At 40.3% G+C, this 243,793-nt stretch overlaps 2 protein-coding genes across 7 annotated transcripts; both read right to left on the bottom strand.

The window, feature by feature from the left end:
- Positions 1–268: 268 nt before the first annotated feature.
- Positions 269–29,992, bottom strand: CAPN6 (calpain 6). Its single transcript, XM_002720204.6, has 13 exons — positions 29,280–29,992; positions 22,477–22,656; positions 9,713–9,844; positions 8,555–8,763; positions 7,869–8,061; positions 7,090–7,283; positions 6,695–6,772; positions 6,402–6,588; positions 4,034–4,156; positions 3,651–3,853; positions 2,967–3,088; positions 2,466–2,602; positions 269–1,929 (listed from the first exon to the last, which is right to left on the bottom strand). Exons 2-13 carry the CDS (start codon positions 22,639–22,641, stop codon positions 1,747–1,749), a joined length of 1,926 nt encoding a protein of 641 aa, XP_002720250.1. The 5' UTR covers positions 22,642–22,656; positions 29,280–29,992; the 3' UTR covers positions 269–1,746.
- A 30,093-nt stretch (positions 29,993–60,085) lies between these two features.
- Positions 60,086–193,180, bottom strand: DCX (doublecortin). 6 transcript variants are annotated; one of them, XM_017349815.4, is made up of 7 exons: positions 192,662–193,180; positions 190,524–190,909; positions 180,291–180,631; positions 99,509–99,611; positions 96,515–96,637; positions 78,682–78,776; positions 60,086–68,303 (listed from the first exon to the last, which is right to left on the bottom strand). In XM_017349815.4, exons 2-7 carry the CDS (start codon positions 190,885–190,887, stop codon positions 68,247–68,249), a joined length of 1,083 nt encoding a protein of 360 aa, XP_017205304.1. In that variant the 5' UTR covers positions 190,888–190,909; positions 192,662–193,180; the 3' UTR covers positions 60,086–68,246. The 6 variants fall into 6 exon arrangements, with proteins under 6 accessions (XP_017205304.1, XP_017205302.1, XP_089180251.1 ...); XM_017349813.4 differs by having other exon boundaries at positions 96,500–96,637; positions 192,662–193,050; XM_089324125.1 differs by lacking the exon at positions 192,662–193,180 and adding an exon at positions 192,475–192,631.
- Between the last annotated feature and the right edge of the window lie 50,613 nt (positions 193,181–243,793).

Below are 243,793 nucleotides of genomic sequence, written 5' to 3'. Positions count from 1 at the left end.
AAAATTGGGTAATCCCAAATACCATCAAATTATCTCTAAATACGGAGAAGAAATGGTCCTTCTCTACTGTCCCAACCACCTTACTACCGAGGCAAAAACTGCACCATCAGAGTATAGCCAAGGTCTTTGAATCCATCATATTTGTACCTGGTCTCAGGTTTTGGGAAGTACCTCCACCCCCACCTCCAGTGGCATCCAAAATAAGTCTCAACAGATGGCCACTCTTTCTATCTCTCCTATGCCATCAATTCAAATCAAGACAGGTTAGTTTATTGAATATGAACTTTATTGTGATTTGGTTTACATAAGGCAGTGTGGTGAAGGCATTGCAAAAATAATACAGACTGGAAAAGTGGTAGAAAATGCGCTACAAAAGCTACAAAATATTTTGTTTAATGAACGCAAGCTGGACTAAACTAACTACTACAACTATGTTTTTTTTTTTTTTTCATCATTGCAAAAGCACTGAAATATTTTTGGAGTTTGGGATTTGGGGTAGGATTAGGGAAGGCTTCATGGAGGAGGTGAAATTTATGCTGGGCCTTGAAGGAGGGGTAGAATATTGATAGATGAAGATGGATGGAGGAATATTTCAAAACGACTGACTCTAGAGAAAATTCTGTAGAAGTACTGAAAAACAAGAGGGCAAACAAACACCCCCGGGAGAGTAAAGCTTCCCAACTGAGGGAACATCTTGAGGAGTATGGGTTGGAATCCAATGTCTCAAGCCCCCAGATGGGATCTTCAGTACCAATGATATTAGGAGGCACAGGACAACGGGCTTGTTTGTAAACCTAGCAGCAGCAAGAGGTTTCACATTGCAATCAGGGGCCCCAAACTGGCTGTACTACATCTGGATGGATTCTCTCATGTTTTTGGTGTATATGGTACTTATTCATCCTTGCTCTTGCCCACTGACTGCCTGAATGGTAGGTTGTGCACGCCCATATGCGCGTGTGTGAGTGTAGGTGTGTGTGTAGATTGGTGGGGGACTGAGGTTTTGTCTCCCACTGCAGCTTCTTCACTTTTCCCTCTTGTGGCACACAGCTGGCTTCCACTGAGCTGAAGTTCAGACCCTTCTCATTCTCTAGGTCTCATTGAACTCCAGCTCTTTATTAAGCACCTAGGAAGCTTCCTCAACATGAAGGTGAAACTTACTGTGAGGGGGTGACCTGGGTTATGGCAGGACTACACTTTCCGGGGGTGGTGATGGTGGTGGAGGTGGTTGGTAGTGGTGGTAGTGCTGGTGGTAAAGGTTGGGGACTTAAAGCCAGGTCTGGCTGCTGAGTGAAATGCTGCTTGGAAGTCTATAGTGTTCAGTCAGGAGTTGGGATATCAGGCTAGACCAGCTTGGCCTTGATCATCCCTCTTCCTTCCTCAATATGCCCTACAGAGATGTACTGGGCACCAGAAAACATTCAAACATCTGTAGGGTGTTCAGGCTCTTGTTTCTGTCCTGCTTGAATCTCACCCCCGGAAACCCCAGAGATCTTTTCTTGGAAAACATGTATATGATCTCCAGATAGGAATGTCACCTCCCCCTGTCCAGCTGCTGGAGGTATATAGGTTATGTAGCTACTGATGCTACTTGGATCGGGAGGTATGGGGAACTTATCAAAAGAGAGGAAAAGTTAATTATTATGAATTTCTTTGTCTCAAAAGATTGTGAATCTTAGCTAAGACCTAGCACCTGACAGAAAGTGAAAAGTTGGAAAGCTCTGTCAGTTGTCTCCAGGATTTGGCGATTTAGAGCTCAGTGAGATCATCGCTGGAAATGACCTTGAAGCTGATGTGGCCTTGCTTGACTTTGGCAGTTGGACCACCCTTCTTACGCAGGTACAGAGATTTCAGATCACGGCAGTCACTGGGGTCAGCATCCAGTGTAACCTGCCCCAGGAACTGATCACAGAATTTTCGGCTGTTCCAGACCTGGAGAGACAAGTCAAGGGAGTAAAGATGAGCAATTCTTGGTGGCATTGGCCTTTTCTTAATGACATCTAGAGTCTAAAGATGAACCTAGAAAGATCAATTTTAAAACCAAGAGACCATTCTGTCTTTTCCCGATAGCTCTTTGGTTGAGGGAAAGATATCTCAAAGAGTATAGATGAAACATCAGAAAACAGAGCTCAGGATCATCCTGGACCTATGAGATGAGACAGCTGGAGACATCAAGACAGAAAAACTGCAGTTGTCTATCCTGACCTAGCAGTGTAAGGGCAATTGGCATATACTTCCCCTTATGAAATTTTATTATGTATGTTTTAAAATGTACCAGTAAGCATATGAGCTTTAGCCCACAGTGAAATAAATAAAGGAGAGAAGATCAAGGGTGGAGATTAGTAAGGAAGTCAGTTTCTGTGCTTGGCTGGGGGTGGGGGAGTTGTGCTGTTTTGAAGTACAAGGCAAACCAAAACAACAGGATAACATATTTTGAATCCCTGTGGGGTCTCTGTTTGCATTCTTACCTGAATTATAATGGGAATGTCAGTGGTCCTTCGGTAGAAAATGGCCTGGGTGTCAAAAATGGCATGAACTGTATTCTTCTGGACAGGAGAGCGGACTTCCTCCTTTCCACACTTGATGACCAAATATGGGTTTACAGCTGGAACAAAGGGACATTTGTTTTTCCTACAGTGATTGCAGTTCCCTTTCTAGGTAGGCAAGCAACTATCTCACTTGTAATTCTGGGACTTTCAGCACAAAATCTGAGCACCAAATCACCAAAGACTCAACACTTGTTCTTACTTTCTTTTCCATAACTGATGTAGAAATATAAAAAAAAAATGAATAGTGTGTAGACCTTGACCACAGAAATTCATATCCCTTCCTCTGCCATGGTTGACATTCATTTTGACTCCTTTAGACTGAAAATACCACTGGAGAGAATAATTTATGACCATCATTCTAACCATATATTCACAAAATAAACTGCATTTTGCTTTCTCGGGTGCCTCTGCAGCTCTTACTTTCATTGGCGTACTTCTTCTCCAGGCCCTCCGCGCTGTGGACAGTGATCTGGGTAACTACCTTCGGGTACCCACGAGCCAGGTTCCAGCAGGACATCTTGGGCATGTCCAAAGTCAGTTCCCTAGAACATTAAGAAGATGAGTTGTCTGATGATGAACACTCTTTGTTGGCATAGGCCTGCCAAAGTAGACATCATTACTGAAAAGTATGAGATGCTGAACGACCTTGCCCATCTCTCCCCAGATATGGATTATATTTTATAAGTATATTTTCCTTTCTCTTTGCTTTAAGGATCAGTAGATAAAGATCCGAGTAGGCAGGGCTGGGATGAGAAGGTAGTTTTTGTGATTCATAACATAATAGAGAAGCAGTGAGGGATGCCAGCTGTTTGAAAAAAAGAATCAGCCAGAGAACAGAAGATAAAACATAAGGGGAATAGCTTAGGCTATAGGCATGTTCCTATTAAACAGCAGCTCAGAACTCTGAAGCTCAGACCTTAACTGGGAATGTTCCCATAACCTCAATTTGAGAAATATGACTACCACTATCATTTCAATTAATTTAGCCTGACTTGAACATGTTGTCCCATTGAGTGTCTGCATAGAAGGAAATGGGTCAAGGGGTTAAGGACTTGAAGAAAAGCAAACAACAGCAGTTTGGAGGATTTGCCAAATAAATTGAACCTGAGCTGGACAGGCACTTCTGAGAAGATTCTCAGGAGAAACTCGCTGGTGCGACCATGCTGGAACATGGTTGGGACAAGCACATAGTTGCCCTTCTTCAGGTACTTGCTCAGAAACACAGTGCGGGTGTCAATATAGGTGGAAGTTCCGGCACGCTCCTGAATGTAGAGGTGGTGGAGGCGGAATTTGCGGTTCATCTCCACCTGGAAAGGAAATAGGATGAAATATCCCGTTCTGCCCAAATCGTAGATTTTGTGTTGAAAGAAAGACCCTAGATCCTCTGTCTTATTTATCCCAGGGTCTTTCATTATTCCCATAACCCTAAATTTTCCTAATTTTGACTATTTGCCTTCATTCTCTCTGCTCCAAATGTCCATTCTGACCTTGAAGAGCTCAAAGCCAATGATGTAATTGTCTGGTCTTCCCATGCGGCGGTAAGTGCGCATGTCCTTCTGCTGCAGTGACATGATGACCTTGTGTCCATCTTCAGGCACAGTGAAGATGTACTGAGGACAAAGAAGAAATGAAAGAGCTGAGTTAGCACTCCCATTTCAGATGAGCCAGCCTAAATTTCAGGGAAGAAAATTCTACGTTGGGATGTAGACTTTTGGGTTAATTTCTGACCTTTGCTATTGATCATACAATGAGATATTAGATTGACTTGCTAAGTGTAGATCATAACACTTGATTCTCCATGTGGCACTTATATATGTTAAGGGACTTTGATACTAAAAATGTATGCTTTTAAAAATTAAGTTACTGGTAAGTTGTTTGTTCATTATTGTTTTCGTCCTCTTGTTTGGAAAAGCTGTATACAGAAAAATTCCAGAACCCATAAAGACAGAAAGCTATCTATTTGACTCAATCTGACACTGAAGAATCATCCTGAACTAGCCTCCTATTGCTAGCCTAGACAAGTGGCTTGTGCTGCATCCACATTTTTGGAGACTTGAAATTCCACTACCACCACTGAGAAAGCTATAGATCCATGTCAGATACTTTCCATACGTCATTTGAGGAGTCAGTGCTATTGGGAGATAAAATAAAAGTCATGGAGAGCATTTGGTCTAGTGGTTAAGATGCTTCTTGGTGTGCCTGCGTTGCATATCAGAAAGAACGGGTTCAAATCCCAGCTCTGGTCCTGATTCCAGCTTCCTGGTAATGTGCACCTGAGGAGGCAGCTCAAGTACTTGGATCCCTGCCACACATATGGGAGATGTGGATTGAGCTCCCAGATCCTGGTATTGGCCTGACCCAGCCTGGCTGTTGCGGGGATTTAGGGAGTGAACCAGCAGATGGGAGCGCTCTCTCTGTATCAAATAAATAACTGTAAAAGGCATTAGGTTTCTCCCTCTGCCCCTATCTCTGTCACTGTTCCCAACCTTGCTTCCCCCTTTAGAAAGAAACTTTAAAACAGATTAAGAACCAAGGCCTCCAAAGGTCAATCCTGTGCGTATACATAACATTGAAGCCATTTCCCCAGTTTCTTATATATGTCCAATATTTGAAACATTTCCAGGGTTGTAAATGGGAATGAAGTGAGTGAAGGATGACACAGTTTTCTTTTGTTTAGGGCTATTTAAGATGAAAAGAATAGAAAAAGTATGAGTTATGTAAATCAGCCCACCGGTTTTGGTGTCTTTCAAAATGCCTGGCCAATGAGATCCATGGAAAGAAAAGACACATTCTTGGGCAATGATGCAGCAATATAGTTAGAATTCATGTCTCCTGTGGCTTAGCTCATCAGCACATTTATTAAAAAGATCTATCTATGTATCTATCCATCTATCTATTTATCTGTCTACCTATTTGAAAGGCGAGCAACAGAGGGAGAGGTATCTTCAATCCCTCTTCTCCCAAAGAGATCTTCGATAAGCTGATTCACTCTCCAAATGGCTGCAACGGCCAGGTCCGCCCTTGCCTGAAACCAGGAGCCTGGAATTCCATCTGAATCCCCCACCTGTCTAGTACTTGGGCCAACTTCTGCTACTTTACCAAGTGTGTTAGCTTGGAGCTGGAGCAGCCAGGACTCTAACTGGTACTCTGATATGGCATGCCAATGTACCAAATGGCAACTTAACCTGCAGAACCACAACGCCAGCCCCTCATGAGCATATTTGGGGATTAAACCATTCATGTAATTATGTGCAAGATTTGATTGCTTGTATTTTTTGCACTTGTGCATGACCACCAATGTGTCGCCTGGAATAATACTGTAATGAGATGTGAATAGGATGGAGTCATTGATAGTGCATTGATTCAACTCCTGAGAAAAATGACCTGATTCTAGAAAATAAAAGGGGAGCATAAGAAGAGTTTAGTGGAGTCACTTATATGAGGAAGAGAATGAATATAATGAACACAAACTCAAGAGAATAATTTGGCAATAAAGACAAACGAGGAAAAATTGAGATAGCACCTGGGAGCATATCCTCTCTCCAATGTGGGACCATCATAAGGGAGCAAAGATTATCAAAGAGCTTTACCAAGCAAAATGGCTAGGATAGAGGGAACCAGAAGAGGTGACTCAGGTTTGACAATGTTCCTAAGTTATGTCTCTGTAAATAGACAAATTCTGCTATGTTTTGCAAGCATTTGAGTGCATCCCGAGTGATCTTGGCTGATGACTATTACCAATAGCTGTAAATGGAAGAATTGATGCTAAATAAATATGGCCAAAAGGACCAACGTGAGGCCTGGTTTCCTACTGCCAGAGTAACGTGGAGGCAAATAAAAATCATTGACTCAAACCTGGGGATTCTGCAGGAAGGTATCACGGTTGTTATAGCAGCCTCCTGAGCGGTTCATCAGGGGATCATCATCCACAGTCCAGCATCCCAGCACGGATTCCAGCTCCTTGCGGCCAAAAATAGGGTTGTTCACATTGCGACAAACATGTAGTTTGTGAAAGTTGCGACAAAAGTCCTCCAGGCTCATCCTGAATGGAATGAGTACAGGAAAGAAATGAAGATAGTGCTTCACTCTTACCCTTGCAGTTTTGTGTAGAATCCCCAATTCCCTTAGTATAGAAAATCCTTCCTCACCAAAACTCTCCATCATCAGACATCACAAGCCCCAGATTCTTGCGGTCTCCTGCAGTTAGTTGCTGCCACTCTTCTGAACTAAAGGTAAATAAATAATTAATTAATTATTATAAAGACTTAATTAATTATTAATAAAATAAACAACTAATTAATAAAATAAATAAAGCTGTTATGTTTACCTACTGGCTTCCTATAGTAATTAGGGTGTCAACGGAACAGAACGCATAAGGACTGAGTCAACTTTATCTCACCTCTTGCTAGGTCACAGACCCCATGCCGGGCAACATCCCAATAGCTATTGGTGAGCATTGAAACCCAGCAGCAGTCTAGAAGGATGGATTTGGGAGAACTACTGGACCTTGGAGATATAGCAGTGAAAGTGGAATGACACTCACATTTCACTCCAGGGCCCACTCCATTCCTGTCTTCCCAGGGGGTTCCTCAGGCGAACCATGTACAGCTTCTCAGCACTGAAGACTTCCACAAGTCTCTCTCCAAGACGGATCTTGCGAATATCAGTCATGGTGTAGGTATGGCCCTTCAGTAGACCCCAATCAGTTTCAACTTCTTGTTCCTCCTGATTGGGAGACTGAGAGCAAAAAAAGATACATAAGGCTGCAGGAATTGGGAGACCTGGTCCTGGTACCCCTTCTTTCTTGATTGGTTTATCTTAGTACAGGTGGAGCTAGTTCTCTCTATGCAGATGGAAATTTTGATCCAAACACCTAACTTGACACCGACACACATGAAGGAAAAGAGATAGAGATTGAAATATAACAACTCACTCAGGCAATTACTATTCAAATGACCCACTATGATACATTAACATGAACTGTGACAACCTTTGGCAGGGTATTTCATTCCTTGAGCAAGTAGTTATAACTTCAACATACAGAAGCAGAGAATGGAGAAATAATTAATCAGAAACTATTTACATCATTTCAGGTGCTACATAGGCCCCCAGTGGGATGATTGTACAAAAGGATTTTATTTAAAAAAAAAAAAACTCCTTATCCTCCATGTCAGGGTTTAATCCATGTATTAGCTTTCCAAGTTCCTTTCATGTTTTTTTTTTTTTTCATGAATCCCTGGGTTTGGGGCAATGTTAACTGCTCAATTGTGTATTCTGGTCTGCAGAAGTGATCACAGAAAGGTTATTTTGGTAAATACAAACCTCAATAGAGCAGCAGATTAGACCACCTTTGGTAAATGTTTTGTATAGTTCTCTGAACAGCTTGTACTTCTCCTCAACAAGCTCAGTGTATCTTCCCTTCTGCATGTCAACAGTTTCAGCCAATGTGCCCGTGAAGTCCACGATGATATCAGTGATGGTCAAACCATCCAGAGCTTCATAACAGCCTAGCAGCCTGGGGGCAAAGTTGTAAGGTTATCTTTGTAAAATTATTTTTCCAGGTCAAGGGCATCATGAACTCAAGTTTTAGAATAGTCACAGCCCAGTGCTGACAGCTGGCTTTTCTCTAGATAGGAAATGAACGATATTTTAATATTATAGTCAGAGATTTATAGGCTTAGACTATGTTGCTCAAGGAGAGACCATACAAAAATGTCTTTCCACAGGTAGAGATTGGACAAGGAAAAAAATTAGGTGATAAGGATGTGCAATTGTTAGATTAACAGGAAGAAAGGGTGCCTAAGAGAAAATAAGGATATAGTGGAAACCAGGTCAGCTGATTTCTCTCTCCTTTGATATTTCTGAGGACTAGGCCCAGGCCCAAAGCAATGCCTAAGATCTGATGGATATTCAATCCAATATAAACTATGAGTTGAGCTACAACAACAAATTTGGCTTTCCCTTTCCCATGCACCCTGACCACACAGACTAGTCAATCCCTTCCTTACTTTGCATAAGCTTTTTCCAGCAGAGCATTCCAAAACTCATTCATTGAGGTGGAGAAGGAGAAGACCAGATCTCCATTGATAGTGGGCAGCAAGTCATCGATCACCACTTCGGTCCATTCTCCAAAATGCCAGAAACGGAAGCGAAATATCCCAGCATATTTATCTGGTTTTCGAGGATCCCATTCCTGTTCCTTATGGTTTGGAATTGTCTGGAAAGGTAAATTCCTTCAATCAAGTATTATTCACTAAATCACATTCAGATATTGAGATTACAATTAACTCTGGCAAATCTGTATAGCATCAGGAAATACACCAAACACCTCTGATTTGGGTCTAGATTGGAAAGTCATGGGTAAGCCATTTTGCTCACGACTCCTGCTTCCCTAGTTCTGTTTTTCTGAGGATGTTATTACCATTCCTGCCTTGCAGACACACAGGAATACACAGGGTAGCTTGGGCAGCCAGTCAGGAGTTACGTATCTCCCAGAAATAATCTATTAACCAGATGATGAGAAACAAACTATACAAACATATTCAGATTACATGTTCAAACACATAAACAACACATTTTAACAAAGAGAAAATCAATCAAAATATAAGGTGCACTGTAGTTTCTTTTCAGAAGTTCAATCTAGAGATATCATGTAAATTCTACAGAATATAGATTTTATTCTCACCTTAAATAAAACTATGCTTTGAAAATTCTCTTTTTATATAACACTATAAATTAATATAGTTATTTTTCTGAGGAAAATGTTCTGTTTTTTTTTTTCTTTCAAGGATCTTATTTCTATCTTCAGTTTTTCATATATGGGTGGTGACTTCTTGGCCCCTATTGGCTTTAAATCCCAGTGGGTACAAAGAACACAAGTGTGCAGAGACACTGCAAATGTCAATAAAAGAGCACCTAATATACGTGACAATACAAGCAGAATAAAATGTTAATAGTACAATCTCAGTGAGTATGTGGGTGTAGTCTGTAAAATTCTTTCAACTTTTCTGTGTTTGTGAAAATTTTTATAATGAGATGAGAGAAGCCTTCTAATTAATACCTCAGTCTTCAGGAAATAGAACACTCTAAGAAAGTTATGAGCTGATTTTTCCTAAAATTACTAATGATGAAAAGGTGAAAACTGAATGAGCCAACAGAAGTAATACCTTTGTCCAGTGAGACTCCTGAACAGCCAGACAGGAAAAGGCAGAGACCATCGGCTTATGTCCCAGTCTGCCCTGGATCAGCTGGTGGTTGCTGATGTTGCCCACAATCAGACGGGGATCATCACAGATGTCCTGTAGATACAATAATAGACTATTTTAGTGTCCAGGTAGCTGGGAAGAGCAGTCTTCATAGAAGAGATTGGGTTAGGGTTGATAGTAACCAGGATTTCCATAAATGAGATAAAATGAAGGCTGACACAACTGTGAGAAAAACACAAAGCATTAGATCCTCTTGCCATGAAAAGGGGTCGTGTGAGAAAGCAGCAAGAGAAATGGAAGGAGGGAATATGATGAGATCGGATGGTATGTCCAGGTGGAGGGTCTTTAGACATAGCTATTCTTGGGGTTTGGGACAGTTTTCACCACAGTTGTGAAACCTGAATGGAGATCATACATACTGAGCTTATTTTGCCAAGATAACATTTCCTGAAGCACCTGTTCTTGGAAGGGTGATTACATTTAAGAGACAAGAGGGACGTTATGGGGGGGAAGCCATTGTAATCCATAAGCTGTACTTTGGAAATTTATATTCATTAAATAAAAGTTTGAAAGAAAAAAAAAGAGACAAGATCTGTTGGACATGAACATTAAGGTGTCTTCTTTTCTAGGAAAATAAATTAGGCTCCTATAAAATTTTTTTTCCTAACATAAAGCAAAGGCAAGAGTAGTCTACATGGCAACCAGAAATTTCCACATCCTGGTATGAGTATAGTGGCAGTAGCATTAACAGCAGGAGGTAACAGACAACCCATAGGAGTACTTCAACAGATATTCTTCCCACACTGGGTGTTCCATGAGGATCTGGGCAGAGAGTGGGAGGGGCAACATTTGTTTGGGAAGTATGTCTGTGTCTTGCCCCTAACAAATATTAGTGGTATCATTCTCAATGTGAGTAAGAAAAGGAGACCCAAATAATACACAATGTAATGAGGACACAGTGGAGCCATTTCCATGGTGTAACCAGTGCCTAGAGGAAAGATCCCCAAAATTCTCCTGGTGATAGAGTAGGCTCTACAATGATGACAATGCTCAGGTTGACTTGAATTAGGCAACTGGACAACAGAGGGGTACAGAAGCAGAACAGGTAAGAGACAAGCATGGACAAAGCCACATAACTGAATATATGATGTGTGACTCAGAGTATCAGCACTTGCAGAGTTCAAAGGCAGGAAATACCAATGAAATCTAGATAGATTGAGAAACCTCATGGAAGAGGTTGTTGGCCAGCGCCTTGAAATTCTGGTTATCCAACAGAAATAAATCCTAGTCCCAAATAGAAAGAAAATCTAGACATATATCCTTTTTAAAAATTATTAGAGACAGCTATACTTTTCTATTCCTCAAACCTCTTTTTTTCCAGGGACATAATTCTCCTTGATGAAAAGTCTGGTCTACAGAATAAAACATTCCATATATTCTTTTAAAACCAAAATAACTCTGGAAAGAAATAGACATTCTGGGCAAGGACAAGTCCAAATTGAAGATTAATTAGGCATCCGTCAGCCAAAAAAAGATGGTGAGGTGGGTTGTCAGCTCTGGATTTTCTGGTCTTTTTATTTATTTATTTTTTGTGTTCCTGGTGTCTCATCAATTTTGTCTTAGAAGATTTATTTCTTACTAAATATTTTTTTCTATAGGTTGTGAACTACATGATTTATTTTTTCACTTATTGAACATAATGCAGGTTGTGTTGGGTGAGATAGACTCTGAGGTGCTTTTTCTCATTGTTTTCCTGCCTTTTCTAAAATGTAATTAAGCAATTTTTCCTTTCAGAGGTCAGGTGTTATCATTTTATCTAGAGAAGCTGTAAAGTTATATAGTGGGTTTTTCTTTTTTTTTTTGAGACTTAGATGATACATATCATAATTCACTAGTATGGAAAAACAACAAAGTAAATATTGATATGTGAAAAAAGTATACTTCTAAAAAAGATATTTTGAGAAAGAGGAAAAAATATACTTTTAGATTAGCAGAGAAAACTATTTGCTAGTTTTATGTAAATTTATTTGTAGTTCAAGTTATATTATAGATCATGAATTTGCACAACTTTCATTTCACAGCAAAGATCTAAGATCAGCCAACATTTTTGGCAGGTGATTTTTTTTTTAAAATTCACCATTGTATTTTTTTAAAAAAAATACTTGCTTTATCTATTGGAAAGGCAGAGAGATGGAGAGATAGAGAGATAGATAGAAATATTTCATGTGCTGGTTCACTCCCCAAATGACCACATCAGCCGGGGCTAGACCTGACCAAAATCAGGAGCTAGGAGCTTTTTCCAGATCTCCCATGTGCATGTAGGGGTCCAAGTACTTGGACCATCTTCCACTACTTTCCCAGGTCCATTAACAAGGATCTGCGTCAGACCTGTGCCCATATGAAATGCTGGCATTGCAGGCAGTGGCTTAACCCACCTTGCCATAATACTGGCCCCTCCATTTTATTTTTTAATATTTATTTATTTGTTAATTAGTTATTTTTATCTACTTGAAAGGCAGAGAGAGACAGAGAGAAGTACAGGGGCCCAAGTACTTGAGCCATCATCTACTACATTAGCAGGAAGCTGGATCAGAAGTGGAGGAGCCAAGACTTGAACAAGGCACTCCAAAATGAGATGCTGGCATCCCAAGCAGCAGCTTAACTTGTTGTGTCACAGAACACAATCTAGCATGTCAGTTTCTATTCAAGATTTAAAGGGTCACATAAGTGGGCAAAAGAAAGTATGTAAACAAAATTCAAATTGAGGAACTGGGTAATTATTCTCTTGTAGACTTAAGTTGCATGTGGTCATTAATATGTTATATGTGTGTCTATATACTTAGACATGCACATATATGCTTATACATGCACTTAGGTATGCATAATATATATTCATAGCCATATGCCAATTGTGGGAAATACAAATTTGGGAAAATAACAAATTCATTTTCCATTTCTTCTTATAAACTGGCACATTCGCCACTCATAATAGATAATCGCTTTTAAACAATGTATTTTGAAACATTTTACATTAATAGAATGTCTAAACTGGAAGCAATTTCAGAGACTATCTAGTCATGCACTTTATTTTACAAATGAGGAAACAGCTGTAGTAACTTACCCTTTTAGTCATGTAGCTACTTTTTTTAAAGGTTTGTTTATTTATTTATTTGAAAGGCAGAGTTACAGAGAGGCAGAGGCGGAAGCACGGAGAGAGAGAAGTCTTCCATCTGTTGGTTCACTCACCAAATGGCTGCTACGGCCAAAGCTGCGCCGATCCAAAGCCAGGAGCCAGGAGCTTCTTCCTGGTCTCCCATGCAGGTGCAGGGGCCCAAGCACTTGGGCCATCTTCCACTGCTTTCCCAGGCCATAGCGGAGAGCTGGGTCGGAAGTGGAGCAGCTGGGACTTGAAACGGTGCCCATATGGGATGCCGGCACTGCACCACAGTGCTGGCCCCTATATAGCTAGCTTGTTGGAGACTTAGGCCTAAAAGTTTTGGTTACTGAGAACCCTATATGGTTAGAAATGGAACCTCAAGACCTTAGTTGGGGCCTGGCATTGTAGTGCAATGGGGCAAGCCACATCCCATATTGGAGTTCTGGCTTGAGTCCTAGCTGCTTCACTTCCGATCCAGCTCCCTGCAGATGTTACTGGGAAGGCAGCAGAGGATGGCCCAAGTCCTGGTACCCCCCATCCATGTCAGAGACCCAGATGGGAGTTCCTTGCTGCTGGTTCTGGCCTGGCTCAGCCCTGGTTGTTGCGGCCATTTAGGGAGAGAACCAGTGGCTTGAAAATCTCTGTCTCCTTCTCCCTCCTGCCCTCTCTCTCCTTCTCTCTCTGTCCCACATTCTGCTTTTCAAATAAATAAATGGATTAAAAAAAAGACTTCAGGCAATGCATCCTTTTGCCTTTGGGTTTATCAAAGGTCATTGCATAGAGTATTATTGTGCAGCCCCCAGGAACAGAGATGCTGCTACCTCTCTCAGTCATCTAACCCAATTTTTTGTCTCTTTGCTTAATACTCACCTACAAAAACTCTCCATCTAGGGTGAGGACTTATATAATCCATCACTTAGCTTTTGGTTGTAGGCTAAATATCACCGGTAGGCATTAACATCCTCAGTTAAAAATGAAACATAGGAGAGAAATCTTTACTAAGCAATATCTTCTACCTCTTTCAGGAAGTGAGACATTAAAACATGAGAAAGCAGCCAAGGAGTTAGAACGGGTAAAAAGGTGATGAACCAAGGCAAATCTAACAGCCACATGGACCTTTGGGTAACACATTTGCAAACAATGAAATGGTTGTTTGCCTTTCCCCTAGTTTGGGGGCACACTGAATATCTTCATGTTTGGGTCCAAGAGGTAAAATATAGCAGAAGAATTTTTTTTTCTCTAATTCAAAGTCGACATACAGAGTGCAGATGAAACATTTCAGCTTGTGCTGTGCTGGAGTGCTAGGAGTGGGATTGGGGAAGAGGTCACATCCCACATATTCACAATTTTTAAGCCGCTTGGGATCAAGGGGGTGGAGATGCTTAGCCCCTAATGGCTCCCAGCTGTGTTGCCATGATCCTTGAACTCTGCTGTTTGTCAAGGCAAAATAATTTCTTCGGGGGAAACACACAACTAGGAAGTTGAGGACCACGAGTAAAGCTTGAATGATCCCCAAATGCCCCTGCCCCTCGGCCAAAATCTTCTATAACCAAAGCAGCTTCTTGAGAGGTGTGTTCTTTAACTGAGGTTTGAGGGCCTTTTCATTGTCCTCACCTCATCTCCCTTCACAGAGATCTCTAGAGTGGGAGTGGGGGCAGGGGGCATACAACAACAAGATCTGTAGCCTGAATGAGTCATTCTATGTGGCTCTCTTTGCACTTACCACATCCAACTCTTTAGCAATTTGTTTTACACAGGTGAAAGTTGCTGACAATAAGCATTGAGGTCCAAGGTAAGCCTCAGAAACCACAGTAAAATGAAACGCTGCCCATAAAACTGGCAGCCAGAAGACTGGAGATTTTAGCAGCACTGGGGGAATGCAGGAAGGTGCATGGACACCTACAAGTGAGGCCAGTCACACAGCAGGTACATTATGACTAAGTCCAGGGGCTAAGCAGTCCCAGAAAATAGCCCACAGGGGCTAATTTGTATTAAACTGCCATTTAGGACCTGAGGACTTTGTGAGCTGATCAAATAGTCATTATCTTCTTAGAAAAGTGAAATATTGGTTGGCATTGTGGTGAAGCAGATTAAGCTCCTCACTGGATTCCGGTCCCAGCTGCTCCACTTCTGACCTGGCTCCTTGCTAATGCACCTGGGAAAGCTGCAGAAGATGGTCCAATAACTTGAATGGAGTTCCAGGCTCCCAGCTTTGACCCAGCCCAGCCCCAGCCATTGTGGCCATTTGGGGAGCTTAAGATCTTGTTCTCAGGTTCCATCTTGAATTTTCTTTATAGGAGTTAGAAAGGAAGAGAATGTTCTACTTATGAAAAAAAATCTTTTCCAGAAATAAAAATTCTCAGCAGGTAAAGTGGATTCATTGAGAGGCTAGTGCAGCAATTGGTTTCTGAGCCCAGGTACACTTGTAAGTGCTCCATCTAGAAAGGCTTCCATTTTCTTTCCTTTGTTTCTTTTTTTAAAGACTTATTTATTTGAGAGAGAGAGAGAGAGAGAATGTGTGCATGCAAGAGAGAAATCTAGCTTCTGCTAATTGACTCCCCTTATGCACACAATAACCAGGGCTGGTCCAGGTTGAATTCAACCAGGATCTCCCATGTGAATCTCTCACATGGGTGGCAGGGATCTAACTACTAGAATCATGATCTGCTGCCTGTCAGTGTGCACCTTAGCATGAAGCTGGAATTGGAAGCAAAGCCTATACTCTAACCAAATCTTCCAGTGTGGCATGTGGTATTGATATTCTTACTTGAACCTTCACACTTCTGCTAGGAAATTCTAGGTATAGATCTCAAACTGCTTTATTGAAAACAATGTATACTTCTATGTAATGGAATGCTGTTTAGCAATAAGAAGGAACAAATGAATACATGCTACAACATGTGTGATCCTTGGAAACACTTTAATAAATGAAATAAGCCAGTTATGATCCTATTTTGAGGGAAAAGCTCAAAATAGGCAAATTGGGATAGAAACCAAAAATAGATTAATGGTTGCTTGTGGAGAAGGCCTGGAGGGATCAGTCACTACAAATGTGCACAAGGGATGGTATTGATCTGATTTGACTATTCTAAAACTGAGTTATGACTGTAAATTAGCTAAATATAATTACATTGCAAGCTTCAAACAGGTGAATTTTCATGAAGTTTCAATAAAGCTGTTGAAGTATTTTAAATATAAACGTTATAATAAGTAAGACAATTGGGAAAGAATATGGGCCTACTCAACTCTCTTCAGTTGTGTAAACAATGAAAAACATGCAGGGCTACTCACATGGCAGGGCAGGGGGCAGTACATGGTCTCTGGAAAGGAAAAGTAACTCAGGAGCAGTCTAAGACCAAAGTACTGACTGAGGTGTCACATTCAGCTGGTAGTGGGGAATTTCTATTATCACAGAGAGAAAAGTGTTTCTTTACATTTTATCTATCTATCTATCTATCTATCACTCAAGCCTGTATATTATGCCTCTAAATGTCTCTCTTCAGCAGGCTTTCCCTTCCATTCTTACTATTACCATGTTAGCCCAGAACTTCATTCCTGACCCTCCCCCAACCCAGACAAGGTAGTCAAATGGCCCCAAGGAAGGCTATTCTCCAGAGGAAGCTGTATAAGGGCAAAGGTAGTAGAGGCTGAACTCAAATGTCAACCAGGACAGCTGACCCAAAATTTTCTGCAGGTGCCGTTTCTTCCCCCACAGCTGGCTGTTCAAATTCCCGTGAGACCTTGCTCCATTTTAGTTGAGGGTTAAATTTGTCTGACTCTAGGACACTGCTGGAGGTGGATATGAGTCAATCAGGAAAAAAAAAACCAGAGGGAAGTAAGAGGGGAGAGTAACTGGAGGGAGCTAGAGAAGAGATTTTCTGTGGGAATTTGGCAGGCAGATTTCAGCCTTTATGTCCTACCTGCAGTCTTGTTAACACACTGAAACTCAGGATAACTCAACTTTTAGAAGTTATTAAGGCTTGATATATTGAGAATCCAAGAGGATATCAATGCTCAGGAGCACATGGTCTCAGGCAAGATGAAAGTATTTCAAAAAGTTTGTAAAAAGTGGAATTAAATATAAGCTTATTTTGGTACAAAAATATGAAACTCATGCAAAAGTTTTGCATAATACAGATTTCTACAAACTTTTCAAAGACCTCTTTTGTATCAGTGTATCCAGAAAGCTAGGAGAGTAGTTAGAGCCATTGGACCACTAGGGGAGTTGATAAGGATTTTCCTTTGGAGTATGTGGACAGATGATCTGGCATTGAATAAATGCAAAACACTCTAATAATTCCTGTCTGTCTAAAAAAGGCTGCTTAAAGCACAGCAAGGAAGTGCAAATGGGAAGGAGGGGAACTCAACACAGCCCCGTGATGGTGGTGGAAGTCAAGTTTGTTCAGCCATCAGCTATCAGTGTTTACATGCATGGAGGCTTGTGAAGGTAGAAACTTTCAACAGGGCAGAAGAAAGATACAGAGAGAGAATACCAGAATAATCATGCTGCTTCCATTTTGGAAACCTCAGAAAATAGTCCTGGTAGAGTGTGAGGCTATGTGGTATGCCAAGGGGCAAGATGTCTGTAAGCTTCCCTGCAAATTGGGATCTCAAGGCTGCCAATGAGGCAGAGAAGGCCAGCAACCCATCTGGTCTTCCTGAACCAATTCAGGGAGGCCCAGTGCTAGCTCTCAGCTTTCCTTATGGGAGGCCAGAGAACTTTGACGTGGTTCTTCACCACAGTCTTGGCCTCCATTCTGGCTGGAAAGGAATCTGCGGTTTTTCGAGGCGGCTCAGATGGTGGTCCAGAACCTTACTTTTTCTTCTACTCCCCACAAGAGGCCCCTTACCCAACCATTCCAATCTATAATGATCTCCTCTTCCTCAAAAACCCAACATGACTTACTGTCTATATGCCTGAAAATACCATTTCACATAGCTGAGGTTAACTTCTTTAACTCTTTGATAGCTCAATATCCATCTCCCCAAATGGAATGGGAGTGCTTCATGCAGGCCACGCCTGTACCTTGCAGAAAGTCTGGCATAAAATAAGTGCTCAGCAAATGTTTCTTAAGTGGCTCTCCCTTTGGACATGATAAGATTAAGCTCACACTGTGCTCTCAAAAGGGAGGGTGCAGATCAACTAATGAAAATTTAGGATCAACACAATGAGGAGGAACTAACTCGAGGGAAGCTATTTATTTTGGCAAAAAGTGCAGACACAGGGGCACCTGCATTTCACATCTGAGTGCCTGGGTTTGATGCTCAGCTCTGGCTCCTCACTCCAGATTCTTACTAATGTAATTCTTACATTCCCAGATCCTGGGAAGCAACAGTGATTCCTTGAGTATTTGGGCTCCTACCACCCACATTGGAGACCTAGATTCAGTCTCTGGCTCCTGGACCCTAGCTTTGGTCCCAGGCCAGCCTCAGCAGTTGTGGGCACTTGGGGAACAGACCAGTGGATGTGATCTCTCTCCCCCACCCCACCTTCCTCTCCTTTTCTCCCCCCCTCCAAAAAAAATGGAGATATAAACAACTCTCCATGATATGGCAGCATGGTAGAATGAATACTTCTGTGGCCTTTTGAATCAAACCCTATCTTGTTAATAGTCTGACCCTGCAAAGGCAAAGACTGGGCCAGGCTCAAGCCAGGAGCCTGGAACTCCTTCAAGGTCTCCCATGTGGGTGGCAGGGGCCTGAGTCACTGCCTTCCCAGGTGCATGAACAGGGAACTGGATCCGAAATGGAACAGTGGGGACTTGAACTGGCTCATATGGGATGACAATGTCAGAGGTGGTGGCTTAACCCACTGTGCCACTACCTTGGCCCCTGTTATTTTTTAAACCAGGAAAAAAGAGCTACATCAAAGTAATTCTTAACATAGCTACCTCGCTAAACCACAGTAAGTTAGGATGAAATGAAATAATATATAGTAGGCTTCCAACACACTATGTGGCCCATAGTAGGCATGACATAAATGTTGATTCTTTTGTCTACCCTTTCCTGTGTATCACCCTCTCTCTGACATTCTTCCACCCTAGAAGGGATATTGCTTGTTTCAGAGACAAAATGGACTATTGCCATGATTATTAAGATTTTTTCTTTCCCTGCTAATCCATCTAGGGCTTAACCATATAATTCGAGCGATGAAGGCAAAGATCAAAGGACTCACCCAAGACAGAGGTAAGGACATATCTACAAACAGGGCAGCACAGGAAGCGCTCTCTGCTTGCTTCACATCTGGGAAATGGCTTCACGTTGGCTTGCAATTTTGCCGCCCAGTGTATCTCTTCCTAACTCCTCTAGCAGATTACCCGCATCAATTATTCCTTTTCTCTCCTGTATCTTCAATCTCTTCTTCCTTATCTGTTCCTTGGCATACAAATATGTTCAAGTCTGACCTATTTCAAAAAGACACCTATCCATAAATCTCTTTCAAATTCTTGCTTTCTTTTTAGCTACTTCTGCCTTATCAGCATATTTTCTTCCATATCTAAGCATCAGAGAGCGGTGGTGGTCCTCATTATCATCATCTATTCGTTGTCTTTTTTTTTCCCTCCATGCGTTGAAAAAAAAAACAACTTTTTTACGCAATTAGTTAATTAGTGGTTAGTGAATTCTACTCATGTTTTCCAGATTTTTACTGCAGGTCCACAAAGTGATCTTCGGGTTGTCAACAACTACCGGCACACAAAAGCAGGAGTGTAATCTTCCTTCTAATGGAGACAAGTTCTGCAAGTTTCATATTTTCAAAGGCTATCTTTCTTTACTGGCAACAATTAAGTCTTTGGTGGTTGAATTGCATTTAAAAAAAAAAAAAAGTCTCAATGTAACCAACGTGTCTTAGCACCACCTGGTGGCAACCTATGTAAACTGAAGTAGCTTTTACTGCAACTCCATTTAGGAGATTAAGCTGTGGAAATTTCATCTAAAAAGTGACAGTTTGCTATCATTGAGGAAGGCAAACATTGTGCTTGGGGACTAAAGTGGTTCCATAATAGTGTGTAGACAGGTACCTCGTTAAACATGATCAGAATGCCTTCAGGATTTTGTGAAGGTCCAAGAATTTTCAGTTCACAATAACTCTCACCCTGTTGGGAAGGAATCCGAGTACAATATCCTTCCCTCCAATTATATCCTTTAAGTATGGCAAGGTTAATATTTATTCTCCACTCTCCACCGTCCTATCATTTTATATAGTGAGCTCCTTGCTCAGGTAGGGATTGTGAAGTGATCCTGAGACTTTCTTTAGAGACACAACATATAGGTATTCCACAGAGGAACAAAGCTATTAATACCTACTACTAATAGGTGATGAAAGAGCTGTGATTCTGTTCGAATCCCATTTGACCACTTAGGGGATGGTATCCAAAGAGCAGCAAAAAGTCTCTTCCAAGGCAAAAAACCATCTTTTCTCTTTAGAGCTCAATAATTTATTCTCACTGTATAAGAGGTTTTTCTCCTCACTGGTCTGAGGATGACTTTAAGTTTCTATAATAGGTAACTAAATAAAGAGACAAGAGTATAGTGTTTTTTAATTAACACATTTACTCAAGTGCCAAAAGAAAACAAGCAAAGCATACCTCTTTTGTTGTTTTAAATTACTGAATCTGACAAAATTTGATTGCAGTTTGGGGCACCTCCATTTATGTATGTATGTATGTATGTATTTGAGGGTTAGAAAGACAGACAGGGCTCTCAACCGCTGGTTCATTCTCCAAAATGCTTGCAGTTGCCACAATGGCCCTGGGCTGCAGGCTGAGACCAGGAGCTGGGAACACAATGCAACTCTCGTACCTGAGTGGGAGTGGCAGGAACCCAATCATTTGAGCCATCACCATTGCCTCCAAGGGTGCACTTTAGCAGGAAGCTTGAGTCAGAAGTCAGAGTTGGGATTTGAACCCAGGTACTCCCATGTGGAACTCATGTATTTACCATCATCTTAATCTCTATGTTAAAAGTCAGCACCTACAGACAATTTTAAAATGTGAAATTGAATAGACCTCTGCTCCTGGCTCTAAAACGAGGAGTCCTGGGGTAGGAGTTTACTTTAGCAGTTAAGATGTCTGTCAGGGCTGGAATTGTGGCACAGTGGGTTAGCAGCCGCTTGCAATGCCAGCATCCCATATAGGCACTGACTTGAGTCCTGACTGTTCCACTTCTGATCCAGCTCCCTGCTAATGCTCCCTGGAAAGCAGCAGGTGATGGATCAGGTGCTTGGGCCCATCACCCACATGACAGTCTCTCTCTCTCTCTCTCTCTCTCTCTCTCACACCATCTCTTTATACCTAAATCTGTTCTGAGGTAATTAAAGAAGTCTTAAAAACAAAGAAAACAAATGTATTGGTTAAAAAAACTTTACAAAAAAACCCACAGCTTTGTTTATTTGAGAGGTGGGCAGACAGAAGAGAGAGAGAAACAGAGGGGTTCTTCCACCTGCTAGTTCAGTCCCAAAATGCTAGCAATATCCATTGAGGTCCTGATCGTGTTAAAGCTTAACTTGAGAACATATGAGTAGATTTAAATAGTTAACTAATTGCTTTAAAAGTCTAAGGGGGGGTTACCCTTGTGGCATGGGGTGTTAAACCTTGGCTTGGAACTCCAGCATCGCCTAAGGAGCCAGTGTTCTGCTTCTGATGCATCACCCTACTGATGTACCTGGAGAAATAGCTGAAGACAGCCCAAATACTTGGGCCCCTGCACCCTTGTGGGAGACATGACTGGAGATCTGAGCTTCCAACTTCTGCATGGCACAGCCCGGACATTGTAACTATTCAGGGTGTGAGCCAGCAATGGAAGATACATCTCTCTCTCTCTCCCTCTCTCTCTCTCTCTCCTCTCTCCTCTCTCTCACTCTCTCCTCTCTCTCAGTCTCACACACAGAGACACACTCTGCCTTTCAAATAAATAAATAAATAAAATATTTAAAAAAATAAAAGGCACCTATGTCCCAGGGCTGGTATTGTGGCACAGTGGCTAAACCACAGACTGCAATGCCACCATCTCACCAGCTGCTCAACTTCCAATGCAGCTGCCTGCTAATGTACCTGGGAAAGTAGTGAAAGATGGCTCAAGTGCTTGGGAGACCCAAATGGAGTTCCTGCCTCCTGGTTTGTTGTGGCAGATGATAATCTCTGTCTCTGTCACTCTCTCCAATATATTTTTTTAAAGAGACCTATGTCCCATCAGTTTTTGTCCCCATCCCTGTCTCTCTCTGTCTTCCCTTTCTCCCTCTCAACTAAAAAAATAAAATAAAATAAAATAATGGAGAAAAAAACAAGATATTTAGAAAACCTTAAATAATTGAACTTTCCACTCTGTGTGATGGTCATGTTAATTAGCTTGATAGTGGCAATGATTTCACAATGTATATATGTAACAAGCTGTACACTGCAAAGTCCACAATTTTATTTGTAAATTATGCCTTAATAAAGCTGAGAAGGGAAAAGCAAGGAAGGGAAGAAGTTGACTCCTAAATTGGTATACATAATAGGCTACAGGAGAAAGAGTCAGGAAGCAGAGTTATGATAAAGGAGGTCAAAACAGAAAGTGGAACAAGAGTTACCTGAGGCCGTTTCCACACCACTTTCCCAGGCAGCAGTCGGTTGTAGAAAAGAGAATCATTTTCAGGCAGAAAAGTGGGATCACAGAAGAGTCTACTGTCTCTCATGCATTCCTGCTTCAATTCCTGGTATTTCTGGTTTTTGAAGAGCTTCAGAGGAGGACCCATAATGTCCAGCTATTTCTAGAATGAGAAAAATTGTTATCTTTAGAAGAAAAAGTTCCAGGTCTTTCAATGATTACCTGAGATTAGATAAAGAGCAGTCATCCCAGTGATTTTCCCCAGAGCTAGACACTTCAAATATGGCTTTAAAGGAAAAGTCATCATTTGCTGGGAAAGGAGCCAGGCTCCACAACTCATTAGTATGGGGCCCTGAGTAAGGCAGCTAACCATCTGGGGTACTCAGTTTCTTTACCTGTCAACCTGAGCAATGTGGGTCTTCACAAATTCATAGGGAATATTGATAATGTGAAGATGATTCATTTGATGTGACTCATTATAATCTAAAGAAGCAGTCTTCAATTTACACAGGCAGAGAGAAGCTTAATGCTAAGTACAATTCTAAACTTGAAAAAAAAGGAAAAATAATGATTTTACAATAATATGAATACACTGATGCCTGCAAGAGTTGCACATTTGGTGCCAAAGAGAGAAGCAGTCCCTTTGAGTTCTAACTAGTCCTTTAACACAATTCCTTGTCTTTTATCATTTACAGAGCTCTGCATTTTTTTACGACTGGTCGGGAGAGCTGAAGCAAGAAACAGAACTCAACAGATGGCCTCCAAAGATAAGGGAATATAGAAAGATTGCGTGGTCTTTTTCTTTAGAGTCCAATGTACAATCATTTGCAGACTCTAAAATCAAAAGGTCAACTCCAAAATTCAATTACCCTAAATTGGCGGACTGCAAATTCTTATCTTATGGCAATACGCTGTTGTTTTCTTTTCTTAAAAAAAATCTTCACATAGTTAAGCAAAGAATCAATATTGTGGCTCATCAGGCAGTCTGTTACAGTGCCTCACACTCAAATGCCCTAACAACTGGTTTTTATAAAGACATTTCAAAAGACAAATTGATTTTAAATAGCTTTGGGGTGATAATAAATAAAGTTTGTATTAACTTTGCGTGAGTCACAAAGATACATCTGTAATGATTTTAATGATCCTCTCCTGACATTCAATAATAAATAAGACCTTTGTGAAATTTACATGGCACTATTTTTTAAGTCTTTTTAGGATTTAAAATATCAATGTAAAATATCAATGATCACGGAGAGTTGAAACAAAAAAGCTAACAAAAGTTCAGAATGTTTGCTAAAAAATGAATGAAAATGTTCAAAATGTCTGCTAAAAATGAACGAAAATGTTCAGAATGCTAAAAAATGAACAAAAATGTTCAGAATGTCTGCTAAAAAATTTGCACAAAAACAAAATGGCTATACTAGCACTTTAGAAAGTATGTGGTTTATCTGGTAAGCAGTTGCCATTTCATGAAAAATGCAATATTAATCATGCTTCTGTACTAGCTCATTTCATGTTCTTCCTTATTGGTAATGAAGCTTTCCCATTTGAAAATGATAACAAATTTTAATTTAAATTTTTGCAATGTTATTTGCAATACATAGGTACAGCAAGCAATACTTTCTCTGAATCAAAGGGAAAAGCAGCTGAAGATAACAATTTTTCCGTTGCTTTATTTATCGACAGTTGCTTTGCAAATTGAGGGCTGCCACTCACTGCAAACTGCTGAAGCACCTTCCATCAGCCATCAGATTTCGGTCTGTTCACATGCATTGAATATGAAAGATATGAAAGTACATGTCATTATATTTCAAGGCATGTGTGGCATTATCACTAATGATGCTAAGCAGCGTCAGTGCCAATCTGAACATTTGCCTATGCTCCTTTTGGGAGCCTGTTACAAACAGACCCCAATTTTTGAGCTGTTCAAACTTATAGCAAACACTATTGTGCTTCTTGCTTTCCCTAGAAGGCTTGGTGGCTTGCCAGAGGCTGGGGAGTGTAAATGCAGGATAGCCTCAAACAATTAGATTATTCTCTTTGTCAGAACCTCCCCCATTCCTAAACATTCTGTATAAAGGGGTATTTCCTGTTCTTGGGGAAACCTTCTGCCCCCATAAACCTCCCTTACTATGCAACCAAATGGTGAGGTTGAAAGAGTCTGCAAAGGGAATCTCTGTTATGAAGAGGGCTGGTCTATAAACAGAAAGCAACAGCATCAATTGAAAAGGAAATCAGGTTTGATTTTAAAAAACAATATGAAAGAAGGCATTGTAGCACTTGATGCCACTTGAAACGCCTACATCCCCTGTTGGAAGAATGCTGGTTCGAGTCTCAGCTACTCCATGCTTCAGATCTGGCTCCCTACTAATGCTCCTGGGAAGGCAATAGATAATGATTCAAATCTCTGCCACCCACTTTGGAGATTCAAATGAAGTCCCTGGCTCCTCGCTTCAGCCTTGGCCCAGCCCTGGCAAAGCCTTGGCCCAGCCCTGGCGATCCTGGCTATTTGGGGAGTGATCCAGTGTATGCGCGATCTCTCTTTCTCCCTCACACCCTCCCTCCTTCCTGTCTCCCCTCTCTGTCTCGCTGCCTTTCAAATAATACAACAAATCTTTTTTAAAAAAACTATTATCTCAGTAGACTCTTTCCAAGGCATTTTGGTTAGGAGCGCCTGCCTTTTGGGGTGCCCAGTAAATAAAGAATAATAGGTTATTAGCCCGAACTTCCATTAAAGTACAGTGGCAGTCTCAAATCCTTTTGGAGTTGCTTAATAGAATTGACCCCTGTTTCTCACTAGGTTACAGGAGAACTGTGTGCCATTTGTTATGTGACCTTGGCCTCTTTGTGCCTTGATTTTCTCCTCAGGAGAGTGAGGTTATCTACTTTCTTCCCTTGACGCTGTAGCTGTGCCTAATGAGATGGTCAGTGTAAAGGGAATTCTGTGTAGAAAGTGCTCCATGCATGCAAGATATACAACTGAAGCCCTCTTGCTGTCTGACACAGAGCTGGGCATTCAATTAGAGCTCAGAGAACATTTGAACAGATAAAAGTCATATGTAAAGAATTATCACAATCTATTATGTGAGATGTGCATTTCACACTTTGGTTCATATTCTCTTCAAAGTACCATGTTTAGCAGCCATGATAGGGGTCCTGCATTCTGTATCAGCAGAAATGGCGCTCAGTGAAGTGGCAGCTAGAGACAGGCAGAGCCGACTCAAACCCAGGTCTGTGTGATGCCAGATTGGGTGTGTGGCTTTCCATCATACCATACTGCTTCTTTTGGTCACCACTTTTTCAAAGAAAGGATTTTTAGTTCAAATGAGGAAACCCTCCAAAGAAAACAGGGTACTCAGCATTGAGGCATTCTGCCTAGAATTTATTGCCATGGTGGATATTGAAAAGGTTCGTTATTTTCATGGCTTCATGATGATGGCAGAATCTGAACCCCTTACATGGATGTTCATTGATTATCCTCCAGAAATTCACAATGTTGCAAGCTGGGTTCCCCGTGAACAACTTGCCCTACCGGAGTGGAGGAGTAGGAGGAAGGGAGCTTTCCTTCCTTACTGTTCTACCCGATCCAATGATGGTGGGGAAGGGAGAGCCCTTAAGACCACATATTTAAAAAGTCAGGAGACAAAATAAAATCTAAAACTTTGAATAAAAATCCAGAGTAATAATTCAAAGAGAGGCTCTAGCTAACAGAAGCGTATGTGACATTTAAGAAGAAAGAGTGGTCTTGGGGGCTCCCTGAACGGGGTGAGGTGAGGCAGTGTGGGGTTTAGCCCTGGGATAATGGCTTAAAGCAGCTGAAGTCAAATCCAGTGCCCAGAGAAAGAATATGAGGAATCTCATGTCTACCAAGGCAAGGAATAAGGGGCAGGTCCTGAGTGTGGAAAGTTAGGACTTGCCAGGGGAAGTAGAGGGAGCTGCAGACACAGGCTGCGGTTAGGAGAGGGAGATTTTACTACTCACTGGACTGAAAAGGTTGGGAGAGCTTAGCAAGTCCATATAGCAAAATTTCTCCCTTCTTTTTCTCATAGGTCAGTCTTAGAGGAAAAACCAGATTTTTCTCTAAAAAATTAATAAAGGAAATCAGGTCTGTGGTTCACAAACCACTTTGGATTTTGGCGGCGGGGGAGGGAGTAGAGGCACTTAAGGGAGAGAAGGGGAAAAGAATATGGCTCCAGGGTCATTGTCCCTGGCTACTTTATCTTTTCCTCCAGCTTCTCCCTTGTTTTGTACTTTGTGCAAAAATCTGAGTAAAAGCAACTAAGAATTTGCAGGTCATTTGGATCCAGGAGACACAACTTTGCCCTGGGATGAAATATGTGCCACTTTAGACACAATCGGTACCCCTTATCCCCACACCCAGGGATGTCATGATGAGAGAAATCAGACTTGGATAAAAAGTAATAGAAATACAGTATTGATGTGTAATGCAAAGAATAGTGTTTCTTATGTCTACACAGGCGGAGTCACAGCTAACTACTATGATCATATAACCACCAGTGCTGCTCACATTCAAACTGTTAACCAAATATTCTGGGGTCTACAAGTGTCTATAAAGGTCCTCTGATTCAGCTCATTCACTTATGTGAGTACAAGAGGCACCTACCCTGCCCAGATAAAAGACTGCTCAAAGAAATTACAGAAAAAAATACACAATTTCCTTTCATTCCATTGGTGAAAAGCCTCAATCAAAACTAAAAAGCGATTCAAGATCATACAAGGAACACAGACAGTTCAGAGATCCAGGATCAAATGCCAAATGCCACCATTTAGTGTAGATGATATCTCTGTCCCTCAGTTTCTCCATAATCACAATGGGGAATATGATGGCTGCTATGTCTCCCTCCAGGTGTTACCTAGGGAAGCCCAATGAAATTAAGTCCGTGAAAAGACTCTTCAACCGTTAAGGAGAAGGCTAATGTAAAGCAGTATTATTAGGAAATGCTCATTTTTTTTTTTTTTTGCAAACCCAACCTCTTTTCTGTCTGTGGTGGAAACAAGAAAGTTCGATGCTGTGCTTTAAATGAGACACATTTTGACATGTAAAAGACCAGTGTAAAATGGCCCCTACACCATTCTCTACTCCTCCCTATTCCACCTCTCCGTTTTGGCTGACTTGCCCTCCTGGCTAAAAAAGCCCATCCTATGAGTCAAATTGTACTGCCTTTCAGGAACTGAATTCTGATTTTCATAGAATGTTATGCTGGAAGAACTCTCAGAAATCACTCGGTACAGCGACTTTCTCTTGCTGTAAGGTGAGAGGACTCGCCCAAGGTTACATAGCAATGCCGCCACCATTAAAACTGAGACCTCCTGACTCTTCACTACAACATTTTTTAAAAAGTAGCAGTGGAAGTGGGGGTGGGGAAACCATGGAAGCACAAAACTCCAAGGAAAACTTTACTTTCCAACATTCTCATTGTCCTCTTCTTGCAAGAAAGCACTTCGGAGTTGTGTTTTGGAATTGCAAGCTGTCAGAAGGTGAGATGATTTCAAATCAAAGCTATTCAAAGAAACACTGTTTGCAGGTCACAAAGGGGCTTTTTCTGCTTTTAATTTAAGAACTGAAAACTCCCAAGGATACAGAAAGCCTGCTTTTTAACCTATTCCTGACCGCATGAGTGTTTAAGCTTTTTCCTAGACTGCTTGAGACTCTTGAGTACAAATAAAGAATGCTATTCAAATCCAAAGTGTTCACCCCCCCACACACGTGCACACAGGCTTGCACTCACACACAACATGCAGGAGGGATGAAAGAGTCCTCCAAAGAATTGTTTTCATTTACTTCTTCAGACTATGAAGTGTCCTTCATTATTTCACAACAAAGATTAGCAACTGAAATATTAGCCGAATTTCAATAAAACATTAAAGTAAACATGAATGCTTTATCCTGAGGACAGAAATGACTAACAGAACAGCAGAATTTGTTGAATTTTCCTATGTGCTTTTCACCCAACTTAAGAGTTCCAAATCCTCAGGACCAACTTCAACTTCGATGCACCACGCTATCAAGTAGCCCAGTTAACCTCCCAGTAGAAAGTAGTCAGGGTGAGTGTGGTGGCTGGAGCCCCAACTGAAAAATCTAAGCTTAAATCCAAGAATCAGAGGACAGCAAAACCAGACTGAGGATGCTGGAAATGCAATAGCCAAGATCAACCTGTCAAGGGGCAGAGGTTACCCCTGCTGTGCAGACTCCTTGGGAGTTAAGAAAGTCTGGGCTGTCACTCCCTCCCGTGCAGCGGTGCACAACCTGCACACCCCTCACTGCTAGGCTCACTGGCCTTTTGCATCCCCTAGAGTATCCCCAAGATTTTGCTAGCATTTCAATAATTTGCACCTAACCGTGAGTCTGCAAAAGCATGGAGGATGTCCTGCCAGTTAGCCAAGTTTCCCCCATCCCTTATACCTCTTTTTCCCATGTTTGTACTCACTTCCTGGTATTTTTAGGCAGCACAAGGCAAATCCATACACACACACATACACACACAAAAATAAACTGACCAAATATCCCTCAGAAAAATCTCATTGCTGGGCAACCACAATCACCCCTTCCGAGCCCAAAAATAACCGACAACAACAACAACAACAGCAAAAAACATTATTTGTGAAGTTTCCAAACTGTTAATCATGCTCACATTGTCTGTGGACAAACCATAGAACTAGAGCTGCGAAGTTTGACTAAATATACCGTTTCTTCTCCTCTCATAGATGCTAAGGTATCCAGCAAATTAAACTCTAGGATAGGTTTGCAAAACACTCTTTACTCACCTGAGTTATCCCAGGAGCCTTGTAGCTGCTGCTGCTGCTGCTGCTGCTGCTGCCGCTGCCTTTGCCGCCGCTGTCGCCGCCGCCGCCGCCTTCGCTGCTGCCGCTGCTGCTCTTAACCAGGTAACCCCGTTAAGTTTGTGCCGTCAGCGCGGCTGAACAAAGATTCTGGCTTTCTTAACCTGAAAACTATTTGGGCTGTACCAAGCTCTGCTCACAGGGGGAGGTGCCTCGGAGCAACTTCAGGAGACTTTGCCCCGCCCAGCATTCAGAAACTGATTCTGAGTCATAAGGAAAATCTGGAAGGCGCCCCCGCCAGATGTGCAGACGGATTGCCCACTCCAGATCCACCCACTAGCAAATTAGAAAGCCCAGGGAGTCACGTTTGAAGGCTTGCTTTGTTCCCAGGAGAAATAGGACTTTAAGGGAGGAGTCTGCAAGATTTCTGACATTTCCCGCCCTCAGCGTTAATGCCTCCGACATGGACATGACTTGAGGGAGGACATGGAGAGAGAAACATTGAAGTGTTGGCCAAGTTCTTGGGAGTTAGGCTGCATACATGGCCGTGGCATATGCATCTATGATAGTGATGAGGAGAACAGCAAGGGAGTGGGAGTGAAAGAGCAGCTGGTGGAGTGCAGAAAAGAAAAGGTCAGTTTGTGAAACAACAGGTAACAACATTTGGCCAAGGGCAGAGAGAGCAGAGTGTTAAGAGGGGAGTGAATGCAGTTTGAATCCCTGGCAGCTGCAAGAAACCGAATTTCCAGCAACAGGACTCCGCAGATTCTGCCAAGCAGTGTTAGTTGAGAAGCGGAGCAAATAACTGTGTTTCTGCAGGAAGGCCAACCAAGAGGCTTCAGTGGGGTGCTCGGCTAGACTTCTGCAAATATCATGCTGTGCTCCAGGCTACGTGCTGATATGGACTTGTTGGGACACGCTTCCAGGGACATGATTCTCAAGTTTTGTTCATTTCATTTTCAACTATGAAGGTTTCTGTCGTCTCATTCCCCAGCTTCCCTGACCAGTGTGTTGTGAATCCTTAAACCTGAAATTACTTCCCTCTTCCTTATCCCTACACCAACTCTCCTCTCTCCTATTCTGGCTAGTTGAAGATGGGGGGTGGGGCTGGAAGAGAAAGTGAAGGAGAGAGAAGACACCAGTGAATAAGGTGGAGCCTAACAAGGAAAGAAAGTCCACTTTCCCCACTCCCTGGCTCCATGACCATATTTTTTATTAAACAGATCTGAGCATTTCTATAATTCTGGTCCCTGAGACCTCCCCCTTGGCATCCTTCTACACTTTCTAAGCCAGGATGGAAATCGAGTTGGAGGTAGGGGACAATACAAAAGGCCAGAGCATGGAAGAATTGGGACTTTAAACATTGGAATCCAGATTGGCTCAAAGGGGAGAAATTTCTCAAACAAGTATCGCTATGTTGTGGCATTTTGTCTTTAAAAATAAAGGATAATATTTTGTCGAGGCTCATCTTATGCAATCGTCTTTTCCACCGTCACAATTTTCAAATGAATAGAGAACCATAAAATACGAGAATTAGAAAGAAACTTGGAGGTTTTATCTACCACCCAGATCAGTATGGAAATATCCTCCTGATAATCTGGAAAATTCACTCCTCTGTACAGCAGCTTATTCCATGTTAGAAGCATTCCTTCACGTTAACACTGTACTCAGGTTGAGCAAAAATTCCCCTCACACAAACTATTCCTAATTCCTCCTTCACATAACAGCCCTTAAAAATATCTGTCATGGCCGGCGCCGAGGCTCACTAGGCTAATCCTCCGCCTGCGGCGCCGGCACACCAGGTTCTAGTCCTGGTCGGGGCGCCGGATTCTGTCCCGGTTGCTCCTCTTCCAGTCCAGCTCTCTGCTGTGGCCCGGGAGTGCAGTGGAGGATGGCCCAAGTGCTTGGGCCCTGCACCCGCATGGGAGACCAGGAGAAGCACCTGGCTCCTGCCATCGGATCAGCGTGATGCGCCCACCGGCCGCGGCGGCCATTGGAGGGTGAACCAACGGCAAAAAAAGGAAGACCTTTCTCTCTGTCTCTCTCTCTCTCACTGTCCACTCTGCCTGTCAAAAAATAAAAAATAAAAAAAAAATCTGTCATGTCACCCCAGCATAAATAACTATAGCTGTTTAAAACTTTGCCTCCTTATAGGACACATTTGCTAGATCTTTTCTCACTCTGATTGTCTTCTGAGCATAAACCTGCTCAGTGTGCAGCTTGTAGTTTAATTAAAACCCTCTGTAGTTTCTTGCATGAACTATTACTGTGCACCTGAGTCTGTGTTTGTAAACTGATTTTTCATTTAACATATGTGCTGGGTATTGCATTCATCCTCGAAAACCATTTCTTTGTCTCAATCTATTCTCTTTCTTTTAAAGAATTATGTATTTATTTGAAAGTCAGTTATAGAGAGAGGGACAGACAGACAGACACACACACACACAGAGGGAGGGAGGGAAAGAGAGAGAGAGAATCTTCCTTCCACTGGTTCACTCTCCAGATGGTCACAGCAACCAGAATTGGGCCAGCCTGAAGCAGGAGCCAGGAGTTTCATCTGGGTCTCCCACATGGGGACAGGGGCAAACGCACTTGGGCCATCTTCTGCTGCTTTTCCAGGCTATTAACAGGGAGCTGGATCTGAAGTGGAGCAGCTGGGACACGTAACAATGCCCATATGGGATGCTGGCATTACAGGCGGAGGCTTTACCCACTACACCATGGTGCTGGCCCCTATCCACATTCTCAACCTTTTTTTTAATTGTCATACTCCTAAAGAGCCTTTCCAGGCATTTTTCTTAATTTCTCCCTAAGAAATTTTAATGCCACAGGTACACTATATATTTGTTTAAATATTGCATGTATGTATGTATGCTAGGTATAAAATATTTAAAAATAAACTATTTATTTATGACAAAGACAGAGGGAGAGATAGACCTTTCATCTTCTCATTTATTCTGCAAGTGACCTCACTATTGTAGGCTCAACCAGGCTGAAGCCAGGAGCCAGGAAATCCATCTTTGTGCCCCACATGGGTGGCAGGGGTGTGATATCTTCTGCTGCCTTCCCAGATAATAGCGGGTAGCTGGATGGGAAGTGTAACAGTTTGCACCAGAACTGGTACTTGAATAGGGGATGCCAGTATTGTAAATGACAGCTTAACATGCTGTACCACAACGGCCCCAGAAATGTTTTTCTTGTTGTTTCTTTTGACTCCTCAATAAAAGTTTTTGCCCTTGTGGTGGCAATATTGCCCCAGTTGAGAGTACATGTAGTATAACCATTCTGTTTTTTTATCTGCATATTTGATCAAAAAGTATTGAATGAGATAGGGTCCAGGACAGAATACTGCTGGGTAACCTTAGAGTGCTGCCCTTATTAGCAATCACTTTTAATAAGGTTGCTCAAACCTGAAGAAATCCATATAACTCATGCTAACACCCAGCTCCTATTTCTCCATCTTCTCCAAGAGGCTATCATAAGACTTTTTTAAATGTCTTGCTGAAATCCAGATACATTATGCTATGGTATGCTTGTCATCCACCCTTCTAGATTCCCTTTCAAAAAAGGAAATGGGCTTAGTTAGGCGTGACTTGCTTTTAGTGAGCTCATGCTTACCCCTAGTGATTTCCTCTAAAGCCTCACAAATGACCTGCTTAATAGTGCGTTCTATACTTTTGCCAAGGACCAAAGCCATGTTCACTGATATTTAGTTTCCAGGATCTGTAGTTTGCAATACCACCCCGCCCCCCGCCCAACACCAACAGGCATTTCCACTAAAAATTAGGACATTTGCCTGCCTTTTTACAATTTCTCACCTCTTCTCTTTGCCATAATTTCTCAAAGGTTACTAAGACTGGCTGTGATCACATCTGCACATTCTCTCAGTTGACTTGAGTGTAATTTGTCTGGGCCTGGAAACTTGAACTCAGTAAAGGCAGCTAAGTACTCTCTTATTATCTCCTCATCTATCTTGGGCTTTAATTCTCTTTCCAGTTCAAAGATCATGCTCCTTGATGGAGAGGTTAAGTAACTTGCCCATGGTCACACACTTAGTAAACTGGCAGAGCTAGGATTTAAATCCTGCCCTGTCTGACTCTTAACCAGAATTCTATGTAACTTCCAAGTACCAAAGGAGTGGTGTGGCCCATGACTGCTGAGTTCCAAAGTGGAAGAGATCTCTTCCAACAATAATAGTCAAGGCAGACTTCCTGAAAGAGGTGAAATTTGAACTGGATTTTGAAGAGTGGCTAGGATCACAGTGAAAGAAAGGAGGGTGTGTGCATATGTTTGTAGGAATGGGAAAGGAGACTGGCAGCATCCCAGGCAAGGAGAATAATCAAGAATAACAAAGCACAAGAACTGGCATCTTGATGACTCGTGTTTGGTGGAGCTGTTAAAATGCTGCTTGGGACACCCACATACCATATTGGTGTGCCTGGGTTCAATGCCAGCCTCTGCTTCTGATTTCAACTTCATGCTAATGCACACCCTGGGAAACAGTGATGATGAATCAAGTGCTTGGATCACTACCATCCGCATGGGAAACCTAGGTTGAGTTCTAGGTTCCTGGCTTCAATCTGTCCCAGTTCCAATTGGTTTTGGGCATTTGGGGAGTGAACAGGTTAATGGATGATTCTCTCTCTCTCTCTCTCTCTCTCTCTTTCTCTCTCTCCCCTTGCTACTTATCTACCTAGCTCTCCCTCTATACCCTTCTCTATGCCTTTTAAATTAACAATGAAAATAAAATAAAACAAAACAAGAATTTCCATTTCTTGGGTGTGCCTCATAGTCTACTTGATTGATCATTTTGAATACTAAGAGATCATAAATGGTCAACAAGTAGCCAGGGCTTTCCTGCCTTCCCTTAAAAGCTATTCATTCAAGCTGTGTTGTTAGTTGTATAGCCCTAGGGCAAGGAATAGTCCTATGATCCTTGGCTTCCTGCTCCATATAATGGGACTGATGATGGACCTATTTTAGAGGGTTGCTGTGATGATTAACTGAGCTAATTAACACATACCATGTTCTTAGACTGGTGCCTCACATATAATTGATGCTCAAAAAATATTACTTGCTATTGCTACTGTTGTCATCAAATGTTATTCATTCTTTCTGTTTTTTTTTTAATATTTATTCATTTATTTGAAAGGTAGAGAAAGAGAGATCTTCCATCCATTGATTCACTCCCCAAATTACCACAATAGCTAGCACTGAGATGATTCTAAGCCAGGAGCCAGGAGCTTCCTCCAGGTTCCCCATGTGAGTGCAAGAGCCCAATCACTTGGGCCATCCTCCACTGCCTTTGCAAGACATTAACAGGGAGCTGGATTGGAAGTAGAGCAGCTGAGACCCAAGTTGGTGCCCAGGGTGCCGGCACTGCAGATGGAGGCTTAACCTACTACACCACAGTGCCGGCCCCTCATTCATTCTTTCAGCAAACATTTACTGAGCTCCTGTTATGGACCAGATATGATGCATGATTGCAACCCTGAAACAAGTCAAGATCAGCCTTTGTGGAAGTTGTCATTATTTATTTTTATTCCATTATCTGGATAAAGTGATATATTTTGCAGATCTTAAACTGATCTCTTTCAAAATTTGTGAGGATAGTGATAAAAAGACTTTTGATTCAATATCCTAGGATTTGTGAAGCAAGTTGACGGCTGCTTTTCTGATGGAGCTGTAGATTCTGATAAATCCTGCCTCAGCTTTTTCCCTAGTTCTTGCTTTTTGCTTCCTCCAGTATTATGCCCATCCCAATCGTTTCCCCCCTTCCTGGGCATTTTCCATCCCTAGATTGTAAAACTGAGTTTCCCACTGGGGGAAAGAAGAGTCAGCTATGCTCAGTGTGCTCAGCTACATTCAGTGTGCTGGAGGGAGAGGGATGTGTATACTGATGCTGAGTGGCACAGCAGTAGAGGACAGTATCATTCTGTTTTGTCCAGCTAACTTCAGTCCTTGCCTCTTTTGAGTTTACAATGTCCCAAGGCCAGTTAAAGTGTGAACAGAAGCCAAGAAGAGGATGGACTGTCTGCTTCCAAACCAAATAGCCTTGGGCCAGTGTGTGGTAGAGTTCAACCAAGTCTTTGGGAGAGAGTAAATTGGATGTCTTCCTTGTTGGCCTGGTTAACACAAAAATACACTCCACTGGGCCATCAGTAGAACTTCCTTTAATCATGGGAAGCAACTTATTTTCCTTGTCAATTAACAGGCTCTCGTTTCTCCATATTAGTCAGAGGAAACCTCTGTCCATAGTAATTGAAATAAATGGTCAGAGCAGCTGCTAATCTCTGACTATCAAATCCATATGCCTTTGATTGATCATCAAGGCTCTTCTTCCACCAAGGGATTGGTTTCACCACTACTTGGCCCTGCTCTAGCTGGCCTTTTGTTTTCCATTTTTAAAGGTTGGGCAACATTTTCAGGAATACACCCCCCACACTCCCAACAGACTGATACTGGGGCACAGAATCCAGTCCTGGTAAAAGTTGGGTAGGGTTGAAGCTTTGGATACAGATGTCATTCAGGTATTAGGCATAAATTTTAGCTGAGGAAGAGTCAGCCCCAGAGAACTGAGCACTGGGTACCAGGTGAGAGCGGAAAGGACATAAAAGACAAAGCACGAAGTCAGAAATTGAGGCGATTCAGTACTCAGCGGCCAGGAAGCTTGGTATGCTTTAACATCGCTCCATATTTTCTAGGTAAGATTTCCCCCACTTTGTCCTTTCTCACCCTTCCATCGACCAATGTCATGCTTATCGTCGAATTCTCTAACCTTATTTTCTCCATGAAATCTTCTTCCTTCCTCACTGATCTTACCTCTCTAAATAATCATCTCACTTTGACTATAATATGACTCAAAGTTTTAGATTAACATTCTCCAATGTTTTGGGTATATGTTTTTATATCCTCAGACTGCAAACTCCTTGAATACAACATCTCTGCTTTTTGCACATCTTCCCTCTTCATTATGTGAAGCACAGGCCCAGGAACCGAGAGAATGTGCAGTAAATACTTCGCAATAGACTCCAGAAACATTCAGAATGGAAACCAGTAGCAACATAGCAAAAGATCTGAGATGGGCTCATCACACACACACACACACACTCTCTCTCTCTCTCTCTTAGAAAATCAAGTAGAAATATCTTCTGGGGTTTAAAAACATGGGAAGTGAGGAGGTCTAGAAGGAAATTATAGTATCTGTTTGTCAGAGCTGTACATTCATAGCCCTTTGAGAACTGAGAAAGCTTATAGAGTTAGAACAAAATGGGAGGAAACAACCTTGAGTTGTCATAAAGCCTGAGGGTGAAGTAAAGATGGGGAGAAGATGTTAGAAACAAACAGAATTATGAAAATTTTCCAACATGAGGAGGAGGGGCTCTTTTTAAATCCCAGTAAAATGTCATTCATCTGACCTCCACTAATTTGGGATTTTGAAAAATTTAACTAAAGGAGGCTGTAGCTTGTTAGAGCCAGACCTTGAAAAAAAAGAGTTGCTAAACTAATTAAGCGTCTTACGTGTTGGGAGAGGAATGGGGGATGGGACAAGGTCTTGTTCAGCTTAGTTAAAAGAAGTTTTCCTGGTTCCCCCCTAGAGCTCTTTAGAGACCTCATTAAAGCTAACTTTAAGTTATCGTTGTATAGTGGTTCTTGTCTTATTTTTCCCTTATTGTAAACATTTGAAAATGCTAAAAATACATATTTTTAAAAATCAACCATTCTGACTTTTCAGTACATTAGTTTCCCTCCCCCTCCTCCATTGATGCCAAGAAAACAGGGACTAACCAGGTAAGGGGCCGGTGTTATATGCAACAGGTTAAGCTGCTGCCTGCATTGCTGACATCCCATATGAGTGCTGGCTCAAGTCCCAGCTTCTCCACTTACAATCCAGCTCCCTGCTAATGTGCCTGGGAAAGTAGTTGAAGATAGGCCACTGTTCCCACTTAGGAGATCCAGATGGAGATTTTGGTCTGGCCCAGCTCTGGCCATTGTGGCCATTTGGGGACTGAACCAGTGGATGGAAGATCTCTCTCTCTCTCTCTCTTTCTCTCTCTCTCTCTCAAGTAAAAGAGATAAATCTTAAGCAAACAAACAAAAAAAAGGTATGGAGAGCCCCAAAGTACTGGGGGCCTTGGTGTACCATCTCATTTACTCTTCACAAAAGCTATTTGCCACAGAAGTATTGTTTCAGTTAACAGGGGCAGGGGTGGATTGCAGAGCAGTGTAACCAGCCTCAGGAACACAAGAGGAAATAAATAGTGGTGCTCTATTTCTTAAAAAAAAAAATCGTTCTAACTCCAAAGCTCCCTGCTTTCCCTTGTGCTGTGTTGCCTCTAAATTGAAAGTAAACAGTGAATAATAGGGGGTCTGCAGGCTTCTTGACAAATCTTGCCGTACTAAGCATTAACAACATGGCTGTGAATTCATGAGAACACATCTTTTTTTTTTTTTTTTAAACTTTTATTTAATGCATATAATTTTCCAAAGTACGACTTATGGATTACAATGGCTTCCCCCCCATACCGTCCCTCCCACCCACAACCCTCCCCTTTCCCACTCCCTCTCCCCTTCCATTCACATCATGATTCATTTTTGATTATCTTAATATACAGAAGATCAGCTTAGTATACATTAAGTATGGATTTCAACAGTTTGCTCCCACACAGAAACATAAAGTGAAAAATAATAGATGATTTTTTTAAATGATGATGAAATCAGAGCAGACCTATTGTCATGTTTAAAAACAGAGGAGACATTTGTAATAGCAAAAAATGGGAAATAGCCCTGATGTTCAGTTGTAGATTTGTTTTTAACCAGAGGTTGAGGGTAAGGGCTGCAGGAAAGCTGGAGGTAAAGCTCTAAAAGAGCAATAATGGAGTGGGCATTTGGCCTGTAGTTAAGATGCCCATACTTCACATCTGAATACCTGCTTTCATTACCAAATGATGGCTCCTGATTCTAACGTCCTACTGATGCAGACTCTGGGAGGCAGGCAGTGGTGATAGCTAAGTAATTGGGTTCTTGCCACCCACATGTTGTGTTCCTGGATTGTGTTCCTGGATTCTGCTCCCAGCTCCAGCTCCAGCTCCAACCCCAGCCATTGTGGGCATTCCTAGAATGAACCAGCAAATCAGCTTCTCTCTCTCACTCTCAAAAATAAACAGATGAATAAATAAAATATGGGCTTTTAAAAAGCCATTACCATGAGGGATTCTTGAGGTGATAGAAGTGTTTCAGCATCTTGATGAGGGTGGTCGATATGTTACATGAATCTGATGTGATAAAATTGTACAGAACTAAATACATAGGCACAGCTGAGTTTATGTAAAATGAGAAATTTGAATATGGTGGGTACATTGTATCAATTTTAATATCCTGAATGTAGAAGACAATTCCCTAAAAATGTCAACTTAAAAAGATGATATGTAGTAGGAAGGTTTATCTATAAATCCAACATATTCTAACAAAAAAGAAATCTCATTTAAAAGATGAGGTGACAATGGTCAAACCAGGTAGTAGGTTTGAACAGTCCAATCAAGACTTGTAGACAAGGTGATAGAACTTTCAAACAGGGAGGCTATTCTCCAGGAAGCAGCCTTTCAAATAAATACATACATCTTTTTTAAAAAAGTGGGGGGATTTCATACTCAGGAGCCTTTCCCACAAGGCCATGACTTTACAGGTCCCTCTAATCTTTGCTGGGAAAATGAGCTCTGTTCCCAGAGACCTGGCTACAATGGGCCCTAGCCAGAATTTTCTGGGCCCTGTGAACAATGAAAAGGCAGGGCCTCTTGTTCTGAATGTATTAGGAATTTCAAAATGGTGCCTGAAGAACTCTAAATCAGCCATGGGCCACTCTAAGCAGAGTCCTGGCCCCCAGTTACCATTTCTGTTAAATCTCCACATCTGGTACCAACTAAAGAACCCAGACCATCATCCCTGTCTGTGCTTCTCCATCCCCACTGGCTTGGATTGACTGAGATGACTGAGGCCTAAGTGGTCCTTTGGGATCTGTGTACTGTGTAGTTATGGTGCTGCACACTGGAAAATCCTTGTTGACTGATGGAGAGGACTGCTGCTGCATAGACCAGATTTAGAGAAAGAGGGAGTGGAGGCCAGAGGCAAAAGGCAGGCTGGAAACACTGGTGCCTACTGGCAAAATGGAGGCTGGTTAGGAGTAAATCAGGGAAGTGAGCACCCTGAATGTGCGTAATGGTCAGGGCACTAATTTTAGCCTTGGAGGCCTTGGCTCAAAGACCAGCTCTGCCACTCTTGAGCCAATTAATTGATTTCAAAGCCCATTAGTTTCATCATCTATAAAATAGAGATAATAACAATAGTCATTCTCTCATCAGGTTTTCATGAGGGTCAAATGAAATTACAAATATGAAAGCACTGTGAAAATTCTCATGGTAGGTAGACGTGTGAAATATATCAGAATGACCACTAGCCTGATGATTGTCCTAGCAGGTGGTTGCTGGCTTGATCTCATGCTTGAAATAATAAGAAGGTTAAAATGTATAGGTCAGACTTCCAGTTCTGGCCAAGATACAGTAGTTCCATCCCTCACTCCTACTCCAGTTCTTCCCTTTTACAACTAAAAAATGCTGAGCATAATGACAAACAAGCACAGGAAAACTGAAATGTCAGAAGAAGAAAACAGATAATCTAAACATCTGAGGAGCTGAAAAACAAAATAATCTTGATGTTCCTTCCCAACACATATTTTACATGATGTTATAGTGGCTTCCAACCTGGAATTTTCAGCAGGCACAAACAAAAACACCTCCTAGCAAAGACTGTTTGTCCTCATCACAGAACTGTGAAGAGTAATCTCACAGAAGAAATCTTTTGAGGGGGCAATTCTCATTCCATTACAACTAAATATCAATGAAACAACCATATACCACTACTCTAAGGCTGAATGGGGAGCCGATCTTCCATCTCCTGCCTTACAGAAACAGTCAGTGCTGCAATTCTCCCACCACAGTTTTATCAGACCACCAATGAGCTGAGTCTCCATCCCCATCTAGCAGCAAAGAGACTGAACAAGGTAGTGTGAGGTAAAACTACCTGACTACAACAAGCAATTATTAGTTCTCTTGAAACAAACGAAAAGTAGACTATCTCAGCAAATACAGAGAAAATGTAAAAAAAAATAGAACTGAAAAACACAATAACTAAAATGAAAATGCTTGCTAGATATGCTCAATAATACAGTGAAGAGGGTTCAGTACTAGAGAGTAGATAATAGAGGATGGGATCAGTGAACTTGAAGATAGATTAGTGCAATTTTCCCAATGTGAAAAAATGGAGACTATAAACTTAAAAAATATTCAGGGACTCAGAAACCTTTGTGACAATAACAAACATGTTCACATTTGAATAGTTGAACTTCCAAAACAAGATACTGAAGGGTGTGGAGCTGAAAATACTAGATGTACATTCTCCAAGTTTGTCAAGACATAAACATACAAATTTAAGAAGCTAAATAAGCCTCAAACAGAATAAACCCAAAGAAAACCAGGCCAAGGCATACCATAATTTAATTTCAGAAAACTAGAAGCCACGGCCAAAAAGATGCAATGGATTTGGGGGAATTCAGTACAGAACCCTTTCTATACCTTAACAGATAAGGAGAGTCTTGTTTACTTCAAACCCTGGATTTTCCTGTTCTTTACCCAGAGGCTCAATCATCAAGTCATCTATTTGCTCACTTAACAAATATTTATGAGCACCTATTATTTGGCACTTCTTTACCTAGAAGCAGAGGAGATGATAATGAACAAGTATGAGTCCCTGTCCTCATAGAGTTGTGTTAGAATAGATGGAGACAGACATAGAAGGAATGTGTTGGGAAACAGAATAATTAAATATAGCAGTATCTTTTCAGATGCATCCTTTCCCTAAAGAAGGTCATATATCAGCCACTCTTTGATTCATTTAATATCCATTAAGGACTAACAAAGTGTAAGAAGCTACTGGACCTTGCAGGTACAGATAAGAGTTCCTGCCCTCAAGCTTGAAATACCTCTGTAGTGTTCTTGGAGGACAGAGTTTCTTAATCACAGCATTACTGCAATTCAGGACTAAATAATTCTTTATTGTGTGGAGAACTGTTCTGTACATTGTCCAGTGTTCAGCAACACTCCTGGCCTGTACCCATTAGAAGGTGGTAGCATCCTCCAAATGATGACATAAAAAATGTGCACACATGTGGCCAAATGTCTTCTGAGGGGCAAAAACACCTCCAGATGAGAACAACTACTGTAGGGTAAACTGAGAAGTACACAGATAGTTGATACCAAATGTGATAACTTCTTTGATAGAGAAACCTCCCTTTGCTCCCCATTGCTTCCAATACCTTCAGAGGTTGCTTTACTTCACCTTCAGCCTGCGTTCCAGCTTTGTGACCAGGCTCCGCTATACTGAACTCCAATCATCCTGAGAACATGGCATGCTTTTTCATTTCCCCAAACCTTTTCCACAAACTCTGTTCCTTACCTTAAATATCCTCCCCTGACCAGTTACCTCAAATAACATAGCACTCCTTTTGAATTTTTTTTTTTTTTTTTTGACAGGCAGAGTGGACAGTGAGAGAGAGACACAGAGAGAAAGGTCTTCCTTTGCCGTTGGTTCACCCTCCAATGGCCGCCGCGGCCGGCGCGCTGCGGCCAGCGCACCGCGCTGATCCGATGGCAGGAGCCAGGAGCCAGGTGCTTTTCCTGGTCTCCCATGGGGTGCAGGGCCCAAGCACCTGGGCCATCCTCCACTGCACTCCCGGGCCACAGCAGAGGGCTGGTCTGGAAGAGGGGCAACCGGGACAGAATCCGGCGCCCTGACTGGGACTAGAACCCGGTGTGCCGGCGCCGCTAGGCGGAGGATTAGCCTACTGAGCCGCAGCGCCGGCCTTCCTTTTGAATTTTTATTTGAAGTGTTTGCCTCATTTTTTGAGGGCAGGGACTATCTTAAGTTCATCTCTGTAGTCATAGTGCCTAGCATGGTGCTTGCTTTTGGAAGGAGCGCAAATATACAAAAAAGAGAGAAGATGTGCTTATCTGTAACTCTATTCTGCCTTGGGAAAGCAAGACAGACAGAGATTAAGCATTCCCATTTCATACAAATCAGTTTTGAGTAAAATTTTTTTAAAGATTTATTTTATTTATTTGAAAGACAGAATTAGAGAGAGGTAGAAACAGAGAAAGAGAGGTCTTCCATCTGCTGTGTCAGTCCCCAGACGGCTGCAACAGCCGGAGCTAGGCCAATCTGAAGCCAGGAGCCAGGAGCCAGGAGCCAGGAGCTTCCTCTGGGTCTCCTATGTGGGTGCAGGGGCCCAAGGACTTGGGCCATTCTCCACTGCTATCCCAGGCCATAGCAGAGAGCTGGATCAGAAAAGCAGCAGCTGAGACTCAAACCAGCACCCATATGGGATGCTGGTGTTTCAGACCAGGGCGTTAACCCACTGCACCACAGCGCCAGCCTTGGGTTTGAGTAAAATTTAATGTGAATGAATGTTTGCAAGATTTTCTAAAAGTGATACAGCATGTGCACAAAATTCATGAGATGAAGAAATTGAATTGGGCCTTGAATTAAGCCTGGCTTTGACAACCTGGAAGGTAGGAAGGAGTAATTCAGGAATGGGGGTGGAGAAAAAAGATAGTGGACCACAGTACATTCATCAGGCAATGAGAAAACCAAAGCCCACAAGGTGAAGATCTGATATCTGCCTCATGGTACTCAAAAGATCCCCTCCGATCCTGAGGTCTGGCTAAATCTTGGCCTTTTTACACAGGTAATAAAAGGGAAAGGTTGGGGCTGACACTGTGGTACAGTAGGTTAATCCTCCACCTGTGGCTCCGGCATCCCATATGGGCGCCAGTTCTATTCCAGGCTACTACACTTCTGATCCAGCTCTCTGCTATGGCCTGGGAAAGCAGTAGAAGATGTCCCACGTGCTTGGGCCCATGCACCTGGATGGCAGACCCAGAAGAAGCTCCTGGCTTCTGGCTTCGGATCAGCACAACTCTGGCTGTGGCAGCCACTTGGGGAGTGAACCAGCGGAAGAAGACCTTTCTCTCTGTCTCTCCCTCTCGGTGTCTGTAACTCTGCCTCACAAATAAATAAATAAAATATTTTTTTTAAAAAAGGAAAAGATTATGCAAATAATAGGAGTTCTGGATTGCTGAAACACAGTGGGAGTGACAGGATCAGAAATGAACATAGGCACAGTGCTCTCAAGTGATATAATATTCCAGGCATAGAAAACAAATCGGCACTTCTGATTCATCTCATGTGGATTGAGGACCTGTCATGTGCAATGCTGCTTTCTGTATATTTTCTTGCTTAGTTTTCATGACAGCAAAATGGGGCACAATGATATCGATAAGATTCAAATCCAAGTTTTCTGACAACAAGCCATGGCCATCCATTGTACCATACTGTCATAGTTGAGCCCAAGTTTTGGATCTTCAGATGCTCTTAGTGACCTTCTTTCTCCATTTCTTTTCTCTGTTTCTAGAGGTTTCTATTACCAAGAAGAGCATGGATCTTCTTAGGAACGAGGCATCCACAAATACTTCCATGATTAGTGTGACAATTTCACCCAGATACAAAGGATCCTCTGGCAGGTTGCCAGGGGAACTTCTTTGTACAATAGAGTGGGCCTTGAGCTAGACTTGGACTGATAACAGTCCTTTGAGAAAAAGTAGGCATTTTGCATGTGGAGTACAGAAATAATGTAAAACTGAAGGTGTTGTGTCAGGTGGAAATGCAGTGTGTCTTGGGGAGTGCTTCAGAGAAGATCAGGGAGCAAGACTGCTGGGACCAGGCTTCAGAGTTCATGTTAGAAAATACTGGGAGCTCAGACTGGGTAGAGCCTAAATCTGGAGGAGTTAGAAGTTTACGTGAGTTCTGCAAGCTGGTATGTGTAGACACAGGAGCCTGCCTGGCCAAATATAGCTGTAGAGACAGTCATGGATTAATTGACTGGGGCAGCTGGGAAGGCTGCCACTGGGGGTGGGGTGGGGGCAGGCGGACCGTGGGTAATATAATTGAAACTTCTCTCATGTCAAGCTCCTCTGGAGCAGAGATGGTAAGTAAGGACTCATCTATGGTGAAATTTTGTTCTTTGGGTCCCTTCACCTCCATTTTCACCTTCCTTCCTCTGTGGATTTCAATAGCTTCATCCTTCCCTTCTGCACACACAGCCTTCCTCTTTTGTCACTGGCAGGGTCTCATGCAGGGCCACTTTCCCTAGGAAACAACTTTTTCCTTCACTACTAGTCCCCTTACATTCCTCTATCAAACCGTGTCACTTTTTCTCAAATTACTACCACAAACTTGATAGACAAATTCACAGTGAATGCTAAGGGTTGCTAATGTCTTAAGAATGTTCAAATGTGAATGGGAAGCTGCAATGTCTTTGCTAGAATCCAGGTTAGTATGGGACTTAAGGCTTAGAGAAAGGGAGGATATAGATGGGGTGAGAATCCCGGATAATGAAGGGAATTTGAGAAGGGGCCTTTGGTGATCTCTGCATGAGAATGCTTTCGTTTATTTCTTATACATTTGAAAAAGAGGCTTCTTTCTCTCTGTTGCCCCCTCTCTGCCCCATCCATGTTCTGCCCACCTTGTTGCTGCATTCCAGGACCTGTCAGAAATAACTGTAGATGCAGAGAAAATGCCCAATTTGGTCTGGGTATAGAAACTCTTCCTGACTTGTCAAGGACCCCACAGAACTGAAACTGCTGCTATTGGAGCTCATGTTCACAGCTCCCTTGGACACTAAAATTAACAGATGGGACACTTCAATCCAAGGCACAGTTGTCAAAAACCACAGTTTAAATCAGTCACAGACAACTGTTTCATTCCCCACACTTGCCTGGGTGTAACAACTGCAGGAATGCCTCTGCTTAAATTACACCCAGTGACACCACAGGGAGAGACATGTCTAGGCTGCATTCATTCTCAGTCCTTCCTGAGCTTCTTTTAGAGTAGGGGTCAGCAACCTTTCCAAAATGGGGTGACAGGGTTCTGATCCATGTATGCAAACAATGGCATGGTGGGAAGGTGATGAGGTAGGGGCAGAGTAGAGTTATACTGAGCCTTGCAGAAGGGGATGTAGTCATCAATTGGCCAGAAACAGAGAAGCACTGGCTGACAAGTTACAAAAATAAATGGTGAAAAAGGGATTCTACCTATAGCCTAGGTATAAGCTGTGTGGGTGTAATAATGGAGTGTCCAGCTTCAGGGTACTAGCTTTTTGATAATAGAATGCACTCATTCACGCTTGCTTTAGGCAATTGTTGAGTGACTACGTTATATTGGGCATTAGATATATAGACATGAATAAGACACAGCTTCTTCCTTCAAGGAAGGAACTATTGAACTATTCTTCCAGCTTAGAGCTCACTGTCATTCATTCCATTAGCACTTGGCAAGTGGGAGATACTGCACTGCACTGATTGGTGGTGGTATGCAGACATTCAGAGAAAAATCAGATGAGGTCCTTGACTGCAAGGGGCTTGCAGTATAGCAGCATAGAAGCACAAGTAAACATTTCCATTATGGGTAGCAGTCCACACAGCAGACTCATAGAATGACAAAAACCCTAAACTGCACTCTGACCTCAGAATCAGCCCTTAAGTCCTGACTGAAAATACCATGAGAGCATTTCAAGCATGGAAAGCCAAGACATAGTGGCAAAAACGGGTCTGCATGAAGGATCTCTGTGAGTGAGACCCCAGTGGAAAGAAGGAGCCATCAAAAAAGGATGTACTTTTCTTTGAAGGGAGGAGAGAACTTCCACTTTGCATATGGCCCTGTTTAAAAACCGATGGAGTTTGTGAACTCAAAAGGCTTCCATAGCCTTGGCAGCTCATGTCAAGGCGCCTTGGATGATCACTGATGTCATAAACAAGAGTGTCAGTTGTTAAATCAACAACAGCAGTCACTGTGCACGTGCTCCCCATGCTGGACCTCTGTCCTTAATGAGTTGTACTATGAGAATTAATGGTAAAACTTGTCTTCAAACTGTACTTTATACCTTGTGTGTTTGTGTGGGTACAAATAGTTGAAATTTCTCCTTAGTAAAGAGTTGGTCTTCTGTATATAAAGTCAATTAAAAACGAATCTTAATGGAAAATGGAACAGGAGAGGGAGTGTGGGAGGTGGGATGGGAGTATAGGTGGGAGGGCGGGGATAGGGGGAAGAAACACTATATCCCTAAAAGCTCTACATATGAAAATTTGTATTCATTAAATAAAAACCTTCAAAAAATCATTCAATGTGGTAAGGGACATTTGAATTAGGTGGATCTCTAAGATATCTTCTGATTTAGGATCCTTGATCTATAGGGATAATGCTATAGATTTTGGGAAGGTCATGTCTCAAACACAAGGAAGCACTTGGTAAACATATTTTTGTTTGGGGACCAATTTCTTTCACCTTTTCCTTTATGTGAGAAAAATAAATTCAAGGTAGTGAAATGAAGCAGGGAGGGCTCCTGATGTATGTATTATGTTCTACTTATGATTCATGGGCTTCAAAACTTCTGAATTTGATAACCATCCTTTCAAATCCTCACTATCTTGTACCAGCAGTTCTCAATATGGGGGTCTCTAAAGATAGTAACCGGTGCCCTCAAGATATTTTTCAATATTAAACAAGTATAATATGAATTGTATAGTCAGCCAAGACAAAGCCACAGAGGGCTAAGTACAATATCATATTTCTTTGCTTTTGACTAAAATTATACTACTATTAGCTTGGCGTGGTTATCTCATGTGGAGCAGAAGTTGTAAGTGAGTAAAAAATTGAGAAAATTAGTTATTCCATCATAAATGTAGCTTTGCTAGATAAAAATCTTTCCAAACGTGGGGCCCTTGGGGAAAAGATAATAAAAAGGGATCCGTGGTGGTGAAAAGGTTGGAAATCACTGGCCTCCATGTCTAGAAGCCAAAGTTTGGCTGCAGATTCAAAGCCCATGACCACAGAATCCTGGGATTATTGGCATCTGACACCCCTGATGTGGCTCCTGTTGGAAAAGCAAACATGCTTCCTGCCCAGCTTTCTAAAGTGTTATACATTAACCAGCTTACAAAGCACCATTCACGGGTAGACAGGTTTTTTTTGGATCGTGGTTTACTGTGTTTTTGTACCTGCAGTGAAAGAACGTTTCAGAGGAAGCATAGGCTTGCCTGAAATCTACAAAGCTATGCTATTGCTGGACAAGCACAGAGCTCCTTATAATTTACAGAGCTGGAACAAGCTGTCCACACCTTTCTCCTTTTCATCGACGGTCTTCATCCAGTACCTCTGAAAACGCACATTCCATGAACACACATGTAAAAGAAACTAAGAATACCCATTGGATATAAGCAAAGGAGGAGGGACTCTGGAAGTTGGGAAATGAGGGAGGAAGTCTGAAGGAACCTTGTCAGAGAATCATTCCCACTCTTCTCGTTGCCTGAAAAAGTTCTCTGGAGGAGGCTTAGGAGAAGAGCTCTGGAAAACTTAAGGAAGAAGGGAGATGAGCTTCACAAAGAGAAGAGGGGCTTCTAGAAACACTGATTTCAGCCCATATTTTATTTTTTTATAAAAATTTAATTGTGGGGCAGGCATTTGGTGCAGCGGTTAAGACACCTATATTCCATTTTGGAATGCCTGGGTTCAAGTTGCAGCTCTGCTTCCAGCTTCCTACTAATATAAAACTGGGAGTCAGCAGGTGGTGGCTCAGGTACTTGAGCCCCCGCAACCCATATAAGGAGACCTGGGTTGAGTGCCTGGCCTCTGACTTCTGCCTGGCCCAGCCCTAACTGTTTCAGGCATTTGGGGAGTGAACCAGTAGATGGAAGATCTGTCTCCCCTTTTTTCTCTTTCGGCCATTGAAATAAAGAAAAATAAATAACAATTTGACAGGCAGAGATAGACAGTGAGAGAGAGAGAGAGAGAGAGAGAGAGAGAAAGGTCTTCCTTCCGTTGGTTCACTCCCCAAATAGCTGCCACAGCCAGCGTGCTGTGCTGATCCCAAGCCAGGAGCCAGGTGCTTCCTCCTGGTCTCCCATGCCGGTACAAGGCCGAAGCACTTGGGCCATCCTCCACTGCCTTCTCGGGCCACAGCAGAGAGCTGGACTGGAAGAGAAGCAACCGGGACAGAATTGGCACCCCAACCAGGACAAGAACCCAGGGTGCCGAGGCCGCAGGCGGAGGATTAGCCTAGTGAGCTGTGGCGCCAGCCAATAAATAACAATTTTTAAGTTTAAAATTTAATTATGATAAAATATTAATAAGTTTTTTATTATTTTTTAAAGATTTATTTTATGTATTTGAAAGACAGAGTTACAGAGAGAGGTAGAGCCAGAGAGAGAGAGGTCTTCCATTCCGCTGGTTCACTACCCAAATGGCTGCAACAGCCAGATCCAAAGCTGGGAGCCAGGAGATTTTTCCGGGCCTCCCACATGGGTGCAGGGACCCAAGGACTTGGGCCATCATCTACTGCTATCCCAGACCACAGCAGAGAGCTGGATTGGAAGACGAGCAGCCGGGACGTGAACTGTGCCCACATGGGATGCCAGCACTGCAGGCTGTGGCTTTAACCCACTGTGTCACAGCACTGGCCCCTATTATTTTTATTTTTAAGATTTATGGCCGGCACCGCGGCTCAATGGGCTAATCCTCCGCCTTGCGGTGCCTGCACACCAGGTTCTAGTCCCGGTCGGGGCACCGGATTCTTTCCCGGTTGCCCCTCTTCCAGGCCAGCTCTCTGCTGTGGCCCGGGAGTGCAGTGGAGGATGGCCCAAGTGCTTGGGCCCTGCACCCCATGGGAGACCAGGATAAGCGCCTGGCTTCTGCCTTTGGATAGGTGTGGTGCGCCGGCTGCAGTGCTCTGGCCGCGGCGACCATTGGAGGGTGAATCAACGGCAAAGGAAGACCTTTCTCTCTCTCTCTCTCTCTCTCTCTCTCTCACTGTCCACTCTGCCTGTCAAAAAAAAAAAAAAAGAAGAAGAAGAAGAAGATGAAGATTTATTTGTTTATTTGGAAGAAAGAGTTACACAGAGAGAGATGGAGAGGCAGAGAGAGAGAGAGAGAGAGGGGTCTTCCATCCTTTGTTTCACTCCCCAGTTGGCCACAACGGCCGGAGCTGGTCCAGTCTGAAGCCAGGAGCCAGGAGCTTCCTTTAGGTCTCCCACATGGGTGCAGGGGCCCAAGGACTTGGGCCATCTTCTGCTTTCCCAGGCCACAGCACGGAGCTGGACTGGAAGTGAAGCAGCCAGGACTTGAACCGGCATCCATATGGGATGCTGGCACTGCAGGCGGCGGCTTTACCCAATCTGCCACAGCCACAGCACCGACTCCACTCCTAAGATTTACAATCTTAACCATTTTTTTTTGGCCAGGCAGTGAGAGAGAGAGAGAGAGAGAGAGAGAGAGAGAGAGAGAGTTATAGACAGTGAGAGAGAGACAGAGAGAAAGGTCTTCCTTCAGTTGGTTCACTCCTCTAATGGCCGCTACGGCCGGTGCTGCGCCAATCCAAAGCCAGGAGCCTAGTACTTCCTCCTGGTCTCCCATGCGGGTGCAGGGCCCAAGTACTTGGGCCATCCTCCGCTGCCCTCCCAGGCCACAGCAGAGAGCTGGACTGGAAGAGGAGCAACTGGGACAGAATCCGGCACCCCAACCAGGACTAGAACCCGTGGTGCTGGCGCCGCAGGTGGAGGCAGAGGATTAGCCAAGTGAGTAGGCCAATCTTAACCATTTCTTAGTGTACAGTTCAGTAGTATGAAGTATTCACATTACTATGGAATAGATCTCCAGAGCTTTTCCATCTTATAAAATGGAAACTTTTTTATGTTTATTAATAATATAGATAACAGATTGCATGAATTTCACAGACATGATTCTAAGAATGCAACAATACATTTCTCCTTTTTTTCCCTTCAAATTTTTTTGTCATAACACAGTTTCATTTCTTTTATAATCTCAGGCTCAGTATTCCTCTAAACAAAGAACTCTATAAGTAAAAGTGAAATAGGTCCCTCTATATTCACTAAACAATAATTTCTCCATTTTATCCTTCCCTCAGTCTCTGGTAACCATCATTTTACTTCCTGTTTTATGAATTTGACTACTTTATGCACCTCATATTTATGGAATCATACAGTAATTGTCTCTTTGTGACTGGTTTATTTCCCTTAGCAAAATGTCCTCAAGGTTTATCCACATTGTGACCTTTGCCAGAATTTCCTTCCTTTGTAAGGCTGAATAAAATTCAGCTGTATGGACATACCACATTTTCTTAACTATGCGCTTGTTTATGAATACTTGAATTACTTCCATTTTGCCTATTGTGAATAATGCCACAATGAGCATGGGTGTAGAAATATCTCTTTGGGGTGCTGCTTTCAATTCGTTTGGATATATGCTCACAAATGAGATAGCGGAATCATGTAGTAATTCTATTTTTATTTTTTTGAGGAACCACCATATTGTTTTCCATAGCAGCTGTACCATTTTATATTTGTGCTCACAGTACACAAAATTTCTAGTTTCTCTATATAGTCATCAACGTTTGCTCTTTTCTGAGATTCATCTGATAATAGCCTTCTTAATGGGTGTGAGTTGATATATCACTGGGATTTTGATTTTGATTTCCCTAATTATTAGTGCTATTGAGCATTTTTTTGCTTCTTGGTCTTTTGTGTATTTTCTTTGGAGAAATATCTATTCAAGTCATTTTCCCATTTTTAAATCATGTTATTTGATTTTTGTTGTTGGCTTGTAAGAGCTCTTTGTATATTCTAGATGGTAATCCCATATCAGGTTTGTAAATATTTTATCCCATTTCATAGGTTGGCTGTTTATTCTATTGATGGCTACTTTTGATGCTGTAGCCCACATTCAAAAATTTATTTTTAAAATAATGAATAAAATTGTATATATTTATGGAGTAGAATATGATGCATTGAAATATGTATACATAATAGAATGGCTAAAACAAGCTAATTAACATATGTATCACTTCTCATGTTTATCTTTTTTTGTGATGAGAACATCAGCCCATGTTTTCCATTTGTTTTAAATTTTTATTTGAGGGCAGGAGGAGAGAGAGAGAGAAAGAGAGATCCATTGCTGGTTTACTCTCCAAATGCCCACAGTATCCAAGCCTGGGCCAGGCTGAATAGAGCTGTGAGCCAGGAATGCAATCCAGGTTTCCCATGTAGGTGGTAGGGACCCAAGTACTTAAACCTGCTGCTTCCCTGGGTGGGCACTGGCAGAAAGCTAGAATTGAAAGTGGAGCAGGGACTCAAATTCAGGGACTCAGATACAGGATGCGGACATTCCAACAGGACTCCTAATCACTGTCCCAAATATGTTTTTTTTTTTTTAAGATTTATTTATTTTACTTGAAAGTCAGAGTTACACAGAGAATCTTCCATCCACTGTTTCACTCCCCAGTTGGCTGCAACGCCAGGAGCTGTGCCGATCCAAAGCCAGGAGCCAGGAGCTTCTTCCAGGTCTCCCACGTGGCTGCAGGGGCCCAAGGACTTGGGCCATCTTCTACTGCTTTCCCAGGCCATAGCAGAGAGCTGGATCGGAAGTGGAGCAGCCGGGACACGAACTGGCGCCCACATGGGATGCCGGCACTGCAGGTGGCGGCTTTACCTGCTCCTCCACAGCGCCGGCCCTCCAGTCCATGTTTTTAAAGACAAGGGAAATGCCTAAATATTGAGAAGGAACATAGGAGGAATGATTAGATTTTGGTCAGCTTGAATAATTTCTCCAAGTCCCAAGTTCCATGGTCTTGAGTTCCAGCCCTCTCTGTGATGCTCCTCTGGAGACCATCCCAAGCTTTGAGGACACTGGTTCGTCTTTACCCTGTGAGCTCTGAGTGACTTCTAGGTACAACATACCCCATTCTAAGTATTTTCCACCTTCAACACCCACAACTGCCTTGCTGCTTTCTCCACACTTGTCTGATCTGCCTTTTCAGACAGCAGCTTCTTCAGACAATAGTCTCAAGTTCACCTGTAACCACTTCACCATCTCAGCTAGGGAAGAGGCTACACTGTGCTTTCATGGCAGGTCTTAGTGTAGAGGCCATTTCACAGATAAAAATGTTGCAGAGGGGCACATTGGCCTAATGGAAAGACCACCAGACCATCACATCCTGGTTATGTGAGTGATGACAGGTCACTTCACGTCTCTGAGCCCCACTTTCCTTCTGTAAATGTGAGGACAACCTAGCCACCCGTGGTGAGGCTGGTGAGGGATAAAAATGTGGGGGGACACCACAGGTGGGCTCAGCAGTTGTTCCTCGTGCTAGGCCTGGACTTTTCAGCCAGAATGATGCACACTCAGCCACGAGCCACTCTACTGAGGTAGCACAGCACTTACGGGCAGGGACAGAATTCCCTCAGCGGGCCCTCACTGCTGGTACCTTCATGCCACAGCCCAGGCTGTGAGAGAGCATGCCACTGGTGTGCAGGAGTCCCCCAGACCCCCACCTGCAGTGATTCCAGTCAGTGGCCCTCAGCATGTCCTGGCCCCTGGTCCAGAGCCCTTCCTATCCTCTGAGTCACTTCTCTGCGGCCAGAACTAAACCTTTTCTCCCTCTCTCTCCAGCAGATTTAATCCTTCACTGAGCCCAGTGATTCCACCTCCTGAGAGTCGGCCCAGTCTGTCACCTCCTTCCCTTGACCAAGCTGCCATCATTTGTCACCTGGATCCTGATATCAGCCGCCATTACTCTGTCTGCTGCTCTGCCGTCCCGCAGGTCGCATCTCCACGCCTCAGCAGCAGGAGTCGTCTATGTACAACTTTTATCTGCTCCTCTCCCTTCTGCTTACAACTCTTTAATGGCTCCCTGGCTGCTCTTCAGGGGGAAATTCAAACTCTGCAATGTAGCTTATAGGCCCCATGTTGTCTGGCCTCTGTCTGCCGCTCTGGTGTCATCTCTCAGCACCTCCGCTCCAGCACGTTGTGAACTTTCAGTTCCTCCGGTGGTGCCTTTTCTCAGAGCCCTCACATGTGCTTTTCCCCTTACCTGAGCAGTCTTCCTCCCTCCAGCTAACTTTTGGTCACCTTCAAATCTCAGCTAAGATATCATTCCTCCGGGAAGCCTCTGCTAACTGCCTGCCGCTTGAATTAGGTGCTCCATTCTGATTGCTCTGCCATTCTATCCTGCCTGGGTCACAGCACTGGGCACATTGTATTGCAGTTACTGTCTATCTCCACTAGACTCAGAGCCCTGTGAGAGGAAGGGCCATGTCTATCTGTCTCGTGGAGCCTAGTGCACTCCCCGGCACACAGCATGCTGCATGTGCATCACATGGATGAAACCCAGTTTTGCCACCCAAGGTCTCCATCTGCTCACTCTCTGCACCTCACATCCTGGGCTTGTCTGCCTCACTGAGGACCTTTCTGATCTCCAGACCCATTGCACGTGGGTCATGCCTCTTTGCCTTTGTTCACAGTGACCTTTCTAGCTGCAATGCCTTATCCTCCCTTCCTCCCTTTCCCTGGTTTCCCAACAAACTCCAACTTGTTGTTTAAGCCTCAGCTCAAGTTTCACCTCCTCAGTGAAGCTGCTGCTTAAACGAGGACCATTAAAATAAAGATTTATTCTAGGCAGGGTAATTCTTAGCTCATTCTTCATCATTAATGCTTTATTATACCAACTCCAATATCTAGCAGGCTTCGTCACCACCCCCCTTTCCCAGCAGTTACACTGCCTCTCCTCTGGGCTCTCTCAGCTCATTGCAGCACCTCACAATACCACTTCCTCAATGGTTTGGGGGATGGGGTTTGTTTATTTAGCTTAGGTTCCCCACCACACACCCGGATGAGGTAGGAGGACATTGCATGACCTTAACACCCCTGGCTCCGTGAGAGGGGCCCCTTGACTCATTTCTTCCAATAAAATGAGACATAAATTCTGTCCCCTCCCCCATCCTTTGTCTTTTCCTCACCAGGGTGCCCACTCATTACTGAGACAAGCCAGGGCTCCTTGGCTTTCAGGAAGCCTCGTTTTTCTAATTAGCCTTTGATTAGAAACAGTACCATTACAGCTGGGCTGCTTTTGTGTGCCTGCTGGTGGTGGGCAGCTTGGTCATATGGAAAAAGCACTGTCCAGGAGTCAGGATTCCCAATGCTAGCACATCTTTGGCTCCAAGTATTTGAGTGTGGGTGACTTCCTTTCCTTCTGTGAGCCTCCAGCTTCCTCTTCTTCTGAAGAATGAGGGGCTTGGATGCAGTATCTTGCTAATCCAAGTATGGCCCAGAAGCATCGAACATCAGTGGGCAGCTTATTAGAAATGCAGAACCTTGGCCCCGAATAAAATCTCCTAACTCAGACCACATGCTCAGAAGATCCCCAGGAGATGCTAGGGTTAAGTGCCAGAGATGGCCCAGATGAAGGGCTCACTTCATTTCCACTGAGGCTCTTACTCAATACACAGCTTCCCAGGCCACAGTCCTGGAGACTTAAATGAAGTATTGTCCCTGAACAAGTACCCCAAGTGACTCACATCCCTGGAGAAGTTTGGGATGCACTGTACAAGCGGCTTAGAAAGACATTCCCACCAGGGTCAGTGTTGCGGTGTACTGGGTTAAGCTGCTGCCTGTGACACTGGCATCCTATATAGGCACCAGTTTGTGTCTCAGCTGCTCCACTTCCAATCCAGCTCCCTGCTAATGGCCTGGGAAAGCAAGCAGAAGGTGACTGAAGTGCTTGGGCCCATGCCACCCAGGTGGGTAACCTGCATGAAGCTCCTGGCTCCTGGCTCTTGGCTTCAGCCTGGCTCAGCCCTGGCTGTTACAGTCATCTGGGGATCGAACCAGTGGATTTAAGGTCTTTCTTTGGCTCTCCCTCTCTCTCTCTGTAACTCTGACTTTCAAATAAATAAATAAATTTTTTTTAAAAGAAAGGCACTTCCATCATTAGCATTTGAAATTCTATACGCACTGGTTCAACACTGGGTAAAGTCAGTAGTGGCACCTAGTTCAGAACTCCAGGACTTACCTTTCTCAGAGTTTGGAGGAACTATTTTCTGAATCATTGAGGGATGTGCAGACAGCAAAACGGAGTGAGATAACAGCAACTTAAGCCAAGTCTTCTTGATTGGAGAAAATCAGGAGCCTCTGAGGTTCAAAGAGAAATGAACTGCTCTCCCAAGGCTGTCTCCTCAGAGCAGTCAGGCTTGGTGTAACCAGAATGCTTGAAAGGCCTTCTTTAAAGTATGGGATTGGGGTGGGGGGTTGGAAATGAAAGGTAGATCATCTGTTCTCCACAGGTAAGGGATCCAAGAGAAAGGGGCTCGGCAAATTGACAAGGAAATGTGGGGGAAATCTGTCCCTGAAAGGTATCCTATTTTCCCAGCTCTCAGAACAGATGTGTGGCTTGACAAAGGATGTTTTCTGATTTAGGAGTGTATTATGTAAATTCTTTTTAGAAACGTATCAAAACGAAATCAAATTTAGTTCTATGTTTAACAAATCACCTTTATTTGGAAAAGGGGAAAAAATTACATAAGATCAGGACTGCCCTGGAAAGTTCATGTTAGAAAGTTGCCAGTTTTTCTCCATGTTTGGGTTTGTTTTTCTTATAAATATGCCTTAAGTTCCGTTGCTGGTAGGTTTTGGCTCCTTCTGAGATTTAGACAGGTGGAGAGAATGTGGAAGGGCATTCAGAGGGTATTTTTGTAGGCAGGAAAGAAGGGTGGACTCTGTCAGCAAGAATGAAGTGTGAATGAGCATTGCAGAGCCAGGGCTGAGTCGGGGTGCCGGAGTGGGGGTGGGGCGAGGGGGGGTGTATGAGAAGCGGCAGAGGTGTTCCCAGCAGAGGACCAGGTCTGCAAACAAGAAACATTCAGCTAAATGGCCCAAATCAGGGCTATCCCTCTCTGCCACTTCCTGCCTCCATCCCATCTGCCCACCGCATCCTACCACTTCTATATAGACAGCTCCTTATCTCCACCATCTTTCTACCATCCCTGCTCTGGCCTTAATGAAGGGTGTCTTCATATCCCCATCTGGACATTTGCAATGGCTGTGAAGACCCATTCCTGCAAGACTTTACCTATGCAAGATTTTCCTCTCAGGCTTGAAAAGGCTGTTTTTCCTCTCTGAAAAGTAAATATAGGGCGATCTTCCTAAAATTAGCATTCTGTTGAGTCTGTTCAAGGAGAGAAGTGAACTGTAATACAAGTGGCCCACGAGATCATATATGCTACCTCAGTTCTCACTGAGTCCTGGGGGAAAGGAAGTGGAAGTCATAGGAGTAGGGCCTTCTCAAACTCAACTGAGGGCTGCAGAATCTTCTTGGAGGGCTTTTTCAACATAGGAATCACTGGGCCCCACCTCCAGAGTTTCTGATCTGTGTATGTGTGGTGAGGTCCAAGGATGTGTATTTCTGACAAATTTTTAGGTGGTGCTGATGCATTGCTCTGCAGTGCAAGGGGAGATGAGGGAGAAAGGAGAAGCTTGGTACTTTTACAAATGATTTCCTTCCAATAGCAAATATTTACTCATTTAATATTTTGAAAAAATCAACCCATACTTGCTTCTCCATTTCTCCATTCTTTCAGTGGCCACTAATCTATACTTCACAGATTATCACAATTAAGAAAGAGAATAATAGAAATAAAGATGGGTAGCTAGATTTGACTTAAGCCCCTCCTAGGATTAGTCACTTTTAAAAAAAGATTTATTTATTTATTTAAAAGTCAGAGTTACACAGAGAGAGGAGAGGCAGAGAGAGAGAGAGGTTTTCCGTCTGCTGGTTCAATCCCCCAGATGGCTGTAATGGCCAGAGCTGCGCTGATCCGAAGCCAGGAGCCAGGAGCTTCTTCCGGGTCTCCCATGTGGGTGCAGGGGCCCAAGGACTTGGGCCATCGTCTACTGCTATCCCAGGACATAGCAGAGAGCTGGATTGGAAGAGGAGCAGCTGGGACACGAACTGGCGCCCATATGGGATGCCGGCACTTCAGACCAGGGTGTTAACCCACTGCGCCACAGCACTGGCCCCCTAGGATTAGTCATTTTTAATTTTGCCTTCTTAGGGCTTTCAAAACAAATGCATACTTATACTCTACTATTACTAACATTTAATAAAAGAAAGGACATTTTTAGAACAAAAGGTAAAAAGGATGTGATCTGAAAACTAAAGATAGGCCATTAAATGAAATGTATTTACTTCTTTTTTAAAAAATTACTACTATGAGCCGGCGCCGTGGCTCAATAGGCTAATCCTCCACCTTGCGGCGCCGGCACACCGGGTTCTAGTCCCGGTTGGGGCGCCGGATTCTGTCCCGGTTGCCCCTCTTCCAGGCCAGCTCTCTGCTATGGCCAGGGAGTGCAGTGGAGGATGGCCCAGGTGCTTGGGCCCTGCACCCCATGGGAGACCAGGAAAAGCACCTGGCTCCTGGCTCCTGCCAGGATCAGCGCGGTGCGCCGGCTGCAGCGGCGGCCATTGGAGGGTGAACCAACGGCAAAAAGGAAGACCTTTCTCTCTCTGTCTCTCTCTCTCACTGTCCACTCTGCCTGTCAAAAAAAAAAAAAAAATTACTACTATGAAGAGAACATATTTCATGTATTTCATAGGTACAGTTCTAAAAACATAACTATGAGAAAAACACACTACATTGTCTTTAGTTTTCTTTTTCCACTACGGTTTGGTGAAAATTTATTATAGACCAACACTCGTTGCTATTCCAGCATTTGGGAATCACTGTGTAAACCACCTAAACAATAATTCTCAGACTATTACAACTTGTATTACCTCCAAGAACCCTGTTTACTAGGCATGTATCTTTGCCAATTTGGGTAACTTTCATTTCTTACAGTGTGTCACTTTTTCTACCATTTTCCATGTTATTCACTGTGTTTAGAAGGTTTCTGCCCACCCAAAAAGCTTTTTATCTGTTCACAAATGTTGCTGGTTCCATAAAGCTTTCTTGACCATCATTCTGGAACATTAATTATTCCATCATTGATGTTCTCATAGCACTTGCTCCTTTTCATTGGACTCATTTATTTATGGTCTGTCTTCACTAGTTTCTAACTCCCGAAGCCCTAGATCCAAGGCCTAACAGTTTTTAAGGCACCTAGAATATACTTAGTGCTCTAACAATGTTCTAATGAAAACAATGGAGTTTGAATGCAATAGATAACCAGCACACCTTGATAAGATGGTGAAGATTATTTGTTTTATTATTATAAAATATTCATACCGATGCAGTGTGTGGCACAGCAGCTAAATTACTGCTTGGGATGCCCACAGTATTAGAGTGCCTGGTTTCAGTCCTGGCTCCTCTGCTTCCCATCCAGCTTCCTGCTAATGCACCTCCTGGGAGGGTGTGGTGATGGCTCAAGTACTTAGATCCCTGCCAGCCACATGAGAGACCTGGATTCAGTTCCAGGCTCCTGGCTTGGGCCTGGCCCAGCCCTGGCTGTTGCGGCCATTTGGGGAGTGAATCAGCAGATGGATGATCTCGCTTCTCTTTCTCTCTCTCTCTTTCTCTCTCTCTCAGCCTTTCAAATAAAATGAAGATAACACTTTTAATTTTAAAAACATAATACATTAAATTTACCCTCTTTACCACTTTTAAGCATACAGTTCAATAGCATCAAGGGTATACACATTGTTGAACAACAGATCTCTAGAAGTGTTTTATCACGCAACACTGAAACTCTGTACCCACTAAACACCAAGTCCTCTTCTTCACTCCCCTAAGCCTTGGGTAACTACCTTCCTACAGTCTATGATTTTGACTACTTTAGGTACTCTGTATAAGTGTAATCATACTGTAGCTGCCCTTTTGTGACCAAAATGATCTTTTCAAAGATTGTACTTGCAGTGGATACCAGGATAGTCAAGGGAACAAAAGTGACATGAGAATTCAGGGACAAGACAGACCTCATGGTAGTGAGTATAAAGTCTACCAGCCAGAAGCCTAGCTAGTCTGATGGTTGTATCCAACTTTTCTTTGGATGAAACACCAAGAAATCCCATCTCCATCTATTTTCTTTGTCTCTACCAAATGGATGGTCATGGGACTAGTTGATAAAATAATGTATGGGGGAAGTTATCCTAATCACCTCAGTCCTTGGGCAAGCCAAAGGGATATTGGCATCTTTGCTTCTCTAAACACAGGTCTGGTGGGAGCTACAGGATTGGTTCTCACAGAATTGTCAGTTTTGTCAAACTGTTCTCCAATATCTCAGCCTCCTCTTTCTGGGCCCTTTCTTCCCTCCCTCTCCATTAATCTCTCCAAGCCCAGTTCCTTGTGTTCTCAATCCCATTAAAACCGATCTGAGAAAAGGATTTAATTAGTTACTTATCTAAAAGAGTGAATAAGATAGCTGTGTGTTCTCTCTCCCATAGAGTAGCTGAACCATCAGCCTACTGAGGAAAAAACTACACTGTTTAAGGAATTGCAGGCAACAGTTGAAGGTACATTTGAGGGATGTAGAGTATGTGTTGGGCCTCTGAAATCACAATAAGTGACTGACAATGCTGATGACAAAGAATGCTCTTGGCTAATGTATTTTATATACAGGAAGAAGTCATCTGAATCCTGCTCAACTTTGGAAGATCTGAGTTTGTATATGTTGTATGCATGCTGGGCTGTTATTTATGGTGTTTTCATCATACATTGACCCTCAGCTTCCTCATCTGTAAAATTACAGTGTTGGACAAAATAATGTCTAATTTTCCTACCAGCTAGGACAATTTGTGGTTACATGATCATCTGTCCAATAGTTAAAAGAAAAGAGAGGATGCCAGCCAGAAATATTGAAATCAAACTTTATTTTTGGAAAATGACATTACACACATCTTGCAAATGTACACAGAAATGAGAATGCGATGGAGAACAGAGTTTGAGAGCCAAAATGATTGTAAGAGCAGCTCTTTGCTGCCTAGTATTGAATGCTATGAATGTAGCATTCAACAGTTCACAACACCTTACACACATGGGAAACTTCTCTAGACGACCTCGAAGTCCTCTGACCAAAGAAAGCCCTCATCAAATTGTGAAGGAGATGTGGGGAGAGGGATGCTAACAGGCACGGGAATTGTAAAGGGTCTGCTCCAGCTGGTTTATGTGGGCCTCACTAAACATACCAGTTCAAAGGAGAACAGCAAACCAAAAAGGAGAATGCCTTCTGGAAGTACTGCTTTTCAATAGCAGTCTAAGTGTGGACTAGGCATTGCCTGGGAAACAGACAGTAATGTATACGAATCTGTATCTTGTCTTTTCCAGCTATAAACTATTCTAAAGGAGTGGATGACATCCCAAAATATCTATTGTATTTCTCTTCTGCTTGTCTGTTTCCAAACAATCATTGATCATTGATCAAGCAGAGCCTTCTGAGATCTCCAAGTACCCCAAACTGCTACAGAAATAAGGAATATCATTTTCCATTGTCTTTGGGTTATATGTGATTCTGAGAACTAGTCAATTTTGTAATATAATCAAATAGTAACAGACACTCCCAGTTTACCACTGATTTTTATGCAAAGGAGAGTCTTTGATCACGATGTCATTCTTTAAAAAGTGGTCATTAAACGCTGAGAGATTGTTGGGAAATGCCTTTTCCCACTCCCTTTTTGGTTTGTTTGTTTTTTGCTGACTTTACTTGACAAGAATTATTGGCCCTCAAATCAGCTATTTACAACTATAAGACATCTGGGAGCAGGGAGGAAGAGAGGGCAAGGGAAGTGGGAAGAGGATCCACAAGGAAGAATATATTCTTTTCAGAGGTTAAAATGATTTATTTAAGAAACGAGATGTACAATACCATGCATTTACTCTCCAAAGCTAGTCACTAGCAAGCTAATGCCTCTAACACTACAACCACCAATTACAGCTGTTTTGCTACAGTTACTCAATTCTAACTACAGCTATAGGGCACAAAGGGTGGGCTGACTCCATTTTAAGCTTTATCCCTTTGAAAATGGCCATAAAAGCATTTTCTGTACAAGTTCAATGGCACAAAAAGGTGACCAAAATGTTTTAAAGAACTTACCACAAGTGAAAAATGCAAAATTCAATCAAAACATGCATTAGTTGTGTACAAGTCATAAGGGATCATTGGCTTCAAGCTGCAATATATTACAGGACCATACATTGGAGACATTTAGCATAACCTCTTACTTGGTCAAATCCCTTTAAGATAACTTCTAAAGAGAAGTCATTGGAAACGTTGACATTCCATATGTTATTGCCAAGCAGTGACATTCGGAAGAGCTGTGTATTTTGTTGAATAAATTAGCATATATAAGCTGCCTTCTTTAGGTCCGTTAATTACTGTTACACGGACTGCTTGTATAGGATCATGAACAATTGGTGTCAAAAGCAAATGTTTACGTGAATTTCTCAGAACACAGTGAAAACTACATTTCAATTAAGTGAATGTTCCTTTAAATAAAATGGATTTGTTAAATAACTCTTTTATTTAAATCATGCCCAATTGCCTACCAGTTTAGCTAAAACAATTCAACAGTTGGCAAGCCAAAAATATAAGGCTATTACAGATTGTTTAACATGTAAAGGTAAAACTTAAAAACAAATTGCTCCTCCTGACCCCACCCAGCCAAAGTAAATGACAAAAGAAATTACCTGTGGCCTCTCATTATATTATATTGCAGCTTTTAAAACTATAAGCAATTGAATAAAATCAATTATATTATTTAGCTGATATGAATCCATGGGTGGATTTTTCTGTTCAGCTGATTATTTTTCTGAGCACACTTCACGGCTCCACAACATGGCAGACTAAGAAGGAACCACACAGTATTCTGTACAGTGCTTGGAAGGCAAAGACATAAAAATACATGAACTATATAAAGGAAACTGCTTTAGAGGATTTGTTGAGGCTAGGGTTGAAGAAGAAAGAGACCAGGACCAGATTGATTCTCAACTATACGTTTCTCACTGGCCTGGGGTAGGACCAGGGATGTTTGAGTCTAGAAATAGTTTTTCATCAATTCCAAGGCAAAACAATTGGCTAAGACGACATATGCCCCCTGCCTAGTCAAGGAGGAAGGAAAATATTAAAAGAAAATAATAAAAAGAGGGAGGGAAAATTATGCAGAACAAAGGATGGATGTTTGTTCCATGGAAGAGAGGGTGATTAACACAGAGTATAAAGTAAGAACAAATTTAGGAATTAGGGAGAGAAAGAAAAGACAAAGAGAAACACAGAGGAATTAGAGTGGCAAAAAGCCATTTATCCCTTCAGGTTATTAACTCAGAAATGGGAAATTCCAGTCACTTCAAGTCTTCACCTTAGCCAACAGGGTGCTTTCTCTGACTTCTGTTATGCTGTCTGACCTCTCCAAACCAACCGACACTTCTGATCAGGAGCAGAAAAATTCCTCAGTTCCCAGTAGGAATTCCATACTCTGGATCCCCAGGCATCCAAGGTGAGAAAAAAAAATCACCTCTGATTCCTGAAGATGTAGAAACCAAAAATCTGAGGGATAAAATGTTAACCTCATCAAATGATAGCCGGTGTCACTCTAGCCACACCAAAATGGGAGGTCTGCTGGATCCTTAAGAAGGAAACAAGTGGGAAATACCACCAAGAGTCTGACTATTAAGACCACACTAGGCCTTTGGGGATGATGGTAAGCACTGGGGCCCTGGATATGGGAGACAGAGAGGGAAGCACCTTTTCCTGAGGGAATAGGAGGGGCAATATTCTTCAGCCAGGTATACTAAAAGACACACTGATGGAGAGCGAACCTTCCAGTCTCTGAGTTGAAAAAGTAGAAAGGGTCAAGAGAAGCTGCTAATCTAGTAGGTTGCCCACTGCAGTCAATGCCTGCAGGTTTAGAAATACATTTCTTTCCCTATGCACATGTCTTGTCTGCTGTGTAGTGAGAACTTCCAGCCTTTTACCTATTAGAGAAATGAGGTCCGCTAGCCAGAAGAAGAATAAACTTGGGAATTCATTTTTAAGAAATGATCTACATTGTCTTGGTTCATAACAGGGCCAATGGAGGGCAATCCACTGAGTATTAGTAACACTCGACTGAGTCTGGGCCACCATCAGCCAGAGAACCAGATGGAAATGCCTCTGCTACCAAATGTTTGGTGTGAAGAATCCATGCACTATCCCTGCTCCTGTTGGGCTTACCTGCAAGGAAGGAGAAAGGCTGCATGGTCTCAATAAAGCAGTGGATGGTTTACATATGGGATCCTCTTCATAGGGCAGAGTTAGAGTTGTGACAATTTCTAGAGGTCATACTAGGAGAGAGACCCAGGAAGCCTAGCCCCATTGTTACAGAAAAAAAGGTCCCAAATCATTTCTAACATACTATCAATGACTGGGGTGCAAGTGCTAAAACAAAGGACTCCAGCCTCTTCTCTACTACAGATGAACTCCAAACCAATGATAGTTTACTTAGAAAACTAGTCTGGGCCTAAAAGTCAAACCCTTTAAGGCAGTGAGAGCATTACATGAGGAAAGCTTGGCCATGGATCCAAGTAGCCGTATATGGGCAGGGGCAGGTACAAATTACTGATTTTTTAAAAGAAATACCTAATGCTTTTTTTTTTTTTACAAAAAATTGGAGCACTATGAAGGAGGTCATTCAAACCACACTGTTCCTTCACACTGTGCTTCTGTCTCAGGAAGCATCTTCTCACAGATATTTCTGAGGTGGGCTCATCTTTGGGATCCTTTCCATCAGTATGTTAGAGCTCATCTGGAGAAAAGGGCATGCTTGTTTTCCAACTCCAGGAAGATGTGTTTTATTTTTAAAATAATTATTGTTATTACTATTATTATTACAGAAAAAGTAATTTAGAGTCAGATTTGGGGAGGGGGGTTGTTGATCTCTATCCAAAGTATTGAAGGGACTGGGGAAACAGACTCAATTTTGTCTGAAGCAAGCACTGGACTGCTGGTCTAATGCTTGGGCTAGGTGATTCTAAAAAGGATTTAACAGCTCACTCATCTCCATGCCTTCTTCAGATAGATAGTTACTTTAAGGCTCCTTGGCTACTTCTCATTGGGGAGGAGAAGCAGGAAGCAGAGAAAAGTATCGGAGAAGTAGATCTCTTTAAACTGAACTAATGAATACCCCTTAGTTACGAGGAAGAGCCTTTCTATGAGGAAAACTACATGTTCAGACCTCATTGCCCTGTTTTCTGCCCTGGAAGGCCACAGGATCAGTGTACACAAGATGGGTATAGTGGGTAGAGCACACAACTCACTATTTTGGTACAAACAGAAGGAGCCAATGTTTAACATCAGCCAAGGTGCATTTTAGTCACAAAACCCCTTGCTTATATCTGGAAATTGTTCCCATAATGGCAGGATGGCTATGGGGATATTGTGGATGAGGGCAACCACAGCAAGACCAGATTGTTTGCTGTAGCTGATCTCATTCCCATATTTTAGAAGAAATCATTGCCACTGAATTGTAGCCATACTAGTCTTTAAAACGCTGAAAAGCCATCTTAGAATGTCAGAATGAACGAAGCTATCATTCCACTCTTCCTTTCTTCCTTTCCCTGCTCTGGAAATAAGAAACATTCTCCTTAGCCTGGGAACACCAAGTATGGGATGACATGAAATAAGCCGACAGGGAAAACTGGTCATCCTCCATTCCGTTGGGACAAAGCAGGAATTCAGGAGGCTATTTGGAGGGCTCCTCAAGTTGGGACAAAAAGAAAAAATGCCCAGGACCCCATTGTTCCTCAGTGTCTCCCTCTCTTCAGGGACATCTGCAGCCCATGTGGATGGGAACCATGTGAATGCAGAAAGAAAGGGCCGTATTAGGTTGCTGGGTGGATTTCCCGCTGAGATCAGGACAGCAGCATATGGTTCCAAGATGCAACATGACCCTGGGAAAGAATTCTCAGGAGCCTAGTAGAAGGCAATACTGCTTAGTGGAAAACAGCCCTGGAATTAGAGCTAGGAGATGTAGGTTCTAATCCCAGCCCTGCCCCTAGCCAGCTGTGTGACCTTGGGGAAATTACTTTACCTCTATGTCTCCATTTCCTGGCTTGAAAAATGAGGAATTTAGAGTAGATGATGTGATTCTAAGGTTCCTTCCAGCTAGAAAATTCTATGATTCAATCTAGGCTAATACTAAAGTCTGTGAGGACACAAAGCAGTCATGCTAATGGCTATCCTTTCCAAAACAGTGAAGAGAAAATGAGCTTTTCTCTCAATTTACCCCTAGTTAAAACTACTTATGATGTTAGTTGTTCAGCCCAGCCCCTATATATACATTTTCCCCTTCTTTGTCCCTATTTCTATACCCTTAGGGAAGAAAACTCAGGAGGCAGGAACAAGCAACAGATGGATCGTGTGTGTGTGTGAGTGTGTGTGTATGTGTGTGTGTGTGTGTGAGAGAGAGAGAGAGGAGAAAGTACGGGGAATGGTGGCAAATGTTTGCTGAGTGTGCAGAAACCAAAATAATAGGACTGGAGAGGTATGACTGCGTTGAGTGAAACTGGGAATGAATGATGGGTGAAGGAGCTCAGTTACATACAATTTTTTTCCCTTGAAAAAATGGGCCTATTTAAAATGCAAATCACTGGAAGCCTGAATTTTGAACTATTTCAATCCCCCTTGAAGTGGTAGTTTGGAAATATTGTAATTGATTAAAAGAAAGATGTAAAATGTACTATTATCAAAAAAAAGATTACTGGTTCAAAGATCCTTCTTAAAAAATACACCAATTTAGCATTTTCTAGTGGTACATAGAACACAAACAAGGAAATGCTCATGGAGCTAGCCTGGAACCTGAGCATAAGGAAACTGGATAGTTCTTGTCCTGCAGGCCATTTCACTGCTTGTTTTCTCATTTTAAAATGAAAGTATTAGACCTGATGAGGTCTCAAAAGCTATCATGGATTGAATCTTTGGGAGGTCAGACCTGAAGTTTAAAAACAGGTCTCCCACCACTCTATCCCATCTTCTTAATTCCATGTACCGGTTTTTCCTAATTAATTACAAACTATTTGGGGAGGCACTAAGAAAACCCTGAGCTTCTAGAAAGAATAAGGGCTGAGTAAAATGGGCTTCTAATGGTTTTGAAGGAGGGGATAAAAGATATCCTTATAATTTGGGGTTCTCCATTGACACACTTAACCAGAAACCAGTGCTATCATCATCTCACTTCCAAACCAAAAACATTTCTGGTAGTTAAGAACATGTGAAACTTGTCTAGGGGCCTCTGACCTACCCCTTCCACCCTTGGGCTACCCCCTACACAACACACATCAGCAATGTCACCAAGTTGGCACTGACCCATGTTTTGATGTCCTGTAGTACTTCCTAATTATGAAGCAGCTGCAGATGTACACACACACACACACACACACCAAGCTCATTCCATTTAGGGTGGAGGAAGGACTGCAAGTCATTCAGTAGCCAATGCAGTTTGGCTTTGAATGATTCACATTTAAAAATATCTGAATAGTTACAAAGAAACAGGGAAGTCTTCATATCTGCTAAAAGCAAACACAACACTGGCATGCATGGCTTTCCCTTAAATTTTGTTGTCTTTGCCATTATGGGCTATGATTATAGATAAAAAACAGTGCTATGAACCTGTACCTCAACGACTGAGAACTATTTCAAATGATCAGTTCTTAGTAAAGACAAATCCTTTCCAATGTTAAAGACAAGGGAAAGGTTTCCGTGCCTTCAGTATGAAATATTAGGATTGTAGATAAAAAAGAGTTGCTTAAAATATGCCATAACATTTCATTTAAAATATAATTAGAATGTCTGGTCCACACTGAAATTATTAATGTAAGCATAATTGTTAAAAAGCTATCAAAACACTGATTCTATTGAATTGGCCTCTGCTATTCATTTTGTTTTCTCCTGTAGATTTCTGTTTGGCAGTGACAGCATGATTCCTAAGCTACATTATTCTTCTGCTTTTTTTTTGGTAAATTTTCTGCATGTGTTTTTTAGACAAAAGAAAAATCACCAGTTTATAAAAAAGGAGCTTGAAGAGTTTGCTCCTGAAATACAGACATGAGTTTTTATAAAAAGGATATTGGTTTCTTGCTATAAAAAGCGACGGAAAGGTGTCAGACCTGAAAACAAATTCTCACAGTGTTTTCAGTGTTGGCTGTTTACAAGGCATTCAATAGAACAGAGATAGATGGATACCATACAGTTCATGTAATAACTCAGTATGCTAGCTTCCTAGAGGAATCAGATAAACGGAGTCTCTTATTCCAAACTCTAATCAAGTGCTTATTGATTCCAAATTACTCCAGTGGCGAGGATGACCAGGAATTCACTGTGCTTTATAAATGCTACTGAAATGTCTGTGCAGTATTTTCCAATTCTGCCTAGCCCTGTACCATGATCCTAAGCACTTGGTTTCATGGGTTGCTGGTGTTTCTCCCCATTGACAACCAGAATTGGTGCCAGACAACATACTGGGGGCGTTATCAGAAGTGACAACCAAGGCTGGGGAGTTACCTTGCTATCCTCCTGGTATCCTCCAGCTTTCTTGAGATCAGGAGACAAGGAGCACTTGTGTTTGTCACTGTTGTGTCCTCCAATTAGATTCCCCCCTCCCCCACAAACACTTTAAGTGCTACATATATAATAAGAGCACTCTACAGAAGGAAGACTGTAGAGTATGAGCAATGTGGCACAGGGGAAAATAACGAAGACACCTAAGCATTCAGTAGAAAGGTCATGGACTAGCACATTTTGCACCCCTGGAGAGTTACTCCAGAGGATGGTTATCAATCTATCTCTCATAATTGGTAACTGTGGATCAGTGGCCCAGAGGAGAAATCACAGGAAAATAAACCCAACATATTACAGTGTGTTTTGAAAATAATAACAACAACAAAAACTTGAAAGCACCAATAGCCCTGTTGGATTCTTGAACAAAAGTACCCTACTTTAATGGTAGGCTTGGATTTGTACTCTGGACTCTGAACATTCTCTGTTCCTTCACATGGAATCACCAAGTGAGTCTGAGTCATCCAAGGACAGAGGCAGGTACAGATCCTGTAAGAAGAGAAAAGATAAAGTTAATTTTCCTTTTCTGGCCATCTTGAGCTCAGAAATAGTTGTTTTAGTTGTTTTCATTAATAGCTTCTCTAATTTTTTATTTTGAAGCAATTATAGATTCACACGAAGTTGAAAAAAAAATACAAGGAGTTATACTTGTGCTAAGGTAGCCTTTGCTCAGTTTTGCCCAAAGGTAGCATTTTGCAGTTTGACATGCACTCATTTGTGTGTGTATGTGTGTGTACTCCTATGAAATTTTATCACATGTGCATATTTATGTGACCATCACTACAGTCAAGATGCAAAATTTTAGCTCATCAAAGGTCTCCCTTGTGCTACCCCTTTATAGCTACAACCACCCCTTCTCCCATCCCTAAGTCTGGTAGCCAATAACTTTGATACTTCAAGAATGTTAAAAAAAAAAAAAGAATGTTATATAAATGAAATCATACAGTATGTAACATTTTGGAATTGGCCTTGTTTGTTCAGCATAGTTCCTTGCAGATTCTTCAAACTTGCTTCACATATCAGTAGTTTTCTCCTTTATATTACTGAGCAGAATTCCATAGTATGGATATACCACAATATGTTTAACCATTTACCTGTTGAAGGACTTGTGGGATGATTCCAGTTTTGACTGTTGCAAATAAAACTGCTGTAAACATTCATGTACAGGCTTTTGTATGAATGTAAATTTTCATTTCTCTGGGTTAAATGCTGAGTGATAAAATTGTCGAGTTGTATAGTAATTGCATATTTAATTTTGTAGGGATTGTCCTACTGTTTTCCAGGGTGGCTATAAAATTTACATTCTCACTATCAAAGTACTGGTGGTTCAGTTATTCCACATCCTCCTGAGTATTTGGTGTTTTCACTACCGTTTATTTTATCCATTCTTGCTAATTTCTAGTGACATATATATCATTATAGTTTTAATTTGCATTCCCCTGTTGTTTAAAGACATTACAAATCTTTTCATGTGTTTAGTTTACATCTGTATTTCCTCCTCTTCAATGAAATGTTTTTTATGTTCATTTCCTAATTGAATTTTTCCTACTGTTCAGATTTTTAGAATTATTTTCATGTTCTCTAAGTAAATATTTTGTTAGTTATGTGGGTTGCAAATATTTTCTTTCTACCTATACCTTTTCTTTTCATAGTTCTGTATGGTCTTTATTTTTTAAGGTTTATTTTTTTTTCATCCACTTGAAAGTGGGAGAGAGAGATCTTCCATCTACTGGTTCACTCTCCAAATGCACACAAAAGTCAAGGTTGGGTCAGGCAGGCTGAAGCTAAGAGGCCAGAACTCCATCCAGGTCTCCCACAAGGGTGGCAGGAACCCAAGTACTTGGACCATCACCTACTGCTTCCCGGGTTCTGCATTAGCAAGGAGTTGGAATTAGGAGCAGAGCCAAGATCAAACCCATGAACTTCAATATGAATGTAGCATCCCAACTGATAGCTTAACTGTTAGAACAAATGTTTGCCCCCATAACACATTTTTAAGTTAATTTTTGTGTAAGACAAGAGATTTAGATAGAATTGCTTTCATTTTGTTCAAGAATCCAACTGGTGCCCATACGGGATGCTTGCACTGCAGGCGGCAGTCCTAGCCGCTATGCCACAGAACCAGCCCCTCCAAATTGACTTTTTTAGAACTTGCAAACAACCCAAGCTTTCAACAACCTAAGAAGTATTTATCCAAGAAAACTGGTTGAAGAATATAAGAACACTAAGTTTTCTGGTGCTTTAACTTCCCATATTTCCTTTCTCCATCTCTTCAGCTCTACAGTACCCTTGAAAACCAAGTCTCACAACTATAAAATCTGTGAAAAATAGCAACCTAATAGCCATTAGAGGACACATTTGGGAGTTTGAAGCTACTCAAAATGTTCAATTCCAAGAAAATTGTCAGTCTTTAGTTTGTGTGGTAGCTTCCTAGAAACTCCTACTTGCAGGTTCTTTATCTGATCTGTATCAGAGCACATTTACTGTAAATAAACAGCATTTTGGGGGGGCATTAATCAACTGTTGCAATTGCTTAAAAATCAAAGCTGCCTAAAGTGGGCTTAGCAATTGAGGGAAATGAAACTGCCTATAACCTTAAAAGGGAATGTTGTAGACCTAGGTGTCCTTGGGTTAAAACAAAAAACAAAAAACAAAAAACTCTGACATATTCCTGGGAATCTAGAAGGAACATGTTCAGGGCTGCGTATTTTCTCAGAAAAGACCTGAGAAAGCCCTAATCTCTCACCTCTGACTGAGCCTGTGGCCCTCTGCAGGCATCAAGTAAGGGTTAAGGTAGAACAGTAAATTGCCTGATAGAGCACTGAAACACATGCACAGAGCACTTCAGCAAAGAGAGATTTATCAGCTCAAGACATTTAAAGAAACTGAACAAAATGATCCTTTTCATTCAAAATTGCCATTATCAATAGTGAAGGAGAAATTAAGACATTCCCAAATAAATAAAGACATTAACTGCTATGAGATCTGTCCTATAAGAAACAAAGAAAATACCAGGGGATGGTGTTGTGATATAGTGGGTTAAGCCATTGCTTTCAATGCTGGCATCCCATATCTGAATCCCGGTTCAATTCCCAGCTGCTTACCTTCCAATCTAGCTTCCTGCTAATGAACCTGGGAAGGCAATGGAAGGTGGCTCAAGTGCTTGGTCCCCTGAATCCACATGAGAGACCCCAGTGGAATTCTAGACCCTTGGCTTTAGCTTGCCCCAAACCTGGCTGTCGTGGGCATTTGGGGAGTGAACCAACAGATGGGAAATTTCACTCTGTGTATTTCCCTCTCTGTTGCTCTGGCTTTCAAATAAATAAATCTTAAAAATTATAAGAACACCAGTAAACATATGGATATCATATGGGTGCCAGTTCCTGTCCAGGCTGCTCCCCTTCTGATACAGCTCTTGGTTTATGGCCCAGGAAAGTAGTGGAAGGTAGCCCAAAGGGCTTGGGCCCCCACACCCATGTGACAGACCCTGTAGAGGCTCCTGGCTCCTGGCTCCTAGCTTCGGATCAGCCCAGCTCCACTGATTGTGGTCATTTGGGGAGTGAACCAGCAGATGAAAGAAAGACCTTTGTCTGTTTCTCCCTCTCTCTGTGTGTAACTCTGGCTCTCAAATAAAAAAAATACAATCTTATTCTAAAAGAAGACTCCACATATAAATAAGATCATGCAATATTTGTTTTTCTGTGTCTGGCTTACTTCAAAAGACAACTGAATGAGATAGTAATTATAAAAATGTGTTAATGGACTTATGTATAAAAACATCATTTATATACAAAAAAAAGAGAAAGGAAGGAACAGAGCTATACTATAGTAAATTTTTATACAATTTAGATCAAAATGTTATTAATCTAAAATTGATTTTAATCCTCAGCACAACTACTAGAAAATAACCCCAAATAAAATTAGTTAAAAAAAGAGGGGGATTAAAATGGCACACTAGAAAATCTTTGCTTAACACATAAAAAGCAAACATCGAGTCATGAGGGAACAAAAACAGACATAAGACATAAAGAAAATAGAAAAATGTCAGATTAATTTCTACCTTCCCAGTAATTACATTAAGCATCATGGATAAAACACTCAAATTTAAATGACAGAGATTTGCAGAACGGAATTAGGAAAAATACAATCAAACCCTATGCTCTCTTAAAGACTTTCAAAGACTAGATATATTGAAAGTAAATGATGCAAAAATATTTACCACACAATCAGTAACTAAATGAGAACTAGAATGGCTATACTAATATCGGAAGAAAAATTGACTTTAAGAAAAAATACTATTGAAGGTGAAGAACATTTTATGACCACAAGGTCAATACATTGAGAAGACATAGTTATAAATACATGTGCACTTTAACAACAGAGTATCAAAATACAGGAAACAAAAACTGATGGAACTGAAGGGAAATATACAATTCAACTATAGCAGCTGAAGACCTTAATACCTCACCTTCAAAAATGGATAGAACAACTAGGCAGAAGACAATCAAGTAAACAGGGCATGTAAGCAACACTGTAGTTTTATAAATATATATAAACATATGCATATATATATATAAAACTGTACACAACAGAATACACATTCTTTTCAAGTGCCCATGGAACATTTCCAGTATAGATAATACACTAGGCCATAAAACAAGTTTCAATAAATTTAAAATGATTGACAACTATACAAAGTATATCCTTTGACTACTGTGGAATTAAATTAGAAAGCAATAATACAAAGATATTTGGGAAATTCATAATAATGTGTACATTACAGAACAACTGCTGACTAACCAGTGAGTCAAGGAAGACATACTAAGAGAAATTAGAAAATACTTTGCGATAAAGAAAAATCATATCATAATATACCAAAACCTCCAGGATACAGCTAAGGCAGTTCTCAGAAGGAAATATTCTGAATATTCTAACTCAAAGAAACACAGAGATTAGTGGTTGCAAGGTGTTGTATAGATGGGGAAGGGGCAGAAACTGCTAACAAGTGTGGGGTTTCTTCTGCGAATGATCAATATATTCTAAAATTGGGGGCATGGATTTGGCACAGTGGTTAAGATGCCACACTTGGACACCTACATCCCATATCAAAGAGCCTGTGTTTGAGTTTTGGCTCCATTCCTGATTCCAGCATTCCTGCTAATGCACACCCTTGAAGGCAGCAGGTGATGGTTCCAATAGTTGGGTCCCTGCCACCCATGAGAGAGAGCAGGGTTGAATTCCCAACTCCTGGCTTCAGCAACTCAGACCTAGCTGTTGCAGTCATTTGAGAAGATAGAAGATCTCTCTTTCTTCCTCTCCCTGTCTCTATCACTCTGCCATTTCAAATAAACATATTGTGACTATTGGTGAATTCCATAAGTCAAACTTTCATATAATGAATTTCCATTGTATTAAAAAAAAAGCACTAGAATAAGAGTCAGGAGACCTAGATTTTAGGTCTAGCTTTACCATTTTACTTCCCTCTTTCAGGACCTTTGCATCTATCTTTGAAATTGAGGAAGAAGTGAACTATAAAATTGTTAATGTTCCTTCTTGTTTTTTTTGTTTGTTTGTTTGGTTTTTTTTTTTTTTGTAATTACCCCCAAGCAAGAGAAATGAGACAGACATGGCCAAATTACTGAACTCATTGAACATTTTTCAGGTGGTACAAAAGGGTCCTTTAAAAATATGGAGGCCACTTAATTCTACCACATTGACCCACTGAGGTTTAGCATTCAACCCTACTCTTAACTGTGCAAAAGACACTGCAGTCTAATTAGTTGGTTTGTAGAAATAATTATTTGGAAACATTATTTCAGACTTTACCTCATAGGAAGAGGGAATAGAATCATAAGACTCCATTTGCAGCTGTTCTGACTAGGGACGGGTAGAGATACAGGCCATGGAGAGAATCCATAGGACTTGGCTTACATATGACCTTTTGAACTTCTGTACCTCTATCAGTTTATTTTGTATTCAAAATTTATTTTCTTGTATGGGTAGAAAATGTTCAGGAAAAAGAATTATCTCAGCATTCTGCTTTTGTTGATTGATATGTAGAAATACAGAAATACACATATTGCTTAACAATACAAATAATTTGCACCTGAAATTCATTTGCTTAGTCCCTTGGAGCCCTACAGAACAAAATGTTTGTAACAAATACAGCTGTGCTGGCGATACTTTTGCATTAGAGAAAACAAAAAAGTTGGTCTCTGGTCCAAGGAGCTTATAGGCCAAAGGAAGTCAGGGAGGAGTTTAGAGAAACCTGGCTTCTAGTTTGCGTTTGCTATTTCCCAAATGTACTTGTGTGATGGCGTGACTTTGTTCTGACAACATTTTTTGAAAGCTGCAATGCCTTTTCTCTTTAACCAGGCATGAAAAGCCTACCCAGCCTTCAAGACTCCACTTAAATGTTACTTTTGTGAAAGGTTTTCCCCATCTCCCACCCTCCTTTGTCTCTTTCCTAGCTCCTTATCATTACACTACCCAAATCCACTTATATTAGAGCTAGTAGTGCCTGTGACTTAAGGGTCAGTACTCTGCTTTACTCATCAAACTACTTCACCAGGCGCTTACGGGAGGATAAAAGAAGACTAGTAACAGAGGAAAATGCATATTTAAATAATGTTATATATTCACATAATATAGAAAATGTGTTTTCCTTTAATCTCCAAGACAATTTTGCAGGTAAAATGGTCCTGAATTTAAAGTCATGGATGAAATCACTAATCTGTGTGTGTGTGTGTGTGTGGAGGGGATTAAAGCAAACAGCAGAGTTCTCTTTTGTAGGCTTTTTGAACATCTTTAATATAGTATTTTCTTCACAGAAGGTCCTCAGTAAGTTTTTGTTGAATCATACTTGGGCAGATCTCTCTGCACCTTTTTTCTCATCTGTTAAATGGGAATAGTATCTGTCCTATCCCTTTCACAGGGATACCACAAGGGCAAATGTGAAAATGACTATGTAAAAGAATAAAACAGAATGGAAATGCAAAATGTTGTTTTCATTAACTATCCAAGGATTTACTTTGCATCCATATTGCAGCACTTGAGTATGCGGACTTTGGCTAACCCCATTGCAGCTGCATTAAAGAGGATTCTCCATGAGCTGCTTAAGAGGAGAAGCCAAGAGGCTGATTACAGCTTAGGGCCCCATCACAGCCATCAAACATTACCAAAGGGATGCTGGGACTTCAAGTTTGTTTCCAATTGCGCAGGAGGAAAGTTGTGGCCTCAGCCACCTGCTTCCTGCCTCTACCACGACTCACACCTTTCAGGCCCACTTGGATGGAAATTTAGATGAGATCTGCTCAGGCCTGCTGCCCAGGTACCCTGATGATGCTAAAGCTCAGGTAGTTGTATGAAAGGAGGAACATGAAAGTGGGACTTGAGACACAGGGAGATTGGGTCAAGGTCATAAGACACTTTTTAGCTTATGCAAAAGAACTAGTTCAATCTCCATCACAGATGATGTAACCATTGAGGCTATTGCCTCCTGATAAGACACACTGAGAAGGACACAACATAATTCCTATGATATTCCTGTGCCAAATGCATAATCTGAATTTAATCACAAGGAACCATCCAACAAGCCCAAACTAAAGACATTTCACCAAATAACTTCATTTGTACAATATACTGTATTGGAAGATAAACAAAGTCTCAAGAAAATATCCAGATTAAAAAAGTCAAAAGGGAACATGATAACTCAATACAATGTTGCGTTATAGACTGAATCCCAGGCCAGAAAAAGAACATTATTAAAGAAATTAATAAAGATTGAATATGGACTCTAGAGTATATAGCAGATTTATGTCAGTGTTAAATTTCTTGATTTTAATAATTGCTCTATGGTAATTAAGATAATGTCCTTGTTCTTAAGAAATACACACTGAAGTATTCAGGAGTAGAAGGGTTCAAAAAATAGTAAAATGTAATGTATACACTACATTGAAATGTTTATTTTAAATGAATTCAAAGATGTTTGTTCTGGTGCCAAAAAATGCTGAAAATCAAAGGGGGTCTTCAAAAAGTACATGGAAATGCATATTATGAAAAACTATGCATTTCAACATTTTTTTGAAACAAAATGAACTGGTATTTTTAAAATGATTTATATCATTTTGAAAAACATAGATACAGAAAGAGAAGGAGGGAGAGAGAGAGAGATCTTCCATCCACTGGTTCACTCCCCAGATGGCCGCATTTGCTGGGGCTGTACCAGGCCCAAACCAGGAACAAAGAGCTCCTTCTGAGTCTCCCATGTTGGTACAGAAGCCCAAGCTCTTGGGCCATCTTCTGCTGCTTTCCCAGTCTCATTAGCAGGATCAGAAGTAGAGCAGCTGGGACTTGAACCACATTCATATGGGATGCTGGCACCGCAAGCAGAGGCTTAACCTTCTACACCACATCACCAGCCCCAATAAACTAATCTTTCAGTTCCGTTTTCCACTAATTTTTGAAGTACTCTCATATATGTATCTATGTATGTGTATATATGTGAGGGGTTTAGAAAATGCTCATGAAAAATCTGTATCCTGACGATCTATGCATGGATTTCAAAATTGTTTTGCACCTAAATAAACTTATTTGTTAATTTTATTTTTTCACAAACTTTTTGAGATGTGTGTGTATACACCAAAAATAAATGGAGCAAAATATAAACAACTGATGAATCTATGTAAAGGACAAACAATAGCTAATTATTTTTGTAACTCTTCTTCTGTAAGTTTGACATGATATAAAATTAAAAAGCTTTGAAAATAGTGAACATTGTACTAAAATCTAAATGTTTATTTTATTTAAAAGTTTGCTCTAGATATATACTTTATTTCTTAGTGTTTATTTGATTGTCTTAAAAAGAGTAATTTTAAAAATAAATTGGTACACTGACAATGCACACTTAAGAAAACAGTGATCTCTTACAATATGGTCTCCTGTGAACTTGTTCAAGTCCTTCAATGGTTAAAATCTGTTTTAGAATTGAGTCGAATAACAAGCAAAAAAAGCTACAAGTCCACAACAACCTGTAAGCTCAATCAAGAGAAGCTGTTTAGCAATGCCAACACTTGCCTTAATGGGCTTAGGGATGATGGATCCTTAACCAAAGTGAACTGGAAAGCTTAATGACTCAAATGTGCAGACCAAATGCCCCTGCTGCCTCCAGCACTTTGGGGAAAATACTGATAGTAGATGCTGGAGTAAGTCAAGTTTCCCAGAAGGAAAAGCAGAACACAAAAGCATGGGGCAAAGGTATAGTAAGACGTAATGTGGAATAGGTGATTCTGTGACCACGGGAACAACAGAGGGTGGTTCTTGTCATACTGAAATGTTCATATTAAAAGGTTTTGTTTCTAGCAAAGAATAACTGAAAGCTTACTATTGTACAAACAATTTTCATTCATTTTACAATCTCTGGTAGCATTGTATACACAGATTGTTTAGCAAACCCTTCTTTGGGGAAACCAAATAGCTCAGTGGGACAATCCTGAATTTCTGGTCAAAAGCAATAATACAAGTTAAATGGGTCACTAAAGAAATGGAACAGGCCTTAGAAATGACCAGGTAGGCAATGGCCAGATAGACTGGGAAATTAAAAGCCTGATATAGAGAAAAGGAAATGAAAATGGATGTCAGGCAGCACTATACACTTAAATGTTAATGATTGATATTCTGTGAAAGGGAAAACAACAACCTTGATTTATTGTATTTGCCAGTTTCCATGATGTAAATATTCTCATCATGGCAGAGTTCAAGTTAGCAATACGATGTTGTTGAACACAGATATGGGAAGCAGTGTACACAATCAGCTCTCTCAAGGTAGTGTAAACTGACTCCAGGATACCACTGGCATTGAGTACTATTCCTATAGTTAGGTTATCATGGTAAGTAACAATCTTTCGGGGTCTCAGTTTCCTCATCTGTGAAATTTCAACAACATAAGATTATTGAGAATCAAATGGAACTAGTTTATCACCATCTAAGATGGCTTCTAGTTCTGACCATCCATAGTTCCGTGTGGAGTTAGATTAGTGGCTTTTTGCCTTTTTCATTCTCACATCAAGTGCTATGAGCAGGGAGAAGTCAAGAGAATCATAGAGCAAGCTACTCCACAGTGTGGTATTCAGAGGGAAACCACATCGCACTGCCACAGGTAAAAGATTGAAGGCAGTGAGTTCTTCAGATTTTCTACACAGGAGGGATTTCTATGTGGGAACCTGATCGGTAAGTGAAGCTAGAGAATTCAAATTTCAATTATTTTAATGATTTATTTGCCTGTGATAGCTTAAGGCATATACATGGTGCCTAAGGCCAATATAGTGTGTATGTGGCCCATTTTCCTATGCTGCACCAGAATTTGCCTGGTAATGAAGAGCACAGAATGAGATAAGAGTGTATTCATTCCTTGGTATCCAGCAATTCTAAAAGGAGTAACTCAGTGCAGTTTTGAAACTGCCATCTGTATGTTGCTTCCATTGACTGCTGTCTGATGACATAAGTTGCCCTCAATATCTCCTGTGCTTTGTCTCTGAACTGGGGAGACCCATGTGCAACCTAATTCCTAAGACATGATTTGGTAACAACATTAGCTCAGAATGGGTACTTGGGACCTCTGTACCTTCTCCTTTTGGAAGATGTACAAGAGTATAACTGGAAATAAATAATAGGAGTCAGAGGAATAAATGAAAGTGCCTAGAAGTTTGGTCCCTGGTGGGCTTCCCAGGAACTTAAGCTGGTGGAACCAGTTAAGGGAAATTCTGGCCTTAATGTACTGTTGAAGTAGAATAGAAGAGAAAATCTTCACCCAGCCATTCAAGAAATTTTGAGTGCAAGGGAGTTTAGTAAGGTATAAGAGACATAATACCTTGTGCTTCCGGAGGCTGCCAGGACTGGTGGGCGTAGAGATGGGAGACTGCTTAGACTTGGGGGTAGAAAGCTGGCTGCTGGAGGTTCCGTTTGCTAGCCCAAGGCAAGAGAAAAGGAAGGGATAAAAATCAACAGCATACAAAGGAGCAAGTTATCCTTCCCCTCTGAAGACACTAAGAACATTCAAACAAGGTACACAGACAACCAAGCGATTTGATGAGCAGAACAAAGGTGAAAAGAAACACATTCCTCAAAAGGGCAAGAACTGCAATCCTCAGTTAATTAGATCCTGCCTCAGTGCAGTGCAATGTCCTCCCGCTTGTTCCCTGAGTGCTTCCCAATCACTGGGGTCTGTTTCTTTTCAAATCTTTCTCATATGCATGCCCAGGTTTGACCTTAATATCTCTTGGAGGTAGTCTGAGAAAGTATTCCTTGGCTTTAGTTTCATAGAGGAAAAAAGTGAGGCACAGACAGGTTATGTGCCTTACATACAGGGGAAGAAATAAAGTTGATTTGGTAGCTGACAGGGTAAATGCAGGACAGCCCCACTGTCAATCTTCTGCCCTCCCATTTCCTGCTTATCCTTACCTATCCTGGGTGAAAAGAACAGAGGGCAAAAAAGAGAAAGCAGACTAGTCAGGAAGAGGAATGAAAAAGAAAGTGGAGGAGAAACAAAAAAGCTTGAACAGAAAAATGGATAGAAGAGAAACTCAAAGAAAGAGAGGAAGGGATCAGAAATGGAAGAGAGAACAGACAAAGAAGATGAGGAAGAGGTTAGAAGAGAAGAATGAGGCAGCTAAGACAGGGAAAGAGGCATAAAGACACAGAGTGATAGATGCTAGTGGTCAGATTGTAGGTGCATCTCTTGTTTTTTAGCAAATAAAATGCTGAAAAGGAGATGGTTTAATTTTTAACATGTTCATATTCCATTTCTCTTTCAAATTGTTTTATATCCCCTTGCTAAAGAACTTTTTAATACCTAATCATGAAACAAGAAATGTGGTTCATGTTCAAACATCTCATGCCAAAGTATTTTTTTTAGTCTTAGGACCTCCATTGTTAAACAGAGGTATTTTGAAATGTGCTTTAAAACCAAAAGAAAATACCCCAAGGGTGTGTAGAGAGGGAGGGAAACGGTTGGCTCATGGTGGGGGTAGAGAAAGAATATAAATACAAAATTGAAAAAGTTAAGCAGAAAGATAGTCTGAGAGTGTTGTATGTAATCCCAGAGTAAAGCTTAAACCACTGTATCATGAATATTTCCTGAGGGTATAACTCCTGCACCACTTATAGTAATGTTTCCCTAGGTTCTGAGACTTGCACAATTATCTCCAGAGATGGACGACACAGCCATATGGTGGTTTGCTGAGTTTATTCATGTGCAAGTGTGTTGAAAAATGGGCACTTAGCCATCCACTATCAGACTTTAGCTGTGTATTCACCCATCTCTCACCCATTCATTGAGAAACGTGCCTCCCTGCCACTCAAACAGTTAGTAGCTAAAGAACACGACTATGAGCCAGGCAAAGTATTAGATATTGGGGTTTCAGAGATGAGTATGTTACTTCCTGTGGGAAAGCAGGCAAGAACAGTGTAGAATAAATGCCAAGACAGAACTATGAGCAGGAAATATTGCAGCCTAGACTTTGGAATCAGGGGACTGGGAGACAAACACCAAGAGGTAACACTTGAGAAATCTTGAAAGATGAATCTGGAGTATTAAAGTCTATAGAGAACAAAGTAGATTAATAGTGGCCAGGGGCTGGGGTGGAAGAGGAACCGGGGGAAATGGAAAATGTCTGCTAATGGATGTGAGATGTCCATGGGGAAGCAAAGCTAATTCTGGCATTAAATCATGGTAATTGTTGCACAACTCTGTGGCTAAAATAAAAATGACTGAATTGTACATTTTAAATTGGTGAATTGTATATTATATGAATTGTATATTATATGAATTGTATCTTAATAAAGCTGTTAAGAAAAAAAATGAGGGGCTGGCGCTGTGGAGCAGTAGTTTAAAGCCCTGTCCTGAAGCACCAGCATCCCATATGGGAATTGGTTCTAGTCCCAGCTTCCCCTCTTCCGATCTAGCTCTTTGCTATGGTCTGGGATAGTAGTTGAAGATGGCCCAAGTCCTTGGGCCCCTGCACCCGTATGAGAGACCTGGAAGAAGCTCCTGGCTCCTGGCTTCGAATTGGCGCAGCGCCAGCTGTTGCGGCAATCTGGGAAGTGAACCAGCAGGTGGAAGACCTCTCTCTCTGTCTCTACCTCTCTCTGTAACTCTGTCTTTCAAATAAAATTAAATAAGTCTTTAAAAAATAAAAAAAAATGAAAAAAATGATCAGAGTTGGAGAGAAGATAGCAAGGGCAGAGCTGGAGAGAGGAAAGCTAGGAATTCAAGTTTCACCAGCAGGGGGAGAAAAGTGAAGGTTGTTTACAGAACTACAAGTAGCTCAGAATGGCTCAAGCTGAGTTCAAAGAGATGAAGCTGGAGACAGAAGATAAGGGTCAGATCCTCGTGACCTTTCTGAGGCGTATGAAGAAGTGTGACTTTCATTTCTGGAGGGAACATAGAAAGATTATAAATTGCAAGCAATAGGATCAAATTTTGCACGTTAAAAATGACACTCCTGATGCTGTAATGAGACTGAGGTCAGGTGGAGGAAGGGTAGAAACAAAGAACTTGGTTAGAAGACATAGTTTTAGTCCAGGTGAGGTGTGTTAATGCTTCGACTAAGGCAATGGGGACAGAGAGCAGGAATACAGTGTAGATAAGGACCTAGAGGCCAAATACACTTACAGTTATATATGTTTATGTTTACGTATCATATAAGCCACCCATAGAAGAACGTGACTTGTACAAAACAGCACAAAGAATGTGGGAGCTAGATTTTGCCTATGCACTGAGCATTCCCATGAATCCAAAATGCAGTTTAGGAAAGGGAAGAGTCTGTGGAGCCACAATTGGGCAAAGCAGTCAACTACATTTTTAAGAATGAAGGATCTGGCCGGCGCCGTGGCTCACTAGGCTAATCCTCTGCCTTGCGGCGCCGGCACACCGGGTTCTAGTCCCAGTCGGGGCGCCGGATTCTGTCCCTGTTGCCCCTCTTCCAGGACAGCTCTCTGCTGTTGTCCGGGACTGCAGTGGAGGATGGCCCAAGTGAGACCAGGAGAAGCACCTGGCTCCTGGCTTCAGATTGGCGCGATGCGCTGGCTGCAGCGCGCCGGCCGCGGCGGCCATTGGAGGGTGAACCAACGGCAAAAAGGAAGACCTTTCTCTCTGTCTCTCTCACTGTCCACTCTGCCTGTCAAAAAAAAAAAAAAAAAAAAAGAAAAAAGAATGAAGGATCTAATAGTGGAAAGAATTAATGGACCAGCTACAGTGCCTGAGCACTTCCCCAGTGAGACCTGTCCCCTAGCATTTAAGATGAGGAGCAGATCTTTGAGAATTACAGGAGTTATCACAAGGAAAATATTCTAAAATGGCCCTCACCTCGCTTGAGGTCTAATGGATGTAAGCAGCACCAGGTAAGTTGATTTTAAAAAAAAGTTTTTTTATTTGAAAGAGTGACAGAGAGAAATACACACACACACACACACACACATACACACATGCACAGAGAGAGAGAGACAGAGAGAGAGAGGTCTTCCATGTGCTGATTTACAGCCCCTTCCCAAAAATGGCTGCAATAGCAGGTCTGGGTCAGGCCGAAGCTGGGAGCCTGGAACTCTGCCTGGATCTACCACGTGGATGGCAGGGACTCAATTACTTGGGCCATCTTATGCTGCTTTCCCAAGCATATCAGGAAGGATCTGGATAGGAATCAGAATAGCTGGAACTTGAACTAGCACTCAGATATGTGATGCTGGCATCCCAAAGGACTGCTTAACCCACGATGCAACAACTAAGACCCCCACCCCCAGGTAAGTTCCAGTTTGGCAATTTGTTCCACATGACCCCTGGATCCTTCACAGATCCTAGTTTGCCAGCATTTGTTAGCTATTCAACAAAGGGATAACTACTGTACTCCCAACTGCCTTTTAAACCTACATATTTATTTAACTGAGAACGAGCCCATTGGCCTTCCAAAAACACAGAAAATTGCCAACCACAGGCATGTCTACACATGAGTCAGTTTCACCTCCTGGCTAGGGATCTGGACATATATGCTTTTTCTGCAACTTCCTATTCTTTTCTCAGTATCCTGTGGAACATTTCACCCGAGATCTTTAGGGATACTTAATGCATATATGTCTTTTTATATATTCTTTGTATATGTGCATACATTTATATGTGTTCCTCATGCTCTTCCTCCAATCAATCTTAAGCTATCTATAAATAAGAGACTTTGTTTGTTGTCCAAATTCAATAAGCATCTTGAAAATTATTTTTTAAATAATTTAACTACCACTGCATTGTTTCCAGAGTTCCTTCATGGAATGAAATCCACAGATGAATGTGGAGAAATGAGAAAATGTAGGCATGCACAGACAAGCATGATTCCTTGCAAGTTGAAGGAGCCCTACAATTTACAAACTGGATAAAAATGTATTCACATACACACTTTATCTTTGTATGAGAAAAATATTAAAGGGTGCCATTTGCTATGAATTCTGGAGCCAATTCATACATAAATATCAAGGTTAAAAAAGTAGCAAATAATAATGCAAATAAAGTCTGATGAACTGTATGTGCTCTTGAATAGGTGAATCTATGTCAAAAGGTTGTCATATTTTAAGAGTAAATAGAAGGTACCATTTTATAGTACACATTTCCTTTATTTTTCTTTACTACATATCCTGAGCTCTCAGGTTATTTGAGAGTGCCTGGTTACCGGGGCAGGGTGGGGAGTGTCATCTGCCTCACACACTTGTCACTCTCATTTCCCTCCTCAGAATAACAACACTGTCTCACTGTTCCCACCTTTTAAATTAAAAAAAAAAATTTAAGGATGGGAAGGAGGGGGAAAGAGAGAGAGATCTCCCATTAGCCAGTTTCCCAAATGCCTGGGTCAGGCTGAAGCCAGGAGCTCAGAACTCAATCCAAGTTTCCCACAAGGATGGCAGGGATCCAAATACATGTTGCCTTCAAGGGTGCATGGCAACAGGAAGTGATAACTGGAAGCAAAGCTGGAACTTGAACCCAGGCACTCTGATATGGGATGTGGGTGTCCCAGGGGGTGTCTTAATCACTGCACCATATGCCTGGCCTAGTTCTCACCTTTTAATTATCCGCAGTCTGAATTGTCTCATCCCTTTCTTTCCTTTTGTGAAGTTCACATTTTTCCTTTTGCAGCAATGTGCTTTGAAAACTTTTTAGTCTCCTTGTCTGTCTTAGCAATCTTATCAACAAAAGTAGAATAATACTTATTGTTTCTTCAATTGCTATTTGCCTATGATGGATCTGGCATGTCTCTCTCTCTCTCTCTCTCTCTCTCTCTCTCTCACACACACACACACACACACACACACACACACACTTTATCCAGTTCAGGATAGCAAAGTAATAATTTGAACACAGGTCTCTGATTCCAAAGTTGGGTTTTCGGGTTATGTCACATGGACTTTCTTTTTAAATGAACTGCTTCTGGATTTCCTTCCTATGACAATTTTCTGCTGGGTCTAGAGAGGTGAGGGGAAGGTTGTGGCAAAGAAAAGATAAAGGAATAGGAAAAGGTAGAAGCATACACCAGAGATATCCTTCTTCAAGGCTTCTAACCTATTTGATCTGAGAAACATACACAATGTCATGAACTAGTAACAGATAGAGTAGCCATCATGCCATATAATTATCCTCATGCCACAGAGCTCCCTGGGAAGATGCTATATCTGCCCTGTCTTGTCTCTCTTCCTTCCCCAGTTGTTGCCCTTCAGGTATGCAACACAATTGCCATGCTTGGCCCTGCATAGTCATCGTTCACTGGCTGCCCTGAGTGATTATGCCTGTCTTTGCCACAGTACTCATATTTAGCTTCTTGGCTGTGTTAGCCTTTCACCACAGAAGGAAACAAGGAAGCACAAACAGGGTGACTGGCGAGGCAAGTAGGTTGGCTAATATGGATTTATAGGGATATAAATATATGGTGGGGAGAATGGGTTTTAGGGAGTTAGAAATAAAGTGGGGAGTGGATAGCTAGTTCCCAAAGAACAAAGAGAGAATCTAGTTTATTATGTGAGTAGCCAAGGACAGTGTGGGGTCATGAAGCAGGCAGAGATGGTGCTGAGCTCCAGACTGTGTATTCCTTTGCCTAGAGGCTAGACTGATCCCTGGAAACTAGGATGTAGCTGTGTATAAGTCCCATGTAAGTGGCTCCAGGTGTAGTAATTAAAGAGCTGTCTGCACAGTGAGTTAGCCAAAGCATTTGTTACTTGAGGCTACTTCAAAAAGTTCTTGGAAAATAGGATTAAAAGATAAGTATATTTTGGTGCAAAAAATTTCAAATCCATGCAGAGGCATTTGTAACTTGCATTTTCCATGAAATTTTTGGAGACCCCTCATATTTCTGGGCTCATGTTCGCATGACCAGAATGACACACAAAAAAGAAGGGCCAATTATTTGCTTTTCTTATAACTTTTAGATGGAGAGCAAACTGATTCAATGCTCATTCACTTAGCCCTGGCCTTTCTGTCCCATTCTAATCTGAGTTCTTGAGCCCAGCTCAAAATCAAACCTGTTGGTTTTGATTTGATGTCTATTTTGAAATATTTACCACTAGTCTTCTTTAAATCAACAAGGATATAGAGGTTGAGACAGGCAAGACTTGTTTAAAGGGTATAAATTCTGCTTCTCCTCAATGGGTGGTGGCTTCTGGGGATTGTTCATGAAATACATTTCTTTTATAAAAATGGTTTATTTTTTTCTTTATTTGAAAGGTAAAGCAACAGGGGTGGGGAGAGAATTTCTTCCATCCACTAATTTACTCTCCAAATGGTTGAAATGGCTGGGGCTGGGCCAGGCCGAATTCAGGAGCTTGTAACTCCATCTGGCTCTCTCATATGAGTGGCAGGGGTCCAAGTACTTGGACTGTCATCTGCTGCTTTCCCAGGTGCATTAGTGGGAAGCTAAATGGGAAGTGTAACAGCCAACATTGAAACTGGGACTCTGATATGGGATGTCATCATTACAAGCAGTGGTTTAACCTGCTATGTCACAAATTGGGCCATTGTTCACACAATCCATGTCAAAATTCCCTTAAGCTTAGACTTTTGTCATTCATTATCTGTCTTGTGTTCTCAAACTCCCTAATGCCTTGCGAAGGGAGATACCAATATACAATTCAGACACTTCATTTTTCTCACATTGAGGTGTTCTGAACTTTCCATCACTCCAGTCCAAAGATACCCCATTTTCTCTTTATATTTACAGAGTTTTTTTTTTTTTTTTCTGGAAGGCCATCCAAATGGAACCAAAGCAGTTTCAGCTTACTTCAGAACAAGACTGTGAGACAGATCCTGCAGTTTGCATACATCAATTCTAAACATCCCTTGGGTGGGGAGTCTGGATTGCCTTGGCTGATTGTTTCTGCTCAGTGGAAAATTTTTTGTGCCTCTCCCCAGGCCCATCCATTATAGAAGCAAGAGCTGAGAACCTTAAAACAGATCTTCAATGACTTGACTGTAGGGTGGGCACTCAAGCCAAATTCAATCAGAGGTTGTGAGATACTATAGCTTCAGAAGACCAAATTGGAATTCGAAATCTACTCCCTAAAATATCTTATTTAATATGCAGTTGTGATTCCTTTAAACAAGGATGGGGGGAGTGTCTTTTCTATTGTGTAACAAGTATATGTACCTAATTCTGCAATGTTTTGATACAGTTGAGTTTCCCTCAAGAAAAAAACATCTGTGTGAGGACTGATGGAAATGCCAGGATTGTTTTCTCAGGTTTAATCATGTTGTAAACATTTATTCCTATTGAAAGTGGTTCTGCTCAGAATGTGTTTCTGGTGTAGTCAGCCAGTTGTCAATATTCACTATTGGTTTTTCTGGGGCAACAACTACACTGCACTTAATCTATGGAATAAACACAGGCTTTGGAATCAGTACAAGTTTCAAATCCTGATTTAGCCATTTCCTAGATCTGTGTTCAGCTTTGTCCTAATCTAACTTCTCTGACCCTCAGTTTCCCCGTCTCTGACATTTGAATAATAATAACTCAATTGTTGCTGCTTTGATGAGTATACAACAGAGTACACATACAAAGCTTGGTGAAGTGCCTGGGTTATAGGAAGAGTTCAATAAATCATCTGTTCTATTGATATTTCCCTGCCACTACTAAAAATGACAGAAATTAAGTAACTGCAATTTATAGGAACCAGGTTAGGGAATCCCCTTTCACAAGAGATGAGACATGAACCCATCATACACACAGGCTGAGGACTAATTATTTGGCTAGCTGCTCAGGCATTAGATCACTAAAGTTCTCCTGAGGTTATAGACCATTGTTTCTGCTTTTTCCATTCTATTGATGTGCTCCCCAAAACATATCCCTTGGCCCTCTTTCCTTCTCTCTTTTAACCTTCTCAGAATTACCATGAAGAGTTGATCAATGAATTCCACATGAAACCACTAAAAGTTTTGGAGTAACACAATGACAATGGTGTTTTTCAAGAAAAGTATGGTGGCACCACACCAAATGATTAAGGGAACAGAGATTTGAAGCAAAAATATTAGGAGTCTAGAATAATCTAGGCATCAGGTGAAATAATCTAGGCATGAGGGAAAAGAAGAGACTGCTATGCAAATCATACGGGGATGCTTGACATGTTCAATATCCACAGGATATGCTGAACATGAAGGATTAAAGAGTGGGAAGCATCAAAAGTAGCACCAAGGTATTGAGCCTTGAGAGGATGATAATTCGATTGTGGACAAGGAATTGGAAGGAGGAAATGCTTTTGATTTTAACTACATTGTATTTGGCCCATATAAACAGAATTATTTTGTAGGTATTTATGGAATTGATGTCCAGAAGGAAGGTTGGGTTTGGAGATGTATAATTAAGAGTGCCCTCCCTCTACCCTCATATACAATATTCATTACCATCTCTGCTCCTTTGTTCATACTTTCCTCCTTTCCAGAAACATCCAGCTCCTTATTAGTTGATATATAACCCTTCTTCAAGTCCTAGTGCTTCCAGGAAACCTTCCCTTACTACCTTGGCTCCTGATAAATGCTCTCCCCCATGGATTCCAGTAGTTCCAAGGACACTCATTGCTTGTATCTCCCATTCATTTAGCACATAATTAAATCAATAACAATGTATTGAAGTATAGTGGCTAAAAAATAGTGTATTGTGCAGATTGCCTGCATTCAAATCTCACTTCTATCACTTACTAGTTGTGTGATTTGGGGCAGGTCACTCACCTTTTGTATGCCTCAGTTTCTTCATTTGCAAAACAGAATAGTAGTACCTACCTCATAAGATTGCTATAAAGATTAAATTAGTTAGTACATGTACAGTATTTGTAAGTTTTAAAAAGGTTCAAATCTATATGTATATTGGTTCCCCAAATAAGTCATTAATTTCTTAGTGACAGGGAATGTATCTTGAGGAAAAATCACATTTTTCTCAGAGAACCTAGCATTATTAGGTACTTCATCCAACCTCTGGATATCTAACTGTATTTAAATTCAAGTCCTTGGCTAAATCAGGCTGATAGGACTTTTATTTTAGGGAGATATCTCCATATCCCATGTACCGCAGAATACTCAATGGCCCTCACTATACTGCTTGCTCCAACCATTTCCAAAGTGGCTCTCCAATGGAAAGGGAAAAGTTGTTTTTTACAGGGTAGATCTTCCCATTAAACTGACATAAGCTGCAATTTTAGAAAGATTCAACTGGGGAAAGAGGCTAGGGAAGGTTTTGTTTTCCAACAGCTTTGTCAAGGGCATCACTTCCCCTTGGAATGACAGTAGAGGAGCTGTTAGAATGTCTAAGACAGAGAACAGGAAACAAAGGTGCTTCATTATTTGTAGCTACATTCAAAGCAGAACAAAGAAATGAACAGGACACTACTCTACCCCTTGATTTCCCACATCCCTGTATTGGAGGTGGGGGAAAAAGGAAGAAAGCAGAGAAACAGGAACCATCTGACCATCCAATATATCTTGGCATTCACCATACTGACATGCCTCATGTCAGGCTATGTTAGAAGTGAACCAATGATGTATTTTCATAAGAACTTAGCTTAGCTTAAGTATAACTATGATGCCTGGGCCTAGTCCCCAGCTGCAAAGGATGCTAAGTTAAAAAAACAACAAAAACAAAAACAAAAACAAAAAACTGATGAGCTCACTTAGTGGAGTGGAAAAGGTTCTTATCTTCATGCAAGAAAAAATTCAAATGTGAGACAGAGAGGAGTGGCAAGCACAATAGCAAGTTTTAATGGGGTAGAGCATCTGTCAGAGCAGATGGGTACCTCTCCAGAGAGAATTTGATAGTACCTGGTTTACATTTAGATGGGGGTTTCTAAGGGAATGGGTCCAGTTCTTCACACCATTTCCTCTTCCTCTCTTCTATCTTCCTGGACAAAGGATTTGCTGAATAAAAATTAGGTAAAATTTCTCCTAATATTTTACTACCTAGTGTTATGCTGAGTAGACCCCCCTGGAAATGGGAAAATGCAATCCCCTTGGGGAAAGGCTGGGACAACCTGCAGTGCTACTGGGGTATGGACAAGACTTTATAGTATAAAATACTGGACAGCTTCTAAGGTGCAGTTCTAAGGTTGTTACCTTTTTTTGAAGAAACTTTTGTTTTCAGGTGCTCATGCACACATAGATTAATTCATAGCTTCTTAAAATTTCAACTACATAACTACAGTGTAACCCTCCCCCTCTTCCTTCGCTGTCACACCTACCCAGTGACATCCAACTCCCATTGCCTACCCCTCTCTTTGCATTGCTGTTTAAATTGTGCCTCTTAAAGTTGCTCAGACTAAGGGGAAGTGAAATTTGCATGATATGTATAAAAGGAACTAAACTTTTTTTTTTTTTTGACAGGCAGAGTTAGACAGTGAGAGAGAGAGAGACAGAGAGAAAGGTCTTCCTTCCGTTGGTCCACCCCTCAAGTGGCCGCCACTGCCGGCGCGCTGTAGCCGGCATGCTGTGCTGATCCGAAGCCAGGAGCCAGGTGCCCCCCCCCCCCCCGTCTCCCATGGGGTGCAGGGCCCAAGCACTTGGGCCATCCTCCACTGCACTCCCAGACCACAGTAGAGAGCTGGACTGGAAGAGGAGCAACCAGGACAGAACCGGCACCCCAACCAGGACTAAAACCCGGAGTACCGGTGCCACAGGTGGAGGATTAGCCTAGTGAGCCAAGGCACCGGCCAAAAGGAACTAAACTTCTGAGAGGCATACCCACTTCTACCAGCTGGTCACCACTCTCAAGTTGTGGTATCAATAAATGTCTCGCTTTCTGCTTCCTTTATGTTTCTGATTCCATCCATTGTTGAGTAGGTGATCTCGGATGGCCTTAGTTCTCACAGCAGACACTGCAAAAATGCCTCCTGGGAGATCAGGAAAGCTGGGTTCTGGTTCTTGTCTGCTAAATAGTTGTGTAACCTTGGGAAGGTCTTAGTATCCTGAACCTCTTGTATCTTTGTTCTCAATCTAAAATAAAACTGGATAATTATTGTTTTCCAACCTAATTCATGGTGTCATTTTTTTCAAGACAACTGAGGTGATGGATTTGGAAATATTTTGCAAAAGCACAACATTTGGGGATGGCACTATGGTATAGCAGGCTCAGCCTCCATCTGTGGTGCTGGCATCCCATATGGGCACTGGTTAGCATTCCAGCTGCTCCTCTTCTGGTCCAGCTCTCAGCTAATAGCCTGGGAAAGCACTAAAAGGTGGCCTGAGTTCTTGGACCCCTGCAACCACCAGAAAAAGTTCCTAACTCCTGGCTTCAGATTAGCCCAGCCCCAGCCATTGCGGCCATCTGGGGAGTGAACCAGTGGATTGAGACCTTTCTCTCTGTCTCTCCCTCTGTCTGTCTGTAACTCTGCCTCTCAAATAAATAAAATATTTTTTTTAACAGGCAGAGTTAGACAGTGAGAGAGAGAGAGACAAAGAGAAAGGTCTTCCTTTTTCCGTTGGCCCATCCCCCAAATGGCCGCCATGGTCGGCGCGTTGTGGCCGGCGCGCTGTGCCGATCCGAAGCCAGGAGCCAGGTGCTTCCTCCTGGTCTCCCATGCGGGTGCAGGGCCCAAGCACTTGGGCCATCCTCCACTGCACTCCCGGGCCACAGCAGAGAGCTGGACTGGAAGAGGAACAACCAGGACAGAACCAGCGCCCCAACCGGGACTAGAACTCAGGGTGCCGGCACCGCAGGCGGAGGACTAGCCCAGTGAGCCACGGCGCCGGCCAAATAAAATATTTTCTAAAAAACACAACACTTATTTTTATGTAAAGGAATGTTATCTCAAACTTTACGTAGCTGGAGAAGAAAGTATTCTGTTTTAATATAGTTGTCACTAGTCATGCATGACTCGACCATTGGAAGTGTGGGTAGCCAGAATTGAGATGTGCTATAAGTATAAAGTACAATCCAATTTCTAAGATTTTAAACTATCTCAATAACTTCTTATATTGATTACATACTGAGATAATTTGAATATATAATTCAATAGATCAAATTAATTCAGCCTGTCTCTTTTAACTTTTTGAAACGTAGCTACTAAAAAATTGAAATGACATACATGGCTTGCAATTGTGGCTCACATTATTTTTCCATAGGAAACAATTAGTCTAGTTAGTCACATTAAGGAAGGTCAGAACAGCTGGATCCCTCCAAAAGTAGTCTCTCTGTTCAGAAAAGAAGGACCTGGGGATACAATTTCCATACACTCTCTACTGTTCTGTGTCTCTTGACCTCCTCTGAAAAAAGGTGTATATTTTGGTACAGAAGCCATTCTTTTGGGGGAATTTGGGAACAGGGTAGGTTTGACTTTCAGGAATAGGTGTGTATGAATCAGGGAAGGGACATGGAGAACCTTGGGTTGCTACAACAATGATAGACTATTGAAGAATAGCAAGCCAATTATCACATTACAATTCTCTCAGCCTACCAGGGTGGGTAATTAGCTTCTTTGAGGGATTCTTAAAAAATAACAGAAGAGAAGATTCCTTCCCAGCAACTAGCAATTTTGTCCTTTCAATTCAATTCAGTTCAATAGGTGGCAAAATTGCATAAAGGGAAAGTTAACACATTAATAGCTGCAATAGGAGCAGAGAGAGGCAAATGGGAAATGTCTTCCTTTTGTTCTGAAGGCAGGATTACCTCTGTCTATGAAAAGGCAATCAAAATAGCACTCTGCAAGTTTTCTTCAAATATCCTATAGAGGGCTTCTGGCTTCCAGTTTTATCTGCTTATTATAGCTCCCTGGTCTACTTTAAAGGCAGATGTGGCTAATGTGACTTGGATTCCAGGAGTCCATTAACTCTGGTCAGTGAGAATGGGCTCCTCAGAGGAGGATTATATGAACAAAATCCTTCCTAAACTTGAGTTTAGGATGTAGCAACAGACATCCCATTTAGGTCACACTCAGTACTGGCAGAAGTGGGGACTGAACTTGAAGGGAATGAATGATAAGGTCTTTGATTTATTCATGGGACAGTACAGGAAACAGACAACTTAAGACTAAACACTAAGGAATCAAATTATGATGCAAGTTACAGACCAAAGAGCATCAATTTAATAAACTTCAAGTTAAAATGAATCCAGATATTTACTGAAGCATGAATTGGAATATATATATATATATATATTTGTTCAAAGCAGAATCAAACCTATATGTTTTCTAATAAACTAGAACATCAAAACATTCCTTTAACTAAATCTGAACTGAGCCAATGTTTCATTTGGTTTGAATCCCTGCTAAAAAGTAACATTTTGGGCTTTCGTTTCCCTTCAAAGGAAGGTAATCAAAATTCCCTGGAAATGGCCTATCTTCCACAAGATTCAGGTTGAATGAAGATATGTGAATCTATCCAAAAGTTTCAGATACAAGTCAGACTAACACAGGATCAAATATGGTGGTGCCACCTACCAAGCCTTAGAAAAGAATAAAGAATTTCAAACCAACCCAATATCATTATTCTTTAGGTAAACATATATTAGCCTGTGTATGTCCTTTGCTAATAGCACAGAAAAATCTTGACCTTTTATGAAACAATTCTTAAATGTCAAACATCTGTAGGAGATATTTATGTCAACTGAAAACTATGCATTGTCTATAAATCATCATCATGGTTATCTGATTCTGATTCTTTGGGAGTTACTTTACAATTATAAATAGCTGATAACTGGAAGATTATTCTTATCTTTAGATATGCAAACTGTATTATTCAAAGAAGATACTATATCTTACAGAAGGTAAGAAATTTGTCCCAAATTACAAAGCTAGGACATGGTGAGTTTGGGTCTTTTTTTGAGAGGTGTCTCTGTATTCTCTTCCATATCCTAACTCCCTCCAATTCCCAGCTTGGAGTGATTGTGAGTGAAATGAGAGTGGAAAGGAGCATTTGGATATGACACATCCAAACCTTACCTAGGGTACTATTTTGCCCAAGATCAGCTTTGCTCCTTTGGGATATTCACTGAGTGGATGCCTTGGACTTGACTAAACGAACTTCCATGGAATGAGCATGGCCATGTTACATGGATCCTCCTGTCTTTTGGGGCTGAAATAATGTAGAAGCTGTAGACACATAATCTGAGATAAGCCAAAACATTTTGGAAACTGTCATGAAGGTGGTCTAGACTAGAGCTTGCTTCATTTATGTTCATGAACTCTCTGAAATGAAGATTTCAAATCTCTCTACTGAAAACACCACTTTAGAATGGTAGTAGAGAACAAGGGTTGTTTATAATTCTGATATCTGCCAAGTAAAGTCCCCTCCTCTTCTCAAATTGGTTACTCTGCATATCTTGTGTGTTTGGATAAATCTTCATTCCTTTCCTTTAGCGAGCGAGTTCTGCAGGAGCAAGAGAGCAGTTCTTGCCGCTTAATCCTCAGTTAGGATCTATTATAAATCCTTTCATTTTAACAAATATTAAGTCCTATTATGCAAGGGTACTTCAAAAGTTTATGGGGAAAATGGAGTTAAAAGATGAGTCTATTTTGTCATAAAAAGATCTTTGAAATTCATGCATATCTTTTCTCATCATATAAATTTTTCATGAAATTTGTGATGCTCCCTTGCATGCGTGGATTTCAAAATGTTTTGAACCAAAATAAACATCTTTTAATCCCATTTCCCATGACTTTTTTGAAGAAATCTCACATTACATTTATGTCTTTATTATCTTAGAGTCATTGAGGTGTACATTCTGTGGAAAGGAAATTTGGAGGTAGTATGCTGGAGAGTAATAATTTGACATTTATTTTATCAATTAAAAGTGTTTAATTGCAGGCCGTTGTCTTCATGTGTTCTGGGTAACCATCTGATTACATTGTCAAAGAGAATCTATTTTCTTCAAGTTAATACCACCTGAGAATTTCAAACCAATGAGTTATATAGCTGTTCAAAAAAACAGGTCCTAAAATTCTTTGATACCTCCCTTGAAGCAGTGGAGCCTAATTCTCCCCTTGAATTAGGCTGGACTTAATGACTATAATGAATAAAATAAAACAACTGAGAGTGTTGGCTTTGGAGACCAGATCATCAAAAGCACTGCATCTTCTTTCTTGTTCACTTCCTTGAATTATTACTGTGGGAGATCCTGCCAAAAGCCATCTTGGAAGTATATCTTGCAACTCAGTTCAGCTTCAGATATTTGCAGCCCCTAACAGTATCCCTAATTGACTATAACAACATGAGTGATCTTGAGTCACAACCACCCAGCTAAGCCACTCCAGAATTCCTGACTCACAAACTTTATGATAACAAATACTTATTTAAGCCACTAGTCTTGAAGTAATTTATGTCACAGCAAGATACAAGTAATGCAGCTAAAAATCCAAGACATAGCTGTTTTTGAAAAATGGTTAGCTAAGCAATTATTCATATATTTTGTAAAACCTGACCAAGTGTTTTAAAGTCCATCTTATTTTTTTGTAACCTTCTGCTTAGAAACTGTGCAATTTTATTCAGTCCAAGTGTTAAAACCTAAGTCTTTTAAAGTTCAGCAATAGGAATTTGTTTATATATCATATATATATATGTTAACATATATATTATGTGTTCTTCACATTTAAAAAATAGATCATCAACACATATGTATTTGTATTCCTTCAACAAACATTACCTTGCACTATACAGGGTAAGACAGGTGCTTTTGTATACCTACTTATTCACAACCATTTCTTGAGCATCTACTAGGGGTCAGGCACTGTGCTTAGCACTGAGCATACAAAAATAAAGGTAATGACTTGTTTCTTTGAGGGGCTTGGTATCTAGTTGGGGAAGCAGACAAACAAATACACATTTTGCAACACAGTCTGGCGAATATTATCCCAGAGATATGAATGATATGCTGTGATATTACAGAGAACAGAACAGCCATCTCTACTCTATGAGAGGTCTTGAAGTATGAACATCAGTTTTCAAGCAAAGACAAGTGGCAGGTCAGAGGAATGGCATTCCAGGAGTGAGACAACAGGATGTGCAAAGTATGAAAGTATGTAAGAATGAAAAAATGAGGCTATCTTTTTATAATTTAGTTCCCCCTGCCTGAGTATAAAGTAGTGGCTGGTGATATGCATACTCCTAGCAGGCTGTTGTACCAGGCACAGGAATTTCAAAGCCAACAGGCCGCTCAAGTTGCCCCAGATGGAAGGTGCTTGACTTCCCCATGGCTCTTAGGCTAGTAGAGTTCTCATGATGAATCCTGAACCTTGCCAAGATAAATGTTTAAGTCCTCTGGACCATAAAATGCCCTTAATATGAAGAACTCACATTTTCTGTGCATGTATGCTAAACTTATGAACTTGGGCTTCTGTGGTCCTTTATTTTTAATAAAAAATTAGAAAACATTGCCCTTTAGATCAATGCCACTCAAACTGTGAGTCCAAGAAAAGATAAAGAGTTTGAGCCAGTGCATGAATGAACACACTGTTGCCTTTATCAATAAAATTGTGCTCTCAAGAAATATAAACTGAACTAAATAGTTTGCCTAGTGGCATAGTTGATTTACATTTGGCACAAGCTACTAATCTCATCACAGACTGACTGCTAACAAATAGTTCATGGGTTGGCGGTTATCCATAGAACACATTTTTTAGATAACTCACTATCCATTAAATACAATCTTTATGACAAATCTTACTGTTTTCTTTCAGAACTAGTTCTACGTTTTCTTTCTCCGTTGGGAGAATGATATGATCTACCTTTTATCTCTTTTATGTATATTTTTGGTGTACTTGACTTCCTTTTTGTTTTGGTTTCTAAGTAGTTCAGAGCCAAATTTGAAGCTCGAGTACATCAACCTGGTTGATACTTATTGGTGTCATTTTTTACATACTTATTCTCCATTTGGATTTCCAATTTAAAATTTGACTCAATCATTTCATTGAATATGTTTTTGCTGAATGAGAATGATGACAATGATGACAATCATGACAATGAGCATTACAGCAAGCAGGACAAATTGGCCAGATTTCTGGTCTGCATCCATTTGAGTAGAATCAGGTTATCGCTGTGCCTCCATGATTCCAAAAACGTTTGAAGTTTTTGATCTCTGAATTACCAGAATTTGCACTCATGGAAACACAGTAGTACTCATGAGGAACACAATCCTCTGCATGCAGAGGGTACTGGCCTACATAGTGAAGTCAGCATGCACAGTTAGGAGAAGATCACTCACCGTCTTGGTCGTTACCTGAGTCAGCTGGAGACTTGCTTCGGCGCATGGGGCCGGGGCTCTTGGCTGAACTCTTCTGAGGTGTTGGGGATGCCTTTGGGCCAGCTGTGGCCGATGGGTTTCCCTTCATGACTCGGCATTCTGAGGCAAAAGAGACAGCTTAGTAGGAGGTAAAATTGAGGCTGAGAATGTCATTAGCCTTTGGAAACAGGAACAACTAACATAGGCCAAAAACACCTCAGTGGTTCAGGGCTCTAATGTGGTCCTCATTGTTTGTAGGAACTATGGTTCTGGGGTAGGTGGCATGGAGGCATTTTCAAAAGTCATCTGGACTAAGATACGTATTTAAGACCCTGGATTATGGAACAAGGGCAGGAGTTCAAAATTCAGTCAAGTAGGTAATTAAAAGTCCACCTGAGGTAGGCATTTGGCATAGTGGTTAAGACCTGTTAGGACAGCTGAAGCACATATCAGTGTGCCGAAGTTTGATCCCTAGCTCTGTCTCCTGACTCCAGTCTCCTGCTAATTTGGACTTTGAAAGACAGTAGTGAGGGTTCAAGTAATTGGGTTCCTGTTACCCATATGAGAGAAATGGATTGGGTTTACACTTGCCAGATTTGGCCCCTCCAGCCATTGTGAGCATTTGGAGAATGAGACAGAGGATGAGGACTAACTCTGTCTCTTTATCTTTCTTTCTCTCTCTTTGTCTCCCCCTTCTGTGCAAAAAAAGCCAACTCATTTATTTGCTAAAGACTTAACCATATCTCAGAAGAGCATCAATTGATGCATCCTTTAATTAGTTTCCTTGGAGTTGAAATTGATAGCTCAGAGGTTGCAGCTACACAGATCAACCATCCATGAATAATTTAAAAGTGGGAGTAGGAACTATCATTTATTGTCTATTATATGCCACAAATTTATAAGATTTACATAATGGATTTCGTGTCATTTAAATTTATTTATTTATTTATTATTTTAGAGGCAGAGGGACGGAGAGAGAGAGAGAGAGAGAGAGAGAGAGAGAGAGAGAATATGAATTTCCATCCACTAGTTCACTTCCCAGATGCCCACAATGGCCAGGGATGGGCCAGACTGAATCTGTGGCCCAGGAACACAATCTAGGTCTTCCATGTGGATGACAGGAACCTAATTACTTGAGCCATTAGCATTGTCTCTCAGGGTCTGAATTAACAGGAAGCTGGAATCAGGAGCTATGAATTGAACCCAGACACACTAATGTGGAATGTGAGTATCTTAACCACTAGGCAAAACATCAGCCCGTTATGTAATTTTATATAAATAAGCACTATCACCACCATCGTCTTGCACGCATAGAGTTCTTTTGATTTTGGGTGCACACTATCTTAACCCCATATGGTGGTTTAATGAATAAATGTGCCAGGAGTAACTCTGTCATTCAGCTCATGGTTGTGAAGGAGAATGTGCCAGATGTTCCTGTATTTGCCTCAAATCCAATCTGACACATAGTGAGCATCTTTATCATACAATCATTCAGTATTCCATACTATGGTCATCTGGGGCTTTGATAGTGCTAAATTTTTAGGAGGATCATTATACTTATATTGCTGATGAGCAGCCTTTTGTTTTGGGCCAGGAAGCAAAAAAGTAGAACAACAACTACAAGCCAAATCTCCTGAGTCTCAATTTAGTGATCTTTCCACTGACATTTTCTCAACCTTGTACTGTGATATGAAAAGTAGAATCAAACATCTGGAAACAGAGTAGTGTTTTCTTTTAAAAAATTATTTGAGAGGGAGAGAGACAGAGATAGAGAGACAGAAGAAAGACAGAAAGAAAACTCTCATCCAGTGGTTCACTTCCCAAATACTCACAATGGCCAGGACTAAAGTCAGGAGTTAAGGATTCAATGCAAATCTCTCACTTGGGTGGTAGGAACCCACTTACTTGAACCATCACCTGATTCTTCCAAGAATCTGCATTAGCAGCAAACCAGAGTTTGGAGCCAGAGCCAGGACTCTGATGTGGGATGCAGACATCTTAACAGGCCAACAGCCACCACAAGAATAATCTCCTTGTTGTCTACTACTTAAAGGTACATTGATGTATAAATTAACCAGAAAGATTTGAGTAGCTACTCTTTTAAATTAAGTATTTCAGGAAACTCAGTTAAGGGGAAAGTTCATTTTTGTTTGTTTCACTTCTTGTTTTGGTTGATGAACTTTAGTAGTCACTGCCTGTACCTAGAGATGTAGAAGATAGAGTGAATTGGAAATAGTCTGTACTCATTTAGCTATTGTATGATCATTTGCCTTTTCACAAATGGAATACAGCAGAAATGCCACCTCTTTTAGGCTTCTTGTCATCTGAGCTATATGTGAAGTCTATATTAGAAACTCCACCTTTGTTTTTCTCATACTTTAATTTTTGAAAAGTGAGGAATATATTTGAATGTGCCTTTCCATCAAAAAACCCTATTTCTGTGTGAGCTGATTCACCCTTAAACTTATACCTGGAGCTTGGATTCAAACAAGGGAAAATAGATGGGCATATGTTCATCTCCATCCTGAGATTAAAAGCGCTCTTGGAATCCTAAATCACAAAATGAGGAAAATGGGACAGAAAACCTAAGGAGTTTTCAAGGAAAAAATGTTTGATACTGACTCAGTGGAAAATTTAAGAATAGACACATCCACGTGAGCAGAATGAATATATATTCATAAATTTTAACTCCAAATATTCCTTCCTGTGACCTGATTGTGCCTATCAATCCATGTGATACACTATGTGCTTTAAATATATGGTCACTGTCAGGGCAGATGGTGAGTTTTATTGGGTTTGGAGGATAGGTCTCTAGGACATCCCATCAACCTTGCACATAGTGACCCATGTATCCAAATATACAGGGAAAAATTTACAATATCCATCCTTGAGGTACCATGCATAAGTGTTCTTCAGACAATATAAACCCATGGGAATTCTTAGGGATAGAAAGAAGAAAAATGGAACAATAAAACCCAGTTATATGCTTACCATTTTCATCCAGAGAAAAGTCATCCTGAGCATAGCGAAATTTTTCAGGACCACAGGCAATAAACACATCATCATCACCAAAGAAATCATGGAGACAAGTTACCTATGAAGAAACCAGAAACATTGTATTGGTATTTGGTGGTCTTGTGAAATGCAACTCACACTCATGAAAAAAAGCTTGACATCTAGGTCATCATTTCCAGATCCCAGGAATCTCTTTTCTCAAACACCTATAACACTTATAATCTGCTCAACAAACACTGCTGAATAATGCCACAATTAGTGTCATCATATTTTCATGTTTCATGTGTTCATTTTTTCCATTGCCTCAAGGGTAAGATTGAGACTATGTCTGAATGGAATGCCTCCCTTTTAAGAAAAGTTACCCAGCAAACAGGTCAACAAATGTCACCTCTTCTTAGACCTTCAAAGAGAGTGTTCCTGGCCCAACTCTTGGGCCAGGGGTCTAGGCAAAAGCAGACAATAAAGATGTTATGCAGCCTGTGATGGATAGGACCTTGGGGCTAACCAAGAAATGGAGACTTTTAAAAGAAGGACACCATTTCTTAACTGCATTGGATACCCTCAAATTGAACCTTTGCTAAAAATAAGCCAAAAACTTGGTAGTGGCTCAGGTTACCACTCCTCCCTGAGAAACCTGGAGAGGGAAACTAGGCTGACTACCTAAAAGTTCATCAAAAGCATGGTTCCTCAATAGGCTTGTAAAGCCATGTACCAAGACCCTTCCTGCCTTCTAGTGCCTTATGATTGCTGCTTTTCCAGAACAGAGAGAGATTCTTACCAACCCCCTTTTTGCACAAAGAAATGATGGTCCCTGGGAAAGTATACTGCTCCATGCAGTCTCCCCACTTCTCAGCTTTCCTAATTACATTTGATAATTAGTCCAGCCCATCAGGGAAACCCCAGGAGAAACCATAGAGTCAAAACATGCTTATCCCACTCTTTAGCTTGAAAGTGTTCAAAGCCTCTAATTGTTCTAAGCTCCCCATTCATGCTGCCAGCAATGGTGTTACAAATGCACGGTGCTCACAAACTAACAGCAGATTTCTGGGTACAGAAAAAAAAATATGTTATATTGGAAAAAATGTTTATATTAATAACATCATCTCCCACTCAAATTCTATTCAATTCCTGGTACCCCAGGCAAGATGGTTATAAGCCTCATATAAAGGAAGAGGTGCTTAAGGTGTCTCAGCCTCCCAAACATCCAAGAGATGCCCAGAGGAGGGAGGAAGATTTGGAGGCCTATCAGGGTAGCTCCTATTAAGCCTTTTCCTAGTCCTGGGTCTCAACCTTATTAAATAAGCCAAAACCCTTCTTCAGCTCACTTGTCCTTCACCCATTCATCCCATGATCATGTAATGACAGTCAGAGTTACCACTGACTGAAGGCTTACTCAATGACAAGCACTCTGCTAATTACTTCCAAATCTATCATCTCATTTTACCCTCCCAACAAAACCTAGAAGTCAATATTATTGACATTGCTATTTTAAAGATGAGAAACCCGAGACCCAAATACGACAAATTATCCAGATGACAGTGAATCCAGACAAGTGCAGATATGACTTCAAAGCTTGTGCTTTAAAAAGCATTATTTAAAAGAATATTTAGTTGAAAGACAGTGAAAGAGAGGAGAAAGAGAAAGGAGAGAGGGAGAGAGAGAGAGGGAGAGAGGGAGAGAGGGAGAGAGAGAGAGAGAGGAGAGATAGAGACTGTGCTTTTAACCACTTGACAATACATATATAGATTAGTCACTGGAGAGACTGCAATGAATAAGACTCTGTAATAACACCATGGAGCTTATGGTCTGATTGATGTACAATGAAAGAACATTTCAATTTAGGGTGTCATGAGTACTAGGAGTGTCTGTAGATAAGTTGAAAGCTATTGATTACCATATCTTAGTGACCCCAGTCACTGACTGGCATTGTGATTTCAATAAGCATCCTGCAGATTGTCCTGGTGGCAGAGCCTATGACGGAGGATACATGGCTTTGAGCTCTGCTACAGACCTCCCAGTAATATCTAGGACGTTGGTTAAAAAAAAAAAAAAACTGTAGCCCTAACTTTGATACATTAATTGTCCCCAAATTGTCTACTCTCTGCCACTTCCTTGTCTCTGAAGATCTTTGTGATGTCTTTGAGACTAGCTTTGACCCTATCTGCCATTTTTTTTTTGGTCATGAGTAAAGGAGTCCTCATCATGAAGTGTTCCTCAGCTAGTGGCCTTTAGGCATTAGCACTTTGTTTTAAGATCTCCTTGTATTTTCACTTGTATTCACCTAGTCCTCCCCTATTGGATCACAGGTTTCTGAATGTAGACCAAGTTTATCCCTCCCTCTTTATCTTGCCATGGTTGCTGTTAGAAAGCTTGTTACATAATTCAAATTTAGCCATGGATGTTTCTGCCCAACTGCATACAGAGAAGTAGGAACATTGAGAGGCTTTATAAAGATACATAAAGAAACAAAAGTAGGAATATGAAAGACTAAATCAATTGTGGAAAACAACAGACATTGTAGGATGTAGGATTCAGAGGCTTTAAAAAGTAACAAAACATGAATTTAAGAACAAGAAAGGAGAAATGACGATGAACACAGAAATTATTCTCACATGACTGTGAATTATTTCAAAAATTTTAATGAAAGGGATGATTTGTACATCTCAGTTACATTCCTTGATATCCTATTGTAGGACAACTAAACTTTACAAATTGTTTTGCGGGTTGCTTTGACAATGATCCACTCTCCTTCAATCCCAGGCCTCTCTACCCCCACTCAGCTTTCGAAAAAGCCTTTAGATAACTTCTCCTTTGGGAAGCTTCTAAGAAAGGCCAAGTCCCCTGTGCTTCTGACATATCACAACGGTGGAGCTGGCTTAAAACACATTCATATTTCAATCCAGCTGTTCAGCATCAGATTTCTGGTGTGATCCCAACCCACATTTTACTGGCTCCCAAATGTACACATTGCACACATGGATACCCAGCTTCCCCAAATGCCTTGGATATTGAGACACAGAAGCTCCCCATCTTTGTTACAGTCTTGGAAAAATAGAATGCTCTCCATCTAAAATATGTGGAATCCAAGGCCCAGAGAGTCAAAGTAGTCCAAGGATGCACAGCCAGCTTACGGTAGAGTTAGGACTAGCACCCAGATGTTCTATGTCAATTCAGGACAAATATTTCAATTACTAGAGAGAACAAGCCTTCCTAAAGTCCTGACTTCAAAGGTTTTAAAGCATATATGGTGAGATGGGCATTTGACAAAGCAGTTAAGACACCACTTAGGATGCCCACATCCTATATCAGAGTGCCTGCGCTTATTTTTTTCAATTCCAGCTTCCTACTAATGTGTGTATATATACGTGGGTCCCTGTCACCCACATAGGAGATCTGTTTTGAGTTCCAGCCTCCTGGCTTCACCCTGGATCCACCTAGGCCATTTCAGGCATTTGGATAGTGAAACAGTGGATGGAAGATCTCTCTCTCTCTCTCTCTCTCTCTCCCTATCACTTTGCCTTTAAAATGCATTGTAAAAGAAAGAATACTACAAAGCCTAGACATAAAAGTACTCATTTATCCTGGTCAATGTCCAATATGTGTTAGAACATTTTAGCGAATTGAAAAAAAGAAATATCTTTGTGGATAATGTTTTTAATTTATGGACAGGAAAACCATCCACTACTGTAACTGAAACTCAGTATGTAGTGGAGTAGAAGGACAGGGAGAAGTAGAGAAAGAAAAGAAAGGAAAGTGGGAAAAGAATAAGGAGAAGCAGGAGAAAGAATGGAGGATAAGAGATAATACTCAAGGGGCCGGCGCCGTGGCTCACTTGGCTAATCCTCCGCCTGTGGTGCCAGCATCCCAAATGAGCACCAGGTTCTAGTCCCGGCTGCTTCCCTTCCAGTCCGGCTCTCTGCTGTGGCCCGGGAAGGCAGTGGAGGATGGCCCAAGTGTTTGGGCACCTGCACCCGCGTGGGCGACCAGGAGGAAGCACCTGGCTCCTGGCTTCAGATCGGCGTAGCTCCGGCTGTAGTGGCCATTTGGGGGGGGGGGTGAACCAATGGAAGGAAGACCTTTCTCTCTATTTCTCTCTCTTACTGTCTAACTCTATCTGTCAATAAAAAAAATGCCTTCTCTTTAAAAAAAAATAGACAATACTTAAAAGAATCTCACAGGGGCCAGTGCTGTGGAGCAGCAGGTAAAGCCACCGCCTACAGTGCTGACATCCCATATGGGTGCCAGTTCGAGTCCTGGCTGCTCCACTTCTGATCCAGCTCTCTGCTATGGTCTGGAAAAGCAGTAAAAGATGGCACAAGTCCTTGGGCCCCTGCACCCACGTGGGAGACCCAGAAGAAGTTCCTGGTTCCTGGCTTCAGATCGGTGCAGTTTCGGCTGTTGCAGCCATCAGGAGAGTGAACCAGTGGATGGAAGACCTCTCTCTCTGTCTCTACCTCTCTATATAACTCTGTCTTTCAAATAAATAAATAAATCTTAAAAAAAGAATCTCACACATAACAGCTGCTTTTTAAAATTTCACAGTTAATATGACACAAACTCCACCTTAATTTACAGTAAAAATTTCTGATTTTCCAAATCAGCTTGTGGATATAAAATTTTCATTGCAAAGTGGAAGCAGAGGTAGAAAACATAAATAATCATTATGATACTACTTAAATCATCCTCAAAGATCAAAGGTCTTTGTGGCATCAACTTCAGTATGTCATATTTGGGTATTTAAGTCAGAGAAGAGAACATGAATATATGATACCTATCTTTATAATTAATCAACTGTCAGCACAAAATCAATGAAGTCAATTCACATTAACATTGAACCATTAATTTAATGCTGTTTCATTGGAAAAAAAACCCACAGCAGGTGTTAGAGGAAGGGAGGCCAGCTTGGTTGTGCATTAGTGTGAACCATAGATTATATGGATGGTCCAGTAGTGGCTTAAATGTAAAAGTACATATGGGGAAATGGAGACAATGTCTCACTATGTGAGAGCATTTTGAGTCTATTAGTTGCAAATTGCAAATTCACTCTGTGACTTGATTTAGTCTTGATTAGATTCTCTATCCTCATATTACAGACACTAGCAGTTAGTTCTTCTATGTGCCTGATGCTAGCAGACTCTCCATTTAACTTACCTAATTATTTGGAAGGCAATGTTACCTTGAGAAGTTATATCTTGCTTGTATTATCTATAAGGCTCACTTTCAATGTGCAAAATATTTTCATTGAAGGTTCAATTTCACTTATATTGATACATTAAGTATGTACTGGTGCAAAGAAACTGTGTGAGAGATACAGAAATGTACAATAATGGGCCACTTTTCTTCACAGAGTTGGCAATATAATAAGCAAGTCAGAACTACACGAAAAATTTGAATACAAGGAAGTCTGTTAGCACTATTGTAGCTACAACAAAGAACAAGGGAAGCACAGAAGACAAAGAAAACAATTCTAATCATGAGAACTGGGGAGGGCTCCAAAGAGAAGATGGCACAAAAACTGACTCTTGAAGGATGAGTAGGCAATAGGTTAATGGAGTTAGGAGAGATTCCAGGCAGAGGTAACTGCATGAACCAAGGCAAAGAGGCAGGAATGTGCTTTTTTCTTAATGGTTATGGAATAAAGAGCTGAATCTTGGTAATGAAAGTAACAGAGATTCTGAGCCTGCAAAGCTCTGAACAAACAGCACAATTGCTCAGACCCATCTACTGACCTTCTGCACAGACAAACCATACTGTTGTCTACTGGTAGAATTCAGGGCTAAGAGGAGGGCAGAGAGTGTCTTTGAGGAAGGATGACCCCAGTGGTGAAGAAGAGGGAACCCCCGTGGCAAGGAAGACAAACCACACCGATTTCCCAGTCTTGCCAACAGTGTGCCTTGCCCAGAGAGAGTGACTGGCAAGCTTCACAAAATAAGTTAATGAAAGAGTCAGTAAATATTACTACAGATGAGGCTTTTTCTAAAAGTCACTGCTACACTCATTCTGAAACATTTCCTGCCTGCCCAAAAGATTGGCACAAACGTGGCTTTGGTGAGCGGTGGCAATGTTTCTGAGATCACCCTGGCTTTCTTTACCAAACTCATTTTCCTGAGGTTATCTTGAAGGCTTGCTATTGGGTTTTTCAAGACGACTTTTTTTTTTTTTTTTTTTTTTTTTTGCCAGGGCAAGCAGTTCCTTGGTTCTGCAATGAAATGTTTTGGCACAGATCTTTTTATTCAAAGACTTGAACTTTCCAGGAAGGCATCAGGTAGTTGGGTCCCTGTTACCTACATGGGAAACCAGTATTGAGTTTCCAATTCTCACCTTTGGCCTGGCCCAGCGCTGGTTGTTGAGAATATTTAAGGTATGAACCACTGTATTGAAGATCTCTCTATATCTCGGTATTTCAAATATAATTAATTAATTAATAATATGTGAAAAATATTGAATTATACACTTTAATAAGTGATTTGTATATCAATAAAACTGCAAAAAAGAGAAATGTAAAAATGTTTATTGCAATTTATTGTGAATTTAGTTGTAATGTAATAGGAAGTATTTTTTGAATACTTAGTCTGTCGTATTGCAGAAGGAAAGTCAGATTTCACCTATTCAGAGAAGTCATCCTTATTACCTAGTCTCAACTAGAACCACCACCACCACCAAGAGAATCATTTTCCACAAGACTGGAAATGCATTGTTTGTTCACTACTGATGCCCTCAAAAGCAACCTATTTAAAAGTATTGTTATCATCAGTTATAGTAAGAGTATGAAAATTCAAAAAATTATAATTAAATCTTTGTTTGATAATTAAAGACATTGTAGTACAATGTGATAATCTCCAGACTACCAATGAGCACTATCCTCTGTATTGTACAGAAGAGAAAATCATAACAGATGAAGACTGATTTATTTGCTGAATTCTAGATCTATTTGTTTTCTAATAATTTGCCTAAAATATAGCATCAATTCCCTCCATAAATAAAGACTATTTTTTAAAAAAATATTTACTTATTTATTTGAAAGGCATTGTTATAGAGAGATAGGGAGAGACAGAGAGATAGAAGAGAGACATAGAAGAAGTGGTTTACTCACAAAATGATTGCAACAACTAGGTCTGGACCAGGCCAAAACCATGAGCTTCATTTGGGTCTCCCATGTGGGTAGAGGGGCCCAAAGACTTGGGCCATTTTCCACTGCTTTCCCAGGTGCATTAGCAGGGAGCTGGATTGGAAGTGGAACAGCCAGGACTCGAACCAGTGCCCATATGGGATGCTGGCATTGCAGGCAGCAGCTTAACCTGCTATATCACAACACTGGTTCCCTAAAGACCATTTCTTTAGGCTCTTTGATTGCTCTATTGGTTTTTTCCTTTCTCCTTCTTTCACTCATCAAAGCATTCATTTATTAAGGACACTACTATGTTTCTGATTTTCATTGTCTGGCCTCATGATGCTTAGCTTAGGAAACAGTGTTGAGCAGCTGATTGTGAAAGGAGGGACTGTTATTCTGTTCCCACTATCTGTGCTGTTTTCTGGAAATCCTCAGTCCCTCCCCACCCAGTTTACCTATTCTTATGTAAGTCACATTGAAGCTGTATATCTCTAGTTTTCTAGCACTAGACCTTATTGGATCTCTCTCTGTCTTTGCCTGGTAAAGAGTGACAGAAACTTTACTCATAGGTCTCTGGGCAATAAGGTACCATGAGAAATTCTAGAAATAGGTTGCATTTCTGTCAGCTAATTCTTCCACTGGTATTTTTAGCCTCATAGACAATGGTTACTTTCCTTACTTCATTCTGGAATTTCTTCCAGAAATTAGTTAGACTAAACTTAGACTAAAATCTGGACAATGAAATCTCATCTGAAATATTTGACTTTGAATTTATTCTCTTCAGCCTTAAAATAATTTATCTTTGTATGGTGAAAGGTCATAATGATGCTACCTAGCTTTTGTTGTTTGATATTTTTCATATTTTCTCATCTCCATTATCTCATATGGTTCATTGGACTGGATTTTAGTAAGTAAACCACAAATGCCCATGAATGTTGAGTGACTTTTACAAGGTCACATTGATAGTTATTGATAGAACTGATACTAGAACTCAAGATTGCTTCTTTCACTCTAACACTCTGGGTATTTAAGGTACATAGCAAAGGCACTTATTTCCTAGACAGGGAAGACATGGGTAAAGGAATTCAGTAGAGGACTCTGGATGGCAAAAAAAAAAAAAAAAAAAAAAAAAAAAAAAAAAAAAAAAATTACAAATGGTAGGGGAAAGAGTGGCACAGAGAGGAGGTGGGAAGGAATAAGACTCTCTACCCTATTTTACTGGGAGCTGGTTGAGATTTAATAACCTGAGTTAGACAGTGCCAGACCCCTTGGAAGCCTGGCAACCCCTCAATGCTCAAGTGTGTTTTTCCTTAGTTTTTCTTTGCCATTTTTCCAAGAGTCTGTCAGCTCCCACTGGGGATCTCTCAGGGATGAGAACAGCTGCAGAAGCACTGTAGCTGGGCTCTGAGTCCATGCCCAGAACTGACACCTGCCCTTCCACAGGGCCCTGGGGACAAGTTGGCTCAGAGAAACAGGGACAAGACAGAACTCCATTCATCAGAAAGAACTGGGGTAGAAAAACCTTGCTTGATCCCTTGGCACCAATAAGCTCTAAGGTTGGCCCTGGGCCCCACACAAGTCCAGGTTCTATTTAGTATGGTCAATTAAAATAGGAGAATGTGCTTGTAGGGCCCATTGTAGTTACCTATCACATTTAATAGTTATCTGGTGTCTGTTGCACACAAAGTACAGTGAGGGTATGGCTTTGGAGTTCAGTCAGGGAAGGAAAGTTTTACTGGGTAAATAAGCTAGTTTCTACCTACGTTCTAGGCTAAAACCTGCCACTGATTCACATCTTTTTTTCTAGGCTTTAGTTTCCTGTGATATAAGGTGACAACACTGGTCTAGAGCCTTTTGAGATCAGTCTTTTATGTGTCACACACCCTTTAGAGAATCTGATGAAAACTGAGGCTCTTTCCCCCAGAAAAATGTGTATTTTCAAATAGAGAACTGATTTTCCATTTAACTTAGGGGGATTAAGGATTTCCCAAAAGCCCATCTATATAAACCAAGTTAAGAGTCTCTGGACTAGTTGATTTCTGAGGTCTATTCTGGCTCTGTCAGTCTATGAAACATTCCAGGTTGGACAGAGTTAATGATCAGAGACAACCAGGCCAGAATGCTGGCAGCTGTCCTGGAATCCCAGAGGCTTAACTGTACCCCCCTTCCCAGGCTTCCTGAGACTTCAGTCCAAGGGAAGCAAAAGGATGTAAGCTCATTCTCTGCAAACTGGGTCCAAGGGAAGCAAAGGAGTGCAAACCGATTTATGGTAAAACAGAGACTTCAGTGTGCATCAGACTGTTGCCTCCCAGGTTGCTGGAATTTAGCAAGGACACTAGCTTTGTAGGAGAGAGTAGGTGTGAGAGTTATGGCCTCTAAATGTTCCTCATGGTTGGCTGGGTATAGTATGAAAATCTTGACTGCCCAATTGGTAAGGAATATACAGCTTGTAGATGTTCTTAGATGGTGACTTAAGAGCTAATTATGAACATGGATGGACAGAATACTAATGGCTATAAACCTACTGTAAGTCCTTACATAATTATCTCTACCTTTGTAGCATCAAAATTTGAGGGAGAAGAAAGTGGTTTGATGGGTGCATCAGTCAGGGTCCCATTAGGAAACATATGACTTTCTTAGAGTAGATAAATAGAGTAGACTTTAATAAACAGAGTTGACTACAAAAATATGGGCAAGATATAGAGAGACTACAGAAGACTCTGTGGTATCAAAGCAATAGTAATAGTGGGGTCCATTAGAAGCCTTAGACCTCAAGGAGAGAGGGGAGGTAGTAATTACCAGAACTCAGAGGGAAGGAGAGAGAATGACAATCATGTAGAGAGGCTCCTCTGATAGGAACTGTGAACTTCAGTGAGTGGATGCCCAGCAACCCCTCAGACAGGGTACTGGGGTATAGAAATCTTAGAATAGTACCTCATGGAAGTGATGATCCAAGAATATAAAGAATATTTGGGAAACATGAGATTATAAGTCTCTATATCTGCTATCTTAGGCTCCATGTTCAGAGGATAATTTAAGAGTTAGTAATCCTAGAAAGCTCAAGATCAACAAGCTTTCACAATTTACAGCTTCTAGAGCAGTGGTTATCAACTGCAGCCATTTTGCCTCCTTCCAATTTCTCCTTCCCAGGGATATTGGACAATATCTGGAGATATTATAGGTTGTAACAATTTGGAAAAGGGGTGCTACCTGGAGGAGTGCTAGTGACATGTAATAGCTAGAGGTCACGGATGCTGCTGTGTGTCCTACAATATAACTTCTCACAACAAAAAGGGCCAGACCAAAATGTCAATATTGCCAGGATTGAGAAGCATCTGCACTTGGTTACTGTCAAGATATTTAGCTCTGGTCATCACACTCTTTACTCCCCATCTATAAGATGGCTTCCTTGCTACCACCTGTGGATCTGAGGATGGCAACTCCTGGAATCAGTTCTAACACAGCAGGTTTCTGTGTTATAGCAGACTGTCTCATTATTCAGAGTGCTGCTGTTGTGGCTATTATTACTATTGCCTATTGCTATTTAGTTTTTGACTCCTGGCCTTGTTTTAACCCCAACAGAGGATTATTTCCTAGTTTCTAACTGCTTGTCTGGTTAATGACTCACAGCCTGCCTGGACCTCTGGTTTTTGCAAGCTCTTTCTAAACCTGGCATCCTTCCTAGGCAATGAGGTCCACTTTCATCCATGGTTTCAGTACAACACTGCCTTACTCATTCCATTCTGGGACACCAAATAGGATTTTGACTACTAATTACACGAGACCTGCTGCCTCTTGAATCTCTATGAGAAAAGTGCCAGCCTCAGGAAAGAAACAACTCAATGAGCTGTCAACTGTGTAACAGGTCCTCCTGCTGTAACTGTCAAAGAAAGTGGTGTTTAGCCTAATGGATGAGACACCCATGTCCCATATCAGTGTCTGTGTTCAATTCCTGCCTCCAGATCCTGCTTTCTGCTTTCTAGCACCTGATTAACGCAAAACCTAGAAAGCAGCAGTGATGGCTCAAGTAGTTGGGTCTCCGCCACCCGCGAGGGAGAACCAAATTGTGTTCCTGTCTCCCAGCTTCAGCCCTGTCCCTGCTCGGCCACTAAGGGCATTTGTGGGAGTGAATCAATGGGTGGGAGCTTGCAATTCTCTTCCAATCTCTCTCTCTCTGTCTCTCTCTCTCCCTCATAAATAAATAGGATTTTTAAGAAAGGGAAGTGGTACATTTTGGGACAGCACATTTCAAAGACTTCTGTCTCAATTGGCTTAAGCAGAGATACAAAAATGTTCTACACAAAGGAGTTTTAGAGCCAGTTACACATTAATTTCATATGTGAAGAAACAAAAGCTGAAAATAAATTGAGATCCCATAGTTGAGATAATATCTGGTTTGGTCATTTCTCAAATGTCAGCCTCATGTCCCTACAAAGGAGTATAAAGAAGGAATTTGAAATGAAAATGAAAATATTACTGAGGACAGGAGAACGTAATGTTGTTTTCTTAACAAATTTTCATTCCTGAATTTGGAGACTCAGGTGGGGTTGTGGAAAGGAACTGCCTTCTCATCCTGGGTCAGTCACACATCAGTGTGTGATAATGGGCAAATCACTTAAATAGTCAATGCCTCAGGCTCATTATCTGAAAATTGGAGTCAATACTACTTTGTGTGTGTGTGTGTGTGTGCATGTGTCTTACAATTCAGGACAAAAATAATGCATATCAAAGTGCCTTGAAAATCATTAGTGCCAGGGGCCAGCACTGTGGGGCAGCAGGTTAAACTATTGCCCCATAGTGCCATCATCCTATATGGGCACTGGTTTGAGTCCTGGGTGCTCCACTTCCAATTTAGCTCCCTGCTAATGCACCTGGGAAGGCAATGGAAGATGGTTCAAGTACTTGGGCTCCTGCACCCATCTGGGAGACCTGGATGAAGCTCCTATCTCCTGGCTCCAGCCTGGCCCAGTCGCATCCAATGTAGACATTTGGGGGAATGAATTAGCAAATGGAAGATATGTCTCTCCTTCTTTCTCTCTCTGTAACTCTGTCTTTCAAATAAAAAAAATCTTTTAAAATAAAAGCAAATCATTATTGCTAAATGAATACAAATTATTATAGCTACTTTGCAAAAGATGTTTGACCTGAAGGGAGGTGAAGGTCAGTAAGGTGGCAATGGTGGGGGCATTGTGACATAGCAGGTAAAGCCACCATCTGCAACATTGTATCCTATATGGGTGGCTTCTGGTTTGGCCAGGCCTATCACTGGTCTTGAGGCCATCTGTAGAGTGAACGAATGTGAATGGATGCAAGATGTCTCTTCCTCTGACTACTGACTTTCAAAATAAATAAACAAATCTTTTTAAAAGAGGGTAACAAGAAAAGCTGATAAAGTGAATCATTTTCTGGGGAGAAGAAAAAGAGAGAAACGCACTCTTTTTCTCTGTCCCTATGGAACCTTTGACTTCCACATTGCAGATCTAGTAGTATCTGTCTTATTATTGTACAAAACCTCTGTGATACAAAACTCCCCCACATTACTAATACTCTCTGGTACTAATATTTTCATTAGTAAATTCCTCTCAATTCATTCACTTGTTATAGAACATTCATTAAATGTTTTGCTATGATAACTTAGTAACCATGATAACTGCTGGTGATACAAGAGAGAATAAGGTAGAGCTCCAATCCTCAAGAAGTAGTTAGTTTGCTGGAAATTTCTTATTTGAGTCACTTCTGTCACAGTTTAATTCTCTTCTTGCATCTGACCTACATTTAATGATCCACAAAAAATGACTTTTGGACCTTGTTTATACAATTATCTGAACTGCTTGTCCATTCCAAGTTTTGATTCATATGAATTGCTTTCTGAGCCTGTTAAGATTGTATACTTACACAATTAAATTTGCTTCCCTTAAAAATGAGGGGAAAAGTCAAAGTCCAACATATTGGCAGGAACCAGCAACTGGCTGGTGGGAAAGGATGAGTTGACTTATAATGTCTAATAAGCTAATTCACGCTAGAGTATTCAGTCGTGGACCTCTAGGCATTCATCCAACACTGGGCAGGATGGATGCAGGTGTCTAGAGATGAATTTAACTGGATCGGCGAAATAATGCAATAATTTCATATCCTTTAAAATCTTGTGAAAAATATTGGAAGTCTTTTATGACCTTTTAAATCACCCTCTGCAGATAAACTATCTTTAGAATTCTGTTTCCACCTCACCTGAGTTGTCTTCCCATTATGCTGATCACCATTTTTAAATGCATTAAATTAGTTCAAGCTCAGCCATTGGTCAAATACCTACAGAACTAAGGATGATACCTGTGCTAAAAGAGAGTTTCTATAACAGCCCTCAAAGAGGCTGGGAAACAAAATGCTTCTCTGAAGACATCTAAGAGGAATAGCTAGTGAAAGTGCTCTGGTTCTCCCCCCTCACAAAAAGGCCTTTCTTTTTACACTCCAAATCTCTTCCACCTCCCACACAGAGAGCCAGGACTAGTGGCAAGTTTCAGCAGGAATGCAAATTGAGGGATGTGTAAAAGGAAGACAGAAATAGACTGTATAATATGGCAACCAGTGTGATCTCCTGGAAGGAGCTCAACTTCAGCCTTTCCACTTTGAGCAAAGCCGCTCCTGTTTACATTTGCCTTTTGCATGGGCCATGGGGATCAGGAATCCAGCTTTCAATGATTTATAACAGCAGGACAACCCCTTAGAGGGTCAAAGACCCTCTTCTCACTATACTTCAAACCCAAATAAATGGTAGGAACCACAATGAAGGGACAGGACCTTAGCTGGAATGAACCTACACAATGAGATTTCCTCATTTCAGTAAAGACCAGACCTGTTGCAGTCTCTACAGAGGAATCTGCAGCACTGGGTGAGGAGACAAGTTGCAGTCTTTTCAATCTCATTTTCTTCACATTTACAGCAGATCAAGGGTCATTTAACTAACACATAGTTGGAACAGAGCATTTTGGATGAATTTCACTGTGGTCATTGGAGGCTAGCCTTTAAAAAAATTCACTTATGTTTTTGTTCCAAATCTTGTTAAAGAAAAGGCCTTAAAAATGGAATCTCTGTCATTCTCTTATTAAGTTAGGAAAAAATTAAATTATTGCAACAGTTTTAGGATCACATCCTTGCAATCTCCTCATGCCTAGCAAAAGATTGAGTACATAGTAGGTCTACAAAAATACGGATTGCTTTTAGGATTGCATTGAATTATTTTATTGTATTTTTTTGTCTACATAACTAATGTTCTCTCTTTTTCAAGCATATACAGCCTGCAGTGCGTTGATTAGTAATCTCATATCACCAATTTCTTGAAATTTTTTTCATGTTTTGTTTCTTAATTCTGTCACTAAAGTCACTGACCTAGGTCTTAACTGAGAATTCAAGGGCAGATGTGAATTCTTCTGCTCATTTTGTGCTGAGCCTACACTTCAGTGATCCAAATTCAGCTCAGAGGAGACAGAGTACAGCATAGAGGAGAGCATGGATCCAAAAGAAGGCGAAGGGAAGAGAGATAGGGAGGGCTATCCAAAATGCTTATTGGGCCAGGGTTCAGAGAAAACTGCCTCCATAGACTTGGCTCTGTTTCTAGGCCAGGCCTCTGTCAATAACACATTAATTGGCCATCCTGACTTCAGCCTCTGATTTGCCCAATTCAAATATACTTTTTCCAAGAAACAGCTCTCCTAGTCATGGCCCCTGACCATTACAAACAATGCTGTTGAAAGGTCCGAGTGAAAGAGGCCATTTTCTCCAAATGAGTCACCACCACCTGGAAAGTTCTTGGAAAATGAAGGAGGTGCCAGAAAACTAAAGACAAGGAAATGTTGTCCTAATTTTTGCAAAAGAGAAGTATATCTCAGAAAACATACACCAATATTTAACTTGATACTGCTACTCAGAAAAAAACTATAAAAATCTAAAAATTATTAGGAAAAAACTTTTGACCACTGATGAAACTGTGATCAATAGATATAAATAAGGGTCAATAAAAGTCATTCCCAGATAGCTTTGCTTCTGATAAAGTTATTAGACATCTGGGTTGGGTAAAATTCACTGTAAATATATTTTGATTACTGACTATGCTCAAAAAGCACCTTCCTTGGCCGGCGCCGTGGCTCACTAGGCTAATCCTCCGCCTTGCGGCGCCGGCACACCGGGTTCTAGTCCCGGTTGGGGCGCCAGATTCTGTCCCGGTTGCCCCTCTTCCAGGCCAGCTCTCTGCTGTGGCCAGGGAGTGCAGTGGAGGATGGCCCAAGTGCTTGGGCCCTGCACCCCATGGGAGACCAGGATAATTACCTGGCTTCTGCCATCGGATCAGCGCGGTGCGCCGGCCGCAGCGCGCCGGCCGCGGCGGCCATTGGAGGGTGAACCAACGGCAAAGGAAGACCTTTCTCTCTGTCTCTCTCTCTCATTGTCCACTCTGCCTGTCAAAAAATAAAAAAAAAAGCACCTTCCTCCTGAGTCTGTGGCAGACATCAAGAATTCCTTGTAGCATCTTTGCCATCGAGTTCTTACCCAATCTCTTAGTTCTACTTGGTGCATAGTCAGAGCAGTACTATCTGCAGTCCCCAACTCAGGGACTGGGGGGTACAAAGAATGTGTAAGACCCTTAAGGAATTCCCACCACAACAGATGAAGCATTACAATTCTGTTAAGGCATAGAAGTGGATCCTGTTTTAAGGATGCAGAACTGGGACTTAGGAAAGTCTCAAAGAGGAGGTGACATTTATACTAGACCTCAGTAGCTCAGTAGGAGTTCTCTAGGTAAACAAGAGAAAGAACTGGTGCTTGATGTCAGCACAATGAGTTATGACTTTAATTGAACAATCATGCCAAAAGCATCTAAATCAATCAAAATATTGATGTTGGATAATAGAATCAAGATTTAGTAGGGTGAACATGACAGGTTCTGATGTTTTTTAGCACAGAGGGGTGACTATGGCTCATAGTGCCATATAAAATCCTGTAGAAAGAGCTGGAAGAGAGGAGCTCATAGGCTCCAAACACAAAGAAAAGATAAGGAAAATGTTGGTTGCTTGGTATGGTTAGTTTAGGCTACATACATGTGTTGAAAAGCTGTATTGCATCCCTTAAAAATGTGCAAGTAATCTATACTAATCCAAAAATTAAAAACAAACATAAAACAGGATTTAGAAAGATTTTAAAAGGTGGGAGTGATGGGCCAAACTATTTTTAGTGTCATTTTTAATTCTGGGAGGCATTATATTAAATATACCTAATAAATGTAAGGATCCACTTTTAGATTTTCAAAATCCTACTGTATGAGATGGAGCAAAATAGATAGTAACAGAATACCTAGGATTCTAGTTGATGCCAAGACTAATATGCATCATCAGGGAGGGGGTTAATAGTGAGGAATGGAATAACATAGTACAAAGATCTCTGAAATGGGAGTTAGGGAATCCTAATTTAGTTCCTTCTTTTTAATTGTAAGATCTTGATAAATCATTTCTCTTTTCTGGAACACACTGTCCTCTAAAGAAAGTTTACACAATGAATGATTTTCAGACTATATTCTTCAGATCCTTAGGCTTCTTCTTGGACTACCTTGGGGAACAAGAAATTGCAATAGTGAAATTTCTGTAACCTCTCACCCTCCTTTCCTATCAACAAGAGAAATCCCACTACTGTTTCAAGAATTACAGTTCTGGCTAAGAGTTCATTTATAAAAGGAATTCATTGCAAAAATCTTATATTTTAAACAACTTAACTATAATATTGCAATCTTTTTTTTAAATTTAAGTTATACAAGTTTTATGTATAAGATAAACTACATTGATAGGAGTGTAATGTTTAAATTGATGAGATTAGTCTCTCAATACTCTTCAATGGCCAGACAATATCTAAACTGTCTTCTACCCTGGACACCGTATTTTCAGAAGGACATGGGCAAAATGGAGTGTATTTAGGGACAGGCAATCAGGATATATTTAAGGTAATAGGGTGCTTATCCTGAAAAACAGAAGATGGTGACATGACTATACATATTCAAATATTTTAAGATTTGTCCTATAGAGGAAGGTTTTGCCTTATTTAGCTCTAGGAAACTGAGCTAGAACTACTAGGCATAAAATTTTCAGAACGTATTTTGGCTCAAAATAAGAAGGAACTTTCAAACATGTGGCCTTATGGAATAATCATCTTGCAATAAGAACAAAAAAATGGGGCATAAAATTTGCAAAATAGAAGACAAGTTACTATTCTTTTCATACTGTATGATTGCCTATTGAGAAAAATCAGAGAAATTAGCTGCAAAAATTTTTGCTATAAAGATAGTTCAATAAAGTGGCCATATACAAGATCAGCATATAAGAGTAATAGTTTTCTTATACTCCAAAAAGGGTCACTTAGGAAAAGTTATGGAAAAAATATCACATTTGCAATAGCAAGCAAAATATTTAATACCTAGGAATGAATCTACAAGAAATGTATTATATCTATTTGGTGAAAATTGTACAATTTTTTTTAAAAAGATTTGCTTATCTATTTGAAAGAGTTACAGAGAGGGCAAGACACATACACACACACACACATACAGACAGACAGGAGGTGAGAGAAAGAGCGACAGAGAGATAGAAATTGATCTTCCATTTATCTGTTCACTTCCCAGATGGCTGCAACAGCCAGAGCTGGGCAAGGCTGAAGCCAAAAGCCAGGAACTTCATCCAGGTCTTCTACATAGGTGCAGGGGCCCAAACACTTGAGCCATTTTCCACTGCTTTTCCCAGTCACATTAGCAGGGAGTCAGATTTGATGTGGAGCAGCTGGGAATTGAACTGGTGCCCACATGGGATGCCAGCACTGTATGTGGTAGCTTTACCCACTAGGCCACAGCACTGGCACCTGAACTCTCAAACTCTTAAAAACCACAGATTTCATTAACCAAATTGTTACAGTAGCCTAAAAGCCAGGAGCTTCATCTGGATCTCCCACATGTGTTCAGGCATCCAAGCATTTGGGCTATCTTCTGCTTCTTCTCCTAGGCACATTAGCAGAGAGCCGGATCAGAAGTAGAGCAGCTGGGACAAGAACAGGTGCCCATATGGGATGCCAGCATCGCAGGCAGTAGCTTAGCATGCTACAAAATAATGCTGGCCCCTTTTATACAATCTTTACTGAAGAAAATAGAACGTATTTTAATTTTTAAATACTTTAAAAATTGAGGTAGACATTGTGGCACAGTTTGTCAGGTAGCCATTTGGGATGCCCATATCCCATTTCAGTGTGCCAGTTCAAGTTCCATAAACTTTGCTTCTGATTCAGCTCCCTGCTAATGTGCTTGAAAAGTACTTGGGACCTCGCCATTCCTGTGTGAGTCTAGGATGAAGTTCCTGGCTCCTGGTTGTGGCCTGGCCCAGCCCCAACTGTTGTAGCCATTTGGGGAGTAAACCCAGTGGATGGAAGAACTGTGTGTGTGTGTGTGTGTGTGTCCCTCTCTGTAACTCTGCCTTTCAAATAAATAAATAAAGCTTTTTAAAAATAAAGGAAAAAGAATTTTTTTCCAGTTTTTGGGAAAGGAAGGCCTTCTTTTGCAAGAACTCAGACATAGAAGCCATAAAACAAAATAATGAGAAATCTGATTGCGTCCAAATTAAAAATGCCTGTAAAAAATGACAAGGCAAATAAATCTAAAATGTACATTGTAATATGAAAGAATATTTTCTAATATTAAAAAGGATTATCTTCTAAAGCATATAATTTTTGAAAAAGAAGAAACAACCCAAAAGAAAAATAGGCAGTCAATAAATTTATTTAAAATGGTTGAAAATCATGCTCCCTTGATCTTGACAGTCAATGTAAACTAAACCAACAATGATATATTATTGCTTACCCATCAGGCTGCTAAAAATTTAAAAGGTTGATAAGAATTGTTGTTGAAAGTATGAGAAAAGACCACTAACACTGAGAATGGGAGTATAAATCCTTAGAAGGAAGAAATTTGACAGAATTTGTCAAATGGAAAATAAAATTTTTGATACAGTGATTTTCTTTCTAGGAACCTAATACATGTGTGTATAAAAATGCTTATTGCAATATTGTATGTAATTGAAAAGATTGGAGCCAAACTAAACATTTGCCAATAGGGGACTGTTTAATAAGCTACATCATATCTATACTATAAAATGCATACTGTAGCATACTATACTATAGAGTACCCTGCAGCTGATAAAAAGAACTCTAAATTGTGTCAAAGTAGCTTATAGAAGAATGGAGATTATGTGATCCTATTTAAGAAGAAAATATATGTTTATATCTCTCCCCCCACCCCATTCACCTTCCTCTCTCTCTCCTTGTAAATCAGGGTTTCTCAAACCTGACGTAATTGACATCTGGGGCTGCATAACTCTTTTTTTGCTGGGTACTGTCCTGTTCATTCTAAAAGACTCCACATCCCTGGATTCTACCCACTAGGTGCCAGTAGCACCCCACCCCCAGCTGTGACAACCAAAAATATCTCCAGACATTGCCAAATGTCCCAGAGCAGGAATGAAATTTCAGAGAACTATGGATATAAATGTATATAAAAGTGCTAAGACGATATACATTAAACAATTAGTGATGGTCACCTCTAGAGATAGAAGGTGGTAGCGGAGAAAGGAAGAGGAGGTGACATTCACATGTATTTATTTGAGAGAGAAAGACAGAACTCTCATCTGCTAGTGTGCTCCCCAAATGCTCTGGGAGGTGAGAATTCAATATAGGTTTTCCATATAGTTGGCAGTGACCCAATTACTTGAACCACCACTGCTAGTCCCAGGTTCTGCGTTAACAGGAAGCTGAAGTCAGGAGCCAGAGCTAGGTATTGAATCCAGGTACTCCAGTATGGGATGTAGGTGTTGCAATTGTCAAACCAAATGCCTTCTTTCACATATTCTCTGTATACTTCTGGATTGCTTGAATCACCTAGAAATGATAGTGGACTAGTATGTATGTTTTTGTAAGAAAAAAAGGCATTGGGGCCAGTGCCGTGGCACAGTGGGTTAATCCTCCATCTGTGGTGCCGGCATCCCATATGGGTGCTGGTTCTAGTCCTGGCTGCTCCTCTTCCAATCCAGCTCTCTTCTGTGGCCTGGGAAAGCAGTACAAGATGGCCCAAGTCCTTGGGCCCCTGCACCCACATGGGAGACTGGTAAGAAGCACCTGGATCCTGGTTTTTGATTGGCTCAACTCCAGCTGTTGCGACCATTTGGGGAGAGAACCAACAGAAGGAAGACCTTTATCTCTGTCTCTCCCTCTCACTGTATGTAACTCTACCTCTCAAATAAATAAACAAAATCTTAAAAAAAGCATTAAGGCAGGCGCCACGACTCACTAGGCTAATCCTCCACCTGCGGTGCTGGCACACCGGGTTCTAGTCCCGGTTGGGGTGCTGGGGTCTGTCCCGGTTGCTCCTCTTCCAGTCCAGCTCTCTGCTGTGGCCCAGGAAGGCAGTGGAGTATGGCCCATGTCCTTGGGCCCTGCACCCATATGGGAGACCAGGAGGAAGCACCTGGCTCCTGGCTTCGGATTGGCACAGCGCCAGCCGTGGCAGCCATTTGGGGGGTGAACCAACGGAAGGAAGATCTTTTTCTCTGTCTCTCTCTCTCTCTGTCTAACTCTGCCTGTGAAAGAAAAGGCATTAAATAATATTGTGCCTCCTGTCCATAGAGATATGCATATTTGAAATAATTATTAATAAGAGAAGTTTTTGTTTCACACGGGAGATGAGACTGTGTTATCCCATAAAGTTCCATGCCACTAAGAGGAGAAATGGTAATTATGTCCTTTTTAAAAATATTTATTTATTTGCAAGGCAGAGTGACAGATATAGACAGAGACAAAGAGATCTTCTATCTACTGGTTCACTCCCCAAATGCCCACAACAGCCAGGGTTGGGCAAGGCCAAAGCCAGGAGCCTGGAACAACATCCAGGTCTCCCACATGGGTGACAGGGGCCCAAGTTCTTGGGCCATTCTCTTCTGCTTTCTCAGGCTCATTAGCAGGGAACTGAATTTAAAGTGGAGCAGCTGAGACTCAAACTGTAGTTTGATATAGGATGCTGGCATCTCAAGCTGCACTTAACCTATTGTACCACAACTCCAGCCCTTGTCAGTATCTTTAAAAGAGACAGACTTCAGATTCTTACTTTCACTTCATCACATCTTAAAATTTGGTTTTATTAATTTCACCAGGTTAATAAACTGTTATTATAAATCTAATCTTCAGGCCTATTGGGAACTATCTCCTTATAAAATGCAAAAACTAAACCAATCTCAAATGTTCAACTAAGCCAATAACCAAGTTATTTTCCATCAAAGTCTCATTTGTAGCTTGTTTCCTCTATAACTGGCTTTAAATCATCTGTACATTTTCTTGCAGTGAAATTTACAGCTTTAATGCACAATGTTAATCCAGAGTTTTCTCTTATCATAGCTGACTTGTTCTTGTCCTTTAGTGAATGATGGCAAACATAAGCATGAAAATGACATTAGTGATACCCAAGCCAAGTGCTTTATCTAGTTCCTGAGTTTATGGGATTAGCAATGGTCTCGTTGGAAATCTCTGGGTTTGATTTTATGAACAAGAGCTATTCCAATTAAGTAGCAACTGTGGAGCTGATGTGGTAAAAGTATTGGTGGTTTCAGCTTGCTCCCTATGTGTGCATCAAGATCCCATCATCTGAGAGAAACTAGAATCATTAGAATTCTGTCTTTTTTGTTTGGGTAGACAGAGTTATTAGGCCTTGCAAAAATTCAGGACAATGGAAGCTCAAGTGCAGAAATTTGGGAAAACAGCAGTTTTACAAGTTGAAATGGGATGGTTGAGAGGAGGTAGAGAATCAATGCTTCAGTTCATAAAATTCTTTTGAATCAAAACTTGAGTTAAGGGGCCAGCACTTTGGCGTAGCAGGTAAGGCTACTGCCGCCTGCAGTGCCAGCATCCCGTATGGGCACTGATTCAAGTCCCAGCTGCTCCACTTCTGATCCAGATCTCTGCTATGGCCTGGGAAAGCAGTAGAGGATGGCCCAAGTCCTTGGGCCCCTGCACCTGGAAGAAGCTCCTGGCTTCGGATAGGCGCAGCTCTGGCCATTGCGGCCAATTGCGGGAGTGAACCAGCGGATGGAAGACCTCTCTCTCTCTCTCTCTCTCTTTCTCCCCCTCTCCCTCTCCTTCTCCTTCTCCCTCTCCTTCTCCCTCTCCTCTCTCTGTGTAACTCTGACTTTCAAATAAATAAATCTTAAAAAAAACTTGAGTCAAACCTTCTCCAAAATGCTCAAGTTAATAGTATTCTTTGTTCCATTTCCAAAATCTTTGCATTATCTTCCATTCTCTCCTAGTTCCATGTCAGTTCTCTCTGAGAGGCAAGAAAGTAATATATTGACAGATTCCTGGAGCAATTATGATACAAGAAATGTGTCAGCAGGTCTTCATTTCAAATTTAATGTAGTCCCCAAACTATTCAGTTCCCTCACCATCCCACCTCCACAATTTGCTGGCAGCTTTCCCCCTAGGCTCCAAGGAGCAAGAAAGACCTGTGCGTTCTAATGGGAAGGGGAGAAGGCAGAGCCTGTTGGATTACAGGAAAATAGTAAACTATCAGAGGTAGACTTGATCCTCAGTCATTCCCAAGCTATGTAGGTGAAGGCACTATTGGCAGATCAGGGAACGCCTGTGGCTGGGGCCAGCCTTATGCTAAGGTAAACTGTGGAGTTACAGGGTGAGGTGTGCCTGCAGTGAAAGTAGAGAAAGTGAGATGATCTGTTCCTCACACTTGCTTTCCCCTATCCTCTTACCTGGATACCTGGCTTTCCTCCATTTTAAGAAGACCACAGCCGTAACTGTTTAGTCAACAAATGCCTTTTAGTACTTAGGTGACAGAGGTGCTGGGGATTTACTGATGTTGTCACTGCTCCCATGTGGCTTACAGACTGGAAATAAAGACTGGAATTGACCACATAGTTACCCAATTACATATAAAATTACAACTATAGTAAAGCTACCAGGGTGAGGGACCTGGTTTATATAACCAAAGGACATGATTTAGACCACATATCTACATATTTATCTCCCACTCATCCCCTCATTTAGTTAGTTGATGGTGAAAAAGAGCCTAACCTGCTCTAATTCAGGCCAAGGTCCACAAGGCCCTGACACCTACTCTGAACAGTTTTGATGCTATCTACTCCACCACACAACGCAAAACAGCTGGGAGGATGATCAGGCAGATGTCCTCCATCTGTGGGGGAAAAGCTGGCAGATGGGCAACATGGTAGTAGCAGAGATTTGAAATGTTTTAGGTCCATAGTCCAGGGGCAGGTGTTATGGCACAGCAGGTTAAACTGCTGCTTGGGATACTTGCATCCCATATCAGAGGGCTGATTTGAGTCCTGGCTACTCTGCTTCTGATCCAGATCCCTACTAATGTGCCTAGGAAGCAGTGGATAATGAGTTATGTATGTGAGTCCTGTCTCCTACATGTCTCTCCACTTCAAACAAAAAATAAATCTTAAGTCTATAGCCCTCTATCAGAGCAGAGGGTCCCAAGGGAACAGAATAAGACAGTATATGAAAGAGAAAACCAAAGGGCTGGAGGGGACCAGAAAGGCTACATTTGGTATGGGCAAATTTAGCCCTGCCTAATATAATTGACTGTTTGGAATCTCTTTTTATCCTGAAACTCATCTCAGCTGAATCAATCATCTTCACTACAAAGGGGCATAGCGCACAAGCCCCTGGATTGCAAATAATGCCAAAGAATCTTGAAGAAGCTTCACATTTAGTTTTATCATTTTGCTGCTACATATCATATGTGCATTTTCCTTGCCACATCTCTTTCAGTTTATGACCCTAAGTGGGAGAAAACTGGTTTACGAAACTACTTACTTGCAGTGTTCACAATCACCCAATCCCATTTTTGGCTTTCTCATGTGGGCAAGACAACAGATGTTCTTAATGAAGATTAACTTAAATTTAATGGTCTTAATTGCCATTTGCACGGGCCACAGATACCATCCAGTTCACACGCTGCCTTTTAATGGTTCTTTATGCCTTACCACATATCAGATTTGTATGTGCCTGGAGCGAATCTGACTGGCAGTACCTGCTGGCTGCTCAGTGTCAAGATGCTGACATAGCAAAGGCTCCCAGTTTAGAGAAACATGGAGCATTGGTGGGAATTGGCTGAGCTAATTTGTTTCCTAATATACTGTTTTACTATATAAAATAATGGCAAGGAAGGGTCCTTTTGGTTTGGGTAGGACTCAGGAGCTGTCTAGGGAGGACAGGCAAGATATTAGACAGGCTGACCTGTGCATTTATATAAAACTGATTCTATTCTCTTTCATTCATAAAAATATTAGAAACGTATTATAGTACTAAAATGAGTAAGGGATGTGAACACCACTGTTCACAGAAGAGAGTATATGACAGATTCAACAAACACATGAAGAGGCACTCAATTTCATCAATAACAAGGGAAATGCAAAATAAAACAAAAACAAGATATTTCTAATTTGGCAGCACTCAAAAAATAAGTATCAAGTGTTGGTGAGAGTTAAATTTGTAGGTGCTTTGAAAGGCAATTTTAAGTAGCTGATAAAATTTTACCTTTAAATTTTTAAAAAATGTCTTTAAAAGGCAGAGAGATCAACAAAAAAGAGAGAGAGATCTTACGTCCACTGATAGACTCCGCAAATGCCTGAAATGGCTGATCACAGGCCAGGCTGAAGCCAGGAATCTGAACTCAATCTGAGTTTCCCACAGTGAGTGGCAAATATTCAAGTCATCTTCTGCTGCCTCCAAGGGTGCATATTAGCAGCTAGCTGGAATTAGAAATATATGACTATTACGGTACAGCTGGTTGGACCACATAGCATGGGATGCCTGCTTCCTGTATCAGAGTGCCTGATTTGAGTCTTGGATACTCCACTTCTGATCCATCTTCCTACAGGTGCACACCTTGCTTGCAGCAGGTCTTGGCTCAGGTGATTCGATCCCATGTGGTGTTCTAGGCTCCTGGCTTTGGTACGGCCCAGCCCTGGATATTGTAGGAATTTGGGGAATGGGCAGGTGGATAGAGTGACAGTTGTGACAATCAAAAATGTCTATAGACATCATTATATGTCCCCTAGTAGATAAAATGACTCTTGCGGCCGGCACTGCGGCTCACTAGGCTAATCCTCCTCCTGTGGCGGCGGCACACCAGGTTCTAGTCCTGGTTGGGGCGCCGGTTCTGTCCCAGTTGCTCCTCTTCCAGTCCAGCTCTCTGCTGTGGCCCAGGAAGGCAGTGGAGGATGGCCCACATCCTTGGGCCCTGCACCCATATGGGAGATCAGGAGGAAGCACCTGGCTCCTGGCTTTGGATCAGCGCAGTGCGCTGGCCGTAGCAGCCATTGGTGGGGTGAACCAACGGAAGGAAGACCTTTCTCTCTGTCTCTCTCTCTTTCACTGTCTAACTCTGTCTGTCAAAAAAAATGACTCTTGCTTGAGGACCACTACTTAAAAACATAGTCAGCAAAAATTCATGATATGAATCTTCATAACCTATCTCATGCTTTCGAATCTAATGTCAGTTTGTTGTCTCTGTTTTATTCTCAAATCCAACCACAGCCTTGATAACTTGAGTGTTTTTGACTGTTCTTTTTCTAAGTAAGTTCATTTGGGATTCTTCAATCAAGAACTATACTCTGACCCATCACCTCTAAAATAATTCAAAAGTAAAGTCAAGCATCTTCCTCTGACATCTGTGAACTAATGTTCAAATCATGGGTCAGGGAACGGGGATAATAATCAGGAAACTGAATAGGAATGTAGAAAGTAATCAGTCCAGAGGGAGAGCTGTGGGTCAAAACTGTGGGGCTAAGGGTTAAGGTTGAGGAAAGGAAGCCAACCAGAACTCACGCCAGAATCAGAACAACCGAAAACATGGTTACTTAGCCAACAATGCTTTCCTCTTCCCTATCTGCTTCATTTAGACATTGTTCAGGCTCTCAATGAAAGGTAAATCCAGATGGCATATATAGGCTGTGGTGGGGATGGCACCTGCCTGATGGGGTCAAGATACAGAGATTCCAATGCTCCAGCATTCCAAAGGGATAATGAGAGGTTAATGCCAGATGTCAAGTTACTCTTTAAAGAAATATATAATTAATACCACATTATCAAGCACTGTGCAAGGTACTGAGGATGCAAAGACTCTTGGGTGATTTAGTCTGAAAATCTATTTACTCCCAAATTTCATTAAGCTGGGTGGTAAAAATGCCATCTTAAGTGTTAAAGTGATCATATAGATAGGATTAAATGTTAAAGTGATCATATAAATAGGATCAAGTGTCTGGTAATAATAGTAGATAGAATTAACAAGGAGAGAATGTTCCAACATGGGAAGCAGTCACATAGCACTCATAGAATGACAATTGCTCTAAATAGCACTCTGACCTCAAAATCAGCCCTTAATGCACTCTGGTCTGCGTGAAAAGCCTATGAGAGCATTTCAAGCATGGAAAGCCAAGAAACTGTGGCAATATATATATATATATATATATATATATATATATATATATATCTTACATGAAGGACCTCTGTGAGTCAGACCCCAGCAGAAAGAAGTAGCCTTCAAAGAAGGATGTACTTTTCTCTGAAGTGGGGAGAGAACTTCCACTTTGCTTATGGTCTTGTCTAAATACTGACAGAGACTGTGGATTCAAAAGGCTTCCATAGCCTTGGCAGCTCAAGTCAAGAGCCTTGGGTCATCACTGACGTCATACCTAAGAATGTTAAATGTTAAATTAATAACAGGAGTCACTGTGCACTTACTTCTTATGCAGGATCTCTGTTCTCAATGAGTTGTATTATGAGAATTAATTGTAAAACTTGTTCTCAAACAGTTTCTGTGTGTGTGTATGCAAATTGTTGAAATCTTTACTTAGTATAGAGTTAGCCTTCGTTGTATAAAGTTAATTGAAAATGAATATTAATGGAGAATGGGACTGGGAATGGGAGAGGGAGGAGGAGGTGGGTTGGGAGTGGGGGTGGGAGGGTGGGTATGGTGCGAAGAATCACTATATTCCTAAAGTTGTACTTATTAAATTTGTACTCATTAAATAAAAGGTTTCTTTGGAGGAAAAAAGAAATAAATAAAAAGAATATATTAAGGACTATGTTGCAACATTAACAAAAATCTATTTAGTATCTCACCTCCAGAGAAAACTCTCAGGAATCAAGATGGAAAGGCAAGGAGAATGCTCCTCATTTTGAGCACTTAATTAGACCATATATCACTCTCAATGCCTTTATCTCAGGATCTCACTTTTCCTCTCCCACTCCTGGAAGCTATGGGAAGTGAGAACTGCATTGTGACTCTGAAACCACAATTCAAGAAGATGCCCTAGTTGATTTCCAGAGAACCAAGAGGGTGATGTTGAATCTCATCATGTGAGTTTAAAAAACATGGAAATTTGAATTATTTGCCCTCCCAAACTCCCCCAAATGGTCACCTGGCCCAGTTTTTCTGTAACTCTGAACTAAATTAAAGATACTCACTCCTGCATCTATCTGTCTGGCCACTCACTTCTCAGTGCCATGGGAAAGCCTAGATAGACTGAACATTTTATTTCCTCAGGGGCTGGATCAGTTCCATGTCTGCCCATCTGGTCTTTTTCTGACGAGATGTTCCCTGATTATTTAAGATATGCAGACACAAGGAAGTGGAGCCAAGTGAGACTGACCCTGGTGTGAAATCTGGAGAGATGATAAAATCTCTTCTTAGCAGGAAAGTGAGCATTGCAGGGTATAATTTTGCCTTGTAAATAATGCATTGCCCACTGAAGAGGGAAGTGAATTCAGTCAGAGTGGTTTCTACAATGCTTTCTTGAGAATTGGGATTTTATTGTGCCCAGGGCTAGTCATTGACCAAATGCTGGACCACCTCAAATTAGCAACCAATAGAAATAGTGCTTTTCTGTGAAATACATATTTAATAACTCTACCAAATACCTATTCCCTTTGTCTCTTCCTGTAGTCCTATTCCCTTTGTCTCTTCCCTTTGTCCTGGGTTTCTCTGGCATTAATAGGGCATATGGGAGTGATAAATTATGAAGGATTTGCTGTATAGTAGGGTACTTACTGGCCTTTTGGGACAGATATCATAATTCTGGATTCCAGTGGTAGTCTTGTCTCAATTTATATTTCCAAGTCCAGAAATTTCTGGCCACAGTCACATACAAGGGAAGCACTTAGAGCAGAATTGTGAAAAAGGCAAATTTGTTTTGTTAGCTCAAAACCTCCTATTTTGTTTATCCTTCCCCCAGTGGTGCACCCTTATTTTCCTTATTTTCATAGGTTAGCCAAAACGTCATGACCTACTATTTAGCACCTTTATTCTTGTCATTTTTTTTCAAATTTTAGTGTTTTTTTTTTCTTATTTAAGAGGCAGAGAGAGACAGAGAGACAGAGATTGACAATGAACCAGCTGCTGGTATATTTCCCAATGCCAGCAACTGCTAGGGATAGGTTGGGTCTCGAGCCCAGAATTAGGAACTCAATAGGAGTCTCCCATGTGGGTGGCTGGAACTCAGCTATCTGCGACATTACCCACTGCCTCCCAGGGTATACATAAGCAAGAAGCAGTGGTTCTTGGACTCAAACTCAGGCACTCTGATATGAGATGTGGGCATCCCAACTGGCAGCTTAACTATTAGACCAAATGCATACCTGACACCTTTATTCTTAACAGGATATAAACATGGATAATAGTTAAATGTATTATTTTTCCTCCCAAGACATTTAAAGCCATAGTTGGAGAGTGGAAGAATTCTTTACTATGTTTGAAACCATGCTGTGGGTACAGTCTTCAAACTGTTCATGAAAAATACGTTTTATGGAAAATTATAGATGAATTTAAAATACTTTTACACCAAAATAATTTCATTTTCCCTGAACCTTTTGAAACACTTTTGAAACACTTTTGTACTTGTGTGTTCAACTATCATGAACTCATGCATTGAAACGGGATTCTTCTGCCCTACCACTTCTGGTTTTTAAACAGTTTTGTTAAAGCACTTCTGCTATGTATGCTTCAGCTGTGCCATATCAGATTCCTGAAATTATAATGGGTTCATGCAAAGCCACAATGTGGAAAGACAGGGGTTCTCCGCCTGTGGCTTTGGAACTTTTGGCCACAAGGATATATGAGATAATTGCGGTTTGAACACCACCTCTTCCAAACCCAGAGTCCTCATTTCAGTGGGAAAAAATGATTTTCTCAGGCTTCAGGTCCTGCAGCTCTTTGTAGAAGTGGCCGGATTTAATTTAAAAAGCTTCTGGAACCCTGGGGTACTGCCAAATGCTATGCTTTATTAATGACACCAGGATTGTTTTATCTTAGGAGACTTGGCTGTATTTGTTCACTGTATTCAAACATTTTTTGAATTTTTTTCTAGGCAAAGAATCTAACAATGAAGCACTTGGTGATAGTTGGGATCATTGACAATTGGATTTGAAAGGAAATGGATTTATTGAGAAATGAAAAATTTAGGATGGATCCAAATTCCTGCCATGTATCTATTTTTTAAAGAGAGTAGGAGGGCAAGAGGGAAGGGGATATTCCATCTATTGATTCCTAAGAAGTGCCTTAACTTGTTGTGCCACAACACCGACCCCTGCACTGTTATCTCCTTGCTTGATTTTAGCCAATAAGCTGAGAAGTGGTATTGCCCTCTATATCTCTTGTTTCAATGTTTCCTCCTTTGCTTCTGGAGCCAGCTTCTTTTCCACCAGGTGGAACTTCAGGGTTCCCCCAGTTATCTCTTTATTATTTATTTATTTGAGAAGCAGAGTTACAGAGAGAGAGAGAGAGAGAGAGAGAGAGAGAGAAAGTCTTCCATCCGCTGGTTCACTCCCTAAATGGCTGCAATGGCTGGAGCTGGGCCAATCCGAAGCCAGGAGCCAGGAGCTTCTTCTGCATCTCCCACATGATTGTGGGGCACAAGCCCTTTGCTCAATACCTTTGGGCCATATTCCACTGCTTTCCCACGCCATAAGCAGAGAGCTGGATTGGAAGAGGAGCAGCCAGGACATGAATTGGTGTCCAAATTGGATACCGGCGCTGCAGGCAGAGGCTTAGCCTTCTAGGCCACAGTGCTGACCTCAAGTTATCTTTTAATCTGTATTCGTTAATTTAATACATATACACATACTTGTTATTTGAGAGGGAGAGAGGGAGGGAGGGAGAGAGGGAGAAAGAAGGAGAGAGAGGGAGAGAGAGGGAGAGAGAGGGAGAGGGAGGGAGAGAGAGATCTCATCTACTGATTCATTTCCCAAATGCCTGCAATACCTGGGGCTGAGGCAAGCTGAAACCAAGAGCTGGGAACACAGTTCAGGTCTCCCACAGGGGTGTCTGACTCAGCTATTTGAGCCATCACATACTGCCTTCAGGCTTGTGCAGTAGCAGGAAGCTAGAATCAGGAGCAGAGCCAGGACTCAAACTCAGGCACTGCATTATGGAATGTGGTCTCAAGCACTGTCTTAACAACTAGGCCAAATGCCTAATTTTGAAAATATAAAGAATATTTTAAAAAGTTCATAGAAAGGGTATGCTATGAAAAAAATGTGCATGGATAAAAAGTTTTTTGTACCAAAGGAAGTTTATCATTTAATGGAATTTTTCGCCTTTTTGAGGTACTCTTGTAATTCATTACTAGACAATTCACTTTTTTAAAGCATATGATTCAATGGATCTTGTCATGTTCACAGGGTTGTATAATTATTATCACAATAATGCATAATTATTGCCCCAGGGTAGACCCATGACAAAAGTCATGTGGAACAGTGGTGGTCTTCTGGGCTGCCTCATTGCCAATCACATCATCTATTAGCATATATTTCCAAGAATCAAAGGTAGTGGATAGAGGTACCCTGCTTGCAGATTAAGCCAGCACTGTAGGATGATTCCCTTCTTTGGCCCAGCTCCTTCTCTTAGGGCCTGGGTGTTCAGTCTTTGTCACAAAGGGACCTTTCTGACAAAGGAAAATGAGCTGGTGAAAAGTCCTTCCCCCAGAGCCCACACACCCTGCTCTATGGGTTTCTAACATACAATGAGGAGGGATGAGAACACACAGCTATTTTAATGATCTCTGCTATATGCTGCTATCCAGGATGTAAGGAGGAAGATACATTCTGAGAGGAAGTCTACTCTACAGTTAGCCATTCACATCGAAAGCTGCAGAAAGGCAGTATTTCTGGCCTTGCAGGAGTCAATGACAGTGCCCTGCCCCAGTAGACTCCTTCGCTTTGCTGCTCTAGCAAGCTCTGTACAGAACTATGGGTAATTTGTCAACTGCATTGACTAACACAATCTGGTCATATCCTTTGAGCCAGGCACTGTGCTGGGTACCAAGGATATGAAAATAATTAAGACTGCTCCCATAAATTCAGTCTGGGTAAACCTGGATTTTATAGACAAATGTGCTTAGGAGCCAGCATTGTGATGCAGCAGGTTAGGCTGCTGCCTGTAATACTGGTATCCCATACTGGAGCTTGAGCTCTAGTTCCAGCTGCTCTACTTTCACTCCAGCTCTCTGCTTATGTGCCTGAGAAACCAGTAGAAGAGGGTTTAGGTTCTTGGACCCATGCCACCCATGTGGGAGACACAAATGGAATTACAGGCTCCTGGCTTCAACCTGGTCCAGTGGCAGCTGTTGTGACCAAGATGGAAGATTGAGTCAGTCTCTCTCTCTCTCTCTCCTCTCTCTCTTTCTCTCTCTCTCTGTCTCTCTCTCTCTCTCTCTCTCTCTCTCTCTGTGTGTCTCCCTCCTCTCTCTGTCACTCTGAATTTCAAAAAGAAAAATCTTTTAAAAAATGTTGCCCTAAAAAAATAAAGAAAAAAAATTTTAAAAAATGTTGCCCTATTTCCCCAAAGTTACCCCAGAACTAAATGCATCATCTCTCTCTTAAGCTATGCTTGGTTCCTGAAATTCTCATCTAAGTTAGTTTTTGGTTTCAGACTTTGATGACTGCACAAAGAATGCAAGAAGTGTATTAATCTACTTTTAGCCATTTGCTCCTTAGGAGTTTCTCAGAATAACCAATCCCAGAGCAGAGTCTTAAGAGGAGGAGACCCCGGGGCTGTATGCTGTGGTGTAGTAGGTTAAGCTTCCACCTGCAGTGCCACCATTCCAAAGGGCACTGGTTCCAGTCCTGGATACTCCACTTCCAATCCAGCTCCCTGCTAATGGCCTGGGAAAGCAGCAGAAGATGGCCAAAGTCTTTGGGCTCCTGCACCCATGTGGGAGACCTGGAAAAAGCTCCTTGCCTCAGATTGGCCCAGCTCCAGCCATTGCAGCCATTTGGGGAGTTAACCAGCGGATGGAAGACCTTTCTCTGTCTCTCCCTCTTTCTGCCTGTAGCTCTGCCTCTCAAATAATAAATCTTAAAAAAAATTCTGATTTTTTTAAAAAAGAGGAGAGCCTAAGATATATAAAATCTGGTGGAAAGATGTAGAGGGAAGTTATGGGTCCTGTTTTCTCAATGTGTGATCCATAGATAAGTGGCATGGACACCATCTAGAGGCTTGTCAGAAATGCAGAATCTCAAACTTCACCTCAGATTTCGTTAATTGAAAGCTGCATTTTAACAAGCTTCCTAGGTATGTATGTTTTTCCATGTTCAGGAGGCACTGGTCTATAGCAGTTTCTCAGCCCTGGCCCTGCTGACATTTTGGGCTGGATAATTATTTTGTTGAAGCAGGGGCAGAGAGAGGACAATCAAGTGCATACTACTCATTAGAGTTTCAAAACTAATTAGTCTGTCAGAGCACTTTCTATCTGGAACCCAGAGGCATTTTTGGTGAGCTGGCGTTGAGAGCCCAGTTCTTATTTTGATGACCTAAGGAACATTATTCATTAGCAAGTCCAAACCTCAAAATCATGTTCACTCTAACAATGGTTTTCAACCATCACCATGAGTTAGAGCTTTTTTTTTTTTTTAAATACCTGCAGCCTATTCCAGACTAATTATTTCTAAACATCTGAGGATGGGGTCTGTGCTGTGGCATAGTGGGTAAAGCCACCGTCTGCAGTGCTGGCATCTCATAAGGGTGCCGATTCAACTCCCTGCTGCTTCTGATCTAGCTCTCTACTATGGCCTAGGAAAGCAGTAGAAGATGGCCCTCGAGTCTTTGGGCCCCTGAACCTGTGTAGGAAGACCCGGAGGGACTCCTGGCTCCTGGCTTTGGATCAGCACAGCTCTGACCATTGCAGCCAATTGAAGAGTAAACCAGCAGATGGAAGACCTCTGTCTCTCTCTCTCTCTCTCTCTCTCTCTCTCCCTTTCTCTGTGTGACTCTGATTTTCAAATAAATAAATAAATCTTTTTAAAAAAGTCTGAAGAAATCCCAAGCATCAATATTTTTAAAAGCTGCTCAAGGTGATTCCAATTTCTTTTTCCAGAAATTTTATGAAAATTTTCAAATATGTAGTAAAGTTTGTATCATCTAGATTCTACAGTTAGCAATTGCTATATTTGCCTTATCATTTGTATGTCCCTCTTTACATAACTCTATCAATTCACCTTATTTTTTGTACATTTCAAAATAGGTTGCAGGCATTAGTATACTGTACTCTTAAACACATCTGCATGCATATCATAAATTAGACTTCATTAATGGTTTAAGCTTCCTTTTATTAGATGACTTTTACATGCAGTGAAGTATGCAAATTCTAAGTGTGCTATTTGATGAGTTTTGACAAATGCATGCACCTGTATAATGCAGTCTTATCAAGACGTACCAAATTCCCTCTTGCATCTTCCCAGTAAGCACATTTTCCCATCCCGATAGGCAATCACTATTCTTTAAGGAGAACCCCTTAAAGGGAGACAGTTGCATTCCAGCCACCCAAGCACATTGTCTTTGAGGCAGTAGTACTGTTTCTTTAACATCACCAGTTTGAGGCCAAATCCAGTTCGACCAATACTATCTGTGATATTTTAGACAAGGTGACCTGTGTAAATCTGCTTCTTCATCCATAAAATAGGGATCACTGTAATGTCTATGACACAAAATTGATTGGCAATCTAACATAAATAAATTGGTAGCAGAGTTATGTTTATTAAGGACTTACAATGTTAGCAGTAGCTAATTGCATGGATTAGCTCTTGTAATCCTCCCTACTGCTACGATCTTCATAACAGATAGGAACAAAAAGCTTGGAAAGAGTATGTAATTTGCCCAAAATCACACAGCTAATAAAAGGAATAGCCAGAAAATAATCCTAAAGTGGTTTGATTTAGAGGACCACATTCCCACACTGCTAGCCACCACACTTCCTTTTCTATGCATGACACACAGAGTAAGAAACTTTAAAATATTATATATGTATTATATGCACATTACAATATATGTACTCATCTGTTATTTACATTATCTATTCAGTTACAAAATCCAAATGAAGGCATGAAGCCAAACATAGAAAACCTTAGAAATCTCAGTAGCTCAGTGTTGCTAGTCCACACCTTGACGTGAGTATCTGTATCTATTGTATTCCCAACAATACCCTTTAAATCATAACTTTGAGAAGCACGAGCAATGAGGCCAGCCTCCAGCACACACCCAGCACAGTTCTGCTGACCAACACACAAAGCTCCCAGTGACATCTTTCTGGAAGAAAGAACTGGGGGAAGTGCTTTTTTCCCATTAACACATTCAGCTCCCTGGTGCTCTCTTCTGCAGCTGTGCTGCAGTCAGACAAAGGACTTGCTGGAAAATTGGTTACATCATCAGCTTCGGTTCTGGCAGACTTGCCATGAGCAGCATGATTAACATCTCTACAGAATCAGAGAATGGAAAGGGCTGGGCTTACTCAAACTACATTATGCTACCCTTTTCCCTAATGAAAATCCCATTAAATGGGACAATTATCCACACCCCATTTGAGGTAGCTATTTATGCACATCAGGGTCCATTTTCTTCCTAAGTAAGACAGCATCACATGGAGCCATCTTGTCTCTCAGTCTCTCCTACTAGGTCATTGAGTCTAACAGCCTGCCCTTCCAGGCTAAATGATACCACTTGGTTCGCAAAGGGAAGAGAGAAGCATGCTCTGGGCAGGGCAGCAGATGCATATCTGGTGGTAAACTCTGTAGCTGAGCTTTAAGAGGAAGCATGGCGACAGCTGAAAACAGAACAGAAGTTCCTTTATCACCATCGGGAAGCCTATGAATGGTTAGTGAATCTGTTTTTAAGCTTCAGAATCTCAGTTCAGCAGGCTGGCAGCAAAGAGAGTGGGAAGAGGATAAGGAGGAGTTCTCAGCCTCCAAACTCACTGGCTCTTTTGGAATTTCAGATTGCCAGCCTTCTTTTAATCATGTGAAATCTTATTAGGGACCCTTCTGCCAGGGAAGGGAAATAGCTGGCAATTTAGCTAAATGATTGCCTAGGGTTATGATGAAGTCAGTAATCAATGGATGGTTTCTAATAGAGGAAAATGGGTAACACAGCAATGAAATGAGGTTCTCTGTTAGAGAGGTCAATATTCCATTATCGTGGAACTCATAGAGTTAATATTCCCAGTATAATCATTACAATCATTTGACACTTTCAGCTACTGGACTTGTGGCCAAAACAGCAAGGATGGCCCTTCCATCATTTGCCTTCTAACTTTAGAACTGAGCACCCCATTTAGATATGGGACTGAAGGAACACAGAGATCAAATACAAGACTCAAGAAATTTCTTCCTTGGTTTCTGATTCCATGAAAGATATACAAAATATTTGCAGGAATACTGACTAGTGATGACTGGCCCATCTTTTTAAGAGACTTCACAATGTGGATATATTGACTTTCAACATAGAAATTAAAATATTTTAGGGATGTTTCTCAACCTTATTCAGGGTTATTAGTATACAAAAATAGTGTATACTGAACCAACAAATGGAAAGAATTGGTATTTACTCTTTTCTTCAGGAATAATCATCGTTCCTAAGACACATTTGTCAGAACATGCTATGAACTAACATTGGGCAGGACCAACTCCTGGCTAACAAGAATCTTAACACCAGAGAGGGTCCAAATTAATCCAGGTCTTCTCAGAAGTGAAGTAAATGTTTATTGTCAATGAGAATATTTTAGATGTCATTTTAAAGGTTTATATATTTATTTATCTGAAAGGCAGAGTGACAGAGAGAGAGAGAGAGAGAGAGTGAGATTGAGATCTTCTATTTGGTGGATCACTCCCCAAATTCCTCAACATCTGAGGCTGGGCCAGGGTGAAGCCTGGAGCCAGGAACTCCATTTGGGTTTCCCACATGGGCAGTAGGAACCCAAATAGTTGGGCTATCATTCACTACCTCCAAGGTACATTATCAGGGAGCTGAATTGGAAGCAGAGATGGAATTCAATACCAAGCACTCTGATATGTGATGCAAGCATCCCAAGTGACAATTTAATTCACTGAGCCACAACACTCACTCTAGTAGATGATATTTTTAGTCCTTACTATGCACCAGATATTTCATAACAGTTCTACTTATCACAGAAGTTCTTCAAGTTAGGAATAGTGTCTGGCATATAGTAACTACTCAATAAATAGTACTTCCTTGGTGTCACTGTGTCCACTTTACAGATGATAAAACTGAGACTCAAAAGAAGATTAGTAATTTTTAAGGTCATCCTCTATAATTGAATGTGACATTTTAAAGAGATTTGTAATTGAATGTGTTTTGTCATGTTCTCTCATATACAAGCCTAAGTTCTGTAAAATGATAGTTATAGGCTCCCTGTGTCTGTGATTTTCCTTTTTTCATTCCTCAAGTGATTGTAGAGTCCAGAAAATTACACCAAAATCTGAGAGTAGGTGCTTATGTGGGGTGCAACACCACCATGAATACATAAGAACATGCTCCAAAAGTTTTTAAAGTAGAACCCAAGCCATAATGAGAACCACAAAGGAGCCAAAGGAAACCAAGGCCCAGCGAGAAAATCTGGAGTGATGTTGGGGTTGAACTATTCCCTGCTAACTCTCTGAGTACAACTATCCACCTTTTTGAGCATAGTCTAGAATATCTTTAAGAAGTTTTCTACTTTCTGTTATCATATCCATAGATAATCAAAGTATTAGAGAACATTTGGATTCATGGGATTTTTTATATTGATTTTTGAGGGTGTACTTTAGCACAGTCACTTAGAAAAAAGCTGACATTATCTTGTAATATTGAACACTCACAGTTACTACTGTGCAGGCCATGGGCCTGTTTTCCCTCAGATGCACCACTGTCACATGATATGTTCAGTGTTCTGGCAAGGTGACTGCTGCAGGGTACCCATTTCAGGCAGCCATATTATTTGACTTCCAGTTGGGTTCAGCCAATAGAAGATAATGGAGGGAGAATGGAAGGCAAGAGAAAGAGAGAATGTTTCTCAACCAGCATCCCTCTTTCACCTCCACTTCTGGTAACATTTGCTATAGTGATTTTGTCTCTCACATGAATCTAGTTTCCACAGTAAAGCTGGTCATGAGTCTAGCTTCTAGGTGATCCTGGCCCTGACCTCTTGTGACACTAATTCTTTGTGCTTCTAATCCTAGGGAGAAGTGACAATAACTTGCTACCATTGTTAATTTATGAGTTTTTTCACCAATTCTTGTTAGGTTTCTCGGCTATTGGTTGCTATATGAGACAGTAATAAAAAGGAGCACAATATTGACACATGCAACGACTTAGTTGGACCCCGTGGGAATTAAAGCCAATGAAAACAGTCAATCCCAAAATGTTACATACTGTATAATTCCATTAATACAACATTCCAGAAATAACAAAGTTCTTGAGTTGAAGAACAGATTAGTGGTTGTGAAGAGTTAGAGAAAGATAGGGTGGGAGAGGGAATGTGTGTGATGATAAAGGGATAGCACAGTGATACAACAGTTATGTGTCTTGATTGTGGTGGTAGTTACAAACATCTAAGAGTGATAAAATTTTATGTGTGTATGTATAAAAGTGTATAGACACACATGAATCCAAATGAATGCTTGAATTGTGAATGAATGAATATTTAAATTCTAATGAAGTCTGTATGTTATTCCAGTATCAATGTCCTGGTTTTGATGCTGTACCACAGCTATGTAACATGTCACTATTGGGAGAAATTGGTGTAGAGGCACTCTTTCTGTATTGTTTTTGAAACTCCTTGTTAATCTATTATCACTTCAAAATAGAAAAGTTTCATAAATCAGAAAGAAGCTATCTGTGAGCAGCCTGTGCAGTGTTAGGGCAGCACACTTGGGTCTCCTCGTGCTTAAAGCTGCTTGATAATTACAATGATTTGTGAGTGCTACTCTAGGATCTTCATTGCTAACTTCATAACTCAGTGTTCTCCTGGCTCACTCATATTTACAGTGCAGCACTTGAGGGGATGATCCATTGCTTTTAAGTAATTACACACTTCACATCAAGCCTTCTTTGTCAGAATACAATACAGTTCCCCAAGCTGGGAGCATGTTTCTCTGTTACTCTGTCAGAAAAGCACCAGAGAAAGGCACTGGCCCATAAAACAACATAATTGCCCTGGTTGTCTTGACTAAGTGGCATGGTGTGATTACCGAATTCATTAGGTTGTCTCCATTGGGAAACAAAACAAGCAAAGGACAGACTACCAGCTTCACTTCCTTTGCCTAAATTTCCCAGGAAGAGTCAAGAACCACATTCAGCACCATGGACAACACTATTGGATGCTCCCTATTGTGAGAAACATGCTACCACACTCATTTCCCTGCTGATCCTGCATCCCTCTTTTTCAGTAACCAGCGATTTGTATGTAAAGACAGTGAGGTTGGGGTCTATGTTATTCTGTGGCAAGGATCAGGAATGAGGCAGAGGGAAGACTTCTGGAAACATATCAGGTTTTTACGGAAAAATCAGAATTGAAGGCATCCGTGGTTCCAAATAATTTAAGCAGACTGAAATTTGTCCTTAGTTATTTTTATAAAGCAAAACTCCCCTAGACAGAATCCTTTGTCTAGTAGTAAGGCAAACCATGCATGCAGCAGTCTGGAGCCTTGCTGACCCTTACAGAAACGTTCCCCTTAACACCAGCCTGCTGGCAGAATGGACCATAAAATTCCTCACCAATACTGACTAAAGAGGAGAGGGTATGTATAAAAATAAGGATACAAGAACAAATGAAAGTAAAAATAAAAGGGAAACCTCTGTGCTATTATGTAGAGCTCCGCACTTTCAAAGGATTTAATTTAGAATAAATCTCTAAGAAGGGTGGGAATGAATGGAATATGCCATTTCAAGTAAGAAGCTGACCAAAGAACTGAAAGAGTTTTCAAAGATTCTCTAGCTCAATGGTTCTTAAGCATGAATCTGCATCAGAATCACTGGGAGAGAATCATAAACACAGTGTGCAGATCCCAATCCCTAGAGTTTCTGATTCACAAAATGTGAGGCAAAGCCTGATACTCTGCATTTCTAATGAATTCTCAGGTAATGCTGATGCTGCTGATGGAGGAGGGGGCACATTTGGAACACCATTCTCTAGTTCAACCTCTTGTGGTATAGGAAAACAACTGAGGCCTGAAAGAGTATTGACTTGTTCAAGATAACCCAGGTGGTTAAGAGCTGTTCTACCCAGTGCTACAACTCTGGCCTCCTGAATTCCAAATATGCATTCATCCCAGTGCACCACACTTAAATTTAGTCACTAGACTGACATCTGACAGATGACTACAATGGAAGGTGACAGAAAGAAAAACAGAGTCTGCCTTACCTTTCCGTAATTCTTTACAAATCTCTCTTTGACTTCAGCTTCTAGAGTACTGGTCAAGAAAGAAATGAAGTTTAATCCACCACAACAGCATCACAATCAGCTGAGGCCCCACTTATATTACTCTTTTGGTGTAGATGCCATACAAAATTCTTACTAAATTTATTGCATACTAGTTAGGGTTCACAGATTTAGCAAATAGCAATATAGGATATTATTTAATTTAATTTACATGTTAATTTATCATTGTTTATCAGAATCTAAATTAACTGAGTATCTTGCATTTAATCTGGCAACTCTAATCCTAAGAAACTGTTAGTTAATTTGAAAATTAACAGTTGACTTTTAGCTTTTCATATGGTTATTCCTTCTCTTTCCAGGCTCTAAAAAGACTAAGGAACACCTGACCCCCCACCCCATCTCCCCACACCCATTCCAGTCTGCTAGGCTTGTTGGGCCTCTATTGAGCTGGAGTAGAAAGGCTGTGATTTGAAGAGCAGCAAAAAAGCAGAAGCAGCTGAACTGGTACCCTCCAGCATTTCTCATGTCTATTAAAAGTTTGATTCTGGTTCCATGCCCTGTGATTAACCAAAACAAGAGGAAGACAAATAAAAATTTTGTACAGCTGTTTCACACTGACAGACTTGACCTTCCCAGCTGAGGGTTCTTTGTGCTGAAAAATTGTTACCTAGCAACAAGGCCTTGCAGCTGCCAGACTCCAAACACTGAAAGCATCACTTACAGAAAAGAAGCCAGGAGAAGAAGGGTGGGGTGGGGACCACATCAATCTGAGCTTTGTCTTGAAGTCTAATATTACACTCAAGTGAGAGATGATAGCTGGGAATTGAGGCCCCTTCCTGTTGAGAATCAATTGCAAAATCAGACTGCTTAGGTTCAGCTTTTTGTCACCAACACCTGCTCTAGAAGTCACCCATAGGTGTGGAAATGAGAGGGTTGAGGGAGGGTGGGAACAAAGATGCTTCCCAGAAATGTCAAATACTGTGTGTGGTGCACATGGCTTTTATTCTGTAACAATGGAGCACAACTTCAATGATTGGGCCTGCCTGTCCACTCTTCCTTCCATCCTCCCTTCCTTCTTTCCTTCCTTCTCTTCTTCCCTCCTCCCTCTTTCTTTCCTTCTGTCTCCTGCTCCTCATTTTCCTTCTCCTTCACCCCATCTCTCTCCACTAGGATAACTCGCCTCTATAACATAATCATAGAAAGTAAATCACAAAAATTTTAAAAATCTTGGCTTATTCTCAATACATTCTGCAATCATGTTCTTCATGGCAGTATGTTAAGAGTTGGGCAACAGAGAGAAAGCAGGATTGGGAGACCTAAAAAAGGTTCAAGATGAAAAGTATGGCAAGCATAGGAGCAAGCCTGACCTTCAAGAGCCTCTGAAATCAATGGTTGAAAGCAGCCATTGGGCCAGAGTTCAGGAAGGGATAGAAGAACCAAGGAACACAGAAGTGAAACAAAGGAATTATACAGGTGGTCTTTTAATTGGATGAATGAGCCTACTATCTGTATTTGTTAAACTTCCAAGGTATCTCAAGTATGTAGGTAGTTTTGAGAAGATCTAAATACTGCATGGGGCCAGCATTGTGGCATAGTGGGTAAAGCTGCTGCCTGCTACATTGGCATCTTGTATCAGCACCGGTTCGAGTCCTGCCTGTTCCACTTCTGATCTAGCTCCCTGCTAATGGCCTGGGAAAAGCAGCGAGAAGAAGGCCCAAGTGTTTGAGCCCATACACCCACATGGGAGACCTGGATGAGGCTCCTGGCTGCCACTCAGGGAGTGAACCAGCAGATGGAAGATCTCTCTCCCTCTTTCTCTGTAATTCTTTCAAATAAATAAATAAATCTTTAAAAAAATACTGCAAAAGTTAAAGTTATCTCCATGGATTGCAAATGTTATCACTTATGGGAATTACCTTGTAGCTGCTGAAAGTATAGAATCCTTAGCCCAATTTTCTAGCAAATTTGATTTAGCAGGCCTAAGGTCCAGCAAATCTAAATTTTTAACAACCTTTCCCCAAGAATTTGGTTGGGTGGCCCATGCACAATTCTGTACAATATTAGTTTATGGTGTCTTTTGACATAAAGCTTTTAATATAATCAAATAATATTCTTTAAACAGATAACCAACTTCCAAGTTCGTAAAATGCCTAATTAGGTAGTGGCCCAGTCTCCATATCTAGACATGGAGAGACGTCTCAAGAATTATTGCTAGTTTGCCCCACTGCTATACTGAAACAGATGTTTGTCTAGTGAGCACTCATTTTGTCTCTAAGTCCACTGACCTGAAACAAGGGGGAGAATTGACTGCTACCATGGTTTGAATGTGGTACTTCTGAAATTCAAGTGTTGCCAATATGATAGTATTAAGAAGGCCATTGAAAAGGTGATTGGCCTATGATTAGCTTATGTGAACGGGATTAAGGCCTCTAATAAAATGCTTTCATGCTTAACTCTCTTGCCCTTAAACCTTCCTCTGTGATGACACAGCATTCCTCCCTTATGGAGAAAGGAGTCCTCACCAGACAATTGAACCTACCAGTGCCTTGATCCCGGACTCCCCATCCTCCAGAACTATGATAAAATTCTGTTTTCTTAAAAATTACCTAGCCTCGTATGTTTTGTTATAATAGCACAAAACAGAAATATTAGTTGAAAAGTATACACTATTCAGACAATTCCTGACAGAAAATGTTTCAATTTATGATTTTCAAACATACAATGGTGCAAAAAATGACATACATACAGAAGAAACTACACTTCAAATTTTGAATATTAATCTTTTCCTGACCTAGTGATATATAGTACAATAAATAATTTATCATGATATTTGACAGTGGCAGTTAGTCACAACTCCCAATCACCTACACAATCACTGGAATAAACAAAAAGTGCCCTATGGTATTCTCTGTTGCTAAGCTATGATGTTCAGTAGGTTAAGTGTCCTAAATGCATTTTGACCTTTGACAAAGTGGCCACATTGTTTTTACTTTCCCATGAGTAGTTTTTTTTTTCTCTACTTCCTTTCCAACAATTACTATTATCTATCTTTTATTATTGCTAACTCAGTGGGTGTGAAGTGTTATATCAAGGTTTTCATTTTTATTTCCCTGATGGATAATGATGTTGACTATGTTTCAATGTATTCTTTGAAGAAATGTATATTCAAGTGCATTTTACATTGGACTAATTATAATGTTACTATTAATTTGTCAAAGTAATATATGTAAATTCTAGATACAAGCCCCTAATCAAATGTATAATTTTCAAACATTTTTCCCATTCTATAAGTCATCTTTCCACTTTCTTGATGGTATCATTTGCAGCACATACATTTTTAATCCTGATGAAGTTAAATTTTTCTATTTATTCTTTGGCTGCTTGTGTTTTCTTTTGTACCATATCTAAGAAAACATTGCACAATCTAAATTAGAGATTTAAACGTTTCCTTTCAGAGTTTTACATTTTCTGCTGTTACATTTACCTCTTTGATTCATTTTAAGTTAATTTTTTAAATGGTATGAGGTAGAGAATCTGTTTGTTCCTTTGTAAGTGGCTATCCAGTTGTCCCAGCACCAATTGTTGAAAAGCTTATTCTTTTTTCCATTGAATTGTCTTGGCAATTTCATTAGAAATTGTTTGACTGTAAATGTCAGGATTTATTTCTGGACTCTATTTCATTAAGCTATATATCTATTTTTATGCCAGTGCCATGCTGTTTTGATTACTGAATCCTTATGATAAGCATGAATCCTTCCACTTTGTTGTTCTTTAGCAAGATTATTTTGGCTGTTCTGGATCCTTTACATTTAAAAATAAATTTACATATCAGCTTATCAATCACTGCAAAGAAACCAACGAACTATTATTTGAAATCCCTACTACTTTGATAGGGATTTCATTGTATCAATAGATCAATTTGGGGACTATATTCATCTTAACAACATTTTTAGATTCTCTTTTGAACTGGCTTATAACATCTGCTTGGTTCTTTAATTGATTGTGAGTTCAATAGAGTAGCTTTAATATATGTTCACTTTTATAATATCTATATGTCATAATTTTATCCTTTTCAGAAAATTATCTTTTAACATCTGTGATTTAATTAAAGCCAGTATTTCCCTACATTTCATATACATGGAAACTGACACTGTGAGAAGTTAAATGATTGCCTTATACGTTAAACGGCAACTTAATGATAGAGTTTTGATTAAACCAAGGTATTCTGACTCCCAGGCAAAGATCTTTTAATAGCCCACATTTCTGGTGCCTCTTAAAAATTTGCAAATGGTAGAAATGATATTCTTTAAAGAATTCTGCTAGATTTCTGCTTGGAACATTATTTTTCTCTTTCTCATATTCTACATTATTTCTTCTTTTTTAAAAGATTTATTTTATTTATTTGAAATAGAGAGTTACAGAGAGGTAGAGACAGAGAGAGAGTTCTTCCATCCACTGGTTCACTCCCCATATGGCCGCAACGGCCAGAGCTGCGCCGATCCAAAGCCAGGAGCCAGGAGCTTCTTCTTCTTTCAGGTCTCCCACGTGGGTGCAGGGGCCCAAGGACTTGGGCCATCTTCTACTGCTTTCCCAGGGCACAGCAGAGAACTGGATCAGAAGAGGAGCAGCCAGGACCAGAACCAGCGCCCATATGGGATGCCAGCGCTTCAGGCCAGGGCTTTAACTTGCTGCACCACAGCGCCAGCCCCTCTACATTATTTCTTAACAATAAGAATTATATACTGTGCCACTTTGATGTCAGTATGTTTTCAGCTATTTTAGCTGAATTTATTGAGGTTAAAACATTTAGGTAGCATTTTTTCTGAATCAAAAGTTATTTGGAGAATCAAAAACTAGCACAAAAAATTGCAGAGAGCACACTACTGAGTGAAAGTAGCAGTAAATCACAGTATATTACACAGGAAACTCCAAAGCATCATTCATCTTGTGGGAGAATTTTACACAAAATTATTTTGGTAGAGAATTATCTGTGTGATAATCTGAATGTAAGACTTTGTGGAAGGGAATGGAGAGGCTGGCAAGGAAGAATGTGGAATTGCCCTCGAGACCCAGTCATTTGTTCTGCCTTTTCTATGACTATAAAGAAGACAACTCTGTCCAAAACCTATTTCAAAGAAATCTTCCTCAGAAAATAAGCATATTTTATGCTTTAGTTTGTCTTTTCAAGCAGAATCTGTCATTCTTTGGCATTTATTTGTAAATGGGAAATGTCAGTGTTAAGATGTAAGTCCCAATAACCTTGTTTTTTCAAAGTTGAAATTCTTCAATATCCTCTTACTGTGAAAATTAGGCTATTTGTAAAAAAAAGGCCAGAATTTAACAGAGGAGAGTAGGCCTCCAGCTTCAGCTTGCATGAAAAGATATAGGTTCTTATTTCCAATCTGTTCTAAAGGGTTTTCAACGAGGCAAGGATATTATTTTGGTTTCCAATGTAGCTATCTAATACAAGCCTTTGATTTCTGAAATGTACATATAATCCAACTGCCTGGCAGCAGTTGACAAGGCTTCTGATATATAGAAATTCAAAACAGAGGAGTTTAGCTGTGTCTCTGCGACAGTTGCTTTATGCTTTAACTCAAGCAGATGACTAAAAGTTGGACAGATTTAAGATTTTTAAAGAGAGCTGTACCTTCTTTCATATCTGTGTTTGTAGTAACCTAATTATCTTGTACTGAATCTCAAATGACTTTTACTTGATCAGTCAGCATGGCAAAGGAAAAGAACACTGACCTAGGTGTCAAGAGATCTACATTCTAGTTCTGGTTCTGCTATTGATAAGCTCTGGATGAGTGTCTTCATGTCATGGAATATCAGATTTTACATCTGTCAGAGGGAGATAATCATACCCATTCAGGCTATCTCATAGGGTTGTTGATATAATTAAAAGGGATAATGAAAGAGAAAGGACTCCTAAAAGTATAAAGTACAAGATAACTGCAAATATTCACTTCTTTTGGCTCTTATCAGTAGGATGTCTACTAAAGTTTAAGTACTATGAACAGAAGACATAATAAATGGGGCATTGAAGCTGGCATTGTGGCACAGTGAATTAAGCTGCTGCTTGCAATGTTGGCATCCTATATCAGAGTGCTGGTTGGAGACCTGGCTATTCTGCTTCTGATCTAGCTTCTTTTTAATGCATCTGGGAAAGAGCAGAAAGTGACCCAAATATTTTGGTCCCCACCACACATATAGGATATCAGCATAGAGTTCCTGGCTCATGACTTCCTTCTAGTCCAAACCTGGAATCTGTGGCCATTTTGGGAGTGAAGTGGTGGAATATCTCTCTCTGTCTCTCTCTCTATTGCTCTGCCTTTCAAGTAAATAAGCAAATATACAAGTCTTTAAAAAGAAATAGGGGCAAATATTGTAGCATAGATTATAATTCACAGAGTACTCTCACAAACATTATCTTGTTGAAGATACAGAATAATAACCTTTTACATTAGGCAAGGAAACAGCTAATTCCTCAAGGACAGAGAATGTATCTTATTCATTTTGATGTATTCCCAACAACTAATGAAATACCTGGCAATATAAATATTTATTGAATAAATGTATGTTATTCCTATCCATGTTTCTTATATATGAAAACCAAAGTCCAGGGAGAGTAAAGGGTAGCTGAGAGACAGAGTTGAGATGCAAGTTTTTCTAATGCGCTGTACTACACCTCTATACGTTATTACTAATACCATTTAGAACAGTGTTTCTCATGCTTTGGTGATTATTAGAATCACCCACAAGGATTATTGAAATTCAGATTCATCAACCCCACTCTAGTTTTGGGTCAGTAGATCTAGTCTAGAGTGGAGCTAAGGGGCCAGCTCTGTGGCACAGTGGGTTAACGCCCTGGCCTGAAGCACTGGCATCCCATATGGGTGCCAGTTCTAGTCTCAGCTGCTCCTCTTCGATCCAGCTCTCTGTTGTGGCCTGGGAGAGCAATGGAAAGACTGCCCAAGTCCTTGGGCCCTTGCACCCACATGGGAGACCTGGAAGAAGCTCCTAGTTCCTGGCTTTGGATCAGCGCAGCTCTGGCTGTTGCAGCCATCTGGGGAGTGAGTGAACCAGCGGATGGAAGACCTCTCTCTCTGTCTCTACCTCTCTCTGTAACTCTTTTAAATAAATAAAATAAATCTTATAAAAAAAAAAACAAAAAATTAGAGTGGAGCTAAGAATTTGTATTTTTAATATTTTATTATTTATTTGAGAGGCATATATATATATATATATATATATATAGAAAGAAATAGGGAGAGAAGAAGAGGAGGAGGAAGAAAGGAGGAGGAAGAGGAGGAGGAAGGAAGGAAGAGGAGGAGGAAGAAGGCGGAGTGGTGGAGGAGGAAGAAGAAAGAGATACAACTCTGATTGGCTGGTCATTCCCCTCGATGCCTGAAACAACTGGGACTGGGCCAGGCTAAGCCAAGAGTCCGGATCTCAATCCAGGTCTCCCACATGGGTGACAATTATCCAAGCACTTCAGCCTTTGCAGCTGCTTCCCAGGGTTCAAATTAGCAGAAAGCTGGAATCCGGAGTTGAAACTGGAACTCCAATCCAGGCACTCTGGTCTGGGACATGTATATCTTAACTGTTAGGCCAAGCACTTGACATAACAATTTGTATTTCTAATAAATTATCAGGAGAGTGATACTGATGTTGCTGGCCCAGGTACCACACATTGAAAACCACTAGCTAGCAGCTGTCTTTAGTCTTCTGACCAACAGCATTAGCATCACCTGGGAACTTGTTAGAAATACAAAACCTTGTATAAAAATTGAAGTTTGAGAAGCACTAGAGGACACTAAGGCCAATAGTTTCCAGACCTGGCTGCTCATGAGAATTACTTGGGAAGCTTTGCAATTTATGGATTTTCAACTCTCTTCCCTGGCAATTTAATTCCCAGGTGATTCTGATGCACAGCCATGTTTTCAATACATTGCTCTAGACTAGTGGTAGCCAAACAATTTTTTATCACAACCCATACCAATGATCCTCATATACACCTGCATCTATTCTTCTAGAATTTCATTGGGTAGTAAATAAGCTGAGCAGAGAAGCATTTTACTGGGATTTTGAAAGAACTTGAGCAACTAAAAATAACTCAAATGGCTCAAGCCTTGATTTTGTAAAAATAATATGCTAAATACTGGGATGGGGGAAGAGATATAAGAGTGTACAAGACAGGATCGGTGGCACGGGGGTTGAGAGAGACACACCTGAAAATAATTACAGAACAGTGAAATGATAAATTCCCTGGCATTCTCAGTATAACCAATTCTGAAACTAGGTGTATGCATTGGAAAACTTCACAAAAGGGGTGGGCCATGGGCAACAAATGATTTCTCAGACATAGGACAAATGCAACTCAACGACATGGAGCTAAACAGGGGAACTAGAAAATGCACTTAAGATTCAACATCACAGTTCTGTCTAGAAGGACAAATTACAAAGAATGGATCTGATTACATAAAGAAAAGGTCCGAATGCAGAAGTCAATCTTAAAGGGAAATGATCCTGTGTTTTCATCCTCTGTAAAGTGTGGCATATGCACACTCATTGCAAACTGAAGACTGTGAAGCCAGAAGCAATGAAGACCCCCTCAGCAAAAAGGGCTGATACCATGCTAAAATTCCCAAACATGTTCTTCTGCTTCCAGATACGACTATTCCTCCAAACAGATCATGTAAGCTAGAAATATGCTAGGACTAGCTTAAACAGCTCCCTTGCTATAGATCCAAGTCATCATACATTTACAATATGCTTATGTTTCTTCTTGAAGAAAAATTGTGAATTTTCAGGGCAGTGTATTCCATATTTATTCATGAAGAATTCAACCCAATGATCCATATTCTAGATATTGAAATGGAACACTTATTCATTTTCTAACTCAGGGAAACCTGGAAAATGAAAAACAGTGAAGGTTTCATCTCTTGGCCTACTAGTACAATTTAATGACAGGGGCATTCTTTGCTTAGTTGCCAATTAATATTTTCCAGTTTTCTTGGCATGATAATCCTTTTCAAATGAATAACATGAAATAACACAGACATTTTGACATCTAAGGTCCTTTTTGGCTCTAAAGGTCTACGACTTAACTTAATAATATCCTTTGTGGCCCTCTGAGATAAGTTAAGCAAAGTTCCTTAAAATGCTCTGGAATTCAGTTTATTATCTATAAAATTAGAAGGTTGGACTAGAACAATGGTTCTCAGCTTTGTCTGGACACTGACTTGATCAGGGAGATTTAAAGAATGCTGATACTTGGGGCTGGCACTATGGCACAGTGGGTTAACGCCCTGGCCTGAAGCACCGGCATCTCATATGGGAACCGGTTCTGGTCCCGGCTGCTCCTCTTCCAATCCAGCTCTCTGCTGTGGCATGGGAAAGCAGTAGAAGATGGCCCAAGTCCTTGGGCCCCTGCACCCATGTGGGAGACCCGAAGAAGCTCCTGGCTCCTGGCTTCAGATCGGCGCAGTTCTGGTTGTTGCGGCCATTGGGAAGTGAACCATCGGATGGAAGACCTCTCTCTCTTTCTCTCTCTCTCTCTCTCTCTGCCTCTCCTCTCTCTGTGTAACTCTGACTTTCAAATAAATAAATAAATCTTTAAAAAAATAAGAATGCTGATCCCGATGCCTGGGTCATAAACCCAGAGATTTTGATGTATGTGGTCTGGGGTCAGGCCTGGATATTAGGTTTTCAAAAAGTTCCCATAAGAATTCTAATGGGCAGTTAGAATTGAGATCCAATGGACAAGATGAGGTCTAGGGTCTCCTTCAACTTTGACTTTCAAAAAACAGATGTTATTTGTGTTTTATAGATCAGGGAACCGAGAGGTTAAATGGCTAATGAAAGTCATAAACCAAGTCAAATTTTGAGGTAATAGAACCTATTCTGTCTTTTCTATTTCAAAGATTAGCCTTGTTTGAAGCTGCCTTTGATTTACATAATGTTCTAATTTGTGTGGCTCTTATCCCTGAATTCAACTTATATGCCTTTGTTTATAGAAATCCAACATTTCAGAAATATCACCATTGGATTATTGCCTTCTTCTTCCTCTGTTGAGCTCACTATACCCTTGCCTTCCTTGGAAGGCTTTCCAAAATGAGCCTCTACCTTGCACCTCATCTAAACATGCATATACTCCTTTGGTACTTATTACTCATTAAATCATTCCCACTCATTTTCATTCGTTTATATATATGGAGAGAGCACGCAAGTGAGCGAGCATGGATACTAGGACCTAGGCACTGTTTTAATCTCTAGGGATATATCCATGAATGAGATAATGCCTCTCACCCCAACCATTGTGTTTATGTTACTCTAAAAGATTTTTTTTTGACGGGCAGAGTGGATAGTGAGAGAGAGAGACAGAGAGAAAGGTCTTCCTTTTGCCGTTGGTTCACCCTCCAATGGCTGCCATGGCTGGCACGTTGCAGCTGGCGCACCGCGCTGATCCAAAGGCAGGAGCCAGGTGCTTCTCCTGGTCTCCCATGGGGTGCAGGGCCCAAGCACTTGGGCCATCCTCCACTGCACTCCCTGGCCACAGCAAAGAGCTGGCCTGGAAGAGTGGCAACCGGGACAGAATCCAGCGCCCTGACCGGGACTAGAACCCGGTGTGCCTGTGCCACAAGGATTCACTAGGATTAGCCTAGTGAGCCGCGACACCAGCCCTAAAAGATTTAAGTCTTTTTTCCAGGTATGGTGTATGTCTTCCTATCTATATGATAAGAATCTCAAGACTAAATACGTAATTACATGGTCTTCTAAAGTGCCTAGTGTAACCATCTACAAATATCAAGTGTACCTCTGTTTAATGATTATAAAGGACTGCCATAATCTGTTATAATTAATGGAACCTACTTTTAAGAAAATCACTAACAAAAGTGGCTAAGTGGCTAAGACACCTGCACTGCCCCCTACCCCAGTAACTGGGTTCAATACCCGACTCTGGCTTCTGACTCCAGCTTCATACTAATGCAGACCCTGCGAAGCAGTTATGATGGCTCAAGAAATTGAGTTCCTGCCATCCATTTGTAGCATTCCTGGTTCCCACTCCTGGCCATTATGGCTATTTTTGGAGTGAATCAGCAGATGAAAATTTTCTCCCTCTTTCTCTCTCAGATAAATACAAAAATATAAAAAGTTGCTAGCAAACTGGAAAAAAATGGACTTTTTTCATTCTTTAAATTATAGATAATTAGAAGATGGCGGAATAGTGAGGGTGCGCACCGATAGTCCGGGAAAATTTAGTTTAATAAAAGGGGAGTTACAGTAGCCGCAGAAAAAAGAACCAGGAAAATATTGCAGGGGAAACTCTTCTGGATCGAGTGGGCCGTGAATCGGAGGACCTACTGGGAGAACAAGGTCGCCCACCGCGCGGAAGCCAAGCCGCGGGACCGAGCCGTGGAAGAAGCCGCAGGGTCTGCGCGCCAGTGCTCGAAGGGGAGTGCATGCCACACAGACAACAGCGGGGAGACTTGGGACGTTCAGAGCTCCGAGTCCACACATCGGCGCTGGAAGGGGAGGTGAGCTCAATAACCGGAGACATTGGTGGGGAAACGGGAGTCACAATCTAGAGGGGGGCCGGAAAGTGCAGCAAACTCACTACCGGAAAGAAGGAAAAAAAAGCTTCCGGGTTTCTCTTCCCCCTAACCTTGCAAAGGTTACAAGGCTGCAAGGCTTGAAGAATTCCCAAGAGACAAAGAGCAGGCCCCCTCTCTGGATTTACATACCAATGGGGGAGAGCTAAGGAACTGAGTCACTACAATTCAGTAGCCTAGGCAACCCAGTGGGAGTCCAGAGGAGCCTTATGGACTCTGGGACTCTGCGGGTAGAAGCCAAAGACTGGAAGCCGTGCGGTGTTACTTACCCCCTGAATAAATAAAATACATAAATAAATAAAAAGAGAGAGATTTACCACGCATAACCTGAGGGTTTCACCTTTGCACACCCTTAACCAGGAAGAACCAGGCAGAGCTCTCAGGCCGCACCCATCTCAAGCCTCCAAGGCTCCTCCATCAGCAGGCAGTCCACTTAACACGGACACAGTATAAAATAAAAAAAAATAAAAAAAACGCACAGTGACGCAAGAAGAATTAACTATGCCGAGTAACAAACACAGAAATCGAGGGAACAAGATCAACGATGACACTATGATGCCTCCAAATAAGCAAAACACCCCAAGCCAAGATTATGAAGATGATGAGATAGAAGAAATGCAAGATACGGATTTCAAAAAATTTATGATAAGAACATTTAGAAGTTTTCAAAAGCAAATCCTTGAACTACAGAAGTCCTTAATGGACAAGATTGAAAATCTCTCTTGTGAAAATGAAATTTTAAGGAAGAGTCAAAATGAAACTCAGAAACTAGTAGAACAGGAAAGTGTGATAGTGAAGAGAAATCAAAATGAAATGAAGAGCTCAATAGATCAAATGACAAACACATTAGAAAGCCTTAAAAACAGAATGGGTGAAGCAGAAGAGAGAATATCGGACTTAGAAGATAGAGCACAGGAAAACATACAGTCAAACCAAAGAAAAGAAGAGGAAATTAGAAATCTAAAAAATATTGTTGGGAATCTACAGGATACTATTAAAAAAACCAACATTCGAGTTCTAGGAGTTCCTGAAGGCATGGAGAGAGAGAAAGGATTAGAAGGCCTTTTTAGTGAGATACTAGCAGAGAACTTTCCAGATTTGGAGAAGGACAGAGACACCCTAGTACAGGAAGCTCATAGAACCCCCAATAAACATGACCAAAAGAGATCCTCACCACGACACGTGGTAATTAAACTTACCACAGTGAAACATAAAGAAAAGATCCTAAAATGTGCAAGAGAGAAACGTCAGATTACTCTCAGAGGATCTCCAATCAGACTCACAGCAGACTTCTCATCAGAAACACTACAGGCTAGGAGGGAATGGCGAGACATAGCACAGGTGCTAAGAGAGAAAAATTGCCAGCCCAGAATATTATATCCTGCCAAGCTCTCATTTGTGAATGAAGGTGAAATAAAGACCTTTCATAGCAAACAGAAATTGAAGGACTTTGTGGCCACTCGTCCGGCCCTGCAAAAGATACTTAAAGATTTGCTACACTCAGAAACACAGAAACACGGCCATCAATATGAAAGAAGGGAAAGGAAGAACACCTACCAGTAAAAGAGCATGGGAAGCTCAAAGCATATACTAGAAAATATTTCCGGGAAAATGGCAGGGCAAAGTCACTACGTATCAATAGTCACATTGAACATTAATGGTTTGAATTCTTCAGTTAAAAGACACCGTTTGGCTGACTGGCTCAAAGAACACAACCCAACTATTTGTTGCCTACAGGAAACACTAACAAAGAGGCAAGCAGACTGAAAGTGAAAGGTTGGAAAAAGATATTCCATGCCAACAGAAACCAAAAAAAGCAGGTGTAGCCATATTAATATCAGACAAAATAAACTTTAATACAAAAACTTAAGAGAGACTGTCGCTCCCCCTCTTCGTGGAGGAACGACACAGGACCCTGCGCTGTTCTTTCGTCTGCTCGGCCCTCCCCGGGTTTGCTGCTGGTTCTTCCCGGGTTGGCTACTATCCCTTCCACCTCCGTGGAAGGGCAGTTCCCCCTGGCCACATTCCCCACTTCCACAGGGGAGCGGCACACCGCCAGCCGGTTCTCTCGGGGGCTGCACAGGTGTTCCCTTAGATGTTCCCCTTAGATGTTCCAGGTGCATGCCGTCTCTCTCCTCCTTTATAGTCCTCCTCCGCCAATCCCAACTCGGCTGCCCACACGCCGAGTACACTGCTCTCCAATCAGGAGCAAGTCCTACAGTTTATTGGTTGAACTGGAGGCAGCTGTGCGGAAGCTGTTTACTTCTCTCCCAGCGCCATATTGTGGGAGAGCAGATGCATAGAATAAGTCTTAATTCCAGTAACTCAGTCCAGTCCGGGCTGCTCCCCACAAGAGACAAAGAGGGACACTATATAATGATTAAGGGTTCAATTCAGCAGGAAGATGTAACTATTATAAATGTATATGCACCTAATTACAGGGCACCAGTCTATTTAAAAGATATGTTAAGGGACTTAAAGGGAGATTTAGATTCCAATACAATAGTACTGGGGGACTTCAATACTCCACTCTCAGAAATAGACAGATCATCCGGACAGAAGATCAACAAGGAAACGGCAGATTTAATTGACACTATTGCCCAAATGGATCTAACAGATATCTACAGAACTTTCAACCCTACATCTACAGACTTCACATTCTTCTCAGCAGTGCATGGAACCTTCTCTAGGATTGATCACATACTAGGCCATAAAGCAAGTCTCAGCAAATTTAAAAGAATTAGAATCATACCATGCAGCTTCTCAGACCACAGCGGAATGAAGCTGGAAATTAGCAACTCAGGAAACCCCAGAAAGTATGTAAACACATGGAGAATGAACAACATGCTCCTGAATGAACACTGGGTCATTCAAGAAATCAAAAGAGAAATCAAAAACTTTCTGGAAGTAAATGAAGACAACAACACAACATATCAAAACTTATGGGATACAGAAAAAGCAATATTGAGAGGCAAATTTATAGCAATAGGTGCCTACATCAAGAAATTGGAAAGGTACCAAATAAATGAGCTTTCAGCGCACCTCAAGGACCTAGAAAAACTGCAGCAAACCAAACCCAAATCTAGTAGGAGAAGAGAAATAATTAAAACCAGAGAAGAAATTAACAGGATTGAATCCAAAAAAAAAACACTACAAAAAATCAGCCAAGCGAGAAGCTGGTTTTTTGAAAAAATAAACAAAATTGACACCCCATTGGCCCAACTAACTAAAAAAAGAAGAGAAAAGACCCAAATCCATAAAATCAGAGATGAAAAAGGAAATGTAACAACAGACACCACAGAAATAAAAAAAATCATCAGAAATTACTACAAGGACCTGTATGCCAGCAAACAAGAAAACCTATCAGAAATGGATAGATTCCTGGACACATGCAATCTACCAAAATTGAACCATGAAGACATAGAAAACCTAAACAGACCCATAACTGAAACAGAAATTGAAACAGTAATAAAGGCCCTCCCAACAAAGAAAAGCCCAGGACCACATGGATTCACTGCTGAATTCTACCAGACATTTAAAGAAGAACTAACTCCAATTCTTCTCAAACTATTCAGAACAATCGAAAAAGAGGGAATCCTCCCAAATTCTTTCTATGAAGCCAGCATCACCTTAATCCCTAAGCCAGAGAAAGATGCAGCACTGAAAGAAAATTACAGACCAATATCCCTGATGAACATAGACAGAAAAATCCTCAATAAAATTCTGGCCAATAGAGTACAACAACACATCAGGAAAATCATCCACCCAGACCAAGTGGGATTCATCCCTGGTATGCAGGGATGGTTCAACATTCGCAAATCAATCAATGTGATTCACCACATTAACAGACTGCAAAAGAAAAACCGTATGATTATCTCAATTGATGCAGAGAAAGCATTTGATATAATTCAACACCCTTTCATGATGAAAACTCTAAGCAAATTGGGTATAGAAGGAACATTCCTCAATATAATCAAAGCAATCTATGAAAAACCCACAGCCAGAATCCTATTGAATGGGGAAAAGTTGGAAGCATTTCCACTGAAATCTGGCACAAGGCAGGGATGCCCACTCTCACCACTGCTATTTAACATAGTTCTGGAAGTTTTAGCCAGAGCCATCAGACAAGAAAAAGAAATCAAAGGAATACAAATCAAGAAGGAAGAAATCAAACTATCCCTCTTTGCAGACGATATGATTCTGTACTTAGAGGATCCAAAGAACTCTACTAAGAGACTATTGGAACTCATAGAGGAGTTTGGCAAAGTGGCAGGATATAAAATCAATGCACAAAAATCAACAGCCTTTGTATACACAAGCAATGCCATGACTGAGAAAGAACTGCTAAGATCAATCCCATTCACAATAGCTACAAAAACAATCAAACACCTTGGAATAAACTTAACCAAGGATGTCAAAGATCTCTACAATGAGAATTACAAAATCTTAAAGAAAGAAATAGAAGAGGATACCAAAAAATGGAAAAATTTTCCATGCTCATGGATTGGAAGAATCAACATCATCAAAATGTCCATTCTCCCAAAAGCAATTTATAAATTCAATGCAATCCCAATCAAGATTCCAAACACATTCTTCTCAGATCTAGAAAAAATGATGCTGAAATTCATATGGAGGCACAAGAGACCTCGAATAGCTAAAGCAATCTTGTACAACAAAAACAAAGCCGGAGGCATCACAATACCAGATTTCAGGACATACTACAGGGCAGTTGTAATCAAAACAGCATGGTACTAGTACAGAAACAGATGGATGGACCAATGGAACAGAATTGAAACACCAGAAATCAATCCAAACATCTACAGCCAACTTATATTTGATCAAGGGTCCAAAACCAATCCCTGGAGTAAGGACAGCCTATTCAACAAATGGTGCTGGGAAAATTGGATTTCCATGTGCAGAATAATGAAGCAAGACCCCTACCTTTCACCTTACACAAAAATCCACTCAACATGGATTAAAGACTTAAATCTACGACCCGACACCATCAAATTATTAGAGAGCATTGGAAAAACCCTGCAAGATATAGGTACCGGCAATGACTTCTTGGAAAACACCCCAGAAGCACAGGCAGTCAAAGCCAAAATTAACATTTGGGATTGCATCAAATTGAGAAGTTTCTGTACTGCAAAACAAACAGTCAGGAGAGTGAAGAGACAACTGACAGAATGGGAAAAAATATTTGCAAACTATGCAACAGATAAAGGGTTAATAACCAGAATCTACAAAGAGATCAAGAAACTCCACAACAACAAAACCAACAACCCACTTAAGAGATGGGCCAAGGACTTCAATAGACATTTTTCAAAAGAGGAAATCCAAATGGCCAACAGGCACATGAAAAAATGTTCAAGGTCACTAGCAATCAGGGAAATGCAAATCAAAAGCACAATGAGGTTTCACCTCACCCCGGTTAGAATGGCTCACATACAGAAATCTACCAACAACAGATGCTGGCGAGGATGTGGGGAAAAAGGGACACTAACCCACTGTTGGTGGGAATGCAAACTGGTCAAGCCACTATGGAAATCAGTCTGGAGATTCCTCAGAAACCTGAAGATAACCCTACCGTTCGACCCAGCCATCCCACTCCTTGGAATTTACCCAAAGGTCTTTAAATTGACAAACAAAAAAGCGGTCTGCACCCTAATGTTTATCGCAGCACAATTCACAATAGCCAAGACCTGGAACCAACCTAAATGCCCATCAACGGTAGACTGGATAAAGAAATTATGGGATATGTATTCTTTAGAATACTATACTGCAGTAAGAAACAACGAAATCCAGTCATTTGCAACAAAATGGAGGAATCTGGAACACATCATGCTGAGTGAAGTAAGCCAGTCCCAAAGGGACAAATACCATATGTTCTCCCTGATTGGTGACAACTGACTGAACACCAAAAAGGAAACACCTGAAGCGAAATGGACACTATGAGAAATGGTGACTTGATCAGCATAGCCCTGACTGTTAATGGACAACTTAATACATTATCCCTCTTAGTATTTTTTTTGTCTGTTCTACTTAATATGACTGGTTTAATTCTGTAATTATCACACAGTTATTATTAAGTGTTGAAAATTAACTGAAATGTGATCCATGTTAAACATAAGAGTGGGTATAAGAGAGGGAAGAGATGTATAATTTGGGGCATGCTCGGGCTGACTTGCCCCAATTGGTAGAGTTGGAAACATACCAGAGGATTCCAGTTCAATCCCATCAAGGTGGCATGTGCCAATGCCATCTCACTATTCCAAGTGATCAATTTCAGTTCACAATTGATCATAATGAAAGGACTAAGAGTCAAAGGGAGCACATAAACAAGTCTAGTACCTGCTAACACTAACCGTTAGAACAAATAAAGGGGAGAGTGATCCAACATGGGAAGTGAGATACTCAGCAGACTCATAGAATGGCAGATGTCCTAAATAGCACTCTGGCCTCAGAATCAGCCCTAAAGGCACTTGGATCTGGCTGAAAAGCCCATGAGAGTATTTCAGGCATGGAAAGCCAAGACACTCTGGCAAAAAGATCTCTGTGAGTGAGATCCCAGTGGAAAGAACAGGTCTTCAAAGAGGGAGGTGCCTTTCTCTGAAGGGAGGAGAGAACCTCCACTTTGACTATGACCGTGTCTAAACAAGATAAGAGTCGGAGAACTCAGAGGGCTTCCATAGCCTTGGAAACTCATGACTGGAGCATAGGGAGATTACTGATGCCATAAACAGGAGTGTCAATTTGTAAAATCAACAACAGGAGTCACTGTGCACTTACTCCTCATGTAGGATCTCTGTCCTTAATGTGCTGTACATTGAGACTTAATGCTATAACGAGTACTCAAACAGTATATTTCACTTTGTGTTTCTTTGGGGGTGCAAACGGTTGAAATCTTTACTTAATGTACACTAAACTGATCTTCTGTAAAAAAAAAAAAAAAAGAAAAAAAAAAGAAACTATCAATTCCCAACTTGACTCTCACTGGGATTAAACATGACAATAAGTCTGATCTGAGTTCATCATCATTTAAAAAAATCATCTATTATTTTTCACTTTATGTCTCTGTGTGGGAGCAAACTGTTGAAATCCTTACTTAATGTATACTAAGCTGATCTTCTGTATATTAAGATAATCGAAAATGAATCTTGATGTGAATGGAAGGGGAGAGGGAGTGGGAAAGGGGTGGGTTGTGGGTGGGAGGGACGGTATGGGGGGGGGAAGCCATTGTAATCTATGAGTTGTACTTTGGAAATTTATATTCATTAAATAAAAGATAAAAAAATTATAGATAATTAAATTTACTGTCTGGGACTCTTGGTCGTGTGTAGTCATTTCTAGATTTGCTGGGGAAGCAGCTTAAGCTTAACTATTTGAGATCTTTCAAACTTGAGTTATGGCATCAGAAAACTTAAGACTGAGGTGTATAAAATGTTTGTAGGAGCCAGCACTCCAGTGTAGCAAGTAAAGCCACTGCCTACAACACTGGCATCCCATAAGGGTGCTAGTTGGGGGTCCCAGCTGCTCCACGACTTATCTAGCTCCCTGCTAATGTGCCTGAGAAAGCAGCAGAAAATGATCCAAGTGCTTGGGCCCCTTCATCCATGTGGGAGACCTAGAGGAAACTCCTGGGTCTCTGGCTTCAGACAGACCAGACCAGCTTCCACCATTGTGGCCATCTGGGGAGTGAACCAATGCATGGAAGTTCTTTCTCTCTGTCTTTCCTTCTCTGTAACTCTGCCTTTCAAGCAAGTAAATAAATCTTTAAAAATAAATGAAATGCTTGCATTCTGAGAGGAACTTTTTCTACCATAGCAGAAACTCAAATCCAGAGAGAGGTGGTGGTTTAGTCTAGATTACTGGGCTCTTTAGTGATAGAGTAAAAATCTCTAGGGCACTTCCAATGTTCTTTTCTGCTATCCCTTCCTATGTTGCAGTAGCTGACAAATGATTTATATAAAGACCCACGCCTTTGGATTCCAAATTAAAATATCCACTCTTCTCTGGGTCTACAGCTTGCTCATCTGCCTGGCATAATTTGTATTTGCCAGTTCCCATAATCACATGAGCCAATTCCAGAAAATATATTTATATCTATATCTATATAGATATCCATATTGGTATATATATACATATATATATATACACACATCCTATTGATTCTGTTCCTCTGAAGGATCCTAACACATCTCATATTATTAACATGTTGGATATAAAGAATAAAGAAAAACCTGATGTTCTATTGTATAGAATGAGTACAGTTAGCAATAACATAATGCATATATTTTTAAAATCTAGAAGAGAGGATTTTGAATGATTGCTACAAAGAAATCATAAATGTTTAAGGTGACAGATATGCTAAATTTATATATATATATATATTCTCTAAATGTCCATGGAAATGGAATTAAAAGATAAATTTATTTTGGTACAATTTGAAAAGTATAAATAGTTCTGTATAATATGCATTTCTATGAACTATTGGAAGACTGCTCATAAATAAATATATCATGTTGTATATATGATACACATGTAGAATTATTAACTACATATTCCACAAATATATAGAACTACTCTATGTCAATCAAAAATACAAATTAAACATAGATAGGCATTTGGGGCAGTGGTTAAGATGTCATTTGGGACACCCACATCCCAGAATACCTGAGTTCAAGTTCTGACTCTGTTTCTGATTCCAATTTACTGCTAATGTGCATCTTGGAAGGAAGAAGATGATGGCTCAAGTACTTTGGTTCCTGCCATCCATGTGGCAGACCTAAATTGAGTTCTGGCCTCCTGGTTTCAAATTCACCCAGATCCCACTATTGTGGGCATTTGGAAAGTGAAACAACCAATGCAAGATCTTTGTCAGCCTCTCTCTATATCTCTGCCTTTCAAATAAAATACCATATGTTCTCCCTGAACTGTGATAACTAATAGAGAACCTAAAAGGTAATCTATAGAAGTAAAATTGACACCATGAGAAGCAATGATCTGAACAGCCCTTGTCTCAACTGTTGAGGAACAGTTTTGTTTTTTCATACTATTTGTTGAACTCTTTACTTAACATAGAGTTAATCATATGTGTATAAAGTTAACTGAAAATAGATCTTAGTAAAAATAAATAAGAATGGGAATAGGAGAGAGAAGAGAAAGAAGGATGGGAGGCTGGCGCTATGGCATAGTGGGTAAAGCTGCCGCCTGCAGTGCTGGCATCCCATATGGGTGCTGGTTCGAGTCCTGGCTGCTCCTCTTCTGATCCAGCTCTCTGCTATGGCCTGGGAAAGCAGTGGAAGATGGCCCAAGTCCTTGGGCTCCTGCACCCATGTGGGAGACCTGGAAGAAGCTCCTGGCTCTTGGCTTTGGATCGGCACAGCTCTGGCCATTGTGGCCATTTGGGGAGTGAATCAGTGGATGAAAGACCTCTCTCTCTCTCTCTCTCTCTCTCTCTCTCTCTGCCTCTGGCTCTCTGTAACTCTGCCTTTCAAATAAATAAATAAATATTTAAAAAAAAGAAAGGGGGTGGGAGAGTGAGTGAGAGGGTGGGTATGGTGGGAAGAATCACTATGTTTCTAAAGTTGTAATTATGAAATGTATGATGTTTGTATTCCTTAAATAAAAGGTTTCTGTGGAAAAATAATAAATAAATAAAAATAAAATATAAACAAAAAGGAAAAACAAGATGAACATAAATAAAAATTTTAAATATAAAATTTTAAAAAATACATTGGGTTTTGTGGTCCCATGTGGTTTTTGTTACATATTTTCCTCTTTTTTAAAGAAAACCTATAGTTTGATGACCTCTAATCTATTGTGTGGTAATGGAAAATCAAGTTTATCTTTGTGTTCCAAGGGGATGTTTTCTAGAGACTGCAAATTCAGAGCAGCCTTAATTGTTTCTAATTATATTTTACTCTGATTATTCTTATTTTGTATTCCCACTACCTCTGCCTTTTATGTGAAGATTTCTAGGACCCATATCTTTGCATTTATGCTATATGTGTTATACACACAAACCCCACACCATTCTGTTCTGTTTCAGGCTGGGGCTTGACAAGGGCAAGGGCAATATGGAGCAGATGCTGTCATCCTTGAAAGACACATTCAGCTGGGGGAATGGGAACTTATTGATTTAAACAGATTTTTTTTTTTTTTTGCTCTTCAAGAAGGGAGGGGGAATGATTTCTGTCTGACCTCAAGGTCTCAGCAAGGTCCCTGGGGAGTAGCCAAACTCTATAGTGCTCAGTGAACTGAACCAAGGTGAGGACTCTTAAATTGACTCTGTGTGGGGGGGGGAGGGCGGTGGGTGTGGGGGTGAGGGTGGGTGTAGGTGCTATAGCATGCTCAGTAAGAGCCATTGCCTCTGGAGTCCAAGTGCTAGCCCCAGCCCCAGAGGAGAATCTAAAAGTGAGAATGGCTATGTACAGTAAAACCCTGTGTCAACATCTCCTCTAAATTTTCCTGTATCAGTTTACAGATAGAACTTATTGGTAAACATTTAGCCAGCAAGGTCTTCAATGGTCAATTTAATAGCAGTGATAACACTGAGAAACCCAGTCCAGGATGGGTTGGCTGTTGCTAAGGAAGATCAGGGTTGGGATTAAGACAGAGGGTCTATATGAAATACTACAAAATATATGAGTCATCCCTACCCTCTTTTCTCAGATCTGCAGTAATCCATCTCATTGCTAATCAATTTCCACTCTACACTCAAAGCTGCCTTCTACAGGGCCACAGACTCCATAACAGAAGCAATTCAAGTCTGGTGATGAATGATGTTATCCATTAATTCCAGAAGCCTCTCCTGGAAGATTCTGAGGAGGCATATCTCTGTTCTCAACTCAGACTCCAGCAAGCCAGAGAAAATTCCAATTATTGACAATGTTTTATTATGCTTTGTATAGTGTGTAAAAGATGTTAGAACTAAGATAGGGGAAGGGTTCTCCTTGGTACATCTTAAACATTAGTTGGTAAATCCAAGAAGCTACCATGCTCTTCGATTTACACAGAAGTTTTGTTAACATTATTTTTAAGCATTCTTTATTTATATAAAGGGAACTTATTTCGTGTATTTCATATATACAGTTTAAAGAGCATTACTCACACAATACCAGCCCAGAAATCAGGTAACCCAGTATATCCGAAATTGATTTTCCTAAGGCTGACAGTATTTTTATGGATCCATGAAAAATATTTAATTTATCTTAAAATCAGAGGCATAAACAAACTTTTATGTTGAAGAAAGTGTTTAAATATACAATATTGAGGGATGAGGAAAATTTAATTAATGAGTACTAGATTCTAACTAGATAAGAATAAGAAGTTCTTGGGTTTTATTGCACAGTAAGATGACTTAGATAATACATATCTTTTTAAAATTAATTCAACAGGTAGAGTTATAGACAGTGAGAGGGAGAAACAGAGAGAAAGGTCTTCCCTCTGTTGGTTCACTCCCGAAATGGCTACCATGGCCAGCGCTGCACCGATCCGAAGCCAGGAGCCAGATGCCCTTTCCTGGTCTCCCATGCGGGTACAGGGGCTCAAGCACTTGGGCCATCCTCCACTGCCCTCACAGGCCACAGCAGAGAGCTGGACTGGAAGAGGAGCAACCAGGACTAGAACCCGGCCCCCGTATGAGATGCCAGCGCTGCAGGCGGAGGATTAACCAAGTGAGCCACGGCGCCAGCCCCAACTTAGATAATATTAACTTACTATATATTTCTCTAAGAAAACAAACTAAAAGATTTGGACTTTTGATGTTTTCACCACAAAGAAGTGTTAAATGTTTGAATAGACAAGTATGTTTACCCTGATTGGACATTGCACAATGTATACATGTACTGAAACATCACATACTAGCCCATATAACTATACAATTTTTGTATCTGTAAATGTTTCTTAAAGTTATCAAAAAATTTAATGTATGTCAATATACACCAACAGAGTGTTTTGTTTTTAGTAAAGAAGGGGATCCACAACATCAAAGTGCCTAGGGCACACAAAATCAGAAAGCATTCCTAGGTATATCAACGATTCCTGAAGGTACACAACCTAAAGGGTAGAATGGCCCACTAGAGAACCAGTACTTCTTTTAATCAGGGAAATCTTGGAAAACACAAACATCAATTCCCATCAGGCGAAAAGTCAAACACTTGAAACTCCAAGCATGGCATGGCTTCATCCTCTTTGCAAACAGCAAGAGGAAGTTCACCTATCAACTGCCATATTAAATAAACTGCGGAGGCCAATACTGCCAGAGGGAAGCTTTTTATCAAAGCTGTAATGTCTCTGGTGAGTAAGACCAGAAATGTCCTGACATATAAATATTTATATACAACTTCATCAGATGAGACAGCCAATACTTAAAAGAAACAGTGACACAAGTGTGTATACGCAGACAGAAAGAGACTTCAGAAGGTACTGGTCTCTGGCCCAAAACCACTTTTAAGGGATATTTCCATACTGGGTGAACCATTCAGACCCCTAGGGTCTGCCAAATTGTTGCCAGCTGGACAAGCAAAGGCTTTTTGCAATGGAAAGTGTGCAGGGTGTTTAAATTGTAAGCACTGCTTATGGAAATTAAGTCTGATTAGTAAACTTGTCTAAGTTTTCCAGTGAGACTCTGCAGCTTGGAGCAATGGAAGGGGTGCTGGTTTGTATAGGAATAAATCTATTGTGAAGGTTCTAAACCTGGCACATGCAGTTGCTGCCTCTTTACCACTGTGGTTAGAGAAGCTGGTCTTTAATGCTTATGACCCAAGGGATTTTCCTAATCTCTTACATCATTGAGGGACTCTTGAAACATCTTCTAGAAAATTGTCCCCTATGTTCAGTTTCTTCTTTTCCTTCTAGAATCTGTATCAAAGATGGATGCTTTCAAGTCCTGCCCTGATCATGGGTAAATAGGTATTACCTTTGTGGTGACTGTCAGGTCTCTATCTACAAAAGCTTTCTTGCTCCAGTTCATAAGCCCTGTCAAAATGCAATGGTGCCTGTGTTCTTTCAATTTAATTATTCCATTGGGGCTCCACGGTTTTTCCTTTTCAAGGTTCTCCAATTAAAATGCAAACAAATAGCTAAGGCAGAGGCCACTGATTCCCAAAGTGCATTCTGCCATATGGTCATAGATTATTTCTTAAGGGTTTGGTGTTCAAACAAGTTTTGGGAATACTGGTATAAATAAAATCAAGGAGATTTCTTAGAGTTTTTTTCCAAGAGAATATACTATGTAGCATTACTAAATTTATTTGACAAAAAAACACACGTGATCAGACTTCTGTTACATATAACATAATTTGAGAAATGGGCTCTAAACTTATTGGAGCTAACATTATAGTGAGGATTGATTTGATGGAGTTATGCCAACTGAATCCATGAGCTGAGGCCCAGGCTCTGAGCAAATCAGACCCAGAAAAGTCTGACCTGTCTTGGGATAGTGTTTTAAGTAATAAGATAGAAGAAGAGCACAATTGGGCTAAATGCTAGCTCTGGATACTCATATTAAAGTACATCTATGACATAAATTATACAGAAAAGACACTTTAGCAATGAACTATATATAACACAAAAACTAGCAGAGAGACAATGAGATGCTGAGCAGGCAAGTTTTGATATATCTGGAGCATGGGAAGCTGCCAGGAAAGATTCCATAATCTGATCCAGTCCTGGCTTCATCTACCTAGTTACTCCTGAGGGTCTTCCTGAAAAAGGCCCCACTCTCTGGTCTACTGGAGAATTTTTCCTCTGGTACCCAGTAATAATAACCATTCAAATTACCCCATTTTTTTCTGATTTACTTTCTTAAATCTTTATATGAAAGGTTTGCTACACATTCCTGCTCCCAAATTACTCGGTTAACCTCTATGGATAAATCTTCATTTCGTTTTCTCTGATTCTCTCTAACAATTCCTGGACTCTTCCTCCCACTCAACTCTTAAATATAAATGTCCCCATGGTTTTCTCCTGGGAGAACTTCTTATATCCATCCTTGGTAAGGTTATCTATCAATCAAGTTTGACTTTAGCCAAGATCTTAAGCAAACAACCCAGACTAGCTTGCATTAACTCTGACCTACAGAGCTATGAGTTGATAAATAAGTGCTTTTTTTTAATAATTGCTGTTTTAAGGCACTATGTTGTGGTAATTTATCACACAGCAAAGACAACTAATAAACCCTGAAATTCAATTAATTACTAAGTTCTTTAATTTCTACCTCACAAATATTTCCCAAATCTGATTTCTAATTTCTCCAGACTTTTTCTTTCTTTCTTTCTTTCTTTCTTTCTTTCTTTCTTTCTTTCTTTCTTTCTTTCTTTCTTTCTTTCTTTCTTTCTTTCTTTCTTTCTTTCTTTCTTTCTTTCTTTCTTTCTTTCTTTTGTCTTTAAAATTTTTATTTAGGTATTTATGTGAGAGGCAGAGATACCAGACAGACAAATGGAGCTCTCACCCACTACTTCAGATGCATTTTATTTCTTTAAAAAGCAGAGAGAGAGAGAGAGAGAGAGAGAGAGAGAGATTGATTGATTCCATACACCATACACTGGTTCCCCCCCCAAATGGCCACAACAGCTGGGGTTGGGCCAGGCCAAAGCCAGGAGTTAGGAGCTTCCTCTGGGTCTCCTATATGGGTATAGGGTCCTAAATAATTGGACCATCTTCTGCTGCTTTCCCAGGAACATTAGTAGGGAGCTGGATCACATATGGAGCAGCCAAGACTCACACTGGAGCCCATATGGATGACAGCCAATATGCTTAAGCTGGTACACCATAGTGCTGGCTCTTCTAGACTTTTTCAAGGATCTCATTGTGGGGGAAGTGGGGGTAGAAAACTGTCTTGATTGAGGACCACTGAACTAATGCAAAAAGACTATGGCTCTCTATAACCAAGCTGTTTTATTTTTTCAGGAAATAATATTACAAGACCTGAAGAGGATAGAATCTGTGGTATCAAGAGTAAAGTATTCTAAATGTAGGAAAGATAGATGGACTGGGATTCTGGGAGAGCCTTTTGATATGTCTTTTAAAAAATAAGGAACTTTGGTGGTTTGGAGAGTCTGTGACTCATTGGACTATAGGCCACTTCTATTTAGAAAGTATCATTGATTCTGGGAGGTTAAAAGAGCTGGTGCAGTGGTTAAGATGCCTGGGTTCCTTACATCCCATACGAGAGAGCCTGGCAGCTCCTTTGATCCCAATCCAGCTTCCTGTTAATGTATATACTAGGAGGCAGTAGATGATATTCAAGTATTTGTGTCTCTGCCACCCATGAGGAAGACCTGAATGAAGTTCCTGGCTCCTGCCTTTGGCCAAGCACATTCCTGGTTTATGCAAGCATTTTGGGGGTGAATCAACAGATGGACTATCCCTCTGTCTCTTTCTCTCTCTCTGGCTCTCTGTCTTCTGAATAAAGTGAAACTAAATAAATTTTTAAAAACTTATAAAAGGAAGGAAATGTTTTCTTATGACTTCTTCTGTTTAAGACTTAGTAACAAGAACTTTTAGTTTCCTTCTAAATTGTTTTGGCAAGAACTCTGAGCGTCTACATGAAAAAAAAAAAAGAGTATGAACTTATTTGTTTGGAGTATACCTTGGGGTACTTGTTTTAAGAGTGTGAGTTTGGTTGTTAGGTGTCAGGAAGTCAAGAAACTTCAACAGGAGTGGGCATTTGACACAACTGTTAAGATGTCACTTGGGATTTCTGAATCCCATATCAGAGTGCCTTGTTCACATCCAGGATCCTCTGCTTCTGATCCAACTTACTGCTAATGTGATCCCTAGGAGGCATCAGATGATGGCTTAAGAAGTTGGGTCCTTGACACCCAAGACAGAGATCTGAATGGAGTTCCTGGCTCCTAGCTCCAGCCTGACTCTGCTGCAGGTATTGTGGAAAACTGGGAAGTAAACATGAAGATTGGAGATCTCTGTCTCTCTGCATCTCAAATAAATGAAAAATTTAAAACAAGAAAGCTCAACAGCATGAAATTCTAATGCTAATTATATACTCAAGAGAAATGAAAATATGTATATATAAAAATACTCGGGCACAGATGTTCATATCAACATTATTCATAATAGCCAAAAGGCAGAAACAAACCAAATGTCCACTAACAAACTTATAAATAAAATGTGTTTTATTTATCTATATAATAGAATATTATTAGTAAATAGACATGACAGAACATGGATGACTCTTAAAAACATTTTGATAAGTATAAAAAGCCAGTCACAAAGGATCATATAGTATATGATTCAGTAATTTTAAACATCCAGAAAAGCAAATATATAGAAATAGAAAGTGAGTTAACGGTTAGGGTTAGGGAGTTAGGGGGTAGGAGATATGATGAAAATGTTCTAGAATTCATTACAGTGATGATTGTACATTTCTGTGAATATTGAACTTCACACTTTGAGTGATTTAAGTTTATGATATGTGAATTATATCTTAAGCTGTTACCAAAGAAGTAATCCCAACAATTCTGGAATCAGATCTTCGTACTACGCCGAAGCAATAGGAAATGGGAAAGGCAAGTTTGGTTGAGTCTGGCTTGGAAATTCAGGATTCTAGAGCAAGGTGGAGGTACTGTCTAGGAAAATAGTCTTTTTTAACCTCTTTTAAGCAAACTTTTTTTTCCTGCTAAATGAGGCTGAGCCAGTCTCCCAGCTGTAGCCTTAGAGTGAGTTACTATTCCAGAGCATGTGTATAGGAGAAGCTTATGTGTTATGTTTGCTCATGGTTTGAATATGGATTGTCCTCACCAAAACTCATTTTGTATCTTGGTGTTCAAAATGGCATTGATGGGAAGTAGGGCCTAGTGGAATGTGATTAGGTCATGGGTGCAGAGCCCTTATGAATAAATCGATGCTTTTCTCTTGGGAATGTATTTGGTATTGTGGAAGTTCATCCTCTTTTCTTTCCAACTCTCTGTACATGTGCCTGCTTGCCCTTCCACTTTCAGCCATGAGTTGAAACAGCATGCGGCTCTCACCAGAAGATGAGAAGATGTTAGCACCATGTTAGCAATGTAAATTACTTAATCTTAGCTAATTTATTATAGAAAAATAAAATGGGCTAACACACACCTAAAGTTCTTAGATGTTCTAGAAATCTTCTGAGATTTGACTCGTTAAGCCACTGCAATTTCTAAATGTCAAATTAAATTCAAATTTTAAAAAATCTAGCTTATCTTTTCAACAGATGGTATTGGAAAAATAAGATATCCATCTGTTCTCCTCCAATCTTCCCCTAAAAAATTGATCTTTACCTCACCCCATACACAATGATCAACACAGAATACATCAGAGACTTAAATGCAAGAGCTGAACTATAAAATTTCCAGAAGACAACATGAAATAAAATAAACTATTAGATTAGATAAAGAATTCTTACATATGAAAGCAGGACATAATGCATGAAAGAAAAATTATGCTTAGTCAAAGTGAAATATTTTTCTATTGAAAGGTTAACAAGGGCTGATACTGTGACTCAATGGGTTAAGCTGCTGTCTGTGGTGCCAGAGCCCATATCAGAGCCCTGATTAAAACCCCAGCTGCTCCACTTGCAATCTTTCTCCCTGCTAATGTGCCTGGGAAGGCAGAAGGTGATGGTACAAGTACTTGGGGCCCTGTCACCCATGTGGGAGAGCCACATGGAGTTCTAGGCTCCTGACTTGGCCTGGCCCAGTTGTGGCCATTTGGGTACTGAACCAATGGATAGATTTCTTTCTCTCTGTCTCTCCCTCTCTATCTGTCACTCTGCCTTTCAAATAAATAAAAAATAAATCTTTTAAAAAATAAAAGATAAGAAAACCATTAAGAAATGAAAACATGCTATAGACTGGGAGAAAATATTTTCAAATCACATATTGACAAATTACTTGTGTTGAGAATAATAAGGTAAATAACTCAGTTAAAAACGGGCTAAGGATCTGAATGAATACTTTCCAGAGAAAATACACAAAAATTCAATAATAATGTGAAAATATGTTCAGCCTGATTGATCATTAATAAAATGTGGAGGAAAGCCACAATGAGATACTACTTCATACCCACTAGGATGGCTCTAATATAAAAAACAGACAATAACAAGTGTTGGTAAAGATGTAGAGAAACTGGAACACTTACTGGTTGGGAAAGGAAAACGATGTAACATCTTTGAAAAACAGTTTGATGGTTTCTTAATATTTTAAACATACATATAACATAAACCAGTAATATAATCCCCAGATATTCACCTAAGATAAATCAAGACATATGCCCACTTAAGAATCTGTACATAAATGTTCATAGCAATATTATTAACAATAGTGAAAATATGGAAACAATCTAAGTATCTACCAAAAGATGAATGGCTTATTATAATGTGTCATTCCCACACAATGGTATGTTATTCATCCATAAAAGAAATGAAGATGAACCTTGAAAACATGCTAAGAGAAGGAAGTCAGGAATAAAAGCCCATACATTGTATGATTCCATTTATACTAAGTGAATAGAATAGGAAAATCTGTTGATAAAGAAAGTGTTTAGAGATGGAAAGGGTTTGAATAAGGAGATTGGAGGGTGATATCTAAAGGATTCAAATTTTATTTTTGGAGTGATGAAAAATTCTAAAATTGTTGTGATGAATGCAGAACTCTATGAATATACTAAAAGTCATGGGATTTTTATCCATAAAATGGGTGAATTGTTTAAAAAGTTGGGGGGGGGTACTGGTGATGGCACCACAGGCTGAGCTGGTGGTGGAGCAGCAGGTTGAGCCACCACTTACAATACTGGCATCCCATATGAGCACCAGTTCAAGTCTTGTCTGTTCTGCTTCCTATCTAGCTCCCTTGTTATGGTGCCTGAGAAAGCAGTGGAATATGGCCCCCAAGTACTTGTGCCCCTGCTACCCACATGGGGAACCTGGATGGAGTTCTTGGCTTCTGGCTTCAACTTGGCCCATCCCTGGTCATTGCAGCCATTTTGGGAATGAACCAGTGGATGGAAGATTTCCATCTCTTTCTGTTTCTCGACCATCTCTATCACTATGGCTTTAAAACAAACAAATAAATAAATAAGACTTTTTTAAAAGATAGATTGTATGATATGGAGATTATATCTCTATAAATCCATTTTAAAAACTGGTATTAGAAACAGTGCTTTCTCTGCTACTGTTAATGGATGAAAATAATGAGACTCTTTAATCAACACACAATTATTCTTAGGCATTTAAATTTAAGTGAAAAGTGATCCCTGTTAAATATAAGAGTGGGAATAAGAGAGGTAGGAGATGTACAGTTTGGGACATGCTCACTCTTGGACTTAACCCTAACGGTAGAGCTAGAAATGTGCCAGGGGATTCCAAATCAATCCCATCATAGTGGCATGCACCAATGCCATCTCACTAGTCAAAGTGATAAGTTTCAGTTCATAACTGATCATAATGATAGGATTAAGTGTCAAAAGGATCACATAAACAAGACTAATGTGTCATAATAATAACTGATAGAATTAAAAAGGAGAGAACAATCCAACATGGGAAGTGAGATACACAGCAGACTCATAGAATGGCAGATGTCCTAAACAGCACTCTGGCCTCAGAATCAGCCCCCCCCCCCTTTTTTTTGACAGGCATAGTGGACAGTGAGAGAGAGAGACAGAGAGAAAGGTCTTCCTTTTGCCGTTGGTTCACCCTCCAATGGCCGCCGCGGCTGGTGTGCTGCGGCTGGCGCACCGCGCTGATCCGAAGGCAGGAGCCAGGAGCGTCTCCCGGTCTCCCATGGGGTGCAGGGCCCAAGCACTTGGGCCATCCTCAACTACACTCCCGGGCCATAGCAGAGAGCTGGCCTGGAAGGGGGGCAACCGGGACAGAATCTGGCGCCCCGACTGGGACTAGAACCTGGTGTGCCAGCGCCGCTAGGTGGAGGATTATCCTATTGAGCCGCGGTCCTGGCCAGAATCAGCCCTTAAGGCATTCAGATCTGCCTAAAAAGCCCATGAGAGTTTCACAGACATGGAAAGCCAAGACACTGTCGCAAAAAAAAAAATGACCTATATGAAAGATCTCTATGAGTGAGATCTCAGAGGAAAAAACAGGCCATCAAAGAAGGAGGTACCTTTCTCTGAAGGGAGGAGAGAACTTCCACTTCGACTATGGCCTTGTCTAAATAAGATCAGAGTTTGTGAACTCAAGAGGCTTCCATAGCCTTGTCAGCTCATGACAAGAGCCTCAGGTGATTACTGACATCATAAATAAGAGTGTCAATTGTTAAATCAACAATGGGAGTCACTGTGCACCTACTCCCCATGTAGAATCTCTGTCCTTAATGTGTTGTACTATGCGAATTAATGGTAAAACTACTACTCAAACAGTATTCTATATTTTGTGTGTCTGTGTGGATGCAGTCTGTTGAAATCTTTACTTACTGCGTACTAAGTTGATCTTCTGTATATAAAGATAATTGAAAATGAATCTTGATAAAGAATGGGATAGGAGATGGAGTGGGAGATGGGATGGTTGTGGGTGGGAGAGTTTATGGGGGGAAAAGCCACTATAGTCCAAAAGTTGTACATTAGAATTTTATATTTATTAAATAAAAGTTGAAAAAAAGAAAATAATGAGAAAGATTAAAATAAATAACTACAAATGAGAGCGAAGCTCCTCAAACAATTGGTGGTGGAACAGTCTGTATCTCTGGGTAGATCAGTCCGAATTTGATGAAATTTTCAGTGATTTCAAGAAATAGTGTGCACATAGCTCTAATTGCTAACCACCCCCAGCAGCACCAATCATTGTCCCTCATTGAAAATAGCACCATTGTGGTTGGAATGCCTTGATAATAGAGAAGTCAAATGTTTGTCACTGCTTAGTGTCTCTCTGTTTAGTGAGTCCTCTGCCTTCTCCTCATACAATCCACATTGGAAAGAAGCAAATTCATAGAATGGCAGATGTCCTAAACAGCACTCTGGCCTCAGAATCAGCCCTTAAGGCATTTGGATCTGGCTGAAGAGCCCATGAGAGTATTTTAGGCATGGAAAGCCAAGACACTCTGGGAAAAAAAAAAAAAAAAACCTAAATGAAAGATCTCTGCGAGTGAGATCCCAGTGCAAATAACGGGCCATCAAAGAAGGAGGTACCTTTCTCTGAAGGGAGGAGAGAACTTCCACTTTGACTACGACCTTGTCTAAATATGATCAGAGTTGGTGAACTCAAAAGGCTTCCATAGCCGTGGCAACTCATGACAAGAGCCTTGTGTGATTACTGACGCCATAAACAAGAGTGTCAATTGTTAAGTCAACAACAGGAGTCACTGTGCACTTACTCCTCATATAGAATCTCTGTCCTTAATGTGTTGTCCCATGTGAATTAATGCTATAACTAGTACTCAAACAGTATTTTACACTTTATGTTCTGTGTGGGTGCAAACTGATGAAATCTCTACTTAATATATACCAAATTGATCTTCTGTATATAAAGAGAATTGAAAATGAATCTTGATGTGAATGGAATCGGAGAGGGAGCAGGAGATGGGAGGGGTGTGGGTGCGAGGGAAGTTATGGGGGGAGGAAGCCATTGTAATCATAAACTGTACTTTGGAAAATTATATTTACTAAATAAAAGTTTAAAAAAAACAACACTTGAGAATAACTGTGTATTGATTACAGTATCTTTTATAAAGTGATCACTGTTAAATATAAGAGTGGGAATAAGAGAGGGAAGAGATGTGCGATTCGGGACATGCTCAAGCTGACTTACCTCAAACGGTAGAGTTAGAAACATACCAGGGGATTCTAATTCAATCCCATCAAGGTGGCATGTACCAATGCCATCTCACTAGTGCCGCTGATCAATTTCTGTTCACAATTGAGCATAATGATAGGACTAAGAGCCAAAGGGAGCACATAAACAAGACTAGTACTAGCTGATAGAATCAAAAAGGGAGAGAACGATCCAACATGGGAAGTGAGATACACAGCAGACTCATAGAATGGCAGATGTCCTAAACAGCACTCTGGCCTCAGAATCAGCCCTTAAGGCATGTGGATCTGGCTGAAAAGCCCATGAGAGTATTACAGGCATGGAAAGCCAAAACACTCTGGAAAAAAAAAACAAAACACCAAAACCTAAATGAAATATCTCTGTGAGTGAGATCCCAGTGAAAAGAACAGGTCATAAAAGAAGGAGGTACCTTTCTCTGAAGGAAGGACAAAACTTCCACTCTGAGTACGCCCTTGCCTAAATATGATCAGAGTTGGTGAACTCAAAAGGCTTCCATAGCCTTGGCAACTCATGACAAGAGCCTAGGGTGATTACTGATGCCATAAACAAGAGTGTCAATTTGTTAAGTCAACAACAGGAGTCACTGTGCACTTACTCCTCATGTAGGATCTCTGTCCTTAATGTGCTGTACATTGTGATTTAATGCTATAACTAGTACTCAAACAGTATTTTTCACTTTGTGTTTCTATGTGCGTGCAAAATGTTGAAATCTTTACTTAATATATGCTAAACTGATCTTCTGTATATAAAGATAACTGAAAATGTATCTTGATGTGAATGGAAGGGGGGAGGGATCGGGAAAGGGGAGGGCTGTGGGTGGGAGGGAAGTTATGGGGGGGAAGCCATTGTAATCCATAAGCTGTATTTTGGAAATTTATATTCATTAAATAAAAGTTAAAAAAATAAAAAATTAAAAAAAAAAAAACAAAAAAATCAAAATTACACGTTTGAGCATATTCTTTGACCATGTCATCACGAGCAGAAACAAATATCTGAATATAAGAATTCTGAAAATATCATTTAGGAATCATCCTAGAAAACCACCAAGGTAAGACTGTATCATGTTGACCATCTTTGGAGTATAGACATGTTAGAGTACATTGAGAGGAGTAGTAACTTGGTAGGAAAAACAACGTCTAGACAGGACCAACACTGTAAGATGAATGTTTTGTTACACTGGGGCTAAAGGTACTCTTAATGGTCATATATTAATGCCTCCTACTGAACAAAAGCCCATAAAAGAGAAGTGATCAGGCCAATATCACATGGCCAATGGAGAGCAGAGTGAAGACTAGAATTCAGGTCTCTGAAATCACAATATAAGGCTCTTTTCATTTGCTAAATATTAAACAGTGATAGACTAGTCAGTATGGGAGGCTGGAACACTAAGCTGAAACTTTTGGTTTAAATGATCGAGTTCCCCCTCTACCACTGCCCAGAGCCAGGAGTGGCTCATCAGTAATGAAACTCTAGGAGTATAAATTACTGGAGACATAGCTGATTTCTAGGCTACACTTAGTCTTTTCTTTCCAGAAGGGCAGTTTGATCATCTCCAGCTCAAGTTCCCTCTTAATGTGCAAAATCTATCACCGCACACATGGGGAGGTAGTTTACAAAGTGTCACCTTTCACAGAGCCCAGCCTGGATTTCCACTTTTGCTCTTTTCCACTTCATGTTTAAGCCAATCCTCCCCAAGCCTGTCTCCAAGAATTTGTGGGAGGATGGGTAAGGGAAGTTTTGGTAATACAAGCATCACCTTTCCAGCTTTGATTTTCTCACGTGAAGATCAATGATAACTGATCTTCCATTTGGGGAATAATTTATGGCCACGTGGCCTTTTCTATTGAGCTCAACTTTGACTGACAGGATAATAACAGTAGAAGGAGGAGAGAGGTTAGGAAAGTTGGAGGCCAGGGGAGTGTAAGTAAGACCAGATGCAACTAGAGGAAGCAGTGATAACAGGGGAGGAAAAGCTGGCAAAGAAATGACACATACACCTTGAGAAGTGCACTCAATGTTTCCAAGGTTAAATCCAACCATCTTCCTGTGTTTCCTGCAATTGCCTTTGTGCTCATAGTACCCAGTTATTTTTTATGGCAAGGGGGAAGGTTTTCCTAGAATACTCAGCAGCAGTTCTAGCATCCTTTGTGCTCTTATCTTCATCTTTTGCTTCTGTTCTAGTTTCCAGGGTGACTTTGGAATTGGCTTAAAACTTTCCCCTGTTATTCTGAGACTTACCAGAAAAGTACAGATAAAACATAAAATAAGTTCACCTAATTGAAAACGGACCTAACAAATTAACACAAGTACTGAAGTTCATAGTAGGTCATAGACATGTATCTTGAGACAACAGTGAATCTTTTCTTGTACAGATCCTCAGTATGGACAAAACTAAACCCAGGGATGCCAATCAGTGTGCCATGAAAAGAGTAGTATGAGAACCAGATGCACCCCTATGTATGATGCCAAACAGCTGGAAGTCTATTATTAAAGCTTTGCAACTCTAACAGAAGCATCATACTTTCTGCTTTATGGAATTGATTTTCAGACCAGACTATGTATCTATTGAACCATTATTATCAGTGAACCAGTAATTTGGGTTCCAGTTTTTATATACCCATGACCTTTATGCATGAAGGTCAATGTATGGCTTAATTATGAAAATTAATTATTAGATAATTTTGGCAACATACCACAATCATGCCAGAAGCCAAGGAATCAAAAGAATAACTGCCTGAGACTACATCATCATCTAACTTTCTATCAGATACTCCTTGATATCCCAGAAATAGTTTCTGCCCCTGGGAATAGTCAGGGCCTTACCAACTACTCCTTATTCCATTTACAACTTTTTTCTGGTGTGAGGTATCAATACACATATATTTGTACTGTGATATTTAGTTTTACTATCTACATAGACCACAGCTATCTCACAGACAAGAGGTCAGGATACCAGTCTTCTATACTAGCAAAACATAAGTCCTACCTGGATCAAGGACTCCAAAAAAGTACATCTAAACAAAATGAAAACAGAAGGAAATGAGAGCCACATTTATAACTGCTAGTCTATCAGTTTGAGCTAAATGGTACACATAAGAGTAGAAGTGACAATAAATTTAATATAATCAAATGGGCTCTTTTCGCTGATCATTATTTAAATGGAGGGGAGAAAACAACTTCACTTGATTTATTTGGGATCCAGTAAGGACATACACTGAAATAAAGTAATGGCCTTGGTTTCATGAGTAAAATGTTGCACAACAAACAGCTTTGACCATACTTTTGTCCTTTCCAGTTTACTGCTTGATGCCACTTGCAGCCAAAGACAGGCACTAGACTCTCATCCAAGCAAGTCCAAACCATTGCAACACATGTTCCTTTAGCCTCCAGAGAGGAAGATCATATTCATAAGTATTAAGAATACCCACTAATAATCAAAGTGACTGACAGGTGGTAACATTAGAACTGTCCTCACTAGTATTGGGAAATGGGCTGGGATCCAAAATTTTGCATTTGACCCCAATTTTCAAGCACCTCTTTTGTGATTAGTAGGTTTGTCCACACATCCTCAAATTTTGTTATTTAATATCCTTACTATGATGATACAACAATGTTTAATTTGTGGGTTACCCCATGAATACTACTAATATTACCATTAATTTTTGCATAGTTAGTTCCTAATCATTCAGTATCTTCTATAAATAGCATTTCCCAGTGTGCTTGCTCTTTCTCCCATTCTCTGTATATATGAGGTATCTTCAAAAAAGTTTATGGAAAATGCACATTACACAAACTGTGAATGGATTTCAAATTTTTTTGCACCAAACTGAACATTTAATTCTATATTTCCACAAACTTTTTGAAATACTATTGTATGTGTGGTTCATTAAAAAGTGCTTGTGGTTAAATAAGATTGGGACATTCTGAATTTCATTAAACAGATGTCCTTGCTCTAGGACTTCTCAGAACATTTAATGTGCCAATGAACACTATGGATCTCTAGGAAAGGCATAAAATATGCAGCATTTCACAATCTTATTTGATTATGCAACATTTTTTTTCTTAAGAACTTCAGGTTTTACACCAATGAGGCCAGCTCTCCTCACAATACACTTGCTTTAAATGTCATTACTCAGTGATTTCCAATGAAAGTACCTGATAGAAGCTGCCCAGGTGGAACATCCAGTACTTTGAAAGTCCTTTGATCTCTTCTGATAGGCCTAAGAACAGCATCTTGGGCACTGAAGCAAGACCTCTCAGAACATTTACCTGAGCCATATGAACATCCCTTCATGTTAATTCATTTAATCAGCAAACATTTATAAAGAATCCGCAATGTACCAAAGCTGAGCATAAATTAAAAAAAATAGGACTACTTTTACTCTGCCTGGTGGAGATAGTTGTCTTCAAAGATAAAATGATGTTTAAACTAATTAATTAAACTAACATTTAAAGAGAGATATTTTAAAGAGAGGGAACTGCATATATACAGGTATAGATGCCTTAAATGGTGTTGTTCTGTTCCATTGAGCAATACTCTATAATATTTCTGTACATATACAACATGTCCTTTGGTAGCATTTAATAATATATTTTACAAAAGATGGAACTGACACTTAAAGGACTTGGAGAGTTGTGCTACTGTCAAATTTTATTATAGGATGAAAATATACTCATCACTGAAGTAGAGATCATTTACCCAAAAGGTGGAGGTGTCCCTTTATATAGAGAATGACTTCAAAAATCTCATGCAGCTTTGCATCAGCTTTTTGTTTTATTTTTCCATGAATTTTTGAAGCCCTCTCATATTATCAGGAGCAATCACAGAATGCCAAAGTGTGTTATATCACCACAAAACATTAGAAATTCATGCTGAGAGTGATGAAGGTCATAGCTGTTAAGATGATGCTTGGGATGCCTACATCCTATATTAGAATGTCAGGGTTTGAGTCTCAGTTCTGCTGTCAATTTCAGTTTCTTGCTAAGGTGTACCTTGGGAGCCAGCAGGTGATGATTCAAGCAGTTGGGTTCCTGAAACCCACATGGGAGATCTGGATTGAGTTCCTTGTTCCCAGCAGGCATTTGGGGAGTAAATGTGGAGTTTCTTTCACTCTCTCTCTCTCTCGCTCTCTCAAATAAAATAAAATAAAATAATGTTTTAAAGAGGGTCAGTGTTGTGGCATAGAGGGTAAAACCACTACCTGCAATGCCAGCATCCCATATGAGTGTCAATTCAAGTTTTAGTTGCTCCACTTTTGATCCAACTCCCTGCTAATGTGCCTGGGAACGCAGGACAAGATGGCCCAAGTACTTGGGCCCCTGCCACCCACGTGGGAGACCTGAAAGGAATTCCTGTCTCCTGGCTTTGCCCAGGGCTGTGGCCATTTGTGGAGTGAACTAGCAGATGGAAGATGAATTATATGAATATATATATATATGCCTTAATTTACAGAATGCTTTTATATATATATTGATGCTCATGAGAATCCTATGCACATGGGGAGGGAAGGTGTGACCAGTGCCTTTGTTCAGAGGAGTGTGAGGTTTAGGGTGGTTGAGTAATTAGCTCAATGTCACATAATAAAGGACAATTAGAAAGCAGGGGAACGTGTTTAGCCTAGCAGCTAAGATGCCAGTACAGGTGTCTTCATCCCACATCAGAGTAACTGAGTTTGAGTTCTGAATCCAGCTCCTGATTCCAGCTTCTTGCTAATGCAGACCTTGGGAGAGAGTGGTGATGGCACAAGTAATTGGCTTCTGGCCACTCACATTAGAGACCTGGATTGAGTTCCAACCTCAACACTGATTGTTGTATGCATTTGGGGAATGAAATAGAGGATGAGTGATAACTAACTAACTTACTTTCCTCTCTCTCTCTCTCTCTCTCTCTCTCTCCCCCTGCCTCTACCCCTACCTCTACCTCTACCTATCTCTATTTCATCAGATTCCCAGTTTTAAATTCTTAATATGTATTTTTCCTGTGTTACTGATGGTATAGAGAAGACATATCTAAACTAGGGGAAGTCTTTCCTTATAAATTATAGCTGTTGAAAAATGGAATAGGCTGTCTTATGAAATGGTTGCAGCACATATCTCTGCCTTAGGTGAGAGATCAAATATATTTGCAATCCACTGATTGCAAAATTTTAGATCTTATTTCTCCAAGGTGAGTTTTCAGCAGTTAAGCTTGTTCTAGGCAGCTCCTTTTTATTATATACTTGGTACTCAGAAAAGACATTTGTAGAGAGCTGCTTGGGAGTTGAAACTCTACCCAACATCACAGGTAAACCCATTGCATTGGTAAAGCAAATACAAATCAGGTATAAACAGTGTCTTCTGGGACTTCTCAGGTCCAAAAAACAATGAGAAACAGAAGTCACAAATTTATCAAAATCCACAAGTACATAGTATATGATTGAGTTTCCCATGAAACTTAAATCTTAGATCACACATTATGGAGGAGGCTCAGTTCTGCATTAGTACACCCATCAGTCCTTTTGATGTATAGAATACCTGCTTTTTTAGAATCTATATAGTTGTCTAATCACCAAAGGAATTTCAAGAGGTAGACTGAATGAACTGATAATAGCCCACACTTGTCTTTTCTGAAGGAGGACCAGGATTCTCTTTAGAGCCAACAGAATCAGACACTGTTCCAATTCCCTTGGAACATGGTTTGACATATATTTACAGCTATCTATGCTCAAGAGAATGATGCATCTGTCTGATGGAGACGCCTGGTTGCATTCTTTCCCAGATATTAATATAGGTGGTACTTTAGTAGCATAACCAATGACATGAAGAACCTGATTTGGAGGAGAACAGATGGCAGCATCTTTCTTAGGCTAATTTTAGGATTCTGAAATAGTCTCTTTCTCACACAAACCATCAGTGAAACCAAATTAAGACAGCTATGTCACATGGAAAAGGGGGAGAGAAAAAGCATGATTTAATGTAAGGCAAAGACAATGAACCAGAGACTTCAGTGCTTCCACTGTATCTGACTGCTTTCATAGCCATGAAGGTCACTTCAACTGCTTTTCCTCATAATAGACACTGAACGCCAATGTGAAGGTATCTAAAAGATGAGTGGACAAATTTCACTTTCATCGACAAGTACTAAACAATAATAGTTATGTCATGTAACAGCTAAATCCATATTCATAAGAATCTGTAGGTATAGGTCTAATACATTTTTTTCTTAGCAGATAAGGAAGCTGAATCTAAGTGACCATTGTACTTGGTAATTCAGAAGCAGATTTGAATTTCAAAGCCACAGATTCCTGGTCTACTGCTTTGCCTCTGAAAAGACCTTTCCTCCAGATGAGATATATAATATCAGGGAAAGATGATAAGATGTGGAGGAAGAGTCCCTCAGCTAAACATTATATCTTAGGTATAAAGCAGTCATCCAAAGATTAAGAAAAAAATGAGAAAAGTACTTTGAAAAGACACTTACCTGTTTCCCATCCAGAGTGTAGAGTTTTTTGACAACCCCAGTTTCTAGTTTGATGGCTTCAGTGATATCAGTGAGGACTTGCTCAAAAGAATGAGCTGTCTTCTTGTTCAGAAGCACACGTACAGCCTTCCGAGGCTTCACCCCACTGCGGATAATGGTCACCAGCTTGGGGCGCACAAAGTCTTTGTTTTCCCTGGCTTGGGCACTGTTGCTGCTTGCCAGGGACTGAGGGGCTTTCATATTGGCAGATGTCTTCACATTGACAGACCAGTTGGGATTGACATTCTTGGTGTACTCCACCTTTTTAAAGAAGTTGTCTGAGGAACAGACATAGCTTTCCCCTAAGGGAAGAAATCAGTGGTAAGGTGATTAGTTTAATGTTATATTATATTATATATATATGTGTGTGTGTGTATGTATGTGTGTGTGTGTATATATATATGCTATTCTAATCAAATGAATACCTACTAACATTGCAGTATGATTTTTCAAGAAATGGTGGTAATAACCAACCTTAAGTACAGTTCCTAAGTGAGTTCTCTAACAACTTGGCTCATTCAAACTCAAGAGTAAGTCATCAGCAAAACTTCCTTCCAAATAGCAGCACAAATGGTTCAAGAACCTTGTGAAGCTAAGGGTTCTAAGGATAATGAACATTCGTGAATTTAGTCTAACAAGTGAGGTTTTTAAGCTTGACGCTGTTTCATTGGAATAAATATTTTTGTTATTTTTTAGGATTTTTTTTAACTTTTAGGACATCACTGGAAAGTTTTTAACATCATATTTCTTAGTGATCCTGTCCTGGTTTTGGAGTCATATTCCCAATTTTCATAATTAATACATATTCTAAATTGAAGTGAGTCAATCAACCTTCCACGTTGGGCATACAGTACATACTTGGCAAGAAGCTAGATCATCCGTTGCACACAGAATATGGCCAATCATTGGAATATGGAAATGTGAAACATATGTGTGTCTGTTGAATGTATATGGGTGTGGAAAATGTGTCCTATACTGCTCATCCCATATCCAGGTGGAAAAACTGTCTCAGTAACAGCCTGTACATATACACAAAGATACATACAGCATGCACACGTCATTCCTTGTGTTTGCAAGTCCAGCTCTTGCTTGAAAAATACTCTTCTGAGCCGGCGCCGTGGCTCAATAGGCTAATCCTCCACCTTGCGGCGCCGGCACACCGGGTTCTAGTCCCGGTTGGGGCGCCGGATTCTGTCCCGGTTGCCCCTCTTCCAGGCCAGCTCTCTGCTATGGCCAGGGAGTGCAGTGGAGGATGGCCCAGGTGCTTGGGCCCTGCACCCCATGGGAGACCAGGAAAAGCACCTGGCTCCTGGCTCCTGCCAGGATCAGCGCGGTGCGCCGGCTGCAGCGGCGGCCATTGGAGGGTGAACCAACGGCAAAGGAAGACCTTTCTCTCTGTCTCTCTCTCTCACTGTCCACTCTGCCTGTCAAAAAAAAAAAAAAAAAAAAAAAAAAAAAAAGAAAAAGAAAAATACTCTTCTGCATTTCTGCCACCCACCCTTTATCTTTCCATCCTTCCAAATACTGCATTCTAGACCTGTGTACTCAGGGTCATATTCACCAGTGCTCAGCCTTGGCTGCCACAAGTAATGAGATGGAGATGTGCAGCTTGATTTATGGATTTAAAGGATCTACCGTTATTTTCACATTTACCTTTGGCTAGAGGAACTAATACAGTAGAAGAAATGCAGGGGCTAGAGGCAAGAGGAGGGGATTAGACACCTGGGACTGGAAGCTGGGGAATATAGGAAGAGAGGTAGGCACAGCCTTGGGGAGAGATTATTGGAAAAGGTTGAATTTGTTGAGTAAAACATATTAGCCCCAAGGTAAACAGAAGTTCATCTAGAGGTTGAGTAGCAGAAGCAGTGTGATTTCATTAGTCTTAAGCCATCAGTAATAACCCTAAATAAATAAATAAACTCTTGCCAGTGCAAGGGAAGCATTTAACACAATTATAGCCTGATGGCTCTTCTGCTTTTAGTCTCAGCAGGAGAACTACATGGAGACATTCAGAAACACCAGGCTGTTGATTTTCTCCCTTTGCAAATACTGATTGCTTTGCTGTATGTAGCACGAAATCCTTTAAGTCACGTTAATTAATAAATTTCTCGTTAGTGCTAAGAAAAGTTTCAGTTAGAATCTCTAGGGTCCCTTTGAGAGTATTTACATATGTGTGTAGGGGGGTGGTAAGAGGTATCCAACATATGCAAAGTGGCACCTGAAGCTACCTTTGGTCCCAGAAGCCACTAGCATTCTTCTATCTTGACACGGGTTCAAGGGATACATTCACAGGCAGCCTCTGCCACTTGTTTTATATATATATATATATATATATATATATATATATATATACATCCATCCATGATGAGTTAAAGACTCCAGTCAAGAGAAACACTAATTTTTCTAGCTCCCTTGTTGGTTAACCCAACCTAGTGCAAGTGATTACATGGCTGGAGTCATTAACTCGTGACTTAAAAGGATGAAGGAACCCCTTTGGTTTTTTCCATACATTCACAACCATTATTCTCCACACTCTATAAATGGCCTATTGCCTTAGCATTTTACCAGATTCATGGGCACGTCCACAGAGGTCACTGCTGTTGAGTCAGATGTTTTCCATAACTTGTCACGTACTTTAAAATGCTGTCAGACAACTGGTGGTGTGGAAATGTATGAGGCTATATATTTATGATTTTACTCATCCACAGTCTCCTCTAGAGAGTCAGCTGTGTTGCTCTATTAGGACTCTGGGCTTTTTTTTTTACTCCCAACTCTTAAACCTCTTAAGCCTCTGAACTCTGAGCATGATTAACCACCCCCAGATGAAAATGAACATGATGGAAGAGAGTTATAGTATCATATGGCATCCAAGAACTTTCCAGAGGGCCCAGCCCTCTGCCAAATCTAGTTAAGCACCTTCTGCCAGCACATTTTAGTCACTATGCCCTCCTTTGGGCCTGAATTTGGAGTAATGGAAAAAGAGCACCTGATGTGATGTCAGTCAGAATGGAGTTCCCAAATAGTTGTGTGCCCTTGAGCAAGTTATCTAAACTTCCTTGACTACAGTTTCTTGTCTATAAAGTGGGGCTGATTGCAATATCTACCTTGTAAGGTTGTTGTGGAACACAAAGCAAATGATAGATAGAAAGTGTTGAACGCAGAGCCTAGAACATAATAAGCACCTGTTAAATTCCAGCTATTATTATTCTGAAGCCCCTAATCTGCAGGAATAGAGAAGAGAACAAGAAGGAAAGAGCAAAGAGGGAGAAGAGGGAAAAAAGCTGAAAGAAAGGAAATTAAAAGAGGAGAAACTGAAGGAAAAGAAAAAACAGCAAGGTCAGCTGTCTAAGAATTGGGCTGTGATGGTGACATTCCTTGAGCACAATGGTCTCATTCCCCAAAGATAAGTTGTTCTGTTGCTCAAGAGATGGCTTCCAGTTGCTGCAAATGCCAAATGTATCTCTATGGCTAGCAACCAGCAAAACTATTGCTATCAAAGCTGATGCTTGTTGAGGGCAGCACATGTATCATTGTTAAGAGCAATAAGTTGGGAATCACAGACCTGGAATCAAATCCTAGCCAGGAACTTCTAAGCTCTGTGATCATGGGCAAATAACTTAATCTCTCTGAGTCTCAGATTTTCCAACTATAAATTGAAGGCATTATGTGAAGTGACAGTTATGCCTCTGCTGGGTCTTAAAGGTAAGAATAAATTTTCTTCTGTTTTTCATATCAGATAGGCTTTAGGAAACAAAGCTGTTATAGCAATTAAATGTTAAATAAGTGGGTGCCCACCACCACAAACTCTGTTTCTGCTCCTGGAAAGACACTTTGCCAGACTAAAGCTTCCTTGTTCTGATCTTGAGAACATTTCAGATGTCTACTGCCAGAGCTTTATGCTTCCTGCATGTTCAGCTGCCTGGCGTTTGGCACTGGATGAGGTGTGTTGCACCTTTGCACAGCTGGTGCCCCATCTTGCCACAGTTTTCAGAGGTCACTTCCCCCTACAGGGAGTTAGAAGGAAAGTGGTTTTGGAGCCAAGCAAGGTGACAATTTGCTGGTATTGACAATCTGCTTGAGGGTGAGAGAGTAAGGAAATGAAGTCATGGAAGTATAGCTGAAAGAGTAGGAGTGGAAGGAGCTGTGGGCTTAAGGTGATCTAATGTCTACTTCCCATCCCTTTCAATGGGGCTCCATTTTCAAACACAGTAAATATATTTATATATTCTCAGTGCAAAAGCACTTCTGCCTAGACTGCTGCTGCTCCTCCAGGGTTTCTTAACTCAAGAAAAAAATGTTAAATGATACTTTATTGTATTATCACACCAATTAACAATGCTTTCCTCCAAGGAATTTATACATGCTTGTCTTTAACAATAAATTAGTGAGAAGCTTATTTCATGTCATTGGAGAAAATGAGCTATGGCAAACAAACTGAGTCATAGCTAGTTTTACCATACAGCTCAGATTTTCTGAGACTGTCCAAATTAAATATTTTGATCCATGTTCAGCATAATAATGTATCAACTTGCCTCAGTTTAGGTTCAGAAAAGATGGTTGGTCATAAATGATATCAATAAAATTGATCTGGGTTCACACATAGAAGAAAGGAGGAAAGGATTGGACAGGTTAAAAGGGGAGGAAGAAAGATTCAATAATGAAAAGTAAAGGAAAGACCAGACAAAAGGAACAACGACTAGTGCATTATATTCACCAAACTACTGAGGATATAGATAATGAGGGCCACATCCAATATGGCTTTACTAAGACCCTTGGTGAACCCAAGGAGCCTTGGAAAGCTGATATCAATAATCTGACTTTGGTCCAAAATGCTCTTTAATACTTTCATTACATAGCAGCAGACAGTAGCCTGGAGGCAATAGACAAAGGGTACCACGAGGCCAGAGTGATTATTAACCAATTGCTTTTTAGCTCATTTAATTTCAGGTAAAATGTTTAATAATGTGGCCATTTGGAAACTGTGTGTTCTATGATCCATTACTCCTCTAAGATCTACAAAGCCAAAAAAAAAAAAAAAAGGATTTCTATATTCCTAGTTAACTACTGCCACTCCAGTTATTGGAGGGGACTATCAGAACACTTACTTTAATATGTTCATATCATAGTGCTCATAAGAATCACCTGTGGAGATTTGTAAAAATAAAAATTCTAGGTATTCTGAGTCAATAAGTCTGGTGTGGTTCAGGAATCTACATTTTTCAAAGCTCTGAAAGATTTTTGAAAGTGAGCCTGATTTGTAAACCACTAGATATTACAACCCTTCACTCATCATTGTTGCCATTATTATTTTTGTTATTATTTTACAACATTAACAAAAGTAGTACTCTGTGATTATAGTTTTACCTGTCAATGGGTTTCCATATGTATTATCTAATTTTATTCTCACAACCTCCCTAATGGATAGAGAAGGCATGTGTCACTAGTCTCATTTTACAGTTAAAAATATTACTCACAAGAGATATGCAATGTAGTCTGTACATACAATGGGATATTATTCCTCAATAAAAAGGAATATAGTATCAATGTATGGTACAATATGGAGAAACCTTGAAAAATTATTGTAAATGAATGAATTATAAAAGATCATGTACTGTACTATTGAATTTATAGGAAATGTCCAAAATAGGCAAATCTATAGAGACATAATATAGATTAATAGCTGTCTACAACTGGAAAGGTTGAAGAATATGGGCAGTGACAGCTGATTGGTACAGAGTTTCTTCTTGATGAGATGAAAATGATCTACAGTGAGATTATGGCCAAGGTTGTATCACTGGATAATTTGCTAAGAAGATGGAATTGTACATTTAAATGAGAGAATTTTATGGAATACAAATTGTGCCTCAATAAAGTTTTTTTTAAAAAAAAGAACAGTTATTTTAAAAAGAGAGAACATTAGTCACATTGATAAGGCCAAACCTATGATCATCTAGCTAACATATATAAACTAGAATGACTCAAATAATAATAGTTATCCTTTGTTGACTGCTATTGTGTGTCAGACAGAATAATTAGCACTTCATATCCATTGTCTCATTTAATTCTCAAAATGATAGTTCCTGCTTTAGAAATAAAAAAAAAAAAACAAAACTGAGGCTCCAGGAATCTAAATGGTTTCTTAAAAATCACACAGGGTAGCAGCTGGCAGATCTTGGATTTGAACCAAATCTGATTCCAAAGACTCATTTTTCAATCATAATTGTCTGCCTCTAAAACTAGAACTGAACACCCCAGATTTTTTCCTTGGGTATATTTCCTAGCTTTTTCAATTTGAAGCCAGGAAACAATGCATATGAATTTTTTTTTTCATTTTCGATTCTCTTTATATACAGAAGATCATTTTAGCACACATTAAGTAAAGATTTCAACAGTTTGCTCCCACACAGAAACACAAAGTGAAAAATACTGTTTGAGTACTAGTTATAGCATTAAATCTCAATGTACAGCACACTAAGGACAGAGATCCTACATGAGGAGTAAGTGCACAGTGACTCCTGTTGTTGACTTAACAAATTGACACTCTTGTTTATGGCATCAGTAATCACCCTAGGCTCTTGTCATGAGCTGCCAAGGCTATGGAAGCCCCCTGAGTTCACTGACTCTGATCATATTTAGACAAGGCCATGGTCAAAGTGGAAGTTCTCTCCTCCCTTCAGAGAAAGGTACCTCCTTCTTTGATGACCTGGTATTTCCACTGGGATCTCACTCGCGGAGATCTTTCATTTAGGTTTTTTTTTTTTCCCAGAGTGTCTTGGCTTTCCATGCCTGAAATACTCTCAGGGGCTTTTCAGCCAGATCCTCATGCCTTAAGGGCTGATTCTGAGGCCAGAGTGCTGTTTAGGACATCTGCCATTCTATGAGTCTGCTGTGTATCTCACTTCCCATGTTGGATTGTTCTCTCCCTTTTTGATTCTATCAGCTAGTATTTGCAGACACTAGTCTTGTTTATGTGATCCCTTTGGCTCTTAGTCTTATCATTATGCTCAATTGTGAACAGAAATTGATCACTGGGACTAGTGAGATGGCATTGGTACATGCCACCTTGATGGGATTGAATTGGAATCCCCTGGTATGTTTCTAACTCTACCGTTTGAGGTAAGTCAGCTTGAGCATGTCCTGAACTGCACATCTCTTCCCTCTCTTATTCCCACACTTATATTTAACAGCGATCACTTTTCAGTTAAGTTTCAGCACTTAAGAGTAATTGTGTATTGATTACAGTATTCAACCAAAAGTATTAAGTAGAACAAACAAAAATACTAAGAGGGATAACATATTAAGTTGCTCATCAACAGTCAGTGTATATGAAAAATTTTATCCTTTCATTCAGTATCTTCCAGAGGTGAACAGTGAAGGGACTTCTGTCCTCCATCTCCAGACAAGTAGCTCTAGATGACAAAATATGAGAGGAAAGGGCCCATTTTTTTCATCTTCCATATCCCAGTACCCTTTCCTGTTTGGCTCTGTAGTTGTGGGGAAACTGACCACATTTCTCAACACTATCCCAGATGGCCCTGAATTTCCTTGACTGAGTCAACAGTACTCAGGAATGGAAAGGTATTAAGGGTCTACTGTAAGTTATTGTGGTAATGACATATGAGCAGAGGTAACTGGGCCCTATTCACAATGCACATAGTCCAAGAATTCATCAGAATGTACCACTGCACCCAAGTGGTAGATGTGGTAGATGTGGTAGATGAAAAGACTCTAAGCTCAAAAGACCCAAAGTGACTCAAGGGAAAAGAAAATCTCAGTCTTTTCAAAATTATATTTAATACTTATCCATACTGGGTTGAGATTATCACCACCCCTTTTCCAACACACACACACACACACACACACAGAGTCACACACAATCTAGGGAGAAAATCAATGTTAAAAAATAGATTCTGCGAAAATGAATCTTGATGTGAATGGAAGGGGAGAGGGAGTGGGAAAGGGGAGGGTTGCGGGTGGGAGGGACGTTATGGGGGGGAAGCCATTGTAATCCATAAGCTGTACTTTGGAAATTTATATTCATTAAATAAAAGTTAAAAAACTAGATTCTGGGCAAAATCTGTACATAACACCTCTCTTACATATAAGAATATTATAATCATTGACATATAATGTCATTTGTTTCAGAATTCTGTCTTAGCATCTATTATGGTCTTTAGAAAATCACAGCTAGCGAAAATGAGGACGAGGCCGGCGCCATGGCTCACTAGGCTAATCCTCTGCCTGTGGCACCAGCACACCAGGTTCTAGTCCCAGTTGGGGTGCCGTATTCTGTCCCGGTTGCTCCTCTTCCAGTCCAGCTCTCTGCTGTAGCCTGGGAAGGCAGTGGAGGATGGCCCAAGTGCTTGGGCTCTGCTCCTGCATAGGAGACCAGGAGGAAGCACCTGGCTCCTGGCTTTGGATAGGCGCAGTACTCCGGCTATAGCGGCCATTTCGGGGGTGAAACAACGGAAGGAAGACCTTTCTCTCTGTCTTTCTCTTTCACTGTCTAACTCTGCCTGTCAAAAAAAAAAAAAAAAGACAGAAAGAAAGAAAAAAAGAAAAGAAAATGAGGACATACTGGGTGATTCAAGGGGTTTTGTTTGCAAAAGTTATTATAGAGAAACCCATCATATTTAACTGAGATATGCATTTTACAGTGACAAAAGACACTCAACTTATCGATTAGTCTGTTGGACAGCTCCCTCAACCTAGCTTCAAACCCTTTAAGCCTTCAAGTTTGTCCTCAATCTCCTTTATTTTGAGATATGCACTAGGATGGCCAATCCTTTTATGGTCTTCCTGTTCATCCAGCACATCATCAAATAATTTAAGTTTCCTCAGCATTGCTTTTCAAGGTCAGTAATGTAAAAAAACAAGTCTGGATTTGAACCTTGAGATTAACATGGAGCAGCTATATTGATGCTGTCTTATAAGCAAATGGCCCCATTCAATCAGCCTGACTACTTGAGAGACTTGGGGTCTTGTACAAGGGAAGCCCTCATGCTCCTTTGTCTATGAGCACAAGAATCTTAGAGTACTCCCAAAGCAAGTCATGTGATGTGCTGTTTCTTCTTCCTTGTTGATCATTTCATACTATGGTTTCAATGGAGATCTCCTTGTTTTAATGTCACCTGTGTTCTGAGAATGGAGAGAGTGAAGCCTGTGGGCTGGATAATGAGGGATGGGTTGGAGGAGAAAGATTTTCTTTCTTTCTTTTTTTTATAGCATCATTCTTTGAGGCTGTTCTTTAAAGCACTGCATCAAGTAAAATTGATCACATGTGTTATAACCACCAATTTAAAAGCAGTACTATGGAAGCATGCTCAATATAATCAGTTTGACAATATAGAATATTAAGAATCTGATTCAAGATATATTTTCTAAATGACCACAAAGAAGACCTTGCAGCTGAGCAAGTTTTGGTAAGAGCTAGGATTTCCCTAATTTTGGGGTGGAACACAGGGCATCAGGATTTTCAGCAAGTCTGGTCAGCAAATTCAGTTGCAATACCAAATTCTAAAGAACGTTTCAAGGGAGTTAGGTACAGTGAGTCAGTCCCTATTCTAACAGGAATAATCTTTATTAAAATACCAGGCATACCTACAGCTTTCTTTGGCATTTCTCCCAATGACCTCAGCCTTAGGGACACACCCGGAAGAAGGCTTTTTAGAAGCAACAGCTGAGCAGTACCCACTTACCTAAAAGTATAATCCTCTGTGAATATGTCCAGGAAGTACTGCTTTTAGGATGCAGATTTCCAATGAGTTGCAATTCCCAAATAATTTCTCAGCAGTTCAAAGGAAATTTGGGCATAATATTTTCTCTGTTAACCCATACAAATGTCTTCCTCATTATACCCATGATTGCTTCATAATCTGCCTTGACAATGCTACTCAGAGTTAATTGTGAACCATATGCAGCATAAGCACCACAATTCACATTTTCCTTTGTAAACCCTGGCAGATAAGCACAAAGCCTTATCCCCACCATCCAGACATCAACCTCAGCAGAGACCAAAGGCCATGAAGGGTGATGGCTAATGGCTCTATTGATGCCTATAAAATCAGAAGTCTGAGCAACAGCCTGATGCATTAACAACTACATTTCCTAATTTCTTTCCATGAAATCTAAGAATGGAACCATAACAAATGAGAGCACCTCCCACCAAAAGCCAGCACCCACTACTTGAATTACCTTCCTCCAATTCATCCATGCTTCCAATCTTCCTGGATCCATCAATGGTGTAAATGTAACGCACTCCCTGAGGCAGGTTGATGTTGTCAGACAGAGATCGAGTCAGATCAGCTAGCAAGGCGTCGAAGCTGCGGAAACGGTCAGAGGACACAGCGTACACAATCCCCTTGAAGTAGCGGTCCCCATTGCGGTAGAAACGTACCTTCTTGGCTTTTTTCTCATTGCTCAGTGCCTGCAAGGTTCTGGTTCGGTAGAAGCTACAGTGGGCGCTGTGAGTGGGGCTAGGCAGCCCGTTCATCCTTGAACCTCTCATGTTCCTAGATGCCTTATCTCTTTCATCAAAATGTCCAAAATCAAGTTCCATATTTCAGTGGAACCTCAGAAACCTGAGTGTTGGAGAAAGGGGTAGGGGTAAAGAGAGGCAAAGAAAAGGGGTCAAGGAGGGAAAAAAAGAGAAAGAGATTCAAATATTAGCCAGATCCAGGTCTGCAATCTGCTGCCTGTGAAAAGAACTGGTTGAAGAAAGCCCGTGACCCATCTGCTGCTTGCCCTGACCTGCAGGAATATTGATCTTAATAGAGAAGAAGGAGGGGCGGGGCAGGGGTGCTGGTGGGTGTGGGGGTTGGGAGTAAGAGATAGAGAGGGAGGCACTTTGGGCACGGTTCCAAACACAGGAGAGGGAGGGATCCTGAAATAGCGTAAAATCTTGAGACTACTGACAGTGGCTCCTATCATATTGTAACTTCGGGCTAAATACATTAAAACTGGCATCTGTTTCCTCACACATGCCCACATGACTAACAGTTGTAAATGAATCCATAGCTTGACAAAATTCCCCCTCAGAGAACAGAAGGAGCTAGCCAAGGTTAGCATCTCCAGCTTTGGAAGGGGTCTTTGCATCTCAGCACAATGACTATGAAGGGGAGTCTTTTAATTTTATTCCAAACCCTCTTTCTTACTCTAATGTGCGCATCCCCTCCCCCCCAGAACAAACTGGGATTCTCTTTTAAAGGGACAGCCTCCAGGGACTAGCCAGTGTCTTTGTGCTATTCATCAAACCCTTTCCCCCACCAAGCTGGTGCAGAGCTCTGACATGCACAAGAAATAAGATGAGAAAACGGTTTAGAAAAGGCAGTCATTTAACAAGTTATTAGCTCTGCTTTCCCTTGATACCATTTAGTCACAAAATCCTGTTTGTGTTTTTTTTTTTTTTCCCCAGGTGCTTCATCCCCTCCCTTCAGATGCAGCAACACCTCTTAATGAAATAATAATCTAATTGTTTCAAGATTTCCAAATGAGTCCCTGGAACAGCATATGGGACCTTTAGAAGCAAGCACACCTTTCATTGTTCTGGGTTTCTACACTAAATGAAGGGGCATTTTTGGTTTCACAGCAGGCAATTCACCCCCAACTTGTCTATTGCCCAGGTGATTTAGCTACAGAAAAAAAAAGAGGGATATCTGTCAGGCTTTGCTTTTTCCTTTCTGCAGAAGCCCCCCACCAAACCTCAAAAGACAAAAATGCAATGAAAACACCCAGCCAAATACAACCAAAGCCCCAAACGCCAGCAAAGGTAGTGACATAGGAATCAAACTATTAGCATGCATCTCACAGATAGGCATAAAAGGACTCACAAAGCAAGTAGGGCTCAGCTGCTGCACACTGCCACATGGAGGTATTTGCAAGGGACCCGGAGGACAAGAGATAAAGGGAGACTGGTGCCTAGTGGGATTGCCACGCTAGACGCCCCCCTCCCTTTTTCCAATGTCACCGTGACCTATGCTGAGCTCAGCATTGTCTCTGTCAGACAACCTGCAGTGGTAAGACCCCACCTCCTCAACACGAGCAGCAAGCATTTCCCAGCCTGCCAGTAACGCTTTGCTTTGCTTTACCATCAGAGATATTATTCTAAATTAACAGCAAAGTGAAAACAAAGGAACATGAAACTTACTTTCCAAAGGAAAATCCCAGGTAGAGCTTTAAGGGGAAAAATCCGACAGAATAAAGCAAAAAGGAGAGGAGGAGAAAGAGAGAGAAAGAGAAAGGGACAGAGAGCACGCTTTGCCTTGTGCTCTTGTGCTTTTCCCGTTTGACATCTGTTACATTCTGCTTGAAAATAACTGGAAAGCCCCACTCACCGGTTTTCTGCTGGTTGGGTGGAGATGCTGAGAGAAAGAAAACCAATCTCTCTATGCCTTTGTTGTCTGAGCTCCAAGCAAGAAATTCCTGCCAGGGTGGATAGATGCCTTCTAGGTCCTAGTGCCTTGTCCAGCTTCTCCCCTGTAACTCAGGCTTAGTGAATCCCCCCAACCTCCTATGATTAATTACATTCTTTTTTCTCAATTCACAGGCTGCATTAACAGCTAAGTTCCATTTATAACCAACAGGAAATTGCAGGGTAGCAAAAAGGTTGCACAGGCAAATTCACTATGCTCTAATGAGCAATGTGCTAGCCCTTTCTTTTAGAAAATTGGCAATTTCTCTTAGCCAAAACCTTGACCTAATCTGCCTGGAAGCCAGGCTCAACCCACCAAACCAGGCTTCTTAAAATTGTAGCTCTCTCCTTTTTTACGCTCTTGAAATAAAATAATCAAATCTGTGAATTTTGAGGCATTTTAATTCATGCATCCAACAACTGGTCATTTTTCAAATGAGGTAAGTGGAGTAGACTAAGAGGGAGTAGGAAAGAGTCCATACAAGAGAAATTAGTTCCAGAATTTCATGGAAGATAGATTTGAAAAGGATCCCTAAAGACTTTTAGGCAACTATAACAATTTGGTTAATGAAATCTGTGTTTTTTACCTTTAAACGTTTGAGAGTTTAGAGACCTGTGCTGTGACCTAGTAAGTAAAGCCACCACGTGCAGCATCAGCACCCCATATAGGCACCGGTTTGTCATAGCTGCTCTCTTCTGATCCAGCTCTCTCTTATGGCCTGGGAAAGCAGCAGAAGATGGCCCAAATTCTGGGGTCCCTGTACCCACGTGGGAGACCTGGAAGAAATTCTTGGCTCCTGGACTTGGCCTGGTCCAGCCCTGGCCATTGCAGCTATTTGGGGAGTGAACCAGCAGATGAAAGCGCTCTCTCTCTCTCTCGCTCTCTCTCTCTAACACTGTGTTTCAAATAAATATAAATAAATCTTAAAAAATAAAAGAATTGGGAGTTCAAACCTAACCTAGACATGTTTCTCTTTGAAGTGAGTCCAGTGACTACAAGTTAAGAGTTGTCTCTTCAAATTGCCTATTTGTAACTAACTGGATTCTTTACATCACCTATGTTTTAAAAAGACAAAGAAGCATCCAAATTAAACTCATTAGATCAGACCAAACTATGAGACAAGAGGAGAAAGATGAGAGGCTAAGTGAAAAGTGGGCTACCGTCTTCACAACTGAACTCTGTGCATTAATTAATGTGTAGCAGCCTTGAATTATCATGGTTCCATTTTCACTTGGCTTCCAGGAAGCTCAGAGGTAAAAAGTACACTCAGCAATTACTATATGTCTGATTCTTAGTAAATTAACCCCTTTATATAGATCTGTTAATCTTTCATATTTAAGCATTTTCTGTGAATTTGTTTTACTGTAAGCTGCCACCAAGTGAGATTAAAAAAAATGAGCATTTTTCTTCCTTGGAAGGTGTTGGCTCAGCAAAGCATAAGCTATCCGTATTAGATGAGTGGACAACTTCAAGTGTGCAACCTGCCTGCTGAAGTCCTCCCAACACCTTGCTGCTGCTCTCTTTGTTTCTATGTAAGTATCTCAGTGGAATGCATCTGTGCACACTGATCTCTTCCATGTATTGTTGCCTTACATTCTTGCAACCACTTGAAAAATCAGGATTATTCAGATCAGAAAGATAGAAATATCAAAAAATAAGTGCAGGAAAATAGGAAATTTCAGTGAGGTGAATGTCTTAAAAGTACTTTCTTACATATCATAATCATTCATTAAATACACAGAAATTGATTTTGCATCAGAATTCAATTTTTTTTCTTTTTGACAATTTTTATTTTTATTAATATAAACATAACATATTTCTTGTATTTCAAAGGTACAATTCTAAGAAAATAACCATAGTAAGGATATGAAAATGGATAGGATGATAGAACTCACATATGAAGGATTTAGAATAGATTTTGATAGAAAATTTCATCATGATTCAAGTTTTTGCAATACTACTGCAAAAGCTGTAAAATGACCATCTAGGATAAATGACTTTGTTTGCCTTAGATATACCAGAGAGCAGAGTGACAAACAAGATCAATATTTCCCAGCTTGATATACATAGATATTAATAGGTGTTCTTTAAAAATAGAAAAGGGCATTGTAGACAAAAATGCTTGAAAAGTTATGTTAGTTTTCTTTAATCATAAACTTATCAGGGTCTTTAATATATTTAAAATATGTCACAAGTTTCTAAGAAGATAATTTATGATAAAGGGCTTCTGATTTCTGTTTTAAGCTCAAATCCAACCCCAGAGCATCTCAAAGACCAGTGTTCTATGGGGATAGGGGGAGACTTTTGCAAAAATTTTACTAGAACATCTCAAGTTTATTTCCTCTCAAAGCACTCAGCTACTCACAAAGATCCTTTCCCTCACATCTTCGGATGAAAGGGGCCACTGGTAGAAGAGCAGGTCTCAGGCACAGGTCTTAAGAGGAAGTGCATCTTTAAATATGGAAGTCAACTTGAAAGGTAAATGTGAGTCATGGATGAAGGCTCAATGGAGTGAAGATCTTGAAAGCAAAGCATAGCAAGCCCACTGTGGGAAATGTATCAGTAACATATTTTGAGTTATTACAATGTGTTCCAGTACCATGGGCAAGGTGCAGAGTAGGAGACATCTGTCAGTGATCCTGAGGGACTTGAGGACTCATTGAATACACAGGACAAGACTGTGGGTCTTGTAAAATCATAAAGTCGAAAGGGTTAGATATTTCTTGATATGCTGAGACTGGGTTAACCAACTCAGCTTAAGGACCAAGGTCAAAAACAAAGACAAGCACACACACACAGACACACACACAAGTTTATGTTACCTGTCAGAAGCAGAGAGAATAGGATCTGGTGTGGGGCAGGGTAAGCAACAAGAATAAGGTTGTATCTATATAAAGACCATTTATGGGAGCCACAAACCTAAATGATATCTAGGAATATTTCCAATAAATATGTGTAAGAAATGTATTGAGAAGGTTATAAAACTATTGAAGAACTTAACAGATGCTGTGAATAAATGTAGAGCCAACTATGATCATGGATGGCAAAAATGTAATAATATAAGGTTCTCAATCCTCTCCAAAGTAATCTATACACATATGAGGAAATTCTAATAAGACTCCAACAGAAATTTGTGTGAGACCCAAAAGACAGTGTAAAATTTGTATAGAAGAATATAAGCTCTAAGAATAGCCATGACTATTGTAAAATGAAGAACTAAGATGCCTAGATTTTTCCCTCTCAAAGTTTACTATAAAGCTAGAGTAATAAAGATAATTTGGTGTTGACCTGGAGGACAGACAAAGATCAATGGAACATAACAAATATCAGCATCAACAGGACCTGTGATAGAACAGTGTAATGGCTAAAGCATGGACACTGGAGCCAGACTGCCAGGGTTCAAATTTTGACTCTACTAATTATTAACTGATGATCTTAGGTGGGTTACTTAACCTCTCTGTGCCACAGTTACATGAGGGTAGTAGTGACTACATCTGTCTCAGTTGTTATGAGGATTCAATTAGCAAATATACATGCACCTCGGACAATAGACCATGACACATAGTATGTATAAGTGTTAGTCTTTATTATATCCCAAAAATTCATGTGCCAACTCTTTTACTTCATTAACGTCTTTACCCAAAGATCAACTTCTCATCAAGAGAACTGAGGCCACTCTATTTAAAATGATAACTTTCCATGCTGGGAGATTGGTGTAGTAGTTAAGACATTGCTTAGGATGTCCATATCCCATATCTCTGAGTGCTTGGTTTGAGTATCAGCTATACTTCCAATTCCAGTTTCCTGATAATGTATACCTTAGGAGGCAACAAGTAATGGCACAAGTACTTGTGTCCCTGCCACCGATGTGGGAGACACAGATGGAGTTTTGGGCTCCTGGCTTCAGCCTGGCCCAATCCTGGATGTTGCGGACATTTGGGGAGTAAACCAGCAGATGTTCTCTCTCTCTCTCTCTCTCTCTCAGTGCCTTTCAAATAATGAAAATCACTAAGTTGACAAATACATTTAAAATTACAAAGTTCCTTCCAAACCCAGTACTCAAAATTTCCTTTATTCTTTTTTCTATAATACTATAACTTCCGAATGTTTTATATTTATATAACATAGTTATTTATTATGTTTATATCTCCCCAGAGAGGAATATAAGCTCTTGAGGGCAGGAATCTTCTGACATATTTCATAAAATAGAATTTATAATACCAATGGGAGTGTTTTTTCTGTGTTTTTAGTACTATATGCTAAGGGTCTTAGACTTGATACATATTAGGTTTGGATATTTGTTGAATTATGTAGAGTAAAGAAAACAAGGAGTATTCTACAGATGTATTGACTGAGAAAATTAACTTTCATATGGAAAAACACTAAATTAGATGCTTACCTTACACCATACATAAAAATAAATGCCAGATATTTTAGAACTTTAATGTAAAGAACAAATATTCAGGGGGGCTGGTATTGTGGCACAGCAGCTTAAGCTACTACCTGTGACACTGGCATCCCATATGAGTGCCAATTCCAGTCCGGGCTGCTCTGCTTCTGATCCAGTTCCCTGTTGCTGCACACAGGAAAGCAGTGGAAGATGGCTGAAGTGCTTCAGATCCTGCCACCCACGTGGCAAACCCAGATGGAGTTCCAGGCTCCTGGCTTCAGCCTGGCCCAGTCCTGGCTCTTTTGGACATTTGGGGAGTGAACTAGAGGATGGAAGACATCTGTTTGTGTATGTGTGTGTGTGTGTGTGTGTCTTCCTCTAACTCTGCCTTTCAAATAAATAAATAAATAAATATTTATTTAAAAAGAACAGAAGTTGAAACTATTGGAATAAAACATAGGAGAAAAGACTTTCTTAAACAAGGTGCAAGAGTAAATCTTATAGAAAAATATTAATAAATATGATTACATGAAAGTCAAAGCTTCTGAAAGCAAAAGACAGCATCAAACATTAAAATAATGATAATAATATATCAAGAAAACATATTTGAAACTTACATAACTGACAAAGGATTAGTGTGCTGATAAACACACACACATACACACAAATACCCCAGGGGTCTTTAAAATGTTCATGGAAAATGTGTATTATGGAAATGCTATGCATGGATTTCAAATTTGTACCAAAGGAAACTTATTTTTTAATTATATTTTCCATGAACATTTTGCAGTCCCTTATAAATGTATGTATATATGTGATATGTGGGTATAAAGATATATATACAAAGTGATATATATCATATAGAGTTATTTAACATCATTATGAAAAGGAAAATTCTAATATAAAAGCATATGTAAAGAGCAATACCGAGGTTGTTCATAGAGGAGGGCTAATATGCATGTGGAAATATGTTCAACTATGCTAGGGAAATTAAAGTTAAGGCAACAGTTTCATATTTCACAACCAGTAGTTTGATACAGATTTTAAAAGTATAGCATGCCAAATACAAGCAAGGATGACAAAACAACTGGCATTCTCATACCTTATTGGAGGCAGTATAAATTGGTGCCTTTATGGGAGAGTAGATTTTGGCAGTGGTTAGCAATGATGAAAATGCACATCAACCTAGGATCCAAAAGTTCAATGTCTAGGTATGCATATGCTATGGTTTGAATGCATGTGTTCCTCCAAAATTCATATCTTGGAATCTAATACCTCATGTGATAGTATTAAGAGGCAGAACCTTTGGGAGAAGTGATTAAGTCACAACCCCTCCCCTTAATAAAATTAATTCTTATAAAAGAGATTGAATAGAGCACCCTAGTGCTTTTTTGTCCTTCCACCTTCAAGCATGCAACGACAGGTACCAGCTTGGAAGCAGAGAGCAACCATTTACCAGAAACCAAATGTGCTGGTGCCTTGATCTCAACTTTCTACTTCCAGAACTGTGAGAAATATCTATTATTTATAAATTACCTGTTCCATAACATTTTGTTATAACAGCAGAGATGGACTAAGACACCATCTTAGGAAAATTCTTACACGTGTTGAAGTAGATAGCTATGAGTCTATTATGAAAGTATTACTTGAACTATATATGGAATAAATAAATACAGAAAAAATTAAACACAACTCAAATGTCAACCATTGGTATATTAATTTAATTAGTACTTGTTCATACATGGTATGCTTACAAAGTGACCTAGAATAAAGGGAAGCTAAATGAAAGTAGTGGCTATAGTAAATTGGTCCTCAGCATCCATTCAAAACCTCCTTTTAGGTGTGCCTTTGTGAGTTACAGAGGCTGGAGAAATGAAAACTAACTTCTTGGGCAATTTAAGTTCCTCCAATTATATGCATTTTTATGAGGTTACATTGTGAGAGCAGTACCAGGGCCATATTTATGCTGCTTTGGTTATTGCTGCTAGTAAGGAAAGTAACAGAGAGTTTGGATTTTTCACAGAAGCATTAGTGTCCAGTTATCAATCGATTGAGTGTCCAAATATCATTGTCATGACAGCAGTAACTTTCTGATCCCTGTATCATAGCTACAACGATGTCTTATTAAAATCGACAGTTCTGGTTGTGGCCTCCTGAATTCTCATCTTCCTGATGTAGCACACATTGAGCTTCAAAATACTAGTGGAAACCACTCCTGTAGTCTTTACATCAATTTTATAAAGACCTAATTTTCTACATTAAATCCCTATCTTAAAATGTCTTTAATTATTTCTGTTTCCTACAACTGATTATTGAGTAATAAAGTATTTGTGCCAAAAGTGATTGCTTGCAACAAGCCACAAAAGATGGAAGTCTTGGATTGTTTATCTGACTGGTCGGGTTTGAAGGTAAGATTTTCACAGACCAGGTTGCTATTTCGGTAGAATTTTTATAGTAGAATGATGAGCATACTACCTGAGGAATAGGCTGGCTGTTTCTGACTCTGTTGGAGACCTAAGTAATGTGGCAAAGTCAGGATAAAAGTTCTCAGCTCTAGGCACAATCAGGAATACAGAGCTCTACAATTTCCCCTTAAAATAATCTTATCACAGAACCGAGAGCCTAAAATCTGACTAGAGTCTGATTTTGTAAGGTTCTGAATTCCAACATAGGTTGAATTCCAGTATCTAAAAAAATCTTCTGCAAAAGTTAAAGCATTAGTTAGGAAAAGATGAAATTCTATGAATTAAGATGGGGACATTTGTATTTATTTGGGTGAAATTTAGTGTCCTGCATTCATAAGTACTACTGAGCCTTACTGTCAGCAGAAGCAACCCAATTCCCGTGTCTGATGAAGCTGGTTCTACCTTGATAGGATACCTGATAATGACTTTACTTGAAGCAGTTACCTTGCAAGTGGATGCTAGTTCTATTCATTTCCCACCTTTGCCAATTTTTATTTTTTAAAGATTTATCTATTTGAAAGATTAGTTACAGACAGGGGGGAGAGAAAGGGAGAGAGAGAGAGAGAGACTATTCCATTCACTGGTTCACTCCCCAAATGGCTGCAATGGCCAGTGCTAAGGTGATTTGATCCACACCAGGAACCAGGAGTTTCCTTCGGATCTCCCACATGGGTGCAGGGCCCAAGCACCTGGGCCATCTTCTACTGCTTTCCCAGGTGCACCAGCACAGAGCTAGATTGGGAGTGGAGCATCTGTAACTCGACCTGGTGCCCACATGTGATGCCAGCACTGCAGGCCAGGGCTTTAACCCGCTGCACTGCAGCGTCAGCCCCCCACCTTTGCCAATTTAGTCTTTTGGATCCATAAATTCAGATTCCAGCATAGCTCAGTGGAAAGAGGTCAAGGCCTTCCCAATTACATACTGTAATAATTTGAGGATATGTGGTGTCATATTGACAGAACTCTAAGAATTGTGTGAGTTGGCACTGTGTCATAAAAGATTAAGCCTCCACCTGAAGTGTTGGCATTTCATATGGTTTTCTGTTCGAGTCCCAGCTATTCCACTTCCAATCCAGCACCCTGTTCATGCACCTGGAAAAGCAGCAGAGGATGGTCTGAGTGCTTTGGCCCCCACACTCAAGTGGGAGGCCTGGGTGAAGTTCCTGGATGCTGGCTTCAGCCTGCTATAGCCCCAGCTATTGTGGCCATTTGGGAAGTGAACCAGCAGATGGAAGATTCTCTCTCTCTCTCTCTCTCTCTCTTTCCCTTTACCTCTGCCTTTCAAATAAATAAATAAATCTTTAAAAAAACAATTGTGTGAGTTAATAGATTCTAAGGAATAATGGAACATAATTTTAGACTGGGTCAAATTGGTGATATGGTTATCAGAGAGCTTTTGATTTATTATGCTAATTCAGAGTGCAGCCTAGAATGTTTCTAATCTCTTCTTGTTGATCAAAAATGGAATCCTACAATGCCTCAAAAGCGCAAATAAAGTTGAGATTTCATAAATTCCCAGGAATTATTAGAAAGAAATTCAAACACTTAGGGAGCTAAAAGGAGCACTGACATCCTTAAAATTCTCTGTAACAGCTATCTTCTGGTGGCTTGGACAAAGGTGGAAAATGCGACCATTGAAATAGGTGTCGCTCCCCCTCTTCGTGGAGGAACGACACAGGACCCTGAGTTGTTCTTTCGTCTGCTCGGCCCTCCCCGGGTTTGCTGCTGGTTCTTCCTGGGTTAGCTACCGTCCCTTCCACCTCCGTGGAAGGGCGGTTCCCCCTGCCACTTTCCCCACTTCCGCAGGGGAGCAGCACACCGCCGGCCGGCTCTCTCGGGGGCTGCTCAGGTGTTCCTTCAGATAGATGTTCCTGGTGCATGTTGTCTCTCTCCTCCTTTATAGTCCTCTTCCACCAATCCCAACTCTGCTACCCACACGCCGAGTACGCTGCTCTCCTCCAATCAGGAGCAGGTCCTGCTGTTTATTGTTTGAACTGGAGGCAGCTGTGTAGAAGCTGTTTCCTCCTCTCCCAGCGCCATATTGTGGGAGAGCAGATGCATAGAATAAGTCTAAATTCCGGTAACAGTCTAGTCTGAGTTGCTCCCCACAATAGGCTCCCAGATTTCAATGAGTATGCTAAGATCCCAGAATGATAAAGTGTAAGCAGAAGCACAAAATGATTAGCTATAAAATAGTCATGGAAATCATAAAAGGTTTGAACTACAAGGTTCTTTGGAAATCATGGAATCCGCAGAACTGGACTAGAATAGCAGCCTGCTAATTTTCTATTTGATCTGATTTGCAAAACAAACTCTCATTGGAGAGACAGAGGCAAAATTTGAGTGACCATGGTGGGGAGTCACAGATCCCCATTCAATTATTGGACCTGAATTTTATTGCATGCCCAGAAACTATAGAATGGAGGAAGGGCCTGGGGGATTGGACACACTGGGTGACTGTGCACTGATGAAAACAATACATGAAGACCTTTCAAGGCCAATTTTATATTGGCTCTTCGCTAACATTAAAACTGCAGAACCAAAATTTCACTTTGGCCTACTTTATTAGCTCATTTTCTGTTACTATAATAAAATACCTGAGGCTGGGTACTTTATAGAAAAAAAGGTTTATTTAGCTCATAGTTCTGGAGGTTGAAGAGCATAGAGCCAGTATGAACTGGACTCTGATGAAGGCCTTGTGGCAGGTGATATCACAATTGCAGAAGCATGACTAAGACAGAGTGATCACATGGTGAGTTAGGAGACCAGCGAGGCTGGGGTACCATAAGAACTTTATTAATCCCTTCTGAAGGCACACCCCAAATAACATCACTCTCTCCCACTGGGCTACACCTCTTAAACATGCCACCTCCTCTTAACATTGCCTCACTGGAACAAAGCTTCTTATACATGAAACTTTGGGTGAACACACAAAAATGATATCCAAACCACAGCACCCACCAATTAGAAAGTGAGCTAATGGAGATTAAATGACAAATGCAGTTTTAACCAAAATCAATCTCATGGTGAGCACACTGCATCTACAAACTGACCTTGTGGTTATTTTCCCAGTTCCTGGTCATGTCATTAAAATAATTATACAGAAAAATTGGAATGATTCCCATAATAACTCTAAGAGCCATTAAGTTTGGACTATTTGATAGGAAGGACCAGGTGGAAAAATTTGAAATGACACTTCTGTACCAAGATAATAAAGCCAAGCAACTCCATATGCCTGGAGGTGAGGGCAGATATCACCACTCCTATCAAGGAATTAAAAGTTGCAAGGTTGTGATTATCACATTTTCATTAAACTCAATTGTTTAATATGACATGTGCAAGATCTACTAAATCTTAGAAAATGGCAATGGATTATCAGGATTATGATGATTATTCTAACTGTAAATAATATATTTCAGGATATTTTTACTTCAACAAATAAATACAGCTCTTAAAATCTGCACCTTCGTAAATTTACTGTTGTTATGAAATAATATATCAGACTGGGGGTTTATAAAATAAAGAGGTTTATTTTGGCTCACGATTATATAGACTTGGAAATCCAAGATTGGGTCACCACCTGTGGTGAGGGCTTTGTGCTGCTTCATAACTTGGCAGAAATTGGAAGGGACAAATGCATAAGTGTGGAAGAAACCAAATATGAGGTGAAGCCTCACTGTATAACAATGTGATGTCATGATAAATTATCCAGTCCCAAGAAAAGCATTAATACCTTTTTAAAACCTATTAAGTTCTTTTTTATTTTTATTTTTTAACTTTTATTTAATGAATATAAATTTCCAAAGTACAGCTTATGGATTACAATGGCTTCCCCCCCATAACGTCCCTCCCACCCGCAACCCTCCCCTTTCCAACTCCCTCTCCCCTTCCATTCACATCAAGATTCATTTTCAATTATCTTTATATACAGAAGATCAGTTTAGCATATATTAAGTAAAGATTTCAAAAGTTTGCGTGCACATAGAAACACAAAGTGAAAAATACTGTTTGAGTACTAGTTATAGCATTAAATCACAATGTACAGCACATTAAGGACAGAGATCCTACATGAGGAGTAAGTGCACAGTGACTCCTGTTGTTGACTTAACAAATTGACACTCTTGTTTATGGCATCAGTAATCACCCTAGGCTCTTGTCATGAGCTGCCAAGGCTATGGAAGCCTTTTGAGTTCACCGACTCTGATCATATTTAGGCAAGGGTGTAGTCAGAGTGGAAGTTCTCTCCTCCCTGCAAAGAAAGGTACCTCCTTCTTTGATGACCTGTTCTTTCCACTGGGATCTCACTTGCGGAGATCTTTCATTTAGGTCATTTTTTTTTTTTTTTGCCAGAGTGGTTTGGCTTTCCATGCCTGAAATACTCTCAGGGGCTTTTCAGCCTGAATTGCATGCCGTAAGGGCTGATTCTTAGGCCAGGGTGCTGTTTAGGACATCTGCCATTCTATGAGTCTGCTGTGTATCTCACTTCCCATGTTGGATTGTTCTCTCCCTTTTTTATTCTATCAGTTAGTATAAGCAGACACTAGTCTTGGTTTTGTGATCCCTTTGGGCTCTTAGTCCTATCATTATGATCAATTGTGAACAGAAATTGATCACTGGGACTAGTGTGATGGCATTGGTACATGCCACCTTGATGGGATTGAATTGGAATCCCATGGTATATTTCTAACTCTACTGTTTGGGGCAAGTCAGCTTGAGCATGTCCCGAATTGCACATCTCTTCCCTCTCTTATTCCCACACTTATATTTAACAGGGATCACTTTTCAGTTAAGTTTCAACACTTAAGAATAACTGTGTAATGATTACAGTATTCAACCAAAAGTATTAAGTAGAACAAACAAAAAAAAATACTAAGAGGGATAACCCATTAAGTTGTTCATCAACAGTCAGGACAAGGGCTGATCAAGTCACCTTTTCTCACAGTGTTCATTTCACTTCAACAGGTTTCCTTTTTGAGGCTCGGTTAGTTGTCACCGATCAGGGAGAGCATACGATATTTGTCCCTTTGGGACTGGCTTATTTCACTCAGCATAATGTTTTCCAAATTCCTAACAGGGATCATTTTTCAGTTAAAATTTAAACACCTAAGAATAATTGTGTGTTAATTACAGAGTTCAAACAATAGTACTAGAACAAAAAAATACTAAAATGGATAGAGTATTACATTGTACATCAACAGTCAGGACAAGAGCTGATCAAGTCACTGTTTCTCATAGTGTCCATTTCACTTCAATACATTTCCCCTTTGGTGCTCAGTTAGTTGTCGCCGATCAGGGAGAACATATGATATTTGTCCCTTTGGAACTGGCTTAGTTCACTGAGCATGATGTTTTCCAGATTCCTCCATTTTGTTGCAAATGACCGGGTTTCATTGTTTTTGACTGCTGTATAGTATTCTATAGAGTACATATACCATAATTTCTTTATCCAGTCTACTGTTGATGGGCATTTGGGTTGGTTCCAGGTCTTAGCTATTGTGAATTGAGCTGCAATAAACATTAATGTGCAGACAGCTTGTTTGTTTCCAATTTAATTTCCTTTGGGTAAATTCCAAGGAGTGATATGGCTGGGTTGTAAGGTAGGGTTATATTCAGGTTTCTGAGGAATCTCCAGACTGACATACACAGTGGCTTAACCAGTTTGCATTCCCACCAACAGTGGGTTAGTGTCCCTTTTCCCCCACATCCTCGCCAGCATCTGTTGTTGGTAGATTTCTGAATGTGAGCCATTCTAACCGGGGTGAGGTGAAACCTCATTGTGGTTTTGATTTGCATTTCCCTGATTGCTAGTGATCTCGAACATTTTTTCGTGTGTCTGTTAGCCATTTGGATTTCCTCTTTTGAAAAATGTCTATTGAGGTCCTTGGCCCATCTCTTAAGTGGGTTGTTTGTTTTGATGTTGTGGAGTTTCTTGATATCTTTGTAGATTCTGGTTATCAACCCTTTATCTGTTGCATAGCTTGCAAATCTTTTTTCCCATTCTGTTGGTTGCCTCTTCACTCTCCTGACTGTTTGTTTTGCAGTACAGAAACTTCTCAATTTGATGCAATCCCAAGTGTTAATTTTGGTTTGACTGCCTGTGCTTCTGGGGTCTTTTCCAAGAAATCTTTGCGAGTACCTATATATTGCAGGGTTTTTCCAATGCTCTCTAATAATTTGATGGTGTCGGGTCGTAGATTTAAGTCTTTAATCCATGCTGAGTGAATTTTTGTGTAAGGTGAAAGGTAGGGGTCTTGCTTCATGCTTCTGCATGTGGACTTCCAGTTTTCCCAGCACCATTTATTGAATAGAATGTCCTTACTCCAGGGATTGGTTTTGGATACTTGATCAATTATAAGTTGGCTGTAGATGTTTGGATTGATTTATGGAGTTTCTATTCTGTTCCATTGGTCTATCCATCTGTTTCTGTACCAGTACCATGCTGTTTTGATAACAACTGCCCTGTAGTATGTCCTGAAATCTGGTATTGTGATGCCTCCGACTTTGTTTTTGTTGTACAAGATTGCTTTAGCTATTCAAGGTCTCCTGTATCTCCATATGAATTTCAATATCATTTTTCCAGATCTGAGAAGGTCTTTGGTATTTAGATTGGTATTGCATTGAATGTATAAATTGCTTTTGGGAGAATGGACATTTTGATGATATTGATTCTTCAAATACATGAGCATGGAGATTTTTCCATTTTTTGGTGTCCTCTTCTTTTACTTTCTTTAAGGTTTTGTAATTTTCATCGTAGAGATCTTTAATGTCCTTGGTTAAGTTTATTCCAAGGTATGTGATTGTTTTTGTAGCTATTGTGAATTGGATTGATCTTAGAAGTTCTTCCTCAGCCGTGGCATTGCCTGTGTATACAAAGGCTGTTGATTTTTGTGCATTGATTTTATATCCTACTACTTTGCCAAACTCTTCTATGAGTAAAAATAGTCTCTTAGTAGAGTTCTTTGGGTCCCCTAAATAAAGAATCATATCATCTGCAAGGAGGGATAGTTTGAGTTCTTCCTTCCCAATTTGTATCCTTTTAATTTCTTTTTCTTGCCTAGTAGCTTTGGCTAAAACTCCCAGAAATATATTGAATAGCAGTGGTGAGAGTGGACATCCCTGTCTGGTACCAGATCTCAGTGTAAATGCTTCCAACTTTTACCCATTCAAAGGATGTTCGCCGTGGGTTTTTCATAAATTGCTTTGAATGTATTGAGGAATGTTCCTTCCATACCCAGTTTGCTTAGAGTTTTCATCATGAAAGGGTGTTGTATTTTATCGAATGCTTTCTCTGCATCTATTGAGATAATCATGTGGTTTTTCTTCTGCAGTCCGTTAATATGGTGTATCACATTGATTGTTTTGCACACATTGATGCTTAAAGGGAAAGGGTGTTACACACAGAAACACAGAAACACAGTCATCAATATGAAAGAAGGTAAAGGAAGGAAACCTCACAACAAAAGAACACAGGAAGTTCAAAGCATATATTAGAAATATCTTTGGCAAATGGCAGGGCAAAGTCACTACTTATCAATAGTCACATTGAATGTTAATGGCCTCAACTCTCCAGTTAAAAGACACAGACTGGCTGACTGGGTTAAGGAACAAAACCCATCTATTTGCTGCTTACAAAAAAACATCTTACCAAAAAAGATGCATGCAGAGTGAAAGTGAAAGGTTGGAAAAAGTTATACCATCCCAACAGAAATGAAAAAAGGGTGGGCGTAGCCATCTTAATATCAGACAACATAAACTTTACCACAAAAACCGTTAAGAGAGACAAAGAGGGACACTACATAATGATTAAGGGATCAATTCAACAGGAAGATATAACAATTATCAATGTATATGCACCTAACTACAGGGCACCGGTTTATCTAAAAGATTTGTTAACGGACTTAAAGGGAGACTTAGACCCCAATACAATAGTACTGGGGGACTTCAATACTCCACTCTCAGAAATAGACAGATCCATAGGACAGAAGATCAACAAGGAGACAGTAGATTTAAACGACACTATAGCCCAAATGGATCTAACAGATATCGACAGAACTTTTCATCCTACACATAAAGCATTTACATTCTTCTCAGCAGTACATGGAACCTACTCTAGGATTGACCACATCCTAGGCCATAAAGCAAGTCTCAGCAAATTCAAAAGAATTAGAATCACACCATGCAGCTTCTCAGACCATAAAGGAATGAAGTTGGAAATTAGCAACTCAGGAATCCCTAGAGCATATGCAAACACATGGAGATTGAACAAGATGCTCCTGAATGAACACTGGGTCATAGAAGAAATTAAACGAGAAATCAAAATTTTCTAAAAGTAAATGAGGATAACAACACAACATATCAAAACTTATGGGATACAGCAAAAGCAGTGTTAAGAGGAAAGTTTATAGCAAAAGGTGCCTACATCAAGAAATTGGAAAGGCACAAAATAAATGAGCTTTCAATGCATCTCAAGGATCTAGAAAAACTGCAGCAAACCAGACCCAAAACTAGTAGGTGAAGAGAAATAATTAAAATTAGAGAATTCAACAAAAGTGAATCCCAAAAAATTTTTAAAAATCAGCTAAAGAAGAGCTGTTTTTTTGAAAAAATAAACAAAATTGACACACCATTGCCCCAACTAACTAAAAAAAGGAAAGACCCAAATCCCTAAAGTCAGAGATGAAAAAGGAAATGTAACAACAGACAACGCAGAAATAAAAAGAATCATCAGAAATTACTACAAGGACTTGTATGCCAGCAAACAGGGAAATCTATCAGAAATGGATAGATTCCTGGACACATGCAACCTACCAAAATTGAACCATGAAGACATAGAAAACCTAAACAGACCCATAACTGAAACAGAAATTGAAACAGTAATAAAGGCCCTCCCTACAAAGAAAAGCCCTGGACTGGATGGATTCCCTGCTGAATTCTACCATACATTTAAAGAAGAACTTACTCCAATTCTTCTCAAATTATTCAGAACAATAAAAAAAGAGAGAATCCTCCCAAATTCTTTCTATGAAGCCAGCATCACCTTAATTCCTAAGCCGGAAAAAGATGCAGCATTGAAAGAAAATTACATACCAATATCCCTGATGAACATAGACACAAAAATCCTCAATAAAATTCTGGCCAATAGAATGCAATAAAACAGCAGAAAATGCATCCACCTAGACCAAGTAGGATTTATCCCTGGTATGCAGGGAGGGTTCAGTGTTCAAAAATCAATCAATGTGATACACCACATAAACAGACTGCAGAAGAAAAACCATATGATTATCTCAATAGATGCAGAGAAAGCATTTGATAAAATACAACACACTTTCATGATGAAAAGTCTAAGCAAATTGGGTATAGAAGGAACTCATAGAAGAGTTTGGTAAAGTAGCAGGATATAAAATCAATGCACAAAAATCAACAGTCTTTGTATAAACTGGCAATGCCAAGGCTGTGAAAGAACTGCTAAGATCAATCCCATTCACAATAGCTACAAAAACAATCAAATACCTTGGAAGAAAACTAACCAAGGATGTTAAAGATCTCTAAGAAGAGAATTACAAACTCTAAAAGAAAGAAATTGAAGAGTGTACCAAAAAATGGAAAAATCTTCTATGCTACTGAATTGGAAGAATCTATATCATCAAAATGTCCATTCTCCCAAAAGCAATTTATGGATTCAATGTGATACCAATCAAAATACCAAGGACATTCTTCTCAGATCTGGAAAAAACAATGCTGAAATTCATATGGAGGCAGAGGAGACCTAGAATAGCAAAAGCAATCTTGTACAGCAAAAATAGAGCCAGAGGACATACTACAGGGCAGTTATAATCAAAACAGCATGGTACTGGTACAGAAACAGATGGATAGACCAATGGAACAGAATAGAAACTCCAGAAATCAACCCAAACATCTACAGCCAACTTATATTTGATCAAGGATCTAAAACCAATTCCTGGAGCAAGGACAGTCTATTCAACAAATGGTAGGAAAACTGGATCTCCACATGCAGAAGCATGAAGCAAGACCCCTACATTTCACCTTACACAAAAATCCATTCACAATGGATTAAAGATCTAAGTCTACGACATGATAACATCAAATTATTAGAGAACATCGGAGAAACCCTGTAAGATATAGGCACAGGCAAAGATTTCTTGGAAAAGACCCCAGAAGCACAGGCAGTCAAACCAAAATTAACACTTGGGATTGCATCAAATTGAGAAGTTTCTGTACTGCAAAACCAACAGGAAAGTGAAGAGGCAACCGACAGAATGGGAAAAAAGATTTGCAAACTATGCAACAGATAAAGGATTAATAACCAGAATCTACAAAGAAATCAAGAAACTCCACAACAACAAAGCAAACAACCCACTTAAGAGATGGGCCAAGGACCTCAATAGACATTTTTCAAAAGAGGAAATCCAAATGGCTAACAGGCACATGAAAATGTTAAGGATCACTAGCAATCAGGGAAATGCAAATCAAAACCACAATGAGGTTTCACCTCACCCCGGTTAGAATGGCTCACATACAGCAATCTACCAACAACAGATGCTGGCGAGGATGTGGGGAAAAGGGACACTAACCCACTGTTGGTGGGAATACAGACTGATAAAGCCACTATGGAAGTCAGTCTGGAGATTCCTCAGAAACCTGACGATAACCCTACCGTTTGACCCAGCCATCCCACTCTTTGGAATTTACCCAAAGGAAACTAAATTGGCAAATAAAAGAGCTGTCTGCACATTAATGTTTATTGCAGCTCAATTCGCAATAGCTAAGTCATGGAATCAACCTAAATGCCCATCAACAGTAGACTGGATAAAGTTATTATGGGATATGTACTCTATAGTATTCTATACAGCAGTAAAAACAAATGAAATCCAGTCATTTGCAACATATGAGGAATCTGGAAAATATCATGCTGAGTGAATTAAGCCAGTCCCAAAGGGACAAATATCATATGTTCTCCCTGATCGGCGACAACTAACTGAGCACCAAAGGGGAAACCTGTTGAAGTGAAATGGACACCATGAGAAACAATGACTGGATCAGCCCTTGTCCTGACTGTTGAGGAACAACTTAATATTTTATCCCTTCTATTATTTTTTTTGTTCTAGTTAATACTATTGGTTGAACTCTTTAATTAGCACACAATTATTCTTATGTGTTTCAATTTAACTGAAAAGTGATCCCTGTTAAATATAAGGGTGGTAATAAGAGAGGGAGGAGATTTACAATTTGGGACATGCTCCATCAGACTTGCCTGAACCGGTAGAGTTAGAAACATGCCATGGGATTCCAATTCAATCCCATCAAGGTGGCAGGTACCAATGCCATCTCACTAATCAAAGTGATCAATTTCAGTTCACAATTGATCATAATGATAGGATTAAGTGTCAAAGGGATCACATAAACCAGGCTAGTGTCTCCTAATACTAACTGATAGTATTAAATAGGAGAGAACAATCCAACATGGGAAGCGGGATACATAGCAGACTTATAGAATTATAGATATGCTAAACAGCACTCTGGCCTCAGAATCAGCTCTTAAGGCATTCAGATCTGCCTAAAAAGCCCATGAGAGTATTTTAGGCATAGAAAGCCAAGACACTCTGGAAAAAAAAAAAAAGACCTAAATGAATGATCTCTGCCGGCACCGTGGCTCAATAGGCTAATCCTCCACCTTGCGGTGACAGCACACCGGGTTCTAGTCCCGGTCGGGGCGCTGGATTCTGTCCTGGTTGCCCCTCTTCCAGGCCAACTCTCTGCTGTGGCCCGGGAGTGCAATGGAGGATGGCCCAAGTGCTTGGGCCCTGTACCCGCATGGGAGACCAGGAGAAGCACCTGGCTCCTGGCTTTGGATCAGTGCTATGCGCCGGCCGCAGCGCGTAGGCTGCAGTGGCCATTGGAGGGGGAACCAATGGCAAAAGGAAGACCTTTCTCTCTGTCTCTCTCTCTCACTGTCCACTCTGCCTATCAACAAAAAAAAAAAAGAAAGATTTCTGTGAGTGAGATCCCAGTGGAAAGAATGGACCATCAAAGAAGGAGGTACCTTTCTCTGAAGGGAGGAGAGAACTTCTGCTTTGACTACGGCCTTGACTAAATAAGATTGAAGTTGGCGAACTCAAAAGGCTTCCATAGCCTTGGCAACTCATGACAACAGCCTAGGGTGATTACTGATGCCATAAACAAGAGTGTCAATTGTTAAGTCAACAACAGGAGTCACTGTGCACTTACTCCTCATGTAGGATCTCAGTCCTTAATGTGTTGTACTATGTGAATTAATTGCATAACTAGTACTCAAACAGTACTTTACACTTTGTGTTTCTGTGTGGGTGCAAACTGTTGAAATCTTTACTGAGTATATACTAAGTTGATCTTTAGTATATAAAGATAATTGAAAATGAATCTTGATGTGAATTTGTTAGGAGAGTCAGCGGGAGATGGGATTGTTGCAGGTTGGAGGGAGATTATGGTGGAGGGGAGCCATTGAAATCCATAACATGTACTTTGGAAATTTATATTTATTAAATAATTGTTTCAAAAATAAAAATATAAATTCATTTGAAAATAGATCTATGTTATGACCCAGCTAACCCACTCTGGGAATTTAATCAAATGAAATGAAAGCAGCATCTGAAAGAGTTATTTGTACTCCCATGTTAATTATAGCTCAATACACATTAGCTAAGATTTAGATTCAACCCAGGTATCCATCACTAAATGACTAGATAAAGAAAATGTGGCATGTATATGCAATGGGATACTATTTAGCCATAGAAAGGAATGAAAATTTGGCTTTTGCAGTAAAATAGATGCAACTGGAGACCATTATTCTTAGTGAAATAAGCCAGTCCCCAAAAGGCAAATACAACATGTTTTCTCTGATACGTGGTACTTAATATATGTGATAGTTAATACAAAAATGTGTAACAATGAAACTGACATCTTATGGCCTAATTATGGTTTCTAGCTCTTGTCTACATTTCTATGGGACAGCAGTCTTTTCACTTTTTACTTATTGTACATTATAGTTACTGGTTCATTAAGCCTGAGATTATGGAGTACATTGAAATTATGTTGTTGCAAAAATTAAAGGAGACATGCTCAAGCTGACTTACCTCAAACAGTAGAGTTAGAAACATACCAGGGGATTCCAATTCAATCCCATCAAGGTGGCATGTACCAATGCCATCACACTAGTCCCAGTGATCAATTTCTGTTCACAATTGATCATAATGATAGGACTAAGAGCCCAAAGGGATCACATAAACAAGAATAGTGTCTGCAAATACTAGCTGTTAGAATCAAAAAGGGAGAGAATGATCCAACATGGGAAGTGAGATACACAGCAGACCCATAGAATGGCAGATGTCCTAAATAGCACTCTGGCCTCAGAATCAGCCCTTAAGGCATGCGGATCCGGCTGAAAAGCCCATGAGAGTATTTCAGGCATGGAAAGCCAAGACACTCTGCGGAAAAAAAAAAAACCTAAATGAAAGATCTCTGCGAGTGAGATCCCAGTGGAAAGAATGGGTCATCAAAGAAGGAGGTACCTTTCTCTGAAGGGAGGAGAGAACTTCCACTTTGACCATGGCCTTGTCTAAATATGATCAGAGTCAGTGAACCCAGGGGGCTTCCATAGCCTTGGCAGCTCATGACAAGAGCCTAGGGTGATTACTGATGCCATAAACAAGAGTGTCAATTTGTTAAGTCAACAACAGGAGTCACTGTGCACTTACTCCTCATACAGGATCTTTGTCCTTAGTGTGCTGTACACTGTGATTTAATGCTATAACTAGTACTCAAACAGTATTTTTCACTTTATGTTTCTGTGTGGGAGTAAACTGTTGAAATCTTGACTTAATGTATGCTGAACTGATCTTCTGTATATAAAGAGAATCGAAAATGAATCTTGACGTGAATGGAAGGGGAGAGGGAGTGGGAAAGGGGAGGGTTGCGGGTGGGAGGGACGTTATGGGGGGGAAGCCATTGTAATCCATAAGCTGTACTTTGGAAATTTATATTCATTAAATAAAAGTTTGAAAGCAAAAAAAAAGAAATAGTTGTAATAAAAATTCTGCCATTAAAAAAATTAAAGGGGAAAAAAAGAAAGGAAAGAAGGAGGGAGGATTGAGGAAGGGAGGGTATGACATAAGTTTATTTTTGGTGAAAATAAAATTGAAATTTATTCATACTAAGTGTCTTCAAAAAGTTCATGGGACGTGGGCATTTTCTTAGCAATGAGTCACCACTTGGAGCATGTACCCCACATCAGAATGCCTGGGTTTGATCTGTTGCACTGTATCATGATTCCAGCTTCCTAATAATATCAATCCTGGCAGGCAGTTGTGACCACCAAAATTGTGTTAACCACTCCCCTAACATTTTGAAGAAAATATGCTTGTTTTGAGAAAAAATTTCTTGATTTGCTAGTGTGTCCTGAGTAAGAACAGAATGCTTGACCATGGAAACCAAATGATTCATCATATAATCAGTGTAGTTTGACCCACCAGTTCATAAAGTTCAGCATGCACAGCAGCATTTCATCTTTATATGGAAAGGGTATACAAGGTGTCTTCAGAAGATTCACTATTATGAAAAAAATGTGAATGTATTTCAAAAATTTTCATACCAGAGAGACAGGTTATTTGTGCAGCACTTCAGTTGTCGCTTGGGATATCTGCATCCCATATTACAGTACCTGGATTTCAGTCCTCGCTCCACTCCTAATTCCAGCCTCCTGTTAACGTGCACTGTGGAAGGCAACAGGTGATGGCTCAAGCACTTTATTCTCTGCCACCCATGTCTGGAACCCAGATTTCTTCTGGGTTCTTGACTTCTTCCTAGCCTGGCCCTGCCTGTTGTGGGCATCTGGGAAGTGAATCAGTAGAAAGGAGATTCCCTCTCTCTGTCTCTCTTTCTTTCTCTCTCTCTCTCTCCTTCCCAGAATGTTGTTAATATTTTATATTCCCATCAGCAGTGTATGAGAGATCCAACTTCGCTGCATAATCAACAGAATTTAGTATTTTTATTTTAGAATTTCTAATAAGTGTTCAGTGATATCCCTTTATGATTTTAATTTGAATTTCCCAAATGTCTAATGATACGGAACATTTCTTTCATGTGCTTTTATTTGCTAAGCATATATTTTCTTGAGTATGATGACTACACATTTTATCCCTTTCTACTGGAACTGTTTGTTTTTGTAATGCTGAGTTTTGAGAGTTTATTATATAAGAGTGTTTAAAAGGTGTGTGGGGAAAATGGAATGAAAATATAATTTTACTTTGGTGCAAAAATTAAAAACAATACATAGTTTTTCATAATATGCGTTTTCCAGTAACCTTTAAAGACACTTTTATATTATTGGTATGAATCCTTTGTCAGATATGTGATTTATGAACATATTCTCTCAATCTGTAAATTACTGACTCATCCTCTTAATGTGGTCTTTCACAGACCAAGTGTTTTCAATGTATTCATTCTGTATTCTATAGACTGTGCTTTTTTCAAAAAAATTGTTTATTTGAAAGGCAGCATTACAGACAGAGAGATATAGAGAAACACAGAGTAAGAGAGAAGTTCCATCTTCTGGTTCACTCCCCACATGGCCACAGTGGCCAGGGCTAGGCTACATTGAAGCTAGAAGCAGGGTGATTCTTTCAGGAATCATATGAAGTGCAGGGGCCCAAAACAGTTAGGTCATCTTCTGCTGCTTTCTCAGGCACATTAGCAAGGATCTGGACTGGATGTGGAGCTGGATTGGAAACTGGACTTGAGCAAGGAGCTGGATTGGAAGGAAGTGGATTGGAAGTGTAATGTACCTTTTACATTAAAATCTATGACGTATTTTGAGTTAATTTTTGTATAATGTGTGAAGATTAGGTTGTGGTTCATGGTTTTTTGCTTTTGGATAGTCAATTGTTCCAGCACCATTTGCTGAAAAGATTTTAATTCTCCATTCATTTGCTTTTACTCAAAAATCAGTGTTGGATAAGATAGGCTCTCTGAGGCTTATTACAGTTAAACTGTCAAAAGTCAAACACATATCCTTTGTGAAATAAGGCTGGTCCAGGTGAGGCTGGCATCAAAGAAAGAAAACCCAACATGGAGCAATATGAGCTCAGGTAAGGCAGTGAATGTAATTTTGGACACCAAATTTCCTTTGGCTTAAGTTACCTTGGGCTCAAGTCTCAGCCTCTTGCTTGTAAGCCCTCTGTTGCTTTTCTCCATAACCCAGAGCAATGCTTCTGAAACTTGAATGAACTTTGAAGGACTTGTTAAAATACCTCTTCTGCGTCCTGTGTTCACGTCCATGCAGTAAGGCTCAGATTATTCATTTTTAACAGATTCTCATGTGCTTCTCCTGCTTATTGTTGTATCACACTTTGTGTAGCACCAAGTGCAGGATTCTGGGAGGTTCTGATGAACAACAGATTGGTTTGTCAATAGTTGTTGGTTTATTGTAAACTATTTCTATAATCAGAAGAGTGTGCAAAATGTATTTGATCAGTTTAAAGACTTTAAAAGGCCCAAAGCACCAATCAGCCAGGTTGAACAATGAAACATTTCAGAGAATCCTTTGGGGTGATTTGGTTAGCTTGTATTTTATTTGGTTTTTAGCATATGAGTTCTTGATTGAAACTATCCTTTAATTTTCCTCCTTTATCCTATTTTTCCTAGTTTAAAATTTATTTACTTGAGAGGTGAAGAGACACAGGAAAAGAGATACAGAGATCTCCCATTTGTTGATTCATTCCTCAGATGCTTGCAATGGCCCCTGGTGGAAGCTGAAGCTTGTAGCTCATTTCAGGTCTCCTGTGTGAGTACTAGAATCCCAGTCACTTCAGCCATTACTGCTGCTTCCAAGGGTCTGCATTAGCAGGAAGATAGAGTCAGGAGCCAGAGCTGATTATTGAACCCAGGTACTCTGATGTGGATGTCTTAACTAGCAACTTAAATAGCAGACCAAATGCCTATTTTTTGTTGGTTTTCGAAATAAAGGTTATATAAACCTCAGAAACAGAGCTGAGGATTTTTTTGTTTTATGTATATTTAAGTAATTTGTGTTAAATTGTAATTAAATTATATAAATCTTTTAAATATTTATTTGTTTATTTGAAAGGCAGAGTTACCGAGAGAGAGAGAGGTCTTCCATCTATTAGTTTACTCCTCAAATGACCTCAATGGCTGGAGCTGCGCCAATCCAAAGCCAGGAGCCAGGAGCTTCCTCTGGGTCTCCCACATGGGTACTGGGGCCCCAGCACTTGGGCCATCTTCCACTGCTTCCCCAGGCCATGGTGTGAAGCTGGATCAGAAGAGGAGCAGCTGGGACACGAACCAGTGCCTATACGGAATGCTGGTACCACTGGCAGAGGATTAACCTACTATACTATAGCACTGGCCCAATTAAATTATATTAAAAATTTATAAACGTTCAATAGCCAAATATTCTTTTACTATAAGAGGGAAAAGTGTCATAGATGCACACATGTGACTAAACTCCTGACCTAATATCTTTAACAGTTGTAAAACTATTAAACTTTTCTTCTGCTTAAACCAATTTTTTATGTAAGTCATATTTTTCTTTTTTTTTTAAACAAAGGTTTATTTCTTAGCGAGAGGGAGAGAGAGAGATGGAGAAAGAAAGAGATCCTCTATTTGTTATCATTCCCTAAATGGCTGCAATAGCCAGGGCTGGACCAGGCCAAAGCCAGGAGCCTAGAGCTTCATCAGGATCTCCCACCTGGGTGCAGAAGCCCAAGCATTTGGGCCATCCTCCACTGCTTTCCTAGAAGCATTAGCAGGGAGCTGGATCAGAAGTGGAGCAGCCATGACTCAAACTGTAGCCTATATGAGGTGCTGGCATCACAGGCCATGGCTTAACTCACAATGCAACAATGCTGGCCCCATCAGTCATATTTTTCTGAAAATATTTATTATCTAAGTTTTCTTTTTTTTTAAGATTTATTTATTTATTTATTTTTTGCTACCTCATGACTATTCTCTGTATTAATTTTTTTAGTGGGCTTTTCTTTAAACTTTTATTTAATGAATATAAATTTCCAAAGTACAGCTTATGGATTACAATGGCTTCCCCCCCATAACGTCCCTCCAACCCGCAACCCTCTCCTTTCCCACTCCCTCTCCCCTTCCATTCACATCATGATTCATTTTCGATTCTCTTTATATACAGAAGATCAGTTTAGCGTACATTAAGTAAAGATTTCAACAGTTTGCTCCCACACAGAAACATAAAGTGAAAAATACTGTTTGAGTACTAGTTATAGCATTAAATCTCAATGTACAGCACACTAAGGGGGCTCCTGGCTTCTGGCTTCAGAACAGATATATATATATATAACATATCAAGTTATCAAGATATATATATATATATAAAACATATCAAGTTGCTCATCCACAGTCAGGGTGAGGGCTGATCAAGTCACCGTTTCTCATAGTGTTCATTTCACTTTAACAGGTTTCTTTTTGGTGCTCAGTTAGTTGTCACCTATCAGGGAGAACAAGTGGTATTTGTCCCTTTGGGATTGGCTTATTTCACTCAGCATAATGTTTTCCAAATTCTCAGCTCTTGTCCTGATGGTTGATGTACAATGTAATACTTTATCCATTTTAGTATTTTTTTTGTTCTAGTACCATTGGTTGAACTCTGTAATTAACACACAATTATTCTTAGGTGTTTAAATTTTAACTGAAAAGTGATCCCTGTTAGGAATTTATCTAAGTTTTCAAATGTATGTTTCCTTTAAAAATTTCTGATAATATTTGTTTTTCTTTTATTTTTAATCCATCTTACAAGTTGGTAAATTTTATTAATTTTTAAATTTCACAATTTTTGGCTTTGTTAGTTTTCTCATATATTTTTAATTTGCCTGCTTATTTTTTATTATTTGTCATTCCTCCCATTAGGAGATGGGGTCTCTGTTTTTTCCACATTAATCTGGGTGGATTTGTGACTGCTTCAACCAATTAGCGTGGAAATGATGCTAAGGTCCTCTGAAACTGGGTCACAAAAGGCCAAGAAGTGCTGCATTAATTACTGGAACACTTGTTTTTGGAGAGCTGGCCTATCATGGGAGAAGTCTGATTACCCCAAGACTGCCTGCTGGAGAGGCTGCACGTCAGCATCGCTGGATAGCCGTGGTGAGCTTGTCCTTCACCCACCCAGCCATGGGATTCAAGAAAGTGAGATTGGAAGTGGATTTCCTGTCCCCACCATTCAATACATATTGTTTGAGTCACCTGGTGGCTTTTAGAGTCATCATAACAGGTCTCACACATCATTGTGCAGAGACAAGTCATTCTCCCTGTGTCTTGTTAAAATTCCTGAGCACCAGAATGAAGGGATATGGTAACATGCTTGTTTTGTGCCTCTATGCTTCAGCATGGTTCTTTGGATAGATAACAATAATGTCTACACATAGGCAGTTGAGAGCCTATTTTTCTCAGTCTTTTGCCACCATTTCCCCATTTATTCACAGCCACTATGTGCAAGGATCAAATTTGGTTGGATACATAAATGTATACACAGTAACCACTGCCCTCACTTTGACTTGAAGTTGGCTTAGGATCTTTGTGTATGAGTGTGTGCTTTCAATTTGAGAGTTGTCACTGTTTATTATCTGACCAGATTGCAAAAATACCCTGACAGACACCCAATTCTTCCTTGTAATAAGACTGTTGATCTGGCCTTTCTTGTTGCCAGCATCTTTACCCTTTGCAAAATGGGTGGTCTTTTTCTTCATCCCATCTCATGGAGAAGATAATTTGAAGGGCCACAGGAATTTATTAGCTTCATTGAATTCTTTTCCAACAGTCTTGAGCTCATAAATTAGATCTTCAATACAAAGGATACCATATTCTCTGAAGGGAGGAGAGAACTTCCACTCTGACTATGACCTTGTCTAAATAAGATCAGAGTCAGTGAACTCAGGGGGCTTCCATAGCCTTGGCAGCTCATGACAAGAGCCTAGGTTGATTACTGATGCCATAAACAAGAGTGTCAATTTGTTAAGTCAACAACAGGAGTCACTGTGCACTTACTCCTCATGTAGGAACTCTGTCCTTAATGTGCTGTACACTGTGATTTAATGTTATAACTAGTACTCAAACAGTATTTTACACTTTGTGTTTTTGTGTGGGTGCAAACTGTTGAAATCTTTACTTAATATATGCTAAACTGATCTTCTGTATATAAAGAGAATTGAAAATGAATCATGATGTGAATGGAAAGGGAGAGGGAGCAGGAGATGGGAGGTTGCGGATGGGAAGGAAGTTATGGAGGGGGGAGTCATTGTAATCCATAAGCTGTACTTTGTAAATTTTTATTTACTAAATAAAAGTTAAAAAGAAAAACAAAACAAAACAAAACAAACAACAAAAAAAGTCAAACACAAAGAGGAAATTCTAAAACAGTAAGAGAGAAGTATAGATGAGCAGTTTTCTTAGTATAACCCCTGCAGAATGAGATGATATACTAAAAGTCCAGAAAGAGAGTGCTATATCCAGAAAAGCCCTCCTTCAAGAATGAAGAGAAATAAAGTCTTTCTCCGACAAGCAAAAACTGAGATAATTCATCACAATCAGACTGGTCTCACAAGAAATGTTTAAGGGAGTCCTATACAAGAAGCAAAAGGATCATAGCTAATGAGACATGCAAAAGTACAAAACTCACTAGTAGAAAAAAAAGTAAATAAAAATAGAAAGAGAACTCTTATTGTTATAGAAAACCACTAAAACACAATAATAAGCAATAAGAGATGAAGAAAGGATATACAATGAACAAAAAAGGTAAAAAAATGACAGGAGTATGTCTTTATATATCAAGAAAAACCTTGAATGTTAATGGATTAAACAGTCAATTAAGAGAAATAGAAAGGCTGAGTGGATTTTTTTTAAAAAGGATCAAATATACACTGCCTAATTGACTTCATTGGTAAAAAAGCAACTCACTTAACTGATAAAGTCAGATATCCACTGGAAATGAAGGGATAGAAAATGATATTACTTGTAAAGAGGAAACAGAAGCAAGCAGAAATAACTCTACTTATATCAGACAAATCAGAATTTAAATCAGAAACTGTAAACAGAGATAAAAACTTATTATAAAATAATAAAATGATCAATTCAAAAAGAAGATATGACAATCATAAACACTAGTATATATGCATCCAACACTGGCACACACAATTATATAAAGAAAATTTATTAGATCTGAAGTGAAAGATAACTCCAACACAATATATAGGGACTTTAATACCTCACTTTCATCAATGGACAGATCATTCAAATAGAAAAAATCAGAAAAAAAGAGAAAAAGAGAAAGGAAGGAAGGAAGGAAGGAAGGAAGGAAGGGAGGAAGGGAGGAAGGGAGGGAAGGAGGAGGAAGGGAGGAGGAAAGGAGGAAGGGAGGGAGGAAGGGAGGAAGGGAGGGAGAAAGGAAGAGGGGCCAGCGCCGTGGCGCAGTGGGTTAATCCTCTGCCTGCAGCGCCAGCATCTCATATGGGCGCCGGTTCTAGTCCCAGCGGCTCCTCTTCCCGTCCAGCTCTCTGCTATGGCCTGGGAAAGCAGTAGAAGACGGCCCAAGTGCTTGGGCCCCTGCACCCACGTGGGAGACCCGGAAGAAGCTCCTGGCTCCTGGCTCCTGGCTTCGGATCAGCGCAGCTCCAGCCATTGCAGCCATTTGGGGAGTGAACTAACGGAAGGAAAACCTTTCTTTCTGCTTCTCCCTCTCACTGTCTGTAACTCTACCTCTCAAATAAATAAATAAAATCTTTAAGGAAGGAAGGAAGGAAGGAAGGAAGGAAGGAAGGATCATCAAAGTTAAACTATAATATAGAGCAAATGGACCTAACAGATATTTATAGAACTTTTTCCCTCATGATGCATGGAAAGCATCTTTTATGAAGCTATGAGTGGATTTCAAAAATTTTTGTATTGAAATGTTTTTCCTCCTATAATATCAAAAATTCTTGATTGTTGTAGCTAGACTTGAAATCAGGTAGATTTACTTCCCCCATTTTATTATTTACTTACATGAGAGGCAGAGAGATAGAGAGAAAGAGCTCCCATCTGCTGGTTCATTCTGCAAATGTTTGCAATGGCCCAACTTGGGGCTGAAGCCTGGAGCCAGAAGCTTAATCCAGGTTTCCAATAAGGGTGGCTGTTACAAAATAACATGATCTATCACTACTTCCCTTCCCCCCAGGTCTGTATTTTTGCTGGACTCTTTGATGGGAATTGTGTTAAACTTATATACCTATTTAAGGAGAAAGACATATTTACTATATTAACTCCTAACCCATGCACATCATATGTCTCCCCATTTTTCAGGTTTTTATTTTTTTCTTAATGATTTTAAATTCTCATCAAATGTATCCTATACAGGTTTTGTTAGTTTATATTTAAATATTTCATTTTTAAAAACTATAAATAGTATGATATTTAAAATTTTTTACATATATTGATTGTTGATATCTATAACTGTAATTCATTAATGTATGGCAATCATAAATTTGCCACTCTACTGAATTCACACATTAGTTTCAGAAAATTTTTTATACTTACCATGGGATTTTCAATTTTTTAAGATTATTTATTTGAAAGGCAGAGGCAGAGAGAGAGAAAGAGAGAGAGAGCTTCCTTTCGCTGGTTCACTCTTCAAATGGCCACAACAGTTGAAGCTGGGCCAATCCGAAGCCAGGAGCCAGTAACTTCTTCTGAGTCTCCCACATGAGTGCAGGGGACCAAACACTTGGGCCATCTTGGGCTATCTTCTACTGCCTTTCCAGGCCATGGCAGAGAGCTGGATTGGAAATGAAGCAGCTGGGACTCGAACGGGTGTCCATATGGGATGCTGACACTACAGGCACTATGCCACAGCATCTGCCCCAGGGATTTTCTATATAGATCATCATGTCTTCTTCAAATAAAGAAAAATTTATTTTCAATATCAATGCATTTTTAAAAAAATGTGTTTATTTTCATTCATTTAAAAGGCAGAGAAACATACAGAAATCAAGTCAAAGAGACAAACTAACAAAGATCTTCCATACTCTGATTTATTCTCTAAAGGTACCCAATAGCCAGCTCTGAACTAGGCCAAAGTCAAGAACCCAGAAATTCAAAGTCTCCCCTGTGTGTGGCAGAGACCCAACTTCTTGATCTGTCATCTGCTGCCAAAAAAAGGAGTCTGGATCAGAAGCATAGCTGTGACTTGAATTAAGCACTAGAATATAGACTACAAAGTCCCAAGCAGCTACATATCAGCTGCATCACATGTCCTCACCTTATTTATTTTTGTTTTTTTTTGTCCTACCAAAGTGTCTAAAACTAGTAGTATATTGAGTAGCAATGGTAAGAGTAGGCATCCTTGTTTCCTATCTTAGATAGAAAGCATTCAATCTTCACCATTAAGAGTGATGTCATTTGTAATGACTTTTTTCCGTGTGTGAATATTCCATATCAAGTTGAAAAGGTTTCAGGTTTCCCTCTATTCCTGTGAATTTCTTCACTTGAACTATTCTGCCTGATAGAACAGAAAATTATTCAATATGTAGTAGTGCTTTAAATCATTCTTGATGGATCCATAGAAGTCCTTGATAGATGGAAAGTAAATATGCTCTGATAAAGTAGAAGAGTACAGAACAGCACTGTTGCATGAAACAACATGGTAATGTTCTCACAGATGGAAAAAGTATCCTGAGATCTCCATGTCAAAAGGTGAAAACTCAAATCAAACAGTGATCTCAGAGGAAATCACTCACTATCACAGGAACAAAAGCCAGAAAACTCCTTTTTCTCCACTCCTCTACCCACCACATAAACCAGCAAGAAATAACAGGCAGTAACTGTCTTCAAGTGAAAGTAATGAATATGGGAGCTTAAGCAGTCAGATAAGGTAATGTCTTAGGTGATGGGCGATAGTTAAAGTAGATATCAGAATTCACAACAAATAGGAAGCACACAGATTCATTGATGTGCCCTCTCTTAGAGAATGCTCTTCATCTCACCCATTCTTACTGAAAATAGCATTCATGTCTGTTCCTCTATTCTCTGAAACAAGCTGCATTACCAGAGGGAACAAATGGTGTAATAAGAAATCTCAACTACAGAGGGAGGAGGCAAGATGGCGGAATAGGAAGGGAGCACACTGATAGTCCGGGGAGAGATAGTTTAATAAAAGTGGAGATACTGCAGGTTCAAGGAAGAGTAGGGGAGGAAACAGCAGAAGAAACTCTTCCGGAACGTGTGATTCACAGCGGACCTGCGTGGAGAGCGTGGGAGCCCACAGTTCGGGACACCAGCGGCAGACTCAACACACCAGCACTGGAACACGAGGTGAGCCAAACCTCAATAGCTTGAGACACCGGCAGGCAAGCGGAGAGAGGAGACTAGAGGGAACGACCCCCCCGGGGGGGGGGGGAAGTTCACCAGGCTAACTGGAAGAGAGAGAGAGAAAAAAAAAAAGGTGACTGGTATGGACACGGGTTTCTCTCTCTCCGCTCACCTCTCAAGGGCAAGCAAGACAAAGAGCAGGCGCCATCTTGGACATACGTCATAAGCAGAGCAACCTCAGGTCTGCACCGGCCCTGAGCCTAGCAGAAAAACCTGACTCTGGGCGGGGCGAATTAACAGGAGATTAGGACCTAGTAAATTTGTGGTGCTACTGAACTGAGACTGTGAAAAAAGAGACGGTGGGGGAGAGAACTCACGGAATTCACGTGAGCACTCTCCAGAGATGCTACAATTCCGTAACTTTGGCAACCCAGTGGGAGACTGAAGGAGAATTTGAGCCCATTCTGAGGGCCGAACAGATTCCCTGTGTGGTCCTTGGGAAAGAGCTTCCAATCTCTGGCTCCTGTGGGTATATCATTTGCTTGCTAACTACCTCCAACTTCGTTCAGCTGTGCAGAATTACTTCCCTTTTGAATCAAAAAAAAAAAGAAAGAGAGAGAGACAGAGAGGTTTACCACGCCTAACCTGGGAGTGTCACCTTTGGCACACCAAACAGAGCTCTCAGGCCACACCCATCTCAAGCCCTAAGGCTCCATCAAAAACAGATAGTCCACCTAATCTAGAGTCATAGTATAATAAGAAAAAGCACCACAGTGAAGAAACCAAATATCTCCAATATGCCAAATAACAAACGCAAAAACCGAGGTAATAAAAACAAGGAAGTCACCATGACGACCTCAAATGAAAAAGACACCCCAATTCAAGATTATGAAGATGATGACATAGAAGAAATGCAAGAAGCAGATCTCAAAAAATTGATAAGAACATTAAGAAGTTCTCAAAAACAAATTCTTGAACTACAGAAATCCTTAATGGACAAGATAGAAAATCTCTCTCGTGAAAATGAAATATTAAGGAGGAATCAAAATGAAACGAAACAACTAGTACAACAGGAAACTGTGATAGTGACTGAAGTGAAGAATTTAATACATCAAATGAAAAACACAATGGAGAGCCTTACAAACAGAATGGGTGAAGCAGAAGAGAGAATATCGGACTTAGAAGACAGAGAACAGGAAAGGATACAGTCAGACCAAAGAAAAGAAGAGGAAATTAGGAATCTAAAACATATTGTCGGGAATCTTCAGGATACTATTAAAAAACCCAACATTTGGGTTCTAGGAGTTCCTGAAGGCATGGAGAGGGAGAAAGGATTAGAAGGCCTCTTTAGTGAGATATTAGCAGAAAATTTCCCAGGTTTGGAGAAGGACAGAGAAATCCTAGTACAGGAAGCTCACAGAACCCCTAATAAACACGACCAAAAGAGATCCTCACCACGACACGTTGTAATTAAACTCTCCACAGTGAAACATAAAGAAAAGATCCTAAAATGTGCAAGAGAGAAACGTCAGATTACTCTCAGAGGATCTCCAATCAGACTCACAGCTGACTTCTCATCAGAAACTCTATAAGCTAGGAGGGAATGGCGAGAGATAGGCCAGGCACTAAGAGAGAACAACTGCCAGCCCAGAATATTATATCCTGCAAAGCTATCATTTGTGAATGAAGGTGAAATAAAGACTTTTCATAGCAAACAGAAATTGAAAGAATTTGTTGCCACTCGTCCAGCCCTGCAAAAGATGCTTAAAGATGTGTTACACACAGAAACACAGAAACACGGTCATCAATATGAAAGAAGGTAAAGGAAGGAAACCAAGGAAGGAAACCTCACAGCAAAAGATCACAGGGAATTCAAAGCATATATTAGAACTTATCTTTGGCAAATGGCAGGGCAAAGTTACCACTTATCATTAGTCACATTGAACGTGAATGGCCTGAACCGTCCAGTTAAAAGACACAGACTGGCTGACTGGGTTAAGGAACAAAACCCATCTATTTGCTGCTTACAAGAAACACATCTTTCAAACAAAGATCCATACAGACTGAAAGTGAAAGGCTGGAAAAAGATATACCATGCCAACAGAAATGAAAAAAGAGCAGGCGTAGCCATCTTAATATCAGACAACATAAACTTTACCACAAAAACCGTTAAGAGAGACAAAGAGGGACACTACATAATGATTAAGGGATCAATTCAACAGGAAGATATAACAATTATCAATGTATATGCACCTAACTACAGGGCACCGGTTTATCTAAAAGATTTGTTAACGGACTTAAAGGGGGACTTAGACCCCAAAACAATAGTACTGGGGGACTTCAATACTCCACTCTCAGAAATAGACAGATCCATAGGACAGAAGATCAACAAGGAGACAGTAGATTTAAACGACACTATAGCCCAAATGGATCTAACAGATATATACAGAACTTTCAATCCTACAGCTAAAGATTTTACATTCTTCTCAGCAGTACATGGAATCTTCTCTAGGATTGACCACATACTAGGCCATAAAGCAAGTCTCAGCAAATTCAAAAGAATTAGAATCATACCATGCAGCTTCTCAGATCACAGTGGAATGAAGTTGGAAAGTAGCAACTCAGGAATCCCTAGAGCATATGCAAACACAGGGAGATTGAACAACATGCTCCTGAATGAACAATGGGTCATAGAAGAAATCAAAAGAGAAATCAAAAACTTTCTGGAAGTAAATGAGGATAACTGCACAACATACCAAAACTTATGGGACGCAGCAAAAGCAGTGTTAAGAGGAAAGTTTATATCAATAGGTGCCTACATCAAGAAATTGGAAAGGCACCAAATAGATCAGCTTTCAATTCACCTCCAGGATCTAGAAAACCTACAGAAAACTAGACCCAAATCTAGTAGGAGAAGAGAAATAATTAAAATCAGAGAAGAAATCAACAGGATTGAATCAAGAAAAACATTAAAAAAAATCAGCCAAACGAGGAGCTGGTTTTTTGAAAAAATAAACAAAATTGACACCCCACTGGCCCAACTAACTAAAAAAAGAAGAGAAAAGACCCAAATCAATAAAATCAGAGATGAAAAATGAAATGTAACAACAGACACCACAGAAATAAAAAGAATCATCAGAAATTACTACCAGGACTTGTATGCCAGCAAACAGGGAAATCTATCAGAAATGGATAGATTCCTGGACACATGCAACCTACCTAAATTGAACCAGGAAGACATAGAAAACCTAAACAGACCCATAACTGAGACAGAAATTGAAACAGTAATAAAGGCCCTCCCTACAAAGAAAAGCCCAGGACCAGATGGATTCACTGCTGAATTCTACCAGACATTTGAAGAAGAACTAACTCCAATTCTTCTCAAACTATTCAGAACAATCGAAGAAGAGGGAATCCTCCCAAATTCTTTCTATGAAGCCAGCATCACCTTAATTCCTAAGCCGGAAAAAGATGCAGCACTGAAAGAGAATTACAGACCAATATCCCTGATGAACATAGATGCAAACATCCTCAATAAAATTCTTGCCAATAGAATGCAACAACACATCAGAAAGATCATCCACCCAGACCAAGTGGGATTTATCCCTGGTATGCAGGGATGGTTTAATGTGCGCAAGACAATCAATGTGATACACCACATTAACAGACTGCAGAAGAAAAACCATATGATTATCTCAATAGATGCCGAGAAAGCATTTGATAAAATACAACACCCGTTCATGATGAAAACTCTAAGCAAACTGGGTTTGGAAGGAACATTCCTCAATACAATCAAAGCAATCTATGAAAAACCCACAGCCAACATCCTATTGAATGGGGAAAAGTTGGAAGCATTTCCACTGAGATCTGGGACCAGACAGGGATGTCCACTCTCACCACTGCTATTCAATATAGTTCTGGAGGTTCTAGCCAGAGCTATTAGGCAAGAAAAAGAAATTAAAGGGATACAAATTGGGAAGGAAGAACTCAAACTATCCCTCTTTGCAGATGACATGATTCTTTATTTAGGGGACCCAAAGAACTCTACTAAGAGACTATTGGAACTCATAGAAGAGTTTGGCAAAGTAGCAGGGTATAAAATCAATGCACAAAAATCAACAGCCTTTGTATACACAGACAATGCCATGGCTGAGGAAGAACTTCTAAGATCAATCCCATTCACAATAGCTACAAAAACAATCAAATACCTTGGAATAAACTTAACCAAGGACGTTAAAGATCTCTACGATGAAAATTACAAAATCTTAAAGAAAGAAATAGAAGAGGATACCAAAAAATGGAAAAATCTTCCATGCTCATGGATTGGAAGAATCAATATCATCAAAATGTCCATTCTCCCAAAAGCAATTTATAAATTCAATGCAATACCAATCAAGATACCGAAGACCTTCTTCTCAGATCTGGAAAAAATGATGCTGAAATTTATATGGAGGCACAAGAGACCTCGAATAGCTAAAGCAATCTTGTACAACAAAAACAAAGCCGGAGGCATCACAATATCAGATTTCAGGACATACTACAGGGCAGTTGTAATCAAAACAGCATGGTACTGGTACAGAAACAGATGGATAGACCAATGGAACAGAATTGAAACACCAGAAATCAACCCAAACATCTACAGCCAACTTATATTTGATCAAGGATCTAAAACTAATTCCTGGAGCAAGGACAGTCTCTTCAATAAATGGTGCTGGGAAAATTGGATTTCCATGTGCAGAAGCATGAAGCAAGACCCCTACCTTACACCTTACACAAAAATCCACTCAACATGGATTAAAGACTTAAATCTATGACCTGACACCATCAAGTTACTAGAGAACATTGGAGAAACCCTTCAAGATATTGGTACAGGCAAAGAATTTCTGGAAAAGACCCGGGAGGCACAGGCAGTCAAAGCCAAAATCAACTATTGGGATTGCATCAAATTGAAAAGTTTCTGTACTGCAAAACAAACAGTCAGGAGAGTGAAGAGACAACCGACAGAATGGGAAAAAAATATTTGCAAACTATGCAACAGATAAAGGGTTGATAACCAGAATCTACAAAGAGATCAAGAAACTCCACAAAAACAAAACCAACAACCCACTTAAGAGATGGGCCAAGGACCTCAATAGACATTTTTCAAAAGAGGAAATCCAAATGGCCAACAGGCACATGAAAAAATGTTCAAGGTCATTAGCAATCATGGAAATGCAAATCAAAACCACAATGAGGTTTCACCTCACCCCAGTTAGAATGGCTCACATTCAGAAATCTACCAACAACAGATGCTGGCGAGGATGTGGGGAAAAAGGGACACTAACCCACTGTTGGTGGGAATGCAAACTGGTCAAGCCACTATGGAAGTCAGTCTGGAGATTCCTCAGAAACCTGACGATAACCCTACCGTTTGACCCAGCCATCCCACTCCTTGGAATTTACCCAAAGGAATTTAAATTGGCAAACAAAAAAGCGGTCTGCACCCTAATGTTTATTGCAGCTCAATTCACAATAGCCAAGACCTGGAACCAACCTAAATGCCCATCAACGGTAGACTGGATAAAGAAATTATGGGATATGTACTCTTTAGAATACTATACTGCAGTAAGAAACAACGAAATCCAGTCATTTGCAACAAAATGGAGGAGTCTGGAACACATCATGCTGAGTGAAATAAGCCAGTCCCAAAGGGACAAATATCATATGTTCTCCCTGATCGGTGACAACTGACTGAACACCAAAAAGGAAACCTGTTGAAGTGAAATGGACACTATGGGAAACGGTGACTTGATCAGCATAGCCCTGACTGTTAATGAACAACTTAATACATTATCCCTCTTAGTAGTTTTTTTGTCTGTTCTACTTAATATGACTGGTTTAATTCTGTAATTAATACACAGTTATTCTTAAGTGTTGAAAATTAACTGAAATGTGATCCCTGTTAAACATAAGAGAGAGAAGAGATGTATAATTTGGGACATGCTCAAGCTGACTTGCCCCAAATGGTAGAGTTAGAAACATACCAGGGGATTCCAATTCAATCCCATCAAGGTGGCATGTACCAATGCCATCTCACTATTCCAAGTGATCAATTTCAGTTCACAATTGATCATAATGAAAGGACTAAGAGTCAAAGGGAGCACATAAACAAGTCTAGTACCTGCTAACACTAACCGATGGAATAAATAAAGGGGAGAGTGATCCAACATGGGAAGTGAGATACTCAGCAGACTCATAGAATGGCAGATGTCCTAAATAGCACTCTGGCCTCAGAATCAGCCCTAAAGGCATTCGGATCTGGCTGAAAAGCCCATGAGAGTATTTCAGGCATGGAAGCCAAGACACTCTGGCAAAAGATCTCTGTGAGTGAGATCCCAGTGGAAAGAACAGGTCATCAAAGAAGGAGGTACCTTTCTCTGAAGGGAGGAGAGAACCTCCATTTTGACTATGACCTTGTCTAAACAAGATAAGAGTCGGAGAACTCAGAGGGCTTCCATAGCCTTGGAAACTCATGACTGGAGCATAGGGAGATTACTGATGCCATAGACAGGAGTGTCAATTGGTAAAGTCAACAACAGGAGTCACTGTGCACTTACTCCTCACGTAGGATCTCTGTCCTTAATGTGCTGTGCATTGAGATTTAATGCTATAACTAGTACTCAAACAATATATTTCACTTTGTGTTTCTATGGGGGTGCAAACTGTTGAAATCTTTACTTAATGCATACTAAACTGATCCTCTGTAAAAAAAAAAAAAGAATTTATCAACTCCCAACTTGACTCTCACTGGGATTAAACATGACAATAGGTCTGCTCTGATTTCATCATCATTTAAAAAAATCATCTATTATTTTTCACTTTATGTTTCTGTGTGGGAGCAAACTGTTGAAATCCATACTTAATGTATACTAAGCTGATCTTCTGTATATTAAGATAATCGAAAATGAATCTTGATGTGAATGGAAGGGGAGAGGGAGTGGGAAAGGGGAGGGTTGTGGGTGGGAGGCACGGTATGGGGGGGAAGCCATTGTAATCCATAAATCGTACTTTGGAAATTTTTATTCATTAAATAAAAGTTAAAAAAAAAGAAATCTCAACTACAGAGAGAAGCATATAATAAGAGACTCACCAAACATTTAAACAAGAAAGTTCCCATAAAATATAGACAATAAATTAAATAAATGAAGATTTTGGCCAGAGAAATAGAGTCCTCAGAACATGAACAGAAAATGATAATAACAACCTCAGAGTGATAAGAAAATATATCACGTCCATGAAAGAGGAAGCAATTATGAAATTATAATATGTAAATGCAAAAACATGAGAGATTTTTCAAAGTTAATACCACATAAAACTAAAATGTCAATAGATGGACTGAACTTCTATATGGACACAAATGATAATTCAATCAGTGAGCTACAAAACTAGACTGGGACTTCTCCTAGAGGAGAAGATGAAGGCACAAAGGGAGGTATGAATGACCAATCAAAACATTTTCATACTTGTCAGGTAGGAGTTCCATTGAGTACAATTGGAAATAATGGTTGAGAATTAATATTTGAAGAGTAAATATCAAAGAATGAGAAACTCCCTCAAATTGAAATGGCAGTCTGAATGCCAAGCAGGATGACTTATAAAAACAAAGTCAGTAATTTTAGAAAAAAACTTAAACCTAGAAACACTACAGTGAAACTTTAGAGCATCAAAGTTAACATGAAAATACTAAAATCGTTTAGACAGACATGAGGACCACATACAATGAAACAAAAATCCATTTGACATCATATTTCCTATTAGCAATATCAGATGCAGGAAAGCAATGGAATGATGGCTTCAAACTGTTGAATTAGAATCATGTTGAAACTCAAACTTAACACCAAATTATATAAGTGGGATGGAAAACTTAAGACATTTTGGGCATATAAGAGCCCAGAAAACTCACCACCCACAGAAACTCTCAGAAAGAATTATTAGAAAATATACTTCAGCAGGAGGAAAAACAATTTGTGGAAAGTAATGATGTTAAGGAAATCATATTGTATATATATATATATTTATATAATGAAGAATTATTTTTTAAATTGAGATATAGCTTATCTCCCACCTGGGAGAAAGTTTGGGAAAGGGCAGTGGAAGGTGTTGCTCATAAATTTTTCTTGAGCCAAGCAAAACATAACATTCTGAGTCTCATTCTACATCAACAAATAATATATAAATGCTTCTATAGTTTTTCCAGACATTTAGAAGAGTGTGAGGGATGCCTCTGGTCATTGACTTAGTTTAAATTCCAGGAAACAAGTTCTAGAAAGTATCTGCTCATCTATAGGCAATCTGAAGGATCATCATTGTTCTAAAATATCCCAACATGGAGCAAAGTAAAAGTAAAGGATAAAGTGAAAGAAGGCAGGAAGCAGATCTTCACAGGAGCATGTTCAAGCGATTTCATTCCACAAAATACTTCCTAAGCTTATGTTATATGCCAGGCTCAGTGATGGATGCTAAGTAATGAGAAGACAAACAACGAGGAAAGACAGATCTTTCTCTTCGAAGAGATGAAATTCCTGATTGAGTGTTTCAGAAAAAGGAGCATTTTGAATGAAGCTGTTTTGTCAAGGACATGACTGAGACATAGATCCCAACCACTGGTGTTTTAGGAAGCTCAATATGATAAAAACTATAGGAAGATTTTGCACCCCAAAACTCTGAAAGCAAGTAAACCAACAAAAAGCTAGTTGATAATTGCAGGCATTTAGTTAGAGTAGCTTTATCGATGTTGGGTGGGATAAACATGGGAAGTTTAAGTAATATGCCTGTAATCAAATCCTAAAGATTCGTGTGTGTGTGTGTGTGTTTGCAGATAAAATGTAGTTCTTCCTGAGGAAGCACTGTAGCATAGTAAAAAGAGTGAATTTTCACTGTATGGCCCCAAGCAAGTTATTTAATCTTACTGAGCTTCAGTTTACTCAACTATATAATATGGATAATAATAGGGTCAACCCTGTAGGCAGTTAAATTAAATAATGCATACAAAGTTCTGGGCTCATAGTTGATGCTATTAAATAATAGCTATGATTTTTTTTTTGGTGCTCAGTTAGTTGTCACCTATCAAGGAGAACAAGTGGTATTTGTCCCTTTGGGATTGGCTTATTTCACTCAGCATAATGTTTTCCAAATTCCTAACAGGGATCACTTTTCAGTTAAAATTTAAACCCCTAAGAATAATTGTGTGTTAATTACAGAGTTCAACCAATGGTACTAGAACAAAAAAAAAATACTAAAATGGATAAAGTATTACATTGTACATCAACCGTCAGGACAAGAGCTAACTGAGCACCAAAAAGGAAACCTGTTAAAGTGAAATGAACACTATGAGAAACAGTGACTTGATCAGCCCTCACCCTGACTGTTGATGAGCAGCTTAATATGTTATCCCTCTTAGTATTTTTTTTGTTTGTTCTACTTAATACTTTTGGTTGAATACTGTAATCAATACACAATTCTTCTTAAGTGCTGAAACTTAACTGAAAAGTGATTGCTGTTAAATATAAGAGTGGGAATAAGAGAGGGAAGAGATGTGCAATTCGGGACATGCTCAAGCTGACTTACCTCAAACAGTAGAGTTAGAAACATACCAGGAGATTCGAATTCAATCCCATCGAGGTGGCATGTACCAATGCCATCTCACTAGTCCCAGTGATCAATTTCTGTTCACAATTGATCATAATGAAAGGACTAAGAGTCAAAGGGATCACATAAACAAGAATAGTGTCTGCAAATACTACCTGATAGAATAAAAAAGGGAGAGAACAATCCAACATGGGAAGTGAGATACACAGCAGACCCATAGAATGGCAGATGTCCTAAATAGCACTCTGGCCTCAGAATCAGCCCTTAAGGCATGCGGATCCAGCTGAAATGCCCATGAGAGTATTTCAGGCATGGAAAGCCAAGACACTCTGGGGGGAAAAAAAAAACCTAAATGAAAGATCTCTGCGAGTGAGATCCCAGTGGAAAGAATAGGTCATCAAAGAAGGAGGTACCTTTCTCTGAAGGGAGGAGAGAACTTCCACTTTGACCATGGCCTTGTCTAAAAATGATCAGAGTCAGTGAACCCAGGGGGCTTCCATAGCCTTGGCAGCTCATGACAAGAGCCTAGGGTGATTACTGATGCCATAAACAAGAGTGTCAATTTGTTAAGTCAACAACAGGAGTCACTGTGCACTTACTCCTCATACAGGATCTTTGTCCTTAGTGTGCTGTACATTGAGATTTAATGCTATAACTAGTACTCAAACAGTATTTTTCACTTTATGTTTCTGTGTGGGAGCAAACTGTTGAAATCTTGACTTAATGTATGCTAAACTGATCTTCTGTATATAAAGAGAATCGAAAATGAATCTTGACATGAATGGAAGGGGAGAGGGAGTGGATAAGGGGAGGGTTGCAGGTTGGAGGGACGTTATGGGGGGGGGAAGTCATTGTAATCAATATTCTGTACTTTGGAAATTTATATTAATTAAATTTCAGTTAAAAAATAAATAAAATAAATTTCATGGGAAAAAATAATAGCTATGATTCATAGAGCTGTGCTTAAAAATTACCCTACAAACATGATATTGAATTTCTTGTGTGTCACCTGTTCCAGTTACTATGGTGGCATAACTGATTACCCCAAAGCTTAGAAGCATAAAGAAACGATTATTCTTTTCATGGATTCTCTGGGTCAAAAATTTGGACAGAGTACAGTGGGAATGTCTTTTCTCTTCTCCACACTGTCTGGAGCTCAGTTAGACTAGGCAAGGGTTAGAGGCTGGACACATCTCTAGGCTAGTTTACTCACACGTCTGATACTTAACGCTGACTGTCAGCTAGGGGCCTTGGTTCCCCTCCCCACTGAACTTCTCAATATGTTCTCTCTACTAGGACTGGTTTAATTTTTTCCATTTTATGATGGTTGATGTTGGAGTGGAAAATTTTCCCTTCTACTGTCTTAAATTTAGTGATTGTGGACCTATAAATTATACTGACAAAAATTGATGAGGAAAAAATATCTCAATAGGTGATGGATAAGGGCAGAGGGACACTTCTGAGAAAACAGATGACTCCATAAAAGGAAGGAAAATAGAACGTTTATAGAAAAATAAGTTTTGGAAAGATAAATGAGCCCATAAGAGAATAGGTGGGGGATAGGAGTTTTGTGACAATGTCCGCTTGGTTATCATGCCTACTTCTCATCTTTAAGAAGATGATATTAGGGGCCAGCTCTGTGGTGTAGCAGCAGGTAAAGCTGCTGCTTACAGCACTGGCATCCCGTATGGGCACCGGTTCGAGTCCCAGCTGCTCCACTTCCGATCCAGCTCTCTGTTATGGCCTGGGAAAGCAGTAAAAGATGGCCCAAGCCCTTGGGCCCCTGAACCCATGTGGGAGACCTGGAAGAAGCTCCTCCTGGCTTCAGAGTTCCTGGCTTCGGACCCTCCCAGCTCCAGCCGTTGCGGCCAGTTGGGGAGTGAACCAGTAGATGGAAGATTGGAAGATCTCTTTCTCTCTCTCTGCCTCTCCTTCTCTCTCTGTGTAACTCTGACTTTCAAATAAGTAAATAAATCTTTTTTTTTTAAAGATGATATTAGAGTTACTTCCAAGAGTGGATTTATGACAGTTGAGTTCTCTTGGGGAGCTCTGCTTTTAGGCAGATAAGGGATTTCAGGATTTCAAATGCCTTCTTTTGAAGACACTTTTTGTGTCACAATGGCTCACTCTGGATCCCTTCACTGGCTACCCCCAAATCAAATATGGCCAAGAAGCTGCGTTTTCATTTTGACCAGGATTCCTAAATGACATATATCACTTGTACTGTACTTAACCAATTGGAGCAATCATAAACCTTCAGCCAGATTCAAGGGGAGGGGACATGGAGCCCATCATTTGGAGGGAGGATCATTGAAGTCACATTTTAAGCAAAACATGTAGTTTGAGAGATATTATTGCAGCCATGTAGCAAAATACAGTATTTCCTAAAATCCAACATGGTCACTTCAAAGGAACACATTGAAATATGAAATTCTTGGGCCATTAAGTAAGTGTCTGCAGGAAGAGCTGAATATTGAGAGGCGAGTCTACAGCAGGGAAGCTCCAGGCTGAGCTCAGCTGTTGATGCAGCAGGCACTGGGCTCTCCACTCAGAAACTGTCAGAAGCATTATAATTAAACCTCTCTGCTTCTTCCTGACCAGGGCCGACAGCTGTGAGGGCAGAGCTTCTAGGAGAGGCATACAAATTCTTGAATCAATTCTGATTCAGTAAGGAGGTGGAAATCATTTCATCTCCACAGTTGCCAAAATAAAGGGCACTTCTATTCCTGGGCAGCCCATGAGTCAGAGATTCCTAAGGCATCTTGGACGAAAGTATTTCTCTAACATTTGGGGAAAGGTAGTATATATGCAACTTGATAAGAAATTGTCCTATCTTATTATCCAGCAATTTAACTACTAGGTATTTATACAAGATAAATGGCAATACGTATAAGGGAATTGTATATGATTGCTTATAGCATCTCTATGCATAATGGCCAAAACTGGAAACAGCACAGGTGCTCATCAATAGAAAAAGAGTGTAAATAAACTGAGATTCACACAAAGGAATACCGCTCTGCAATAAAAAAGAAATAACTACTAATATATGCAAGATGGATGAATCTCAAAAACATTATGCTAAGAAACTTCAGATAGAAGAGTAAATTTTGTGTGATTCCATATATATAACTTCCTAAATCAGGCAAGTTCTATGGTGAAAGAATCAGAATTCTGATTATATCTGGGGAGGATGAGAGCAGGGAATAACTTGCTGGGATCAGTAATGGACTTTCTGGGATGATAATCATGTTATGAGTTTAGTTACACAAGTGTATGCAATTGTCAAAAATGAACTTTTAAAAAACATTTTGAAATAACCAATTTAAGAAATAGTTTAGGGGCTAGCATTTAGCATAGAAGTTAAGATACCACTTGGGAGATGCGCATCCCACATCAGAGTGCTTGCAATAAAATTGCAGATCTGCTCTTCATTCTAGCTTCCTTGCTAATGGAGACCCTGGGAGGTAGGAGGTGATGTTGCCAGTGCTTGGGTATCTGCCACCCACATGGCAGACATACATACTGAGTTCCTGACTCCTTCCTTTGGCCCCAGCACTTGGGGAGTGAACCAGTAGATGGGGAGATCTTTCTGTGTACACTCTTTCTCTCTCTCTCTTCCCACCCCCGCCCTGTCTCTCTAATAAGTCAAATGAATAAAAAAAATTTACAAATGGGTTAAATTTCTGAATTAACACTTTACTGAGGATATACAGATGGCAAATAAGTTTATGAAAGTACTTTCAGTATAAATTTCCACTAGGGAAATGCAGATTAAAGCCAAAATGAGATATTACTGTATGCTTATTAGAATGGCTAAAATAAAAAGTAATGACAATTCCATGTGCTGGTGAGGATTGATTGCAAACCACAGGAACATTCATATATTGCTGAAGGGAATGAAAAACTGTACAGCCACTCTAGAAAGCAGTTTCATATAAAACTAAACATACATTTACCATATGACTAAGTAATCCCACTTATTAAACAATATTTATTGTAGGCTGTTGTTTTGGACTATGGTCCTACACTAGGACCAATAGATTAGACCAAACCAGAAAGGAGTCACTCAAAAATCAGGACATTCACAGCACCCAACACAAAGGGGCCCAGTCAATCTGAGTCAATGTCTTAGTCCATTTTCTGTTGCTATACCAAAATGTCTGTGACTGTGTAATTTATAAAAAAAAAAAGAGAGAGAGAGAGAGAGAGAGCTTCCTACTATCACCAGATGATGATTCAAGTACCTGGGAACCTGTTCCCCTGTGGATTGTGCAAATGGAGTTCCAGGCTCCTAGGCTTCCCCTGGCCCAGTCCTGGCTGTTGTGGCCATTTGGGGAATGAACCAGTAGATAGAAGATGTATATCTCTCTGTTGTCTCTCTGTCTCTGTCTCTCTCTATCTCTCTCTGTTTCTCTGCTTTTCAAGTAGGTGAAAATTTAATGTATTGGAGTGAGATGGACATTTTGAGATTCAATGATTGTTTACAGCCCTTGTCTCTTCTGTTGAGGAACAGTGTGTTTTTTCTTTGAACTCTTTTTTTTTTAAAAAAGATTTATTTATTTATTTGAAAGTCAGAGTTACACAGAGAGAGGAGACGCAGAGAGAGAGGTCTACCATCCGCTGGTTCACTCCCCAATTGGCCGCAATGGCTGGAGCTGCGCCGATCCGAAGCCAGGAGCCAGGAGCTTCTTTCCAGGTCTCCCACACGGGTGCAGGGGCCCAAGGCCTTGGGCCATCTTCTACTGCATTCTCAGGCCATAGCAGAGAGCTGGATAGGAAGTAGAGCAGCCAGGTCTCAAACCGGCGCTATATAGGATGCGCTTCAGGCCAGGGCATTAACCCGCTAAGCCACAGCACTGGCCCCTGTTGAACTCTTTTACTTAGTGTAGGGTTAATTTTATAATCATTAAGTTAAGTTAAAGTAGATCTTTGTAAAAATTAAGGGTGGGAAAAGGAGAGGGAGGAGGAATAAGGGCTGGAGTGTGGGTGGGAAGCAGGGTAGCGTGGGAAGTGTTACTATATTATTAAATCTGTATATATGAAATACATGAAACTTGCATAATTTAAATGAAATTTTAAAAATTAATTATTTAATTAAATTTAGTACTAAAAAATTTTAAAAGTATGCCAAAATACCACATTTGGGGGTATCATGATCTGAGCCCTGATACTGTATTCGTGAATATATTAAAAAACACTGCAATGCATACTTTAAGAAGATACATTTTTTTGGTATGTGAACTATATCTCAAAAACAACAAAAAACAGGAAAATAAGAAAAAGGAAATCAAAAAACAGTAAATAACCTAATCTTCAGAAAAAAAGTTAAAATCATGCTCTCATAAAGATATAAAAATGAACATGTGTTGAAGATTTATCTTGCAGGTGTTGTAACTGGTTCAATAGAAAAAATGAAAAAATTCCACAATTATATGAAAGAATTGAATGCAAATGGAGGCAAAACTTTTTTTTCCACAGAGAAGAAGGAAGTCAATCAAAACTCTACTGGATAAGACAGAGCTTGCATGTCTATCAGTTGCATACAATTTACAAAATAATTTCACTCTTAGCAAAATTGCTTTAAGACAATAAACAACCTGAAGCAGACAACTGGAAAGGGTATTCCATACACAATACATCATTTTCTGTTAAAAATATTTTTCTGCAATGTTGTAAAAGTAATGAAACTTCTATCCCCCAAAGTCAGTTTTACCTTATGCTAATTTAAAGATGACAAAATGTAAGTGATCACAGAGTGAATTTGTTGTAATAGGTGAATGGGAATCGCGACACCCAGTAGGAGCCTATTTCAGTTGTCCACACCAAACATCATAGAAGGTAGAATTAGGAAGGCGGTGGTGGGCATGTCTGTGGATAACGAGAAAAACCAACTGACTTGCGATTTTGTATGCAGTCAGGCCTGAAATTTACTAGTTGAGAGGAGTTGCCTCCAGGGATACTGGCAGGATTGAGAAGAAGGTAAGATACAATGACATCTCAGTGGACACACCGTTAAGCCAAGGTCTAGTTCACAGGCCACCATGTGGGAGACAACCACTTTCCCCATCCCTACCTCGCACTCCTGTAATTTAAATATTCTAGGGTATTTCCTCAAATTAGACACAGTTGTTAACATAAAAAAACAGAAATTTATTCATAATGGCTCAAAACTGTAAACAAGGCAAGTGTCCATCAACAAAAGAATGGGTAAATCATGGCATAGTTATAAAAATGAAATACTACTCAGCAGTAAAAACGGATACATGCAAGGGATGATTTTCTTTTTTTTTTTAAAGATTTATTTATTTATTTGAAAGTCAGAGTTACACAGAGAGAGGAGAGGCAGAGAGAGAGAAAGGTCTTCTGTCCACTGGTTCACTCCCCAATTGGCCGCAACGGCCGGAGCTGCGCCGATCCGAAGCCAAGAGCCAGGAACCTCTTCCAGGTATCCCACGCGGGTGCAGGAGCCCAAGGACTTGGGCCATCTTGTACTGCTTTCCCAGGCCGCAACAGAGAGCTGGATCGGAAATGGAGCAGCAGGGTCTTGAACCGGTGCCCATACGGGATCCGGGGCTTCAGGGCAGGGTGTTAACCCGCTGTGCCACAGCACCTCCCCCTCAAGGGATGATTTTCAAATGCATTATACTGGATGAAGGAAGACTTCCACAAAGAGTACATACCGAATGGTTTCATTATATGAAGTTCCAAAACAGGGAAAAGTAGGTTATGGTGCAAAAATATCAAAACATTGGTTCCTTCTGCACCGTTTGGGGGTGGAGAATGACCAGAAAGTGGCATAAGGGGAATTTCTCATAGGATTATCACGTTCTATAGTTTGACATAGTTCTGGATTACACAGTTTCATGTCTATGTCAAAACTCGACCAATGCAACACTGTACTTTGTTGCATGCAAATTTTATAACAAAGAAAAAAAGTGTTAGGCAGTCCTTTAACTGTAGCTAATGACATGCATTCTAAAGTGTTTCAGAGAAAGTACACTGAGATCCGCAACTTACTTTGAAATGGATCAAACAGCATGATAAACTGATGAATGAATAGATAACAGATTAATGATAAGTGTGATAGAATGGGTTCAATAAAATATAGAGTGTAGAATGTAAGTGAATACAAGTGTTCACTGTAAAATTCTCCAACTTTTCTTTGAAAATTTCATAATAAAGTGATGAAGTAATTAATTTAAATCCTCATCTCAAAAAAAAGTAGCAAAGAGGATTTTTTTCATGAACCCAAGCCAGCAACTCTCATTTAAAACTAAGACATACCACTTGTTTCAGAATTAGGTTAAAAAAAAAAAAAAACAAGGTGAAATAAGAAATTAATCAAGAGCAAAACCTGGTGTATTTCAAATGGTATTCTAGGCTTTGCTTTACTGTTTAGAAGAAGGGGAGGCACTCATTCTTCAGAAGGCAAAACTGCATATCCAAATGAGAAAAAGGAGCTAGGTGCCTATTTCCAGATTCATTTATAATGCCAGGTGTGTGAGTGGGAAAACAAAAAGAAATAAAAGAAAGGGGGAAAAAAACATATCCCAGGAGGCTTTCTCTCATTTCCCAGCTTACCTGGTATGTATTTCATCAGAAATGTAGCAAAGGCACCTGTGCTCTCCTTCCACCACACGCCTACAAATTGTATCCCTATCCTTTCTCCCAAGGTTAAAATATGAAATCCATGCACAGATCCTAGCCTTCAAGTAGATTCAATCCCCATGCAAGTACAGTAGTTAGTCTATATAGTGGGAATGGGAGATCTAAATGCAGACAGAGGTGAGGTAGAGTCAGGGTAGGAAACTGCTTAAGTAAGGAGACTATCCTGTGGGGATGGAGGGAAGGAGGGGTTAGAGGATCCCTTGATGCATCCCACACTTAAGTTTATAAATAACACAAATATAAAAACACAATGTAATTCATGTTAAACCAATTTAAGATAATCTTTTAAAGCCCAAAGGAAAACTAAAAGCCAGCTGTTATCATATCACCAAGAGATAACACATTGCCATCCAGATCTTTTTCTATGCACTCATTTTAAATTATATTTTTATTTTGAGATAATCATAGATTCACATGCAGCTGTAAGAAATGATGCAGAGAGGTCCTATTACCCACTACCCAGATTCTCTCAGTGGTAACATTTTGGCAAAACTACAGTGCAATATCACAATTGAAATACTGACATATATGCAGTCAAGATGCAGAACAGTTGCTTCACAACAGGAGTCCTTCATGGTACCCATTCATAACTTCACCCACTTTCTTCACACACATACACACATACACACACACACATAAACTCTGGTGACCATGGATCTGTTTTCCGTTTCTGTAATTTTATCAAATTTAGGAATGTTATATAAATGGAAAATGCAATATGTAACCTTTCAGGATTAGCTTTTTTCACTCAACATAATTATCTGGGTATTCACTCATCCAGGATATGGCATATATAAATAGTTCTTAAAACTGAAAGTACTTGCTTACAGCTAACATATATAGGAAGGACATGATATTGTTATCCACTCTGCCAATTTTGTGTTTGAACTATAGAGCTTAATTCCTTTACATTTAAGGGCTTTCTTGTGCCACTTTGTTTTCTTTTTCAAAATTTCTAACAGCTTTTTGTTCTTTGTGTTTTCATTACTTTCTTTTCTGTGAGTTGTTGATTTTTTTCTAGTGTACTCTTTTGATTCCCTTCTTTTTATTTTTCAATATATTTTTAAGTTGCTACCTTACCAGTTTACCTAGGGATTACAATTATCTTGACTTTATAACAGTCAAGTTGCATGAATAAAAACATATATTCAGTGGTATAAAAGACTCTGCTGCTTAGAGCATCGTGCCTTCTTTATACTGTTATGATCATAAATTGCATTTTTATACATTGTGTGTTCATTAATATAGATTTATAATGATTATTGCATGTTCTTAGCTTTTAAATCATACAGGTAAAATAATAACAATCACAAATCAAAAAAAAGTGTTATCGGCTTTTATGTTTACCTGTGTAGCCACCTTTACTTTTGAATAAATTCTATTGGCCATGATGAAGAATTATTTTTACATATTGTTGAATTATATTAGCTAATATTTTTAAGACTTTTACATCTATATTCATGAGAGACATTACTTTGGTTTTCTTGCTGTTTTTCATTCTCTTCTCTCCCTTTCTCTCTCTGCAATTTTTGTCTTCTTTTTGTTTCAGGATAATTCTTGTTTCATAAAATAAGTAGGGAGCAATTCCTTTTATTTTAGGGAAGAGATTTGCAGAATTAATTATTTTTTAAACATTTGGTAGACTTCTCCAGCAAAACCATGTATGGGCTTAGATATTTGGGGAGTTTAACATTTTTTTTAAATTTTTTTTAAGATTTATTTATTTATTTGAAAGTCAGAGTTACACAGAGAGAGGAAGAGGCAGAGAGAGAGAGAGAGAGAGAGAGAGAGAGAGAGAGAAAGTCCTCCATCCGATGGTTCACTCCCCAACTGGCCGCAGCGGCCTGAGCTGCGCCAATATGAAGGCAGGAGCCAGGAGCCTCCTCCAGGTCTCCCACGTGGGTGCAGGAGCCCAAGGCCTTGGGCCATCCTCCACTGCTTTCCCAAGCCACAGCAGAGAGCTGGATAAGAAGAGGAGCAGCCGGGACCAGAACCGGCTCCCATATGGGATGCTGGTGCTTCAGGCCAGGGCATTAACCCGCTGTGCCACTACACCAGCCCTGAGTTTTAAAAATTGCTAATTCAGTTTCATTATTAGTTATAGGGAGATTCAAATGATTCGTTTTGTGTTAGGGGAATTGTGATACTTACACTTTTTGAGAAAGTGGGCAATTAGTATCCTTCAGGATCTGTGGTAATACCCTTATTTCATTCCTGATATTCATAGTTTGTATGTTTTCTCTTACTGATCTTTTCAAATGACTTTCATTATTTTCTTTCTGCTTTCTTTCTTTCAATTTCATTGATATCACTATTTTCCTCCTTACACTTGTTTTGGGTTTATTTTTTCTCATTCTAAGTACTTAATGTAGAAATTTATATTGTTGATTTAAGATCCTTCCTTTTTCCTAATCTATGCATTTAGTGCTGTGGGGAGCAATCCGGACTAGACTGAGTTACTGGAATTAAGACTTATTCTATGCATCTGCTCTCCCACAATATGGCACTGGGAGAGAAGTAAACAGCTTCCGCACA

Source organism: Oryctolagus cuniculus, chromosome X, assembly GCF_051225735.1.
Source record: "Oryctolagus cuniculus isolate XC-2025 breed Fujian yellow rabbit chromosome X, ASM5122573v1, whole genome shotgun sequence".
Classification (NCBI taxonomy): Eukaryota; Metazoa; Chordata; class Mammalia; order Lagomorpha; family Leporidae; genus Oryctolagus; species Oryctolagus cuniculus.
This window is presented reverse-complemented; position numbering and strand designations above follow the sequence as displayed.

Bases quoted from the DNA above. Each gene is read 5' to 3' on its own strand.
- CAPN6 (XM_002720204.6), bottom strand. From the start codon at position 22,641: ATGGGTCCTCCTCTGAAGCTCTTCAAAAACCAGAAATACCAGGAATTG. The intron at 3,089-3,650 runs GTTCAATTTATT...TTAATGTTCTAG, and splicing joins GAAGTGCCTGTCCAGCTCAG to GGAACTGACTTTGGACATGC. The intron at 2,603-2,966 runs GTAAGAGCTGCA...CCTTTGTTCCAG, and splicing joins GAAGAAGTACGCCAATGAAA to CTGTAAACCCATATTTGGTC.
- DCX (XM_017349813.4), bottom strand. From the start codon at position 190,887: ATGGAACTTGATTTTGGACATTTTGATGAAAGAGATAAGGCATCTAGG. The intron at 99,612-180,290 runs GTAAGTGTCTTT...GTTTCTTCATAG, and splicing joins ACACTCTGGATGGGAAACAG to GTAACTTGTCTCCATGATTT. The intron at 78,777-96,499 runs GTGAGTGATCTT...GCCTTGGGCTAG, and splicing joins CTCAGGTAACGACCAAGACG to CAAACGGAACCTCCAGCAGC.